Genomic DNA, 288358 nt, shown 5'->3' with positions numbered 1-288358 from the left:
CATTGAGGACATTTTACTATTTTCTTTGCATTTTGTCCTCACTCTCTTACCAGGGATATCAAAATGGCCCTTCCATTAATACATGTTGTACCTTAGGCACTCAGTCACCGCTACAGAGATCCAAAAACGGTCTGGTCCAGACACACATAGAGGAAGGAGAAAGAGTTGAATTTCATTAGTGATGACCCATGGTGTGAGAAGGGAGCTTAAGATTTGGGGCAAATGGAAGAAAAATATGTGTGCTTCAATTATTCTCCCACTCCATTCTCCATATTATTTTGTGTCTCCTCTTCCTGTTTTAGTTTGTGATGTGATTAATAGAGATTAATAGCCCAGAGTTCAGCTAATACATGCAAAGTACTTTTTGATTGCAAAGCATGTTATGGTCTCTCTGACTTATGAGCATTTTAATCATATTGTGCCTGGTTCTCAAAGACCTGCACAGGAGTCAATCAGAAGATGTCCATGAGCATTCCCGATATACACCTGTTAACTTTCACTGTACTCGCAAAATCTAAATGAGGAGTAAATCTAGCGAGAGCTGAAGTATCTCTGAGATAATCTTAAGCAAATGTTTGTGAATCACATTTGCATGTGAGCATATCCAAGATGAGCTTGACATCTCCAGATTTGCTTCAATTGTAGGCTTTGCCAATCAGTCATAAGGTTATAAGTGCACAACCGAGACTCCTGATTAGGGCCAGTGAAGAACCTAACGAATTACACTTTTTAATAAAATGTCCATTACTGCATCTCAAAGGAAGGAATACCTCAATAAAAAGGACACCAAATAAAATAGAAGAAGAGAGACACCCGGGGCCACCCCCATATAATCTACTATATCCACTCCAGCACCATAACTGTGAGTGAAAAAGGTAATTCCTGACATATTTGTGAAGAATATTTTGCTAACAAGAGTCGGATTTCTCTAACTGTTTGAGCAACAGAACAAGAGTATGGCATCTATTATACTGTTAGAGAGTTCTATTGTAAGGAATCCAAAAGCTAAGGCAATACTGACAACAATAAGCAAAGGAAATATTAATTCGGGCAGGGCAGTAGAAATAAGATTGACATCATGATATGGTTAATGTCTGTGCTTAAATAATAAACACTGCGCAGTTATAGGCATTTTCACCAGCGGGAAACACATTGATGTTGCTTTCCTTGTAGACACATGGTTAAAATATGATTTGCACCCTATTTTTATTTCATGATCTTATCCCCTCAGATTATAAATGATCCTATTAAGCAGAATGGACGAGGCCTAGGAGTCATTTCGGGCCCACATGTTACAACAAAGCTATTTCCATGTAACAAGATACCAGGATGTATATCTTCTTCGTGTGCCTGGACTCTTTCACCAATGAACAGTAATACTTTTTTCTGGTCTACAGACCACCTGGCGATAACTCTCTTGTTTCTAATCTTGTGGCAGATCTAGTGACAGAACTACTGTTGGCCTTGATGATTCTGACTGTGTTGGGAGATGTCAGTCTTTATATTGGCGCTACTGATTCATCACTAGCCATGGGTATTTAAAACAATTCTTGAGGAACTAGGCATGCCACAATATTTTAGGAACCATACCCATGTAGACAGCATGTTCTATTTGCATGCCCAAATGCAATTGACATGTTCCCATACTATCCTTCTGGCCAGGCCAGATCACTTGGCAACACCATTCAAGCTCATGCCCACAGTCACAAACAATACCCTAATGCAACTGACCTCTATGAATAAAATCCTGAAATATCTGTATTTCCAGAATGCCTTACTCTAGCCATGTTTTAACTAACTTCTCCAGAGTCCAGCCTCAATGAGCCATGTAATACCAACAGAAATTGTTTTCATAAAGGACTAGATATCCTTATTCCTTTTTTATAATATTACTCTATCAAAGAGATTCAGTGGAAATCCCTGCTTTATAGAGGACCTGCATCAAGCAAAAAAGCTGAAAAAGAAACTGGAGTGCATTTGTGGCAGGAAATGTGGTCCAGCGAATAGAATAAGTGTAATCCGATGCAACAAACAATGCCAAAAGATGTTGAACCAAGCTAAAAGTCCTTACTATATCACCTGCATCACTTTTGCACATATCTATCAAAAAAGTAATATTTAGTCTATTTAGGCTAGTCTACAAGTGACAGGATGCTATAGTTGGGGACAAAGATTTCACCTCATCTGAAATTCTTTTTCATAGTACCACAACATTATTTTGCTTAAAGATAACAAAACATACAGAAATTCATAATATTGGAATTCAGACATAACAACGAGAACCAATCTCAAAGACCCATATTCTCTTCTCTGGCTTTCAATTTTTAAATGAATCACAATTTACTTCACTTTCTTTCAGCCAGTAAGCTGCCTGGCACAATTAGTAATGTCTGTCCTTGTAAGGATTTTAAAGCCACACCTCCTAGTGATGTGGTTATCAAAATGTCCCTTGGTGTATTTAATAATTGAATGATTCACTGAAGACTGACTGCATGCCAGATCCCATGAAACTTGCAGTCATAACCGCCCAAACTGAAAAAAATGATCATATGATCCAAGAGATTTCACAAGATATCGGCCAATCTTAAACCAGTCGTACATGGTCAAATTTATTGAAAGGGTTCTGATACACAAATGCCAACAATATATGGAGAAAATAATATTCTGGACCCAAAGCAAGAAGGTTCTAGCCCTTTACTTGTGCCAGAGGCTTTTGTGACGTTACAACTGCACGATCCATGAAGGCAGGTAAACCAAGGTAGTACAGGAGCACTGACGCTCCATGATGCATCAGCCGACCTTCGGCACAGTCTCATATGCGAAACGTCTTTGAAGACTCTCTGAGATTGACTGCAGTGGCATGACCCTGGGCTGCTTTCACACTGTTGTATCTGAGCAGCCACATATGATCCCCCTCCCATATTTCCCCTCTAAAATGTGGCTTCTTGAGTTTAGGGGTCCTCGGGGAAATGCAAAGTCACTGCTTCTATTTAATATTTGTATCAGTCCCTGTTTGCTACTGATATCCTTGTTTGGTTTGACAGCATGCAGCTATGCTGATGACACCCAGTTGATTTAACAATTCACTAAGAAAGATCATTGATCTTCATCTAATTGTTAGAGTGTGTGTTGCCCATAAATATATGGATGTGCAGCGACGGTCTGAAAATGAGTTGACCATAAATGGAGATAGTGGTGGTGGGCTAACAAACTAGCTTGCACTGTTCAGCTTCTGGGTCTGCCCAGCTTGGTGGCTGCCCTCAGGGCAACCTCATGGTGAAGAAGGGATTTTTATTCTGCACCTCTTGAGTATAATATTTCCTTTTCTGTAGGCTCCAGAAAATAAGGGCAATATTCCTTTCGAATATGGACTATGCAAACAGTATTTACGTAGGCATGCTAACATATCTTATTGGGTGTCTACAGTGATCACAACATATGGCTGATCAACCTGCATGCATTTGCTCATTTCACCCCTCACTTCCATCACTTCTCTAGATACATTGAAAACCCTTTGTACGACCCACTGAGCCTGGTGTGGTGGTGGACCATCCTTTCTGCCTCAGAAGTGTCACAAAATGTAGACCTAGCAAATCAGTACAAACAGCAGAGATGTTCTGATTTGGCATTTCCAAAGACAATAGAAATCTATGGGTGACTTTTCAATTTTGGCATGTGCTGACAGGTTGTGGAATGTGCTCTCAACGTCACTGCAAGCTATACTTGATTGTGGCAGTCTAGGTTCATGTGCTTTCTCAAAGAGGGGCTGGAAAACAGGTCAAACGCAAAGTTTTGACTCTGACAATATACCCTTACTGCTACCTCTGAGCAAAAAAGAATTAGCTACTATTCAGGATAAAATCCCAGTACTTCTTCAGCAGCAATGATATGATATGATAGTTTATTTATATAGCGCCTATACACAATGTGTTTCAAAGCGCTTCAAGGCAAGGGAGGGAACAAGGGAAAATACAATGACATTCTTACAGGCCTTGAACAGTAAAGATGTGAAATTAACTATCGTACTCGGCCTGACGACATTTCAGTTAGTGCAAGAGCTAAGACATAGATAAGGAACAGAGGAAGAGAGTGGGAAGGAAATGGAAACAGTAGGTGACTACCGTACTAGGCCTGACGACATTTCTGGTAGTGCCGGAGAAAAACAAAAGGTGAGGGAGAGGGGTGCAGAAAGGGAGGGGAGGAACAAAACAAGCAACTATGATACTAGGCCTGACGACATTTCAGATAGTGCTGGAGGGGGCTGGGGAGGAAAAAACAGTAATGGGAGGGTGGAGGAAACAGACAAGGTTGCTATCATATTAGTTTGAGGGACAATTCTGATAGTGTAAGTGCATAGAAGAAAGTAAGGGGAGGAGATAGGAAAAGGGAGAAGGGAAAGGAGGAGAGAACAAAGACTAAGCAGTCAATGTGTCTGTTTAGATGGGAAAAATAAATAGATAATTGCAGCTCGTCATACTAAAATGAAATTAAATACCACATCCTAAATTACAACTTCACGTGCATTCTTCTAAGGCGCTAGGTGAAGTGGCTCTAGGTGCCAGCAGGCATGGGAAAAATAGGGTGTGTACTGCAAACTTAACAATTAATCTGTGTAATTGAGAGAGCTGTGATGGTTCTGAAATAAGTCATCATGGTTGTTAAGGTTACTTGTGCATCGTTGCATATCTAAAGAAGCCCACTTTGATGGGTGGTGGCTTAGAGATGCAGGGATTAATTGAGTTTTGGTTACCGACTGGACCATATGAGATGACATTAAACAAATTAGTGGGGCAAGATTTACAGAATTCTGCTATTCGGATGAAGTGTACCGTTCTATCTCAAGAATAGGCTGTTCCAGAATGGACCAAAATGTGGCAGTTAATTGGTTGCACATTTGGAGCTAAGGGTTGGTCAGAGACAATGGTTCACTAGCTCCATGTTGACTGGTGAGCGAGCTTTAATAAAGTTGACTGAAGCCTTGCAAACCAATTCAAATCTATTTTCTTTTTATGACACGAATTGTATTTGCAAAGCACTATTTGTAACTTGTTTTGTAATAACATGAAAAAAGTAAACCCCAATTAGTGAGATGAAGATTAGGATTAGCAAAGATTTGGAGTTTTTTCGTGTGAAATATTCTCTCGAAAATATAGGACAACATGTAATATTGCTGTTCTGGACTAAGAATTGTTGTTATTAATCTGATTTTGTTTTCTAAATAAATTCAGACTGTGAGGGTGCGCAACAATTCTGTTAATCCAAATTCAAAATTCTAAAGTCCATGTCTCGAAATGTGCTTCATAGATGAATTCATATTTCATTGTTTTAATGCCTCACACTTTTTAACAGCCAAGGCACGACAGGCACAACTTTGGCAGTTTCACTAAATTGCGAATCTTTTCTCCTGCACTGTAGCAAGGTTGGCACAGTGCTGCAACTTCGCACATCCTCAGAGAATATGCCTCTCCCTGCATCCACAGTAACCCCTGTCTGACCCTGGTCAGTCGATCTCCCAGACACCCACGACACCTCTGCGTTGGATCTGGGAAACCTCCAGAACTCGAATAGATGAGCAGGACTCAGACATTTGTCTGCAGAATTCCGTTTTTACATGCCTAATAAAAAACTCACTCAAGACAGCAGGAGCACAGATTGCAGAACGTGCTGGAAGCATTTCAGAAGAGACCCTTCCGGAGCAGCATTACTCACCGAAAGTGCTTTTAACTTTCACTTTCCAACCCACAATGTGCTTTTGGTAAACATTTATGCACCATGACGGTGGAAATGTGGAAAATAGTATTCATCCAAGAGAGATGAAACCCAAACTGCAGGCTTGGCTTCCAAAGTCTAATATGTTAAAGTGCAAAACGCCTTTCTGGTATTTTAAACCCTCTTCTTTTGACTCTGGATTTTCATGTTTTACGAGATCACCTCAACGGATAGATATTCAATGTGTAAGCTATTTTTCTGTACATGCTCATTGTACATACGTAAGCATTTACTTACATTCTCAGTGTAACCACAATACTGCTGTACCCCATTTCGATGATTTTAATGTTATAGCAGAAACAGCTTTCATTTCCGGAGAAGTGACTTTTCCAATGTCACTTCTATCCTTACGACAAACGGCGATTGGATCCAGTGAAGTGGGCAACAACCCTATGGTCAATTCTGACCGTTTGGTGAGAGTTACAGGCACGTCTTTGGGCAAATTGAGGGCGATAAGTGGGCTTGATGCAAATAATTGCACTTCATCACTGATTCACACAGGGGTGTGTTGAAATGATGGGACCCCCACAAAATTCCCATGCACTAATTCAAGGTATTTGCATGTGCATCATACATGCACGCAGTGGCTATTTCATAGTAATGGGTGCTTAGGTGTCAAGATTGCTCAGTGAGTTCATCCTTAGGGAAAACTTTAAAATCTGGATTTCTAGTAGGACTGACTCAGATCTTTTTCTTCCATGGGCAATACATTGAGTACCATTATATTGAGTGATAATAATACCTACCATTGCATGGCTTAGACGCATGAAGAAATTGACATGAAGTACTCTATACAAATGTTTCTTAGTATTACTATTAGCTACACTAATGGGGATCTGTTTTAATACAGTACAGATGATATTAAAAACAACACTATTGTGTTTACTACAAGCAAAGAGGCAAAACAAATGGTATTTCAAAATTGCTAAAAAAAACTTTCAATCTTCCAATGATATATTCGCACAGCCATTTGAGGACCATCTATTTGAATGAGGAATGGACGCTGGGGGTTTGATTAACAGGAGTTATTGAATTGGAAACCCCCATTGAACAATGCTTCGTAAATCACGCCCTGAGTCTATCCAGAGGCACAATCTGAAAAACTGCTTTGTGCATTTAGCCACTGAAACATGAGTATTACAACATATGGCGGTTTATCTTATAAATCATTAAAAAGGTGATCAGTGAGAAAACATGCAATCAAGATAAACAATGGCTAAACATAAGGTTTGCTATGGTTAGCGATGGCCTTCACCATCAAATGGTCAAATACTGTCATTCGGATTTATACAGAGTCTGATGAATTACTTCATACAGAAATTCAGTAATCCTTCCATTTTTTGAGTACAACATATGTCAATTGGCAGATGATTTATATTTACTAAAATGAATATGTTACTCAACAATTGGATAGATGCTGAGTGATACAAATTACATACTATCAGGAATGGGTTGATATATTTTTGTTTAGCTTTAAGATTCGGAGCCATTGTTGTTTCCTATTACTATGCTGGATAGATGAATATGGTTGAACAAGTAAGAGTAGTGTGGCAAACCCAAAACCCACATGTTTGTTTTGGATATAAATATCCAAGATGGTGCCAGTGTACTAAAACTTAACGGCATGATGATGGCATCATGACTGCCTGAATGTTGCGGATGCAGTTTGATTTATTCAACAAATAATTAAATGAAGTCATCAACACTGAAAACGGAAACCCAGAGAACTTTAAAATAGACTAAAACTAAACAAATAAAAGGAAAGAGGAAAAAGAAAACAAAAATAAAAAATAAAAATAAATTATAAATTATAGCTGAACATACATGAAAATATATATCAAAGATAGGAATAAACAAAACATATGAGGAACCTCTTTGTAAAGAATATATCCTTACTCACCTAACATCATCAAACTCCTTCCCATAGTTCATACCAACATATAAAACATCACCCACCCTACTCACAGTATATGCTCCATTTTATTCCAGTGCACAGAGTAGAATAGCTGGTTTTGGGAAGCTCCTGGTCTCCATATCCATTCAAATGCAGTCAGTATCAGAATAATGATGATGATCTAGATTAAGACCCATCAAAGTTCAGACAACAAGACATGATTTTGGAGGCCCCCCATACTCATGAGCAGGAGGAAAATGACAATGTTACAGAGAAGGAAGATAGAAACTACTCCTCCATCAGGGTAGAGTGTCTTTCAAACACAAGTAGGAAAGTCTAGTGCAAAATGCCACACCACCGACACCACCACCTTTATGGTCTGATGAGTAAAATAGAAAACATTTTAGCCCATCATGAAATCTTGAGTGCCATTTTTCAACAAGGACAATGCACAATATTTGACCTTCTGTACTTTATGCAAGAATACTATGTACTGGGGTAGACTTGAGTGCCACATTTTTGCAGTCCCATATAATCCAGCACCATCCACAGGACCGGGATGAACATACAACTCAATGGTCTTCCACCATTAATCCATAACCATGCATATTTCCACCCCAAACGCCATTGTTGTTGTGCTACCATTGTGCCAGATGACAATCCAAAACTCTACTTCCCTCTGTGATACCCATTTGCAGCAACTCAGTGCAGTAGAGAGGTTTGAGCATGGAAAATAAATCAAAATCAGCATGACAGAGTTCACTTGTTCATTGATAACATTTGCAGGAAATCAATCAATACTGTATTCTTATGTAAAATCTAAATTTTCCTTTTCTTTATGAGTGAAGCAGATCACCATCAGCAAATTTCCAGTCAACATTACTTTTCAGGAAATCCTGAACCGGAGTTGTATGATAAGGTATATGTCCGAGTGGGCAGGTTCTACATCTTTACAGGAGCTGCACAGTCAACTTCACATGGTACATGTGGAAAAAAGGAAAGAGCATTGAGTTTGTGGTTGTGGCCACACACTGGGTGACTTTCCAATCTCATACCAGTCTAGAGACAATGCAATCCAAAAGTAATGGATGGGGCGGGAGCTGTATGCATTTTTCAGGACCTTTTCATTGTTGGGTTTTATCAAAGGCCCAAACAAACAAAACTGAAAGGCCCACTGGAAAAATGACCTGCCAGCCTTCAAAAACTTCCACACTGAAAATGGGCCTACTAATGCAGACTGTATGTGTTTCTGCAAGTAATACAAGGAAGAGCTATGTGAAAGGCCAAGAATTGGAAATCAAAAGGCCTAACTTTCATTACAAAAGGAAAGGTCAAACTGAAAAGCAGCCTTTAATTTGCATTTGCAGAAGAAAATCAAAGGCCCCTTCTACTTGAAAAGCAGGTTTTTCAAACACTGAAACTAAAATGGCTAAGCATGTGCGTTTTGCAGTTTTAAAGAAACACATGAGAAAAAGGTTCCCCTGCTAAAATAATATCAGTGAAAAGATTTGGTGTGTGTTGACAAGAAGTAATTCATTAAAAGATACATGTTTCACATGTTAAAACCTGGCAGCAACTGAAAAAAGGCTATTTTGTGTCGATAGGCCTGAAGCAGACCCTGTTGCTTGTTGTTGGAAGGAATTCACAAATTAAATTACTTCCCTGCTGCAGGCCTGTTGGCCTCCTGATCTGGAAAGAGGATCCCTTTGAGGCTCATGCATACCAGTTATTTAAAATTGAAATACAGTGACTATCAGTCTGGGGTGGGGAAAAATACAAAAAAAATAGAAGGTTATGAAATCAGAATTTTGGTCACCTTCAGATAACAGGACACAGTGCCAGATGTCAGCATGGCCTTATGGCATCACAGGGAAGAGGTGAATTGTCTGCTGCAGCATTAGGATCTCTTCAGCCCACCAACTTTCAAACAACAAAGAGGCTAAGGGTGTTTACCCCAGCCATAGAAACAACATTCAGCCCAGAAGGCTCTGGTTACATACTTGCCAAGAAATGAAAATGGCCTGGATAAATGAGAACTAAGATCTACATACATGTGAAGATTTCCCATTAATTTACACAAACTATCATACTAGTAGTTTTCTCAGTTACAATAAATTGCACTGCGTCCATTCATAGGTCATTTGAAACAAGCCAGTTATTCTGATGTAAATTTGACCCACATGCGATTTTTAAAAATCATCTTGTCACCTGAATTCTGTCTCCGGCTGTCCCGAAAATGTCCGGAATGCAAGATTTGGTGAGTTTACGGAGGGTAAAATTAGGTATCTGGAGAGTAAATTGCAGGTTCATAACTGTAATACTTTTTGAATAAACAGTGAAAAACTGCTATGCGTTCAAGCAACATGGTGCAAACACGGCTGTCGTTTTAGGCATTTATTTGTAAATTATGAACATTTGCCATGTGGGTACTGATTGGCAAAAAGGTGACTTGAAAAAAACATTTGAATTTCAAATGAGAGTGGCAGTATTTCTGTTTTGGACTCCTGAACCAATCCTTAGAGAGAGGCTTGTCTTGGGTATGGAAAGAAATGGAAATGTGCAATCTGGGTTGCGAGATCATAAGTTAGCACATCCTAATGTTCACTTTCCATGGGAGGGGCTTAGAGAGTAAAAATATCTTGCACTATGGGAAAGGGGAGAACATTACCAACAGAGAGATGACCAAAATCACCAAAGGAGACCTGCTGAAATTGCATTTGGGTAGAAATTATGGAAGAGGGTTGGATATTTCTACTGCTGGGGAGACTAGACAGTTGCTGTGAGGCTTCAAAGGAACCATGATATGATATGATATGATATGATATGATATTTTATTTATATCGTGCTCATACACAAATGTTTCAGAGCGCGACAAGGCAAGGGTGGGAAACAGGGGAAAACAAAACAATGATCATACTAGGCCAAGTGACATTGAGAACGCACAAGTGCATGGGAAAGGGGTAGGGGAAATGTTAATGGAAGGTGGGAGAAGTGGAAAGTGTGGAGCAGAGGAGAAACAGATAAATAATTAATACATAAAATAAATAAATAATAAAGGCAAAAACAGTGATAGTGCAGGCACCAAGTGGCAAGTGCTGTGTTTAAGGCGGCAGACAGGGTATGTCTGATAAGTGCAGAGAAAAAAGGATAGAGGGTGTGGGGGACTGTATGGGTACATATACAGACCCCAGTGCAAGGAGTGGCCCAGAGAAGAGAGGGTGGCCAGGTGCACGGTGTCGAGAGAGAAACAGATCAGCAGGTGAAAGGGGGAGCAAAGGCAGATGAAAAGAGGAAGGTCTTGCGGTGCTTCCAGAACCGGAGATGGTTCTCCTCAAGTTTCAGAGTGGCAGGGAGGTTGATCCAAAGGGAGGCCCCAGCCACAGAGGGAAAATTAATGTGCAATTCCATTGACTCAAGTACTAGCCAGAATCCAGATTTTTTCCCTAAGAGCGAAATCCTGCTCAGTGTCATTAGCGCAGAGCCCAGAGATGTCCAAAAGTAAGTAGATTGTACAACCAAATTTCATCATGGGGATTTATTTAATTAACCCATTCCCTTTCAAAGTGGGTTCTCTTCCATTAGTGCATGGGGCAAAATTGAGTATACCCATAACATATTTGACTGTATATTCATTTAATTAACTCCCAAATAGATTGATGTGGGGGGAGCTTGGAAGAATTCAAAATATTCACCCTCGCTCCAAGTGGGGCAATTAAGTAAGTACTGCCCAAGGAAACATCCCTCCAAACTTCCCTCAGAAAAGAAGTATCACTCCATCTTCCAACCAGAACTGTTTCCCCACATGCTCCCTGAACCAGAACTTCCAAAATAATCCTCCTCTCTCTCCCTGATTAAAATACAATAGATCCCTGAACCCGGAGGAAGCGAGATTCAGGATGGAAAATGATGGGGGTAATTTCCAGTACCCGAGCTACTCCAGGAGAAGGGACAGTAACTGATTTTGGGAGCAGCAGAGGTATGACTCAGGACCTCCCTACAATGCAGAAAAGTTGAATGACAGGATGAAATGTCTGCCAAACCACTGGGTATTCAGGAGGAGTCCTGGGTAGAGGGCAGATGCCCTCCCTAGAGGAAGCTTCCTTTCTCGTCCAGACAGAACCCCAAGAAAACTCTCAGCCTAGAAGTGGCTCTTTTTGGAAAGTTAGAACCCAAAGAGCAAAAGGTAAGTACGAGAGGCCAACAAAGAACCCACTTTGTGGAGGAACTCAGTATCATTCTCTTTGAGAGAGAGGATTCAGGTAAGCAAACCTTCCCTTTCAGAAACAGTGGGATCCCACCCAAAGACAAATGGGTCACAGAATTCCGAGAGTGGGACAGGGCAAGTATGGAGACTGACCCAGATCAAGAAAATCTTGAAACCCAAAAATATGAGCCAGACAGAATAGAAACTGAGGTTTCCTTTCCCCAAACAGGTTCTGAGAACTGCCTCCATGTAAAGGCGGCAGCAAAGAATCGGGGGAGAAAGAGGATTCCCCAAATGTGCCCATTGTTAGTTGTGAAATGTTCCTTGCATCCTGGAGGAGAAAGAAGTATGATTTCATGGACCGAACAGGGTGCATGGTCAGTGTGAGTTATCAGGTCTGGTGGACACTGAATCCCAAGCCACCCCCATGTCCAAAAAGGCCTTTGAGCAACTAAAGAGAATACAGGGGGAGGGTCATCAAATTCCCCTCACATCACTTCCCAGACAACTCAAAAACCTTGACGGGAATGACATTTGCCTCAAAGGGACTGCGGATATGGAAATACAAATTGGGAAACATTGATTAAAACATCCGGTGATAGTCATGACTCCACAGGGCAACCTTGTTTACTGGGGAACAATCTCCTGAGGAGGTTATCACCTCTGGACCCATACTAACCTGCCTATTGAATAAAAAATGAGTACCAATTATGTAAGCATGAATGCCACCTGCAATTTAATTGATCGACAGTCCGAGAAAGTAGAATTCCATTTCAAGAATAAACAGGTCCCAGACGTCACTGTCATCTCTATAAGAGAACGAACTGGTGACGGGAACCTTTCTCCTTTCCGTGAAAATCAACCTTCCTCTCAGTTATAAGTGGCAATCTACGCTGGAAGGGAACACCCTATCATTTTACACCAGTCCAAAATCAGAATGAGGGGGAGGAGCCTGTGCTCGCCAGAGTATGCCTGACTAATGGAAGGAGCTTCATTAGCTAAGGATTATTCAGGAAATTACCAAAAGATCAGACCATTCCCACATTTAAATTGATTGACAAATGTGAATTAGGTCTGGACACTGCAAAATCCAAACATCTCTTGCCTGGTAGGTGTATGCTAATAATTTCCATTGGCAACAAAAACAAACAGCATAATTGTTTTGTCGTGAGAGATGTCCCTTCTGCCTTTTATTTAGGCAGTGACATTCTAAACCGATTTGCAATCAATTTGGACCTAATTAATAATAAAGCCTGGTCTTGACTCAGGGATAAACTCATGGATTTTGCAACACTGAAAAAGTGTTCCCGTCAGCTCAATTGTTGCCTCATGCGGTTGAAGTTCAAGTGCGAGAAGAGGTTATCATCCCAACTGTGACAATTCACTATTCCCCTCAAAATTAAGTGGGGACAGCACCTCAAACATTGGGGCACATTTATAAATTTGAATTCCCATCTCCAGCAACATGATTTGTATTTAAATCCAAAACTTCTGTTAGACTTAGAACACGACACCATTTAAATATTGCACCAAAGTATCACTTTGGTGCAGTCACCTTTATTGGAATGGCGGTTGAAGCCCAACAGTATTCTGTTGATTTAGGTAATAAAATCATGGGACAAACCCAAGCGGCTTTAGTGACAACAGAGACGGTATTTCTCCAGAAAATATTTTATTAGCAATGGGAGGTTTTACTGGTGTACTCTACTCTTCCTGCCCCAATGTGGTGGAAGAGGTGATCTGTGACATCAGGAGCAAGGAGGTAGTGCTCAGAGTCAAGAACCACTACCTCAAATCCCTGGAACCTCCTGTCAGGTCAACACCATCAAAAGAGATCTCTCCACCCAACTGGAGGATACTGCTGAAATTATCAAGCCTGAAGTCTTTCCCGGTTTCATGCAGATGGTTGCGGAAATTATCAAACTTGCTGATGTCTGTGAGACCAAGGAGCAAAGGCACAATTTGAAACAGGTCCAAGATATCTTTTCAGTGGACTCATAGGACTGTAGACGCACAGCCATTCATTCAACCACCATGCCCATGAACCCTGAAATGCCTCTAGTATTTGCTAAACAATACCAGTTACCACTAGAGCCCATGAAGCCACTCACAGAGATTATTACAAATTTAGAATCCCATGGGATTATTCGTCCCATCCAGAGTACCTTCAACAACTCGATACTGGGGATACTCAAAGCAAACGGTCAATGGAGACTATGTGCAGACCTGAGTGAATTGAACAAATGGGTCAACATGCCAAGATGGCCACTTCCCTACATCGATCCAGGGATGGCAGAGATACAAGGGCCAAGGGCGTGCACCGCCATTGATCTGACCATTTTCCTTAGGTGGGTAGCAGTACACTTGTACCTGAACCCCCTTTGGATACATCAACTCTGGCAATGAGTTCAACATATTTCTACATAAGGCCATACCCGACTTAGGTGAAAGGGGAAACCTGGCCTATGTAGATGATGTTCTGATCAAGAGCTCAACTGTGGAGGAACATATAGCAGTAATCCGCTATGCTCTAAAACAGTTGCAGAAAACCAGAATAAAACTATCCTTTCAAAAGTCACAGTGGTGTAAGGCCATATTGAACTTCTTAGGGCACAAGATCACCCCTGAGCGTCTTAATCCCCAGGCAAAGAAGGTGGAAGCCTCAATGAAATTAAAAGACTCTGCGTCAATTAAGAAGCCTTCTTGAACTCACCAATTATAGTCAAACGTTCATTGAAGACTACTCAGAGGTCACCCGACCCATGGTCCATTATTAAAGGACTGAGTCAAGTGGAAGTGGGATCCAGAACAAGCTGAGGTAGTTAAACAACTGAAAAGAAGCCTTTGCCAGTCTCTATGTTTGGATTACTCCATAAAGAACAAGCAGTTCTTCTTAGAGATGGCGTACTGAGATACATTCCTAACAGTGGTATTATATCAAAAGCACAACATGGTCAACAAAGTCACCTTGTATGCAAGAAAAACGTTGTCTTCTGTGGAGGAAAAATTCAATGACAATGAGAAGGCACTACTGGCAATTGTGTGGGCATTTAAAAATGATTGCCCATTCATCCAGGGGGAGCCCATCATTGTCGAAACTCCTCAGCAACTCATGCAATATTTACAAAGTGAACGAATCCGGGCGGGGAACTTTAGTAATTCCAGAATTACTTCCTGAATTCTGTCTATGCAAGGATTTCCTGTGGAGGTCAGATACGGCCAAAACAAGAAGAGTCCCAAGCACAAGGGTTGGCGGACTTACATGATTGTGCTCAAGAAAACTGTCTTGAGGATGAAAGTCTAATGACCAACAACAATATAGAGACATACTTAACTGCCCTGCACATGTCAGGGTTTACCCACAGTTTATGTGGATGGGTGCTTCTACCGTGTTGAAAACAATAGGGAAAAATAACTAGTGGCTGGTATTGGGAATGCCTTGGTGAATGATACCCCGGAACCCTTTGCTGGTTAGAAAATAGGACCCCAAAGTAGTCAGGTTGTAGAGTTGATGGCCATTCATCAAGCCATCCTCACTGCAGTGCACCACCAGCTCAAGGAGCTGATCATAATCAGTGACTCTGATTATGTCAGGAATGGATTGGGGGAGCACCTGATTAACTGGAAGAATATAAGCTTGCTTTGTGCCAACAATGAACCCTTAATGCATGCCAAACTGATACAGTCAATGAATAATCGGTTGACCTCCCATGAGCTGACCCTCAATTGGAAGAAGATAAGATGTCATTCCAAAATAGGTGGCGAGATAATACTGGGAATGGCCTGGCTGACCAGCTGGCCAAAACTAGAGCTCTACAGGGGGGGTTCATAGAAACAGAATCCCTGCCAGGTGAAAGCCAAGTGGCTGTTGTCACCAAGTCACAAACTCATGCAAATAGTGAACTCTCGACTGCTCAGTGGAGTAAAGATACCCCAGATGCAGATTTGTTCACTGCATGGAAAGAGGACCCGATTATTGGAAAGTGCTATCAACACATTGAAGACCCTGTGAGTTTTCCTCTAACAGAATAAGATTATGCCAGTAAAGAGGATCTCTGGGTGCTGATGAAGTTTTACAAGATGTTCTGGATCCATGACGGTTTGTTGGTATGGAAATCCCTATCTGAATGTGACCAGTGGGTGGTACCTACCTCATTCTGAAGCCTGATGTTGAACCACGCCCATGACGCCGCCACTGCCGGTCATATGGGGTTTCATACGGCATTGAAAATATTGCGCACAGTTGCCTACTGCCCACACATGGGCCTAGACCTCGACATTTACCTGAAGGGGTATCTTGTGTGTGCACCATTTCAACCGCGTTCACTCACACACAGAGCTCCCCTAGAAAAGAGGGGAATGACACTGCGTTGGTCATTTTTGCAAGTCGACTTCATCGGGCCAGTGATTTGCTCCTATAGAGGAAACAAGTACATGTTGACTGTAACATGCTTGTCTTCCAGCCCTAAACTGTAAGGCGGCCACAGCTGCCGCACTAATGATCAACCACATCTTCTCTTATTTCAGCCTCCCACACAGGATTGAGTCAGATTGAGGAAGTCATTTTACCAGTGAGGTGATGGCGAAGATGTGGGAGATTCTAGGGGTAAAAAGAAAACTCCACACTGCCTATCGCTTAGCCTCGAGTGGAGGGTAGAGATATAACAAGATAATATTGAACTTCTTAAAGAAGTTTGTGGCAGACTATGGACCCAGCTGGGACATGCAATTGCTGCTTGTCCTGATTCCCATAAGGTCTACAGCATCTTCTGCAACTAAAATGTCTTCATTTGAGCTCATGACTGGACAATAAATGGTATTACCAAAGCATCTGCTCCATAGAACTCAGGAGCGGACCCTGATAAATGCGTCCACTACTCATGAGTACCATGAAAATGTAAGGAAGCACATTCAGCATGCTTTTGCTCAGCACAATTTAGAAAAGTTAGCTGAAGGGATGAAAACAAAGTTTTTTCTAAAGAACAACAAGAAGGACTATAAGGTAGGTGACAAGGTTTATCTGTAAAATTTTCAAAGGCATCATACCAAGGAGCAGAAATATTTTCCGTCTTGGCATGGTGTCTTTGAAATCGTAGATAACATATGACCTGTTGCCTACAAGATCCACATCCCAAAAGGAGAGCAGACAGAAGAAAAATGGGTCCACATCAATCAATTGAAAAGCTGTGTTATGTTGATTTTCTGAAATGTTATATCTATTTCTCTGTAATGTTTGTTTACTTGAATGCTATGCCCTATCTTCTGGGGAAATAGGCTGTATAAAACAAACTTCTTTTTTCTTTCTATTGCTAGATAACTAACTTCCTTCACTTTCAGCCTGGAGGACCCGAGGGAGCTCGAGAAGAAGGAAGGAAGGGGGTTCCATTCTACACTTCCCAACCCAAAGATGGAGGTGGAGGCCGGAGCACCCACTCCCCAAGGAAGGAGATGGACGGGGTTCTATTCTGCAACCCCCAACCAAAAAGATGGAAGTGGGGGCCGGAGTGCCTACTCCTAAGGAAGGAAATGGAGCCGTCCGGGATCCAACAAAAAGAGACAAAAATATAAAAAGGGGAAAAAGGACTTCAGAAGAAAACCACACTCTCCTCTGCTCTTTCCCACAAAAGAATCACTAAACAACTGAGGGGGGACATGCAGGGTTTAATCAAAGGCCCAAATAAACATAACTGAAAGGCCCACTAGAAAGATGACCTGCCAGCCTACAAAAACTTCCACACAGTAAATGGGCCAATTAATACAGACTGTGTGTGTTTTTGCAAGTAACACAAGGAAGGGCTATGTGAATGGCCAAGCATTGGAAATCAAAAGGCCTATCTTTCGTTACAAAAGGACAGGTCGAACTAAAAAGCAGCCTTTAATTCACATTTGCAGAAGAAAATCAAAGGCCCCTTCAACATGAAAAGCTGGGTTTTCAAACACAGAAATGAAAATGGCTTTGCATGTACATTTTGTAGTCTTAAAGCAAGACACGTGAAAAAGGTTTTCCTGCTAAAATAAAGATATCAGGGAAAAGACCTGGTGTGTGTTGAAAAGATGTAATGTATTAAACAATATATTATGCTTCAATGCAAAATACCAGCAGCAATTGAAAAAGGCTATTTAGTTTCCATAGGCCTGAGGTAGACCCAGTTGCTTGTTGTTTGGTACAATTCACAAATGGCTTCACCACTGCCAGCCTGTTGGACTCCTGATCTGGAAAGGGAATCCCTTTGAGGCTCATCTACCCGTTATGTACAACTGCAATAAAGCGACTATCAGCCCTGGGTGGGGAAAAATACCAAAAAATGCAAGGTTTTCAGACAAAGTTGTGGTCAACTTCAGATAACAGGACAATGTTCCTGATGTCAGCATGGCCTTATGGCATCACAGGGCAGAAGTGAATTGTCTGCAGCAGGATATGGATCTGCACAGACCACCACCTTTCAAACAACAAAGAGGCTTACCACAGCCTTAAAAAAACATTAAGTGTCTCTGGTCACGTGCTGGCCTGGAGAAACTGGCCTGGAGAAATGAGAACTAGGATTTTCATAAATATGAAGATTTCCCATTTGTTTAAATGGACTATCATACTAGTGGTTTTCTCAGCAACAATATGTCGCACTGCGTCCATTAGTTGGTCATATGAAAGCTAGTAACAAGGTGATTAGTCTGATGCAAATCTGACCCACATGTGATTTTTGAAAATCATGTTATCATTTGAAATCCGTTTCAGACACTTGTATAAACACAGAAAAATTGCCATGCACCTGTGCAACATGCTGCAAAAACAGCTGTAATTTTAGCAAATCCCCCATGATTAGCTGAAGTAGAATATATATTACACAGCCACGGTAGTGGCTGTGTAGTTATGGTTAAGTTGCTAATCCCATAGGAAGAGCACTTTTTGGGCGGCTTATAACTTCGCTCCCCATGGACGAATCCTTACCAAACTTTGCATAACAAGTAAATGGCCCACTGAATTTTTTTGCTAATTTTAGTGAGGTTTGGATCGGGGGGGGTAAAGTTATAGGCAGGTCCCAAAATGTCTTTTTTTCCCATAGACATAATGGGAAAAAAACTTTGTGCACACCAACTGCTCAAAACGCTGGATGGATTTCCACTTAATTTGTGTCAGGAGCGGTGGCTTAGTCCCAAAAGCGTGCTTTTGTTAATTTGGTATAAATCCATACAGTAGTTTATTTTTAAATGGCCGAAACGTAAGGCAAAAAATGTGTGATATCTATGCCTGCTCCGTGGACACACTTCCCTGTTCGCTCCGCGTACAGGACACCGATTGGCTAATTGGCTTTTGTCATGTCCGCGGACACACAATGTGTTTTCTGATTGGCTGGGGTGAGGTGTAAGGTGCGTCACATAGTTTCGATGTGCTTGCCATCTTGGATCCACCACAGCGTAGTGGCGAACAGAGGCAAAATACAATTTTGTGGAGTGTGTTGGTGTTTGGGGAGTAAGAGGTGGGTCAAATACTGTATTTGTTTAGGAGGCTGGTGCCCCTGATGTGTTCACCATGTCCTCAGTCGTAGTGGCTGTCCGCAGATATAATAAACGCACTACTGGCTATTTCACTTTAGTATGATGTTGGTTTTGGGCTGTTAATAGAGGATTGATTGTAATTAATATCCCCTATAAGCAGCCCACATACCACAGTCAAAATGTTTGGTATTATAGGTGTGTTATGATGCGGTGGTTGTGGTCAGGGCCTAGAGTCTTGGGTGCATGACCAAAGGCTGTAGGCCGTAGGCCATGCACCCAAGTCTGTACACCCTAGACACAACCACTGCAGCATAACACACCCATAGAATCAAACACCCATCAAATATCCAGAACGCAAAATTTTGTGACTATTTACAATGTGGTGCGGAAGCACGTTTTTAGTGTTCTTTTGAATTAAGCTAGTTGATGCAGTTGTATCTAAAGTTCTGGTAAGGTTGATCCGCTCGAAAACTACTACCCCCAACCTTTGATAATTTTAATCTAGGAATAGTGAGGCAGTTGGTGTTAATTAGTCTGGAGGGTCTGGTAGAGGACCTTCTGCGGAAACTCTCAGAAAGATAGCTGGGCTCAGCATTATTCAGGGATTTGTGAATAAGAGATGCAGTTTTAAGCCGGAGTTTGTCGTTGGTAGAGAGCCAATTGTTTTGTCGCCTGATCTCAGAGATATGTTCTCTCCTTGCTATGCCGAGGGCCGCTCTGAGGGTGTCATTTTGAAGTGTTTGGATTCTCCTGATAGTATACTTGTTGGAGCCGATGTAGAGGGTGTTACAGTAATACAGTTTGGACAGGATGAGGGCTCTGGCCAAGATGATACAACTGTTATTGTAGAGAAATGTTTTGCCTGTTCTAATGAGTTTGCATGTGTGGGCGGTAGCGGAAGCCATGGCATTGACTTTTTTAGTGAAGGTAAGAGTGGAGTCGAGCTTAAAGCCTAAGGTTTTTACCTTGTTGGCAACTTTGATAAGGTTACCATCAATTAAACAATATCATTGATGCTTTGGTTTTTGGGACTGAGGGGAGAAGTGATTTGCAAAAGTGAGACCTCATGTATTAAACACTGAACATGTGATGTATGTCTTGTTTTTAAATCAATTCTCTGTCTATTCCTGAGCTGAATTTTGGACTAATATTTGTCACAGTAATTTTTATAAATCTGTAATTTCAGCTACTAGCATTTTGGGTGCACAGGGAATTCCATATTGTAGAGGAGCAGGTAGACGCTGTCTCACCAGTTATCGCCCCATCACCACCGTCATACTGGAACAGTGGGAGAAGAGCAATAATTGGGATACTCTGCATTGTTCCCATACCGCATTGAGTGTATGAGAGACATTATGCACTCAGACAGCCATACAAAATGTACCCTTGCACTGAATGAGTGTAAGGATGTCACATGGAATAATGCTACATGGAAGGATGTTGTTTGCCAAGATGTCAGAATGCATCAATTAATATTATGGATAGACGTTAAAATGTAATCTGACAAGGACAATGTAAAGAAGATATATGAACCTATGCATAAACGATATGTAAATATTTAGAAGTAACAATGTAATTGAAACATTAAGAGCAACATGTACCTTAAGCTAAAGTAATCATGGATCTAAAGATGATGAAGTAACTTGCTGACCAATAACTAAATATGCAGTAATGCAAGGTCGAAAGAAAACGTATAGAAGCTTGCAATAGAGGAATATATAATGTCGCAAGGATGGCCATAATGGGAACATGGATGCTGGCTCATGTTGAACTTAACCAAGCTACCTCAGAGACAGGCAGAGGCTGTAGAATCAGAAGGCATGGAAAAACAGCTCTGTGTTCAGACCTGGCGATGAGTCAAGGTTGGCCCAGAGTTAGAGATGCTATTTTGAGGGATAAGCACAGAGCACAAAGGGGGTACATGGATAAGCTCTGAATGAAGGACATTCTTCATAGATGAAAGAAGATGAAAGCATCTGTGAGAGTCAAACTGCTAGTCAATTAAAAGTATACAAAGTTCATATGAGATAGAGTGAACTATCTAGAGGCCAAGAGGAGCAAATACACCAAATAGAAGGCTGAAATTGACACATTTGTGATCTGTTCACATGTGACCCAGAAGTTGAAAACAAAGGGTGTTCATTAGAGCCTGAAGCTAAGATATTGGTGTGCTCACACTCCCTCGAATGTTCCAGGACAGTGAACAGGCAACAAGGTCAACTTCAAATGGAAGACTTTGACTGACGGCCTGCCTATGAGAGATGCTGGACTAATTGGGAAAATGGGGAGTTGTCTGACGGGATTCAAACACCTAGGTTTCGTTTCACGTACATGCTGCTAAAGAATCAAAAAGTCCAAGGTTCAGATGGCATGCAAACCTCTTAGCGGGATTCGGGGACAACCTAACATACAATGTTGCAGAAGCCAATTCACTGTTGATTTGTCTGCTATAATCAGTAATGTATGCATTTAGAGGTAGTTCAAGGTGTACCCTACAAATTAGGGGTAAACAATGATGCACTTATCCTTATATGTTCTATAGGTAGATATGCACCCATAACCAATTCCTTCCCTTGACAGGTTTTGTATTTTGCCTCATAGAATGACATCATAAGTGATGCATGTTGGGGTATAAGACTTCCATTTAATCAAGCTGCTATGCAAATGTACATGCATCAGTCCGATGTTTGTCAGGTCTCCCTACATTATTAAATTCACAATAAAGTAGTACCTTGCCATTTTCTTTGAGCTTGTCCGTTTATTTGGTTTGAGAACATCATTGTAATTCCAACTAGCAAAGACACTTTAAGGTGCAAGAGCACAATATCTCAAGCCTCGAAGTTAAACTAGTTTCCATATAACAAAAATTGTGCCTATGTTTGATACTTAAAAAAAAGTTCAGCCATAAACGTGAAGATCATGTTATAGTATATTGCCATATTATTATTATTGACATTCAACATACAACTGGGTTCATGGGGAAAGAGTTTTGGCCACTTTATTTAGCCTGTATTCCATCTTTGTGAGATAGAAGTAAATGTAGAAAAAGTGAGTTTCGTAATAGAAGCAGGTTTTCTGCCACAAAGAAGGTGGCAGCTTTGATTTAACCAAACTATTATTCATTGAGCTTTGTGGGATGTTTTTATCCATGCATCCAAGCCCTACCACCAAAGCTGTGCATTACTGGCATTGAAAACATCATAATGGCCAGAGCTCCCCAGAAAATGCACAGGAAAATCCCATTTCGCCTATATTGTGAGCTCAGAGAGGCAATGCTGATTGCCAAAAGCAAACCCATAACTGTTGGGAATTCCTTTTTCTTGAATGTCAAATATGGCAAAATCATGGGCACAGAATTACTTTACTGCAGAAACACACCAATGCCATGTCCTGAACATGGACAATATACTCCATGTAATATCACTTGCTGAAATGAATCAATCTAAAAAAAAATCCCAAGGATGGATGCAGTAACCACAAAATCCTGAGGGTGGCGCTAGCGGTCTAAACTCTGACAGGAGAGCTGTCTTGCAAAACTGTCTAGTGCAAAGAAAGGGGTCTTATTTCATTAAAAGTTCAAAGGGGTTGCCTGTCCTGAGAACTCTTGACACTTCAGAACTCAACACAAGAAGCCAGGAAATCACAGGGTCCTGTTAATTAAATGCAAAGTGGCTCCCTGGCCTCCTGATCTCAGCTTCCCAGAGACCACACAATGGCCCCTCTCCTCTGAAAGGAATATGTTGATTTTTACTGTTTCCTGTCAACAAAGGCCTGCCTGCCCAGAGGACACATGCGACTGACCCACCCAAGTCTTGGAGGCGGACTCCAACACTCTGAGAACTGACTTGAAAGCAAAATATATATTTTACAAAAACACTGATAACTCTTTGTAATCAAATGACAGAAATGTATAACCTTGAGAGCCTTAATTTAGAAAATGTACCTTCAATTCAAGCCCAAACTCCAATTTGTGTGATGTTCTGGGGCAAAACCCCGCTAATTGTTAATATTACAGACACTGTGTTTAAGTTAGACAAATGAAAATTTACTGGAGTATGTATGGACAGGCCGTGTACATGTGTACAAATCTGGAGAAAAATCTGATGTTGCAAAACCACTAAAAAGGTGCAAATATTGCCATTTCTGAATGCAAACCCCCAGGAAGAGCAAAGTTTGAACAGGGGATACCTCCTGTGATATGTGAGGGGTGCATGTAATTTTAAACGAATGTTTACCTGTGCAAATATGTCTTTTTATATCAAATATAGATTGTGTGCAATTTGACAGGGGAGTGTCCTCTCTGCAAGCCATAAAATGACATCGCTCTGACTCACAGTTCCTTCCCCAATCAAGTGAGAAATGGAAATGTGACCAATGGCAAGTGGAGAGGGGTAGGGTCTAGTGATGCTGCACACACACCCACATTCTAAACAGATAAAAGCAGATAGTGCAAGCCAAATAGACATTCATTTTCCACTTGCAGCTGGAAGCTCTGCCAAAATTCCATACCTTACCTCCATCAATCTCCAGAGAAAGCTGTGCAGAAAGACCCAGAGAAAGCAGAGCAGTATCCAGAACCAGAGAGAGCTGACCCAGATCACTGTGAAGTGCAGAGACCAGAGTCCAGTCTAAAACCTGACCAGATCCGTGGCGAGGCCCATTCTAATTCAAGAATATAGTGTGAGTACCTAGCAAAACTGTGCAGAACCAATCTCTTAGTTAAAATAATAATATAATTCAATCCTATTTTAATCTAAGTAGAACTGTCTCCTAACTGTCACCTGTCATTTGTAAAGCTGTCACTTGTCATTTTCTAGTTGCAAGCTGCACTTGTCTTTTTGAACTTTAAAATTTCAAATCTGAAAAACGACCTTTATTTAATCGCTCTTATCTCCGTGACCGTTTGTGCAGTAACTTTCATCTGGAAGCTGAGATCCTAGGCTTTCATACGACCCCAAAACGATATCGATAGCCCTTGTAGTTCTTCTGTAATCGCGCCAGACGCATTCGCGAATTTTGCCGCGATTTGAAAATTTCTCCACTTGCAAAAAGATAGCTGCTTTTGCTTTCCTCTGAAAAAAATCGTTTGCCTCATAAAAACTATCCCTGCCTCACTGCTAGAGTGAGCCTGAGCTAATATTAACTAGATACCACTCACCTGAACCTCTAGAGGGAATTAAAAGCATTTTAGCATATTTGTTACTTCATTGCCAGCACATATAAAAGCATTTTGCCTGTGTTGTAAACTTCTGTAGTCTAAGTTGCTTGGTGAACTGAATTACATTTGAATTGCATTTCTGAGAATTGTGTGCCTTCCTTCCATTTCCCTGCATTGCATAAAAGGGGGGGTGAATTGTCCAAGAAAGTGATTACATTGTCTTTTGCTGAAATCCTATCAAGTTATTTTCTGTACTGCATTTCATTCCACATTGCATCCATTGGAAACCATAAAAGTATTGTTGCTATCTTATCCATTTCATGTCAACTCCTTAGTGATTATAAAGAAGTGTGCTAGTGCCAGATTCTCCGTTGTTAATCTTTATCATATCAGATTAAGTGTGATATTCAATTATTAATTTATTATAAAGCGTGATATATATATATATATATATATTGTTTAAATTATCAATTAAACCTTTTAACTTGCAAAACAGAACTACTTCTTGGCTCAGTGGGGTCAGGAGGATTCCAAGAGAGGGGTGTTATATAGGGGTAGTCATCCAGAACGCATGAACTGGACATTAAGATATATCAATAAGGGTTTTCATTCAGTATTCTAGACTAGGCGTTGACTTGGCTGTAGTGCTGAATTGAATCCTCTTACAAATTGGGGGCTCGGGCCGGACGTTTGGGTTAGATCTATCACTTGTGCAGATTAATACAGTGTGCCAGCTGACCAGATACACATATCCGGTCGGATCACCATGCTGTGTTACGCTGTAAAGCACTCCTCAAAGCAACGCTCTAAGGAAAAGGTCTGTTTTGCAAAAATAAAATACAAACTTCTGTAAGTCAGGACAGAGACCAATCTCTAGAATGACGACCTTAGTAGACATGAAAATAGCCAGAGAGCACTTCTTACATAAGTTATTTGTGAGAGGTGAGTGGACTCACCAGGACCAAACAGTCTGGTTGCAGGCCATCACACCCCAGATCACGGAAACAGGGTCAGATACATGGAGAGACCAGGGTCCCTTACATGTGGCGCTGAGTGAACTATATATGTCCTCTAAGGCCAAGGATGAGCACAACAAGATTGCCAGGGTAGCGGCATATTTATATTTACATATGGGAGCCATGCAGGACAAATGTGCTGAAGGCCAAGATCTGGCGAATAGGCAACTGCTGGCATTACAGAAGGCCCAATCTGAGCTGGACTCTTCTGAGCAGAGGCTGCTCAGGAGCCAGGAGTCAGAAAATGACAGTAGGCAGTATATCATTAAAATAAAAGAGGACATGGATATACTGCAACAGGAAAAGGCTGACCAGGATACTAGATTTCTGGCCCTGCAGAAGGAGCACCGAGACAGTTTGGACTCCTTACTGCAGAGCCAGAAAAAGCTGGAGCAACAATTAGACTTTAATAGGGCATGCACGGAGCAGGTAGCCACCCTGCAAAGTTATCTAGATAGAGTGAAGGTAGAGAGCAACAAGCTGATTTCGAAAGACCTGGATACCCAGGCAGAGTTTGATGAAGAACGCCAGAAAGCTGGTGCCTTTCAAAGGCAGAGGGACGACCTGGTGGCACAAATGCAGGTTCTTAGTCAGGAAAGAGACGCCTTGGGTCAGGAAGTCTGCCATTTAAAAAGAAAAATGGAAGAAAATCACCTGGCCCACCAGGGACTGGGTGACCTCCAAAAAGAACACCAGAACTTGTTAGAGCACACCAGGAGGGTGGAGGATGCTCTGGCAAGAAAGGAGCAGGCCAATAGGGACACAGCTCAGGAGGTAACCCTCCTGCAGCAAAGACTGGCCCAGTGCTCCAGGACCAATCAGGAAACACAGAGAGAGAATGAGGCTCTCTGCCAGCACAATGATAGGCTCCAGCAACAGGTAGCGATGCAGGAGAGACTGATAGAGTCTAGTAAGGCCTTAACTGAGGAACTGAAGGCACAAATGCAGGCTCTTGCATTGCAACAGGGAGCAGGGGCGGATAGAGATGAGGTTCACTGGGAAATGGAAACTCCGGCGCATAACCTCAGGAGCCCTAGTACCAGAGGCCCTCATACCTCTCAGTCCCTGGACTCTGCCACCCCCATGTCCCCTGGCGCACGTGAGCACAGGGCCACAGGGATGGCAGATTACTATCCAGCCAGAAGCATGGGGCTCATAGGCCAGTACCACCCAGGAATGGAGGGGCGGGCATCCGGGTATGGGCACCCAAGCACAGTGGAACTTAATGGGGAACCCCAGGAGAGTAGGCCCATTAAGGGCATCCTGAAAACCTCTGCCCAGTTAGGTCAGTGGAGGGGGTACCCATCAAATCCTGGCAGCAAGGAGGAATCTGAAGACTCCTCTGAACTGCGCAGGACACAGGAGACGAGGTCCCCACATTCTGCCAGCCATTCCCAGGCTCGCAGAATCTGGGAAAACCTGGAAGAGCAGACAGGAACCTCTGGGAGCAGTGCCTCTGAGTCAGAGGATGAATGGACCAGGGTTACCCGAACCAAAAAGGCCAATAAGGCAAAAAGGGCCTTGCTTAAGGACCCCTTAAAGCAGATTAAGGCGATCAGGAGCGTCATCACGCCTTACCATAAGAACGCTAAGTATTCTGTTTGGGAGCACTTAGAGTTGTTTGAGCAAATGATGGAGACTTTCCATTTGAAGAACAGCCAAAGCTGTATTCAATATGTAAAGTGGACCTTCTCCCCGGAATACTCCAGTTTCTTTGCGGGGCTGGAGGACCAAAATCATTTAAGATGGTCCACCTATAAGGCGGCCATCTTGAAACATTTTTCTGTTCACAGAAATCCTCAAGAGGCTCGCAAGGCAGCCTACAATTTGCAATGTGGGGAGGATCAGGCCCCACAAGAATTTGTGCAAGAACTGAAACGTGCTTTTGCGCAGACCACCAGAAGGGTGCGCACAGACAGTAGAGAATTCATTAATACATTTTTTCATGCCTTGCCCAAATACATAATGACCCAGCTCGTGAGGGATTTTCACGAGAAAAGATCTTTAGACTGGGTCATTGAACAGGCTACCCGGATCTATGAGGTGCAGAAACCAGTGGATAGCAAAAGTAATGCCCAGAAAAACCCCAAAGCCAACAGCACCCCTGCTGCTGCCAAGGTGGCAGAGGTAAAGGTCACCCCCGTTTTGGATTTGGAGATGGGGGGGCCTAAAAACCTACCTGCACCTAATAATCCTAAACCCAGAAATCCCTCGGGACAGTCACAGGCAGGGAGTGAAAGAGGTAGTCCCCCCAATGGGGTCCCTCGCTCTCCTGACTATGTAAGTCCTCGCTACAAAGGTAACAGTCCAATCCTGGGTTATGTGTGGACTCCCCCAGCCCAAGGGGGGGGATCCAACCGAGCACCGAACCCAGGGAACTTCCCTCCAAACTTCCCACAGGAGGGCAGAAATTTACCAAACCCTGGGCAGAACTTTTTCCCCAGATATCCACCTGACTTTCAGCCCCAAAACCATCCATCCTTCTTTCCCCAATTCCTTGAGCCCAGACCACTGAATCCGGGAGACTGGAGGCCAAGGGTGGAGGGGTACTCAAATTTTCCCAACCAGGGGTACTACCAAAGAAGGGATAGCTACCCTTCCCGGGATCAGCCCAGGGGAGAAAACAGGGCCCCGTATCAGCCTGAGTGGGTTTCCCAGTTAGAGCGCCAGGTTCAAAACATGCCGCAGGATCTGGGTCACATACTGAGGGCTCAGCAGAACCCTCAGATCGGCATGCCGGCGCAGAACGCACCCAACTCTGGACCTGGTGCTCCAGAACAATGACGGGGCAGCACCCCGATAACTCACCGGTTCCCAGGGGGGAGGCACAAGGGGAAAGGGGGTGTAAAGCCTTGGAGGAAGCTTCCTTCCTCACTTGTAAACAGCCCCTGGAAACCCAGGAACCGGAAACAAAATCTCCTGCCCCTGAAAGTCTGCCTCCTAAGGAGCAGAGGGGGGGTAGGAGAAACAAAAGACCCAAACAGACTCAGTTTGAGGAGGAGGTACAGATCTTCCAATTTGAGGGAGAGGGATCCTCAGAGGATCCTGGGAAAAGGATCTTCTCCTTCAGAGAGGGGGGAACTCCTCCCAAAGAAAAATGGGTCCCTAGGGATGCAAATCCAGACTGGGGAGATGTGGAGACTGAGCTACCGCCGCCCACCATCTCATCCCAGAACCAACAGCAAGAAAATCCCCTGGTTCAAACCCATCCTGGTGACTGCCTCCAAAAAGGGGGGGGGGCGGCTCGGAACCGGAGCCAGGGGAACCCACAATGGCTCTGATCTCCAGTTGCCAACTCTTTCTTTCAGATTCCCAAGGCTCTGCACAGAATTCTGCCCAAATCTCTTCGCTAGCGATGTCCAAAACCAGAATGTTAGCCCACCAGTTGTCCAAAAATGTGCATTATCTGTGCCCCCTTGAGAAGAAGGAGGGAAGATACTATGCCCCGGTACAAGTACAGGGGCAGGGTACAATTTTGGCACTGGTGGACACTGGATCTCAAGCTACCCTTCTGTCCAGAAGGGCCTTTGACGAACTGAATGCAGGAAGGGGAGAGAATTACCAAATCCCTCTCACCTCTCATCCTGGACAACTGAAGAACTTTGACGGGAAGGAAATTCCCGTTGAGGGGACTGCAGACTTGGACATTAAGATCGGGCGACACAAGTTGAAACACCCGGTCATAATTGTGACTCCAGAGGGCACCCCTTGTTTACTAGGGAATGACCTCCTGAGAAGGTTGTCACCCCTAATAGATTGCGTAAACAAGGTCCTCTGGACCCAGACTAGCCGACCAATAAAATTAAAACAGAGTGTCAACCATGTTAGTTTAAACGGCACCTGCCACATGGTTGAACAAAAATCTGACCAAGTAGAATTTCACTTCCAGAACAACCAGATTCCAGACATGACAGTAATAGCAGTAGGACAACAGACTGGTGATGGGGGGTCCTCTCTATTTCTGAAAATCAACCTTCCTTCCAGTTTAAGGTGGTATTCCACACTGGAAGGAAACACTCTGAAATTCTTTACAAATCCACAATCAGATATTACCACTCCTATAGTCCAGGAAGATGTGAAATCAGCTCAGAGCCTGGCTGATATTCAGCAAATTGGAGAGCAGTTGTTCATCCCTGTTCAGTTAAATGATGGGAAGGACTCTGTTCTCGCTCGAGTGTGTGTGAACAACGGTAAGAGCTTCATCAGCGAAGCCATGTTCCGCCAACTCCCAAAAGATCCAGCCATTCCCACATTCAAACTGATAGACAAATGGGAAATGGACCTGGAAGCACCCAATTCCAAACATCTCCTGCCAAGCAGGTGTATGCTCAAAATCTCCATTGGCAACAAGAGCATAGTCCACAATTGTTGGGTCGTGCGAGACGTCCCTGCCGCCTTTTACTTAGGCAGTGACATTCTCAATCGCTTTGCCATTAGTTTGGACCTAATAAACTTCAAAGCTTGGTCCCGATTAGCGGATAATCCCATGGGCTTTGATGATCCAGAAAAAGCATTTAGGTCAGCTCAATTGCTACCTTATGCAGTTGAAATTCAGATCAAAGAGGAAGTCACCATCCCAGAAAGGACCCGACAATTCTCCCTGGAAGTGAAAGTTAAAAGAGGACAATATTTGCAAAACCCTGATGCTTACATACATCTAAATGCTTCTCTCCAACAGCAAGGTTTAGGGGTAAACCCAACACCATTAGTCAACATAGAACATGACACCATTCCAATAGAGGTGGATAACAGTGACTTAAAGAGTATTACTCTAGCCGCAGGCACCATTATTGGAATGACGGTTGATGACCGACATTTTTCCATCGACTTAGTAAATGAACTGTTAGGACCAATCCCCAAGGACTGTTTTGACAGTGACAGTGAGGACAATACAACACCAGACAGGATTTTTACCCGGCATGGGGGGAACTTCCTGGTGTACACTTCTTGCCCTTATGGTAAGGAAGATGTGACTTGTGACTTCAGGAGGGATGAGGTGATTTTCCAAATCCATGAGGGATGCCTTTCCCACCTGAAGCCTCCAGTCCAAATCAGCACTCTGACCAGGGACTTCTCCACCCAGCTGGAGGAGGCCGCGGAGATAGCCAAACCAGAAGTCTTTCCAGGCTTCAGGCAGATGGTGGAAGAGAGAGTCAACCTAGCTGATGCCTGTGTGACTCTGGAACAAAAGCAAAAGTTGAAACAAGTTTTCTTGGATTTCCAAGATCTCTTTGCGGTAGACTCATATGACTGTGGTCGCACTGACATCCACATAACAACAATCCCCACGGACCCTGGCATGACTCCTGTGTTTGTGAAGCAATATCGCTTGCCTATCGCATCAATGGAGTCCCTTACTGAAATAATTAAGAACCTTGAGTCCCGGGGAAATAATCCGTCCAGTCCACAGCACCTTCAATAACCCGGTGCTGGGAATATTGAAGCCAAACGGCCAGTGGAGACTCTGCGCTGACCTTAGGGAGCTCAACAAACGGGTCCATACTTCCCGATGCCCTCTGCCCTACATTGACCAAGGGCTGGCCCAGATCCAGGGGTCACAGGTATTCACTGCAATAGACCTGACCAATGGATACTGGACTGTGCCTGTCAGCAGGGAGGACCAATACAAACTGGCTTTTACCTTTGGGGGCCAGCAATACACATGGACCCGGACTCCCTTCGGATACCTTAACTCCGGCAATGAATTCAACATTTTCCTACATAAGGCCATGCCCGACCTGGGTGCGAGGGGTAACCTGGCTTATGTAGATGATGTCCTCATCAAAAGTTCATCTGTGGAGGAACACATAGCGGAGATCCGTTATGTTCTGACCCAGTTGAGGGCCGCCGGAGCAAAACTTTCCTTTCAGAAAGCACAGTGGTGTAGAACCCGTGTTAATTTCTTGGGGCATGAGATTACTCCGCAGGGTCTCTGTCCCCAGGAAAAGAAAGTGGAAGCACTTCAGAAACTGAAAGACCCCACAACTCTGCGGGAACTAAGAAGCCTCCTTGGACTGACTAATTACAGCAGAAAGTTCATTGAGGGCTACGCAGAGATCACCAGACCCCTGATTCATCTCCTGAAGGGGGGGTCAAGTGGGAATGGGGTCCAGAACAATCCGAGGCGGTAAAACAACTCAAAAGAAGCCTCTCACAAGCGCCCTGCCTAGCTTACCCTGTCAGAAACAAGGAGTTCTTCCTGGAGACGGGGTTCTCTAATACATGCTTGACGGCAGTATTATACCAAAAGCATGACAAGGTCAATAAAGTAATCTCCTATGCGAGCAAAACTTTATCCTCTGTGGAGGAAAAATTCAACGATTGTGAGAAGGCACTCCTGGCAACGGTGTGGGCATTGAAGAATTACCGCCCGTTTATCCAGGGGGAACACATCATAGTGGAGACTCCACACCAGCCTCTGCAATATCTCCAAAGTGACAGAATCCGGGCCGGAAATGTGAGTAATTCCCGAATTACTTCCTGGATTCTGTCAATGCAAGGCTTTCCTGTGGAGGTCAGATATGGCCAAAACAAGAAGAGTCCCCTCGCGCAAGGTCTGGCTGACTTGCATGATTGTGCCAGAGAAAACTGTCTCGAGGACAAAAGTCTAAAAATCAAGGACAACACGGAGGCATACCTTAATTCCCCAGCCAAGTCTTTGAAGAGGACAAGTGTGAAGGAAATCCCACTGTCTATGTGGATGGATGCTCTTACCATGTTGACAACAACGGGGAGAAAGAACTGGTGGCCGGCGTAGGGAATGCATGGGTGAATGAGTCTCCAGAACCCTCCGCTGGATACAAAATTGGTCCCCGAAGTAGTCAGGTGGCAGAATTGATGGCTGTGCATCAGGCCATCCTCACTGCTGTCCAGCATCAACTCCACGAACTGGTCATAATCACAGATTCGGATTATGTACGGAACGGGTTCGTGGAGCACCTGGTTAATTGGAAAACCAAAGGCATGTTATGTGCTAACAACAAACCCTTGAAACATGGGAAGTTGATCCAAAACATTGATGATCTGGTCACCTCGAATGAGATGACCATCTATTGGAAAAAGATCAAGGGTCATTCCAAAGTAGAGGGACCAGACAAAACTGGAAATGATTTAGCTGATCAGCTGGCCAAAACCGGGGCCATCCAAGGGGATCTAATTGAGATTGAGTCCCTGTTGGGGGAAATCCAGGTCACTGCTATCACTAGGTCCCAGACAAATGCTCACAATGACCTTCCAATTGCACAATGGAGTAAGGAGACCCCTGATGCTGATTTGATTACCGCTCAGAAGGGGGATCCAATAATTGGTAAATTTTACCAACACCTTGAGGACCCTGAGAACTTTCCCCTGACGGATACCGATTACATTGGGAAAGAGGACCTAAGAGTGTTGATGAAATGTCCAAAAATGTTCCGGATCCAAAACGGTTTGCTGGTAAGGAAATCCAAAGCTGGCCACGATCAGTGGGTGGTTCCTACCTCATTCCGAAGCCTGATGTTAAGTCACGCCCATGATGCGGCCACCGCCGGTCATAGGGGGTTTCACACAACATTGGAAATCTTAAGAGAGGTTGCATACTGGCCACACATGGGGCAGGACCTCGACCAATACTTGAAGGGGTGTCTTGTGTGTGCACAATTTCAGCCATCATCCCTCATGCACTGTGCGCCTCTCCAAAAGAGGGGGATGACACTGCCATGGTCAGATTTACAAATCGACTTTGTAGGCCCCGTGATTCGCTCTGCTAGGGGGAATAAGTACATGTTGACTGTGACATGCTTGTTTACCAAGTGGGTGGAATGTCTACCAGCCCCAAATTGCAAGGCAGAAACGGCAGCTGCCCTGATGATTAACCACATCTTTTCCCGTTTTGGTCTACCTCAAAGGATTGAGTCAGACAGGGGTAGCCACTTCACCAGTGAAGTAATGACAAAGATGTGGGAGATACTGGGGGTCAAGAGAAAGCTACACATTGCTTACAGGCCAGCTTCTTCTGGAGCAGTGGAACGCTACAACCGAACCATTGTGAGCATCTTAAAAAAGTTTGTGGCAGATTCTGGGCCAAGTTGGGATATCCGATTACCTCTGGTCCTAATGGCCATAAGATCTACCCCTTCATCTGTAACCAAAATGTCACCATTTGAGTTGATGACTGGGCGCAAGATGGTGCTTCCGCAGCATTTGCTCTATAGGACCCAAGAGCAGACACTAATAAATGCCTCCACAACTCATGAGTATGTGGAGAATTTAAGGAAACACCTCCAACATGCTTTTGCTTACGCTCAGCGGAATCTAGAAAGATCAGCTGATAGCATGAAGACCCACTATGACCTGAAAACTTCCAGGAAGGAATATCAGGTGGGGGACCGGGTCTATCTATACAACTTCCAAAGAAACCAGGCAAAACAGCGGAAATTCTTGCCTACATGGAAGGGACCCTTTGAGATCATCGACAAGATCTCCCCTGTGGCCTACAAAATCCACATCCCCAAAGGTCCTTTGGCAGCGGGGGAAGACAAGTGGGTCCACATAAACCAGTTGAAATGTTGCCATCCCAGGCACACTCTGCAACAACTGGAGGAATCCTCTGGAATCCTAGCGGGTACTGTCTCAGACTAATTCAGTTCCAACCATAAAACATACCACATCTAGTCTCTAAAATATTGTGATTTGCATGAACCTGTCTCTTAGTTATACTGTTCTTTTTTCAAAATAAGAATGTAATGTTTCGTTATGATGAAATGCATATGCTGCCCCACTATCTCAACAGTGGTGGAAAAATGTCTATGAATAGGTATTGCCGCTCTTCCTTTGTCGTCCTAGGAGAAAGAAAACCTGGAGACGGGACAAGGAGGACGATCCGGAGACCGGGAGCAGAGACGCAATGGGCCCGGGGTACCGCCCAATATTCCCATCAGGACCGGCGAGGAGAACCGATCGATCAGTACCGGATGGAGGAAAAGATGCTGAACTGTGCCATCTACCGGAAGAAGATGAGAACTACATCCCAGATCTTGCCGGTCCCACCAGTGAACGATCAGATGGCCACCGCAAGAAGGGGGGCTTGTGGGATGTTTTTATCCATGCATCCAAGCCCTACCACCAAAGCTGTGCATTACTGGCATTGAAAACATCATAATGGCCAGAGCTCCCCAGAAAATGCACAGGAAAATCCCATTTCGCCTATATTGTGAGCTCAGAGAGGCAATGCTGATTGCCAAAAGCAAACCCATAACTGTTGGAAATTCCTTTTTCTTGAATGTCAAATATGGCAAAATCATGGGCACAGAATTACTTTACTGCAGAAACACACCAATGCCATGTCCTGAACATGGACAATATACTCCATGTAATATCACTTGCTGAAATGAATCAATCTAAAAACAAATCCCAAGGATGGATGCAGTAACCACAAAATCCTGAGGGTGGCGCTAGCGGTCTAAACTCTGACAGGAGAGCTCTCTTGCAAAACTGTCTAGTGCAAAGAAAGGAGTCTTATTTCATTAAAAGTTCAATAGGGGTTTCCTGTCCTGAGAACTCTTGACACTTCAGAAGTCAACACAAGAAGCCAGGAAATCACAGGGTTCTGTTAATTAAATGCAAAGTGGCTCCCTGGCCTCCTGATCTCAGCTTCCCAGAGACCACACAATGGCCCCTCTCCTCTGAAAGGAATATGTTGATTTTTACTGTTTCCTGTCAACAAAGGCCTGCCTGCCCAGAGGACACATGTGACTGACCCACCCAAGTCTTGGAGGCGGACTCCAACACTCTGAGAACTGACTTGAAAGCAAAATATATATTTTACAAAAACACTGATAACTCTTTGTAATCAAATGACAGAAATGTATAACCTTGAGAGCCTTAATTTAGAAAATGTACCTTCAATTCAAGCCCAAACTCCAATTTGTGTGATGTTCTGGGGCAAAACCCTGCTAATTGTTAATATTACAGACACTGTGTTTAAGTTAGACAAATGAAAATTTACTGGAGTATGTATGGACAGGCCGTGTACATGTGTACAAATCTGGAGAAAAATCTGATGTTGCAAAACCACTAAAAAGGTGCAAATATTGCCATTTCTGAATGCAAGCCCCCAGGAAGAGCAATGTTTGAACAGGGGATACCTCCTGTGATATGTGAGGGGTGCATGTAATTTTAAACGAATGTTTACCTGTGCAAATATGTCTTTTTATATCAAATATAGATTGTGTGCAATTTGACAGGGGAGTGTCCTCTCTGCAAGCCATAAAATGACATCGCTCTGACTCACAGTTCCTTCCCCAATCAAGTGAGAAATGGAAATTTGACCAATGGCAAGTGGAGAGGGGTAGGGTCTAGTGATGCTGCACACACACCCACATTCTAAACAGATAAAAGCAGATAGTGCAAGCCAAATAGACATTCATTTTCCACTTGCAGCTGGAAGCTCTGCCAAAATTCCATACCTTACCTCCATCAATCTCCAGAGAAAGCTGTGCAGAAAGACCCAGAGAAAGCAGAGCAGTATCCAGAACCAGAGAGAGCTGACCCAGATCACTGTGAAGTGCAGAGACCAGAGTCCAGTCTAAAACCTGACCAGATCCGTGGCGAGGCCCATTCTAATTCAAGAATATAGTGTGAGTACCTAGCAAAACTGTGCAGAACCAATCTCTTAGTTAAAATAATAATATAATTCAATCCTATTTTAATCTAAGTAGAACTGTCTCCTAACTGTCACCTGTCATTTGTAAAGCTGTCACTTGTCATTTTCTAGTTGCAAGCTGCACTTGTCTTTTTGAACTTTAAAATTTCAAATCTGAAAAACGACCTTTATTTAATCGCTCATATCTCCATGACCGTTTGTGCAGTAACTTTCATCTGGAAGCTGAGATCCTAGGCTTTCATAGGACCCCAAAACGATATTGATAGCCCTTGTAGTTCTTCTGTAATCGCGCCAGACGCATTCGCGAATTTTGCCGCGATTTGAAAATTTCTCCACTTGCAAAAATATAGCTGCTTTTGCTTTCCTCTGAAAAAAATCGTTTGCCTCATAAAAACTATCCCTGCATCACTGCTAGAGTGAGCCTGAGCTAATATTAACTAGATACCACTCACCTGAACCTCTAGAGGGAATTAAAAGCATTTTAGCATATTTTTTACTTCATTGCCAGCACATATAAAAGCATTTTGCCTGTGTTGTAAACTTCTGTAGTCTAAGTTGCTTGGTGAACTGAATTACATTTGAATTGCATTTCTGAGAATTGTGTGCCTTCCTTCCATCTCCCTGCATTGCATAAAAGGGGGGGTGAATTGTCCAAGAAAGTGATTACATTGTCTTTTGCTGAAATCCTATCAAGTTATTTTCTGTACTGCATTTCATTCCACATTGCATCCATTGGAAACCATAAAAGTATTGTTGCTATCTTATCCATTTCATGTCAACTCCTTAGTGATTATAAAGAAGTGTGCTAGTGCCAGATTCTCTGTTGTTAATCTTTATCATATCAGATTAAGTGTGATATTCAATTATTAATTTATTATAAAGCGTGATATATATATATATATATATTGTTTAAATTATCAATTAAACCTTTTAACTTGCAAAACAGAACTACTTCTTGGCTCAGTGGGGTCAGGAGGATTCCAAGAGAGGGGTGTTATATAGGGGTAGTCATCCAGAACGCATGAACTGGACATTAAGATATATCAATAAGGGTTTTCATTCAGTATTCTAGACTAGGCGTTGACTTGGCTGTAGTGCTGAATTGAATCCTCTTACAGCTTATAATTAAAATAAATGTATATTCTTCCTACACCCCGACCTGGTTCTTGGGGCATGGGGAAGTTTTATGTGGATCAATATGAGTCTTCAATAAATCCAGTGCTAAAGGAAAACATAAGCGAAGTGCAGTAGGGCTCCGTGATTGGGGATTGCGGGGGAGAACTCCCCAGGTTAAGGGTGATCCCTTAATATAATGCTACATTATTTTTTGCAGGTAAGGATTTGAAAACAGGGGCCACAGTCAGGCTTCAAACCTTCAAGATATTGCAGGAGGTTGTGGTGCAGTGGATAGTCCCTCAAAACCTGGACTTTATTGCTGATGAAAATGGGTTTAATATGCTTGCTGCCCTACAAATTCTCAAGAGCATACATGTTCCTTGCTTTCACCCGTCTTTCACTTTTTATTGAAATGTTTCATCAGCAGCGACAAGCCTGTGAAGGAAATGTTTGCAATAGCCCAGTTGATCTGCCCACCCTTCCGCAGAGACAATAGTGCAAGAACGGTGCAGCACCAATTTCAGCCATCCCGCAAATTGCTGCATCAGAACATGAAGCCTGCAATATTCACCCACGCAATGTCTACTCTTGACCTGTCAGACACTCAAAGTAAATAATGTAATGTCATCACTGCTTATTGAAATGGCCAAAGTCAAACAATAGGTGTGGCATTCATTAAGCCCAGACAGCGGTAGCTGCTGCCTGATTAAGGTGTACTACACGTTTATGAGGAGGTAAACAAGTGAATTAGCTAGCATAGTCAATCATGTAGCTACTCCCATATGTTTATCAACTTAAACTCAACTTTTCCAACATGAGAAGGGCCACAATGTGGTGATGTGATGCACTGTGGCTCCCCCATGGGTGTTTGATCAACCTAGAGTGGGAATCCACTCCTGGCCTCAATAGAAAATACCAATGGATACCTCCTGATATCATTTTGCAACACACATTTCAAGATCGAAGTGGTTACATTTCAGCCTCATGTGGCAGATGATATCTATGATAAACCAGCATAATGAATAGCAATTTAAAAGCTGCCCTGGTATGGTAGGTGGAAATGAAATTGCATAAGGAATAGAGGCAGAAAGAAACTTCAAATATTCCTTTTCTCAAAACACCACCAGTGACTTGAAGAACAATATCTTCTGCATCATCCAGAAGTAGACTCCTAAATAAAGAATAAAATAATGTAGCATTCATATAGCGCTACAAACCCTCAGGTATCTAAGCGCTGCTTATTATTACCCATGGTGTGTGGTGCTCTTTTATCGACCTCGGAAGGAGGAAAGGCTGAGTTTGGCTCTGCCGGGTTTCGAATGTGCATCAGCAGGCTCTGCAGAAATGTCAAAGCGAGCGCTCTACTCTCTGTGCTATCGGGCCTATGGTCACACATTAGCTCATCTGATGTCAAGGGTTTGTGCATCCCACGGCTAGCACATATACAGAAGCAACTGGCTCTGGCAAACTATTATGACAGCGCTGTGAACACAATTGCTATCCCCAGAATCAATTGCACTAAGCTTTTGACTAATATTCTAAAGATGAACATGGACCCTGAGTATCATGGGTTAATTAAAATGTTGAATCATTCTCACATTGTGTTCTCACTATCTTTAAAGTAGCTGTCTATCGATTATGGAAAAACCACAGGTATGAACGGATATTGATCATAAGGGCAAGATTTAATATGCTACCATTAAAGACAACTACTGAAAAATGATTGACATACAATTCTGCTCAGGACCATGACCTAAACTGTCTGTTTTGTAATGATCAGCAGGAAGATATGTTACACTTCAAGTTCTTTTGTCCAATTTAGCTTCACATTAGAAATAAAACACTTACACCTGTATTAAACAGCATGGGGTTAAGACAATGTATACCAGCACTTGAATTTCTACTTTTGGCAAATTCTCTGTTAATAACATGTTTTCTTTTCCTCAATTTCCTCAGAACTGCCTTAGGAAAGATCTTATGAAGCATGTTGATTTATGTTGTTGTATGCTTTAACATGTGCTGGTTTTATGCTGTGTTTATTGTCTGATTATACTGGAATGCTGATGTTTTGTTTTTTTACTTCAATGGATATGTTTGTTAGCATTTGACTGACTGAGTGCAAATCTACTCAATGAATCTCACATGGGTAGGGATGATGATACACTACAGTACTGGTTCAGTAAGTAGCCCACCTGGCCATCAGCTCTTGTGAGAGCTGTCACAGAATCTTTAAGCAGCCCACTTGATAGACTACAGTCTAAGCAAGACTTAAATGTAGCCATGGCTAACGTATATCATTACAGAAGAAGCCTTGCACTGTCTAAAGTTGAACAATTGACAGCAATACATTCAGGAAGACTATCACAAGACAAATAGTCATAGACAACACACCAGCTCCAATGATAAAGTCTTACTGTCTACATCAAGCACACAGTAAGTAGTGTAAGAAGTGAGCTGGGGTTCTTTAATTGGACCATGCCTGTATGACTGACAGTTGGTGGGTATTGGAACGTGATTAGGGATATCCTCACAGCACCCTGCGGCCCTATTGTGAGTTGACCTTAACACCTAAACCATTACTATTGCTCGAAGAGCTTGAGAAAGGGTAACAAAACCCTATACCCTAGTTGTGGGTCAATGACTCTTGCCCCTGATCATGAGTCAGAGAGAAACCATCCTAACATTTACAATTGTTTAATAAATTAATGAATTACAATTATTCCTTTCCTAAAATGTTTTTACTTTGGTGGACCTGAAGAGAGATCCAAACAAAATGTTGGCTGTATGAAATGGGTGCTGGTGAGGTGGAGGGGGGTGCCTGAGAATTTTATGTAATGCAGATCCATCTTTAAATCTTGGTAGTGGATGAAGGAGGTTCTGCAGTATATTTTAGTTTAATAAGCATTTTAACAATACGTTCCACAAGATATATATATTTAATTACTTGAACATACTAACTTTACATTCTACTAGTTGTGATATCACTATGTAGGAAACATAGATGAAAAAGTCCATCATGTTCACATTAAATTATTAACAGTCTCTTTAAAAAGAATGTGTTTCGAGGAAGTAGGTAATAATGTTAGCAAAACTACATTGAAGGTTCCATGACACTACACAAAACATAATTTTCCTATGTAACTTTCAGGTGTTAATCTCCTCCCTTCTGATGACAATATCTGTCCTAAGTACACTACCTGGTCGTCCATGTATTGTATCACAGTGCTCTTTGTCCATACATTTCCCAAGTCAGTCTTTAAAAGTCGGTTAAGTATGCCTGAGGACTCCCCGTACCCCTGGAGAAGTTTGGTGTGTTGGAATGCTGCACACAGTAGGAGAACGTTGTGAGGTACTGGGAATCTGGGTGTAAAGAAACCTCTGTGTATTGAGCACATTATAAATAACCTATCATATCATATCATATCAAAGGTATGTAAAATGCTACATTCTTGAGGCCAATAACTGTGAAGCATGTCATCCACATGGGAATATTACACAAAATGGTGGCTGGATTTGGTACCTGTGGAAACTCTGCCTCCACAATGTTGTTCAGTGAGCGGAGGTCCTGCACAATCCTCCATCAGTCTGAATACTGTAGTTATTTTGCATTTTTTAAAGCACTCACACAGCCTGCGGGCATTGAGGCACTGTTACAGGAATTGTTTGTTTTTTAGTTGCATAATTGTTTTTGTCTTAGTTCCATATTTATAACGTGCTTAAACACCCAGAGGTTTCTAATCGCAGACCCGGGGATCAAACCTATGTTGCTTCATGTCGTCTTGCTTCCAAGGCACCCACGTTGCTGCTGAGCTATCCTGCCCTACTGCCTTAATGCTGCAATAGTGTCATGGATTCCCTCATCAGACTGCCTAGAGAGGGGGTACTATCTGACCTAGGGCAACACGGCCCACTAATTCAATTGGATGTGTGCTGCCCCTATCCCCTTCAACAGTCCTACGTCAGGGGGCCCACTGGTCCAAATCTCTACAGGCACCTTTTGCAAATCCTCCTGCAGATAGGCAGGCATTTCTCTCGTGAAGAGTGACACTTGTGATATCTCCCTATGCTCTTCACGCAGGTGACATGGTTTGCTACCTGTGTCCTCATCATAACCAAAAGGTTGTTCATCTGTCAAGTCAGTCAGGTGTTGGGTGGGGCCAACACACAGGACAGTGCGCCATTAATTACCATCCTCGTCTACTCCCTGTATGATCACTGTGTCCTTTTGAATTATCACCACATCTAGGTATATTATGATAAGGTTTCCTGGCCCTACTTCCTTTTTCACTGATGGTCTGAACAAAATTTCTGTGGGTTGTCGAAATGTCTGATCTCTTATCATGGGTACGCATCCTAGCAGTACCTGCAGCATATAGAGCAACAAATGGGGGGATATTGCAATCCTGTGCTGTGGGCTCAAAGTATTTGCAGCACTTTGTACACTCAGTTGTAATACACCACAGGAGTGGAACACACTACACCCTTGTCAGTAAATTAAATGGCATATTTAATTTGCTCATAATATATCTTCCCAATTTGTTGATTGGAGTCTCTTTGGAGTACAGTAGAGGCACAACTATTTCCTGATCACCATTGGTGAGGGGCAGGTCTTGTGTGATAGGAACCATTACCACAGCCCCAGAGAAACCCTGTGTTTGCATTACTCTGTCTGAAAAGGGGAATCTTCCTTCTCTAATGCAAGATTTGGCAGCCCCTTTGTTAGCCAAAAATGAAAATGCCTTGCCGCATATGCTGACTGCCAACTGTGGTTCCTCTATCGGGTCTGCAGTTACTGATAGGATTGGGCACACCAGAACCCTCTCTGGGCTGTCCTATTGTGTGTTTATAATGGTGCTGGGGGCAAGGAAAGGATTGCCTCCCAATATCGCTATACCCATATAGTGGGGTACCTTGCCCTGGGAGAGCAAATTGCTGTCCCACTGCTGGATTGTTGTCTGTGGATGGGTCTGTACCTACATTTGTGCCTGTGCCCCTGTGCCTGGAGAGGATTTGATGGCTGAGATTGCTGTGGAGCACCACCAGTGGGCCGGAAAAATGGTGATTCCGGCGGCTATGAGGCTGGTTTTGAAGGTTGAATGGGCGTAACATGTTGGGGCATCGTTGGTGCATTCTGAGCACACGGGATAACGGGGACTGCTGTAATGGCATTATTTGATGCTGTAGCAAACCCTGAGTGTATTGAATGTGCTGCATTTGCTGCAGTGGCAAGGTGCATTGAATGGGCTGAGTTTGCTGCTGCGTCTGTGGGTAGTAGTTGTGGTAGAATGGTGTGCCACCAGGGTTCTACTGTGCTTTATTTCTGCTCCTGCATTCTCTTGCAAAGTGACCTATTCCCCTGCAGGCCCAACACTTCCCTCTGTAATGTGACCTCCTCCTTCATATCTGAAACACCTTCCTCTGTGTTACTCCCCCACCTTCTTGGGAAATTGTCCCCCTGTGGAGTGAACCCTCCCAGTGGGGCAAACCCTCCTTGTGGAGCGAACCCTCCTTCTGGTGTGAAAACTCCCTGCGGCACATGTGCTCCTGGAGGTGCAAATACTCCCTGGTCTGCAAACACTCCCTGCTGCATGAAACATCGGGGTATAAATCCTCCTTGTGGCATGGGTGCCCCTTGTGGAAGGGCCATTAGGACAGGTCAGTCCATGCTTATTTTAGCCATTTTCTTCTGTAGTCATTTCTTCTTTGCCTTTTGGGAATCATCTATTTATTTACTTATAGCACGGCGGAGCCCACAGGGGTCAGGGTGCACATAGACACACGACAAGATCAAGGAAACAAGACTTTGAGTCAGACCAAAAAGATTTACTCAAATAGGCAGGTATTTGGGTGTTTCTGAAAGATGGAAATATTCCCTTTGTGTCACAGTTCGACCGTAAAGTTGTTCCAGGACAGGGCGGCTTGGGCAGAGAAGGCACGTCCATTTCTTCTCATTCGTCTAGTGCGTGGGCATATCAATTGTTTGGTGTTACTAGAGCATAATGTTCTTTTGGGTTCATATTGCACCAGGCATTGTTTAAGGTAGGAGGGGACAGCTCCATAAATGCATTTTTGGGTCAAGTTATTCACTTTGAACTGGACTCCTGTGGTTACAGGAAGCCAGTGTAGGTCCTTCCTTTCGGTGGACACATGTTCTCCATTCAGAATACTGGTTTTACTAGCTCCAACTAGGAGAGCATTGCAATAATCAATTCTGGGCATGATTATTTCCCTCACTAGTGTTTCTCAATTTTTGCTGGAGACAAGAGGTTTAATTTGTCGCAGCAGCCTTAGATGATATTGTGATTTTTTTACAGTTGTTTTGATCTGGATCTTATTGTTTAGTTAAGCCTCAAAATATACACCCAGCTCTTTTACTTTTTTTTAAAATTGTCACACTGTTATCTCCAATACTGAATTTCGAGTACATGGAATCCAATTTACCTCTGGTCTGTGAAATACCATTAGCTCGTCTTAGAGCTTTTCAAACATATTCAGCTACTGATGGAGTGATAGGTGAGAGACAATGCATCCCGAGTCACCACTGAGAGCTCCCTTTTCCAATGTGCATGCACTAGAGAGCACTGCCTTTCTCCCAACTACGGTGAGGTACCTGCACTCATTGCACTTTTAAATAAAGCAATGAATGGACACATCTGCAACGTCTAATACCATGCTCTGCCTTTGTGCTTTCAAGCAAGAGTGCGCTCACGTGTTTGTCAATCCTCCACTTCACTCTGTGCTGGACCTCTCCCAAGTGCCTACACCACACCCGGGGCAAGCAACCACATCCAAGGGATCGGGCAAACCTTTGAGGAAAGGCAGCATCTCGCGTATCTCCTCATTTGTGTTTGTGTGCACTGAGACTGGTCTCTTCACGCCTGATCCACCTCCCCAGGGCTTGGGGCTGAGAGTGCTCAGTCTCTCAGGTTTTGGCGAGACCTTATTGGGGATTCCAAAAAGGTGGGCACGCTCCCAAATGAGCTCCAAAAGCTGGAAAAAATCAACCCACAGGAAAAAGAGTGCACCACGTACAGTAAAGACACAAATGTATTTGTACATCATGGCCGGAAAGAGGAACAAAATAAGGCAACTTCGACCCACCCATTGTGGGCTCAATTTTTAATGGTCATGAACAGGACATTAACACGTCACATTAAAGGTGTTACAAGATCATCATCCTACCACTCTTATTGGCCGGACGAACCAGGCACCTAAAAAACTCTATACATTACCTAAAGCCATTGGCAGCTATAATTTCATCACATGAGAGCACCACCCACCCAAAATGGCCAAATAACTGCACCCAATATCGCCAAATACCCCTTAGTCAGCCCAAAAAATGCATCAATCCCAGCCTGTGAGAACAGCTTGATAAAGAACTTTATTTAAATGGACCATGCCACCTCAGGAAATTGGGGTTGTAACGTCCCACCGAAATGAACCAATGGGCAACACACAAGCATGGCACACACCTCTTATATTAATTTCTCAATCCCATCATCTGCACCTGCTCACTGCATAACTCCATATCTTGTTACATGTTATTAGTTTGGGTACATTGCATTTTAGCAACCTCCCGGCCTGAGAACCCTCACTGTGGCCTTACAAATATGTATTCTTTCAGGATCTGATGAGGCAGCACTTGTTGCCTGGGGCCAGGCATGTGTTCCTTGAGAAACACTTCCCTTGCAATAAAGAGCTGGCACCTATCCCACACCCTTGCCCACCTGCTCTTGAGCTCTCACTCTGTCTGCCCGGGCAAGTCGAAATTCAAACAAGTGTCCTAAGCCTATACTTATGGCCTTCCACACTACCATGGCATGTAAGTACCTCTGACTGAGGCCTAGAAAATGGTGGAGCTCTTGCTCAAAATGCTTAATACCCCCTACAAACACAGGACACAATACTGTAGTCTTATCACAAAAGAGGGCAATCACACCTGATGAGAATGCAATGCAGCACACTCCACATTCATGCAAAGCTGGAGAAGAGGTGACAAAACATTTCCTACTGATGTTATCCCTGCACTACTAGCAAGGGTAATGCTGGACACATAGGATAGAGTGATTGTCTAACTGAATCTACCTAGCGGAGCACTAATCCTAGTCTACGCTGGTTTGCCGTGTATATATATAAGTGAATAGAATAAGAAACAGTAGGAATATATTTCTTAGCGTTGTTTAATATTATTCTGGGAAGCCACCAATGGACTATTCTTACAGCACAATAGTCTCTATTTGTTCATTCACTCCTCCTCTTCAACTTCAATTAGTTACTCTTTCATAACAAGCTATAGAAAGTCTGCCAGGCTATTTATGTTGAAACCTAATTTATTGACCTATAGTCAGGAGGGCCTTTTATTCCAAAACATCAAAGTTAAAAAAAAAGTGCAGACTTTTAACCTGAACAAGTCTTGTACACCTCATCTCGTATTGGTCCAAAGTTGATCAGTACAAAACTGTTATCTTTAGGTAGGTCCCCTCCCACCCCCAACTACAGTATCTAATGCCTACCGGTTTCCAGGGTAATAATTCCTTATAACCACTTTCTTCAGGACGGTGTTCGTTTAAAAAAAAGGAGTAATATTCTCACTGGTCTCATGTTTATGGGTGCATGTGCAAACTTTCTTACCACACCTCAAAATTGAACAGGTCATATTGGGGATAGTTTGCAATGCCTGTATGTACAAAACACACAAAAGATTCCACACATTGAACACAACACCCCTGACACTTGTGTATGAGTGCTGATATAAATACAATGTCAATAACAATTAGCCAGAAGTTGATAATGTTTCATTGGTTTCATGTTGTAAATAGTACACATTATACGTATATAACTGAGCTTGACACTCAGCTGAGCAGCTATCTCATGATGATTAAGGCACGCTCAAGGTAAAAGTTCTGGCACCAGGTATTCTAGTGTCAAAATGAAATGAAAAGAAGACGAGAGGACAATCTATCTACTTTTCCGTTTGTGAATCCATTTGGTCCCTCAAAGTGCTGGCGAGACTCCTCTGTGTGGAGCAGAAAGACAGCCTGGTGCTTGCTAAAGTAACTGCTCAGCCTCATTCTATCGTTTTGTAGCATAGGCAGCGAGCCAAGATATGCCCTGCTGCACTTCTCTAACAGGCTCCGATCCTGCAGAAACGGTCCTATCCACGTTATCTGGAATCCTGCAGAGTAATATGTGTCCGCCGTGGTGCAGTCAAACACTGCCATTGCATGCGCCGTACCAGAGATGCTTGCAAGTGAAACGGGCGCAGATCATGTGACACTCCCGGTCTGGTGGGTGTCACATAATCTACCCACCACACGTTGGGGGCCTCCATTTATTTTGACAGAGAAAGCTTAATAGCTTTTCTTAAGTGGCCACGCACTCATGTTTACAGGTCCCCGGTAGGTTATCTTTCTTTGTTCTGCCATGCAGAGGCCAATATGCCTATACTGTGATAATGAGCAGTTTTTAATCATCCACCCTCCATTGCTTAAAGTAGGCTTTTCCAAAGATTGAAACTATGAGGTGGGCCGGAGGTATGGCCTTGTTGCTAAGGAAACATCAGTCTGATAAGCTAAACGCTGCGCAGTTGTAAATGTGCATTTGCTGACCACAGACAGACCTCTCCAAACAAGTGTCCAATAATCACAGAGCAGTTTCACGCATCTTGCAAACCTTTCGAGTAGTGCATTGAAATATGCTCGGAAATTAATGAAGTTCATTTTGGCTCATATTATGCAACCTCGTTGAAAGAAACAGGTAAATGTGATATGATATGATACGGCATTTATAACGCGCCTATACACAAGTGTTTCAAGGCACAACGAGGCAAGGAAAGGGGAACAGAGGGAAGACAGACAGCGATCCTACCAGGCCAAGTGCCATTCAGATCGCGCAAGTGCATGGGAAGGGAAAGGAGGAAAGTGTGCGGGGAAGCGGGCGGGGACAATTCAGTACATGGGATAATAAAATTAATTTTAAAAGTAAAAGTATAGCCAGCAGGTGGCAAGTGCAAGAGTAAGTGCAGACATCAGGTGACAAGAGCTGGTAGTGGGACTGTAGGGATACAGAAAACAGTCCCCAAGTGCGGGGGTTGCCAGGGAGGCAGTGCAGGAGTGCGACTGGCAGGGAGGGGACCTGGGCCTAAGATCAGAGGGTGGATAGATAACCAGTGAAGTTTCAGTATCAGCCAGGAAGTTAGCAGGGTAGAGGAGGAGAAAAAGCAGAAGCAAAGAGAAAGGTTTTGAGGTGCTTCCGGAACCAGAGATGATTGTCCTCAAGTGTCAGGGAGGCAGGGAGGCTGTTCCAGAGGGAGACCACTGCCAAAGAAAGAGATCTACCACCACTCATTGCTTGGAGAAGCGACTGACCCTGAGGGAGTTGGAGGCGGATGAGCGAAGAGCTCGAGACTGAAGATATTTAGAAAGAGAGAATTGACGGTTTTGAGGCCCCAGGCACCAGAAGGCCTTATGGACAATGCAGAGGGTTTTGAACTTAGTCCTCGCAGCCACTGGGAGCAGGTGCAGAGATTTCAGTCCCGGAGAGATACGATCCCTGTGCTCGAGGCCAAGGACAAGTATCGCAGTCCTGTTCTGGATGAGTTGCAGAGGGCGAAGAGTAGAAGCAGGCAGATTTTGAAAGAGGCTGTTGCAATAGTCCAGCCTAGAGAGAACAATAACTCTGGAGACAGGGAGCTTCTGGTGGAAGGAGAGGAAAGTAAGAATACCTCTGAGGAGGTGCAGATGGTAGTGTGACTTCTTAGAGACGACAGAGATGTGAGGAGAGAAGGAGAGTGTGGAGTCGAAGATGACCCCAAGGTTTTTAGCCTCAATGGTGGGAGCAGGAAGAGGGACAAGAGAGGCCAGCCAGAGAGTGACAGGAATGTAGGGTGTGGGTGCGCCGATCAGGAGAATCTCGGTCTTACTGGCATTAAGGCAGTGACACACCACTCCTGGATGGCGTACAGTCAGAGATGAGAGAGGCAGAAGAGTTGGCTGACGGTAACATGAAAATTAGCTGAGTGTCATCCATATAGCACTGGAACTTGGGGCAGAGCGAGGCAATGTGGTGGGCAAGAACTGCCAGGTATTGGTTGAACAGAAAGGTTAGACCACTGGGGAACACCACAGGTAGAGATAGAGGAGAGGAAGGACCCGAGTTGAACCTGGGAGGGTCAATCAGAGAGGAAAGAAGTCAGCCACGCCAGGGCCTGACCGGTGATCCCCAGGTTATCACGGAGACGGTTGAGCAGGATGGAATGGTTGACCTTGTCAAAGGCAGAAGAGAGCTCAAGTTGGATGATGACACAGTGGATGTTGGAATCAAGGTTGGAGAGCAGGTCTTCACGGATGTTCAGGAGAGCAGTTTCTGTGCTTCTGGCCGCCCAGAATGGGCCTAAGCCTATCAGATAGCACAGCGAGTAGGGCGCTTTGGCATCCGTGCAGAGTCTGGTTCGAATCCCAGCAGGGCCAAACTCAGCCTTTCATCCTTTTGAGGTCGATAAGTGAGCACCACACACCATGGATAACAATAAGCAGCTCTAGCACTATAGAAATTAAAATTATTATTATTATTATTATTATTATTATTATTATTGTTATTATCATTATTATTATCCTCTAATATAACCCGACCATATTGTACCTGGATTGCACTGAATTCGTGTTTACATGTCTTGCAGTGTATTAGATTGTTTGAACTGGAATGCATTCCATACATACAAAACTACACCTACTGAAAGTGGTTGCACCCCAATAAATGTATCGCAATGTTTTCACTGCTATTTTCAATGCATGATATTGTTCACGTATGCGGGATGGTTGCACTAGCTTTAGGCACATGGACCCCCAAACTCCATTTTGAAATGGGCCCTCACACATCTTCTGCCACCGCTGACTGTATCACGCGCAGGTAAGGGGTGGAATAAGTGTCTGGTGGTACTCGGGTCAAGGTGGGTGGAATTGTTGGTGGTGCTGGGAAATGGTGGGCTGATGGCACAAGGAATGGGGAGAGAAACGGGGAGCATGGGGCCAAGACCGGGGCGGGGGCCTCGGGGGATGGAAAACGGCAAAGCAGGTATCTGCTTCGAAGTTGCTGCTTCACTCCCACAGCATAAAATGCATGGACTCCCTGTCTCGCCTCAGCCAAATAATGAGCGCTTCAGTACCCGCCTTGTGTGGTTCGTTCGCAGGTACTACTTCCAGCAGGTGGCGCTCGTGGCTGGTGCCCTTGCCCTCGGCAGGCACTGACTTGAACGGAGGGCCAGGGGCCAGGGCATAGCTCAGTCCAGCTCTACATGTGAAGCTATGGCATTGTGTGTTCTGTCAAGTTATGCTGTGCTAGGACATGATGTGTTATGGTCTATTACGTTCTGTGTTGTGTTAGTTATTGTATTCTCTGTAAATGTGTAAAATATACTTTGTTAGGTTGCTTTATTCTATTTTTTCATAAGTTGTTTTTGACTGTGATATCAGTTAGTTATGATAGGTTGTGCAGTCCTATGATATGGTACATGTGTAATGTGTTGTTGGTTTTGGTTAGGTTATTTTAGCTCAGGGTTGGCTAAGCTCAGCTGTGGTTTTCTACGTGAAAAGCTTGGCCAGTGCCAAAAGGCAGCGTGACGTCAACCCGCAGCTCTTCCAGGCTCCACATCGCAAAAAGTAGACACGCCAGTTGTGCGTAGTCCGCTAATAGGATATCGCACTCAGTACTGGGATATTCACAATACAATCTACAGCATAGGCGCATTTTGGCCACTGCGTTTTCGATAGGAATGTGACGGTAATATTGGCTCAGAGCACTCATTTTAAAATGCACATAAAAGTGCCGGCATCACAACAGCCAAAGCATTCTGGAAAGATAATCGCCCCACGTTGTAAACTATACTACCCTCCCAGAGTGGGATATACCGCAGCCAATCAGAGAGCACGCCTGCGGACCAATCCCGAGTTGCTCGCATCTGTGCCTGGAAAGAGTTTCTAAGAAGGAAAATGTGTGGTACCTTTCTGCGGAGTGAAGGCTGGTGGAGGGGGAGGACCCCAGCGCCAGGAGATTAGCCGCAGGGGGCAGAAGCGAGAGAGACGGGATCCCCAGTTCAACGAAGCCTCGGACGAAAAGGGCGAAACGGGGGCGAGAGAGAGACCACGCTTTGTTTGTGAACTGGAGGAAAAAAGAAAAACAAAACAAACTTTTGCGAGAGTCGACGATCAAAGCGCCGCATGGAACTGAGCAGCGGGCGTTAAGAGGTGGCGGGAGAGCACGTGCTATGGAAGATGATGGACAGAGATAGAAGGAGCGCGCATCGCATAACCGCAAGACGCAGTTAACTGTGCACAGAGTATAAAACAACACCTGTTCCGGGGGAAGTTGTTTTTCAAGGAAAAAGTTGCCCTGTATGCAGACATTGCTCATGTAAAACGCGCTGAAAGGCAGGAGAGAGACATACACGTTCCCAACTGTATCAATCCGGCAGAGTGCATTAAGTCGACCGATTCATTGGTCGACTGGCTCTCCCGGTGCACACGCCCCGGTGTATGTGTCGTTTTACGGTTGATTGACAATGGATGCAGCGCAGCGGGAGCCGCTGTGTGTGCCTTTCTAAACTCTCAGGTACGTCATGTGGCTATGAATGCGTAATGATGGTTGCCATAGCTTTACTGGCCCGAGTCCTCCTGATCTGGGGCTGTGCAGCACTCAAAGAACCGTGCACTGCGAGGCTTGCCTCTGGTGTATCCGTGTGGGTGGATTGTGGAGCCTTTGGCTACTGAGAGATCAAAGCGGTGAGTGAGTGAGGAGGTGCAGAGGAGGGAGGAAGCACTAGGTTGCGTGTGTGTTCAAGGGTTCAACAATCCCCCCTACACCACATACATGAGCTTGCACCAGAATCTATGCTTGAAATCACCCCCTGTTTTCTTTTTAAACAGAACTCGATGTTGTTGTTTTTTAATGTGTATTATTATCACGTCTAGGCTGGGCTGCCACGGTTCCCGAAGCATCCTTTCGCAATTGAGAGAATTGCGGGGATCTCTGATTGGCTGCAAACGGAGAACAGCCTTTAACCCGTATAACTCTCACACAAAACGTACACTTGGCAGGTTTGCTGACGTTTGCGGAAAGAACCTCTTTATAAAGGCAGAAGGTCCCTGGGCGTGGGAGGTGCAGGAGACACTTTGGGAAAGTGAAGGAGTGGACAATGTCGGAGGGGTGCTAGAGAAAATGCCAGACCTGGAGATACGGAGGCAACAAAATAGCCTAATATGACATGATATGATTTGGCGTTTATATCGCGCCTATACACAACTGTTTCAAGGCGCAAGTGTGACATGCACACATAAGGCACGTGTTGATTGGTGAGGCTGGGGCACCTGGTTACACTTCCCTACTGTCCTCTCTCTACGGGTAGCTGCATGCAATCAGAGACGGTGTTCACTGCAACGAGTAGCAGCTTCAGGAGCGGTCGCCTTGGGCGTCTGACTTTAGGACTGGCCGAGCCTTGTCCACTGGCTCTGATGGAGGCTGCGTTATCCAGCCGTCTCCAGCAGGGGGCGTTTGTCTCACATTTTAAGTCTGTTTCTTATGAGGGGAAATCAGGCCGCCTTTGGATCTCCTCATGTATAGCCACCCATCAAGTCAAACCTGTCAACGTGCTGGTCCTACTTTTCCGTTCACATCCCACAGTCTCCCAAATTCGCAGACGTTATTTGCCACATTTGAAATGCTGACGTGTTTACCGGCAACGATATTTCAGATTCTTGAATTCAGCTTTTCCAATGGTTAAGACATGTTTCTTTCTATGAGTCACACTAGGGTTCAATCGGAACTGAAAGACAAAAACAACATGCGTCCATTGATTCCGCGCAAATATGTGTCATACATGTATTTTCCACATCGGGCGCCTTTCTTTTCATGAATGGCGTCAGTTTGTTAGATCGTCCAGTCAGCAATAAAAATGACTCAAAATAAACTATGGAAACTAATTAGACCAATACATCAATGGCAACTCCTGAGAAGGGCGTACTTGGACCCACTGACCGAACCGAGTACCATGCCCGCCATCGTTATAAGCTGGACATTTTAGTGCAACATTTATAATGGTAAAACATACATTGCAAGTCTCACAGATTCATGTAGGCCTCATTATACGACTTGCTGAGGTGGGGCAGGGCAACAATCGGGGTCGCTTTCCTCAAAATACGCATTTTCTACCGAGTGTGATGTCGGCCGGCGGCGTCCTTGCATGCAGGCAGTTTCACCAGGGCAGGAACTCAGACATCTCTTAATGGTCCGCGGACTGGTAATCGGGACCGTTCTGCTGACGACACACCCATCTCGATCACGTGGTCTCCCCGCGAATAACCTTTGCAGACCAGACCTCATGTAGCGTTTCTCCTGTCAAAAAACATTTATAAGGCCTCGTGCATGGATTACTGGCAGTGGCAGCGGCGGCACAGGACCTGCCCAATTACAGGAGCACGAGCAGCAAACATTGGCAAAGCCAAATGTTTTGGCTTATGTCTAGGCATTGAGTAGAAATATACCAGGCATTGCCATCCTGGTAACACCTGGCCCTAAAATGATAACAGCCGGGGCATGTGGTTAGTACGAAGGGATATTATTGCAGTGTATGCCAAATGCCTATCTAATGTTTAATACAAGTACCAAAACTTTTGACTTAACAGGAATTTTCAGTGCAAGGAAGAGATGCAGGGACACACATATTGCTCCTAAATCAGGTTGAGCGCAACTTGGTTTAGACATTTGTGTTACTCCAGGAGCTGCTTTCACATCTCTCATTTAGCTATTACCTTTCAGAACACTAATTAGAAATAACATTGACACTCCCATAAGTGCACAAAGGTACCTCAGACAGATACTAAAGTTCTGTGTTTTGGGTGGGGGAGGGGACGTGCAGGTGCTGGGGTGAGAATGGCCAGCAGGACTAGCATGGCCATGAGCAATCAATAGGGTTTCCCTTCCTCACATCTCATCCGTCACCTAACTTAATTTCTCATGCCACTAGTTTTGGCGTATAGGCTCCGCTGTATTTGCTACTCAACAGTACTCAACAGCCACAATTGGACATCGTTTGATTATTAGGTTTGCCCCAGGAATAGAGAAACCCCCAGTAAGGAGTCCTTCACGGCTCCTTCCGGAAGGTTTCCACCAAAGCTCCCGCCCAAGTAGTAGAAGGTAGGTGATACCGGTGTACAATGGTCTGTTATTTCTCCTCTCTTATTGCGGACTCGCAGTGGTAGACAACACATGATATGAAGTTGAGTGAGAGCATGACCCGTGGGTACTGGTTACCGATGCTGCACGCGGGCAAAGAGTCGCAGGCTGTAACACAATGTTGTCTCTATTCCCTAGGGGCTGGACTGTCAAGGTTCCTGTGGGGGATGCAGTGAACACAACGGCTGTGAGGATGTCAATGTGGCGCAGCCAGAGTCCCAGTGCGCTTCCAAGGTCCATCCTTGGTTCCTGCCTCTTCGTGCTTCTTCTCCTTCCCAGCCATGGAAGTGCCTGCCCCAGACCCTGTGCTTGCTATGTGCCCACCGAGGTGCACTGTACCTTCAGGTACCTCACGACCATCCCCCGGCAAATCGCCACCAACGTGGAGCGCATCAATCTGGGGTAGGTTCATGTTGGGTTTCATACTGTGTACTGTTAGTGCCTAGTGGACATTGCATGTTGAGTTGTGTGAAAAAGAGGACATTTGCTCATTCACGATGTCAAGCTAAAAGCCGAAACACAATAAACGCAAGGTCGAACTTTGTGTGACTCAGAGCAACAGTATACATTTTTTTGGCTTCAAATAACAATATGATTGGAGTTACAAAAGCATATTTTACATTTCTCGTCATCGAATTTGGTTTAGAGGTCACTAACTAATTTGCAGAGATATTCTACGAGCGTATCATATAAGGATTACTATTGTACTTCAACAAGTCGTGCCACATTTTAAATGGAAGGGAGGAAACTCGATCATTGTAAAGTTATGATGCCGTTTCTTGTCAGACGAAGAGAAGATTATAATTATTTTAACACAGAGTGCTTTAAGTGGGGTGAGAAATCGAGGGGGCGGGGGGCTGCAACGAGAGTGTGTGGTTTAAATGATAGGCATAGCCTGAAGTGTCCCCAGCACGGGACACTAAAAGAAAAGGTTGTTGGGTACTTTATTTTTACTTTTAATTGTCCCGTGCTCGGGATTTGAACCCAAGCCCTGCTGGTAACAAGCCACTGTTGGATTACACGGTGTTATTTAATGTGTTTGCTTTACGTATCAAGCAGTCTATTGAATGAAACAAACGAAATTGATCACAAATGAAATAGCACTTAACAATGAGACTTGTCACCGACAAGGATCATCCAGTGCTGGGGATTTGAACCCTAGCATTGCCTGCTGACAAACCAGTCTTGCATCGTACTGTGCTATTTCATAGGTGCACATCTCCTTTTGTTTTATTCAATAAGCAGTCATAGACGGCTTGACACATCTGCCTCATCACGAGTTTGGTGGTAACCCTTAAATGCGGCGGTAACGCTATTACTGGTGCGTTTAAGGGTCTGCCAAATCACGGGTTTGTCAGGATTTGCCCCAGCTCTGAGCTCGGCAAATCCACTACTATTTAGCAGATTTTTTATGCTATTACCGCTGCGCTAATACTGCCTGCGGTAATATTGCAGAAAATTCCCCATGGGGCCCAATGGGGAATGTGGAATCCCGAATGGGCCCAATGGGGAATGGGAACTTACCGTTGCACCAAACCGTGATCCGGCGCTAATAGCATCGCAGAGTTTGGCGGTAACTCTAATAGTCCCCGCGTGTAATACTGCCGGGGATACCGCCCAACTTGTGATGAGGCATAGTCTATTAAATGAAATAAGCACAGTCTAACATCTACAGAACAGCACAATGCAATGTGACACTGGCTAGTCACTGGCAGCGCGTGGGTTAAAATCCCTGGCTGTTGGTGTAGAGGCCCAGCAAAGCATTGGCTCTATTAAGGTTTTGGGAGACTGCCGGGGCTCAGACCCGGCTAGCTCCATTCCACTTAATGCCCTGATAACATATTTATCACTGCATTGGGTAGAGTACAATAAGCCTTCAATGCCATCACATTCCCAGTTTACATCCCTCTCAGCTGCTGCTGGTGATGGGGTCAACATAGCCCAGAATGAACTTTCAACTCGGTCATCTTCACACTACAATGCTCCCCTCGGCTGTTGCTGTGAATAATGTAACAGATTATCCCAGGTTAGTCCTTCAAGGCAACCATCTTCATACTGTGCTACCTTGTCCCCTGCAGATGGTTCTGGGAATTTGGGCAATAGCCTAGAATGGCCCTTCAACACCATCATCTCCACACTGCACCACCACCTGCAGCTAGTGCTTGGAAAGAGACACAACAGTAAAAGGCGGCCCATAGACAACCTCATCTTCAGACTGCACTGCGCCCACCAGCAGCTGCTATGACTGGAGCTGAATAGGTGAGAAAGTCTGTCCCTTCAACACCATCATTTTTACAGTGCACCACCACCTGTCGCTAGCTCTGGGAAAGGGACACAACAGCCAATCATGCCCATAGATACCATAATCTGTACACCGCATGGGACCATGTAGCTGATGGTGGAACGGGACAGGCATTCAGTGAGTGGCAATGCCGGGTCAGGCTCTGACCTTTAAATTTACTTCTTATTCATTAAAAACCCTACGCGCACCCCAGCCAAAATAGGAACACCTCCATACCTACTGCAGCATGCAACTGTTTGGTGCAGACACAGATGATACACCAAACCCGCGCAGAATATCATGAACATTCCTCTGATTATTCTGTATGCTGACGACACTGCCCTGATCGATCTAAATCCCATTGGACTCCAGCAGAGTCTTCTTTACACTGACAAATATTTCTCTTCCTATGGTTTGAAGCGGAATAAATCAAAGACCAAAGATTTCGTTTCCGGTAAGGGTAGAAATTGCTCAACTTGGGCCCTCGGTGGTGGAAGGATTGAGATAGTAAAGTCATATTGTTACCTCCGATTACTTACAGATGCCTTTTATAATGGCGGAATCCATTTGAAAAAAGTTCTATGAGTCAGGCCCTCAGAATAGAATCTTGAGGAAATTGGTGGGTCTCCCTCAAGGCGCCCCAAACAGTGCCCTGCACCTAGAATTAGGGACATCAACAATAGAGGTCCAGGCACAAATCACAATTGTTAACTATTTTCTAAAAATGTGTATGGTTCAGCCAACCAATCCAAACCTAAAGAAGGCGGTCGGGGAAATCAGGGGATCCATGTTAAAATACCAGTGGTATAATGAGGGGTGTAGATTATTGATCATGTGGAGTATTCCATACATGGGTTGCCCTCTTTGTTTACACTTTGACTAATACTGTGACTATGGTGAAGCAGAAAGCAACACAGTGGAATCTATAGAGGAATTTGAGGATGGCGCACCCTCTATCTTCTCTTGCCCTTTTCACTGCGTCCGGTGACCCCACGCATTGGGGTGGGGGAGTATGTCTTATTCGGTCTTGGGCTTGTAGGATATTGGTATTTATGACTAGGCTGAATCTGCTGCCTCTGAAGGATAGGATGAGGTGGGATATAAACACGATGACTGGCAGTTGCCATTGCAACAGGTGCAGGGTGGAGGACCTGGGATATTTTCTACTTTGTCCGTGTTATCTAGTAGATCTGCGTGCAGCTTTTTTAAATCCTTATTTTAAAGCTAAAAATATAAGATTTTATTGCGATGCAATTTGTTTGATAATGGTTTGTAATGATGAAGAATATTTTTATTAATCTCTATAATTATGTGGCTAGAGTGCTCATTAGGCGGGCTTTTATTTTATATAGATTATCATTTTACTTAGTTACATTGATGTCTAGGTGTGATTACATTTTCTGTTGTTTATTCCTAATGTAGAAATCTGAATGTGAATAAAATAATTAACTAACAGACGGTAGGTGTCCAGTGATATTATCGAATAGATAACAACAAAAAACAATTTCAACAAAACCAAAACAGCGAAAAAATACAGAATCTTTATTCAAAATATGTATGGAGGTGGGGTAAGGAATTACAACGTGTGGGAAGGGATTTGGGGTGGGGTTATAAACCTAGGGCCTAAGGGGAGCCCCCCAAAATAAATACAATGTAAAATGTGGTATTTTTCACTGTTTTTGGTTAGTTGAACATGTTTTTGTTAAAACCTTTTTCAATAAAATCACATGGAACTCCAACATGCAGTATTAGGGTAAGAGAGAAGGACCCACATATAATGCTGCATGGATTCACATGCACAAAGCAATGCATGTAACCATCTATTCATGTGAGAGTGAGACAGAAGAGGTATAATCTGCAAGCGATTCTGGGTAGGGTTTGCAAAATCCCATTCTTGGGTCTATATGGTTTCTTCTCTTAGATTCTGTTAACAGCCAGTCACCACCTTCACAATGAGTTTTAGGCAGCAGCCTCGCCTGAATTGACAGCACATTGGCAGCACAGAAGGCGTTGATAAGGAAGCTGAGCCCTGTCTGATGGGAATGGGGCCAAGACCCAGCAAAGCAGCTGGAGGAAGTTTGTTCTCGCTTAAGAGCGCCCACTTCCTGTCCAGAAAGACTGATCCTAAAGCAGGCATCCGTCTGCTGTGTATCCATCCTCCTCACAGAGTCGTGGCCAAGAGCTAATTTCTGGGCACCTGAGGAAACCACAGAAAACTGCCAAGTGCTCAGACCTGTTGTCACGAAGAAATATTGATTGTCTCCTAGTGCACCTCAACTCCTCTTTAGATTCTCTGTACAATGCATTATTCCACACTGGCCATCAGTGCATCTAGACTGCTGAGTTCAAATGCCCACACCAAGCTGACCTTCTGAAATAAAGCCCTGGTACAACATTTCTGAGGGAAGATACTTCACGTGCAATGATCACTCCACTTGGAAACCCTCCTTATATACCTCTGGCGAAAAAAGGGACTTCCTGAAAGTACAAAAAGTAATGCTTTCAACATGCTTTATTGACATTCTGTAACTCAGACCGTTGCTAAATCTTCTTCCCCACCTACCATCTTTACCCCGGTCCCCCCGCCAAGCCCTCTGAAGTGTCTTTGTGGTGGAACATAGCACAAACACCGCTGTAAAATGCTCCTTTGTGTATCTGTAGTGTTGTGTGTCTCTGTGAAGCGCTCACATGCTTCTCGAAAGCTAGGCCCGTGCTCAATAAATACCACAATAAATAAAAACATTAAAAAAAAATTAATACATAAATATTTATACTTATCCAATAAAGCCCCATTCTTCGAGCCTTTAGCAGGTGGCAATGGCCCTTGGGCCATGATAAGAGCCTAACGAGTGGCGCATTATTACTATTACCAGCCCAGGGACAAAAACCCTGTGGTGTTAATGGCCTGCTAAAGGAAAAACGATGTTACTGGCAAGATGTACATACAGCAGTCATCCAATCTCAAACTGACTGTTTTTGCAAGTTCAGGAAATCATTTATTGATTTGGTTTTACTCTAACGTTGCATTCACCCCGAGATCGTCAATCTTCTGACCCCTTGTCACTGTAGTTTCAAACAAAAAAAAAACCAAACATCTATTTATTTAGCATTTGTTTCAGCGCACAAAACCCTCAGGCATCTAGGCACTAGTTGCAGAAAGTGCATGGTACATTAGTGCAAGAATACATATATAGTTACAGGTGTGAACAAAAGGTGTGTGTACACAGGCTAGCAAGCCTCATATCATGTTACAGGAGGCTACATCAGGCACCATATAGGTCAAACAGTTATGAATACACAGACCGGCAAAGCCTCACCTTATGTTATGGGGGGCTATATCAGGCAGTGCACAGGTCAAATAGGTATGAATACATAGACTGGCAAAGCCTCACCTCATGTTACAGGGGGCTATATCAGGCAGCGTACAGGTCAAATAGGTATGATTATAGACTGGCAAAGCTTCACCTCATGTTACGGGGGGCTATATCAAGCAGCGTACAGGTCAAATAGGTATGATTACACAGACTGGCAAAGCTTCACCTCATGTTAGGGGGGCTATATCAGGCAACATACAGGTCAAATAGGTATGATTACATAGACTGGCAAAGCTTCACCTCATGTTACAGGGGGCTACTTTAGGAAGCATATGGGTCAGATTGGAGTAAATATACAGATTGGCAAAACCTCACCTCATGTTACGGGGGGCTATGGAAATGGAAATGGAAACTGGGTACCGAGCTAGACACACTTTAATTTCAATGGCCTTGTGATGGAGTGGTTTTCAGGCCTAAGAAGGGCAAGGTGCGAGCATTGGCTGACAGAGCAGTGTTGCTGGAAAGATGAGCTGACATGAGTGAGGCAGGAGCGGCCAGAGAGGGAGAGGGAGATAGGGCCAGAGGTGAACTGGGAACCAAAAGACACCCTGGAAATAATTTTCAAAGTGGCCCCACATTACATATTTTGAACAAGCCCAACCCTTTTCCTATGAGAAAATGTGGAAATAAAATAGGTTACCACATAAAAGAGGCCCAATGTGCAGAGGCCTACCGGGAAATCTCCAGAATTTCCTATAAGCCAGTCTAACCCTGGTCGGGGCAAGGCCGAACAGTGCACCCCAGGAAAGGCCACAGAAAGCAGCATGAATGCAAGTAGAGATTAATAGGTGATGCAAGTGCTCCAGAGAGGCTGAGTGGCTGCCCAGCATTACCAAGCTGCTAAATAAAGCCAAAATGGCAGCTCTGAAGTCATTGCAGTAAAGTCTCCAGAAGTTATTTCTCTACTTAGAAGGTCAATTGGAAATTTTAGTTTCCTACCACACCAAGTGTGGCAATACAAGAGGTGGTACTCAGCATCTGTACCCCATACGTTTCACGGAACAGATGTACGGGTTACAAAATGCTATTTGATTGTAAAAAGGGGTAAGTGCTAAAAAACTAGGTTATGCTCCCTCCCTCACCCTACATCTATACTTATTTCCTCGCCTGTCCTTAACATTTTGTAACTTCTTTTTAACCTCTGCCCTCTTGAACTCCGCAAGGTGCTCTGAGACTCTCTGCGTAGGGCCTGTGCTGAAAAAATATTTTTAAATAAGTAAAATAAACATACAAATATAGTGTTTGTTTTGTATAATATGATAATTCCAAGATTTTAGTGTGTTTCTTAATTTCAATTATTGAAAATAAAAGACAGAGTAATTTTTTCAATATTAAAGTACTGTATGTGCCCCCCTTCTTGAAAATGCTTATTCAGACCCTTAAATAGAATCAACGCCCTTCTACAAATAGGAGAATCTGCCCCATGAACACTAAAGATGCCCTGCTGAGAGAAGATGGTACTGTTTCAAAAGTATATAACGTCTATTTATAAAGTTAAAATAACCTATCAGGAATCTAAGTGTAGCGCTTTGTAGGCAAAAAATAAATAAATAAATAAAAATAAAAAACGGGGTGGCTTGTTAGGAACAGGAGAGCCTTAATTCTGCACTTGATGTAGAAGGCCTGCTGAGAAGTGGTTGAACTGTCAATTTCAAGGTATAACAGTTCTGTTGAGAATTTCTGATGTGGCCAATTTACCAGGAAAGCTGACCTACTAAGAAGTTCTACTACTGTCCTTTGAAAATTAAAGTAGGCATGATAAAAAAGTACTGGTAATATCTAAAAAAAAGAATAGCAGACTTGTTGATAAATCCAGGTACTCTGCCACTAAAAGTACATCAGCCCACCCGAGAACTTCCAGCACTTAAGGAGTCATTTGTGTCAGAATGTGTGATTTGTTCTAATGGCTAAACATGTTACCACTCAGAGCAAAGGTGCCATGGAGGGGTCTGGGGAGGGTTTCTCCTTGTGGTATGGGTTGCGTTGAAGTGTTGAGGTCCTGGTGATTTTATTAATGATTTGTAACTTCTCTATTAATTTAACGAGACAGTGGGCCTCATTCCGAGATTGGTGGTAGTCATGGTGCTATTTGCGCCATGACTGCCACCAATAACGGGTCCGGCACCAATGTAGTTCAACGGGGACTTACCGGTGTAGTCCGACCCTGGCGGGACCGGTAAGTCCCCATTCACCAGACCCATTCCCCATTCCCATTTGAGCCCCAAAGGGCTCAATGGGAATGGGGAGGGCGCTAATAACAGGCTCGTGACTTGCAAGCCCGTTATTAGCGCCCTGGTCCCTTAGCGGGACCCGTAAGGGATGTGTGATCAGACCACACGTTCCTTACGGTCCCCGCCAAGGGACCTTGGAATAGGGCGGTAAGGGATTACCGCCACCGGTCTCCTTACCGGTGCCCGGTATCCCTTACCACCCAGGTCGTAATGACCCCCAGTGTCTTGGAACGCATTTTATTAGAAATAAGATTAGGTCAAGGGTGGATGATATGGCTCTTCCTATGCAAAGTAATGCGGAGGAATTTGTATATGATGTATTTGATTACATAAAGGATGTCATTGAAGTAATTACTGTAAAGAAAACTTTGATATTATAGTATTGTTACAACTAATGATCCATTATGCAACTCATCCCACTGTTGTTCATTATTTTATTGTCAGGTTTTAATATAATTGGTTTATATACATTCGGCATGTTTGGACGTCACTATATTTATTCTATGTTAACAGATATTATTCCGAATAAACTTTTACTTATTTACTTACATTTTGATTTTGAGTACAACATTATATGTATAATTCTATTTCATAAAGTGAGATCTGCTAATCAGAACGTATTCCCATGATGCTCCTTGCTGAAAGGTATAGTGCAGACAAGTGCCTAACCTGGGGTTGTCTACTCACACCCCCAGCAGCGGCTTTGTGGTTTGGGAAGTTGGAAGATATAGAATAACATGTGCATTTCTCCAAACACCCTACTAGAACCCAAAGATCCATCAGCTAGTGGCTTCCTTTAACTGCGGGCAACAATGATCAAAATTGTATATAATTGAGTACCACATGGCTTGCTGGCAGTTTGATTCATACATAAAAAAACGGAAATACCATTGTAAACTCAGAGTGGTTTGGTGCTCTCCAAGGGAATATTTAAAAAAAATATATTATCTTAGTCATGTTTCATAAAACAATAAAGGATCAAAAATAATGTTTATTGTTTAAAAAAACAGTTCTTTGAAATATTACACGATGTTTCAAATACATAAAGTAAATAATGTGCAATGTCAAGTTAGTTTTCCAATATTTAAACCAAAATATTCTTTCAATTATCAATACATAAATATGATATTTAAAGATTGTATGATAAGCAGTATGAAGTTCTTATATGTTTATTATGCTGCAATCATTCTTGATACATTTCAGCATAGAAACCCTTCTTCAGGGGAGCAGAAACTGCTTTTCTTTAAACTTCTAATAAAAAAAGCATCCACTGTGACCATAATGTGTCTTCTAATGTTAAATTTGATACACATATGTCCACTAATCTTAACTAAATGTAGGCCATCCAATAATGCTAGAAAAGATCCATCTGTGTTTCCAACCAGGTATGGAATAGAAAACAATTACATTCAAACAATAGACGGTTCAATGATAGTATTCCTCACATCTTGGTCACATCTTGGTCCCCAGGTCAAGAACCAAAGCAAAGAAATTCCCTAAAATACATTATAAGTAAGGGTCCCAGTTTCATGGTATTTAGTTTTTCACAATTTTCACCTGTATCCATCCATATTTATATTGGATCAGTTTATCTGTATCTATTCACATTTATTTTTTATTATGTAAAAAGGCTGGAACTTGTGTATGTCCACACATGTTTGCATGATAAATACATTGGAGAACTCGTATTCCTGTAATGGGAGATGTATAGAGCTGGTTTCTTGTACGATAAATCAAGGCCTGCATATCTTAACTTAAAAAGAAAATGCATTCATCTCTGTTTCTGTTCCTTGTGCATCCATTACCTGGCAATGCATGAATAACAACTTACAGACTGAACCAAGAGAACCACATTTCCATTTTTCCATGTTTAAAAACTACATACTTAAAGGGAACAACTGTGATGAGCAAAAATGGACTTCGGGATGCCTTATTTATTAGTGAACATCAAATCTGTCATTGGAATTAAAGACAAAAACAACATTTCACTCTACCGTACAGAAGTATAGCTAATCCGAAAATAAAATGTGGGAATTTAGGAACTCAAATGGAATTGCAATATCATTCTGAAATCATGTGGTGTAAGCTCAAGTACGAATATAGATACAACAATCTGAATTCAAACTATGGGCCTCATTACAAGTATGGAGGTAGCCATGACGCTTTCAGTGGCATGGCTACCCCCATACCGGGTACCGGGTCTGGGCTCTTTGAATGGGGAAATACCGGGCCATTCCGACCTTGGAGGGCCCGGTATTTCCCCATTCAAGGAACCCGGACCCGGTACATCCCCATTCCCTTTGAGCCCCTATAGGGCTCAAAGGGAATGGGGAGGATGAAAACAATGGGCCCGTTAATGACATCAGCCTGGGTTATAGTATCTCATTTAAATTCCAGGGCCTTTTTGTGTATCACTTGTCCAGCTCCGAGTTACTCTCACACCAGACCATTTGAGTTGAACCCTGGAAGCCACTTCATTCTCTTTGGAAAGGCATGCCACATTCAGCAGAAGAGAAAGCATACCCTCTTGGACTAAAGAGGGAATGGGTGCTTCAAAGGAAAGGCCTGCCAAGACAATAGGGAGAACAAAACTGAGTGGTAATTACTGGGGTCTCATTAGCAAAGATCAAGAGACAAGTTACATTCCATAAAAGGGTGCCACTATCACGGAAACTCTTAGGAAACTCACATTTCCTGTGCATCCTAGCCCAGATCCTGCAAATAAAGCACCATGTGACTGACACTGCAAGGAAAATACTTTTTTCATGACTGCCTGATTAGACCATTGCAGTACGCTTGAAATGCACCAATCCAAAGGGGTGAGACCCCTCCTCCCTTAAGTTGAATCATCTTTTGGAAATGAGAAGAAGAACATTTCACCTTTAACTTTATTGGGGTGCAGGTTGCACAAAGTCCTATGCCAAGGAGGTGAAGATAAAAACTCCAAGGAGGGAGAAAGACTCTCTGCTCAACCATCTTTGAAGATCATTCGCGGTGAACTGCTTCTTGGACAAGGCTTGCCTGCTGCCTGAACATTGGTAACCAGAATCCTGACAGCCCCTTTAATGGCTCTCTGGCAACCTTCCAGCTTGGAAGGGCAGAACTAGTATTCACTTTAATCCTTGAGAAGCAAAGAAACAGCGCTCAAACCACTTTTGAACCAACTCAACCATTTTGGAATCATTTATGAGCCTCTAAAGTACCACTGTGACTGCCTTTAACACTTATTACTTATTCAATCTGCTTTGAGGTGTTGAGCCACTAACTCAACCATTACTTGCCTGCACGCCATTAGTCTTTCGAACCGATAGCCACTGCAAGACCTCATTGCATCATCTGGACCTCGTTGAACTGACTCGACCACTTCAAGACGATGGGCCTCATTACACAGAAGGCGGTGAGCCATGGCGCTATTAGCGCCATGGCTCATGCCGGTAAAATACCGGCACCGCCTTGGCGGAAAGGGGATTTACCGCCCCATTCCAAGGTTGGAGGGGCGGTAAATCCCCCTTCCGCCATTGCCCTTCCCCATTCCCATTTCTGCCCCATAGGGCTCTATGGGAATGGGGAAGGCGCTAATTACGGCACCGCAATTTTGCGGTGCCGTAATTAGCTCTGAGGTCCCTTAGCGGGTTAGTTTTTAACGCCTGCAAAAAGCAGGCGTTAAAGCACCAACCCGCTAAGGGACCTCGTAGTAAGGCGATAATGGTTAACGGTCACCGTTACCATTAACGGTGGCCGTTAACCATTACCGCCTTCCGTGTAATGAGGCCCGATGACTTAAACGTCACCTAACTGTTATTCAGCCGATTAGAGCAGACCAATGTTGCAGGACAGCATTGCATCATTGAACCACTTCAAAGTACTCCACTTTCTTAATGCTGGTTCCATCCATTGGGAGTATCCTACTCGACCATTTCAAGGCCCATTTGACCTATTGGAAGGAGCAATGAAGAAGGCTCAATGTTGTCAAGCCACTCAAGAATAAGATCAAGGTAATCAAAATAGTTTTGTCCAACTAGCCTGGTTTTGAGGGCCTTGGAGACATTTCATAACCCACTCGCTACCTTCCAAAGACTTGTCGTGTAAACTTGAACACTGCTGCAGAGTATATTCCCTGTCTACCATGTAGTCATACGCAAAATGCTATCTTTCATTCAAACGTCTGCACATACTAAGTATTCCTTTATAGTGCTTTATTATTAGCGATTTTATTAGTGTTCGTTTGTATTGTAGTTTAGTTAAAGTCTCCTTTTCATTTATAGAACCTTGAATGTCCATTTCTTTTATTTTGTTATGACAGTACTACTGTGGTATGGATGTTTACACGTTTTCTCACAGCTCCCCTGAAGAATATATCTTTTGCTTAAAGAAGTGAAGGAGGTGTACCGTTCATATTGTCCATCGTTCACCTTTATAATTGTGATCACTGCTGGTTTAGTAGTACAGGCCTGAGTGGGAGTTTAGAAATCACTACTCATTCTGGTACTCTCACAGAGCCAAAGTCTTTTTTTGACAATTCATCCATGCAGATACTGATCCATCCCCAGAATAGAATGTTCTAAAGCACATATTTCCATTCCGAGCAACAATTGCAGTGATTTTTCAAATTGTGATAGTGCAAGCATCTTGCTTAATATTACTCATCGCGCAAACACGCCCTCCACCCCCCCCCTCGTCCATCATGTGGGAGTACTCTTATTCCTGAGAGGAAACGCTTTGCTGCTCCTCCTCGACAACCCCTCCAACTTTCTTCCCCTTCCCGTCCCAATGTCAGTTTGCACCATAAGAACCTCAAATAGAATTGCCAAAGATGATTGAGAAATGTGTGTGAGAACACCCAAAACAAACATATGTGCAAAACGCCAAAGGACCCAGAGAACCAAAGTACTACCTCAATATAAGGGGTGGATATTCTTCTTCCAAGTCTTTGTCACAATAATGCACAAGTGCCAAATTTAATCTTGTGAACAATCTTCTCTAACACAAGTAGCAGAACACTGTTTTGCTTGTTCGGGGAACCACACTTCCTTCTGCTTTCCGTTTCAGTAAAGACGATATCATCATTGCTATACTACATATTTATTTTATATTATTTATTTATATAGTATTATATAGTTAGCAAAGTCAACTTTTTAAATACTGCATGCAATTTAAAACAAACCCGATACAACATTGAATAACTAAGTGCAAGCTTTGCAATCTGCGTTACCAATTTCAACTAAGCCTTCAACAAAGAAAACACAGGCGACAACCATCCAAATCATTGAATACTTGCAACATGATAACAGTCCTTTTCCAAAGTTTGGTTAGGTGCAAAATACAAGCTTTGTGGTTGCCACCCATACATATATTGTAGAGGTTCTCTGAGGAATGGTTCACCACCATGCCAACAGATCTCAAAGCTTAGAGTGACAAATTAAGTATAGAGGGACAGACAGTCAGTAGATGTTGAACAGACTCCAGACAAACCTCCCCACAAAGGTGACACAATCTTATATCTCTCGCGATATTTAGCCATGCGCCAGTGATTTCCAGCGACCTTACAGAGTTACATTTTAATTTCAGGTGCTCCGAAACTAAAATATTACCCAAGAAATTGCTAATGTAGCTTGGGCTACCCTCTTGTTCACTTATATATTTGTAAAACAAGGCAGAGTTATATTTAGTGGCTAGATTTACTGTCAGTTGTTCCTTGCTCTGCAGGTAGAGAAAAGCTTTCATGGTTGACCTATAATGAAATAGTGTCGTAGAAACTGTGTTCGCAGGGGCCATAGCGAGCCATCTATTGGCCATAAGCTTAATCTGAACAAGGAAAATACCAGACATAAGACTTTTTCTAGAGAGTAAAGTATCATGAATCTACATCAACCGATTCAGCGAATCGTTTGGGGCGTTGACCAGCTTTCAATAAGTTACCAAAGAACTCAAGGTAAGTTTCACCAGAATCAGTTGAATGTTGAATTCTAGATACATCATATCAATGGTAGCATGGGGAGGCAGAATCAACAGGCTCTTTAAGATGGCATTTTCCAAGTTCCTCCTTCTGGAAGTTTCCCCAGGGTCCAAACCGCTGCTCCATACAACACAATAGGTAACATTTTGACTTGGAACAGCTTGGTCAAGACACCTACCAAGTATCCCCCTCCCTTGTGAGCAAAGGAACAAATTGCACCCGCTACCTGTGAGGTCTTGATTTTTAATTGATCATGGTGAGAACCCCCCCAAAGGTTTGAGTATAAAGTAATCGCAAGTATTTATATGTGGAGACTATGTCAATTTCCTCCCCCTCCAAAGTCCATCTCAATCGCTTCCCTTGAGTATTTTGAGGGCTGAACACCATTATTTTGGGTTTTGAGGTTTTTACTTTAAATGAGTTAGTATTGAAATAAGAATTTTAAATGAACTCAAAGACACCTGCAGGCCCCCTGGCGTAAGATCTTGCAAAGTTAGGTCATCTGCATAGGCCACACACTGCAATGGGAATACACACAATGTAGGTTGAATGTTGTTAGGATCTAAAATAGCCGAACCCAAATCTGATAAATACAGGTTAAACCGCATAGGTGCAAGAATGGAAACTTGCTTGGGCCCCTTCTGGGCAGTTAGCCAGCTCGACATTGCACCATGTTGGTCCAAACTCACCTTAACTCTGGCACAATCATGTATAAGGATGCTTATTTTTAAGAAGCCCAAAAGAATATTCCAGCTACACAACTTCATCCACAGCCTTTCCCTGTCAACTGTGTTGAATGCTGCACTGAAGTCAATAAAGGCCATGCACACTGATGTTCTACAGTGGTAACCAAAGCAAGACCATTGATTGTAGTGTTGTAGCCCTTTCAAAACCCTATTTGATTAGGCAAAATGGTGTTCTTGGCCTCAATCCATTGTTTCAGCTCTGCAAGGAGAACCATAGCAAATATTTTAGCTGGGGTGTCTAACATTGCCAACAACCAGTAATTGTGTGGGTCATTGTGGCAGCCTTTTTTCAATCCCAGGACGATAATACTGTCTCTCCAGGGAGATGGAATAGATTGTGTTGCACTTATCCAACGAAACCACACGCGGAGTGCCTCTGCCCAGATTTCAAGGTTAAATGGTTACAAAGCTCATCAGGGCCAGTTGCTCGGTAGGACTGAAATCCAACTGGCAATATCAATAGGCTATTTATCAAAGTTCCAGGAGTAGGGAGACAAGTCAACCATGTGATTCTTGGAAGCACTCACACCCAGTGTTTGCTGGATACATAAGACTCAGTACTTCTCAGAGACACCATTAACATTAGTACCATGAGATTTGTTTTCAAAACCCATTGGTGTTATTAGTGAGGAATGAATATAGCAAGTTACGTCACTTGGAGCAGTCTACATTGAACCCTTTGCCAATTTAGCCATTTATGATATTTACCATTAATAACCTTTACCAAGTGAGCATAATCTTCTGGTTTAAGCATTAATTTGGCTAATCTACAGTAGTCTTTACAGTGGTCTCTATGGTCTCTCTTTCAATACTTGAACTCGTCCTTGTTCTGGTACAAAGGATCACCCAGTTGTATTGTGGAATAAAAGTAGAATTAGTTTGGTTGAAAAAAACACTCCTGGGGCAGTGGGCGCAGCCAGTAAGGCTCCACGGATCATGGGCTGAAACCTCTGACCTCAGCCCACATTCCACCGAACCCGCAGGCTGCTTCCCCCGCATGCAGCACCATCTTCCCCCACCCGTACTCCCTTTCCCCTCACCGCCCCTTTCCCCCTTTTTTTATTAGTAGATCCAACCCCCTCTCCTACCCCACTTATCTGATTGTGGTGGCGACGCCGCCTGCCGCGTCTGTAGAGATTTCCCTGGATATTAGTTTTCTGGCTGCCATAGTAATGGAAGAGGGGCTGTGCATGGTGCCCAACCTTCTACAACCATGGTGGCCATTTTGGCAAAGTATTTTCATTAATTGAACATGACACGTGCGGCGTCCCGTTCAATGAATGAAAATACATGTTTTTATCACCCTGGATTACCGCTTTAGTAGCCTGGGGTGCTAATGGCGTTGGTAACCTGTTCCATGGGGTACACCACGGGGTAATGTCCCAGTGCCCTTGTTAACCCCCCTTACTTTTTTCCAGCCATTAATTTGGCCTGCCAGGACATTACCCCCCAGTGTACCCCGTGGAACGGGTTACTAACGCCACAATAATGTTACAACATTGTAATAAAAAAACATTTAATCACAGCGGTGTGATTTAGAATAAGTGATGTCATACACACCTGTTCTTGGGCTCCTCTGCTTGACTGTGATTTCACAATGAAAATGAGTTCAAAATAATTTTGAAAAGCTAGCCATTGCTTTAATTAAGTGTTTTAAAGACGGTTGGAATTCTGCCGAGAGAGCTGCCTTACACACTGTGTGCTGATTCGTGCAGCAGGCATTGTAACATCATGATTTCACTGTAACATTATAACAGTAGTGACGTCATTTTCATAGTTCAGGTCGGGGACGTGTAGTAGGAATATTTAGTGTAGGTCGTTATACAGTTACTAAAGTCGTCCATGTACAATAAAATATCTTTTCCCAGACTAGTCTCCTGACTTGGAATGGTTCAACACATTCTATGCCTCTAATCTAGCATGTTCAAAGTTGTACAGCACCAGAAAACCTGCACATTTATATGGAGCAATATTAACGACTGATCGTTCTCACCACATTTCCGATACTCTCATCTACCATGGTCTTTTTTGCCAATCAATTCAGGAGAGTTAAATAGTCAGTGTGGCCCCAATCTTGCAAATGCCATCACCATCATCAAAAATACAGCAAAGGACTGCTTTAGTTCTGAACTGAACATGAACATAATCCGAAAAAGTAAGTCTCGTCTTTTCTAGAGGCGTGCTTTGCCTACTGTTTGTTTTTGATGTCCACTAACATAGTGTTCATCGTCAGGAAATAAATCACAAAGTTTCTTTTCCAAGATGTGTGTTTTTCTGAGGAGATGAAATTTATTCAGGAATACATTCCTCCAAATTCACTAAAAGATTTATCAATGATTCATACAAATATTTTTGAGGTGTTTTATTTGCAAACCCCACAGCCAGTAGAAGTGGGTTTTCCCGGGGCCATTTTAGGGAGATTTGGGTGTGCCAGTGGGGTGCCTAAATTAGTAAGAGGCACACACCCTCAAAGTGTATCATTGCATATGTAAACACAATACAGTACTTTAAAGTTGTCTTACAAACTTTGTGAATAAACCTAAGGGAAAGGTGAATGTTCTAGTTTTAAGTATAGAATGTGTATAAAAGGATATGCACATTTGTGGACATGTGGTATAAGGGGTATGCAAATTATGCTTTGTTCCTATCACACATGCATTAAGGTACTCTGGAATAAGTTAGTAAATATTACACAAATTCATATGGATGTTAGTGGGCCTTTTTATGAATCTGGTGCTACCTATATGGATTTTCAAGCGGTACAAAGTTAAACCTGATTTCCTGATAAATACTGAGTTAATGTGTAAAGTATGATGACACCTAGGAGCAATTTACACCTGTAGTAACTTACACTCCTTGAAAGAGATTATTTTTTAATTAGTTCCCCTGTGCGTGAACTCTTCATCCATATGCTGTCTTTATTCAGGGACGTCATTTCACCAAAATGCCAGGGGTAGCGGAAGTGACATCACCTGACCCTTGACCCCTGATGACATCACAGGAAGTGATGCCATTTGACACCACCCCGAAGTGATATCGCGGGAAGCGATGGAACACCACCTTTCACCAGTTGACAAAACAGGAAGTGGCATCATATAGCATTGTACACTACGAAATATATGGTTACGATATCGCTATAATGTGATGTAGATTTGAAACAAGAATGGATTGCCATATGTATCGTGAAGATCAGTGTATATAGGCCCATATCACCAAATTACTGTGAATGCAAGCAGACGTCCATGACCAAATGATCATGATGTGTTATTATATAGCACTTCTGCTTAAGCGCTTTATATAGAAAAAATATACACCCAATATCACCCAACCTGTATTGGTACTCATTTATCGACCTCAGAAGGATGAAAGGCTGATTTGAGGCGTTTAAGAACAGACTAAATCAGTAACTCACCCCCTGAAATAAACCTTTAATGAGTCTAGCAATTATTGTATAGAATTCCAGAAAGACACATTATTTGGTGTTCCTATTCTTTCTTATTTAGGGTCAGTGCTGAAAGTGTGATACTTGTGGCACGCCTGTGCTTATTTTTCTTCTTTTTTTAAGGGGCCTGAACAAGAAAGACACCCACTCCAGGAGTAAAGAGCCACATTGTGCTGGCCACAGCCCAGGAGCTTGCATTACAAAACAAAAAAAAGTTTGTTTTCGTTTTTTTTAGAGGTCACAAGGGAGACCACAGAGGTCGCAAGGGAGACCTCAGAGGTCGCAGTTGTGATCTCTTGCGTCCCCTAAATGACGTCCCTGTCTTTATCCTGCCAGTCATTTCCAAAGCGTGTAACATTTATTAACAGAGCCAATAGAAGTATCTGATGAATACAAGTTGCACACTTCACCAGGACATTCTTGCATGTGGGGCACACATATTGAGTAGAAAATGCTATTTTCTCTCATGTGCCAAAAAATACAAAACTGTGTACTTTTCACTTTAAAGCCCAACATTCTGCCCAACATTACTCGGGATTTCACAAATATTATAATTTGGACACAGAGCGCCCCTTCTCACCATGTGATGGGTCCCAACCAGGTTCATGGAAAATCATTTTAGGAGAAAAATGGCTATCACTATCATGCACCTAAAGGGTTAACTCATGAAATAAAGAAATATAGGTTGCTGGCATGTCAAACTGTATGTTACTTCTCACAGTTAGTTACTTGAACAGAAACCCATAAGCGGGGTTCGTCTAAAGTCTTAACTTCATGAAGGGTACAACATCTAAAATGATCTCAAATCCTTTAGGAATCAGAAATATACACATTGTGTGAAGAAGAGCAACTCAGTATTGTCTGAATGTCATGGGATGAAATGGGAGATCATTGTGAGGCTTTCTTGGCAGTCCACTGAAACCACTAAAATAAACTTACACTGAATATACAATTTTGGAATTCACGTTATGACAGCAAAATAATTATTTCATCTGCATATGTCATCTGCCTCGCTAGACTGTTTGGACAATTGATATTTCAAATTATGCAGAAAAGTTTGAAGCATATGGGTGGAGCGAAAATGTAAACTTTCATTATAGTCTACCCACTATTGGCACATTGTAAATCGCCTCTGAGGACATTTGATGTTCACGTATAATGGTAAAATACTAAAAGCCTTCATTCACACACAACGATTCATTAGGCCAGAAACACTCACGTGCATGTTTACTCATCACACTAGCTTATTGAATATTTGAATTCTTAAAGCTTTTGTATTACAAGATTGTCTACAGAAAAGAAGATGTACTAGGATTAAGGAATGTAGCTACAGAATGGGGGTCATTCCAAGGTGGGCGGTAAGGGATACCGGGCACCGGTAAGGAGACCGGTTCCGGTAATCCCTTACCGCCCTACTACAAGGTCCCTTAGCGAGTCCCACCAGGATCAGCTGGTCTGACCAGCCATTCTGGACGGGACCCATTAAGGGACCAGGGCGCTAATAACGGGCTTGCAAGTCGCAAGCCCGTTATTAGTGCCCTCCCAATTCCCATTGAGCCCTATGGGGGCTCATATGGGAATGGGGAATGGTTTGTTCAATGGGGATTTACCTGTCCCTCCAGGGTCAGAAGGGACCGGTAAGTCCCCATTGAACGACGCCAGAGGCGGTACCGGTATGGGAGGCAGCCATGGAGCTAATTGCTCCATGGCTATCACCACACTCGGAATAAGGGCCAATGGGCCTCATTACGACCCAGGCGGTAAGTTACCGCCTGGGCCGTGACTTTACCACCATGGCGTAAACTATGTTTACGCCATGGTGGTTGGCGGATTTACCGCCCCATTCCAACCTTGGCGGGGCGGTAAATCCCCATTTTCCCATTTACCCTTCCCCATTCCCATTTTGCCCCATAGGGCATAATGGGAGTGGGGAAGGCGTTAATTACGCCACCGTAAATTACGGTGGCGTAATTAACTCCATGGTCCCTTAGCGCCATGGATTTTAACACCTGGGTGTTAAAACCTCCATGGCGCTAAGGGACCTCGTACTCAGGCGGTAAGGGTCGGCGCTGTTTACGGCGCCGTAAACCCCTTACCGCCTGAGTTGTAATGAGGCCCAATGTCTTCTTGGTGTATGTGATTTGTAGGTAATTCGCTACTTAATTAATTAATTGATCAGGAATTGTCATTAACATTTCCACAAATCTTGGATAACGCTCATGTCATGACATGTGTTAAGTATACATTCATGACATGTGTTAAGTATACATTCATGACATGTATTAAGTATACATTCCACAGAATTATTTCTGTGATCAGATACACATTGAGCATATGGTTAAGAAGTAGGATGGATTGGTGAAATGGCATTGCATGGTCGGGGCATCAAGGGTATGACTGAAGTGTTTTATATTTATACGTGCTATTTAAATAAATACAAATATCTGTTGACAGCAACCGTGTTCAAGATTCTACATTGTGTGATCTCTCACGTCTTAACACGTGTAAGAAAGAAGTATTGAAAAATCTGTCCTTGATGTTGTAAAGATTACATTTTAAGTCATATGTTTTGATACTTGTGATAAGTCAGAGTCGCATTTGACCCAGATTTCTTCCACATTGCTTGGAAATAAATGGTTATATCATTACATCTGATTCTAAATGGGATTTAATATGAGGAGGTAACTTCATATGAACTAATTGTTGTTAGTGTCCTAACAGTAACTACATTTTTATTCACAACTGACGGAGAGGTACCCGCAATTCAAATGTGCAAGGATCCAGGCTGAATCTAACAACGAAAGCCTTATTCCATGCCGGCTGCCAACACCTCTTCTACAGGCTGCCATTTTCCCCACCACACACCAGCACCCCTCCACCCCACCCACTTATTTTGGACCTCCAACTGTCTGTAAACACCTGTAGCACCCCGGCACTCCCATTATCTTTATCCACTCACCACAGTGGAAATAGTGAACAGACTCACCTGCGAGTTCCCTTCCCTGTTTCCCATCATTGTATTTTATTTTTAAGGGACAGAAACACTCTCTATACATGAAGCTGAATTCCTTTGGAAGATATTAGACTTAATAGCCAAGGGGGCAGCACTTCCTGGCGAGTAATGTCCCAATACCCAAGGGAAAGAGTGACATTACAAAATGTCATAGAAATACCCTTTTGGCACTTGCTGGCTGTGTAATCACAGCATTGCAGATTAAACGATGTATAGAGTAAGATACAAAACGCTTTGCAGTGAAATGTGCTCTTTCAGTTTTTGTCTTCCAATAAAACAAGAAAAGGAACCAAATTTACTCTCAGGTTTTTCTTTTGGAAATACAGTGAAATGTATAAACGCTGTTTCTGTGAATGCAAAATCAACATGTTTAATACACACATCTTACATTTTAATAAGCCCCATGCCCAATCTTTTTCTCAGATGTAGGACACATTTCTGGTCAATAGTACTGCTTCTCAGCCAATGCACACTTCTCTTACAAGTTCTTTCACAAGTCAAGGAGGATACAACATTTTAATCAACTTTCGTTCATCAACTCTAATGGTCATACATCTTCACCCTAAAAAGGTGATCTACCCTTACCAGGAAGAAGCGGCTTTCCTTTACCAGGCTGAACTCACACCTCAACTTGACCTCCTTTTATATGATGAAGAACATTGAGATGAGAGGACCATATTATTATCAAATACCACAAGTGTAGCCCCTGTGTCCCAGCAATGGTCCATGTAAGTGTGTTTCCCTTCCTCAACTCAGATCAGGGACACTTCACTTGGGAGCCACCACCCCCATGCCCAGGCCCGCTGGATAAGGAGGGCTGCTGCCTCTGTAAAATTAGGTGAATTTTACAGGGGTCCCAATGGGGACCCCTCTTTATTTATGAAAAACACTTAAACTTTGATAAACATTTGTAATCCCCTTCCTATCATCCTCCTGACATGAGTACCATCTAAATGGGGATCTGCTATGTCAGCCCAACCTTCCTTCGAGTGGACTTGAGGACCCTTGGGGTGAGTCCGACCCATCAGACCCCTTCCTTAACTCCTGAAACCACCCGCATGGATGGTGAGGCTGGAGGATGTCCTCTTTGGGTGGTCCCATATCCCTAGTGGGCCTCAGGCAGGCCGCCATGTCACCGCCACACACTCACACCTCACCCCAGGATACCTCCCCTCTACTTCAATTTACACATGTAAACACATTATTTCACAATGTGGTGACTGGGGCCTCACTCTGGTGACTCTGAATGGCTGGCCCCCACTGCTGTTCTTTCTTCTGGGGGAACCCATCCACCACCTGGGGCAAGTCACACTCACTGCATGGCCCACACTGCTAAAAAGTCTTGGTTCGCCCCCTGCACACATGGGTGCTCACCCTCTCATCACTGCTGTGATATGCCTGCTTGTTTCTCTGTTCAGTGTGGGCCCCATAAACTGGTGGGAACCCACACTCATTGCCGTCCCTGCATCCCTTTGTGAACTTTTGGGCAGCTCCACTGGTGTGGGGGCCACCCGCATCACCACTGCACTCTGGGCATCATTAATACTTTAGGCAGTGTCTCTGTTAGCGTGGCCGATGCAGCTGCACTCATTGCCATCCGGGGACCATTTTACAGTCAGACATTCTCCCCATGGCAATGGGGCCACTGCCATTACTCACTGCCATGCCCATAGCCTTTCTAACACTTGGTGGCCCTGCCCCCTCTGCATTGTGTTGCAAAAACGCAGGGGGTGGGGCACGGTTCTTTGGGAGCTACTGCCGGTGTGCCGGAGCACCAATCTCCACCTGGGCTGCTCTGCCATGTTAGCCCGACAGAGCATCCTGGGACTTCCAGTGTCCCACTCTTCACCTTGGCCACCCGGTGAGTCAGCCTGGGACTTTCCTTACCGTTCTTCATCAAGACTTTCAGAAGTGCCCACTTTGCCGGTCAGGTGGACAGGCAGTGGCACAGATGGACAGTCTGGTTCAGGCCACGCCCGTCACCTGCCCCAGACTGGGCTGTTCATTTTCAGCCCAGGCAACTTCGCAAACACTGCCCTTGCCCTTTACTCATCTGGGCCCTTCCGGTCTTGCCCCTGGGTGGGCAGACCTCTGCATGGCCCAGTGGGAAGCCTGGATACACCTCCCATGCAGGCTGGTGCTGCGGTTATCACTTGAGGGGGCTCCCCGCTCAAAAGCCTGGTGGCCTTGCTGTCTTTGTACCTTGAGGGGCCACTCAATGCAGCACCCCCTTTTCCCCTCCAGGGAGTTTGTGTCTGTTTTGTATTCCCCTCTTTTTCTTTCATTATCACCCCTTCTGTTTCTCCTTCATCAACCGTCTTTCAACTGTCTTTTTTTCAAAATCCTCTTTGACTTCTTTTCTCCCCCGCCCAGCCCATTCTTCGGCAGGGAAGTTCTGTTGTTCCTTTATTTTTTCCTCATCTTTTTTCTCAACATTCCTTCCAGCCCCATGGTGGACTAGATGGTTAGGCAATTTTAAACATACACACATACACACACAGAAACAGTACATAACCTATATTCATTTATCCTGGTATCTGCTTCTTTATTCCTAGGTTTCATCCCATAGGGGACAATCATGTAGCCCATGCTTGTCGGGCCCCTTTTAAGCCACAGGCTGCACAAGATTTTAGCACACAAGAAGGAGTCAAAATCTCCTCTACTTTGCTGCCCCAGTGATTCTTAGCATGTCCAAAACTTCATGACTCGCATTCGGATAACAACCCCTCAGTCTTGGAAAATAAAGCTGCCTCCTTTACACGTCCTTCTCTCTAAACTGATTGATACTTGATCTGCACATTTATCTCCCTTACTCCCCCCCTCTGCAAAATTCTCTGTCCCTACTGTCGGTGAAGTGTTATCGATAAAAAAGTAACACAGGATACACGGCCGACTCAGCCCATGTTAAAGCAACTTTGCACCCGTGTAAGAGTGATTCAACATTCAATTTGCACCATGGTAAATATTGCCTTAATGCAATTTGTACCTGGGAAACAGGGAAACAGTTCTGCCTGTGCAAATACCATGTCATTTTTATAATATAGACCCTGGAAGAAAAGTATAAAAAAAACTAACAGAATGAATACTCAAACCCTGATTCAATTTCTGCAGGACGGTATTGCAAAAGGATACACTTCGTTGCTTGCTAAAACAGCACTCAGACTGCAGTGACTGTTCACCAAGAACATGTGCCTCACGCAGGGACAAACATCGCATGTCCACAAGGTTATATCTCTTCTGCAGTCATGCCAAACCTACACATTCTCATCAAAATATAATGTAACGTAATATAAGGTAGAGTGATCTTTTATAGAGCACTTTTACCAAGTACACGTCCTTATAGGGTATGGCTCTGCAATAAAGGAGATGGGCTGCAGTGTTAGTCGGGTAGGTGGGCAGGAGCATGAGAAGCCTGGGGTGGCCATGAGTACAGGCTAGAGGTACGCGAGATCTGACGGCCATTATATTGCTATATGGTTTCTAGCCATGAGCTGTGGTTATGTGTTTTATCTTTAGATGAAAACCCAAGATTTATAAAATGACAGGTCTGCAAGAGGGGGTTACCCACTGGTGTTGGCGGGTGGAGGTAAAGAGGTTAGGTTTAGTGTACCTCCATCAAGATTAATGTGATATCTGTGTGTGAAATGTAAGGTAATTGGACATAGAGAGTTAAGTCAAATAGTTGGTAGGAGATCAGATTTGGGATTAGCAAAGACTACTGCTTTTGGAGTTTAATATTAAACTGGACCATCTGTCATTGATCTCTGAGTGGTGCAACTAATTGTTCTTCGAGAGGTTTGGGAAAGCACACTGTGACAAGCAAGTTCCTCTTGCTCAATTTACTCTTTGTATACTTATCAACTGCTTGACTTATTCCATTGACTCTGCTTGTTGTTGCTCAATGAACACATGTAATTAAGCTGATTAATGGAAATATTTTGATTTTAGTCTCTTACCTCTTATTGTATCTTGAATCATGTCTTCAATAATAATTTTAATGACTTAAGTAGATTTTGTTACATGATGAATTCTTTTCCATCATAAATCATATCTTCTTGCTTCAGAATCTTTTGAAATATTTGTTCTTACTGTATATTTGAGTAACAGTATTCTGTAATAGTTAGGATTGCATTGGTGCTGTTGTGAACCCGAGTCCCATACCGGGCTGCAGTGTTAGTTGGGTTGGTGGGTCGGGAAATTAGAGTCTCATATTATAGGGAGACTTTCCTCCTGAGAAAACAGCCCATGGATTAGCCCATGGATTAGCAACAATACCATCAAGCCAGGGGCTCGAGTGAAAAGGCAGCAGGTCAAATGAACAGACTGTAAAGGAAACAACAAAATCACACAGTTGGTATACATATTTTCAGAACACAGCAGTCACTTCGAGTCTCCCTTTCCGCTAATACCCATGGCCTTCCTTTATGTTGTTCTTGAAGGCTGTTGAACCTACATTAAGAAACCCTCCTACCAGTGATTGGAAGTCCACAGACCAGGAAACCTGCCCAACGCTCATTGAAAACGATAAAAAAACAGTTCAGGAAGTACAAAGAATACTAACCCGAATGGCACAAGGGCAGAGTCTATACCAAGTCCAGAGAATGCTGGGGACCTATCCTGAATGGCATGAGGACGCTTGTAAGGAACAATACGGTAACCCAAAAAGGCAATGCAATGAGGAGATGAAGATTAAAAAAAACAGGAAGACGATCCATTCAACAGGATAAAACACACCAGCCAGTAATCCACAGTCAATGAGGAGATCCAGTAAAAGGTCCAAAAAGCCAGACAAAAAATCTGGTAACCGTGTAGGGAGTCATACATCATCCAAGGCAACCAAAACAGACAAGGGCTATTACTGTGAAAGGCCCAAGTAGAGGAAAGAGCAATTTGGCAACAAGAAGCAGGACAAAACATTGAAAAAAACACCAAAGAAGGCAGGTTGTTCACTGCAATACAGTTTAGGAGAACCAGAGCCACTGTATGCTAGTGTTTAAATGTTGCAATCTGGATGCAGCATTTCCCGTTGGTGGTGTGAGACCGGAGCGTGCCGGCATCACATGACACAAACGACATGCAAGGCATTACTAGGCAGTGTAGTCTTCCCTGTTGTGCTCCAGGCTCTTTGTTTTCCGAGCCTCCATGCAAGCTGCCACCTCCACTGGAAGATGGACCAAGGGAAGTGGTGCCTCAGGACCCTGACAGTACCCTCCTGCAAAGAACCCCATCCCAGACAGACTGGCAAACCGGATGCATGAAATTGCCGGGGGGGGGAGGGGGATTTGAGAGAGGTTTCCAGATATGATCCTCCAGACCATATCCCTTCTAGTCCACCAGATAGTAAGAAACGCCCTTCTGCATGCACATACCAAGAATGCCTTGCACTTCATACTCAGCCTATTCTTGGACTGAGTGGGCCAGAGGTTTGTGGGAAAGACGTTTACCCATTACATACAGCTTAAGTAAGCAGACATGAAAGATAGGGTGGACATGCCATTTCCCAGGGATTTTCAAATTGACAGTCACAGGGTTGACACAAGAGAGTATATCATGAATGCTGACTTATCTAGAGACGAGTTTACATTTCCCTTGTCTGTTTAAGTGAGTGGTAGAAAAGCAGCTTTTTCCCCAGGTACATAAACAGGTGCCTTTGTCAGTCAGCAAAACCCTTTGTATTCTCTTGAGCTTTACGGTAGCAGAAATATACCTCCTTGTGTATACGAAGAAGAGAACATAACCAATCACCCATGGCAGGTACCCGTTCAGGGATTGGTGGAGGTGTTGGGAGAATATGTGGGAGATGTCTGTATAAGGCATAGAACGGAGAGCAACCAACGGAGGATTGACAGAAATTGTTGTATGCAAACTCGTCTGCCGCCAACATGGACCACCAGAATGACTGATAATGAAGACAGAAGCAACAGAGTTACTGTTCCAAGTTTCTAATTGGCTCTCTCGGTCTGTCCATCAGTTTGAGGATGATATGGGGAGTAATAACGGGCATCACTACTGAGTGCTTCCGTCAAGGCCCTACAGAATTCCGATGTGAATTGGGAACCACAGTCAGATATCACTGTGGATAGAAAACCAAATAAATTTACCATGTTGTCAAAAAATAAAGTAGGCAACTCATGAGATGTGGGAATGCCCTGACAAGGTATAAAGCAAGTCATTTTGGTGAATGTATCTACCACCACCAATATAGAGGTAAGATCATTGCCGGGCAGCGTTTCAATTATGAAATCCATAGAGACCGATACATGCAGTTTGTGTGGAATGGGCATGGATTGGAGGAACCCCACTGTATGGCCTGTGGGTGATTTACACTGAGTGCATATGACACACGTCGTGATTTGATCGATAACATCTCTTTCCATTGTTGTAGTTCCAGGGTTTTTATGTTGGCCTGAATGAGCAGTGAGCTCACCATCATGTGAACTTCACAGAGCCAATTGCCTAGTGGCTTGCGTCAGTATATAAAGCTTTTTTTGTATGAATGAAAGACCCTAATACAGAAGCTATTAGGGTATCTATATCTGGAGTGTGTTCTTTAGTCCACTGGCAAACCTCATCTGGAACAGACTCAAATGCTGTACAAACACAAATGACAGTGTCTGTTGGCAGGATAAAACATGTTTCTGAAGGAACTGAAATCCCCTCGCAAATCTTAGAAAGTGCAAAAGCCTTCCCATTTGAACACCAGGCTGATAGGTGACAATAATGTTAATCATTTAAATAAAACAGATGTCTGAGAAGTTGTTGTGCAGTGGTACATTTAGCACGAGCTAGGGCTTGTAGGTTTCGATAGTCTGTATAAACTACCTTTGGGTGTTTAGCACCCAAAACATGATATAGCCACTCCGTGAACGCAGCCCTGATGGCCAAAAACTACAACTCTATGATGGTGTAGTTCTATTCATTCAGAGTAAGAATACATGAATAATTAGCTACTGGATGTAATGTTTGAGTGGTAGGATATTTCTGTGATATAATGGCCTCAAGGGCTACAGCCAATGCATCAGTCTCCAGTATGAACGGCAAAGAGGGATCAGGGTGTTGCAACTTAAGTGTTTGGAAGGCTGTCTGTGCTTGTTGTAGCCAGGCAAAAGGAATGGATGGGCTGGTGAGGTGGGTTAATGGAGCCACAATGGAGGAGAAAGAACCGATAAATCGCCTGTGAAAATTGGCAAAGCCAAAGAATGACTGTAAGGTCTTCACTGTGGCCACTCAAGGACTACTTTGATTTTAGCCTCACTCATGTGTATGCCACCGGGGGTTAATCAGTAACTGAAGAATTTCTCCTCAGAAGCATGGAAGATACATTTCTCTGCCTTAGCATAATGTGTGTTGCCACACAAACACTGTAAGACCTGTTTGACATGGTCTTTATGTTGCTCAATAGTAGGCAAACAAATCAAGATATCATCGAGGGATATTACTACAAACAAGTCCAACATATCCCTGAAGATATCTTTCATAAAGTACTTGAAGGTAGCTGGGGCATATCATAGTCCAAAGGGCACAACCAGGTACTTGTATAACGCATGGTGGGTTTTGAATGCCATTTTCCATTCATCGCCATGGCGTACCCTAACCGGATTATAGGCCCCTCGAAGATCCAGATTGGTGAAAACGGAAGAGGACTGCAGTTGGTCCAGCAATTCAGTTATCAATGGAATGAGATATTGAATTTTGATAGTGAGATTGTTCAGGGCTCTATAGTCTACAGACAGGCAAATCCCTCTGTCCTTCTAGGGGATTGAAAAATATGGACGATGCAGCAGGAGAATCGACTGGACGGAGATGGTCCATCTTAAGGGCACTATCAATATACTCCTTGAGTATTTGGTCCTCCTTCTCTGTTAACAAATGTTTGCGCCTGTGACGGATAGTAGCATTTGAAACCAGATCTATGTGGTAGTCATACTCCCGATGTGGGGGTAACTATTCTGCTTGTTTCTTATCGAATACATCAGTGAATGAAGCATACTGTTCCAGAATAGTTTGGTTTGGATCCCGAGCAACAGCTCCCACTTTCGGCAACCTTGACAATGAGCCAAACAGGGAGAGCAGTGTAAAGTTGGTAAAGAATCAGAGCAGTGTCCCTGACATCGTGGGTATGAGAAGGTGACGGTTTGTTCAATCCAATCAATAATCCTATTTTATCCCCAGAGCCACAGAATGCCTAAAATCACATTAAATTGGGCAGCCAATATCATATCAAAGAATATAAACTCACTGTGTCCTTGGTGAGTACTCATAAGGACTTCTTCGGTCTGTTCCAACGCTTCTCCTGAAGTATGTCTCGTACCGACCACCGCACGCACAGACTCAGGTACTGTTTCAGAACATATAGGAAAACCATGTTTGGCAGCAAATTGCACATCTAGATAGTTTTCAGTAGCTCCCGAGTTAGGCATGACTAGAATAGCCAATTTTCGAGTACTTCGTGAGCCTACTTCCTTAAGATTTGACCTAGTGGCTCAATCTAGGAATGAGTCTTGGCGTTTATCAATGTTTTGCATGGCCTTTTGTGACAGACAGTTATGAAATGGCTTGTCTGGCCACAGTATAAACATAAACTCTGTGACCCTCTCCTTTCCTTTACTTCCTTGGTCAAGGGACCCCGATTAGCCCTGATCTGGATAGGCTTAGAGTCACATGAGGTGGAAGGAGGGGCTGGCTCTACTTTCCCCACATGCAGTTCTGTGTGTTTGCTATGCCTTCATCACTCCAAATGACGTGCATCTACCTGGAGTATACAATTCAAGAGCTCCGGAAAAGAAGGTTGAAGAGAAGGAACCACAGAGAGGGCTTCTTTTAGCTCATCAGACAACCCTCCATAGAAAGCGGCCGCTTTCTTATGTTTGTGCGAATTAGTTTTGGCAGCAAGTTGTAGAAACATGCCAGACACTGCAATAGGGAAGACTTCCCTTGGGTCAGTGCCACGAATTCCAGATGCGAGGCCTGAGCCTTATACATGGTGTCAAACACCTGATTCATAGCCCTAGGCAAAGTATCAAAGTCACAGAGGGCTAAATTGTTGGTTTCCAGAAGAGGGTTGGGCCCTGCTGCAGCAGTGCCATCTAAATGAGATAACACAAAAGCTGCTTTGGTAGTTGCGTCGGGAAAAGCCAATGGATGACAAAGAAAAGGAAACTTACATTTATTGATGAAGGTAATGTACTGTTTAGGGTTGCCCATGAACCGTTCGGGCGTGCAAATTGAAAAGGGTCTGGTAAAACCACTGAAGAAGTGATCGGATTCGGTGGGGTGGGTCCCAGGGGAACAGAATCTGCAGCACCCACAGCACCCCAAATTCATCATCAGCGGAAAGTGATGTACTAGAACTTGACCGGCATCTATCCATTCATGGAGTGATGCATGTGCTGCTGCCATATCAGCTCTAAGAGTGTTGAAGGCTTGCTGCAACGCCACAATAGAATCAACAGAAGCGTCCATATATAGGAGAACATGTGGATTCTAAATCTGTCACAAACCCATGTCCCCCCCAAGGTCGGTATTTTGGGTCTCCTACTATAGGGAGACTTTGCTCCTGAGAACACAGCCCACAGATTAGCAACAATACCATCAGGCTAGGGGATCAGGTGGAAAGGCAGTAGGTCACACAAACAGACTACAAAGGAGACAACACAAAGCACACAGTTGATATACATACATTCAAAACACAGCAGTCACTTCGTGTCTCCACTTCTCCCAATACCTGTATCCTATCTTTATGATGTTTATGAAGGCTGTTGAACCTATTTTAAGAAACCCTCCTAACTGTGATTGGAAGTCCATAAATCAGGAAACCCGCCAACGCTAGTTGACAGCGGATGAAAACAGTTTGGGAAGTCCAAAGAACACTAACATGAATGGCACGAGGGCAGACATGGTAATTCCAAATTCTCATTACCCATTTTTGGGAGACAAAATATCATCTAAGTACCTTTCCCAAACCACTATGTTGACACTGATTTGGGTTGTTGGCATATTGTGGGACTTTCATGGTATTACTTCTGTTTTTACTGCAGTGCCAAATTCCGAGTTTGGATGAAAAGTGGAGGATATAACTCCATCATCGTGCTGGAGCTACGTCCTCCAACTGTCCTCCAAAAATTGGGGGAATCCCTATGGAGTCCTATGGACTCCAAAAATGGGCATTTACACCCCCTTACCACAATTTGTAATCCCACGGTAAACCTGTGGTATTAAGTGGGGGTAACTGATTTTGGGTGTATTTCGACACATTTACCACTGAAATACCACCAAACGCATAATGAGGGCCTTGATGTTTTATTCGGTATTGCATATATACAAATTACTTTACAGCACTTAGCTGTATCAGAAAATAGTGTAATCCAGTATACCAGTATACCTACTCTACAAACTCAAAGGTGCACTTGGACCTATGCCTCAATCACATAAATAGGTATGGTGGAAGGAAAAACCTGCAATGCACAAAACATACATAGGTGTATTAGAAGGAAAAACCTGTAATACATTTCAATGCAGTTCAGTTCATAAAACGTTATTCGACTTCAGTTGTCAGCGTTGGTACACAGGTAAAATACATCCAATAAAATCCTATGCATCCATAAGAAAAAGGAACATCATTTTGTAAAATAGGCATAAAAAATCTTACAATTGAGTGAAAGTAAAATTTTAAAAAATTGCATTACACTGCGACTAAAAATAAATACAACCATAGTTATTTCAGCACAGAATGAAATCCTGCCAATAGTAATTGATTACACTGTAGAGGAGATGACCTGTAATACAGAATACGTATCAGCACAAGTCCTTTAACATAATATTTCTATTTATATTCAAACATCTCTGATTATTGGCACAAGTCATTCCTATGTTTCACACATATTATCATCATCATTATTAATTTCAATTTAATTTGCTTGGATTTCAACACAGTACAAAAGTCATCAAATATACATGCATCACACATAAAATACATGTCCTTTCTAAGTCAAGCTAGCATCATTTTCACTACGAACAGATTTCATTGTGTAGGGCCTCATTACGAGTTTGGCGGTATTTTGGCAGTGCATATCTGCTGAAAATCCATCAAAATCGCTTACCGTCACCATCGCATATTTGCCGTGGGGATACATGTGGTGGTAAGGCAGTGCAAATCCCTATTTGTGGAGTCCATAGGACCCCATGGGGATTTTGGCAGAATTGCTGAGTGCTGTAATTCTGCCAAAGTAATTCTGGAGTTTTTGGGATGAAAAGTGGATGATTTACCTCCAGCGTGATGCTGGAAAATTGGATGTTTTACCTCCAGCGTTATTCTGGAGGTAAATTGTTATTGTTATTTTGTATTTGTATAGCGCCTTATATACCATTGGTATGGTCTGAAGGCGCTGATAGGTTGAACACCCTTGGGAACCGAAGTTCAGGTCAGTGGAAAGATTAGAGAGAGTCCAAAGATGCGTGTGCGCACCGGTATGTGTGCAGCTGGTGCGGAATTCATGTGGTAGCTGCTTCTTAGCGGTAGGTGTGGTGGTTGAGAGATCAGGGATATGTGTTCGGTCTGGCTGGAATTATCCAGACCGAGTGTGGCGGCGTTAGGCCTGAGGAGATACGCCTGGCTGGGGGTGTGAGACCAGCCATGTTTACTTAGAGTGATGACGGGTGAACGGCAGATGTTGATATGAGAACAGTTATACCGAATGGTGTCATAGTATCTCTGTGTTCTAGTTGAATGGTGGTGTAAGGAGAGAGTAAGCGTGGGGTGTGATATGCAGTATGCTCTTTCAAAGATTCTTTGCATTCCAAAACAAAATAAGCACGTCGCGCAATTCTGAGCGGTCAGGTCCGTTCTATGTGTTTTGGTTCACATCCGCTCTATGCACTATTCACCCATACACTCATTTGTTCCATGCGTTCGTCCGCTCCACAACGTTCGTTCGTTCCATACATTTGTTCGCTCTCCACACATTCGTTCACTCTACACACGTTCGTTCGCTCTCCACACGTTCGTTCGCTCTCTACACGTTCGTTCGCTCTCCACACACTTGTTCGCCCTCAACACACTCGTCCGCTCTCCGTAGCCTCGTTCGTTCTCTGCACCATCGTTCGCTCTCCGCACACTCGTTCGCTCTCCACACCCTTGTTCGCTCTCCACACCCTCGTTCGCTCTCCACACCCTCGTTCGCTCTCCACATCCTCGTTCGCTCTCCGCACGCTCAGCCGCTCTCTGTACTCTCGGCCGCTCTCCGCACACCCGGCCGCTCACCACACTAATCCGCTCTTCGCACATTCAGCCGCTCTCCGCACACTCAGCCGCTCTCCACTCTCAGCCGCTTTCCACACTCAGCTGCTTTCCACACTCGGCCGCTCTCCACACTCGGCCGCTCCCACGCTCATTCGCTCTCCACGCTCCTTCGCTCTCCACGCTCCTTCGCTCTCTGCGCTCTTTCGCTCTCCACGCTCATTCGCTCTCCACGCTCCTCCGCTCTGCATGGTCCTCTGTTCTGGACACTCTTCAGCTCTCCACGCTCCTCCCCTCTCTGCACTCAACCTCTCTCTACACTCAACCTCTCTCTACACTCATGTGCTCTCCACATTCATCTGTCTTCCACATTCATTTGCTCTTCATATTCGTCCGCTCTTTACTCTCAGCTAACCTCCACACTCATCCGCGCTCCACACTCGTCCGCCGGCAGCGCTCCTCCTCCACGCTCATCTACACTCATCTATATTCATTCGGTCTCCTATTCAGTTCTCTCATCCTCTGCACTCATCCGCCCTCCTCATTCATCTGTTCTCGACATTCATCCGCTCTCGACACTCACCCGCTCTCGACACTCATCTGCTCTCGACACTCATCCGCTCTTGACACACATCCGCTCTCGACACTCATCAGCTTTCGACACTCAACCGCTCTCGACACTCATCCGCCCTCGACATTCATCCGCTCTCCATACTCATCCGCTCTCCATACGCATCTGCTCTCTACATTCTTCCGCTTTCTGCACTCATCCGCTTTCTACCCTCATCCGCTCTCCACACTCATCCGTTCCCCCCACTCAGTCGCTCCCCCACTTAGTCGCTCCCCCCACCGCTCTGCACACTCATCCGCTCTCCCCACTCAGTCGCTCTCCCCACTCAGTCGTTCTCCCCACTCAGATCCACTTTCCCTCCAAACTCAAAATTCGGTGGTCCAGTAAAAACAGTGTTAATTCCATTACTACCCAAAAAATTGGCAGTTACAAAACTGCCATAACTCTTTCAGTGCACCACCAAACTTAGAATGAGGCCCAAAACAGCTCATGACATAGAGAACATGCCTGACTTCAATTTCTCCTAGTCAGCACAGTGGCACAATATTCCAGAGGCCACCCGAAGGCTGCAAATATTAATTTCCTGCAACTTAATGAAAGTAATTGCAATTCATATGTGAGAAAAGAGAACAATCCCAAATACAGATGAGGTGTATACTTAATATGCAAAGCATGCATTGCCCCCTGCAATATCTGTATAAAAGCATGGAAATAATGTTCTTATTACAGGCTAGTTGTGACATCACAGTTGTCCTGTAATAAGAAAATGACACCGCAACTGCTCTGTCATCATTGTTTACGCTTCAGTTGTGATGTCACCATGCCTGTGGCTTCAGCCAGACGACAGCAGAACCCCAGCTGTCACTACTGCACTGAAATATATCACATTCTGTGCTTGTAAAATATTGGTCTATGACACTTTACATATTGTAATTGACAAGGAACTGTTTGTGATAGATTGTTTCATGTGTGTACTTCTGGAATTTAACACAGCCGAGCAAGAATCTGCATGTTTTTAATTCTCTTAAATCACAAAAAGAAAATGTTTAGCAAAAATGATTTTTTGCCACAACATTACAAGCTGGATATTAGCTTTTTTAAATCCAAATGCATTTTGCATTAATTACATGGAACAGAAAATATAAAATCTCTGTGGTAGCGGCCATGTAGTTATGGTTAAGTTGCTAAACCCATAGGAAGAGCACTTTTTGGGTGTCTTATAACTTCGCTCCCCCTGGACGCACCCTCACCAAACTTTGCAAAAAAAGTATATGGCCCACTCTGAATGTTTTGCAAAGTTTGGTGAGGTTTGGTCAAAGGGGGGCAAAGTTTTAGGGGGGGGTCCCAAAATTTATTTTTTCCCCATAGACTGAATGGAGAAAACAATTTGCGCACACCTACAGCTCAAACAGCTGGACAGACTTTCACCAAATTTGCGGCAGAAGCGGCATTTTGGTCCCCAAAGCATGCTTTTGTCAATTTGGTGAATATCCTTCCAGTAGGTTTTTTAAAACAACCAAAAAGTGGGTCTCAAAAAATGTGTGAGATCTAAGTCCACTCCGAGGATACACTTCCCTGTTCGCTCCGCAGACAGGACACCGATTTGATAATCGGCTTGTGTCGTGTCCGTGGATACGTGAAGTGTTCGCTGATTGGTTGGGCTGAAGCGTGAAGTGCATCACATTCTTTCGATGCACTCGCCATATTGGATCCACAGACAGCGCACCATGGAAGTGAGCATAAATTCGATTTTGGGGAGTGTGTTGGTGTCTAGGAGTGCTTGGAGAGGTTGGGGGATTAAGAGATGTGTGAAATGATGTATTTGTTTAGGTGAGAGGATGCTATGATGTGTTTGTGGTGTCTGTGGTCACCACGGTTGTCCGTGGACATACCAACACTGGACGCACTACTGGCTATTTCACTTTACTATGATGTTAGTTTTGGGTCGTTAGTGTAGCATTGGGTGAAGAGGGTATGTATTGAAGAGTTTGTGCATTGGTTATAATTATTATTTTATAATGTTAAATGAAGTGGATAGGTTTTGAGGTGGATGTGTTATGTTTTTGGGTTGTGGTAATTTGGTAGGTGTTTGTTTCTATGGGTGTATTATGCTGCAGTGGTTTTAGGCCGTGGCCACAACCACTGCAACATAATACACCAATGCTACCAAACATTTTGACTGTAGTATGTGGGCTGCTTAGGGGATATTTTTTCAAAAATGTGAGTACTGATTGGCAGTAGCGTAATAGTGTTTATAGGATAGTGAGATGAAGTGTGTTAGTTTGTTTGTTGGATTGTGTTCAGAATGTTGGTATTGAAGACTGTAGGCATTTTGAGTTGTATTTATTGGTGAGGTGTTCGTTTGCATGGCAGTGTTATGTTGCGGTGTTTGTGAGTCTAATGATTATATACTTACTGTTTCATTGGTTGAGGCTGTATGTAGAGTTTTGGCCTGGCCATGCAGTCAAGATTGTAGTGTTTGGCAACAAGCACTGCAGCATAAGATACCCATGGAAGCAAACATTTTGGATTGTGGTCTATTATCAGGTGGTTTCCTGAATGGGTGTGTTATACTGTGGTGTTTGTGCGCCCAATCATTATATACTGACTGTTTGACTGTTTGTGGCTGTATGCAGTTTTTTCATGACATGGGTAGTTGGAGGAGACATTTTTTTTCAATCACTGTGAAAAAATAATAAAACCCATGTTAGTGTAGGTAATTTATTATGAGTATTGCATTGCATAGTAGGCATTTCTGTATTTTGTCAACCCTCATAGTTAGTACTTTAGAAGTACTATAGTTCAAACTAGTGTACTGTGCAATTCGCTCAGCTCCTTTGTTTGTTCATTAAATCATTGGGTCTGCAGGAAAAAAATCCATGATGGATTAAAAAAATAACTTTCTATGTTGTGGTACAAAATATTTCTTTCATTGATTTCAGTAGGAGGAATTGAATAGGTGTATGGGTTTTTATTTGAAAGCGGTGGTAGTATTGTTGCAATTAGATAGCAGTTGGTGTATTCTATTTGTTTATTACTTTTTCTATTTTAGTGGTATTCATCTATCTGTTGGTTTGTTGCAGATTTTTGGAGCAGTTAGATACCTGTTGGTGTATTGTAACTGTTTATTTCTTGTTTCATTTTAGTGGTATTCATTTATCTATTTGCTTGTTGCAGAATCTTGGGGGAGATAAATACCGTTTGGCATATTCTAACTGTTTATTTCTTGTTTCATTTTAGTGGTATTCATTTATCTGTTTGCTTGTTGCAGAATCGTGGGGCAGTTAGATACCTGTTGGCGTATTCTAACTGTTTATATCTTGTTTCATTTTAGTGGTATTCATGTATCTGTTTGCTTGTCGAATAATCTTGGGGCAGTTAGATACCTGTTGGTGGATTCTAACTGTGCATAGTTTTAAAGTTGAAGTTTTTGTTAATGTTTATATACAGATTAGTTAAAACATTTTGGTTTTAAGAATATTAAGTAAGCGTTTACAAGATTTGCTGGTAAACTCTGTTTTAGAGTAATGGTAGTATCATTACTATTTGTATTTTGTATTTGTTTTATTTGTAATGCGCACCATCAGGCCCGGAGGCAACAGGGTGCAATTTATGCAAGGTTACATACAGAGCATATATACACATACCTAATTTACACAGAGCCAATATATATTTACATAGTTTTTAGCAAAGGATAGTCAATGAATATATCAATATACATAATTTACAGAGCAGCAAGTGTTTGACATGTGACATATGGACAAAAGTGTACAACAGGCAGGATCAGTGGGCCAATGCTAGTAAGGCTGTGGTATACAGAGCATGCCTCAGTGCTGATTGAAGAGCCATGATTTCGTTTTGGACTTGAATGAATTAAAGGAATCTTCAGATCTAATGGTGATAGGGAGGGCATTCCATAGCTTGGAGGCAAGGACAGGGAAGCTTGTGCCACCCGCTTTTTGGAGTTTGAACCTGGGGATCAAAAGACAGTGGGTCTTGGTGGTTCTCTGAGGTCGGGTGGGCATATGGCTGGATAGCCGACTGCAGAGGTACGGGGGGGCCTTGTTAGCCAGGCATTTGTGCGTGAGTGCAAGTGTTTTCAGTGAGATTCTCTGCTTGACGGGTAACCACTGTAGATTGGTTTTGGGTTCAGAGATGTGGTGGTTTCGAGGGATGTTTAAGGCAGCTCTGATAGCGTTGTTCTGGGTGATTTGTAATTTATTCAGGTTCTCTTGGGTAGTTCCTAAGTAGAGGGCGCTACCATAGTCAATTTTAGACATAATGAGGGTTCTGGCAAGTGTGACACTATTCGGAGTAGTCAGAAACGGCCTGCAGGCTGCAATGACTTTACAGGAGTATGCAGAGGCTGATCTGGCTTCATTAGTTTGACGAGATAAGGATAGAGTGGCGTCAAGGTAAAAGCCTAAGGGTTTTGTGTCTTTTCGAGACTTGGCTGGTATTGCCTTCAATGATGAACGACTGGTAGGATGGGTCTAGTTTGCTAAGGCGTGATGAAGTGCCCAGGATGAGGATCTCAGTCTTGTCGTCATTGAGGCATAACTGGTTCTGGGCCATCCAGGCTTGGATGATCAGGTAGATGTCATTGAGAGCCTTGGTGTCAGCTAAGTAGTCTCCAGTGATGGGAATGAATATCTGGGTGTCGTCAGCATAGTTTGTGTCGGGGACACCCAGATAGTCGAGTACATCAAAGAGCGGTTTAGTAAAGACATTATAGAGAGTGTCTGACACGCAGGAAGCCTGAGGAACGCCACAGTGAATTGGGGAGGGATCTGCAGCTGCAGACAGAGAGAAGACCCTCATAGATCTATTACTCAGAAAGGATTTGATCCAAGCCGTGGCTGAAGGAGAGAAGTGGGCAGCAGAGTGGAGGTGCCTGCATAAGATTTGGTGATTGACCAGGTCGAATGCCACAGAAAGGTCGAGGAGAAGTAGCGTGGCTAGTTTGCCTTTGTCCTTCAGGACTTCTATTTGTGTTTTGAGGTCTATCAAAGCCGTTTCAGCCCCATGTCTAGGGCGGAATCCAGATTGTCTAAGACCTAAAAGATTATTGTATTCCAAGTGATCTTGGATCTGGAGGTATGCTGCACGGTCTAAGATTTTGAGCAGGAATGGGATGGTGGTTATGGGTCTGAAGTTAGTGGGTATGCTTGGGTCTAAGGATGGTGTTTTAAGCAATGGGATCACCCATGCGTCCTTGAGGTTGTCAGGGACAAGACCTAGAAGATTATTGGATTCCAAGTGATCTTGGATCTGGAGGTATGCTGCATGGTCTAGGATTTTGAGCAGTAACGGGATGGTGGTTATGGGTCTGAAGTTAGTGGGTATTCTTGGGTCTAAGGATGGTATTTTAAGCAATGGGATCACCCATGCGTCCTTGAGGTTGTCAGGGACAATATTAGTTTTAAAGGAGGAGTTAATAAAGGACGTGATAAATGGGGCCAAGTTGTGGGCCGATTCCTTGACAATGGGAGCAGGGCACGGATCACCTTGGCAATTAGATGGTTTGATCCTCAAAATAATGTTTTCTACCTCAGCAATAGTGATCGGTGAGAAGACAAAAGGTTTGGTATTAGACGAGTCTAGAGGGGGTACCCATCCCGGGGTGGGAGGACTGTTGTCCAGTTTCAGACTATCTTGTTTGTCTTGAATTTTGGATTGTAGCGTAGGGATTTTATTCAGTAAGGCTGACTGAATGTTGGTACACCATTTACTATCTTTAATGCAGGTGTCAGGTGGGGTGGCTGGAGTTTCTAGCTCTTTTAGGGTCCTAGTGTTCGAGTCAGCTTGCAGGATACGGTCATTAAGGGAGTCTTTTTTCACGGTGATAATGGCTTCTTTGTAGGTGAGTGATGCAAGGAAGAAGCCGTTTTTGTGCTCATCAGAAGGGTGACTTTTCCAATGATTTTCGGCACAGCGTTTAGCTTTGCGGAACACTCTTAACTGTGGTGTGAACCAGGAGTTAAGATGTGAACGTGGTTTAGCCTTCCTGAGTTTGATAGGTGCGATAGAGTCTATAGCCGTGAGCATACTACAGTTGCAAATGTCTGCTAGGGAGGTGGGATCATTGCAGGAGTCAGAGGCAGCATTAAGGGGAGGGAGTAGCAGGGGGAGGAGTTTCTCCTTAGTTATGTCCCTTTTATTTCTGGTGGGGAGTGCTGGAGCTATCAGAGCCGGGACACGCATGGTGGCTTCTATATTGAAGGTGATGATGTGGTGGTCAGACCATAAGCAAGGGGTATTGAGTTATTACATTCGAACCATCCACAATTCTTTTTTATATATGCATTGTAGTGACCTGAATTGGTTGTGGCTCCTGCGTGGTAGATTATACCTATTGTTGTGAAGGTTTTCTTACCAATTGATACTTGACCATGTGTGAATCCAGTCAGCTTGCAGTTGGTTTTGGTACCATCTGCATTGTAATGTAAAAGCATTGCTATTACGCATTTACTATGCCTCTGTATTTGGAAGGTGGAGCGATTATCTGAATTGCAGGTAGTACATAATCTGCTATGGTTTGCATTTTGTACAAGTTGCTGAAATGGAATGGATTCACAGTTAGGTATGGATACATATACAAAGTGTTCATTAGGAACTTCTTCTTGTGTGACATGGCTGCAAAGAGTGCATGTATGTTTCCACATGTATGAAATCTGGAAGATTTCATTTTTAGGTATTTTTTTGTTTTCTAGTACTTTTAGTAAGTACATTAGACATTCGTGTGGATCTTCTTGTGTGTTTATAGTGAATTTGACCATTCCAGCACAGTAGTCCAATTCCTGTCTTATTCCAGAAATACTGTAAGTGTTATCAGGATTGTTGGTTGCATTTCTATGAAGGACTAACATTTGCAAACACAATTGAGCTGTCCTGCATAAGTACATTTTGTCAATAAATGGTGGCAATTGGAATAGAATATTGATTGGTACATTTGAGTAGCAATTTACACCAGTTGTATTTGAAAATTTGAATGGACCTGACAGTTCTGTGTCCAAGTCATTTGTTCGGAGTGCGCATTGTTTCTTTGAAGAGGTGTTGACTTTGTTTGTGCAGTACATTGTTCTTTAGCTGTGGTCCTTGATGAAGTAGTAGCTTCTTTTATTTCTTTTTTGGAGGAATTGCTGTGAGATCCTGCATTATTTGAGAGTGAAATAGTTTTCTTTTACAAAGTGTTGCTTTTTGTGGAACAAGATATGTTTTTAGATGGGGGTGTAGAGTGAACGCAGTCTATTGTATTCTAGAATGCAAAATATATTAGCATTTACTTTACTTGCATCAAAGTTGATTAGAAATAGTCTGTTAAGTGTACATAAGTGTGATAGTGCTAAATAGCAAGCACCTTCTTTAAACACTGTGCTACCAATATCTATCAATGCTTTATCTAGGGTAAGACCTTATTTGTTAATGGTGACTGCGTATGGTACAGTTTGAGAAAATTGTTCTCTGCATACATAGATGTCTTTGAAAAGAAGGAAGCGGGCTGTTGAGCATACTATCCTTTTAAGTTCTGATAGTTTGTCAAAGAGAATATTGACAAACTGACTGTTGTTGTCAGATGGGTATGTTTGAAAGCCAACAACTGTACCAAGTGCTCCATTAACTAGTCCTTGGTCCACATCAAGGTTACGTTTAAGCATTACTCTACAGTTTAAAGATAATTTTAATATTTTCTCCAAACCAGCTGTGTTGGAGATAGAGTTTTCTAAGGTATTTAGCCTTGTTGTGGCTTTTTGACACATAGGTAGTGACATACCATGTACGTCCAGTTTGTCTGTGGAGACAATTAGAAGTATTGGTTGCATTTGTTTTTTTAACATTGTTTCATTAAATTTTGTAGAGCTTGCATGAGTTGGCATCAAGGATATACAGTTTACATTTTGTGTGCTAATTGTTCCATGACATCAGTAGCACATGAGTTATGGCATTAGAGTGCATGGATGTGCCTGATTTTCAATATAGATTGTGCTTCTTGTACACCAACTCTAATACTTTTCAAAATGTTGGCGTATGTGAGGTCTGCAGACTGACGCATGTTTTCAATTAATTCTCTATATTGGAAATGTTGCCAAAAGTTGACATTTCCTATACTGCCAAGTGTTTTATGGCATAGTTTGTGCACTAAGGCTTTAAAAATAGGTTCACCTTTAACTGCTGTTAATTGAAGAAGATCTCCGAAAACTATAATGCATTTTCCTCCAAATAGTTCTTCATGGTCTGTTTTCGAGACCTCTTCTAATCTGAGGTGAATGAAGGCTTACATTAGATTGGAAACCATGCTTACCTCATATATTAGCAGTATTTTCATTTGCTTGAAAACTCATTGTAGTTCCATTGCAGCTTCTGGAGAAAGTTTGGAATAATCTAATTTGTTTTGGTGTTCTACTGGAAGGAGTAGTAATCAGTGTAAAGTGACAACACCTATGTTGTAGGCAGCTAAACCTGTGGGGGCAGTTACAACAGCTGACAGTTTGTTGTTTGTCTGTTGTTGGATGAACTTGATTAAGAACTTTTTTGCCTGAACCAGCTTGACCACTCACGTATAGCAGTATAGGTATGTAGTCTTGGCAGGTACAATTTCTACTTTAATGCTGCTCACCATGTTCAATGTGTTTTGTTATTTCTTGGAAAATGCTATGCTGCTCATTGTTTAGTTGTGACTTTAGTAGAACAAAGTCTTCTGTAGATTGCTCATACTGACACAAGGTGTTTTCTACTTCTGTCATGGCTAATTCTGCCTCATTTGCTTTTAGTGGCTGTCCAAGTGCTTCTTGGTTTCCTGTTATAGAAGGTTGACTACTGTCAGGGGTGTCCACTTCTAGTTGCGCCTGGAGTTCTTCTTCTTGTTGCTGTTCATTGTGTAACATTGTTTTGTACTGTGTAACGTTTACGTCTATTATAGTGCTTTCATTTGATTTGAAAGCGTCTTCATAGGAGTCATAGGTATCTAGTAAATCTTCTTCTTTTCTCCATGGTTTAAAAAGTTGTAGCAGGGACATGTAATACAGTTATTAATGTTGAGGAGTATTTAAGGACAATTTGATATGATTAATTAAGCTTCGTTGGTAAGTTTCACTAATATGCCTTCACAATTTTCCACTCTGTATCCACCTTTCTTCTCGTCGGGTTTAATATTATTTTTGTATGTGAAGTTTTGGGCTATGTGGTATAGACACATGGTTTCCAAAGTGGTACTCCTGTTTTGGTAGTATGTGTCTACTAAATTGTTTTTCAATATGTCTTGGCTGTTGGGATCATGTTTGGCTATTGTTTCTATGTCTTCATATGATTTCAGAACTCTTTTTCTCGATTTAGCTGGACCTAGGGCTTAGCCATACTATATTTTCAGATTTTCCATACAAGGCAGTACCGGTTAAACAGTCTGCAGCTTCATAGCAGCCACATTCTCTTTGGGAGGACATTTTTATGCCTCAGCTGTACAATTTCTGTGATAGTGTTTTGTCAGATGATATGTCATCCCAGAGATCTTGGAGCTCTGTTTTTCCGCCTTGCTTAAGTAGGCTGTGACATATCATGTAACTGCAGTGGAAATGTCTGCAATGTACTACACATCTATATTTACATTCTATAGGAGTGAAATGATTGCATTCTAATCATTGATATATTTTGATCCTTCTGTTCTTTTTGTGTAATATGTGTTCTTAGATGATTTACCTTCAACACTCTGTCTAACTGAAGACATGAAGTTGTTTACTTGATCTGTTGTTGAAACTGGTCTAGGAAAACCAAAATGGCATTTGGTGTAGTATTTCCCTTTGTTTTTATATTTGCGACGATAATACTTCCCACATTTGTGTCTTTGAATTTGTAAAATCTACGCATGAAGGTCACTCTATGTTGTTTGTGAAGGGGTTTCACAAGTGACATATTTTTGGATGAACTGCAAAACAGTGGCATCACTGTCCTGACCAAAATTAAAAGCATTTTTAATCCACAAAAGCATTTGGATGTGTGGTACTCCTCTGGCTTGGTATTCTTTTCTCCAAAAGAAGTGTTGCACTTTCCGAGGGGAGGAACAGTTTTATTACAAATGAAGTGTAGCATATCAATGAAGTGATGATGGAAATATCTTGATACATTTACATGATCTAGAGAGCAGAGTTCTCCTGGTGTTTTTACATCTATATTTGTTTTGTTTTTGTTTGCTATGCCTAGGAACTTATGTAAATCTTCCCATGCATATTCTGCACAACTTAATGTCACAAACCAAGTGGGTGGGCCAAGGTTTCTTATCATAACGTCATGGTGATGTGTGCTGTTACAGCGCACATCTCCATGACGTCGGAACCAGCACATATGTTTGCTAAAATATTTGTAATTCTTGACTGTAAAACCTCATCTTTTTGTAATAATTGCGTAGCTGACATATTTTGAAAATTGGTACCTGATTTCAATGTGTGTGCAACTCCTTAGCATACTTGCTAGTTCACTTTCAAAGAGAAGGCGGAATATGTATTCCACGTTTTGTCTGAATCTAGGGTCTTCAGAATACATTCATAAAGAGTGGTATTCTGATGCTGTTATTTGTGTGGGTCTATCATCGGGCCTTCCTCCTTTTCCAGTAGGAAAGAGTAGAGGAAAGGCACGTGCTTCTATACTTTTTTCCCATATGCTGATTGGAGATCCTATTGCCTGTCACATTTGGTACGTTTCCAGTGCATCCTCTATGGTGTCTTTAGAGTGTAATGGGTGAATTGCATAATGGTCTAAAATATTGGATTCTGTAGCAGGATCTAGAAGTTGAAATTGACCAGTTACTGATGAGTCTTGAATTATTTCAGTGGTTTCCCTCAGGTTTTCTTCAATATATATTTCTTTGTTGTATTCATTGTTGTCTTTTAGATATTGCAGGGCTTGTCTAACTTAATGTAAATCCACAAGTATTTGTCAAATTTTTGTGTCTTTTGTAGGTACGCCATTTACTAAGATAATTAAAGATTGATCTATTGGACATTGCACTCCTAGAATGTGTACATTTTCTTTGAGATCTAATGGCAAATAAACTACTTTGCCATGAATGCCTTTCAGTAATTCATAGAGAGGTAGTTGTGCTGTTTTTGGGTGAAGGCGTATTACTGCTTGACATGGGTGCACTGTTTGAATTATGATGCTCTCATACAAGTTAAGTTGTTGCATTGGTTTTGGTAGTGGGAATAATTTGTTATTTGTGATAGCATGTGAAGGTACTTGGTTGTTGGCAAGTTTTGCAGTGCAGTAACTGCAAAGTATTAAGGGGTCAGTAATTTCATATTTGTTTTCTGCTATAAGATAGAGAGCTAATTGGAACCACTTGGAATCTTCATTGTCTTCTATTTTGTAAATGTTGTCTACAGTTTGTGTGCTATTCTTATACAAAGTCCTGCTGCAACACACACACACACATGGTTTGGTACTTCAGCAGATGTACTTTTAAACCTTAGTATTTCTTTTTTGTATGTGTGTAGTAGAAGGTTGCCATCTGTAAAGTTGTTGCTAGTCTGTTCTAAAGCAATTGCATTTTGTAAGAGGCTTTCACTTCCAAAATGTTTCTTCTGGATATGCTCTATTTCTTTGAGTAGTTCTTGGGTGTACCATGTAGAAGATTGTTATTTAAATTGGATAATGCTAAAGCAGGACTTTTGGCATAGTACAGTTTATGAACCAGATTTCTTATAGTTTACTGGTGTGTTCATATCATTTTGATATGGTGGAAGGTGTTTTTGCAAATAGGTCCAGAAATGCAGGCTAATGAATGTCCTTGTAGTCCTGTGTAGTTGTGCACTGGACAGGAGTCCATACTTGGTAATAGTTTTTCTTTGCCTTTCACATACTGATTGAATAAAGATCTGAAAGATTTTTTGGCTATGTTACACATTGATGTGCACAACCATTTGTAGACTGGACACATTGGTTCAGTGGAATGGAGAGTTGATACTAAGTTTTCTGGGGATATTTTTGGTAGCAGCGTTTCTTGTTCCATAATGGTATTTTTAAGTTTGTCATACCCTCGTCCACTGCTATGAATGGCAATTGGGTTTATTTGCATTTGTTTGTATGGTTCTTCATTGAAATATGGTTCTGTGCAGGTGGTGTGAGGCCATTCACCGCCACAGATGTTTGCAAAGTTATGTTTGTTGATATTCCATTTATTGAGAAGTCTTTTTTGTAGTTTAGTACTTCATTTTTTTAGTGGTTTTATTGTGTTTAAAACTAAAATAAATAATTTCTTATTGAGAAAGATTGCACTGTCTATGAGAGCTTCTAGGATACATTTTCTATGGTAGTTTTTAAGGGTTGTGGGTGATTTATCTCCTGTTTTTATAAGGTTCTGAAAGACTCTGTGGCGGAACATTTTCGGTAAAATATTTATTTTGGTATGCTTACTTGTGGCTACATCAAAATGTATAGGTGCATTGTTAGCACTAGTGGTAACTGCAATCTTGTTAATCACTTTCTGTTTCGTTTTACATTTTGAAAGAGGAGGCAACATTTCTTTACTGAAAGCTGTTTTTGTTTCGTTTAGTGACTGTATTAGCTGTTTTGTTTGAACTTTTTGTACACATTCTGCTAGAGGTGGATGCTTATTTTGGACACATTTATTTTGATTTTGTCTACTTATGCGTTGCATTCTAGGGAGTTGCTTTTTGGTAGGCATTCTTTGGGGTCTGTTGGAGAAAAAAGAAAGTGTGGGTTGGGATGTTGTGCAGTGTCTGTGTGCTTAGTGCATGAGTGTGTGATTATGATTGTAAGCATATATGTAGAGGTGTGCAATGGGCTGTTACTTCAGGTTGGGAAGGCTATTCTCATATTTGTGTGTTACTATGCTGGTGTTCAGATGACAAAACAAAGTATGCAGCTGCTGAGGGGCAAGCAGTTACACTGAATCTAATGCTGTAGGGTTAATATAATTGTTTGTTCTACAAAACTAGAATTCTACAGTGTTTGAGTAATAGTTAGAACATTATGGCAGTATTGCACTTACTTTTTTGGGTGAAATATGTAGGTTTCTTCTGAGTTCTGGTTCGTACTTCAAAAAGTCTAGTACGGAATAGGCAACCAGCTGGAATGAGAGAGCTGTCTAGATTGAAAGAACAGTTGTAGAGGCAGTGGTGTTGTTTCAGCTGGGAGCCTTTCAAATTATATTGGCTATCTATGTGCATGAATAAAGATGCACATTCTCATCCTGGCTGCGTGTCATTTTATAACACAGCAACACATGATCACATCAGATGGGAGGATTGACAGCACATTTTTTTTACAGGTTATACTGGTTAAGTGGCAGTTACCCCATTTATATGCATTTATGCAAGAGCTGTACGTGTACTGTGCAGAAGATATTCATACCTGTAGTTTGTGTTCATTCATGGGGATGTGGATGAATCTGCAAGCAGAAATCTTGGAGAGTTTCACAGTAGTTGTTGCTGTACGTGCTTTGCAATCAAAGCACAATTGTACTCAGGGTAATCAACAGTACATCTAAAGTGCTGTACTGTGATGATGGAGTTAGATGTAGAGTTCTTGGATGTGATTGGTGGATGGTTCTATGACTGCTTAACAGCAGCCAATGAGAGAATGGTGCAGAGAATGAAGTGGAAAGGGTAGAAGGGCTGCCCCATTGTTACTTATGTGCTCCGCGGACACCACAGCTGTTTGCGGATAGGGCGTGCCACATCCAGGCTTCTGAGAATGAAATCAGAGTGTATTTTGGGGATTAGCCAATCAGGTGTTGAGGTTCTGCTTTGTATTTATAGAGGCTGTGTGTAGTGAAGATGGTAGAGGTGGAGAAAGTCAGGGTGGTGGTGGTTGGAGACGTGTTTGTGAATCGTTTGGATCAGTATGCTAAATCTTGGAATGTGGCTAACAATTTTGACATAGAAGGAGTGGAGGTGGTGTGGTGCACTGTGCCTGGTTTTAATTTGCAGGCAATGCTAGAGGTTTGTCAGGATATGGCTAGGTTTGATAGTCCACATGTAGTTGTCCTGCACTGTGGTGCTTTGCATTTGGGCTATGTCAGTGGCCCTACTTTGTTGCAAGATCTGCAAAACTTGGTTCAGGCAGTCATAAAACTACTTACAAATGCCAAGGTTATTTTTTCTGCTTTGGTACCTAGGGCAGTGTGGGACAATAGTTCTGTTTTTTGTCCTCAGCAAAATGTTGCTAGGTGTTTAATTAATCAAGGCCTGTTCGCTTTTATGATTAGTGCTGGCATGTTCTTTATCTTTTGTGGGAAATGCCATGCTCTTTTGGAACATAAGGATTGCTTTGGAGAAGCTAATGTGAAAAAGGTTGGAGGAAAATAAGGAAGAAAATAAATAACAAAATAAAAGGCATTTCTGAAGCATCTTCTAAAAACAATTTAAATTTTCATTCCCTACTCTCAGATTTTATGATTTGTCCGCAGACAGTGCCTATTATATACAGGGATTTTGAGGCTGAGAGGCATGCAAATGAGACTTAGCAGGGCAAGGGATTGGTCAGTAAGGTTTGCTGGGTGTGATGTGTAAGGAGAGACTTTGTTAGAAATTCTTTTTCCTGAGAGGAGAGAAGATAGCTATGGCTGTGTCTTTCAGAAGGCAGATTGCCTGGATTTTGGGAGATTTGTGGATAAATTGGTTGGAGGTGCATGCCGATCACTGTGGAGTGGATGTACATCTTGGATTCCCTCATGTGGAGGTGTACGGGTATGGAGTGTGTGGAATGAAGTGGCTGGATTTGGTACCTCTTTGTGCTACTTTGGTGACACAGCTTCATCCAGACATTATTATTATTCATTGTGGAGGGAACAGTTTAGGACATGTCTCTGGAAACTCTTTGCAATTTGCAATGAAAGAAGAACTTGGGAAATTCATGGACATCTTTCCAAAGTCCTGAGTAATTCTTTTACGTATTGCACAGAGACAAATTTGGTTGTGTTCTTCTTTATTTGGTCCACAAATGGAGAAAGCGAGGCGCAATGTCAACAAGGCTGCCTTTTTGAGAGATGCCAGCATGTCCTCTTTTCACAATGAAAATATTATGTTTAGTAATAAACACAATTTTTGCAGATATGAAGTACATGTTACTTATGCTGGCAATCAACCCTTTTTGGAATTATAGCAATCCTTTTTCCAATAGGTGTTGACCATTTGAAGTTTTTGAAACACAAAAAAACCCACCAAAAGGCTCTTTTCAGAGCCACCACTTTCTCCCTGAGAAGAGTGCAATGGTTTTGATGGGGAGTACCACAAATAATTGAAATGTCCATGGTCTGTCTGCGGACTTCTAAAAATGCACTGGGCCCTGCAGCATTTCATTGGCACTTCTATTTTTGAACTGTGAAAGGCGGCTCTAAAAAGAGCCTTTTTATTTTTGCTGTTTATATTTTTTTTGGGGTTCTCAGACATGACACATCAGGAAATGAAGGGAAGCGAGGGTAAGGAAGGGGCACCAACCATGGGGATAGGAAAGGGCAGGCAGATAGAGGAAGATGTAGGGTGGGCCTTAATCAGGTAGGTGGCAGTCCTTCTCATGCTCCCGAATCGCAACCCCGAAAGCACTTCGAAGGCTCTCCCCCCGTTGAGTACTCTGACCTTTGAATGGTACGTTTTTTCACTGACTTTCATAGGTTTTTAGTAGCGCAACTTAACCATAACGTCCCTTTAACAAAGTTTTTTTTCACTGAATATATATATATATATATTGTTGCAAAGTTTAGTGAGGTTTGGTGCAGATGGGGCAAAGTTATAAGGGGGTCCCAAAATTTATTTTTTTCCCATAGAGTGAATGGGGAAAAAACTTGTGCTTTTGTTAATTTGGTGGAAATCCGTTCCTTATTTTTTTTAAACAACCAAAAAGTAGGTCTCAAAAAATTAATGATATCTATGTCCACTCCGCTGACACATTTCCCTGTTCTCTCCATGGACAGGACACCGATTGGCTAGTCGGCTTGCGACATGTCCGTGGACATGCAACGTGTTCACTGATTGGCTGGGTTGGAGCGTGAGGTGCATCGTATTGTTTTGATGCGTCCACCATCTTGGACGTTGCAGACAACGCAGCGACAAATGGGGGAAAAAATACACCTTTAGGGAGTGTGTTGGTGTGTAAGAGTGCTTGGGAAGGGTGGGGTAGTAAGAGATGGGTAAAATGCTGTATTTGTTTAGGTGGCAGGTGCCCCAGATGTGTTTGTCATGTCCACGGTCACCGTGGCTGTCTGCGGATATAAAAAATACAGTAGCCCATATAGCACCGTTAAAATGTTTGATTCTATGGGTGTCTTATGCTGCAGTGGTTGTGGCCAGGGCCTAGAGTCTTGGGTGCATGGCCTATGGTTGTAGGCCATGCACCCAAGAATCTAGGCCCTGGCCACAACCACTGCAGCATAAGACACCCATAGAATCAAACATCCATCAAATATCCAAAAATCTACAGTTTGTGCACTGTTTGATTTGTATAGTTTGTATGTGAAGTTTTGGCTACGTCATGTAATTAAGATTGTAGAGCTTGGTAACAAGCAGTGCATTATAACATATCCATGGAAGTAAACATTTTGAATTGTGGTGTATGGTTAGATGTTTGCTTCAATTGTTGTGTTATGGAGCAGTATTTGGGAGTTGAATTGTAACATACTTACTGTTTGATTTATTGTGATTGGATATCTTTTTTTCATGACTCGGGTAACTGGAGCAGATATTCTTTTTTAATTTCTGTGATAAAAGAAAAGATCATGTTCATGTGTAATAGACATTTCTGCATTATTTCAACCCTCATATTTAGTAGTGTACTGTGCAATTTGTTCAGTTTCTGTGTTTGTTTCTTAAATCATTGGGTCTGTGGGAAATAAAAATCCATGTTGGATTAAAAAAAACTTTTTTGTTATGGTACAATACATTTCCTTCTTTGTTTTCAGTGTTTATTTGTTGTTTCTGGCTAATGTTATATCTGTTGGCTTGTTGCAGATTGTTAGATACCTGTTGGCATATTCTAACTGGTTATAGTTTTTTATTTATATTTTCAAGTTGCTGTTGTGTTGTTGCATATTTTTGGGGAAGTTAGATACCTGTTGGTGTATTATACCTGTTTCTTTCTTCTTATATTTTAGTGGTATTGATTTATCTGTTTGGTTGTTGCAGAATCTTGGGGCACTTAGATACCTGTTGGCATATTCTAACTGGTTATACTTTTTTATCTATATTTTCAAGTTGCTCATCTATCTGTTGGGTTGTTGCAGATTTTTGGGGCAGTTAGATACCTGTTGGCGTATTCAAATTGTTTATTTCTTCTTATAATTTAGTGGTATTGATTTATCTGTTTGGTTATTGCAGAATCTTGGGGCAGTTAGATACCTGTTGGCGTATTCTGACTGTTTATAGTTTTTTAATTGAAGTTTCATTAATGTTTATGCACAGATTAGTTATTCAATTTTGGTTTTAAGAATATTAAATAAGCGTTTATAAGATTTGCTGGTAATCTCTGCTTTAGAGTAATGGTACTATCATTACATTCGAACCATCCACAATTCTTTTTTATATATGCAATGTAGTGACCTGCATTGGTTGTGGCTCCTGTGTGGTAGATTATACCTATTGTTTTGAAGGTTTTCTTACCAAGTGATACTTGACCATGTGTGAATCCAGACAGCTTGCAGTTGTTTTTGGTACCATCTTCATTGTAACATAGATGCATTAGTATTAGTTATTTACTATGTGTTTGTATTTGTAAGGTAGAGCGATTATCTGAATTTCAGGTAGTACATAATCTGCCATGGTTTGCATTTTGTACAAGTTGCTGAAATGGAACAGATTCACAGTTGGGTATGGATACATACACAAAGCATTCATTAGGGATTTGTTCCTGTGCCACATTGTTGCAGAGAGTGCATGTATGTTTCCACATGTATGAAATTTGGAAGATTTCATTTATAGATATGTTTTTGTTTTCCAGTAAGTACATTAGAAATTTCTGTGGATCTTCTTCTGAGTTTATAGTGAATTTCACAATTCCAGCACAGTAGCCAATTCTTGTCTTATTCCATGAACACTGTATGTGTTGTCAGGATTGTTGCTTGCATTTCTATGAAGGACTAACATTTGCAAACACAATTGGTCTGTATTGTAAAAGTAAATGTTGTCAGCAATTGGTGGCAATTGGAATAGAATATTTATTGCTATATTTGCGTAGCAATTTACACCAGTTATATTTGAAAATTTGAATGGACCTAATAGTTCTGTGTCCAAGTCATTTCTTCGGAGTGTGTTTTGCTTCTTTGAAGAAGTACCTGAGTTACTTTGATAGTAGATTCTTCTTTGGTTGTAGCAATTGATGACGCATTAGCTTCTTTTATGCTCTTTGGAGGATTTGCAGTGGAATCCTGTTGCCTTTCTGTTTGAAGTAGTTTTCTTTTACAACATTTTGCTTTTTGTGGGACAGGATAGGTTTTTAGATGGGGTGTACACTGTTGTATTCTAAAATTCAAGGAATATCAGCGTTTACTTTACTTGCATCAAAGTAGATTAGAAATAGACCGTTGAGTGTACGTAAGCGTGATAGTGCTACGTAGCTTATGCCTTCTTTAACGACTTTGTTCCCAATATCTATCAATGCTTTATCTAGAGTAAGACCTTGTGATTTGCGAATGGTGACTGCGTAGGCTATAGTTAGAGAAAATGTCTCTCTGCGTACATACATTGCTTTGAAAAGAAGGAATCAAGCTGTTGAGCATCCTATCCTTTTAACTTCTGATAGTTTGTCAAAGACAATATTGATAAACTGAATGTTGTTGTCACGTGGGTATGTTTGAAAGCCAACAACTGTAATGAACCTCGGCCTGCGTCCATTCTGAACTTCGTGGTCCCTGACCCATAGAGAACTGAATTCTGTGATTCTTCCAACATGGCTGTTTGGTGGGGAACGCAGCTTGCCAGTCTTGACACGCTACATTCAACATTCTCCAAAACAGACAAGCCCCCGCGGCTCGGCGTGTCTCAATGCTACCGCTCGAAGTAGTCTGACGTGTGTTGCCGGAGTTCTCTCGGGCCTTCCTTCCGAGTCCAGTTTCCCGATTCCTTGAATCCACTTCCTTTCCTTTCCTTTCCTCGAACTTACCTTCTAGCTTCTTCCTGGATCCTCGCCTGTGCTCGGGTCACGGCGTTCGGTGCCTCCGAGCTCGGACATTGTTTCCTTCCTGGTTCCCGGTCCTGGACATCTGTACGCCTCCTGGTGTACGACTGCTATCCTCACGCTGGAACCCGAAGACCAGCACACGGGTCAATACAAATCCCGGACCGTGCGAAAGAAATCACCCAAGAGGGTCTCAAGCAAGGAAAAACAGGTGAGAAGGGGAGAGACTTGTGACACCAACTGTACCAAGTGCTCCATTAACTAGTCCTTGCTCCACATCAAGGTTATGTTTAAGCATTACTCTACAGTTTAAAGATAATTTTAATATTTTCTCCAAACCAGCTATGTTGGAGATGTAGTTTTCTAAGGTATTTAGTCTTGTTGTGGCTTGTTAACACATGGGTAGTGTCATACCATGTACATCCAGTTTGTCTGTAAATTTCAATTATTGGTTACATTTCTTTTTTCAACATTGTTTCATTGAATTTTGAACAGCTTGCAAGAGTTGGCATCAAGGACATACAATTGAATTTTTTTTGTGCTAATTTTTCCATGACATCAGTAGCACATGAGTTATGGCCATACAGTGCATGGATGTGCTGGGTTTTTAATATTAATTGTGCTTCTTGAGGTAGTACACAACTCTAATTCTTTTTAAAATGTTGGCATACGTGAGGTCTGCAGACTGGCACATGTTTTCTGTTAATTCTCTGTATTGGATATGTTGCCAAAGGTTGACATTTCCTATGCTGCCAACAGTTTTACGGCAGAGTTTGTGTCCTAAGGTTTTAAAAATAGGTTCACGTTTCACTGGTGAAAATTGAAGAAGATCTCCGAAAATAATAATGTGTTTTCCTCCAAAGGGCTTGTTAGGGAGAATTCTCATTTATGGCTAATTTCCCTCACCTAGTGAGTCCCTCAGCAGCTTTGCTGGATTTCTGGGGTTTCTTTTTTCCACCTTGTAAGAGTGAGCCTTTTTCTCACTCTCCCTCTCTCCTCTTGCACCTATCCAAGATTTATTTATTTATTTATTTATTTATATTTATATAGCACGCAAGCAGCCCAGGGGCATTGAGGCGCTGTTACTTGCAATAACTTAGTTACAGGGTACAGGCATGAAAGCGGTTGTTGACACATTATGAATACTACAAAACATCATACTGTTGTTACAGATATTGCATTTGGTCATATATTAAAACTTATATGATAAGTATTCATGCTGATATGTCGGGCCTTATGTGAAGAGGGTAGTTTTCAGAGTTTTGCGGAAGGTGGTGAGGGAGGCATAGTGGGAGGTAAGGCATTCCAGTGAGTGGGTGCGAGATAAGGGAAGCTGGATCCGCCCGCTCTGACTCTTTTTACTAGTGGCACAGAGAGCATGTTGGTGTACGGTGATCTGGTTGGCCTGGTAGTGGAGACGAGGTGGATCCTTTGTGAGAGGTAGGCAGGATCAGTGAGGTGAATGCACTTGTGTGTCAGTGTCAGGGCTTTGAATACGATCCTTTCCTTGATTGGGAGCCAGTGGGCTAGTTTTCTGGCCTCAGAAATGTGTTCTCTTTTAGCAATGCCTTGGGCTACCCGGAGAACATTGTTTTGTATGACTTGTAGTCTCTCTAAGTTTTTATTGGAGGTTCCTAGAAAGAGTATGTTGCAGTAGTCTAACCTAGATCCGGTGATGGCTCTGGCTATGTTGGTGCAGTTCTCTTTGGAGAGGAAGGGTCTGACTGCGTTGATAAGTTTGGCATGATATGCAGCTGTGGAGGCTATTGCGTTGACTTGTCTATCCATGGATCGGCTGGAATCCAGGTAGACTCCCAGAGTTTTGACAGAATCTGAGACAGGAATTTTAATGGAGTGAATGGTGAAGTTACTGAATTCACCTAGTGAATTTAATTTCACTAATTTTGACCACAAAGAGGATCCTCTGGCTGTGGAAGGTGAGCAGGTTGATACCACCAGGCTCAAGGGAAGAAGACTCTGGACTGGATCTTCTCTTGCCGTTGAAGTGTAGATAGCTCAGGACTCCAGCAGGGCTTCACCGGGACTCGGTAGTTGCAGCAGCCGTCTTCTTCTCTACTTCTCTTCGGTTCTGTGCAGTTCCAGTGGCGACTCTCTCTTCCAGCCCAAGAGTCCTGCCTTTTATGCCAAAATCCCGCATTCACACAGCCTGGCTGTCAATCACTCAGCAGGGGGGGTTGACCGGCCCGGACAACCACCTCAGCCAATCGACACAAAGTGCGATATGGGTCTCCAAGGAGACCCTGTGCAGGGGTTGACTAAACCCCTTCCTCACATTCAGCCCACCTAGACACCCAGATGCCAAAGGAGGGCTTCTGGACAGAAGCCCCACAAAGGTCGGCAAACAAAAAAGGCAAACCTGGTTTGGCGCAAAAAGTAAAACACAAGAAGGACTTTAACAAAAAGAAATGGCAACTAAACCCGACCGGAGCCAAAATATAAAGTATTTGGTCAAGCGGGTTTAAGTTCGAGGCTAATATAATAGCCTAAAACAGGACCATGTTTTAATAGTATAATCACGGTAGAAAAGTTAGCGTAGATACCACTGCCACCAGCCAAGTTTTAATGTTAAGAGAGCAAAACAAAGCTCAGAGAGGCACAGACAAAAAGGGGTAGGAATTAACCCTTTCCAATACTCCATGTAAGATGGGGTGTACTGGGTCTGTAGTTTAAAGTGACTTCATAAAGTTAATGGCAACTTTACCTGTTTCTGGGGGACAGTAGTCAGCCCCAGAAAAATGGAGTCAGTGGGAAGTCTCAAAGACAACCCTGTGTCACTGCACTGAAGGTGCTGTGTAACACACACCAAAGTGGGGCTCCTGGAGTGGTGTGGCTCCAGAGCCCAAGATCACACAAAAAGTAGAAATACACATGGCAAAACACATGTAAGAGTTTGTTTGATTGTTTATTTATATAGCGCCTATACACAATGTATTTCAAAGTGCTTCAAGGAGGGAGGGAACATAGGAAAATACAGTTACACTCAGATAAAGTCCTTGAAACAATACAGAATGTGAAAAATAACTATCGTAATAGGCCTGTAGACATTTCTGATAGTGCAAGTGCATAGAACAAGTAAGGCAAGAGGGAAGGGAAAGAAAAGGAGAACAAAGCAAGCAGTAAGAGGAGGGAGTTTTGGTAGAAGAGGAGGGAGTTATGGAGGGAACATGGGGGCACACAGACACTCACGGGGGCATGGGGGCACACGACACTCCTGAGGGGGCATGGGGGCACACAGACACTCACAGGGGAGCATGGGGGCACACAGACCACTCATGTGGGGGCATGGGGGCACACAGACGCTCACGGGGGCATGGGGGCACACAGACACTCACGGGGGCAAGGGGGCACACAGACAATCATGGGGGCATGGGGGCTCACAGACACTCATGGGGGGCCATGGGGGCACACAGACCACTCACGGGGGGCCATGGGGGCAACAGAATCTCAGAGGGGGCCATGGGGGCAACAGACACTCAAGGGGGGCATAGGGGGCAACAGAACACTCAAGGGGGAATGGGGGAAACAGACACTCACGGGGGGGCATGGGGGCACACAGACACTCACTGGGGGGATGGGGGGCAACAGACACTCACAGGGAGGTAAGGGGGGCAACAGAACACTCACGGGGGCATGGGGGCAACAGAACACTCACAGGGGGGCATGGGGGCAACAGACACTAACGGGGGGCATGGGGGCACACAGACACTCATGGGGGTCATGGGGGCAACAGACACTCATGGGGGGACATGGGGGGCAACAGAACACTCACAGGGCATGGGGCAACAGACACTCACGGGGGCATGGGGGCAACAGAACACTCATGGGGGGCATGGGGGGCAAAAGACACTCATGGGGGGCATGGGGGGCAACAGAACACTGTCGGGGATCAAAGGCGGGCCAGCTTATTGCAGGGTAGTGAGCAACACTTGGTGAGTGTGCGGAGTTCGATGAAAACTGACAGTTCATGTCCGTCAAACACATGTGCGTGTTCAAGCACCTTCTGACTCGCCACCTCAGGCGCGGTCCGTGATCCCGTCTGAAGCAGTTTGTGTAGTTAAGGCTGGGGAGCGCTGGCCGATCGGGAATGTGCTGTGCTTGAAGGGTGACCGGGCTGCTGATATGTCCGTTGGTAGCACTGCCGTCCCAGAGAGCACAGCCCCCTGGGCTGAGTCTACTTAGCATCCAGTGGGGGCCCTCCGCACCTCACTTTCTCGCTCTCGGTCATTTGCCAGAGGCCCATGTTGAACACTTTGAGGCAGGGCAGCTGTGTGATGCGCTCCAGGCCGCGCTTGGTGATGTGGGTGCATCCGTACAGTTCGATATCCGTGAGCTGCGAGAGGTGGTCCGCGATCAGCTCCAGCCCCTTGTCCGTGATGGGAACACACTGGCCGATGTTGAGGGTGCGCAGGCCGTGCATCTGGCGCATCATGCGGTTGATGCCGTCGTCGCTGATGTGGCAGGAGCAGAGCGACAGGGACTTGAGCTCGTCCAGCCCCTGTGCGATGTGGGCCAGGCTCTGGTCGCCCACCTTATCGCAGAAGGAGAGGTCGAGGCCCGAGAGGCGCAGGCTGCCCATGGTCAGGTGCTTGAGGCCCATGTCGCTGATGTGGTCACAGGAGCGCAGGTTCAGCGAGCGCAGGGCCGCCATCTTGGCCACCCAGGGCAGAACGCTCGACTGGATCGCACAGCACAACTGCCCACTCATCATCACAGGAAACACTCCCACCCCATGGTCTGACCACCACATCATCACCTTTAGCATCCTCACCACTAGCTCCCCTGCTGCCCCCTCACCTCAACCGCTCCCACCCTGCCTTGCCAGAAGCTCCTGCCAGCTCACTAAGGAAAGGCTTCTGCCCTTCCTCCAAGGTCCAGCCTTCAGACCACCTTTTTCTTCAGACCCAGAAACACTTGCAACAACCTATGATGCTGCCATCAAAGCAGCTATCAACTCCATTGCCCCTCTCAAACCTCGCAAATCTAAGCCCACTACCCACTCCAACTCTTGGTTCACCCCTGAACTCTTCACACTCCGCAACGAGAAAAAAGCTGCACTCACACAGTGGCAAACGTCCCACTCTGACAACGATAAGATGATCTTTAAAGCCCTATCCACCAAATACAAAAAGGCAATCACCCAAGCAAAGGCCAAATCTTTTGAATCCAGAATCTCGGAAGTCCAACCTAGCACAAAAGAAATCTTCGCCATTTTCAGGGAGCTCGAAACACCCACTCCCGCCCTCCAGAATTTCACCAAAGACAAAGATTGGTGTGATGAAGTACAAACGGCCATGCAAACCAAATTAAGCCTCCTCAAAAACAAAATACTAGCCACCAAACAAGCCCTACCTAGTAAGCATATACCTTTCCCACCACCTACCCCGGACCCCCCCTTCCCTTCTCCTTCAAACCTTCAAACCCATTCAGGAAAAAGACATCATCAACATAATGAGGAACATCAGACCCTCTAACTGCAAAGGTGATGCATGCCCAGCCTCCATTATCAAAGACTGCATGGAAGCGCTAGCTCCCTTCCTAACAGCCTTTGTTAATGCCTCCTTTACCGCAGGGAATGTCCCGCGCTTCCCTCAAGGAAGCTTGGGTCCGCCCTCTTTTGAAAAAGCCAACTCTCGACCCCACCTCCCCCAACAACTACAGACCCATCACCACTGTCCCATTCCTCCTCAAAATATTGGACAAAGCAGCCTACCTGCACGTTCAGCACTTCATTGAAGAGAACAAACTCCTTGGACTCCGCCAATCTGGTTTCCGCCCCAGACACGGGACCGAAACCGCCCTACTTGACCTGAAAAACCAGATGGACGATGCTAGAGACATGGGTAAACCAGCACTTCTCCTACTCCTTGACCAATCCGCGGCCTTCGACCTTGTTGATCATGGCGTCCTATGCCACCACCTCTCCTCCACTGCCAAATTTTCCCCAGAGGCCACAGCATGGATGACCTCCTTCTTACAAGACAGAACCATGCAAGTATTCTCTGACCTAGCCGCCGCATCACCAACCATCAAACTCTGTGGTGTGCCCCAAGGCTCCTGCCTCTCCCCCACCCTATACAACATCTTCACACGACCCGTCTTCCTCATCGTCGACGCTATGGGCATCTCCTACACCAACTACACCGACGACACTCAGATCCTCCTCACCCTCACAGGTAACTATGACACTGACTCCCTGACCCTCAACAACCTCTACAACACCAGCCAAGCCTGGATGGCAGACAACGGACTATGCCTGAACTCTGACAAGATGGAACTCCTCGTGGTAGGTTCCCCCAACTCGCTAAAAGATCTAGTGGTCCAGATAGCCATCTTAAGAGCCTCTCCTGTTGTAAAGGAGCGCACCTTTTATTCACCGTTGGTTCACTGCTGCTGACCTCATCCCTGGGTAATGCTGATCGCTCCAGATGTCCTCCTTCTTGTCTCCACGACTGAAGCTACAGGAACCGCGAGTCTGCAGGAACTACCAGGAACAACTGCCTTATTTCTTCAACGAATAAGGTACTGTGTCCGACTTCGAGGAATTGGGGTGAACCCTTCTTCCTCACCAAAGGCTTGTCCTTTTCTTCCTTCTCTCTTATAACTTTTGCCTCCTTTCATGACAATATCTAAGTACTCCTGGCAATCTCGAATCATGAACTGTACTAACCATGTGATCCTCGGCAACAGGACTCCTGTTACACTGGAAACTGGCGCAGGCCTATTGACTTTTATCTACTGGTTAGAAGGTGCCCTCTGATTCTATCTGCCTTGACAAAAGTATTGCCTATGATTTCTATCTCCAATTTTCTTGTGTGGATTCATGTGCTAAGTGTGTTTGACTACAGTTACATTTCTTCTCGCGGGTACTCTTATCTTTAGTAAGACCGAACTGTCATTACTGTCAAAAAGTGATTGCATATGTACTCCCGGTAACGCCTTTGTTTCACAACACCGGTCTGTCAAATCTCAATGTACTTACCTTGAATTTATCTACACAAGGGGAATTTGTTGTGTCTAGTGTATTTGAAGTGTGGTTTTATTTTAATAGAAGTAAAGGGTTTTGTGAACAGATGGTTTAAAAATAAATGTACTTATATTTTTTAACCAGAAGCCTTGAGTCAGTGTTTGCTTGAGTCACAGTAATTGTAGTCCTTTGTGTAATGTCTACTACTGCTCATTTGCTCTTGAGATAAGTGTGGCTGCTCAGCCATTGCTACCACTCTTTCTGTGTAGTACAGGCTTGTACCAAAGGTGAAATTGTATTACCACTTGTAGGCTTAATTTTGTGTAGTGGTCCCTAAGGGCACTGCCCAAGATTCTGCCTAACTGAACTCTTCGCAGTTTGTTTTGAATAGTTCTTATAATCTGAGGTGATTCAAAGCCAACATTAGATTGGAGACCATGCTCACTTCATCTATTAGTAGCATTTTCATTTGTTTCAAAACTCTGCGTAGTTCCATTGCAGCTTCTGTAGAAAGTTTATAATATTCTAATTTGTTTTGGTGTTCTACTGGAAGGAGTAGTAATCGGTGTAAAGTGGGGCTGTACCGAATAGCATATTTAGTATTCGTCCGAATACCGAATAGTTTGTCAACTATTCGGCCAATGCCGAATATGAAGCCGAATAGTTGCTGTATTTAATAAATCATGTTACAAACTTCAAAAACACACTTATTAAAAAAACAAAAAGCACAATTTTAAATGCATTCTATACTTTCATTTCGCTATATTGTAATTAATATAACATCTTTATTCAAAGGATAAAAGCCAGAAATAAAGCAGTTTTAACCAAAATGAAGGGACCAAATGTACAGAAGATTGTTGCATATTCAGTGCCAGTTAAAGTAGGAGGCTTCACAAATGCAAAAGGACTGCCTTTGTGAATCAGATGCATTGCATTCTCTATCCAGTTGCAAAGTCGATGCGGACGAGTTTCGAAACTTCTTTGCAGCTCACATAGAAATGTATATAATGGATCATGTCAGCACATGCAGGACACAAGTCAAGAGTAAATATGAAATGCGTGAACTCCATCTAACAACTATTCACCCCACTCAAAAAAATGCTGATCACTTTTCACTTATCTTAGCCAGTCCTTCTCGCCAATACACAAACATATACAACTTATCATTCCTGATAAAATATCAGATAATGTTAAACTCAGGACTCAAGTCCTTAAAAAAAGAATAGGGGTGACTATGACGTACGCAATGGGAAGTGACATGACAGTAACTGAAAGTATCTAGGTACATTTCTTTCAGTTTGACTTTTCCAACTGAAAAAAGTGCACATTGCATATAAACATTCACCAAAAGAAAAGATGTTCCTTTATTGTTGCATGCTAAGTATACAAAATGAGCACCTTTTATGTCTAACAATCTATCTGTAACAAAACATGCCCTAAAGAGCAGATTACAATATAAGATATTTTTCAGCTGTGTGATAGCAATTTGTCTGGTCTAATTCTATTCAGTTTTGCAAACTGAAGTCTATATTTGCCTTTCTGAGTTCATGTTGCATTGTATTCAAATGAGAATGTCAAAGTATTTGGCAAGATCCGAATAGCAAGAAACTATTCGGCCGGAGCCAAATAGCTTTTTTTCAGCAGGAATTCGGCCAAATACTTACTCAAAGCCGAAGTTCAGTAAACCCCTAGTGTAAAGTGACACCGCCTATGTTGTAGGCAGCTAAACCTGTAGGGGCAGTTATAACAGCTGACAGCGTGTTGTTTGTCAATTGTTGAAGGAACTTGTTGATGATTTTGATTAAGAATGTTTTGCCTGAACCAGCTTGACCACTGTCGTACAGTAGTATAGGTTTTTAATTTTGGCAGGTACATTCTTTATTTTCATGTTGTACACCATGTGCAATTTCTTTGGTTACTTCTTGAAAAATGCTACGCTGCTCATTGTTCAGTTTTGATTGCAGTACAGTTACGTCTTCTGTATATTCTTCATAGTGTCACTTGGTGTCTTCTACTTCTGTCATAGCTAATTCTGCCTCATTTGCTATTAGTGGCTGTCCCAGTGGTTCTTGGCTTCCTGTTACACAAGGTTGACTACTGTCGGGAGTGTCCTTATCTAGTTGAGCCTGGAGTTCTTCTTCATGTTGCTGTTCTTTGTGCAACATTGTTTTGTACTGTGGAAAGTTTACATTGGTTATAGTGCTTTCATTTGCTTTGAAAGCGTCTTCATAGGAGTCATAGATATCTAGTAACTCTTCTTATTTTCTCCATGGTTTAAAAAGTTGTAGCAGGGATATGTAATATAATTCTTTATGTTGAGGTGTTTTTAATGACAATTTGATATGATTAATTAAGCTTTGTTTGGTAAGTTTCACTAAGCTGCCTTCACAATTTGTCACTCTGTATTTACCTTTGTTTTCATCTGGTTTTATATTATTTTTGTATGTGACATTTTGGGCTATGTGGTATAGACACATGGTTTCCAAAGTGGTACTCCTGTTTGGGTAGTATGTGTCTAGTAAATTGTTTTTCAAAATGTCTTGGCTGTTGTGATAATTTTTGGCTATTGTTTCTATGTCGTCGTATGATTTGAGAACTCTTTTTCTAGATTTAGCAGGACCAAAACTTAGCCATACTATATTTTCAAATTTTCTATACAAAGCAGTACCGGTTAAACAGTCTGAAGCTTCATAGCAGCCACATTCTCTGTGAGAGGGCATTTTTATGCCTAAACTGTGCAATTTCTGAGACAGTGTTTTGTCCGGTGATAGGTAATCCCAGAGGTCTTGAAGCTCTGTTTTTTCTGCTTTGGTTAAGTAGGCTGTAACATATCGTGCAACTGCAGTGGAATTGTCTGCAATGTACTGTACATCTATGTTTGCATTCCATAAGAGGGCAATGATTGCATTGTAATCACTGATATATTTTGCTTCTTTTGTTCTTTTTATGTAATAAAATAAATAAATAAATAAAATACGCTGGCAGTCCCAGACAACTAAACCATCCTTAGAACTGACAGACTAGATGCACGAGGTGGAGGAATAGCGATCATCGCCAAAGCTAATCTCTCCATGAGAATCACCTGTACACCTAACCTTAAATCTTGCAAGTCTCTCTCCATTAAACTAACCACCAACAACTCTCAAACATTAAATATCCATCTCCTCTACAAACCCCCAGACCCTATCAGTACCTTCAATGAAGATGCTACCACTATTATTTCAGAGAAGCTAAAAAACTCCTCACAAACCCTAGTGCTAGGAGACTTTAACCTAGGGCACAATGATATCAATGATCACCAGGCGACTTCCGTAACCAACATACTAACAGAACTAGGTTTCACACAGAAAGTGAATATGCCCACCCATACCAAAGGGAGAACTCTCGATTGGATTGCCAGTCACAATTGCAACCTCTCCATTACGTCCATCTCCCCCCAAATATGGACTGACCACCACCTAATCGCCTTTACTGTCAATACTAAAAGACCTACTGCACCTACACCCCCTTCACCGCACCTACATTAACTAGAAATAAGAAAAATATCACAGTGAACAATATCCTGCCCCATATCCTACCTATTCTTAATTCCTTACCAGACCATACTGACCCAGGCTCTGTAGTGGAGGAATTCACTAATGCTATGACCACTGCTCTCGACAGCATTGATCCGCTTAAACTTAGGAACAGTAAACCAAAAAAGCATCTTAACTCTTGATATACACCCCACCTAAAAAACCTGAGATTACAGAAAAGAAAATGCGAAATGGTATGGAACCTACACCCTACTGCAGAAAATAAAACCAATCTAATAAATATCTCAACACAATACAAAAAGGATATCATCTTGGCCAAACATGAAACGTAGAATAACAGGATTATTATTATTATTATTATTATTACCCAATCCAACTCCAGTATGAAGGAGCTCTTCTCCTTTCTAATAGAATTGGAAACCCCAATTGCAGTACAGGATAACTCTATTAAAGACAAAACTTGGTGTACAGAAATTCAGTTGGCACTAACCAACAAAGTGGGTAACCTCCAAACTAAAATCGCTCTAAAGAAAGATTCACTATCAGCCCAAACCCAAATTCCACTGAACAAAACTCCTACATCGAAACCCAAAGATTCCACCCAATTCAACTTCTCTAAGGTCTCAGTGATCGAGGTAGAGAAAACCATTCTCACCCTTAAACCATCCAATTGCAAAGGTGACCAATGCCCAGCACAACTGATCAAGGACGCTGCTAGAGATTTAGCTCCCTTCATCACCAAACTTATTAATGCCTCCTTTACCACTGGCACCATCCCGTGCAACCTAAAGGAATCCTGGGTACTCCCCCTTCTGAAAAAAGAAACACTGGACCCCAACATTCCCACTAATTACAGGCCCATCACCAGAGTGCCATTCTTACTAAAAATACTAGACAAGGTAGCATACACCCAAATTCAGAACTTCCTTGAGGTAAACCATCTCCTTGGCACTCGCCAATCTGGTTTCCGACCTCAACATGGCACAGAGACTGCCCTTCTCGATTTAAAGGCCCAAATAGACTCACTCAGAGACAAAGGAAAATTAGCACTCCTCCTCCTACTAGACCTCTCAGCCGCCTTCGACCTGGTGGACCATAGAGTCCTATGTAATCACTTGGACTCTGCGGCTCACTTCTCAGGGGAGGCTATAGTCTGGATACAGTCATTCCTCAGTGACAAGACTATGAGGGTGTTCTCCCCCTCGGCGGAAGCAGACCCGATACCCATTACCTGTGGAGTGCCCCAAGGATCATGCGTCTCGCCAACACTCTACAACATCTTAACCAAGCCACTCTTCGACGATCTTGACAATCTGGGAATCACCTACACCAACTACGCAGACGATACCCAGATTCTCCTACCACTTACTGGGGATTATGTGGAAGATCTGGCTCTGGTGAACAGAATCTACAGCATTGTTCAAGCATGGATGACCAACCATGGCCTGTGTTTGAACGATGATAAAACAGAGCTCATCAACCTGGGCACTGCAGCTCGCATCGCAAAACTCAACACAAATTACTCGGCATTTATTATCGATGGGAACACTAACAAGGTCACCAGAGAAGTAAAAACCCTAGGTTTCTACCTCGACTCGACCCTATCCTTCACCAAACAGGTGAATTCCCTGGCCATCCTCTACGGCCTATACATGTAAGTTAATACGAGCCGGGAAACAATTCCTATCAGACGACAGTTGCCTAATCCTATCCAGAGCCCTCATCCTATCAAAACTAGATTATTGTAATGCCCTCTACATAGGGGCAAACAAACAAATCATCAATAGAATACAAGTGCTCCAAAATAATGCACTTAGGGCTGCCCTAAGCATTCCCAGAAGAGCACATATGTCTGAATTTAGACAGAAACACAAATGGCTCTCCACCCAGGAAAAAATGAACCTTAAATCCGCCTCTCTCATCTACAAATGTTTAAACAATAAAGCCCTTCTTTACCTAACAGAACGATTTACCAGAAAAAACTACATTAGACCAACAAGAACAGTCAGCCCCAACTGCCTTCTAGTGCCCAGATTAAAACTGTCCACAATTGGAGGGTCCAGCTTCCCAGTTAGGGCAGCTCAATTGTGGAACTCCCTACCTCTCACACTTAGATCTGACCAAACTTTCTACAAATTCAGAAAAAAACACAATTAAATGGCTTACTGAGAATGATATGCAACCTGCATTCTCCCCATGTACTTACTTAGTTTACCTGCATGTAATGTACCTGATATTGATTTGCCATTATGTAACGTCAGCTATTTGATGACCTGTTGTCTATGTACCGTTTGCACATGTACTGCCTTACACTCATCCTGTTGAGCCTAAGAAAATTGTTTTTACCATGCTCTGTAAAATTGTAACTTCTGTAACTAAGCTGTAAGCCTTCTTTTCACATGCACCCTGCTACCTCAGGTTTCGGCGCGCACAATAAATAAATAAACAAACAAACAAACAAATATGTGTTCTTAGGTGATTTACCTTCAACACTAGGTCTAACTGAAGACATGAAGTTGTTTACTTCACCTGTTGCTGTAACTGGTCTAGGGAAACCAAAGCAGCATTTGATGTAGTAATTCCCTTTGTTTTTGTATGTGCGACAACAATATTTCCCACCTTTTGTGTCTTTGATATTGTAAAGTTTGTGCATGAAGATCACTATTTGTTGCTTCTGAAGGATATTCACAAGTGACATATTTATCGATAAACTGTAAAACAGTGGCATCACTGTCTTGACCAAATTTAGGATCATCTTTAATCCATAAAAGCATGTGGATATGTGGTGCTCCTCTGGCTTGGTATTCTTTTCTCCAAAAGAAGTGTGGCACTTCTCCGAGGGGAGGAACAGTTTTATTACAAATAAAGTGTAGCATATCAATGAAGCAATGATGGAAACATCTTGAAACCTTAACATGATCTAGAGAGCAAAGTTCTCCAGGTGTTAGCATATCTATGTTTGTTTTGTTTTTGTTTGATATGCGTAGGAAATCATGTACATCTTCCCATGCATATTCTGCACACCTTAATGTAACAAACCAAGTGGGTGGGCCAAGGTTTCTTATCATACAACGTACATCTCTGTGATGTCAGAACCAGTACTCTTTAGTACCACGCATGTTTGCTAAAAGATTTGTAATGCTTGATTGTAAAACCTCATCTTTTTCTTGCACTTTTTGTAGTAATTGCAAAGCTGACCAATTTTGAAAATGGGTACCTGATTTCCATGTGTGTGCAACTCCGTAGCATAGAGTTGCTAGCTCATTTTCAAAGAGTAGGTGGGATATGTGCTCCACATTTTGTCTAAATCTGGGATCTTCAGAATACATTCGTAACGAGCGGTATTCTGATGCTGTTATCTGAGTGGGTCTATCATCGTATCATCATACCTTCCTCCTTTCCCAGTAGGAAAGAGTAGAGGAAAAGCATGTGCTTCTATAGTTTTTTCCCCATATGCTGATTGGTCAAACTTTGGTTTGTCACATTTGGTATGTTTCTAGTGCATCATCTATGGTGTCTTTAGAGTGTAATGGATAAATTGTATAATGGTCTAAAATATTGGACACTGCAGCAGGATCTAGAATCAAATTGACCACTTTCTGGTGACTCTCGAATTATTTCAGTGGTTTCCCTCAGGTTTTCCTCAATATTAATGTCTTTGTAGTATTAATTATTGTCTTTTAGATATTACAAGGCTTGTCTAACTTTATGTAAGTCTACGAGTTGTTGCCAATTTCTTTTTGTCTTTTGTAGGTACACCATTTACTAAGACAATTAAAGATTGCTCTATTGGACGCTGCATCCCTAGACTGTGTACATTTGATTTCAGATCTAATGGTAAATAAAGTACTTTGCCACAAATGACTTTCACTAAATCTGAGGGAGGTAATTTTGATGTTTCTGGTTGAAGGCGTATTATTGCTTGAAATGGATGCACTGTTTGAATTATGATGCTCTCATATAAATTTAGTTGTTGCAAGGGTTTTGGTAGTGGGAATAATCTATTTGTGATAGCTCATGAAGGAGTTTGGTTCTTGTCAAGTTTTGCAGTGCAGTGACTGCAAAGTATTAAGGGGTCATTTATTTCATGTTTGTTTTCTGCTATAAGGTAGAGAGGTAATTCCAACCATTTGGAATATTCATTGTCTTCTTCTTTGTATGTTATGTCTACAGTTTTTGTGCTACTTTTATAAAAGGTTCTGAGGCAAATCACACACACATGGTTTGGTACTTCAGTGGATGTACTTTTAAATGTTAGTATTTCTTTTGTATGTGTGTAGTAGAAGGTTGCCATTTGTAGAATTGTTCCTAGTCTGTTGTAAAGCTATGGCATTTTGTAAGTGGCTTTCACTTCCAAAATAATTTCTCTGGATATGCTCTATGTCTTCGAGTAGGTCTTTGGCTGTACCATGTAGAAGATTGTTATTTAAATTGTCTTATGCTAAAGCTGGACTTTTAGCTTAGTACAGTTTATGGACTAGATTTCTTATAGTTGAATGATGTGTTGATATCATTTTGATATGATGGAAGGTGCTTTTGCAATAAGGTTCTGAAATGCAGGCTAATGAATGTCCTTGTAGTCCTGTGTATTTGCGCACTGGACAGGTATCCATATTTTGTAGAAGTTTCATTTTGAATTTGTCTTTGCCTTTTATAAATTGATTGAGGAACTGGCGTAAAGATTGGAAATATTTTTTGTCAATGTTACACATTGACATGCACGGCCATTTGTACACTGGACTTTTTGGTTCAGACAGATGGAGAGGTAATAATGAGGTTTCTGGGGATTATTTTGTAAGTAGCGTTTCTTGTTTCATTATGGTATTATTACGTTTTTCATACCCTCGTCCACTGTTATGTATGGCAATTGTGTTTGTTTGCTTTTGTTTGTATGCCTCTTCATTGAAATATGGTTCCATGCTCGTGGTGTGACTCTATTCACCTCCACAGATATCTAAGAAGTTATTTTTGTTGACATTCCGTTTATTGAGAAGTCTTTTTTGTAGTTTAGTAGTTAGTTTTGTTAGTGGTTTCATTCTGTTTAACACTAAAATAATAACTTTTGAGAAGGATTGCACTGTCTATGAGAGCTTCTAAAATCAATTTTCTACGGTAGGCTTTAAGGGTTGTGCATGATTTCTCTGCTGTTTTTATAAGATTCTGAAGGACTCTGTGGTGGAACTTCTGCAATGTATGTCTGCTGTGTGCATGAGTGTCTGAGTATGATGTTAAGGATGTATGTGGAGGTGTGTGATTGTGCATTGGGCAGCTACAACTAGTTGGGGAGGCTATTCTTGTATTAGTATGTTACTATACTGGGGTTCAGATGACAGCAGAAAGTAAGCTAGTCGTGAGGAGAAGCACTAATACTAAATCTAATTTTATAGAATTAAAACAGTTTTTTGTTCTGCAATACTAACATTCTAGGGGCTAATTTATGGAATTTGTGCACCAAAAAACAGGGATTTGTGTGCCATTCTGCCTGCAAATCACTGTTTAACAAATGGGGATTTGTGGGCAGAATGGCACACAAATCCCCGTTTTTCAGCACACAAATTCCATGAATTACCCCACAGTGTGTTTGAGTAACAGTTAAAATATTATGGTAGTATTGTACTTACTCTTTTTGTTTGGAATGAGCAGGTTTCTTCTGAGTTGTTGTTTGTACATCTGATGCTGCTGCTTTTCAGGAGAGTGGTCTTCACTGCAATTGTAAAAGAAAGAACTTAGTAATTTTGTGTGTCTATAGCACTGATGCTAATTTAGATGTTGATTTTTATGTTTTTGTAGTAGTATTGTTGTTTGATAACTGAACATAGTGTGTGGATGCAGTTTCCTTTGACTATGTGCAGCCTTTAAATTTTACTTACAATCTGTTAGTTCAACATGCTTTTTTGCAAATGAGTATACTACGTGTATGAAACTCACTTGGTTTCTTAAGGCTGTGTTATTGGATGTTAGGAGATAGAACAAATAATGATATACTTATTTTGTAATGTCTATAAGGTAAATGGCAGAAACTGTATAGAAAAGCATGGACTGTATGCATTTGTGAAGGTATGGGTAATAAAGCAGAAGGATGAGAAGTACAGACAGTGGTGTTATTTCATCTGGGAGCTTTTCAATGATAGTGTCTATCTGTGTGAGTGTATAAAGATGCATGAACTTATCCTGTCTGTGTGTAATTTTATAATACACTACTAAATGTTTTTCTACAATTATACTGTTATTTCTCCCATCTTTTAATATTATCATTTTTTAGATAGCTGTGTGTGTAAAAAAAGAATTTAGATAGCAGACAGGTTGGGAAGTGACAGTAGATTATAGCAGATGGGAAACATAATAGTAAGTTCATTTTATAGGTTATACAGGTTAAGTGGCAGTTACTCTGTTTATATGCATTCATAAGAGTTGTACATGTACTCTGCATAAAATATGCATACCTGTAGTTTGTATTCATGCATGTGGATATGCATGCAGCTGCAAGTAGAAATCTTGGAGACTTTTACAGTAGTTTTTGTAGTAGGTGCTTTCCAGTGATATGAGACTTGTACTCAGAGTGATCAACAGTACATTTTAAGTGCTGAACTATGATGATGGAGTTAGATGTAGAGGTCTTGCATGTGATTGGTGGATGGTTGTGTGACTGCTTAGCTGTATCCAAAGAGGGAATGGTACAGAGAGTGAAGTGGAAATGGTAGAAGGGATGTCTAAGAGTTCTGCGCTCCGCGGACACCACTGCTGTCCACGGACAGGGCATGCCACATCCAGCGTTTTCCTGCAAATCCAGCATCGGACGGGGACTCTAGGGATTAGGCAATCAGGTGTTGGGGTTGTGGATTTGTGTTGAAAGAGGCTGTGTGTAGTGAAGATGTCAGAGTTGGAGAAAGTCAGGGTGTTGGTGGTTGGAGATATGTTTGTGCACGGTTTACAGCAGTATGTTCAATGCAGGCATGTGGCAAACAATTCTGATGTTAAAGGATTGGAGGTAGTGTGGAGCTCTGTGCCTGATTGCAATGTACATGGTATTGTACAAGTTTGTGAAGATATTGGCAGGATGAACAGTCCCCATGTGGTAGTTTTGCATTGTGGTGCTTTGCATTTGGGGTATGTCAGTGCTTCTCCTTTGTTGGCAGATTTGGAACACTTGGTTCAAGCAGTATTGAACGTGCTTCCAAATGCCAAAGTTATTTTTTCTGGATTTGTACCTAGGGCAATATGGGACAATAGTTCTGTTTTTTGTCCTCAGCAAAACATTGCTAGGTGTGCAATTAACCGAGGCATGTGTGCTTTCATGCTTAGATCTGGTATGTTCTTCTATAATAATGAGAATATTGATTCCAGTAATGCTGTTTATTTTGAAGAAGATGTCATTTCTTTATCCTTTATGGGAAATGCCAAGCTACTTTGGAATGTATGGGTTGCTTTGGAGAAGCTTATGTGAAGATTTTAGGAGTAAAGTAAGAAAAAAAAAAGAAAAAAAGCCATTCTGAAAGGGGAAATGGGGCACACTATTTAAATTTAAATTCATCACGCTCAGATTTTTGATATGTCCACAGACATGGTGGTTGTCCGCGTGCACAGCGTATTACATACAGGGATTTTGGGGTGGAGAGGCATGCAAATGAGAAAGAGTAGAGCAAGGGATTGGTCAATAAAGTTTACTGGGTGTGTTGTGTAAGGAGAGAGTTTGTCAGAAAGTCTTTTTCTTGAGAGAAGAACAGATAGCTATGGCTGTGTTACGCTCACCTGGTATCCACAGGGACGCCACCCAGCCGGGTTACTCACTGGTATGCTTCTCAGCTTTGCCCTGATGTGGTCTGCGGGGAAGGTTCTGCCTTGTGGTAGAATTAGACATGCTCTCCGTCCTGCCTTATTTGCAGGGGCGTGTTGTCTTTCATGGGTGAGTGCAGTCCAGTTACTTCACTGACGCCGGCCCGTTTGATATTGTTCAGGTAGGTCTTATTGCTGTTCTTTAGTTTTGTTGCCATCCTGCATGCCTTTCTTTGTTTAAAATGTCTCTTTTTTTCTCCCTTAGGGATGCGGAGCTTCAGCATGGTGAACTGGCTTGGTTGAGCCCTGCTGGTAAATGATGGCGCATTAAGAGCGCCATGATGCGGTAAGTAAGTGCTATGCGCAGCGCTGCAAAGTCTTGCCTTTGCTAACCTGTGTTTTCCTTCCTTGTAGGTTGCGGTGTTCTTCAGCGCGAGTGGAATGTCTGCAGTGGTGCCAGCCGAGAGGCGACCAGCCTGGTAAGCCTTTTGAGCAGTTCGTAATTTGTAAATGCCTCTACTGCTTTCTTAAATGTTGCCTCTATCTACCTCTTTCAGGTCGTTCTGTCCGGGAGGCGTGCAGATTCAAGGAAGCTGTTCTCAGTAGCTGCGAGTGTTTAAAGATGAAGACTGCAGGTAAGATGCTGCTGCTAATGATGTTCCTTTTGTCTCCTTGCAGGTTCTGCATCGCCGAGGTTCGAGGGAATATCTGGACACCTTGAGCGTCACGTTGCAAGCTGCAAAGTAACGCAAAGCGTATTGTCTTTCTCGGGTGTGGTTTAAATAGCCCCAACAAAATAGTCCAGGTAAAGTAGTCCCTAGGCTACCACACCCAAAACACTAGACCGCATATCTTGGTTCTTAGGTACCAAGCTATGTGGATACCTCCATGTTGGCTGACAATACAATACAATAAAGTAGTTCCCAAGCACATTGTTTTTCATGGTGTATAAGCCTGGCGCCATAGGTGCCAGGACTGGCCCCATGAGGGCTTTTGAAGAGGATGCCAGGCTCTAGAGGCCCGAGTCCTGACTCCACCTGGCCAATGGGTTTGCCAGAGGGGGTTTTGGGCGAGGGTCGTGACAGCCTGTGTGTTTTAGAAAACAGATTATCTGGATTTTGGGAGACTCATTGATACATTGGTTGGAGGTGAATGCAGAACGCTGTGGAGTAGCTGCAGATCTTGGGTTCCCTCATGTGGAAGTGCACTGGCATGGAATGCGTGGAATGAAGTGGCTGGACTTGGCACCTCTCTGTGCTACTTTGGAGACACAGCATCATCCAGACATAATTATAATTAATTGTGGAGGGAACAGTGTAGGACATGTGTCTGGAATATCTTTGCAATTTGCAATGAAAGAAGTTCTTGGGAAGGTCATGGACAGGTTCTCCAAATTCCCAAGTAATTTTGTCTCGTATTGCACAGAGGCAAATGTGGCTGTGTTCCTCTTCATTTGGTCCACAAATGGAGGAAGCGAGGCACAATGTCAATAAGGTTGTTTGTGCCTTTTTAAGAGATGTTGGCATGTCCTCTTTTCACAATGAAAATATTGTTTCGTAGCGCATACATTTTTTGCAGAGATCAAGTCTACCTTACTTATGCTGGCAATCAGATTTTTCTGAGAAATGTACAAAATGCATTGCAACCTTTTTTGGAATTACAGCCATCCATTTTGCAGTAGGTGTTGACCATTTGAAGTTTTTCAAGCACAAAAAAAACACCTCCAAAAGGATCTTTTCAGAGCCACCACTTCATCCCATCGAAAAGTGCAATGGTTATGATAGGGCAGCACCTCAAAAAATAAATGTCTGTGAACTGTCCGCAGATTTCTAAAAAATGCATGGATTCTGAGGGAGGTAATTTTGCTGTTTCTGGTTGAAGGCGTATTATTGCTTGAAATGGATGTACTGTTTGAATTATGATGCTGTCATATAAACTGAGTTGTTGCAAGGGTTTTTTTAGTGGGAATAATTGCAAGTTATTTGTGATAGCTCGTGAAGGAGTTTGGTTGTTGTCAAGTTTTGCAGTGCAGTAACTGCAAAGTATTAAGGGGTCATTTATTTCATGTTTGTTTTCTGCTATAAGGTAGAGAGCTAATTCAAGCCATTTGGAATCTTCATTGTCTTCTATTTTGTATGTTATGTCTACAGTTTTTGTGCTACTTTTAGAAAAAGTTCTGCGGCAAGACACACACACATGGTTTGGTACTTCAGCGGATGTACTTTTAAATGTTAGTATATTTTTTGTATGTGTGTAGTAGAAGGTTGCCATTTGTAGAATTGTTCCTAGTCTGTTGTAAAGCTATTGCATTTTGTAAGTGGCTTTCACTTCCAAAATATTTTCTCTGGATATGCTCTATGTCTTCGAGTAGGTCTTTGGCTGTACCAAGTAGAGGAATGTTCTTTAAATTGCCTTATGCTAAAGCTGGACTTTTAGCATAGTACAGTTTATGGACTAGATTTCTTATAATTGAATGATGTGTTGATATCTTTTTGATATGATGGAAGGCGCTTTTGCAATTAGGTCCTGAAATGCAGGCTAATGAATGTCCTTGTAGACCTGTGTATTGGCGCACTGGACAGGTATCCATATTTTGTAGAAATTTCATTTTGAATTTGTCTTTGCCTTTTACTTATTGATTGAGGAACTGGCGTAAAGATTTGAAAGATTTTTTGTCAATGTTACACATTGACGTTCACGGCCATTTGTACACTGGACGTTTTGGTTCAGTCGGACGGAGAGGTGATACTGAGGTTTCTGGGGATATTTTTGTAAGCAGCGTTTCTTGTTTCATTATGGTATTATTAAGTTTTTCATAGCCTCGTCCACTGCTATGTATGGCAATTGTGTTTGTTTGCTTTTGTTTGTATGCTTCTTCATTTAAATATGGTTCTATGCTGATGGTGTGACTCCATTCACCTCCACAGCTATCTAAGAAGTTATTTTTGTTGACATTCCATTTATTAAGAATTCTTTTTTGTAGTTTAGTAGTTAGTTTTGTTAGTGGTTTCATTTAATACTACAATAAATAACTTCCTTTTGAGAAGGATTGCAATGTCTATGAGAGCTTCTAAGATTAATTTTCTACGGTAGGTTTTAAGGGTTGTGCATGATTTCTCTCCTGTTTTTATAAGATTCTGAAGGACTCTGTAGCAGAACTTCTGCAATGTATGTGTGCTGTGTGCATGAGTGTCTGAGTATGATGGTAAGGATGTATGTGGAGGTGTGTGATTGTGCATTGGACAGCTACAACTAGTTGGGAAGGCTATTCTTGTAATTGTATGTTACTATACTGGGGTTCAGATGACAGCAAAAAGTAAGCTAGTGGTGAGGAGAAGCACTAATCCTAAATCTAATGGTATAGAATTAAAACAGTTCTTTGTTCTGCAATACTAACATTCTAGGGTCTAATTTATGGAATTTGTGCGCCAAAAAACTGGAATTTGTGTGCCATTCTGCCTGCAAATCACTGTTTTACAAATGGGGTTTGTGGGCAAAATGGCGCACAAATCCCTGTTTTTCAGCACACAAATTCCATGAATCAACCCCACAGTGTGTTTGAGTAACAGTTAGAATATTATGGTAGTATTGTACTTACTTTTTTTTGTTTGGAATGAGCAGGTTTTTTCTGAGTTGTTGTTTGTACTTCCGATGCTGCTGCTTTTCAGGAGAGTGGTCTTCACTGCAATTGTAAAAGAAAGAAGTTAGTATTTTTGTGTGTTTATAGCACTGATGTTAATTTAGACATTGATTTTTATGTTTTTGTAGTAGTATTGTTGTTTGATAACTGAACATAGTGTGTGCATCCAGTTTCCTTTGACTATGTGCAGCCTTTACATTTTACTTACAATCTGTTAGTTCAACATGCTTTGCAAATGAGTATAATACTACGTGTATGAAACTCACTTGGTTTCTTAAGGCTGTGTTATTGGATGTTAGGAGATAGAAGAAATAATGATATACTTATTTTGTAATGTTTATAAGGTAAATGGCAGAAACGTAATGTATGCATTTGTGAAGGTGTGGGTAATAAAGCAGAAGGATGAGAAGTACAGGCAGTGGTGTTATTTCATATGGGACCTTTTAAATGATAGTGTCTATCTGTGTGAATGTATAAAGATGCATGAACTTATCCTGGCTGTGTGTAATTTTATAATACACTACTAAGTGTTTTTCTACAATTAACTGTTATTTCGCCCATCTTTTAATATTATAATTTTTTAGATAGCTGTGTGTGTAAAAAAAGAATTTAGATAGCAGACAGGTTTGGAAGTGACAGTTGATTATAGCAGATGGGAAACATAATAGTAAGTTCATTTTATAAGTTATACAGGTTAAGTGGCAGTTACTCTGTTTATATGCATGTATAAGAGTTGTACATGTACTATGCATAAAATATGCATACCTGTAGTTTGTATGCATGCATGTGGATATGCATGCAGCTGCAAGTAGAAATCTTGGAGACTTGTACAGTAGTTTTTGTAGTAGGTGCATTCCAGTGATATGAGACTTGTACTCAGATTGATCAACAGTACATTTGAAGTGCTGAACTGTGATGATGGAGTTAGATGTAGAGGTCTTGGGTGTGATTGGTGGATGGTTGTGTGACTGCTTAGCCGTATCCAAAGAGGGAATGGTACAGAGAGTGAAGTGGAAATGGAAGAAGGGCTGTCTAAGAGTTACGCGCTCCGCGGACACTGCGGCTGTCCGCGGACAGGGCGTGCCACATCCAGGGTTTTCCAGCAAATCTAGCATGGAACCGGCACACTAGGGATTAGCCAATCAGGTGTTGAGGTTGTGGATTTGTGTTGAAAGAGGATGTGTGTAGCGAAGATGGCAGAGGTGGAGAAAGTCAGGGTGTTGGTGGTTGCAGATATGTTTGTGCACGGTTTACAGCAGTATGCTCAATGCAGGCATGTGGCAAACAATGTTGATGTTAAAGGAGAGGAGGTGGTGTGGAGCACTGTCTCTGATTGCAATGTACAGGGTATTGTACAAGTTTGTGAAGATATGGGCAGGATGAACAGTCCCCATGTGGTTGTTTCACTTTGTGGTGCTTTGCATTTGGGCTATGTCAGTACTCGTCCTTTGTTGGCAGATTTGGAACACTTGGTTCAAGCAGTAATGAAGGGATTAGTACCAAGGGCAATATGGGACAATAGTTCTGTTTTTTGCCTTCAGCAAAACATTGCTTGGTGTGCAATCAACCGAGGCATATGTGCTTTAATGCTTAGATCTGGTATGTTCTTCTGTAATAATGAGAATATTGATTCCAGTAATGCTGTTTATTTTGAAGAAGATGGCATTTCTTTATCTTTTATGGGAAATGCCATGTTGTTTTGGAATTTAAGGGTTGCTTTGGAGAAGCTTATGTGAAGATTTTAGGAGCAAAGTAAGAAAAAAAAGAAAACAATCCAACCTCAAAGGGCAAATGGGGCACACTCTCTAAATTTAAATTCATCACACTCAGATTTTCGATATGTCCACAGACATGGTGGTTGTCCGCGGACACCGCGAATCACATATGGGGATTTTGGGGTAGAGAGGCATGCAAATGAGAAAGAGTAGAGCAAGGGATTGGTCAATAAAGTTTACTGGGTGTGTTGTGTAAGGAGAGAGTTTGTCAGAAAGTCTTTTTCCTGAGAGAATATGGCTGTGTGTTTTAGAAAACAGATTATCTGGATTTTGGGAGACTCATGGATACATTGATGGGAGGTGCATGCAGAACACTGTGGAGTAGCCGCAGATCTTGGATTCCCTCACGTGGAAGTGCACTGGCATGGATTGCGTGGAATGAAGTGGCTGGACTTGGTACCTCTCTGTGCTACTTTGGAGACACAGCATCATCCAGACATAATTATAATTCATTGTGGAGGGAACAGTTTAGGACATGTGTCTGGAATATCTTGGGAAGGTCATGGACATGTTTCCAAATTCCCAAGTAATTTTTTCTCGTATTGCACAGAGACAGGTGTGGCTGCGTTCTTCTTCATTTGGTCCACAAATGGAGGAAGCAAGGCACAATGTCAATAAGGTTGTTTGTGTCTTTTTAAGAGATGTTGGCATGTCCTCTTTTCACAATAAAAATATTATGTTTCGTAGCACATACATTTTTCGCAGAGATGGAGTCCATCTTACTTATGCTGGCAATCAGATTTTTCTGAGAAATGTACAAAATGCATTGCAACCTTTTTTGGAATTACAGCCATCCATTTTGCAGTAGCTGTAGACCATTCAAAGTTTTTCAAACACAAAAAACACCACCAAAAGGATCTTTTCAGAGCCACCACTCCCTCCCATAGAAAAGTGCAATGGTTATGATAGGGCAGCACCTCAGAAAATAAATGTCCGCCAACTGTCTGCGGATTTCTAAAAAATGTACAGGGCCCTGCACTATTTATTTGTCACTTCTATTTTTAAATTGTTAAAGGCGGTTCTGAAAAGAGCCTTTTTTTGTTTGGTTTTGTTATTTTATTTTTTTGGTTTTTTTAAACACAACACACAAGGAAAGGAGGGGAAAGGAAGGGACACCAACCCCAGGGATAAGAAAGGGCAGGTGGAGAGAGGAAGATGTAGGGTGGGCCCTATTCAGGCAGTTGGCAGACCTTCTTGTGATCCTTGACCGCAGTCTCGAAAGCACTCAGAAGATTCTCCCCTCTGCAGAATACTGTGTCGCAGTACATACAGAATATTGTGACCCTCGAAAGGTAAGAGTCAACAGCATCATGAATGGCCTGTGAGGCAGTTGGAGGGATGCCATGTCCCACTGGAGTGTCTCTTGTGGTGACAGGAGTGGAAACGGAGGATGTTGTAGAGGAAATCAACCTACTATGTTTATCACAAGGTACAACCTTGCGAATAGCCCTACCATGGAATGACCTTAGGTGTCGCTTCATTGATGTTGTACCAAAGCTGTACGAACCAGGCCTCCCACGACTCAGCACCATATGGCATTGATTGCCGGTGACCTTATTCGCATGTGCTTTTGGCACTCCATCAAGAGTGGTAAACAACTGCCACACCCAAGACTCACGGTGAGTGCTGGTAGTGGGACTTCCACTACCTCATCCTCTTCATCCTCTTCATCCTCCTCCTCTATATCCTCATGCCTGATCCCCTCTGCAGGTCTTTGGGGAGGTGGTGGTGGGGGAGGGTGTGGGGATGGAGCTGAGGCAGAAGTAGCACCGGTTGGAGCAGCAGCAACCATGGATGCCATCAGGTTAGATGATGGAAAAGCCGCAAGAACAGCAAGAGCAGCAACAGCCGAAAAAGCAAGTTAATCTTCATTAGTAGAAATAAATAATGAGGATGATCTCTGAGGTGTGGCCTTTTATAGGGGTGCAGGTGCGCGCTCCACAGACAGCCACGCTGTCCGCAGACAGATCGAACACCCCAAAAAGGCTCAAAAAGTTTCAAAAAGTATGTAGAACGACAGGGACATTGTCTGGGACATATGCAATGGTGAATTTTTCCTGTAAAAAACTTTGGATTGTCCAAAAAAGTACTTTTAATATGTTCGGGGACCTGGACAGTGTCCGCAAATCAGAACACACGCTCAGCGTGGGTGCAGTCACATGATGACATTGCGGACACGTTCGCGAATGGGACGGCTGTCTGCAGGACACCAAATGTGCAGGAACGGTTATGCGCATGGACGCGGGTGTTCTACGGGCAGTGTTCAGGTCCTCAAACTAATTAAAAGTGCAACACACGTGTGATGGACAGTTATGGAAAGGCGCAATGTTCCTAGGACCTATGGGTGTGGTGTGCATGTGCTTAGATGTTCTACGGACAGTACGGACACTCCCATTATAATCAAGAACAATACGAACAGGCATTGTGTCCTTAGGACACCTCCATTTTGGTTAATTGCAGACATTCCAGACACTGAGTGTGTTCCAAGAACAGTTCCATCTTGCTTGCGGACAGTACGGACAGGTATAGTGTCCTTAGGACACCTCTATTTTGGTTAATTGCGGACATTCCGGACACCCAGTGTGTTCTAAGAACAGTTCCATTTTGCTTGTGGATAGTACGGACAGGTATAGTGTCCTTAGGACACCCCCATTTTGATTCATTGCAGACATACCGGACACCCGTGCTGTCTGTGGATACCCCAACTGCCTTTTGAAAAAAAATAAGACACAAAGGACTGAATTAAAACACACATAATAATTTTTTATTATATACAAATATAAAATTTATGAAAGAGAGGGGGAAGCAGAAACTGACACAAATACAGGGGAATTAGAGGTTTGGAGAGGATGGATGGGAGGGGATGAAGGGATGGAAGTCTCCTCACAACGTTTTTCTAGATATTGAGGGTTTGGGGATAGTTGTCTAGGACATGGAGAGGGGGAACAGGTGCATGTGGAACAATGATATTTAATTTTTTCTTTTATGTAGTCCTCCACAAAATGTTTTAAAAGATTAACATTTTCCATAAGCATATCCATTTTTTGTTCCATGTGCTGTAGAGCATTTTCTAACGTCTCTTTTGCTATAATATTTTCACTGTTTGTATGTCCGTTAAAAAAAAATGTGTTAAGTACACATACAGTAATGATTATTAGTTTGCTTATATAGAGAAGTGTCTACCATTAGTATCACTGTCTTTGGTAATTTCCTCAAGTACTGGACATTTTTGTGTAAAAAACAACATATTACTTTCAGTGTACCTAATCCAGAAAGTTTAGAAATATATAAGAAAAATGAAGTTTGCTTACTAGTTTCTGGTAAGTTTTTGTTGTTACTGTTGTGTAGGTCTACTGTTGCTTCTTGCTGTGCAGTTTTTGTGAGGTAATTATGTTGGAGGCATATCTTTTTTGTTTTGGTATATTCCATTTTAGTACATGTGCTATTTAAATGGACGTTTGATCTGTTACATATATAGGTTCCACTTCTTATTTATTATTACATATATTGTGTTTATGTGCTGCTTTTTGAACTTGTACAGTGTGTATATGGCATGATAGAACAATACAAGATACCCCCCTGAGTTTTTGGGTAGTGTTGATGTTGTCTGCGTCCATTCGCGACACACGCACAGTCCGCGAACATCAAAATCACTAGCAAGGGGTTCAGTATATTCTATGTTACATGTTTATAAAGTAAGGGAATCCTAATAAACATCTATCAAATTTACACTATGTATATGTATAGTCAGTAAAAAAAAAACTTTGATAAAGGGAGCTTATGGTTAAGTTGTGCTATTAAAAACCTATGAAATTCAGTAAAAAAACTTTGTTAAAGGGACATTATGGTTAAGTTGTGCTACTAAAAACCTATGATATTCAGTAAATAAATGGTGGGAAAGGGCCGTTATGGTTCCAAGTAAAACCGAAAACCCCCTGAAATTCGCCAGTTATGGAAAGCTAAGCAACCATAACTCGCGCCACCACCGGGCATTGCTAAGACTAACACCCAGGACATCAAAGATGACATCACAAATTTCATTGATGGCATCACTGATGACATCACATGTCTGACTCGCTCTTTTTTCCTTTAGTGATATATCTTGGTCAGTAATAGTTAGGAACAAAAAATTCAAAAAGCACTATATTTGTAGACTTATCCTTCAAATAGGTTCTTACAATAATTCACTTGTGGTCCATTCACAGCATATGAAACCTATGCATAAGGAACATACACACTTGAAAGACAGCAATGCTTTCTGTGTATGAAAACAATCAGTAAGGTTATCAACACTTTGTTATTGTTCTGCTGTTTTTTTATTACTGTACTTTCCCTGGATATGCTCATATTTGTATTCACATTACTTTCTTTAGTGTGCAGTCACATCATGTGATAGTTATACATAGGGTAGTAGTAGGTTTGAAGCAGAACAATCATTTCTGTGTATAAAGATAATCAGTTAGGTTATGAACACGTTCTGGTTCTACTGCTGCTTTTTTGCGTATTTCACTTTCCCTTTATATACTCATATTTGTATGTGTTGTTGTGTCTTTGTGTTTTGTATGTAATAATGAAATTATGTGGTAAGTGGGTTTTATTAGCTACTTATTACATGTTGCACAGTACGCAAAACTCTAATAAGAAAGCATTTATCATTTCACTATTCAACATGGGAAGATTATGAATATTGCACCTCCATCATGTATGCTGCACACAATGCTTATGTTTATACATGAGTAGCTTACTATACTGTAAAGAACTTCATAATAGAACACTATGTATATGAATGCATTGCTTAATGCACTACATAGCTCATTATATTTATTCCACTGATCCTTGACACTTTTTTGTCAACATTATAATAAGAATCCCTTGTACAGACTTTTCATGAAAAGTTAATGCACATGTTATGTCATCAGTGATGTCATCAATGACATTTGTGATGTCATCTTTGATGTCCTGGGTGTTATTCTTAGCAATGCACAGTGCTGACGCGAGTTATGGTTGCTTAGTTTACCATAACTAGCGAATTTCAGGGGGTTTTTGGTTTTACTTGGAACAATAATGTCCTTTGAACAAAGTGTTTTTACTGAATTTCATAGGTTTTTAGTAGCGCAACTTAACCATTACCTCCCTTTAACAAAGTTTTTTTACTGAATGTTATATATATCACCTACCAACATACATACATACATACGTAAATACATGCACATTACATGTGGTCACTTTTTCAAACTGCCACAGCTCATTTCACTTCAGGACAATATTTCCACAGAGTAATTTTATCACAATTCAAAGTTCCCAGACCAATTTTGGAGAAGTTTACTTGGGGAAATTTGCTCAGACATTCTATTTCAAAACATGCCTGCAATACAATTTTCCTTGGGCAACATGGCATGATTTGCTCCAAAGTAATATTGTTACATAGCAATTTTAGTCAGGCACATGGTTGACTTATGTGCACTTTTTTATTTTATTTGTATTTTGTTTATGCATTTCTATAGTGCTGAAAGCCTGCGGGGCACTTTGACAAAAACACAAAAGACATTCCAGTAAAGACGGTACAGTGTAGATAGGTTCTGAAGGCTCAGGGGGAAGGAGAGTTACCGAAATAGATAGGTTTTCAATGCTTTCTGAAAAGTTTTCAGATTACTGTCTTCCGTCAGAGTAGTGGGCATAAGGTTCCATAATTTGGCTGCCTTGACAATGAAGGATTTTCCTAGTCCTTTTTCTCACTTGTATCTAGGACATTTGTTCAGATTCTTCCCTGCTGAATGCAGTGCTCTTGTTGGTAGGTACTGGCAGATCAGGTTGTTTAGGTATAGTGGGGCAGTGCCATAAACACATTTATGGACAATTGATCCTATTTTGAAGTGAATTCTGTCATGGACGGATAACCAGTGTGGGTTTTTCCTATGCTGCGTGATGTGTTCACATTTTGCGAGTTTGTTCACGATACACACGGAGTTGTTTTGTGTCACCATACATTTACCTATGTTTGTGGCTGAGGCCCGGATCAGCAGCGAATTACAGTAATCATGTTTGGATAGTACGATGGTTGCTGCATTATTCTGGGATACATAGAGGCGGATGTTTCACAAGAGATGGAGTGAGTAATTACAGCTTTTTATAGACGGATTATCATGTGCGTCGGAGGCAAGAGTGGCCTCCAATTGGATTCCTAGCATTTTTACTTTATCAAGGACAGTTATGCAGTTTGTGCCGATTTGGAATGTATAATACTCAGAGTCCAATTTGGCACGTGAGGTAGATGAGCCAAAGATCATTAGCTCCGTTTTTTTCCCCATTTATACATAGCCAATTGGTTGACATCCATGTCTCAATGAGATGATATGTCACTGCTAGTGTTGTTGCATCTTTATAATAAGCTCCTATGATTTCAATGACTAACTGTGTGTTGTCGCCATCATTTGTGAAAAACACACCCAAGTCCATCCAAGAGCGAGCAAAATGGCTTGACGTAGAGATTAAAGAGCAACAGGGAAAGGCTTGCCTCCTGGGGGACACCACACCATATGGGGGACTTTGGAGATCGTATGTCACGCCATTGGATTCTTGCTTCGCTGTCCGATAGAAAGGAAAGAAACCATTCACCCGCCAGATCCAATTATTGACCTAAGTGGCTAAGTGTTTCTTTCAGAATACCATGATCCACCAATTCAAATGCAGCAGATAGATCCAACAGGGTCAGCATGCCCACTTAACCTTCCTCATTGATTTGTAGCATGTGAGACTGAAGATCTATAAGAGCAGTCTCGGTTCTGTGATTTGGCATAAACCACATTTGTTTATTATGTACAATGTTTTCAGCTTTGATATATGATTGGTATTGTTTATACGCAGCTTTGTCGAGTATTTTAAGAAGGACATTGCAGTTGATGACGGGTCTAAGGTTTGTTGGGTCTTTAGGATCCAGGTTAGGCTTTTTCGGTATTGGGGTAATTTCTATGGTCTTAATGCCCTTGAGAACCTTTCCTTCCCGGAAAGATGCATTGATTAATCTAGTGCAAAAGGGTGCAAACATTTCCTTATGGTTTAAAACTATTTTAGAAGAAATAATGTTCTTGGAACATGCTGTGAGTTTCAAACTAGCCAGGACTACAATTGCTGATGGTTGACATTTTAGACACAATGACACCACCTATTGTATTAAAATGATTCAGAAGAAACACACATCAGTCAAACACACGTTTATCAATAAGCAAGAACTTTTGAAGACTATTTGCTAATATAAATTCAGATGTTTAATTGCCTGGTATTTTGGAATTATTTATTTTATTCATGAATCACTAATTTCTTATGATGCTACCTTTCATTAAGGCACTTTGCAAAATATATTGCTTATTTTTCAGATGCTTTACGAATATACAGTAAACGCGGTGTTATCCTGCAACCTCTTATAAATAACACTATGAATGTGCACCTCCAATTGCAAGCCATGATACTGTTCCATTTAAGGAAATCCTGACTAACACGATTTTGAAGCTAGATAAGTAAGATTTTGGATGGCAGAATGCCATCAGAAGAAGAGGATGCTTTAGTGCATTGACTTATTACTTTGGTTTCTGGCTCTGTTCCACCTGGGTAATTGACATTCCATTATCTGACATTTTTCCTTATCCAGTACCATTGGGTTATCATTGCAGCCAGATCATTGAGATTTGATGTGTATGTACCATGAAATAAAAAAAATAAAATAAATGAACAATGAGGATAGGAGAAATGAATCCAGTGATAATGTAGGTGTTCCTAAATCTCATTTTTATTCTGGTCACAACATATCCCTAGTTTTAAATACTGAGTAACCATTTTACGTCTATACTATAGGATGTATAATGTATTCTCTTAATATCAAGACACATAAACAAAAGATGCTACTTACAAATCCTTGTAGGTAGTGTCTTGTGGGTATTTATACATTGAACTTTCAACTGTGGGAGTTGTGATGTCTATGAAATGATGCTATCAAATGAATAGCTCTTTCTGGCTGACATAATAAAAAGAAAAACCTGTCCCTCGTTTACTATGTATGATCTAGAGGTCAATTTGCTTTTTAATGGGGCATGCTGGTGCTATTCTCACTCGGTCACAACAGTGCATATGAGAAGCTCTTCTAGAGGACTCCCTCTACGCCCCCACTCAAGAGGTGGCATGCTGTGGCAGTGCCTTAACATCAGGAAATCATCGTACAGGCCCTGCAGCTACCCACAAGCCAAGTGGTTATGAAGGATGGTCTTAAAGGTATGGTCACACCTTCTAGCGCTTTTGGGGACAACGGACAAATGGATTGAGACTGTGGCCATTAAATAAGAGTCTCGCCCACAACACCATTCAAATTTAAAACCATAATTGAAAAATAAAAACAAAGGGAAGACACACAATGTCTAACTCCCTTTGACATGGCAGAAGATAGACATGACAAACACAGGATAGCATTTCTGCTGAGGACCACAATTTCTATCAACCATTCCCACGTGTACATCTGGAACCCTGAGGAAGACGTGGGAGGGATGAAACTAACTTCACCTCTGCATTTCTCGCCTTTGAGTTTTGGCAAAAATAATTTGGGACCTTGCCCATATCTCCATAATCTCACTAGTGTTGAAACACATGTCAGTTAGGTTGTTAATAGGATATAACATCCTTGACCACCATATCTCAGAGGAGTCAAATGTCTTGACTGTGTTTTTACAACATGGTATGACACATCAATTCTCTTCCCGTTTAATGTGCCAAACAACAAGTGATAAGATAACATGGTTTACAAATTGCTATTTATTTTCCGTTTTCCGTAGACAGAACTGTCCATCAAGTAAAGCAAGCATAATATAACAAGATGGTTACATATATACAGTGGTTCAACCTTAGATATGTTCATGGTCAAAGTTTGAGCATTGACTGTAACTCACTGTTAGTTATAAATAGTGCTTAATTTGTGGGGTTGTTTGCCAGGGATCAGCTCTGGCATTTATTTTTGAGCCCTGGAACTTATTGTCTCAGACTTTCATTATGAATCGGTGATAGTGCATTCATCAACCACAATGAGCAGGTGTGAGCTGTAGGGTCACCCCAAATATGTTGACACCGTCGGGAACAGCAATGGGTAGTGGCAGCATTGGTGCCCACCCACAGTGTCACAGAAGAGATAGAAAATATTTGGGCCCTGGTACTTATTTTGTTTTACAAATTAAGCACTGGTTTTATAACTACGCAGATAATCGCAGTGTTAGAAGAGAAGTGGAGAGTGACTGCATTCCATGTGGATGGTGAGTATCCAACTTTGCTGAAGTCATGGGACTGCAACTCCAGCTTACCAAGCCGATGATCCATTATGGGAAATAGTGGAGCATAGAGAGTGCATGTACATATGTGCTGATTTGGGTAATCTATATGCACGCAATCATAAATGTACCTGATCTATTTGTGTAGCTATATGTATATTTGCCACTGACTGTATAATTGAAACCATTGTCACATAATTTATGAATACACAAATAAATAATTTCCAAGGATAAACAATCCCTGATATTTTTTAATAGATGAAAGACATAATGTTTGAAGAAAATCTGTTCTTTACTTATTTTTCCATTAGGCTAATGCATCTGGCGAGGATCTGAGTGCTCAAATCATCAACTCAGATTGTATGCTCTTTCAGTTGTTAGTATAGAGTAAGTCACCAATTTCTAGTCCTAGTGCTTGTGGTCCAAGGGGCTAGATAGAACAACATGGATGGTGATAGGACTTGGATGCTGCTTCTAAAATCTGTCATTAAGAGATGTGCATACATTGATAAAATGAAACCAAACAAGACAACATTTTCAAAATATTCTAAATTGTTCTTGTTCTACAGATACAACAGTTTGGTTGAACTTACTGAACATGATTTTCCTGAGCTAAATAAACTGGAACTCTTGATGTTGCATAGTAATGAGATACAAAGAATCCATGAAAAAGCTTTTCAGGATCTGCATTCATTACAGGTAAGACGTTTAGTGTCAGGGGAGGCAAATATAAGATAATTCCACAGTTCTACTATTGTGATACATTTATCTACATCCTTATTCATTCTTTATGTCCTTTCTTTTTTTCTTTTCATTTTTCCTTTCTCCTTCTCCTTTTCTTTCTTTTATCGTCCTTTACTGTTTCCGTTAATTTCTAACCAAAGAGATTTTATGTATTTACTGTAGTATTTGTTTTACTTACTTATTGTAATTATTTTGATTTTGATACTGATTTTGATCCTGATTTTTATTTTGATTGTGAACTGAACACTGATCAATATTTGATTGATTTGACACAGATTTGAAAGGAAAATTAATTATGTAGTGTTCTACATATTATGTATTGTATATTTGTAAAGTGTTAGACTAAAAATATATCATATTAAATAAATAAATACGATAGTTCTTGATACCGATGCTGTGTGCTATAACTGGAAGCATACGGTTTGGATGGCACCATGCAAACGTTAAGGTATGCAACCTTCTTATATGTGGCTAATGCTTACACTAATCATTGCAATTGTTCTTGTGTCCTAAGCTATCTAGATGCTATGAATACTTGCTTTAATATAAGCCTAAATTGAGAATGTCACGCCTATGCCCCAGACTGGTAAAGGGAATGTTTGTGTTCAGAAGCCATTGTTATTTTCTCACTCTTTTCCCTAGTACAGCCATACACTTTTTAACCACAGTCCACAGTTGTGTGTCATCCTCTTAAAGTTACAGACCCACCTTGGACCACTCCCTGAAACCAGTATCCTTAATACATCGTGGTGCAGGTCATACAGGAAAATGCAGAGAATGATGGCAGCCTAGGCGAACTATAATCTCATGCCAAATGACAGTAGTGATAGTGTGATCTGCGTGCAAAAGCAGAGTCATACACTTCATGAATTGCACCATAAACCCAAAGCACTGCACTGATGACACCACTACCTGCCAGTCTGTGAATGTGTGCAAATGACACCTTTGACCTCGGAAGAGGCATCTGAGGGCTCCTAAATGGATAGGTGCAGTCCCTACTTCTCCCACACTCAGAGGGGCCCTCAACCATCGCCCATCAGAGGTTGATGTGGGTGGTCATGTGAAATCACATTATTGGCACCTCAGTGCCACTGCCAAGATGTGTGCACGACACCCGGGGGCTCACTATACAATTGGCACTGGGGTCCACCCCAAAGGGTAAACAGTTGCAACATGTCTTCGAACCAATGAGGGGTTGGGGGGTGCCCACTCAGCAAAGCTACATGGAACTCGTTTTCATATGCATCCGTAATAGGAGATTTGCCATGCCCAAAGGAAACTCCCCCATTTGAGTGTGGAATTCACCAATGTAAATTCGGGAACTGGAATCGGTAGTACAAATGTATGTACTAATGCTTTTTACGTTTACACAATTATTACAGATTAGATCCAGGGCTGCCATTTTGTTAAGTTTGCACTTTAAAGTTAGTACAAAACTATCTGACACATTTCTTTCCTTATAAGATTCAGTGAAATATATTGCATGCCTGTTGCCGATTAATCTGCCATTTTCAGTACTCTTGTCCATAGTTTGGAATTATGCAAAAAGTTCTTGACTTAACATCATAATCAGATGGCCAGTTCCAAACCTATTATTGAAATAAGCATTGGAACAAGCAAAGAAACACGTGTATACAACAGAACTTACATATACATTCTACTGCATGCATAGTACATTCGAATAGTCCCAGACATGTGCATACTGCAAGGTCGAACAGCCAACATTCTAAAAATAATTATTTTCAAGACCAGGTCTGTGTATGAAAAAAATATATATATTGGAAGGTGAGTAACCCAAAACAGATTCAAATAAATGACAACACGTGTTTAAAAGTGTTTCCAATCAGGGAAGTCGAGGTGATGGTGCACTGAAAGGAAAGCCGTCATCTTTTGGCCCTTAGCTGCTGTTCCATTCTTTTGTCTCTTCCAAATTCTTGATTAGGGCTCAGCTCATTTTTCAAGAAAAGCATCAGCAAAACTGAAAACAGATCCTGCTTTCTCTCTTTTTGGCATGTTCTGGCATTGCATGCAAACACAAATGATACAGACAGATTACACATGTGTTAAGAAGAGTTTCTAGTGCCAAAAATCCACTATCATTCAAACAATTTGGAAAATAAACATAAACTCTACTTGGTGAGGCTCTGCTTGGCAGCATCAGTGCTTCAAACAATTTAATTAATAATATCTTTATATTTCAGGGATGTTATCCTTATGGTTTTTATGAGAAATTATTGAAAAAAAGATATTAAGAAGCAGTGAATAGTGTTAAGACTATTTATCACGAGTTGGGCTGTAGTCCCGGCTGTAATACCACCAACTGTAATAGCCCTAGCACCGACCGGCCTGGTGGTATTACCACTGGATCACGGGTTGGCCCTTAACGGTAAATCCCCATACCTGATTAGGTCCATTGGATCCAATTGGGAATTTTCAGTGCTAATACTACAGGGATTTTTGCCTCCAGAAAAAAAGCTGGAGGTAAAATAGCCGATTTAGTGCCCAACTCGTGATAGAGGCAGCCCTTAAATGTGGCGGTAATACCGTTACCACTGCATTTAAGGGCTACAGCCCAACTCGTGATGAGGCCCTTTATATTTAGTAAACATACCCTAAAAGTCGCAACTTTTCATTCATGTATTTTTTTTTTCTCTTCTGTCTTCACCAGGTCTTAAAAATGAGTTACAACAAAGTGCGCAGCCTCCATAAGAACACATTTCAAGGGCTCAAAAGCTTGATCAGGCTGCACATGGATCACAATAAAATTGAATTTCTGAACCCGGAAGTTTTGTATGGACTGACCTCTCTAAAGCTGGTTCACCTGGAGGGTAACTCACTGACACAGCTTCATTCCGACACATTTGTCACCTTGCGCTACATGCAGATATTTAAAACCTCCTCTATTAAGCACATATATATGTCGGACAACCTTCTCTCTACGCTCCCGAAGGACATGTTTTCTTACTTGCCCGAATTGGAGACGGTGTATCTGAATGGTAACCCCTGGTCATGCGACTGTCAGCTACAGTGGTTTGCCAAATGGGCAGAAGAATCAAGAGGTAAGTGTCCGAGAGATTAAGAAAGAGATTAAAATGTTTTCAAGTTTTGTTTATTAGGTTATTATTGTTTCTTGTGTCTATATGTGATAGATAATGCCCAACAGTATATTATAAGGATTTGGCAAGTCAATACATTATACTGTCACCAAATAGAGGAGCAAGGGCAAAGATGACTTGAAATATCCGTTTTACATACACAAAAACAGTATTTAATTCCTTATAATGCATGGTGACGTTGTCATCCTCTTCAATACTTGCTTTCTTATTAATTCAAGTGTAGAATATTGTCTAATAGCTAATATTTTAAATAGAGGTACAACCTCTTCTGTTAAAAAAAAATAGCACTGTGCAACTTTCAATGTGATATGAAAAATGTTTTCACCAGTTTCAGGACATCCATTTAAAAGACACTCGCACTTTTGGGTGCTAAAATAATTAAAAGACTGCAGATAGATTTCGGCTGTTCTGTGTTAATATGCCAGTATTTTGGTAGAGAGCAAATGAAGGCAGCTATCTTGCCAGTATGTCTTGGGTATTTGTTTGCATGCCATTGACCACATTCGGTGCATATATAGTTAAATGTTAAAGGTATTTGTACCGCGCACCGTCACCAATGGAATTGGTCCCCAGGCGCTCAGGCGGATCTGCAAACGAGAAGGCGGGGAGGGTTAGTAAGGAGAAGAGGGAGTAGGATAGTGAGGCAGGTGGTGTCCTGTTGGCAGCTTCAGTTCGGTATACACCGTGCGCTGAACTTTGGTGTGAGTATCGGATCGATGTTTGTCCTCGTGTGCTGTTGGTGCAGCTTATGTGTTGTTGGTGAGGTGCAGTGAAGTGCATGCTGTTTGCTGTCCGAGAGATGGTTGTGTGAGTTTGGTGTGAGTTAAGTATGCAGAGATGTTGAGCTTTTTGGTTAATGGGTTATATGTCTCGCAGCTAACCTTTGCAGTATCGCTAAATGCCTAGCCTTGAGAATCCTGTGTAACGGGGGAGGGTCCCAGGTCTCACAGCATACTACATTCCACCATGCAACCGACAAAGACGCAGGCCACACCCAGATTTGGGTATCCTGAAAATTCGTGGAGAGGCCCAGATTTCACAATGCATTACATTTCACCACAGAATAGACTATGCTCAGCATGCGGGGGAGAGAACCATTTCAAGGCGGTATGCTGAATGTTGAGGAACCCACTAAGGGGGGGCAGTGAAGGACATAGGACCAGAAAACCAAAGGATAATACTGGCACCAAAGCAGTAGGAGCATCCATGGCCGTGACAAGGATGCAGGTGGGCACAAAAAGTGCAGCCGTCGGGAGCAAGCATCAGCTGACAATCAGAAGAAATAAGAAGGTCCTGCATTCCCCCTACTCACAAAACTCGGAAATACAGATGCCTCATACAATATCTCATTGAACAATCCCTGTCTGACAGCAATGCAAGTTCATCAGCAGAGGACCAAAGACGCGATGGCTACTTATATTTTCTGGGAAACCAACAAGCGACTGAACACAGCCCTACACTGTTACAGAAAGTCAACAACCCGCAGACCGAATTCCTGGTGGATATGGGGTCCATAGTGAATGTGATCAGCGAGGAGGTGTACAAGCACATACAAAAAGCACCGAAACGGCACCGATCGGACATGGATATATTCCCATATAGTGCAAAGAACCCCCTACCATACAAAGGTTTTCTTCAAGTAACATGCAAGTACATAAAACAAGAGAAAAAGATAGCCGTGCAAGTATTGGAGGCCACGGCAGTAAGCAGATGCATCCTAAGTCTCAAGGCGGCCATAGAAATGGAGGTTCATTGAAGATATTTGTAAACAATATTTGAACGATATAAGTATGATGGACTTGTAATTTGTATGTGTTCAGTACCTGGGAGTTTGCACATGATGCGGTTATCCTAGTTAGGTCCTCACTTGTTTTAATTGGCCATAGAAATGGCCTGCTTCACATCCTTTAAAAGGTAATGGTGCACAAATACATAGACACTGTAGTCAAGATCGAACAACTATTCTCATCACCATTCAAGGGGCTAGGGAAGCTAAAACATAAGCAGATACAAATGCGCATCGACCCCTCCATTAAACCAGTGGCGCAGGTCTATAGAGGCATCCCAGTAAATATTCGGAGACAAGTAGAGGAGAAGCTAAACATATTTTTGGAACAGGGCATCATAGAGCCAGAGTTAGGGCTCACTCTGTGAAAGCAAAAGAAGATGTCGAGGCTGAGTACCTTCAAAAGGAAATACACCAAACGCAGGTTATAAAAATACAGAGATCTTTATTCAAAGTAACTGAACAGTTTTCAAAGAAACAGAGTATCAGATAGCTATCAGGCCCTCAGTTCACCACAGCGAATACCAGCCCGTTCGGTGTGGGAAGTGAGTGGGCTGTACATCAGAATAGTCGCACCTTTTATACACTCCAAAACATGATGTCCAAACCACTTGCAGGTTAATGAATCTAGGATCTAAGGTTCGTGCCGGGTTCGTTCCATAATTTATGCAGCTATACATTTAGGGGTTATCCTTAACACATTCGCAAACATGTTACAATAGCAACAGTGTGTCTTTGTATTTCGCGTTGAGCCTCTACACACAACTTTATACAATATAGTAAAACAAGTGTTCACATAAGATGCTCAAACAGTATTGTGCACGATATACGTTCATGGATTAGTCTCGTTGGTACAGGTAATCCTTTATACACAGGTCAACGAGGGACAAGGTCTAAGTACATGACCCTAACATTTGGCCTGCAGGCAGTTTACACATTAACTTGCACACAGAGGTCAAGACGGCCATGTTACATTCAAAACGACACTGTCCACCATCTTAGAAAACAGGGTGATTTGAGAGAGCGGATGTAGAATGGCGGATAAACCTAAAATGGCGGCTTACACAGGTCTAAGGTCAGGACCTTGCAACACAGATTTGCTCGCAGAGCGACTTGGCCTAGGCCAATATATATTCATACTATCTAGATGGTATAATATGTTGTTTGACAACTGTGTGTATCACATATTGTGCTGGTGCCAAAGAAAGGTTCCAATGCCAGTCGACTGTGTGTGGACATGAGGTGGTCCAACCAAGCCATAAAGAGAGAATGTAACCAGGGCCCCCCATAACGGACATAATACACCTGTTAAACAGGGCAAACTTATTCTCAAAACTGGACTTCAATAGGAGCTACCACCAGCTAGAACTAAGCCCTGAATCAAGATACATCACCAAATGTATTACACACCTGGGCCTATACCGTTATAAAAGATTTGGTTTTGGGGTGTGTCGTTAGCAGCAGAAATATTTTAAGCTGAGATACACAATGCCATTAAGCACATACCAAACTGATTGAACTATAACGATGGCAATTTGGTCTTTCGCACAAGCATTGAATGACACAATTGAACACTAGCAAGGGTATGCTTGGTGTTGGAGGAGGCCAATCTTGCTCTCAATGAAGACAAATGTGAATTCCGCAAAACAACACTGCAGTTCTTTGGACATATATTCTCGGAGCAAAGGATGGCGACTGACCCTGATAAAGTATTGGCACTGAACGAGACCCCTCACCCACAAATGTCTTGGAATTAAGATTGCTCTTAGGGCTTGCTAACTACTGTAAGAGGTACATCAAGGACCTTGTGACTATAAGCAACACTTTGAGAGCCCTCATGAAATAACACAACCCATATTAATAGTCAACCCAATGCCAATAAGCTTTTGACTACATCTGCAGGAGGATCTCGAAAGCGAAGGACATGGCCTACTTTGACAATGATGACACATAGTATTATATGCCAGCAGGAGCCTGTTGAAGACTGAGCAGGCTCATTCCCAAGCCAAAAAAGAGACCCTGACAGTTGTGTGGGCATGTGAGCACTTCCACCTCTTTCTTTATGGGAAGCTGTTTACAATTATACTAGACCATTAGGCAATGCTATTCATATATGGAAAACCTCAGGCGAAGATGCCCCATGCATCACACAGTGGGATTTGCGACTGCAGGACTATGCATTCAGTATAATTCATAGACCAGTGAAGGAGGAAACCCTGCAAACTTCTTATCCAGGCACCCAAAACCATCTGCAATCCCTGAACCATCAGTGGCAGACAGATACATACACTACATCGTACAGCAGGTCACATCCAATGGAATGGACTATGTGCAAACATTAAAGGAGGCAGAACAGGACAGAGCATTCCAAGTTATAGGAGAATGTCTCAAATCTGTAAAGTGGAGGAGGGCCAAGAAAGTAATTGAAAGGGAATCACCTGAGACACAGAGTGACATTAGAAACGTCCTGCTGGTAAAGGAGCAACTCTCCATATCCAAACAAGGCTCACTGCTTAAAGGGAACAAAATGGTCATACCTTCTACCATGAGATGCCAGGTCATGAATTTAGCATATGAAGGCCACTTGTGCATCATCTCAGCCAAACAGCTGCTTAGGCAGAAAGTGTGGTTTCCAAGACTTGACTCTCAAGGGTATCAGTTAATATTATCCCCACCAAAAATATCGCTGTATATATGGTCATTTGGAACGGCCGTAGGCAATATTTTTTGGGGAGGAGGGGGTAATTTTGGGGGGTTTTGGGAGCTGGGGTTGTGGGGGTGTCCACTGCTCCTTTAAAAATAATGCAGGAGTTGCAGAGGTGTCCCCCGCAGGTTCCATGCCTTAATATCGCCGCATAAAAATGGTGATATATTTGTATGGCGATATATTTGCAGGTATATTAAAACATGGAACCCTCTAAAGTGGAGGAACTACTGAAAGGGTGCTCTACATGTTGCCTCATAATGCCAGCATCAAATCCTGAGCCTTGGTGGATGATGGAGCTACTGGAGAGGGTATGGCAGGAGGTTGCCATTGACTTCTTTGGGCTGATAGATGGAGGTCAATATCTACTGGTGGCCATGTATAAATATTCCAGGTTCCCAGAAGCCCAATTTATAGGCTCAACCTCAGCTCATCATACCATCACAGTTCTCGACCAAATGTTCACAGCATATGGCATTCTGAGGATCATCAAATCGGACAATGGGCCTCCATTCACAGGCCAAGATTTCCGAACATTTTCAGAGCACATGGGGTTCAAGCATAGGCGAGTGACGACACTATGACCACAGGCCAACGGAACAGTAAAGCTATTCATGGCAAACTTAAAAAGGGCCCTGCAAATAGCCCCCTTTTAAATGGGAAGCCATATGAACAGGTGATGCATCAACTACTGCAATACTACACAAGTGAGCCGCACAGCACAATGCAGAAATGTCCTTCAGAAGAAATATACAAACCTGCATGCTATACATCCCAGCATGCTTAGAAGGGTATAAGAGGGACAAAGACAGGAGAAGGAAAGGTGAAATGAAATGCTGATGTGAAACATAGGGTTAAAGAGTCCAGATTGGAGGTTGGAGATGTGGTAGTGGTAAAGCAGTACTGAACCCACAAAAACACAGATGCATTTCATGAAGACCCACTAATAATAACAATGAAGAAAGGATCACTAGTTATGGCTGAAGGTGACCATCACCAAGTGACCTGAAATTCATCCCTTTTCAGGAAGGCGGTTGGGAAATTGTGAAGAACTCAGAAGGATGAATCAGGTGTAGGGAATGCTCATCAGTTAGACAACTTATATCGAGGAGATGGTGAGGAATCAAAATACATGCCCCCCCTGAGGATCTCGCTGGGGCTGGGATGGAAGAGTGTCAAGGAGCCAGACAAGAAAGGCCACAAAGTGTGAGAGTGCGGCTTCATCAACTCATTGAATAAATGGGGTAATTCCATGGATTAAAGGAATAAAAGGGGGTCAGGTTGAAATGTCTTGCTAATGTTCTACTGCTGGAAGGGGATGCGCCCAGGCGAGGCAGGAAAGGGAAATGATGGAGGAGAGCACAGGGAGTTGGAAGGAAGGAATTGTTCAATAAAGTTGTGTGTCTTTGAGCTCTGCGTCCTTAGTCCTACATGGACACCATTGTGGGTCTGTGACCAGATGCTCATGGTAGTCCCACAGAGAAAGGCCTCAACACATTACTGCCCCAATGTTTCCAAAAGGTGTTTCATGGTTTGTCCATGATTGCTTTAGGTTAAGCTTACTTAAGCAGGGGGTGAAGGACCCTTATATTTAATTGTACAACTGTCCCTCAATTTGGCATGTGCAGTGTTTGCTACTCTACTACAACAGGGTTGATATTTGACCAAACGTTGAGCTTCTATAGAGTATCTACAGCATCCCTCTGGATCAATTTAAACTTGGGGTGAAGCATGATGGGGAAATTTTAGGGAAGGTCTTTTTATTGATTTAAGATACATAACTTTCTACATGAAAATAAATAAAAACTTGAACAGGGTAAAGTTGCAATAGAAGACAATTTATGTATAATTTCAGATGGGCATGGGTGGGTCCCTTATTTTCTTTGCATAGACATTGCCACTCCTCCAGACCCATCAATTTAGTATATGGGAAGTTGTTATGTCTCGATTTACACCATTGTTTTAGGTGGTATGCCTATTTTCATGGAGGTTGGTCACTAACAGACTTTTCACGATTGTGGGAATTATTTTAAAAATACTGGATGTAAGAGTCAATATTTTCAGATATCTAGTTATCTTGTGTAAGGGTACGGTATTCTTTGTCATGCTACCCTTTACTGGTAACCCCAAACACAGAACCTAAGATTATGATATACAGCTCAGTCTAATCAAGCTACATTAAGTTAGGTCATAAGTGTGATATGTCTTCAAGGCAGGTAGGCTAATGCGGAATGTTGTTGAGTCAACTCAGAGTGACTTGAGTTGTTTATTAAGCACTCTGGGTTGGACATTTTCGGACTAACAGCACGTGTTCCACCTTAGCCTTGTTTCATTTTATTAAGCTTTTACACATATATTCTGCCTGTATTGTACTCAGAATTGTATTGAACGATGATCATGTTCTTGCTATTTTGAAGAGGGAAAAACCAAAGGAACAGGTGCAACTTTTTCAGATATCTCTCTGGTTTGCTTTCCTCCAGGTTTTGCACCACTTTCAGGTAAAGAAGCAGAAGTTTATGTCTTTATGTATTGTATTTTAAAGGTTTATATACACATTTTCTGTTCTAGAGACATGTCCCTTCCATTTAAAACGTTTTTTGACTATTGGGCCGGCTTGCCTGTGCAAAGTGCATTGCATGCAAATTGTGTGTGACAAATCTACTTCTTTATGTGAATCACCATGCAGTCGCACTTTGCAGGTGGCTGCAGGCATATTCTCACATCACTATGTGCCAGGTTGGTAAGTTCAATCATAATAACAGTCTAGTGGTGAATCCAGTGCATGGCACTGAAATCAAGCAGCTGGCAGAATTATATTGGGGAGCTGGGGTCCCTACAATAGAACAGCTTTTGACACTTGCCTATGGCATATGTTGTCTCTGCGTCATCTGGAATCATCATCATCTTGGACTGACTCAGACATGGGGTGCTCCATTCGGGAGTTATGCTCAAATCCCAGGCGACACAGGTGCCATTTTGCATGAGCCCTCATATGGAGTGTACTGCTGATCACAATGGAGTCACTGTGGACCTTCTTGGGCCACGCAGTTTCTCTTTTTTACTGCTGGATCCTTTTACCTCACCTCTCAGGGATTATGGTTGTACATTGTGATTTTTCGGAGTCATTGTTGCATTCATAATTTAAAATTCCTGTGGGAAAAATGTATTCAAATTCATATAAAATCCTGGAATTCCACCTTATTTTAGAATCTAGCACACAACCGGAGTTTTTAAAATTCAAACATGTAAACACTTTGCAGTTTGAAAATCTTTACTCATGTTTCAGGTCAAATATTTGCCAAAATATGGGAACCCTCTACAGAGAACGAACATGGTCAAAGAACCTGATGGGACTACAAACCACATTTCTATACAACGTACTTTTCACAGAGGATAAATGTCCATTTGCATATCAGTCTGGTCACACCCAAAATGGCAGTCCAGCATTGAAATTATTGGCCATTCTCCTTTGAACCAGAGGGCCATCAGCAACTCCAGACATGTGTTTGAGTTTTGTTTGGTATCATCAGTGAGTTGAATTTGTGCCTCTCTAAGAACAGTGGGCAAAGAGACACTGTCTGAATTACCCATATAGTTGAATTGGTCTTACATATACCTGGCTTAAGCAAGACTCCATTATTGCCATATTTGATTTCCTTTGCATGTTCATAGCATAAATGGTCATATTAAATTACCATAGGCCAGCTATGGAAAAGGGTAGTCATTTGGCTAGTGAAATCTGCATTGTAAAGACATATTATACGTAAATTAGAAATATTAACTGTACTTGTCTGTTTCACAGCTCTAAATCACCCTCTAAATTAATATCCACAGGTTTCTATTTAGTGCTTCATGTCAGATTCCTCCTGCTTCTCAGGACTATTATAATACGTGCTATTATAGAATTAAGTCATTTTCTGTGTGATATTTTCTGACCTTTAGAGGAGATAAGCCAATGATTCTAATATATACCCTCCAGGTAAAGGGTATAGTACAGATGTGTGAAAAAAGGGCTTAACTCTCTGCTTTTACCCTGCCCCACAAGCTACCATATTGTTCTTAAAATAAAAATGTAGAACCACATTTGCAAACATCAGAATCAGTGTCCATTCAGCATCCACAGGGTATCTATCATTTGGACAGCCTATCTAATGAGAAATACAAAGGCTAACTCAGATAACCACTGACAATGGGCCTCATTACGACCCAGGCGCGAATGGGTTAACGGTGCCATAAAAGGCTGCGGCGCCATTAACCTATTAGCGCCTAATTACGAGGTCCCTTTGCGGGACCCGACCTTAACGGCTGGTGTAAACCAGCCGTTAAAGTAGGGACCCACAAAGGGACCTTGGTGCTAATTACGGTGCCGCAATTTGCGGCACCGTACTTAGCGCCTTCCCCATTCCCATTGAGCCCTATGAGGCAAAAATGGGAATGGGGAAGGGCCATGGAGGAAGGGGGAATTACCGCCCCGCCAACCTTGTAATGGGGTGGTAATTCCCCCTTTCTCCATGGCGGAGTCGGTAACTTACCGGCATGGACCATGGTCTTCCGCCAGGGTCGTAATGAGACCCAATGTGAAAGCAATGGTTGCTTTCTAATTATTTCATGCACCCAATCTTCATGGTGAGCATATTTGGACCTATACCAACATTGTACATATATACTTATTTGTAGGCAATAAAAAAATGAACATAATTAATGTCTCGGTCAAACAGCTCTTTAAACCTGTTGAGATTACCATGTAAGACCAACATGTTTCAGTCTTGTGTGAGTATTTGACATTGCACTGGAGAGGAGGTACTGGTGATCCTACAGCTTTGGATTCCACAAGATCAAAATTGCATTCACAATACCACTGTTATTATGAATTATTTCCAATTTCCCCCGCTAAAGAGTTGCTTCTCCGAGAGAAACATACATTTTGTTTATCTTCCACATGTATGTGGCTTTTCCAGGCAGTCCTGTCCCCTGTTGTGAAAATTCCCATCTGTTAAGTTGGATGACTACAGCAGTTCCCTGTGCACGGGTGGCTATTACATTTCTGAAAAAAGCCTGTGGCATTTAACGGGTAGCTTGGATCAGCAATTACTACACCTGCTGGTTTCTATCTCTGTTGAATGCTTTGAATCAGGGTACTGAAGTACTTAAAGGTAATATGCCTTAGGCGTTCCCCTGATTCAATCTCTGTTTTCACATTCTCAAGCCTTATATTAAATTAACTAGATTTTTGTTAGACCCTAAAGTTCAATAAAGATACTCTCAGCAATCTGTGAGTTGCCACTCATCGATATCAAATATCAAGAACTGTCACCTGCTATCATGCCACTTAACATGTGATGTCATTTCTTTGATGATTTTCATGAAAATATGCCACTGGGAAAAAACCATTTCCGATGAGTCTTATAAAATGTGTCTCTATAAAAAGTGTTTTAACACACTTGTATGAAGTTCTTAATTAGGGAAATGTGGGTCTCCAAATAGGTGACGCTCTGTATCCCTCCGTCCATGCCCTTCCATGTAAACCCTTGATATGATATGTATCTAATTGTCTATATGATTGCACCGTCTTACATTATCCCCATCACATACACACAGCACAAAGAAAGACACAAAGGGAAACAAGAAACACAAACGCTCAAAAGTTACTGATGGTTTGTGAGCATATTGTATTTCCTCAGCAAACAAATTAATTTCTCCAGGTCTTGAACCGAGTTCTTCTGATTATTATAAATGCAAACAAATGAATGTGAGTGAGAAAAAAAGACAGAAAACATTTAAGGCATTTTCAATTACAAATTTCAATTTATATTGTTTTTTTCTTTTCTAGACATCATAAAATGCAAGAGAGACAGGACTTATTCTGGTGGCCAGCAATGTCCTGTGTGTTCCAACCCAAGACAGCACAAAGGAAAGTATTTGTCCGAGATTCCCGCTGCCGATATGTCTTGTGTGAAACCTACCATAGATGCGTCCCTCAAATTAAAGAATGCTGCCGAAAACAACGAGGGGGATTTCACTTCAATATCCCCCAAGGATTTCATAGCCCCTATAGGATCCCTCATCTTAAATATGACTGATCAAACAGGGAACGAAGCAAACTTAGCTTGCACCATTCAAAGACCTTCCAAAATGTCTCCAGTGATGTTGGATAGAAGCAATGGCCACACACTTCTAAGAACATCTTTTTCCACGTTTTTGGTCTGCAATATTGATTATGATCATATTCAAAAGTTGTGGGGTATACTGGCAATGTATAGTGATTCCCCCATGAAACTTAGGCAGGAGCTTTTACTCACCAAGGCTCCTTATGTCAGCTACACTTACAAGCAAGTTAGTTCTGAGGATGAAGTTTTCACGAACATCGAAGCTGAACTCAGAGCCGAGCCTAGCTGGGTAATGCAAGAACAGATAACATTGCAATTGGACCGGACAGCAACTACTCTTAACACACTCCATGTTAGATACATTGCAGATGCCCGAATAGTATTGGAACAATATGATGAAAAGCCCTTACGATACAAGTGGGCTATGATTTTAAAGGATAATACCACACAAACAGAGCATTCAGTTGTCACTGGTGGGACTGTGGAGTTAGATTGCCAGGTCATCGGAGAGCCAACTCCTGTCGTTGAATGGATTCTGCCCGATGGAAGCAAAGTGAGAGCACCATATAACAGTGAAGAGGGACGTATTATAATAACCAAAAGTGGTAAATTCATTCTAAGAGCAGTGGATAGCTTTGACACTGGTGTGTATCACTGTATTGGAACAAATTATCATGATGCAGATGTGCTGACCTTCCGAATTGTTGTGGTTAATCCTGATGTGGAACACGAGACTCTGAATGGAGCAGAGATTTCTCCATTTACTGGCGAAAGTCTCTCCCTTCCATGCCACTCCTCTGGTATTCCAGATGCTTCTGTAACTTGGATCCTTCCAGACAATTCTGTAATCAATTATGCTTCAAAACACAAAAACATGTTTCCAAATGGAACTTTAAATATACAGGAACTTACAGAACGTGATAGAGGTTATTTCAGATGTGTAGCAGCTAATGCATATGGCTTTGATGTGTTGGTTGTCAAGGTTTTGACTCAAGAAGGTGTCAATTATGCACAGAGTAAAGGAGTAGTTCTCACTGAGGATTGGGTAAGTGAAGGATCTGGGAATGAAGAGTTGACAGATGTCACAGAACACTATGTTCCATTAACAACTAGGAATGAAGATTTGACAGAGGCTACTGAAAACTATGTGCCATTAACAACTACACAATCCCTTATAAGTGAAACATCAACGGGGGTTTCTAAAAAAGAAGCAGTCAGCAGGCAGCGTGTGACAAATGAAAGTAAGATTCAGTTCAATAAAAGGGGGAATAAACCAAGCAAGCAAACTCGAGGCCAAAGGAGACAATTTAATCATGGTAGCAGGCGCATTGATCCACAACGCTGGGCAGCTCTTTTAGAAAAGACCAAGAGAAAATCTGTGCCTGCAACTACAAAGGAAAGCATCACAGCTAACATGGAAAGAACACAGGTGAATAATTTTGCAAAACTATCAGGTGATGGGGAAGAAATGTCTGGGGATGACTTCCTTCCAACAGAAGAGGGGTTTTTGATACTGACAACTAAAATGCCGAAAGAAACAACCACAAGTCAGCTGTCACTAGGAACAGTGACTAAAGGCACTCAACTAATATTTACTACTCATTCTCAAACCACTCCTAGTGTGACAACTGAGGAAATACCTCCTGTTCTCATGCCAATGGTCATTGATGCAGAAACATCTGAACCTCCAAATTCATTTACTGATGGAATACATGCAACTACAATACAAACAGAAAAAAGGGTCACAACTCTACAGCAATCTATTCCAGTTCTTGAAAAAGATATATTGGGTCAAGAATTAACAACTGCATCTGATGTAGAAAAAGTAACTACTCTAACTGGCATCACTAAATCTCCAACAATGCCCGTTGCACTCAATGTTACAACTAGCTACCCAAATAAAGATCACCCAACTACACTTACTCCATTAAATGTTACATTAAATGAAGCAAGCATGTTTCCTTCAACAGGCAACCATCTATTCAATGTTGCTTCTACAAACATGAATACCATGGCACCATTTACTACAGGGGAGCTTCATTTTACAACTGTCGACATGAACACACAAAACAACATAATTTCTGATGACATTTCAAAATATAATAAATTAACACCCGAAACCCCAAATGAAGATGTATCCACCTACCTACCAACATCACAGAAAACAACAGACAAACGTCATCCCCCATATTCAACTTCTGCAAAATCAAGTCTCGAAAGAGATTTAATGGCTGTTACAGAAACTGAAAATGAAATAGGCCATGTTTACTTCCAGACTACTCAACACATCATAGCACCTGGATTACCTCCAGGCTCAACCATTATCACACATCAGCAAATTCAGATAATACGAGATGTTACTCCTAATACACCAAATTCAAAACAGCATTATGGGAGGCGAAGAATTTCTGGAAAAAGACGCATTGTTAGACCTGATCGCATCCCAAACATTAAAGATCGATATCCATTTTTTAGACCAGAACGAAAAGAATCAATAAGTGAAAGTACAACCGTGACATCAGCTACAGAACTTGCAACAAAATATGAGCATTCATCAACCACTCCTCCTCTAGTTGTTCCTGTGCCCCTGCCTACACCAAGCACGAGACAAAACACCTCACAGAAAATGTACTCACAAAAATCCACAGTTGTACCAATACCAGAAGTGACAGATGCAACAAACAAAGTTTGGATTTCTGAGCCTGACGACAGAAGACCAAAATCGACACATACCTATGAAGAAATGATAAAGCCCAAGACTAAAACTATGGAAGTGTTTGAATCTACGGTATCATCACCAACATATACCACAAAAGGAATTTCTCTTACCTCAGCAATGTTCCTGACCAATGTAACTGCTAAGTCTGTTAGTACAACAATGTCACCCTCATTGTCAACCCAAGGTAGTAAAGAATATGTAACAGTGCAGTTAAAGCCACCAACTGCAAAGTCTAGAACTTCATCAAAAACATTGAAAGGAAAAATTCCCTGGCATAGATTCATTGGGAATGGCCAAATACAAAAGGAAATATTGAGGAAACTTAGAAAGCCAAAGGTGCAAACACCTAGAACTGCAACGACAATGCGTGCTACAGAATCACTTATCCCAGCTTCCACACTGCCAGTTTCTGTAGTTGTGCCTTCCTCTTTAGCATCTGCATCAGAGAATATTACAGGTATGCCAGTACCTCTAACTAAAACTTCAATATTAGATGACGATATCACTTTAAGACCTACTCGTATGTTGTCTTCCTTCACCGCGGAGATACCACCATCAACCCAAGCTTCAAGTCTGGCAATGCACTTAATTGAAGAAGTGAATACAAACAGTCATATTCCAACGTCCACCATGACAGTAACTATCACTGGTGGCAGCTTCTCATCAAGTGAAACTACAGCTTTCTACATGAGAGCATCCAATGCAGGAAAACGGAAAGGGGTGAAGAGAAAGCGACCACGTAAGAAGACTACAACTCAACAGAGCACCGAGGCAGCCCAATGGAAGGTCTCTGCGGCACTGCAAGAGAAAGGGTCCTCTCAGATGACCACTCCTTTTTATACTCCGACAACATCCTCCATGCCCTTGGCTAGCCAGCATATTTCTGGAATGGCAACAGCAATGCCATATTTAGTTACTAGCCAGCAACAACCCCTAACTGCATCAGTGAAAACTGAGAGAAGGACATCAACAAAAGCATCAACAACAACCCCAGCAAGTAAACCACCTTTGAAAACTGACACAACCGTGATGACTGTATGTAATACATTGCGGGACATTCTGAGCACAAAAAAGCCATTGACACATTTTCAGGAGTCTACAACATACTACAATCCATTAACCAAAAGAATACTTTTGCCGAGTGAATCACCTGCATTGAACCATAACAACAAATCTGAAAGTATGAATGTTGGATTAGCCGATTCTCATGAAACATACAAAAATGAAATCATCAATGACCACTACACAGAAGCTATGCCTACAACTGCATCTCAAATAATCACAAGTACACGTTCTCCAACTCTTGCTACCTCAGCACTGTACCCTAACGTACAGACCCCTGCTCCATTATCACCTGTAGTCACAGCGACACCACTGATTTTATTTGAGCAAAGCACCTCTCCTCAACAATGGCAAAAAAGGATCAAAGCTGTCCCGGAAATGACAGAAAAAAGCATAACACTTAAAGCAAACCCTGAAACTATTTTTAAAAAAGCACAGTCTCTAACTAGTGATACTCCTGTGATCAACTCTGACAAGTATCCTAGGAAGAACCATTTGCAAAATAAAGCAAAACATGAAGCAACCACCATGAGGCAGTTGACCACAGAGACTCTTCCGAGTGACAGACCAAGAAAGCCCAAGATCCTGGGGGGAAAGGTAGCAAGCTTCACTGTTTTGGCAAACTCTGATGCTTTTATTCCATGTGAAGCCAGTGGAAATCCGGTGCCAACAATTCATTGGACCAAAGTATCATCAGGTGAGCGATTCTGTATTGCACATATGCTATGATTGTTTAGAGTGTAAATTAACAAGTTAGCCTCAGTTCAATGTGAAGTCACTTGTAGTCATGTGCTAAGAATATATTGCACCAAATGCTCATGTCATGAGCAATTACTTTACCTTAAATCATGTATTTGAACCTCAAAGTCTAACACATAATCACCCTGGGGTGTCGTAGTTTGAAACGTTCCTTTTAACAGTGAAGATAAAAGTTTTCTCTGCCTTCCTGGAAGTGCTCTACTCCATTTTCAGATGCCTACTTCTCCAGAGCTCCATGTACTGTGCTCTTTCATATCTGCTTTTGACCTCTTCTCCTTCATCAATGTGCCTATTATCAATGGGTTTGGCCATGTATTCACCTGTTTACAGTACTCCTAAAGCATTGCAGTCATATGGAGCTACAGTTTGATTTACTCGGCTGTCAGTACTATCACAGGTTGTATGATGTGTACGAGCATCTCCTCCTATGTGTAATTTGTCATCTGTGTGTTTGGTACTGACCTACGGAGATCATGGCACTCCGCCATGTGATGCTGAATCTTAATGAGCATAAAGAAACATTTTTCACAGGCCATATGTGGCTCTGATGTGTTTGTACAACGTTTGTCCTTGATGCTGCCCCAGTAGCGATTGACCAACAGACACTCCATAAATGGCTTAACCTCACATCACTTCTTAACCGTAATGTCGGGGGCTGCATTATGTGCCTTGCTCAAGCTTTTGGTCTCTAGTGTTTTTTCACATACATTGACTAACAAATCTACTTTAATAGGGACTGTTTTGAATAGGTCTTTCTCTGCACCTGCCTGTATGGAGTGTGTTGCCGGTTGCCACCTGCCCCTTGAGCCCCCCACCTCTGGACACAGACACAAGGACACAGTGTTGCTGGTGCGGGCTCCCCGATGGCTCTGGTGCTGCCGGGAATGCCCCGTTTATTTATAGCAGCATGTGACGGAGTGATATGTCACTCCGTCACATGCGCGTGCCCTTAAAGGGGCAGCGCCACACTCCTCCTTTTCCATAACAACAACTGAAAAGGAAGAACTAACTACCAAACATCACAGCACACAACATCAACAGGTCCCCGAAAACCCCTTTAATGAAACCCACTCTGGGTCCCCAAGTGACATCAGTCTCCGTGGGCTCCGGGATATACCCCACATAACAACTCTCACTCAGTCCATGACTTAGTCCGTAAAACGGGCAGGTTTCCCTCGCCCTGTCCTCAGGGGGTACTTCCTGCCAGTCTGTCCTTTGCCATGCTCGTCATGGGCCAGAGACCCCACCTGGACTAGGGGTCCGCCGCCCTCGTCGGGCTCCTCCTCCAGCTCCATGTCCAGCATAGTCTCTGCCCTGGGCTCCCCCAGTTTCTTAAAGAACCTGTCATTCCTGCTGACAGATGCTGTTCCATCAGACGCGGTTACCATTGACACCTTCACTGCCACCACGTCCAACGGGCCGGCTCAGAGGTGAGGGAGAGCTTGCCCTGAGGATGTCAATTCCTCACCAGGACCCATCCCCCGGGGCCAGTCTTGGTGTTCTCAGACCCCTCCAGGCATTCTCCAGCTCCGTCCTTGACCTTGTCTCCTCTTCCACCTGCTCATTATCAATGACAGCGGGTTCTCGCTCTCCCACCTCCAGTATGATGTCCCTCGGACAGCGCTGAAACAACGCCTCTGCCGGCGCCACCCCCATGGATGAATGCGGGGTGGCCCGGTATCCTCACAAGAACACATACAGTGCCCTTTGCGGACACTCGCCTTTGCCCTGGGGGATCCGGAAGACCTTGTTCAGTGTGCACATCATCCGCTCCGCTTTTCCGTTCGCTCTGGGACACAGTGGGGTGACCTTCCTGTGGTGTATGCCATACCCTTTCATGAGGTCCGCAGAGCTCTCGCCCTGAAATGGAGCCCCGTTATCGGAGCATAGCACCTTGGGCAGGCCGTTGGTTGCAAATACTTTCTCCAGCGCTACCACCACCCTCACAAACGCTACAGACTCTACTAACTCCACCTCCAGATATCGGGACCACTCATCAAAAACCACCAGGAAGTGAGTGGCCCTGGTCGTGGATCCAAAGTCTGTGTGCACTACCTCCCACGGCGGTGTCCCTCTCGGCATGGTTTCGATGGTTGGCTCACGCAGCGCAGGTGAAGCTGCCTGGCACCATAAACAGGTGGAAACGAATTTCTTCACTCTCCTTTCTAACTCCAGGAACCACACTTTCTGCCTGAGGCGGGCCTTTGTCTTTGGCACCCCTTAGTGCCCTTGGTGTGCCAGGGCGATGATTTGATGCACTTTGGCCTTTGGGATCACTATCCTGTCCCCTCTTAGCAGCAGTCCAGAGTCTGAGAACGCCAGTTCTTTGCGTACACACCAGAGCTGTTCCAGGGCCCTTTTTGCCTTGTGTGTCCTACGGGCCAAGGACTCCATCACAGTACTCCTGGCCCCGTGTTCCATGGCCGCATTCAGGATTCCAAAACACTCATCAGCCGGCAAGGCCGTTCCAGCTCCTCTACCGGCACTGAGTTGGGCGTTGCTGCTTCGACCACCAGCCGCATGTACTCATCCACCTCCTCCGTGCACGTGGACTGCTGATTACCCCCCCCCCTTGGATACCTGGAAAGATAGTCTGCAGCGTTGTTGCTGCCTGGGCGATATATCACCTATACTCTGTATTCCACGATGATCTCCGTCTGTAGAGCCGGGTCAAAGAACGCCATTGTGTCCATGGCAGTGAGGGCACCCTTGATGTCATTGAAGGCGGCCTGTTCCAATGGCCCCCACTGCCAGGTGACATCTTTCCTTGTTAGTGTCCGCAGTGGCTCTGATCGGGATGCCAGGTTCCAGATGAACCGGCCACAGTACGTGACCATGCCCAAGAAACACCTCACCTAAGCCACGTTCTCCGGGAGCCTGGCTTCCTAAATGTCTCTCACTTTGCGCGGTTAGGGGACACCCATCCGCCTTGAAGACAAAGCCAAAGAACTCTAAGGTGGTCTTGCGAAATTCACACTTATCTCGATGTAGCGTAAGTCCCAGAGAGTTTAGGCGCTCAAATGTCTTTGCCAGATGGGCCAGGTGTTCTGCCTCTGACCTCCCGAATACCAGGATATCATCACTGATATTAAGCACCCCTTCCAGGTCTGCGAGGGCCTCCCTGATGATATTTTGAAAGACCTCCACTGCTGAAGACACCCCAAACCTGAGCCTTTTGTATATGTACAGCCCGCAGTGTGTGGTGAAGGTGGTTATATGTTGTGACTCTGGATGGAGCACCACCTGATGGTATCCGGCCAGGAGATCCAGCTTAGAGAAAAACCTGGCACCCTGTAGCTCGGTTATAATGATAGTGGGTGTTAGGTGCCTCTCCTTCTTTATCGCCTTGTTGGGCAGGCGCGTGTCCACACAAATCCTGATTGACTCGGGCTGCTTGGTCTTCCGGGCCATCACAATTGGGGAAACCCACGGGTTGGGGCCCTCCACCTTATCGATAATGTCCAGCTTGATAAGGTTGATCCACCAAGTCTCTGAGGTGGAATGACACCCACCGATGCTTCAGCGCCACAGACTGGATAGAGCCATCAATGTGTAGTCGGAAAGGTTCACCAGCCATTTGCCCTATGCCCTCAAACCGAGATGAGTATTTGCCCAGCAGCACCTGGATGTCATCTACGTACACCGAGTATGCGAAAGTTACGATGCCTAGGGCCTCTGCCGCTGCACAGCACAGTAAGGTGTTGTTGCTCACTGGCGTGACATAGAACATTTCCCTGATTTTTGCCCCACCATACCTCACATCTGCAATGAACGCACCGTCTAGCAGAATCGGCTGTGCACCCCCGAAGGTAAAGATGCGCGCCTTTGGCATAGACAGGCCAGGCAGGGATTGCATGGCATCATAATGTTCCCTGGGCATTACGTTCACAGACGCGCCAGTGTCCACCAACATTGGCACAGAGTCCTCATTGACCAGTACGTTGCAACGGGGCTGTCGCTTGGAGTTGGAGCGCAAGACACCGACACTCGACACAAAGAATACATTTTCTTCTTCCTCTTCCTCACCTTCCAGACCATTTCCGTTGTCTCCCTGGTCCACCTGAGCCACTTTTGATGAGCGCTGTCGATGGAAGAAGCTAGCCCGGACCGGCCCTCTTGGAATGATTGTCGGTGTCAGGGCCTTGCACATGCGGGCATAGTGATCAGCGACCCCACAGCAGCCACACTATTTTACGATGGCTGGGCATTCTGCAGGATGTGGGAGGTCAAACCCGCACTTCATGCATGAGTTGACCGTTGGCTGCCCCCTCTACCGTTGGTTGCCTGGTGGGCATCTCATCCCTCTGCCTCTGCCGATAGCACAGATGTCCTCCACCATGGTAGGGTGCACTGCTGCCTTCATGCTGGACGCCCGCAGCTCAGAGACCTCGTGGCACCTCCCCAGTTCCAGGATGCGAGGGAGAGGGATGCCAGGTTCCCTCAGGATTTGGCGGCGTAGCTTGCCAGAGACACACCCCTGGATGAGTTGGTTCCTTATCATCGTATCAGGTTCATTCCATGCACAGGGGAACGCCAGCCTGCCCAGTCTCCCATAAAATGTGTCCAAGGTCTCATCGTCTTTTTGGCACATAGCACCCATGAGGAAGTGCTCGTAAACAGCATTTGCCATGGGCAGAAAATGATTGTGGAGAGCGTCCTTTGCCCCCGCATATGAGCCATCCTGAGGTTGGAGGTACAGGAACACCTCATGTACCGCAGGGCCAGCACAGTACAAAAGGGTAGCCACCTTACTGTCATCGTTAGTCTCCATGGTGGCTCTAAAGTACATTTCTAACCTGTCCATCCACATTTTCCACCTTGGCCCCAGACTTGATGGCGCGCCTGAGATATCAAACTCAGTCATTTGCTGCAGGGCTCCCAGTGGTCTCAGCAGCGGTCTTGGCGGTAGTGCTGGTGGTGGCTGTTGGACTGCTGGTGGAGGGACTTTCTGTTGGTCTGCAGGTTTGCCGGCGTCCATGATGGCGAGCGCACAGGCACCCCTGATGTGATGAAAAGGGGCCGCAACTCACCACTTCACCTCCTTTACAGATGGACGTAGGCAGGCCCTTGATGATTCACTGGCACCAGTTATTGCTAATAGCCTCCATGGGTCAAAGGTTCCCCACAGTCACAATGCCCCTAAACAAAGCAGGGCAGATGCTAGGCAGTTCAGAGGTCCCAAAAATTGAGCAGGGTGAGCCCAGGGTATACACACAATAGCAGGCCTTCCCTGGCTCCACGCCCGATACTCGATGAAAAGTAGTGAAAATATGTGAAAATCATTTCAAAATGCACATTCATTGCACAATGTGACTGTCTGCTACATGAATTTCCAAAAATTGTGCCTGGATGGCTCACCGTCGCTTCAAACGAAGCCGCAACCTTTAAGGGCTCGAAATCTAAGATGGCCGCTGACCGTGTGGATCATGTCCCTCTCCGTGGCATGTTTCAATCGGTGTGCTTTATGTCCGACCCATCAAAGAAACCCAGATGAAAGATACCGCCTTGCCCGAGTCATCCTCCTGACTCGTCGCCACTGTTGCCGGTTGCCACCTGCCCAGTGAGCCCCCCACCTCCGGACACAGACACAAGGACACATTGTTGCTGGTGCGGGCTCCCCGGTGGCTCTGGTGCTGCCGGGATCACCCTGTTTATTTATAGCAGCACGCGATGGAGTGATATGTCACTCCGTCGCGTGCGCGCTCCCTTAAAGGGGCAGCGCCACAGATTGCATTGGCCCTCATTACGACCCTGGCGGAGGACCATGGTGCAATTTGCACCATGGTTCATGGCGCTAAGCTGCCAATTCCGCCATGGTGGTTGGCGGACTTACCGCCCCATTCCGACCTTGGCGGGGCGGTAAGTCCCCAATCCCCATTTACCCTTCCCCATTCCCATTTTTGCCCCATAGGGTATAATGGGAGTGGGGAAGGCGTTAATTACGCCACCGTAAATTACGGTGGCGTAATTAACAACAAGTCCCGTAGCGCCATGGATTTTTCCGCCTGCAAAAAGCAGGCGTAAAAATCACCATGGCGCTACGGGAACTCGTAGTCAGGCGGAAAGGTACGCCATGCTTTACGCCGGCGTAAACCCCTTTCCGCCAGGGTCCTAATGAGGGCCATTGTCTTATTCAAGGCTGTAAGAGGATTCAATTCAACACTACAGCTAAGTCAATGCCTAGTCTGGGATACGGAATGGAAACCCTTATTGATATATCTTTATGTCCAGTTCATGAGTTCTGGATGACTACCCCTATATAACACCCCTCTCTTGGAATCCCCCTGACCCCACTGAGCCAAGAAGTAGTTCTGTTTTGCAAGTTTAAAAGGTTTATTTGAGAAAAATTAAACAATATATATATATATATATCACACTTTTATGATAAATTAATAATTAATATCACACTTCAGAACATGAGCAGTTAACAACAATGGGTAATGTTCTACTAACAAACTGATTGGGTTACTCAGAAGTAGTATAAAGGATGAGGTAGCACGCTTGGGAATAGGAACAGAAGAATAAGGTGGTAGAGAATGCTTTATCTAGTTTCAGATGGATGCAATATTGAATGAAAATGCAATACAGAAAATACTCAATATGATTTCCACAAAACAATGTAATCACTTTTCTCTGGCAATCCACTCCCCCCCCCTTATGCAATGTAAGGAAATGAAGAGGAGAGCACACAGTTCTTAGAAATGCAATCAAATAGAATTCAGTTCAATTTCCCCTCAGCAGCTTATACAACAATAGGAGTTTTGAAACACAGGCAAAATGCTTTGAATATGGTGACAATGCAGTGAGAAATATGCTGAAAATGCTTTTAAGTCCCTTCAGGAGGTTCAGGGTGAGTGAGAGATACTAGGGATGAGTTCAGGCTCACTTTAGCAATGATTCAGAGATGGTGATTAAGAGGCAAACAAATTTTCTGGCAAGGAAAGAAATGACTGCTGATGGTTACACGTGCCTGGATTTTTAACCAAATCGCAAATCGCGGTAAAATTTGCAAGTGCGTGAATCGTGATTACGGCAAAAGTATAAGCAAGTTGTTTCTAAGCTTGTTGAAAAGCTGAGATTCTAAGCTTTCAGAGGAAAGTTAAACCAAGTTCCTAGCCCAAACGGTTCCAGAGATACGGACAATTAAATAAAGGTAGTTTTTCGGATTTAAAGTAAACTCAAAATGACAGGTGACAGTTAAGAGGCAGTTCTGGTTAGATTAAAATAGTTTGGATTAGATTATTTTAACTAAGAGATTGGTTCTGCGCAGTTCGGCTAGGTACTCACAATATATTTTTGAAATAGGCCTCCCCACGGATCTGGTCAGGTTTTGGACTGGACTCCGGTTCTGGTCTCGGCAATTCACAGTGATCTGGGTCAGCTCTCTGGTTCTGCTAACAGCGGTCTGGGTCACTCTGGATCTCTGGCCTCTGGTTCTGGATACTGCTCTGCTTTCTCTGGGTACAGCACTGCTTCTGGATCTTTCTGGCGCAGGGTTTTCGGCCAGAATCAACAGCTGTGAATAGTCTGCAAATGATTTTTGGGCCTGCTGACAAATACTTTTGCTTGCAGTGGGCCTTCTTGGTTCAAAGTTCTGTAGTCTCTGTTTAGCTTGGAAGTCTAAGTGTAGGATCTCTGGATGTGAAGTCGTCGGTCAGCATGCTCTGCAGCCAATGGAATTGAATGTCTCTACCTGTCCCAGCAGTCTGTTTTTCTGTGTTTTGAAAGTGGGTGTGTGTGCAGCATCACTAGCCAGCCCCTCTCTCAACTGCCCATTGGTCAAGCTTTCCGCACTGCTTTGATTGGGGGAAGGAAATGTGTGTCATGGTGATGCTGTTTTATGGTCTGCAGAAAGGATACTCCCCTGTCAAATTGCACACAAATCTATATTGACCCAAATACATATTTGCACAGGTACACATTTGTATAAAATTACATGCACCCATCACATATCACATGAGGTATACTCTGTTCAAACTGTGCTCTTCCTGGGGGCTTGCATTCAGAAATGGCAACATTTTGTGCTTTTTAGTGGGTTTTGCAACATCGTATTTTTCTCCAGATTTATACACATGTACACCCCCCTCCCACACATATCTCAGTAACTTTCCAGGTCGCTAGCTTAAACGCAGAGTATGTGGTGTCAATAAATAGCGGGGTTTTGCCCCAGAACATCACACAAATTCCCAACGCGTCTTTAAACGTGCACAGAAAAATCACAAGAATTATGGTATCATTTAGCTAATTTTGACAGGTCCGCACTGTGAGTTATACATCTTTCTTAGAATCATATTCTGGCCAACCGGGGTGTGTCTTTTCAGGTCACATGGTGTAGAAACCAGTTTATCCAGTTTCTGCCAAGCTCAGAGACCCTGCCCCTCCCAGCTTCTGCCAAGAGGAAGCTATTTTACGATTCCCCCAATAAACCATCTGCCTGGGTCCTGGAAGGCCCATTGTTCAAGAGGAAGCCATTTATGACCTCCCCCCAATAAACCCTCTGCCTGGGTCCTTTGTTTAGTCTCTAGCAGTCCCTTGGTAATTCAATCAGAGAGGGGTAACCTCCCCTCAGAATGCAGCCAGGCCTGAGAACTGCTGTGGATCCAGTTTCGCTCCAATTGGGGGGAAGTTGTCAGGCAGAATCCAGTTCCTTAAGCCAGGCCCCAGCTAATGTCACTTTTAGTTACCCAGTTTTCTGCATTCAAATAAAACTAACAATTTTTACACATGCAGCTAGAATGCTGATTCTAAGTTCAAAACTATGACATTTTAACAGTTACAAACTATGTGACACTCAAAAGTAGGTCACTCAGTTAATTTAAACATTTCGATTTTGGTGGTTTTAATCCAGTTTCAGTTAGGCTGCTGACATGCATAGCTCAGCCAGTTTAGTTATGAACATTGTTTGGGCTCTTCATCTTCCCAGATTTAGTATGCACACATACTTCATTCTGCCAGATGTCCGCTGGTGTTCAGTGAGATTTTTGGATGTGTTGCAATGTTTGAAAATAGGCATTTTGAGCTGGCATTCAGAGAAACAAAAGGTGATTTTAAAGTGTGTTTTTTCCTTTGGCACACATTTCACTCATGGCATCCCGGCCCATCCTGCTCACACTGGTGGGTGGCAAGTTAGGCAACCATTTTAGTGTGCACAAACTGCGTGGTTCTCCTGGATTTTGGCGCACATGTGGGCTTTTTGGCCATCTTGGATTTTCTAAGCCCACAGCACCAAATGTTGCAGCATGATAGCTCAAACGTGGGTCAGGACACCCAACAAAGCCCCCCCACGCGACTGCACTTTGAATTTGAGTCGATGGGGAGTCGGGTGCACAGAAGGTGATGACCCACGCACTGGTATGTCCGCATAATCTTCTTCCAATTCTGCAAATGGCACAGTTCAGCATCTTTTCCTCCATCCGGTACTGATCGATCGGTTCTCCTCGCCGGTCCTGATGGGAATATTGGGCGGTACCCCGGGCCCCTTGGGTCTCTGCTCCCGGTCTCCGGATCATCCTCCTTGGCCAGTCTCCAGGTTTTCTTTCTCCTAGGATGACAAAGGAAGAGCGGCAATACCTATTCATGGACATTTCTCCCCCACCATTGATATAGTGGGGTGGCATATATATTTTAGAACTCAACAGATATGAACATGCACATTTTTTTAAATTAAGAGACAGGAACACATAAACTTGAGAAACACAAATTCGATAGGCTATATGTAGGATCTTTTAGGGTTGGAATTGAATTACTCTGGAGCAGTACCCTCTGGGATTGCAGAGGACTCCTCCAGTTGCTGCAAAGTGTGCCTGGAATGGCAACACCTCAACTGGTTTATGTGGACCCACTTGTCTTCCCGCTCTGCCAAACCGCCTTTGGGGATGCGGATCTTGTAGGCCACAGGGGAGATCTTGTCTATAATCTCATAGGGTCCCTTCCATGTAGGCAAACATTTTCGCTGCTTTGCCTGGTTTCTTTGGAAGTTGTATAAATAGACCCGGTCCCCCACCTGATATTCCTTCCTGGAAGTTTTCAGGTCATAGTGGGTCTTCATACTCTCGGCTGATCTTTCTAGATTCTGCTGAGCATAGGCAAAAGCATGCTGAAGGCGTTTCCTTAATTTCTCCACATACTCATGAGTTGTGGAGGCATTTATCAACGTTTGCTCTTGGGTTCTGTAGAGCAAATGCTGAGGAAGCACCATCTTGCGTCCAGTCATCAACTCAAATGGTGACATTTTGGTTGCAGATGAAGGGGTAGATCTGATGGCCATTAGGACCAGAGGTAATCGGATATCCCAACTTGGCCCAGAATCTGCCACAAACTTTTTTAAGATGCTCACAATGGTTCGGTTATATCTCTCTACTGCCCCAGAAGAAGCTGGCCGGTAAGCAATATGCAACTTCCTTTTGACCCCCAGTATCTCCCACATCTTTGTCATTACTTCACTGGTGAAGTGGCTACCTCTGTCTGACTCAATCCTTTGAGGTAGACCAAAACGGGAAAAGATGTGGTTAATCATCAGGGCAGCTGCTGTTTCTGCCTTGCAGTTTGGGGCTGGGAGACATTCCACCCACTTGGTAAACAAGCATGTCACAGTCAACATGGACTTATTCCCCCTAGCGGAGCGAATCACGGGGCCTACAAAGTCGATTTGTAAATCTGAGCATGGGAGTGTCATTCCCCTCTTTTGGAGAGGCGCCCGGTGTGTGAGGGATGTTGGCTGAAATTGTGCACACACAAGACAACCCTTCAAATATTGGTTGAGGTCCTGGCCCATGTGTGGCCAGTAGGCAACCTCTCTTAAGATCTCAAGTGTTGTATGAAACCCCCTATGACCGGCGGTAGCCGCATCATGGGCGTGACTTAACATCAGGCTTCGGAAGGAGGTAGGAACCACCCACTGATCATGGCCAACTTGGGATTTCCTTACCAACAAACCGTCTTGGATCCGGAACATTTTTGGACATTTCATCAACACTCTAAGGTCCTCTTTCCCGTTGTAATCGGTATCTGTCAGGGGAAAGTTCTCAGGGTCCTCAATGTGTTGGTAAAATTTACCAATTATTGGATCCCCCTTCTGAGCGGTAATCAAATCAGCAACAGGTGTCTCCTTACTCCATTGTGCAATTGAAAGATCATTGTGAGCATTTGTCTGGGACCTAGTGATAGCAGTGACCTGGATTTCCCCCAACAGGGACTCAATCTCAATTAGATCCCCTTGGATGGCCCCGGTTTTGGCCAGCTGATCAGCTAAGTCATTTCCAGTTTTGTCTGGTCCCTCTACTTTGGAATGACCCTTGATCTTTTTCCAGTAGATGGTCATCCCATTCGATGTGACCAGATCATCAATGTTTTGGATCAACTTCCCATGTTTCAAGGGTTTGTTGTTAGCACATAACATGCCTCTGATTTTCCAATTAACCAGGTGCTCCACAAACCCGTTCCGTACATAATCAGAATCGGTGATTATGACCAGTTTGTGGAGTTGATGTTGGACAGCAGTGAGGATGGCCTGATGAACAGCCATCAATTCTGCCACCTGACTACTTCGGGGACCAATTTTGTATCCAGCGGAGGGTTCTGGGAACTCCTTCACCCACGCATTCCCTACGCCAGCCACCAGTTCTTTCTCCCCGTCGTTGTCAACATGGTACGAGCATCCATCCACATAGACAGTGGGCATTCCCTCACACTTGTCTTCTTCAAAGACTTTGTGTGGGGAATTAAGGTATGCCTCCATGTTGTCCTTGATTTTTAGACTTTCGTCCTCGAGACAGTTTTCTCTGGCACAATCATGCAAGTCAGCCAGACCTTGCGCGAGGGGACTCTTCTTGTTTTGGCCATATCTGACCTCCACAGGAAAGCCTTGCATTGACAGAATCCAGGAACTAATTTGGGAATTACTCACATTTCCGGCCCGGATTCTATCACTTTGTAGATATTGCAGAGGCTGGTGTGGAGTCTCCACTATGATGTGTTCCCCCTGGATAAACGGGCGGTAATTCTTCAATGCCCACACCGTTGCCAGGAGTGCCTTCTCACAATCGTTGAATTTTTCCTCCACAGAGGATAAAGTTTTGCTCGCATAGGAGATTACTTTATTGACCTTGTCATGCTTTTGGTATAATACTGCCGTCAAGCACGTATTAGAGAACCCCGTCTCCAGGAAGAACTCCTTGTTTCTGACAGGGTAAGCTAGGCAAGGTGCTTGTGAGAGGCTTCTTTTGAGTTGTTTTACCGCCTCGGCTTGTTGTGGACTGGACGGATTATTCCCCGGGACTCAAGGTTCTTAATTATTTCAGTAAGGGACTCCATGGATGCGAGAGGCAAGCGATATTGCTTCACAAACACTGGAGTCATTCCAGGGTCCGTGGGGATTGTTGTTGTGTGGATGTCGGTGCGACCACAGTCATATGAGTCTACCGCAAAGAGATCTTGGAAATCCAAGAAAACTTGTTTCAACTTTTGCTTCTGTTCCAGAGTCACACAGGCATCAGCTAGGTTGACTCTCTCTTCCACCATCTGCCTGAAGCCTGGAAAGACTTCTGATTTGGCTATCTCAGCGGCCTCCTCCAGCTGGGTGGAGAAGTCCCTGGTCAGAGTGCTGATTTGGACTGGAGGCTTCAGGTGGGAAAGGCAGCCCTCATGGACCTGGAAAATCACCTCATCCCTCCTGAAGTCACAAGTCACATCTTCCTTACCATAAGGGCAAGAAGTGTACACCAGGAACTTCCCCCCGTGCCGGGTAAAAATCCTGTCTGGTGTTGTATTGTCATCACTGTCGCCGTCAAAATAGTCCTTGGGGATTGGTCCTAACAGTTCATTTCCTAGATCAATGGAAAAATGTTGGTCATCAACCGCCATTCCAATAATGGTGCCTGCTGCTAGAGTAATACTCTTTAAGTCGCTGTTATCCACCTCTATTGGAATGGTGTCATGTTCTATGTTGACTAATGGAGTTGGGTTTACCCCCAACCCTTGCTGTTGGAGAGAAGCATTTAGATGTATATAAGAATCAGGGTTTTGCAAGTATTGTCCTCTTTTAACTTTCACTTCCAGGGAGAATTGTCAGGTCCTTTCTGGGATGGTGACTTCCTCTTTAATCTGAATTTCAACTGCATAAGGTAGCAATTGAGCTGACCTAAATGCTTTTTCTGGATCATCAAAGCCCATGGGATTATCCGCTAATCGGGACCAAGCTTTGAAGTTTATTAGGTCCAAACTAATGGCAGAGCGATTGAGAATGTCACTGCCTAAGTAAAAAGCGGCAGTGACGTCTCGCACGACCCAACAATTGTGGACTATGCTCTTGTTGCCAATGGAGATTTTGACCATACACCTGCTTGGCAGGAGATGTTTGGAATTAGGTGCTTCCAGGTCCATTTCCCATTTGTCTATCAGTTTGAATGTGGGAATGGCTGGATCTTTTGGGAGTTGGCGGAACATGGCTACTCTGATGAAGCTCTTACTGTTGTTCACGCACACTCGAGCGAGAACAGAGTCCTTCCCATCATTTAACTGAACAGGGATGAACAACTGCTCTCCAATTTGCTGAATATCCGCCAGGTTCTGAGCTGATTTCACATCTTTCTGGACTATAGGAGTGGGAGTTTCTGATTGTGGATTAGTAAAGAATTTCAGGGTGTTTCCTTCCAGTGCGGAATACCACCTTAAACTGGAAGGAAGGTTGATTTTCAGAAATAGAGAGGACCCCCCATCACCAGTCTGTTGCCCTACTGCTATTACTGTCACGTCTGGAGTTTGGTTGTTCCGGAAGTGAAATTCTACTTGGTCAGATTTTTGTTCAACCATGTGGCAGGTGCCGTTTAAACTAAAATGGTTGACACTCTGTTTTAATATTATTGGTCAGCTAGTCTGGGTCCAGAGGACCTTGTTTACACAATCTATTAGGGGTGACAACCTTCTCAGGAGGTCATTCCCTAGTAAACAAGGGGTGCCCTCTGGAGTCACTACTATGACCGGGTGTTTCACCTTGTGTCGCCCAATTTTAATGTCCAAGTCTGCAGTCCCCTCAACGGGAATTTACTTCCCGTCAAAGTTCTGCAGTTGTCCAGGAAGAGAGGTAAGAGGAATTCGGTAATTCTCCCCCCTTCCTGCATTTAGTTCCTCAAAGGCCCTTTTGGACAGAAGGGTAGCTTGGGATCCAGTGTCCACCAGTGCCAAACTTGTACCCTGCCCCTGTACTTGTACCGGGGCATAGTATCTTCCCTCCTTCTCCTCAAGGGGGCACAGATAATGCACATTTTTGGACAACTGGTGGGCTAACTTTCTGGTTGTGGACATTGCTAGAGATGAGATTTGGGCAGAATTCTGTGGAGAGTCTTGGGAATCTGAAAGAAAAAGTTGGCAACTGGAGATCAGAGCCATTGTGGGTTCCCCTGGTTCCGGTTCTGGGCCGCCCCCCCCTTTTTGGAGGCAGTCACCAGAATGGGTTTGAACCAGGGGATTTCGGTATTGTGGGTTCTGGGATGAGATGATGGGCGGCGGTAGCTCAGTCTCCATATCTCCCCAGTCTGAATTGACATCCCTTGGGACCCATTTTTCCTTGGGAGGAGTTCCCCCATCTCTGAAGGAGAAGATCCTTTTCCCAGGATCTTCTGAGGATCCCTCTCCCTCAACTTGGAAGACCTGTACCTCCTCCACAAAGTGGGTCTGTTTGGGTCCTTTGTTTCTCCTACCCCCCCTCTGCTCCTTGGGAGACGGGCTTTCAGGGGCAGGAGATTTTGTTTCCGGTTCCTGGTTTTCCAGGGGCTGTTTACAAGTTGTGAAGGAAGCTTCCTCCAAGGCTTTACACCCCCCTTCCTCTTGTGCCTCCTCCCTGGGAACCGGTGTGTTATCGGGGTGCTGCCCCCGTCATTGTTCTGGAGCACCAGGTCCAGAGTTTGGGGCATTCTGCGGTGGCATGCTCATCTGAGGGTTCTGTTGAGCCCTCAGTATGTGACCCAGATCCCGTGCCATATTTTGGACCTGGCGCTCAAGTTGTGAAACCCGCTCAGGCTGATACGGGGCTCTATTTTCTCCCCTGGGCTGATCCCGGGAAGGGTAGCCATCCCTTCTCTGGTAGTACCCTTGGTTGGGAAGATTTGGGTACCCCTCCACCCTTGGCCTCCCCTCTCCCGGATTAGGTTGTCTGGGCTCAGGGAATTGGGGAAAGAAGGATGGATGATTTTGGGGCTGGAAATTGGGCGGATACCCGGGGTAAAAGTTCTGCCCAGGATTTGGAGAATTTCTGCCCTCCTGGGGGAAGTTAGGAGGGAAGTTCCCCGGGTCAGGTGCTTGGCTGGACCCCCCCCTTGGGCTGGAGGAGTCCACACATAACCCAGGATTGGTCGGTTTCCCTTGTAGCGGGGACTTACATAGTCAGGGGAGCGGGAGACCCCATTTGTGGGACTACCTCCTCGACTCCCTGTCTGTGACTGGCCCGAGGGCCTTCTGGGCTGTGAATTATTTGGTGCAGGCAGGTTTTTAGGCCCCCCATCTCCAAATCTAAAACGGGGGCAACCTTTACCTCTGCCACCTTGGCAGCAGCAGGGGTGCTGTTGGTTTTGGGGTTTTTCGGCGCGTTATTTTTATTTTCGATAGGCTTCTGCACCTCATAGATCCGGGTAGCTTGTTCAATGACCCAGTCTAAAGATCTTTTCTCGTGAAAATCTCTCACGAGCTGGGTCATGATGTATTTGGGCAAGGCATGGAAAAAAGCATTGATAAATTCTCTGCTGTCTGTGCGCACCCTTCTGGTGGTCTGCGCAAAAGCATGCTTTAATTCTTGCACAAACTCTTGTGGGGCCTGATCCTCCCCACATTGCAAATCGTAGGCTGCCTTGCGAGCCTCTTGAGGATTTCTGTGAACAGAAAAATGTTTCAAGATGGCCGCCTTATAGGTGGACCATCTTAAATGATTTTGGTCCTCCAGCCCCGCAAAGAAACTGGAGTACTCTGGTGAGAAGGTCCACTTTACATATTGAATACAGCTTTGGCTGTCCTTCAAATGAAAAGTCTCCATCATTTGCTCAAACAGCTCTAAGTGCTCCCAAACAGAACACTTGGCGTTCTTATGATAAGGCGTGATAACACTCCTTATTGCCTTTATTTGCTTCAATGGGTCCTTAAGCAAGGCCCTTTTTGCCTTATTGTCCTTTTTGGTTCGGGTAACCCTAGTCCATTCATCCTCTGACTCAGAGGCACTGCTCCCAGAGGTTCCTGTCTGATCTTCCAGGTTTTCCCGGATTCTGTGAGCCTGGGAATGGCTGGCAGAATGTTGGGACCTGGTCTCCTGAGTCCTGCGCCGTTCAGAGGAGTCTTCAGATTCCTCCTTGCTGCCAGGATTTGATGGGTACCCCCCCCCACTGACCTAACTGGGCAGAAGTTTTCAGGATGCCCTTAATGGGCCTATTCTCCTGGGGTTCCCCACTAAATTGCACTGTGCTTGGGTGCCCATACCTGGATGCCCGCCCATCTATTCCTGGGAGGTACTGGCCTATGAGCCCCATGCTTCTGGCTGGATAGTAATCTGCCATCCCTGTGGCCCGGTGCTCATGTGCGCCAGGGGACATGGGGGTGGCAGAGTCCAGGGACTGAGAGAGATAAAGGCTTCTGGTACTAGGGCTCCTGAGGTTATGCTCAGGAGTTTCCCTTTCCCAGCGAACCTGGTCTCTATCCGCCCCTGCTCCCTGTTGCAATGCAAGAGCCTGCGCTTTCAGTTCCTCAGTTAAGGCCTTACTAGACTCTATCAGTCGCTCCTGCATCTCTACCTGTTGTTGGAGCCTATCATTGTGCTGACAGAGAGCCTCATTTTCTCTCTGTGCCTCCTGATTGGTCCTGGAGTACTGGGCCAGTCTCTGCTGCAGGAGGGTTACCTCCTGAGCTGTGTCCCTATTGGCCTGCTCCTTTCTTGCCAGAGCATCCTCCACCCTCCTGGTGTGCTCTAACAAGTTCTGGTGTTCTTTTTGGAGGTCACCCAGTCCCTGGAGGGCCAGGTGATTTTCTTCAATTTTCCTTTTTAAGTGGCAGACTTCCTGGCCTAAGTTATCCCTTTCCTGACTAAGAGCCTGCATCTGTGCCGCCAGGTCATCCCTTTGCCTTTGGAAAGCACCAGCTTTCTGGCGCTCCTGGTCAAACTCTGCCTGGGTATCCAGGTCTTTCAAAATCAGTTTATTGCTCTCTGCCTTCTCCCTATCTAGGTGGCTTTGCAGGGTGACTACCTGCTCAGCACATGCCCTATTGAAGTCTAACTGTTGCTCCAGCTTTTTCTGGCTCTGCAGTAGGGAGTCCAAACCTTCTTGGTACTCCTTCTGCAAGGCCAGAAATCTGGTATCCTGGTCCGCCTTTTCCTGTTGCAGCACATCCATATCCTCCTTTATTTTAGTGATGTACCGTCTGCTGTCATTTTCTGACTCCTGGCTCCTGAGCAGCCTCTGCTCAGAAGAGTCCAGATCAGATTGGGCCTTCTGTAATGCCAGCAGTTTCCTACTCGCCAGATCTTGGCCTTCAGCACATTTGTCCTGCATGGCTCCCATATGTAAATATAAATATGTCGCTACCCTGGCAATCTTATTGTGCTCATCCTTGGCCTTAGGGGCCATGTATAGTTCACTCAGGGCCACATGTAGGGGACCCTGATCTCCCCATATATCTGACCCTGTTTCAGTGACCTGTTGCGCGATTGCCGGCAACCAGACCGTTTGGTCCTGATGAGTCCACTCACCTCTCACAAATAGCTTATGTAAGAAGTGCTCTCTGGCTATTTTGATGTCTACCAGTGCCATCATTCTGGAATTTGAGTTCCTTCCTGACTTACAGAAGTTTGTATTTTATTTTTGCAAAACAGACCGTTTCCTCTGCTCAGAAGAGTCCAGATCAAATTGGGCCTTCTGTAATGCCAGCAGTTTCCTACTCGCCAGATCTTGGCCTTCAGCACATTTGTCCTGCATGGCTCCCATATGTAAATATAAATATGTCGCTACCCTGGCAATCTTATTGTGCTCATCCTTGGCCTTAGGGGCCATGTATAGTTCACTCAGGGCCACATGTAGGGGACCCTGATCTCCCCATATATCTGACCCTGTTTCAGTGACCTGTTGCGCGATTGCCTGCAACCAGACCGTATGGTCCTGATGAGTCCACTCACCTCTCACAAATAGCTTATGTAAGAAGTGCTCTCTGGCTATTTTGATGTCTACCAGTGTCATCATTCTGGAATTTGAGTTCCTTCCTGACTTACAGAAGTTTGTATTTTATTTTTGCAAAACAGACTGTTTCCTTAGAGCTTTCCTTTGAGGAGTGCTTCACAGCGTGGTGATCCGACCGGATGTATGTCTCCTGTCAGTTAGCACACTGTATTAATCTGCGCAAGAGATAAATCTAACCCAGACGTCCGGCTCGAGCCCTCACTTTGTAAGAGGATTCAATTCAACACTACAGCTAAGTCAATGCCTAGTCTGGGATACTGAATGGAAACCCTTATTGATATATCTTTATGTCCAGTTCATGAGTTCTGGATGACTACCCCTATATAACACCCCTCTCTTGGAATCCCCCTGACCCCACTGAGCCAAGAAGTAGTTCTGTTTTGCAAGTTTAAAAGGTTTATTTGAGAAAAATTCAACAATATATATATATCATACTTTTATGATAAATTAATAATTAATATCACACTTCAGAACATGAGCAGTTAACAACAATGGGTAATGTTCTAACAAACTGATTGGGTTACTCAGAAGTAGTATAAAGGTTGAGGTAGCACGCTTGGGAATAGGAACAGAAGAATAAGGTGGTAGAGAATGCTTTATCTAGTTTCAGATGGATGCAATATTGAATGAAAATGCAATACAGAAAATACTCAATATGATTTCCACAAAACAATGTAATCACTTTTCTCTGGCAATCCACCCCCCCCCCCCCTTATGCAATGTAAGGAAATGAAGAGGAGAGCACACAGTTCTTAGAAATGCAATCAAATAGAATTCAGTTCAATTCCCCCTCAGCAGCTTATACAACAATAGGAGTTTGGAAACACAGGCAAAATGCTTTGAATATGGTGACAATGCAGTGAGAAATATGCTGAAAATGCTTTTTAATTCCCTTCAGGAGGTTCAGGGTGAGTGAGAGATACTAGGGATGAGTTCAGGCTCACTTTAGCAATGATTCAGAGATGGTGATTAAGAGGCAAACGAATTTTTAGCAAGGAAAGAAATTACTGCTGATGGTTACACGTGGCTGGATTTTTAACCAAATCGCAAATCGCGGTAAAATTCGCAAGTGCGTGAATCATGATTACGGCAAAAGTATAAGGAGAAAGTCAAAATGACAGGTGACAGTTAAGAGGCAGTTCTGGTTAGATTAAAATAGTTTGGATTAGATTATTTTAACTAAGAGATTGGTTCTGCGCAGTTCTGCTAGGTACTCACAATATATTTTTGAAATAGGCCTCCCCACGGATCTGGTCAGGTTTTGGACTGGACTCCGGTTCTGGTCTCGGCACTTCACAGTGATCTGGGTCAGCTCTCTGGTTCTGCTAACAGCGGTCTGGGTCACTCTGGATCTCTGGCCTCTGGTTCTGGATACGGCTCTGCTTTCTCTGGGTACAGCACTGCTTCTGGATCTTTCTGGCGCAGGGTTTTAGGCCAGACTCAACAGCTGTGAATAGTCTGCAAATTATTTTTGGGCCTGCTGACAAATACTTTTGCTTGCAGTGGGCCTTCTTGGTTCAAAGTTCTGTAGTCTCTGTTTAGCTTGGAAGTCTAAGTGTAGGATCTCTGGATGTGAAGTCGTCGGTCAGCATGCTCTGCAGCCAATGGAATTGAATGTCTCTACCTGTCCCAGCAGTCTGTTTTTCTGTGTTTTGAAAGTGGGTGTGTGTGCAGCATCACTAGCCAGCCCCTCTCTCAACTGCCCATTGGTCAAGCTTTCCACACTGCTTTGATTGGGGGAAGGAAATGTGTGTCATGGTGATGCTGTTTTATGGTCTGCAGAAAGGATACTCCCCTGTTGCACACAAATCTATATTTGACCCAAATACATATTTGCACAGGTACACATTTGTTTAAGATTACATGCACCCATCACATATCACATGAGGTATACTCTGTTCAAACTCTGCTCTTCCTGGGGGCTTGCATTCAGAAATGGCAACATTTTGTGCTTTTAGTGGGTTTTGCAACATCGTATTTTTCTCCAGATTTATACACATGTACACCCCCCTCCCACACATATCTCAGTAACTTTCCAGGTCGCTAGCTTAAACGTAGAGTATGTGGTGTCAATAAATAGCGGAGTTTTGCCCCAGAACATCACACAAATTCCCAACGCGTCTTAAAACGTGCACAGAAAAATCACAAGAATTATGGTATCATTTAGCTAATTTTGACAGGTCCGCACTGTGAGTTATACATCTTTCTTAGAATCATATTCTGGCCAACAGGGGTGTGTCTTTTCAGGTCACATGGTGTAGAAACCAGTTTATCCAGTTTCTGCCAAGCTCAGAAACCCTGCCCCTCCCAGCTTCTGCCAAGAGGAAGCTATTTTACGATTCCCCCAATAAACCATCTGCCTGGGTCCTGGAAGGCCCATTGTTCAAGAGGAAGCCATTTATGACCTCCCCCCAATAAACCCTCTGCCTGGGTCCTTTGTTTAGTCTCTAGCAGTCCCTTGGTATTTCAATCAGAGAGGGGTAACCTCCCCTCAGAATGCAGCCAGGCCTGAGAACTGCTGTGGATCCAGTTTCACTCCAATTGGGGGGAAGTTGTCAGGCAGAATCCAGTTCCTTAAGCCAGGCCCCAGCTAATGTCACTTTTAGTTACCCAGTTTTCTGCATTCAAATACAACTAACAATTTTTACACATGCAGCTAGAATGCTGATTCTAAGTTCAAAACTATGACATTTTAACAGTTACAAACTATGTGACACTCAAAAGTAGGTCACTCAGTTAATTTAAACATTTCGATTTTGGTTTTAATCTTGTTTCAGTTAGGCTGCTGACATGCATAGCTCAGCCAGTTTTGTTATGAACATTGTTTTGGGCTCTTCATCTTCCCAGATTTAGTATGCACACATACTTCATTCTGCCAGATGTCCGCTGGTGTTCAGTGAGATTTTTGGATGTGTTGCAATGTTTGAAAATAGGCATTTTGAGCTGGCATTCAGAGAAACAAAAGGTGATTTTAAAGTGCGGTTTTTCCTTTGGCACACATTTCACTCATGGCACCCCGGCCCATCCTGCTCGCACTGGTGGGTGGCAAGTTAGGCAACCATTTTAGTGTGCACAAACTGCGTGGTTCTCCTGGATTTTGGCGCACATGTGGGCTTTTTGGCCATCTTGGATTTTCTAAGCCCACAGCACCAAATGTTGCAGCATGATAGCTCAAACGTGGGTCAGGACACCCAACAAGGCACAGCCAAAAGGCAGGTTTGAAAGAGTGCACGATTTAATGATGATAGCCCTACATTTTCGAAAATAAACCACAAAGAGGAAAAGTCCACGGATATCATGTATCCTTTGTGATTGTGGGGATGTCATTGTGTCATTCTTTTTTTAGAGGGCCGCCCCTTTCTCTCATGTGCCTTTCTGGGGGGATTTTTCATCTGCCTCCATTAGCATAGTACCACTACGTTTTTTTTTACACTCCATTGCTTTACTATTATGTTGCATTATGTGCATCAGTGAATGTCACAGCATACAGGAAGCATGTACATCCCAGCGTTCAGTGGTTTGGTAACGCCCCCAGGGCTGAGAACTGTGCTTTTGAGTTGCACAGCTTGTTTTACCCTTCTTTGTAGAGACACTTGGCCTTGCTATGACAATGGGGCTTGTCAGAAGCATAAATGCCTCTAGTATCCAATAGGACAGAATGGCAACACAAAGGTCTTTGCCAATATTTCAGCACATGCCACACACATTGAGAACTAGGATGAATTAGAGATGTGCTATCCCTAATGCGTATTTATTTCTGACCACATGTAGGCAAATAGACATGTGAATAAGCATTTTCAATCTCGCATAGAATTTTATACGCGAGAGACTCACGCTCTACCTTTACTCATGTGCCTTACAACAAAGAACACCCTACACCCGTATTTAAAGAGGTGCTCCTCACCCTCACAATTACAGGGAAATGTGCCATTGCATTAAGTAGTACCCCCCAAAACACACTTACCACCATACTCTTTGCAAGGAGCATATATTCATTGAAAAACTTGCATCTTATCACACTCAGCGGCATTCCAAACACATACACATAACCAGAAATGAGGACCACAACAAAGCCAGTTAGTTCACCCACACACACATAATCATGTGGGTGCAAAACATCACATATTTACTCACATTTGAGAACCTTACCACACTCACTGGTACACAAATCAAACATTCTTACAGGGAACACCCCCCGACTATCAGAAATGTGACTATTACACACATGAACCACCCCAAAAGTATACAAACATACACAGTGGTGCACCCCCACCACAATCAGTTGTGTTCCCTGCACTCAAGCATACCGAGGGATGTACATCAGCTCCCACACATTCACTCACAGAAATGACCACATCACAAAAAGGGACAATTGCCATACACACCCTCACAAGGGAGAACACCACTCAACTCAAAAGTAGTATGCTCACACTCACAGGGAAGTATATTATAGAAGCACCCAAGCCCATCCAGCTGTTCACACACTCGCACTGGGAAAACTACACCATAACAAGAAGCCACCAACTTACATATATCTGGTCACATCAAGTGGGTACTTGTTTCCTGTTTAGTGGTTTCTCAGTTGATAGAATACTCATTACATTTATGAATTCCATCAGCTAGAAACACACTGGTAATAGGTGTGGTGTTACGGAGGCTATGGATAACACAGCCTGTAAGCATCGCTGCTCAGTCTGTCAATTCACCTGCATTAGGTTTGATGAAAGGAATACTTTATATGTACAATCAAATCATTGTGAGTTATATGATATCAAATGAAGAAAGCATATTTGCTGGAGAAGTCCTATTTTAAAGGGCAGTGTTCAGATGACAGACGTCTATCCACCTCTTGTCACCTGTTAGGCAAGGTGTAACAACCTCTGTGTTATTGAATACATAGGTGATGGGTGTGATGCCATTGGACTCACTAGGAAGGGAGTTCATCGCCCACATAAATGCGCAATGTGATCCATTAAGGAGGTGTACTCACAAAGAAATGTTCAGGCAGTTGTTCTTCTGAGGGTATGCCCCTGTCACAGTTGGCTAATTTAGAGAAGAGCATAGGTTTAATCGATTACTATATCCTATTCATGTTCCCGCTTCTGGGAAAACACATGTAGAAATACATTGACCATCTCCCTAAATGCTCCTCACATATATGGAAATGTGTTTGGATGTCTTTGTTCTATTGAGCATTTCTAACATAAATCACGTACACAGGTTATTGATGTAGGTATTAAAGAGTAACATAATAACATGAATGCAATAAAGCACATTCAAAGAGTTAAGGCTCTGCGAGGAGGACTAAGACTAATATTTGTTGTAAGACAAAAAGCCTAGGAATTGTGTGTTCACACCATCTGAGAACTTTAAGCTAATGGAAAACCTTTTTAAATGTTTTGTGGTTATGCAAACTGTTATTCGACAAGCAACTAATTGCAAATGTGATTTTTAATCATTGTTTTATGTTTAATGTCTTGTTAGGAAGTTTTCTCTTGAAAAGCAGGCGTGGCAACAAATTGGAAATATTTGTCAATGGTACACTGTCGATTCCAAATGTGAGTATTCACGACCGCGGCCAGTACCTGTGCATCGCAGCAAACCAGTATGGATCTGATCGTCTGCTAGTCACTCTATCGGTGGTGGCATATCCTCCAAGGATCCTAGAAGGGCGGTCGAAGGAGATCACGGTTCATTCTGGCAAGTCTGTGGAAGTGAAATGCCAAGCAGAGGGCCGCCCGATCCCTGCCATCATGTGGATTCTGGCGAACAGATCCTCTGTGTCTGAATATTCTTCCGACAATGATAGGGTTTCTGTGAGTGCAGACGGCACTTTAACAATTAAAGAAGTGACTATTTATGATAGAGGACTTTACAAATGTTTGGCTAGCAACCAAGCTGGATCGGATACCTTATCGGTCAAAGTTCAGGTCATCGCTGCCCCACCGATAATTCTGGAAGACAAGAGAGAACGCATTGAAGGAATGTTGGGTGACAATTTGAAACTTCCCTGCACTGCGAGAGGAAACCCCAATCCGACGGTTCACTGGGTCATCTTTGATGGAACCCTGGTTAAGCCTTTACACTTTATTAATGCTAAATTGTTCATGTTCTCCAATGGGTCCCTGTACATCAGGAATTTGGCTTCCGATGACAGTGGGATTTACGAATGCATTGCTACAAGCTCAACCGGCTCTGAGAGACGAGTGATAACTCTCAATGTGGAGCAGAAAGATACCATTCCAAAGATAGTAACAGCATCACCAAAATTCACTGAAAGGAGTTTTGGAGACCAACTTCTTCTCAACTGTTCTGCAACTGGGGAACCAAAGCCAAGGATAATCTGGAGGTTGCCTTCAAAGGCAGTTGTAGACCAGTGGCACAGGTAGGAGCAGTTTTACGGAATATCTTTTCATATTCTGCCATTGTCTCCAAATGAAAATTACAATGCTATGAATGTACGGGAAGTAACATCGATACATATTATTCAGAACTAACAGCAATTATTAAACATTTGCTCATGTATGGGTAACAGATAACTATTTTTCACATCCATGAATTTGTATGTTTTGAATTTAAAGAATCTGCATGAAGAGTATACTTTATGTACTGTAGTATTAGTCACCGAGGCCTGGCACAGGATTCAATGGAAATGGCCCACCAGCCCAGGGACCTCAGCGAGGGCTCAGGGCCATTACCACTGAAACCCACGTTGGGCCTAAATATCATATGATATGATATTTTATATGTATCACGCTCCTACACAAGTGTTTCAGAGCACAAAAGTAAATGTAAATGAAGTAGTGGTTGAGACTATTAGTATCTCGGGCTAAAATCCAGTGTGGTAACACTTCTTTTTTTCATTTACTTTTTTTTTTAATGGGACATGACATTTCGGCCGGTTAGCAAGTTCGGACTTCCCATAAACAAATCTAGAGACAAAAATGGCAACCAAGGGGGTGTTGCCACGTTTCTTTTTCCATGCTGGCTAGGCAGCAGATGGGGCACCAGAGTGGGAGGCAGCCAGGGCAATAAGTTGGGGTAATTGTGGTCGGATAAGGGCATATACAGGACTCAAAGCGCATGGAGAAAAACATGACCGCTGGAGTAGTTGTGCAGTAGACAGGAAGGGAACATGGACTTGTACTAGTAATGCAAGCCTGCATTCCCATTCTACTGATTGGCTGGAGCCACTCTTCTGGTTTCTAATAAGCAAACAAGAACATATGTACTTGTGTTACTGTAGGGTCAAAATAGTATAATTCAAACCCAAGTGTGTACTATTTTTTCTTACAAATGCTTTGCTATCTAGTGGTGAGATATTGTTTGAAAAAGCAGGGCAGTCCTTATTTTACCCTGTATTTTGCTTGTCAAGTACCGTTTTTGTTTTTACAGATGTATCGTTCTAAAATCTGCACACAATAAAATTATGCCATCACCAAAAATGGTGTTTCCACCGTGGAGAGCTTTGGAAGATGTCCTGACACCCAAGAGAAAGTATTGCAATCAATCCCCGGAAGCACATGTAAGAGTATCTCACATAATCTATTGTACTGGACCCACTTGCCAAAGTGGGACTGGGGGAGGAATTGCATGTGCACACACATGTGCACACTTTCTGTATTTTACGTAAGTGAGTGTCTGTGCAGACAAGGCAATTCACACATTTTTTGTTACCCTCCAACATGTCTACACTTCTGCAATGTTAGTGGCATACTTTCTGACATATATGACAAATGTGGGGGTTTTACATTGCGTCCCCCAACATCTCTGTCATGAAGTAAATAATCATAACATAAACAAAACCAAGAACAATATTCTTTGAGAAAAAATAGAAGATGCATTTTGTCAAAAAGTTATTACAGATTTGAAATCACTGACCAGATACAGATAATACCATCTACAATACTATGACAGAAGAAAGGGAGGTAGAGCAATATTATTTTTTAAATTTCCAATATGTATCTAGTGTCTCTGTCAGACCAGAAATTCCAGCAGAGTCCACAATGGCATTAATCCCACTCAGTTGTGATTCTTTGGTGTAAATTACCAAATCCATGTAGAAGAATTCCCACACTTCTTGCACCCAATGGTCCTCCATCGAGGCAGTGACAACCATTTGTCTTCTGTCAACCATGAGCCTAGAAATAGTGATCAGGAAAAAGACAATGCCCCACCAATTTCATGATTACTATTGCACCAGTGTATAGTGGTGGTTCCTGATGATGGGATAGTATCTGATCCAGAGCACACCATGAGAAACAACGGAGGAAGCTGAATACATGAGGACAAGAACCTGAACATTGCAAACCACCCACAGCCAACCTTACACACTGACAACTCAAGACCGCAATTTTAGTACACCAAATTTGGAACCTTGCCCCACTCATCATGGGACAGATGCCTGAGGACACTTTATCTTCACAACACTGGCCAACCTATACACTCTCTTCATTGCCACAGAAAACCTAGCGCCCACATTTGTGATGGAATTCGACAAAATAAGCAACCCCACCCATAACCTACTGCACCTGTTTAACAACAAAACATCAGACTTTATGCAGCTGACCACCTCCACAATTCAATCTACAATCTGATATCTTTGACTCTGGCTCGCATACAGAAAATGGAAGCAACACAGGGCATCCAGTGACACTGACAGATGAAAGAGAGGCATTAGCCATGATTCAATGCAGTCTGACCAATGGCCACTCCATCTCTAAACACAGAAATTAGATTAATGAAATTCTTAGTGAAGGTGAAACCGACATGCTCTTTCTACCAGAAACCTGGTTGTCAACCGTTTACAAGGTAATAGCCCGCAAATTCATCCCATCAACTTCAAACTTGTACAAGTCAACCGGACCAGCAAAAGAGGAGGATGTATTACCATGGCACACAAGGAACAGCTGAAAATGTTGGCATGACATGTCATTGATTTCCCTGACTGTGACCGACTCCTGATCCACACTTGACCACCAAACCAACCTCTCCTTCCTACTCATTAACAGTTTACCATCATAAAACCAACTTTCACTGAAAATATTTCAAATGTAATTGCTGACATAGCAATACAACACAAATATCTAACAGTCCTCAGAGACTTCAACATTTGGTTTGAGAATAAAACAGAATCTGCACCCAAAATCTTGATCTCCTGCATGGCCAGTGTTCACTGCAAAGAAATGGTCAAAGGTGTGTCACACAAAGCATGCCATACCCATGTGTTATATTTTTTGGAGAAGGTCTAATAACCACTTCCCTACCATTCATGTACTATGGAGCAATAATCGAATGATTAATTTTACTATCAATATGCCCATTGATCATAAACATCCGACTCACAAAGGATAAACAACCACTTCTAGGAGAAGCAGGAAATCTCTTGACTTGAAGGAACTTGGAAATCTTATAAAAGAGTCTAAACCCAACTCCAACCAACCAGAACTCACGTCTGCTACCAGAAAAAATGTTAACATATAAAACTGCTAATAGCACCATGGTTTTCAGCCGGAGTCCTAATGAGGGCCATAGTCACTACAACTTCAGGAAAAGAGGAAAGAGAATTAACAGAAGAATACATTGGGCCTCATTAGGACTCCGGCGCTAAACCATGGTGCTATTAGCACCATGGTCCATGCCGGAGTCCGCCATGGTGGAATGGGGAATTACCACCCCATTCCGAGGTTGGCGGGTGGTAATTCCCCATGCCGCCATGGCCCTTCCCCATTCCCATTTTTGCCCCATAGGGCTCAATGGGAATGGGGAAGGCGGCAATTACGGTACCGCAAATTGCGGTACCGTAATTGCCATCAAGGTCCCTTTGCGGGTCCCTACTTTAACGGCTGGTCTAGACCAGCCATTAAGGTCGGGTCCCGCAAAGGGACCTCGTAATTAGGCGCTAAGTGTTTAACGGCGCCGCAGCCTTGTACGGCGCCGTTAAACACTTAGCGCCTGGGTCGTAATGAGGCCCATTGTCTTAAACATCACTGTGGATTCAAATGCATCTTTTCACTAGGCTTTCATATTAAATGAAGCCTCTTTGATGAAATAATCCACTGTGTTTTAATCTGCCTGCACCAACTGGATTATTTAGTAAAGCTATCTCTGGCTACTGAACTTTTCTGTGACCTCTTCTCCAAAAGAATACCTTATGTAACAATAGTTACATACATTTACCTACGTGTGCAGTTTTGCAGTGAATCAAATGTGGAATGCGGAAAATGGGTGTAAGGAAAAGGTTCTCTAGGTTAGGGTTCTGTGAGAGAGTCGCCTGCAGTGCTCTGTGATTGCTAATCAGAAAAATAAAAGTGGACAAATAGCTTGCCCCTGATATGTCTCTAAATTGGCAAGATCACCATAACTACTGGCATGATTTTAATCAAATTATAGTGCTGTTAACAACCAATAAGTCTCTGAAAAAGCTTGCTATGTTAGCAAGTCCAACCTTTTTGAAGTTGGAAATCAGGGCGTGGGTTTTGTAGGAGTGTGTGAGAAATTTCCATCTGGCTAGGGAGCAGAATCCAGGCTTTTTGATGTTTATTAACTTAGAAATGATGATAGTGATTCCATCTCAGAAAGGGTTATCTGCTAATCAGACCCGCCTATTCATTAAGCTCCATGCCAAAACCATAGTGACTTGTATGTTTTTCTGCATCATTCTCCTGATCTGCAGTGCCTGCACTCTCCAGTGGTACATAGCAGGTTCCAAGATGACTAGGGCCCTTTTAACAGCTGCTGTGACAGCCAAATCACGGCAGAGCAGAGTTTGTATTTAAATGGGCACCTCTGTTCCACAACTACACAATTATGAGGAATTATCATTCTGGTGGCAGTTTAATCTTGAAACATAAATCATGCCTGAGTTAGCATGGTGCTTATAATTCCAATCATTATTAAAGCCATATCTGATTTGAATCATACACACATCAACGGTGTGAGCCCAGGTCAGCTGTGGAATGGTAGTGTGTATTCTAGTCAGAAAGCCTTCTCTGTTACCTAGCAGGACAGGAGGAAGAAAGTCTATTGCTCTCTTTTAATCATGTATTTATTTATTTATTTATTGGTTATTTGTAATGCGCCTATACATCATATGGTGTTTCAAGGCAAATCAAGTCAGAAAAGGGGGTTGGGGGTGGCGGGGAAGTATAATACTGTTCCTACTAGGCCTTGAGGCATTTGGATCGTGCAAGTGCTATAACATGAAAAGCAGAGAGGACAAGGGGAGGAGGGCGTGTGCTGGAGGTGAGGAAAAACAGGGGTGAAGAAAACAAACAAAGCATTCTTACTAGGCCATGAGGCGATTCGGATTGTGCAGGTGCTATAACATGGAATGAAGGAGTGAGCAGGGAGGAAGGGAATGTGCAAGACAAGTAGAAGGGAGAAAAACATAGTGGGGGGAGGAGAAGGTATATTAGGTGCAAGTGAGCAGATTCAAACACAGAATAAGGCTTTGGTGGAGAGTGGGTGCACACTTGGGAAAGCGACACCACATGGATCAGGGACTACATCAAGTAACAACACAGGTAAAAACAATTTAAAGCTCAGCACAAGTTGTTAAAATAAATCAGTGGTTTCAGGTAGGTAAATGCAAAACACAGCATGGTTGTGAAAGTCAACAGTGGTTGCAGGTAGAGAAAATGCAAAACACAGCACGGTTGTGGAAGTAAATCAGCGATTGAAGGTAGGTAAAATGCAAAACACAGCACAGTTGTGTTAGTCAATCAGTAGTTGCAGGTAGGTAAAATGCAAAACACAGCACAGTTGCAAAAGTCAGTCGTTTCAGGTAGGTGAAATGCAAAACACAGCATGGTTAAGAAAGTCAATCAGTGGTTGCAAGTGGGTAAAATTCAAAACACAGCACCTTTGTGAAAAGTCAATCCCAGGTTGCAAGTAGGTAAAATGCAAAAGCATCACACAGGCTGTGAAAGTGAGTCAGTGGTTGCAGGTATGTAAAATGCAAGACATAGCACAAGTTGGAGAGACAGTCAGTAGTTTCAGGTATGAAAGAGCAGAACACAGCACAGGCTGGGAAAGTCCCATCAAGGATGCAAGTGAGTAAGAGTGAGAGACACAGCCAGGGCTTGGAAAGACACTCTAGATGTTGCAAGTAGGTAAAATGCAAACCATAACATAGGCTGCTCAATGGCAGGCCAGTAGTAGAACTTAACGCGAGTAGTGGAGTGACTTCAGAGTGTTACAGATCATTTTTATTATTGGAGAGAGAGTGGAGGAGCAGTGATTCACTGCGAGGGGGAGACTATCACAAAGCATGCCAGGAAGAGCAAGCCCATATGGATTAAAAGCAAAGTAGGCTGGAGTGGGAGGGAAAGGCCCGAAGTGCAAGCCCAAACTGACTCAAGCAAGACAGGCTGGAGTTGGAGGGAGAGGTGGGAAGGGCAAGCCTGAACGGACTCAGGCAAGGTAGGCTGGAGTCGGAGGGAAAAGCAGGAAGCGCAAGCCCGAGCTGACTCAAAGCAAGGAAGGCTGGAGTAAGAGGGAAAGGCGGGGACAGGCGAGAGGGTCAAGGCAGTATCAAAGAAGGGAACGCCGTGCCCTGCAAGCAAGTGGGGGGCCGGCAGTACAACAGTGGAAGAAAAACAAAAGCACAGAGGTTGGAGTACACAGTGAGACAGCACAGGCAGGAAAGGAACGCTCAGTAGTTACAGGAAAGGGATGGGGTCAGTAAGTAAATAAATACTGGCAGGCCTCAACAGGTGGAGTAGGGGCTACTACAGGCGGGGAGGGGACAAAAGGTAAATTAAATCCATGCATACATACTGGAAAGCCTCCCAAGTGCTAGGTAGTCAGATGACTGGGCCTCTCCATTCCGCTTAAGGCAGGACAGAAGAGTGGAAATAACAGTGAGTCAGGGGACGGCAGACGGGATCCAAAAGTGCATGCCGGCAAGGTTACGCCAAGCAAGGTGGGGGGGCCATGCCAGCAGCAGGAGAGAGAGAGAGTGACCGAGCGGTCACAATCCAGCCAGGCATCGGGTAACACCTCTCTCCAGCAGGACAGCCCCTCCATGGGAGCTGTCTTGGGGAACAGGAAGCAAAGGTCAAACCTTGAATAAAAAGTCTAGCTTCACTCCAGGGCATCGCACACAAAAGGACCATTGATGCTCTGGGTCTGAGAAGGGGACAGGGCTAGTGTAGTCAGATGGAGCTCAGCATAGTTGGGGAAGAATTCCATCCCCTGGTTTCTCTCTGTACCTTCCTTGCTGTCTCCTCCAATTCCTTTAGGACAACGCACTTTGGTTATGATGCAAGAGTGCTAGGATCACTTGTTATAAGGACAATGATTGAACCACTTAGCACATGCAATCCATTGTTGCCTTTTGCCTATAAAAGAAGGCACCTACCACCCTTACGTTTATTTATTTTGGACCTTCAAGAGTAACTCGTTCGGACCTCTTTTGCGAAAGCTGATCTTTCCAGAGCCCTCCACCAATGAGGTGAACAATGAATATTCAAAAGCAGAGGAAAACTCTGCCCCTAACCATTCCCTTGGTACTTCCTATGCACATTGGCAGTGAGCTGATGCTGGAACAATACCTGCCTCTCTGTCAGCTACAACAGTACCCAGGACCTACCATGAACTGATTCAGGTACAGTTAAAAGGCCCCAGCACCCCAGTTCCATTTGTTGAAAACCTAGGTCTCATACTTGCTAAGCCCTTTTTGCACCTTTCTCATAAGAAACATATCATTTTCGAACATTATAGTATTCATTGCTTTTTTCCGCCATGCTAAGAATCCATGGTGCTTGCATATTTAAATTCTTTATTGCTCTGTCTTCCTTTACCTGTTGTATTGTACTGTTTATAATAGTCAGTTATATGTTAGTGTGTTTAATTAAAGTATTTGCATTTGTCTAGAACCTTGTTTGGAGATTCCCTGAAACCCCTCTTAAGAGTACAGCCCGCCCTGGGCCTGCATTACTAGAAAAGGCAAAGGGGGTATATCTCTTCTCTGGGCCTGCCTCACCTTTATGACTCGGATCACTCTTGTTTTTGTAGAAGTATGAGGGTTGAGTTGGTTGTTTAGTCTCTAATTGTCCTTGTTTCCCTATGGGGCAGAAGTAATTTCATCACAGGATCTGATAAATAATGTGCCTACACTGTAGTCATCCAAAATAAACATACAAATGTGCAGTTAATGTTAGAGAAGCACCTAGAGGCATTTCTGAATTGCTGCAATGGTTATCAGCATGAGCATGGACAGGCACTCTGAGCAAGCTTAGCAAAAAGATGGTACTCCCACATGGCAGTAAGGCTAGTAGAGCTGAACGGCTGGAACATTCCCAAGCTTTCCAGAGGGGAGACTAAACAACTTCCAGTGCTGAGGGAAGTATCTCAGGTGATGGCACCCAAAGACAGCTTAAGCACCACATCCCGAAGATGTAGCCCAACCATCTGATTTGGGGAATCAATCTTTTGAGCGGTTTACACATCAGCCCTTGATGCATCTGTGTGGGTGGGCCACAGGTAACAACATTGGCACAACTAAGGGTGTATCTAATTTGGTCATATGTGGATTACCCGTAAACATTGTGAGTTGAAGTTTACACCAGCATTTAGGAGCCACAGGTGATGCAAAGTCTGTGTAGCTTGCAAAGGCGGCAGGCAGGTATGTGAGGACTCAAGTCCAAAAAAAGGCTCAGGCACATGCACCCAAATCAGAGGCAATTGATAAAGGAAATTAAATGGAGGAAAAGGAAAGAGGTTCTGACCCTTATTCTGAGATGGGCCCCCAAAAAATACAAAGAGAGATCACAGATCTGTTGTATGCCAACTCCATGGGGCAGCCAAGTGTGGGCACCTTTAGCAATGAAGTCCCCACACCCTAAAAAACAGGGGTTGTTTTCTATTTGGGATTTTAACATTTATGATAGGGATCAATCTTGTTTTGTAGAAGTGTAGGGTTCAGTAGGTGGTTAAGCCACTACTCAACCTTGTACTCTTGCAGGGCATATGTCTTTTTGGACCAGGGCAATAGGACATATTTCCATAAAAGTGCTGAAAAATACAACATAACGATGTATTTGAAACTCCTTTCCTTGAAATATGTTTCTAACATTGTTGTAGGTTTTGGAAACAGTTTTGAAAGATAGCTCATGAAATACTGCTAGTCTGGCACAGTGCAGATGAATAGTATTCCTCTTGAGCAAAAGAACTTGTATATTTCCTACTAAAAGCAGAAATACTGGATATAAAGGAGGGACATTTGTGCATTAGAGGAACTTGTGTTCAAGCTCAGTCGCTGAGTGGTTTCTTCAGAAGGGGGAGGGCACATAATTAGAACCATACCATTCCTATGACTGCAACCAGATTGTCTTATAGAGCCTCATTTGAAAGAGGTGAGGCTCGGCAATTGCAAAAATGAACTCTTACTTCAGAGGAGAAGCGCTTTGAGAGGAGAGCATTTATTTCTCCTGCTTGTTGTGCCTGCTGTTCATGAAACAGGCGTTTAGACCCAGCAAAAGACTTCGTTTGAAAAACGCTCGATTCCTGGAGGAGGCGGAGCTTGGCCAGATCATCTGTTTGATCATGTGACCTTCTGCCGAGACAAAACGAAGCACAAACCACCCTTGCGGCGTTAAGCCCGACGGTGTCAAGGACGCAGACTGTTTTGCGGCTGTTTGGCGTGAGGGCGCATATGGCCCTATAAAGGACTACTCATTATATCTACATCGGAAGTCAAACAGAGGCTGTACTATCCAACAACAGGTGAAGTGGAACTTAGGTAAGGGGCCTCACCATACTTGTATAGTATTGTACTTTGGATTGGTTACCGCGTGAGACTGCGGGATATTATTTCCATTGATCACGCTGGTTTTGCCCATTAAGACTTGGGATATACTTACCTTTCTGAGCTTCGTGAGGGGTTCATTGATAGATCATCGCGATATACACATCCTAGGTTGCAAGCATTTCTGACACAGAAAGTTTCCATCCCATTCAGGTTTCAAACTACTGTATATACATTATTTTGCACTTTTTTTTTTTTTTTGGGATTTACGGTGCACACATTATAGAGTGTTCTGTAACCTAAAAAAGAGTTGAATTAAACTTCGTAGCACAAAAGAAATGGAAGGAGCAGGGGACGGATCATATCTAAGTAAAAATCATGAAGTAAGTATATCAACTGCGCAACATGCTCAGGAGAATGTAAATCCAAATACCCCGCAGCAAATCCAAGTACTGGTACATGCTGAAGAAACTCATAGCACCCCAGTAAAAAGCATCATGGAGAAAAACCCAAATACTGCAATAGTGAACAACTGGAAGCGGGGCTTGGAATATACCATCACAACAAAAAGGATACAAAGTAAAATAGAAAATCATTTTGGGAGAAAACGACACAAAAGTCACAGTGACATCGAAGGAGAATCACTCATCCTCTGGGAAGACCCTAGGCACCCCCAAACTCCGGCCTCTAGCATAGAAATACATCTCACATTAACAAATCTGGAAAAAGAAGCCCCCATTCAATTTGAGGAGGATAATGTGACTCCTCCATCGCCACAAAACCTACAACCAACAAAAAATGTTACACAATTTTTTCAGGAACAAAGTGAAACAGATCTCAAAGATGATGAGAAGACAAAAACAAAGTTAAATACAGACACATTGAAAGCTTTGAACTTCGTTCTTAACTCTTTGGTTTCAGTCTTTGAGATGTTAAAAGGAGAGGTTCAATCGCAAAACGGGACATTGTTAGAAATGACAAAAGAAATCGCAATATGTGACTCCACTTTAGTGGGCTTGGCAAATGCTATTAACACAAAACTGAGCACTCCAATTCAGGCTTTAAACCTTGAGATTGTAAAACAAGGACTTGACATTTCCTCCATCCAGCAATCTTTGAAGGAAAAAAATGAAATCGGAAACCTTAATAACAGATTGTTGCAAGAGGTTCTCTCAACTTTGAAAGGACACCGTCCCTAGCCCAAGCAGAGAAAACCCCAGAAAAAAATCGGGAGTATTCACTTGATGACACACCGCTTTCAGACTCGATAATGGAAGAATTTCTAAGACTTGCTACCGTAATGGAGGAAGTTGCAGATATTGGAAAAAACCTACAAAAAACAGAATGTGATAAACGAAAAAACATACAAACGGGTGAACCCCAAGAAGGGCAAGAACAAGGGGAACAAACATCAAGAGGTAGAAGAAAAAGAAGGAACCGTCTTGCAAAGAGAGAGAGATCCAAATCTATACACCTTAAAGGGAAAAAAAAACAAGATAAAGGGCTGAATGTAACAAAACCGACAAAGAGAATGGAAAAATACATCACAAAATACAGCCAAATGGGTACAGTGAGGAACAAGAGAGTATTACGGGCGACTTTAAAGTACCGCAAAATCACACAAAAAGAAATAAATCTGTTGCAGGAATTGGAAACCAGAAGCATAAGACTGCTATCCCTAAGAAGATCAAAAGAATGGAAGGGAACAAATTGGATGATATAGCTTTGGTAACAAAAGCAAGCATCGGCTTGCAAACAGAGGAGGAGACAGAGCAAAAGGATAATCCAAAAAAGAAAAATAAAGAGGCAGATAAGGATCTGAAAGGGCAGCCAAATTCAGAGAAACTATCAGCAAAAAACAAATTAAATGCTCAATTCCAAAAGGAGCCCATAGCAAAAACAGAAAAATGGGCCCCTATCTTTTTAAAAAAAAACCTCCAGCTCGAAAAAAATAAATCCAATGGGAAAGCCATCGCTCTAAGCCAACATGAGAGCAGGAAAATCGCCCCTATCTTCCTATTAAAGAAACAGGTGGCTGCCAAAGACCCAAGCCTAACTCTCTCTAATCCAAATGTCTTAGCAAATATGGTGGGAAAAAACATATCCAAAACAAGTGAAAACAAAACTCAAAATGGGAAATTTGCGAGACTTGACATCCCTACAAACCGTGAGGAGAACATTGCAGGCATTCAAACCCCTTCTATAGTATGTGATAAGTCAACCCAAAGCATACTAATGGAAAACACCATCCAAAGGGTTTGGTTGAGGTTGCGCTCAAACTATGGGCACCATAAATCTTTGAATCGGGGAGTGATTTTAGGCATAATACATAAAATTAAAAATCTTCATTCCTTCAAATCCGATAACATTCAGAACGTGAAATTTCCAATGTCAAATGACCCATTTTTGGTAGAACTCATATTGACGTCTGAAAATGCAAAAAATGCTATCCTACAAAACTCAATTGAATTGGAATCCTATGGATTAGAGGTCTCATGCAATGATAGGAAAAAAAACATCATGAGCGAACACCATACCCCTGTATGCCCAAATAAAGGAAGAACATCCCAAAATGAGGCGATCCTCACAGGGAAGAGAAACTCAGAAAGAGATCCCAAGACAAAAGCTAATACTCTCACGCTCCTTCCAGAAATACTGACAGAAGTATTACAGAAGCTGGGATTGGGCACGCAGCGACTTTAGAAGGAAAAATATAAATATCTTTAGTTGGAACACAAGAGGCTCTAGTTTCATCAGAGGTAAAGAAACACGGACATATCTATTCAATCAGGGAGATGCAGTTCTATTGCAAGAAACCTGGCTGGTAAATCCACTAAACATTGAAGGATATACAGTGATCTGTTTATCAGCTGCAGAAAAACCATTAGGTCGTCCTTCAGGAGGCTTATTGATAGCATTGAAAAGCCACGTTTTTAAAAACGTTATAGAAATATGGAAAAATCCCCATGGTATCCAGGCATGTAGAGCTGAAGTAAACTTACAAGAAACCACTAAAACCTGGATCTTTGTAAATATTTATTGGAACCCAGTGACATCGAAACTAAGTTGTTTTTTGGAAGACCTAGCATTACTATTTGAACTATTAAAAACAACCTTAGCATCCAGTAAAATTGTGGTAGCAGGAGACTTCAACTCGAACTGTTTACATCCACAGAAAGGAGACTCAGATCGAAGAACCCACGGAAAAGTGAGCAGGGGAAAAAAGTGGCAGGAATTCATGGAACAATGGGATCTTCACATGGTAGTTGGCACACAGGAGGGTGACCCGTATATAACCTGGCGAAGAGGGAACTCATCCTCTGCGTTAGACTTCATTTTCGTTTCAAAAACCCTGCAGGCTTTGCCTTCCACTCTAATAATAAAACAGGAAATTGGCAGTGACCACAGCAGATTGGAGCTGTTATTTGAAAACATCTTAACAACAGAGGCTGAAAGAGAACTACAGTTGTTAGAAGAAAAAAAGGAAAACTCAGAGTTGTCAAATACAAAGATGGGGGAGACAAATTGAATGGGAAACTTAAAGGGATTCCTGAACATATCTGGAAAATACAATGTAACCCAGACCGATTCACTAATTTTTTATGGGCAACCTTAGCGCCCAAATATTTAGCGGGAGAAACAAAACAGAAACATCTACATGCCTTTGATGAACCTACACAAAGGAGAAAAAGAGAGCATAGAAAAGCTGTGAGAGACATTCAAAAAGCAGGATATTCGTTTGAAAAAGTGCAAATCGAGATAAAAAATCAAAAAGCAAACTATAAATCATGGTCAATCTCACATAAAGCTCTTCGGATGCAAACAGACGGTGAGCATATACTAAGAACCCTTAGAGAAAGCAACAGCAAGAACTTCTGGGAAATAATGAACCAATTTGAAGGGGATTACACTCAATCACTATGTAACTTAGTGTCCGAAGATGGCTGGGTGAGATATTTGACATAGACATATAAGAGCGATAATAACCATGAATTTAGAGGCAAGCCAGAATTCCGTTGGCAACTTAACTTCAATGAAGAGGACATACACGAAATCATAATCAACTCCTCAACATCTAAAGCCTCGGGACTAAACGGCTTGGCCTATCAGGCATTGAAAAGCGAACCTGTGTTGTGGTCAAAGCTCTTATCTGTTCTCTTTGATGAAATACTAAAAAAACGGACTTTCCCAGCATCTTGGAAAACGGCCCTCATAATACCCTTCTTTAAACATGGGGATCGCCGTGTAGCAATGAATTATAGACCAATAGCATTGCTGGACATTGAAAGCAACATTTTTATGAAACTTCTACTAAATCACATCTTAAAATGGGTGGAAGACTTCAATATTTTATCATGCTTTCAAACAGGATTCCGTAAAGGCCATTCAACATCTCTTAATGGCCTGATTTTAAACATCCTAAATGAACAAAAAAGAGGGGGGAAAAAACATGTGTTGTACGGAGCCTGGATAGACTTGTCCAAAGCCTTCGACCAAATAGAACGAGTTCTACTTTGGGAGAAACTCCGGAAATGGGGAATGCCAGAACCACTATTGTCCATCTTAGTGGAATTACATAGAGAAACCAATTTGAGAGTACGGCTCGATGCAATGGGACACCTTTCAAGACTGGTTGAAGTTAACAGGGGGGTAAGACAGGGGTGCTTGGGAGCGCCTCTGTTCTTCAACCTGTTCTTAGCAGATATGGGTCTTTTCTTGCAACCGTCTGCTTTTGGTAAGTCCAATATTAAATGGGAGAAAAATATGTTGGCTCGCGTACGCGGGTGATATAGTTCTCCTCGACAGAACATCAATTGGCTTACAACATTTACTCGACAAACTGAATGAGTATGTGGGATTAAACAAATTGACAGTCAACCCGGCTAAATCAAACATCTTGATTTTCAAACATCCGCTATCAAAAACAAAATGCATAAACTGGAATATGGGAGGAGAACGGATAAGAACAGTAGAAACCATAAAATACCTGGGATATAACATCTATGCCCATCCAGCAAATTACAAAGCAGAAAGTGAAATCATGGCTAAAGTAACACAATTCACATCACAAATGATCAAATTAAACTATACATTTTGTAAGTTTTCTATTCTCCCATTGGTAAAGTTCTACCTTGCCAAAGTGGTCCCAGTTATTCTGTATGGTCTAGAAGCCAAACCCGATCTTTGGTTCATAAACTGGGACAATTTTGAGGGCCGCCTATGGAAAAAAGCTCTGGGCCTCCCAAACTGTGCCTCCTCAAAAAGCTTGAGATTTGAGCTAGGTCTAAAATCATTGAACTGTATGGCAGACTGGAAGCTCATCTCACTGTCTCGAGAAATAACAACAAGCAAAGACTCGACACTGTATGGAGACCTCAGACATGAAACACTGCTAAAGAAATCAACTATCCTCACCTTGTTAGAGGCGAAAACATTGGAAAGACTGAAGACTTTAGATATAAACGAAGAGACTTTAGTCCTAAACCCACTCAAAGTGAAAAGAAGATTAGAACAACGGGATTGGATTGAAACAGTAGAGAGAGTAAGAGAAGAACCAATTCAAAATCTATTTCTGAAGGGAGAAAAGAAACTTGGGTGTCTCTCTTGCTACCTACTAAAATCCCCAAACAGGAAACTGCGCTCAGACTTTCTTAGAATGAGACCCTTGTCCAGTGTGGGGCTGTTCTGGAAAAGCGCAACCAAGGGGACGTGGCAAAAAAACTATGTTCAATCTGTGTCAACCCTGCCAAACAAACATTAAGACATGTTCTAATGGAATGTGAAGGCACATGGCCTCAATGACTAAGACTTTTCAGAGACTTTGTATGGAGAGAGGAAGATATAATCTCAGACTTCCTTTGGGACAGAGTTACCTCAGGAAGTAATGCAGCTTTGACGTTTGCAGCCATTCAGGTGATAATAGAAAGTGGCTGATCATTTAACATAATAAAATAAAGGACAAATGTACTTAAAACATTGATTTAACAGAAAATAGAAAATTGACAGGGTTGGTGGAAAACTATGAAATGTAATTTTTATGTGCTTTTTGCTAACTATTTTTGTAAAGACTTAAGCCAAAACAAATAAAAAAAAAAAAAAAAAAAAAAAGAACATCATTTTCAATGACATGGGCATACTGTTTACAAGTGATTTCCATGTTGATGCCTACACAACGGGCCGCGACATCTATGTATTGAGGGTATTCTTTTTCTTCCATGTTCTCTTTTTGTGACAGGTCATTACTCTTAATTGCTGCAAACTAGTACCCAAACAAAGCCCATTGATTGCTCCCTACTGCGTAAGTGTTGCTTCTTCGCCCACGCCTGTCTGTCTTGGTCACTGTGATGCTGGAAATGGCTTATGGAGGGACTTGTTCCACCACTTCTGTGTGTGTGTTTTCTCTATGTTTTCTGCCACTGAGTTCCAGCTGGACCTCTGGCAGTGCAGCTCTTCATGTTTTTCTTTTGATGAACAACACCCATGGGATACCCTTATGGCAACCATAGGTGGGGGTACACCCTTGTAGCCCTCATTTGTGTTTTTGCTAACCCGTGTGTTGCCCGCAGGGTATGGCTGGTCGTAGTTACATGCTGATTTGGCAGTGGCTCTGAGTGTCCTTCATTTCGGGATAGCCAGGCCCTGCCATAGGAATCAATGGATTCCTACAATAAGTCAAGGTGACCACTCTGGCCTCTTGGTTTCTATTGTCTTTTACTTTGTTTCGCAGAGTCCTGTGAAGCCCTGACTCTGTCTCTTCCTCCTTTGTGGTTGTTGGGTGGAAACATCATATATGTCTCTGTTCCATTTCCTCCTGACGGGCTGTTGGTTAGAAATACCATATATTGCTCTGGGGCTGCCTCCTGTTGGACATAGTGAAGCCTTCCCAGGGATTGTGTGCTGTGGGTACACCCTATGGGTGGGGCCTGTATGAATGGAGTCTGAAGTGAACTCACATTCTGTGTTATGGTGATAAAAATGAGATACTAATCCTAGGCTCTGAAACTAACATAAAAAAACTTAGCCCTAGCTATACCGCCTTCAATATCGACAACAATCTCATCAAGGTGATGCCAGTGGTCAAAACACTAGGCTTCTATCTTGATGCCACTCTCTCGCTTAAGAAACAAGTCAACTCACTCGCATCCTCCACAGTTTATACCTGTAAGCTCATCCGAGCATGTAGACCATTCCTCTCTACCTCGAGTTGCATCACCCTGGCCAATGCCCTCGTAATGTCGAGATTAGACTACTTTAACACTTTCTACTCAGGCGCCAACAAAAATATCATCGACAAAATACAAAGAATGCAAAATAATGCCCTAAAATCAGCCCTTAATATCCCTGGGAGAGAACACATTTCAGATGCTAGAAGAGACGTTCATTGGCTAAAAATATCTGACAGGATACTCCAAAAAACAGCCTCCCTTACCTCCAAATGCTTAAACAACTTAGCCCCACCTTACCTTGCTGAAAGGATAAATAGAAGATCATCCACACGTCCAACGAGAGTAGCCAATGCCTATACCCTTGAAACTCCTAGATTTAAACGTGTTACAGCTGGAGGATCTAGCTTCCCAGTTATTGCAGCACAAACTTGGAATGCATTACCGCATGACCTCAGAAAGGAACAACCATATCCTAAATTTAGACTCAATGTAATTAAATGGCTACGAACAAATGACTGTTAGTTTACCTTGTCGGTACCCTACACTCCTGTCTCTGCTGTATGCCTCTTACCGTGATTCCTTCCGTCTGCCACTGTAACTATCCTGGCAGCACCTATTCTTCCAACTGTTTTGTATATTATATGCTTCTCTGCACACATTCTGTAACTAAGCTTAAGTTGTCTTGACCTCTACTGCGCCCGGATTCTAATGGGTTTGGCGCGCAATACCAAATAAACAAACAAACAAACATGGGTGTCTTGTTTCTGTGTTTGTGACACAACGACTGAGACAGCCCTGAATGAAACTGACATGAATGCAGTGTAGTGTGCTGAAAGGCTGAGAACTTACCTAATCCACATTCTTTGTTATGCATGTCTGGGTGGAGAGAATGGTCTGAATGCCTGTGAGCCTGATTGGCTGCCTGCCTGCATGAATGCCCTTCTGCGTGATTGGCTAATTGAGCCTGGCCCAGCTAGAGTGAATGGGGAACAGATGTGTATATCTGGGGACCACTCACTTACCAATTTGTTCAGACACTGAAGTTGAAGCTGAAGCAAGAAGAAGCTGTTCCCTGAAGCCCAGCTGGAGGAGAAGTCTGCAGGTGCATTTTCTTTCTGTACTCCAAAAGCTGTTGTCTTCTTCCAAGGACTGATCCAGAGAGGATCTGCAAAGGAGACCTCTCTTTGAACTATGAGGCACCATTGTGCAAACTGCTACTCTTCATCAGATTTACCCTAGAGGCCAATCCTGTGTGCCTGCTGTCCAGAGAATGGATATTTGTGAGTCTTGAAGAGTGCCCGGACATCTCGAGTCGAAGAAATCCATTGGTGTTACCTGGGTTGCGAAGGTGCGTTTCGTGACCGCTGGAAGTCATTGCTGTCTACCACCCAGAAGAGGGGATTACACTGGCATAGTACCTCCGGACACCCAGAACTGCAAAAGTTCCAAACTGCCTAAGGAAATCTCAAGGGACATCCTTCCATCATCACTGACCACATTATCCCCCCGGAGAGAGTCCAGATTCTCTGAGTGCAGAGGAATGTCCACTGGTTGATTTCCCACCACCAGAAGCTAATGAAGATGTCCCGAGGGTCCAGACTTGGTTAGGGTCCATGGTCCATTCCAGTGGTCAAGTCCAGGATGCCAGAAGCTGTCCAGAAATCCATGCTGCAGCTGCAGCACAAAAGAACTGAAAGTCCGAAAACTGCAATATTCTCAAACCCGACACCAAAAGTGACCTATGCACTTGTCACCACCAGAAGTCACTGATGGATCCCAGGGGTCCAACTCACACCTGCCAATCCTTTAAGGAGCCCATAGCAAGTTTCATCTTCAGAGGACTTCTACAGTCAGAGAAATCATAGACCAAAGGAGTGCAAAGCGAAGAACAAAACTGCTGCACTTCTTAAAGACTTTGGTTTCATTTTTCTTTTTGGACTCAGCATCCCAGTGGCTCCTTCTTCCAAGGGGGAATCCATCCTTGGAGGAAATCTTTGAGCGAAACGGAGAAACTCTGTCACTCCGCCTGCGAAGACACCAAAGATACTGCGACAAGGAAGAGCATCTTCTAACCTCAGGAATCATCCAGGGGTCCCGCATTTGTCTTGAATCATGTTCTTCTGTGACCTTTCAGGTACTTTGGGGGTGGTAGAACCTTTTTAAAGAAAGCAAGTTATTGAAAATGATTGGACTGGGCTGTAAAAGACAAGATAAGTTACTCCCTAACTTTTCCATTACAGGTTGCCCAGGTGGGGGGATCTTCACCCAAAATTGTATATCTAGTCTAAAGAAAGCATTCTGCAACTGTTCACAACTAACCTGCCTTTCTTCACTTTTCTATGCTGATACACCTCACTTAAGAATTCACATGCTTATTTAAAACAGCTTGCAGTTAGTGCATCTATTGCTGAATTTAAATATTGTGTGGTACTGCATAGAGTGTATATATTTTCCATTCTTTCAATAAGTATTTCAAGTACAAAGTGTTATTATTTAAATGTATATATATTCCTGAATCTTATTTTATATAACGAAGATGTGTTATCAGCTAACATAGTGTGCAGACATTCCTTTCTGTGGGCTTGGGGATTCACTGTACTTAAGAAGCAGCCTGCATCGCCTCCTAAAAGCTTCAGCCTGGCTGCTCGTCCATTGCTACCCGATTGAGAGCTCTGGCTGGGGTGTTCTGTGCCTTAACCCTACCATATACGGTTCGGAAATACAGATACCCCCCTCTAATCTTTACAGTCCCCACACTGGAACTGTTGTCAAAAGCCCAGTCCTGTGGTCCCAAACAAGGCAGCCACAGCAAGGTTTATTTCAGGGTAGAACAAGAAATATACTTTTCTGCATTTTGTGTTGCTTTTATTTTTTGTTTAACGTAAGCGATGTGAACATCTAGCACGTTTCTCTTGCTTGTGCTTCTTTGGGGAAGCATATTGACTGGCGTTCTCAAATTTAACTTTAGCATCAGTAATCGTCCTGAGTTTGACTCAACGAGAAGTACAGAGATTGAAACATATCATGTGGCTACTGGGTGTTTTTCCCCTTTCTCCATGGTTGCCATGGAACAAGCAACTTAACCATCTGCAAATTTTGGACTGAATATATCTTGATAAAATATACAGTGTATCTTGTTCTGTGTAAGTAATTGAGAGACACACGTTCCATATTCTTGTTCAAGACGCATGGCTTCATTAGCTTCATCATCGCCAGCCCTGCCGCGCACGTGATTATATCAAAGCACAATTTTCCAACGGTGTAGCTGCAACCTCCTGTTCTAATGTTGCCCATCAAAGCACTTTTGCATTTAGAACTTATGGATAGTCAGTACAATAATCAACTGATATTCATGAGTTTCAGTGAAAGGTAATCTGTAAATATGCTCTGCAACTTAGCTAACAAGTATCAGACATGTTTGGTCATGCTTCTGATGGACTTGTCTTGGTTACTAATCAGACAGGAGCCTCACTATTTACTATTAGTTTAAGATCAATTGTTTCCTCTCTTTCTTTAAGTTATTCATTCTTCCTGGTGCTTGTATTGTTGTTTATATAACGAATCATTATTTGTCCATCATGTTTGACTTTTAAGTAATCTCTTCTCCCTTTTTCCTAGAATGGGTAATCGAATCCAGGTGTATCCGAATGGCTCTTTGTTTGTTGACGCTGTCACTGAAAAGGATGCCGGTGATTATCTGTGTGTAGCAAGGAACAAAATTGGAGATGATCTGATTTTAATGAGAGTAAGTGTGACTCTGAAACCAGCGAAAATTGATCAAAAGCAGTACTTTAAAAAGCAAGTACCGTATGGAAAAGATTTTAAGGTAGACTGCAAAGCATCTGGGTCGCCCATGCCTGAGATCTCGTGGAGCTTGCCAGATGGAACTATGATCAATAACGTGCTCCAGGCGGATGACAATGGGCGCAGCCGGTTTCGAAGATACATTCTCTTTGAAAATGGAACGCTCTCTGTCAATAAAGTAGGAATAACCGAAGAAGGAGACTACACCTGCGTTGCCCAAAACACATTGGGGAAAGATGAGATGAAGGTTCACATAACAGTCGTGACAGCTGCACCACGCATAAAGCAGAATTACAAAACGCATGCCAGAGTTAAAGCTGGAGAAACGGCAACATTTGATTGCGAGGCCATTGGAGAGCCTAGGCCAAGAACATTCTGGTTGCTCCCGACCGGTGATATGATTTCTGCCTCCAGCGATAGGTACCTTCTTCATGTTAATGGTTCATTGTCCATCAGCAAAGTGAAACTTTTGGATGCAGGTGAGTACATGTGCGTAGCGCGCAATCCCGCAGGGGACGACACCAAACTGTACAAACTGGAGGTTGTATCTAGACCGCCACTGATCAATGGTTTATATACAAACAAAACTGTCATCAAGGATACTGCCGTTAAACATTCCAGAAAGTTCATTGAATGTACAGCCGAAGGGACTCCTCCACCTCAAGTTATGTGGATTATGCCGGACAACATTTTCTTAACTGCTCCATACTACGGAAGCAGAATCATAGTGCATAAAAATGGGACTCTTGAAATTCGAAATGTGAGAGCATCAGACACTGCAGAATTCATCTGCGTGGCACGGAATGATGGAGGAGAGACAGTGCTGGTGGTGCAGCTGGAAGCCTTGGACATGCTGAGAAGGCCCATGTTCAAAAATCCTTTCAATGAAAAAATAACTGCAAGACCTGACAAAACTGCTACACTCAACTGCTCTGCTGATGGAAATCCACTTCCAGAAATGGTCTGGCTCTTGCCCAATGGCACACGATTTTCCAGTGATCGAAAGTTGTCCCGCTATCAAATGGGAAGCGATGGCACCTTTATCATTCACAGCCCAACCAAGGAGGATGCCGGCAAATATCGCTGTGCAGCCAGGAATATAGTTGGATACATTGAAAAACTAATCATTTTGGAAGTTGGGCAGAAACCAACTATTCTCACTCACCCAAGAAGACCCATCAAAGGTATAAGTGGTGAACACTTATCGCTTCACTGCCTCTCTGATGGAGTCCCGAAACCCAGCATTATCTGGACAGTCCCAAGCGGATTTGTAATTGATAGGCCACAGATTACTGGCCGGTACATTCTTCATGAAAATGGCACTTTAGTTGTTCGAGAAGCTAGCGCTCAGGATAGAGGCAACTACATCTGCAGGGCACAGAACAATGCTGGGGACACAGCAATTACTGTCCCTGTAATGATCATTGCGTATGCGCCAAAAATTACAAACAGACCACCACAAAGTATGAGGACTAGAGCTGGGGCTGCTGTTCAGCTCAACTGTGTGGCAATAGGAATACCAAAGCCTGAGATTTTGTGGGAGTTGCCCGACCGCTCCACCCTGTCTACAGCAAGTAAGGGTAGGCCTTCTGGAAGTGAACTTCTCCACCCTCAAGGGACATTAGTCATCCAGAACCCAAGGATTTCAGACTCAGGCACTTACAGGTGCACAGCAAAGAACTCACTTGGCAGTGATGTGAGTGCCACTTACATTCAAGTTATCTAATGTCTGAAAAAGTGCACACCAAACATAAACATTTACATCTTGACTCATTTTTCGCAAGGAACCATTTTTCAGAAACTAAATGGGCGAGACATTGCTGTGATTCTGGGTGCTTTCAAAATGCTGCATTCGCAAAGGCCATGCATTCTAGACATGAGACTTGAAAACAAGCATTGTACTCTAAATGTCAGCCACAATGACCCACAAAAGTTACTTTAATGACCAAACAGGTTTCACAAGATTTTCTTTAGACATTTCTGCTTCACCAAACGGTCCTAAAGCAATGCACAGCTTATAGCACAACAAATGTACATTCATTAAAAGGAAAACTGTATTCCGTCCATGTACTTACTGTATTTTCTGGAAAGATGCCTTTCACCACACAGCTCCCTGACATTGTAAATAAAGCCTGTGGATATATGTTTAAAAGCAATATTTAGGTAAAACACATCTATGCCTCCACTTCACAAATGATGTAAAATGTGTGCCTGTTAAATATTCAAATGGATGATCGCTGTATGCCTTTAAGTCATGCTTCACACCCATCAGAATTCTGAAACATACTGAAGGGTGGATTACAAAAATGTTTCAGGTCCAAATAGGATAGTGTTGCATAGCCCAGGTGTGGGCAAGTGTGTACCTGTTTGCTTTTAAATAATCCATTGCACGAAACGTGTAGGTGGGTGAGTCTGGCAACTCATTAAGACCGTGTTGGAAAGAGTCCAGTCCAGTGGTCGACGTGAGCGGGAGCGGTCGGCAGCGGTGCTCTTATACTTTTTTAAATTACCTTGTACAGCTCCTATGCTTCTATTTTAAAAAGAAACCGTTCTGGAATGGTTTTGTTTTAAAATAAAAGTGTTGGAAGAAGTTGAAACCTTCACTTTCAGTGCACTGCATTGGATGTGCCCTTAAACAGCAGGTGCAGGTGTTTGGGGGGTGTATTGTGTGTGGGAGGGGTTCTGGCAATGGGGTTTGTGGGGAGCAGGGGCAGGCCAGCAGGGAACATAGTTCCACTACTTCTTTTCGTACACTTCGACCACTGCTCATTGCACAAGCTGTGTAGCCTGTCCTAACCAGACATTGTTTTCCGCATGTAGACAAAGTGCTTTTATTGAAGCTCGCCAGTGGGGCCAGGATTCCAAACATACTAACCGCCACTTGGTCGGTCATGAGGGTCATACCATTAGGACAGCCAGTAGGAGGATAAGTGCCTTTATGATCTATTGCTGCCCCAATGTGTAAAGATATGCCAATTTAGGGTCCAAAGTGTGGTAGGTTCAAATTGAAACTGTGTCTACAAAGCAAATCAAGCCTGAGGTGCACTCAATGTGTACTATTTTCAAATTGAGCAATGAAGCAGCTGCAGACGATTGCCCATAACTGACATGTGTTGTGAATGAGCCTCACCCCCTTGCTTTTGAAAGCAATATAAAAGCCTTGCGTGTTCTACCATCCGGAGATTATAAGTGATGATCTACTTTGTAAAGACCGCCATGTACAATATGCAGATGACGTTCGTCTACTTTTGCTTGGTTTTGGATAGGCTATAGACAGGCCACATACAATTGTAATGGGGGCATGTGTCCTGGTAGTAAAACATCATGGCATTTCATCAATTCCTCTCAGCATCACCCTGAAAGAAACTATCGTGACATGTTGAATAATCAGAGAACAAATAGGTTTCATTGATATATATATACGTATATATATATATATATATATATATATATATATGTTGTATATATATATTAAACAAAAGGGAAGACTAAGGCGCAGCGGCACTCCGGCTGTGCTCGTGATGAAAAACTCAATATTTCTTACAAATCCACATACAATCAGTGTTTGCCGTGCAGCCATAGAGTCCTTTATTAATTAAAAGTACATGGAAAAGGAAGGCAGCAGCAGTTTACTCGGGCTTCGTGTTCACCCACTCATGCTATAGATAGCTGGCATAACCAAAAAGCAAATTGTGGTGAACACCAGTTTATGAGAGCACTCAGTCTTGTGTAAAGTGTAGACAAACTTTAATAATTCTTTAACCATTAAAATCACATGTCAAAATACATGATTTGAAACATAAACCAACATGGTCTTAATGAACAACTTAGCTCAGGTTCTGCCTTGTAGAGTGAATGCCACTCGTTCCATCCCTCTTTCCGGGACTTCTTCTGATGAAATTTGCATTGCTGTATAATGGGTCATCTTTTATTTCCACACTCTGTCAGGTCACACGACTTTCACAGACACATGACTCACTTTTAGTTCACATGTAAGGCATTTAATAACCTGGCGGTCATTTTGTAATGGAGTGTATAATAACTCTATATTTATGCATTTTGCACAAATGCACAATTTACATTTGCGCTGGCACAAATGTATTTCAAAATGTCAAATCTGGCTCTGAATGTGTGTTTTGGACATCCACAATGTAGGCAGCTGTGCTACCTGCACCGTAAATGGATGCCTTCCACTTGGCTCTTTCCAAATCTTGTTGGATTTTGAACAATATTTTGTGGCCTTATGCAGATGTTTTCCAAAATACCATTCTTTCTATTGCACCTGTATAAAAAACATCTCATAATCAGGAGTGCCTTGTTCGTGTGTTCAGGACATGATAGTGATGTGTCAGAGGGGCAATGGTATGTATCTTGGATGCAAGGTTCCAGCAGCACTGTTTGTTAGCTAGACCTGTACAAGGAGTATCGACTCATTTGGAAAGTGAAATGCCTATGTAGCAAAATGTTTATTAAAAAAATAAATTGGGAGCAAGGTGCATTTCTGTTTCAGTCCTACTACAGACTGACTACTTCACATATTTGTTTTGGTGCTCTTACTATGAATTAAAGTGTTACCAAACTCCATCAATGATGTATGTAGCTATTTCCTACACAAACATTCCTGCATGCCTTTTTTTGTAATATATTGTGCCTTTACCTACACTGGATTCATGCTTTTGGATGGAGAAACGATGAGATTGCTATACAGACCATAATTTATCAATGATATATCAATGTGTACATATACTGACTTATATAAACGGAGACAAATTTATTAATACATTTTTGATTAATTATGTTTGCCAACTGACAATAAAAAAGGTGAACCATGGGTATTTGGCCCAGTAAAGTATCCACATCATTCTCAATGTCTATCCTGCTATATGTTTGGAATATGTTTTGTCAACAAGAAAGTACCGCTTTCTGAATCAAATTCAAAAGATGACAAATTATACCCGAGTTCTGTTTTTCAAGCTTGCTATTTGCAAATTCAAACTGATCAAGGACTGATTATGGTGGTAGCAGTCCATATTGTAGTAAAATCAGGCATTGCTTAAACTCTGGGTCTAAAAATGATGTGCAGTGGGGTTGCTCCAGTACAGGTTCATGCAGATGAGTGTCCATTTCACCACAGGGGGTCTGTCCCTTTTCTAACAGGTGATCAAGTAAAGAATGGCAAATCCATTGCTTTGTTCCCTCTCCAAAGGCTGCAAGACACAATGGACATGTCGTCAGGGGAAGTGGGAGGTGCGGGGTTGCAACAGTCAAACAAACGCTATACCTTAGGTCCGCAAGGGGGTTCTCAGTAACACAATTGGCCATTGTCTGAAAGAACGTGTGGCTGGCACAAAGAGCACCTGGTCCACAGAAATATCAAAGTGTCCATTTGTGGCTTATTTGTCAGCAGATACGAGAATACAATGTGGGGTGGAAAGTGCTAGCGATGCAGACCTGAGGGTGTGCGAGACTTAAACGGATGTTATTGGGACTGTAGGGTATTTTGTGGAGATTTGGGTCCTGACGGTATTTTATTACCGCCGAAAAATAACTTAGCAATAATCACTCCTTGTATTCAGATTTGGCCATGTGCAACAATAATACAGTGGACATGCATTATTTCAGCACCCAGACATGCATATTTGGTATGCGTGGTTGGTATGCGTGGTTGGTGGTATTTTGGTGAGCATAATTCCCTTGTTTTATTTGTGGCCCCAATGTCCAGAATCCCTTATCTTTGCTTAGATTTTTCGTGTAATCACTAGAGAGACCTCAGACCTACATTTTAGGAATACCACATTTTCAGTGTTAGTGTTAGTGTGCCACCATGGGCGATCTCACTGACTTATTTACGACAGAGAGCTATATGTGGTAATTTTGTGGTAATTTCCACTACCTTATATACGGTAGGGAACTATGTTCAGAGAGTCCCTCTTCCCGTTGGCTCATGTACCTCCAACGAGCTATGCTACAAACAATCACTCTCAACTGTCCATACTGAATATGATCATGCACACATCTGTCTTAAAATGACAATTGCATTGTTTAAAAATCTCCCCTCATCATCAGCACTGTATTGGTAAATATAAGACACCACCCGTCTGCTTTCAAATATTTTTCTGTATTATAAAAGTTGCATTTAAACACAATCTCACTCTTTACAGAAATAAATAAAATAGCACAGTAACAGCATTGTCTGTGATACACTGAAAAAAATGGCGGAGAACAGAACACAATTTGCAACATTAACGTGTGATTAAGGCACCGGAATCTCCTTTCCTACTCTGACTGAACATTCTCGTACACACTCAGCTCCCACACTTATGTAATTACCTTATCTGTTCAGAGTTATCTTCAGCTGTTCTCTTTCTGAATGTGGCTCCCTTGAAGATTAACCCCAGTGAAAAGGAGCGCCTTTCCTTCTCAAACCGGGGTCATTGCCTGGAATTCTCAGCTTTTGCAGATAGGAATGCTCCAACCAGGAAAAAGGTCCTTCTCCCAGCTCTGCCAAATCTTGACTGCCCTTCTCTCTCCTCAAACTCCCCCCAGCAAAACTCTGATCACTCCCTCTAGCATGATACTTGCTATGACGCTGCTCCAATCAGAATCAATCATGCCATCTCCTCCTTCTCTACGCAATGGCTCATTTTTATAGTAATACTTTGTAACCAACTGATTTCCTGTTCTTTCAAGCTCTTTTGCTTCCTGTAATTATGTGGACAGGGCAGCAGAGAAAAAAAAATGGATGTGCGTTTAAAAGTTCACTTTCAGAATAGGCCTAATTCTGCAGTGGAGACACATTTTTATTAGTGGATTATGTTAACCTCAGTTTCATTAGTCAGGTTAGTTATAAGTAATGTTAGTTATTATTTTCAAATGTGTCTCTCGCACCATAGGCATTTCAGGTGAAAAATAGTGTGCATTTTTGAATGTGCACGTGTGCTTTTAACTGTAAAAATAGATTTGCATCTTATATGTTAAGATCGTTTTTGACTGAATAGCCTGTCTTTCCTTGTTAATCTGGTAACACATATAGCAATGCACCGCACCCTTGTGGTGGTGCTGCAAAAAAAAATTGCTACCTGTGCAGTAGTGCTGTACTCTGTGCTGTTTGCTACCTGTGTAGTAGTGCTGTACTCTGTGCTGTAACACGCCAAATATCCTTACAGGACTAACTATGAGAAGCGGGACGAACGAGTGATTAAATAGGCTGAGTGTAGTGCATAGCTGAGCCGCACAGGGCTTGTATGTTACAAGTAGTTAAGGAAGGCTTCTTCCATTCACAGCAATGTCTCCACATGCTGTCCTCTTAATGGAATGTCGCCTGGGGTGGTGGAAGCAGTGATCGTGTTGTTGTAGTGGTATAGTGATTTTGGAAGTGGTAGAGCACATTACAGACAGTTTTTAGGTGAGGTGGATGTTGAAATCTCTTTCTTGATGGGAAAGGATGAGATGGATATAGGATTCCTGTTGACCATGTTGTAGGTACATCTGGTGAAGATACACTGAGAATGTCCATTTGGAGATCGGAGGCTTCATTTGTTGGAGTGGGGATGGATTAGTGTTGGGTTAGGTGGATGGTGGAATGATCACAGAGTGGAGGAATGATCTGAATGTGGTAGAATGTGAGAGGCATTCCAAAAATCTGTGAAAAGCAACAATGAATAAACATAGATATTATTAATACATTCATTAATCAATAGCTTCACTTTAAATGGGAACTAACAGGGCTCAGAGGTAATGTGAATCCAACATTCCAGGTACAAAAGGGCACTTACATTAGGAGCAACAGCTGATTCTTTGGAATTAACACAAAGCACCACAACACATTCTACAGTGACATTTGTGTTTGTGTCAATTCATTGTGCCTCATAGTAACCATATAACGCACACAATGAGCCATATTTAAAAGAGGTTTTAATATGTAGGAAGTGGCATACAGATATCACACATATGATTATAAGAATGTGGATCTAGTGGTAATGGAATACTCAGCTCTGTGAACAGGAGAGGTGCACTGCTGCAAAGACAAAATGTGACAGGTGCTGTTAGACATATTGATGGTGTTTGGTAAATACACCACAGCACCTCAATCTCTGAAGCAGAGTCAGAGACAACACCCCGTACTTTCATCTCAATAGGGGTACCTAGGGCTCAGCAATGTCAACACAATAGAGCAGATACAGACGTCGATAGGGGCAACATTGAAGAAAAGTTGGGCTTTCGTCCTAACAAGTAACACACCATTTCACATCTAGCAATTTAGCAATTTAACTGGAACCAGAAGCCTGTCCACTTTCTATGTCCCTAATGCAGCTACAACGTGTTGGAAAGGAAAGTCTTGAGAGCTCTTGAAAAATGTGAAAATGCTTAAGGAAATGTTCCTTTCCAAAATGTGACTTAGCAGAAAGTGGGCAGCTAGCAAAATGCTGACAGAGGATGCCGATTTGAATATCAAACCTGTTGGGAATGGGGGGTGCATCATTTTGATTAATGAAGTGGACCACTTAACAGAATGCTCCATATGTTGAAGACCTGTGTGTGGTCCGCATGCATCATAGCAAAGCGAAAAGATGGTTTCAAGAGCTGATTAAGAACGGAATGGACTAAGAGGAAGAGGAAGGGTACTAATAAAAACAATAAAGGTATTTCCCCATTACAAACTACTCAAGAACAGCCATGCTTTGCACAATTCCAAAACGTAATAACATTATTGAAAAACCTCCAAGACGTCCAATAGTTTCAGACAAAGGTTCAATTTGGGAAAAACTTTCAAAATATTCAAATTGATCTCTTAACCACATATGAAAGACACATGAGATCCTTGGCCAAAGACAACAACATTCCTATTCATACAGTTGAGCAATTGCAATGTGACACGAGCAATCACTGATGTTTCTCAATATTGAATCCCAATACACAAGAATATCTACAAAGACAACTGTTGATATAGTCTGCACATACATACATGTGCAAGAAAAATCAGGAACTTCATAACGTAGTATATAGACCTGACTTTTACTAAAAAACATATGTGTTTCCAGGAGGACCTTTACCATAGATAGAAGGCCAACTTATATGAAGAGGATTTTCAAATGGAACACATCCGTGTGATTGGCAACATCTGAAAACACCATATTCACCACCTTGTGCCAATACATGTATTTTTTAAAATCATTTTAGAAGGCAATAAAGATGACATTCTAGAGGTTGTTATATAGTTCAATACAATGGATGCATATTTGAAATTTGTCAGTACAATTTATAATGTCAGATTCACTGATGCTTTTGTGAGGAACCATTGGAAAAGTAGATACATGAATATACTACTTGGACAAAACCCCCCTAAAACCTTTGTTACGTAATTTTCCATGGAATTGATTGACTTCTTCAGGACTCTCCATATCCTAAAGTACTGGAAAATGATTAGAAAATGAGACAGCACAATTAAGTCTGGTTTCACCATGTGTAGCTGTCGGAAAAAAAAAAACTCTGAACTGGATTGCCTCAATCCTCTATCTTTTTCAGTGGCAGCGAAGGAATTGCTGACAATCGGTGAATATGCCATTGCATGTACCAAGGGGCCGGATTGAAGAAACCCATGACATGTCATTATTTGTGGCAGATTTAGATGTTCCTCCAAGCAGTAACCCTTTACATTAGAGAAATGGCCATGCTACATGACTTTTCAAGCCAGAAATAGGTTGTCAGGGTAAAGAAAAAAACAATCCCCAGCTGAGCTCAGACAGAAAAATGTCTTGTTCATAAGTGATGTATTCCATTCATTGTCATTACTTAATTTCAAATAAGGGATATTCACCAGCCTTTAAGTATATGAAGAATGAAAAGGACACTTATGCAGATTATGAAATTTATTTCCAAGCGTGTTATTGACAATCCCAGAGTTGAACAGAGTTGGAGATCTTGTAGGTGTTACCCGTGAGGCTAAATCTGAAAATGCAATATTACTGCAACACTCTCTGGTCTACCCATCCTGAGGAATTGTGCAGGATATACGGGTTAGCCATGAGTAATTCTACTGGATACTATCACAGAGTCCATCCATTAGATCAGTCTGTGAACCCTGTGAGATCATTCTCCCATAAGAGTTAGGGTGCAAAACTGCTTAGAATGAAACAGAAGTGCAATCTGAAAAAGTCAAGGGGTCCTCTATTTTCATTACTCCCCATGTTGAAATCATCCTTTGTAGTTAAACATAAACAGCTATATGAAAGGAGGAGGAACATTAGCCCACAAATTTATACTTTTAACCACTTATGAGCAAGTTGTTGTTTTGACAAACTTGGTGGGGTCATCAAGTACTTTACAACTTGCTGCATGCCTGTGATGTTCTATCAATGAAGTGTATTTAACTGTAGGATTAGCTTTGTTGCATGCAGAAAGATGACTTATAGGGGATAATAAGTTCTTGCCAAATGATGCACAAGCGTCAGCGATCTCCGAGACCATAATTGCATTAGTGGGAAACTACTACTGGAACACGTGGCCCGACAGCAGTAGTTTTTGTGATAACACTTACAATCTCGGTTATTGATCAACACGCACTGGTTTGGTTTTCAAAAAATTGGAATTTGAACACTAATTCATTTATCTTAAGGTATGTAATCACATGTTTTGGATAGTTTGTATTCAGTTGCCCCTTCCATTTCAGTAATAAATTAATACTCAGGGCTTGTGTACTTCTACTTCAATCAATGTTAACCAAGCCACATAAAAAAATAACTAACAACAACATTTCGTATAGTTTGGAAAAAATATATGTCCATTACAAAAGATCCTACCTATGAAACATAAACACTATAATCATTCTTTCTCTAATGGGTTACATATTAGGTTATTTGAGCAAAAATCTAGTTATAGAACAACCAATGTTTATAGGAATGTGCCTTTGGACTGCATTATAACCACCCATCACCCCAGTTCCCTGGAATATACAGTTTAGAATATTAGTTATATTTGACATAGCAAATGTAAACAACACATTTGAAATATGTTACTTTATTGTAACTGCACTTTTCTCCTCAATCACCTAGGGGCAAATTACAAAAAGAAATATACCATGAACAAATAAATAATTCAGCACCAAATACCACTGTGCAAAAATACAATTGAACACGCCAATAAAAAAACACAATACACATTTAACAGGGTAATTCATAGAATTTCGCAGAAAAGTGTCGCAAGCGGCTGGCGCAGAGTGTCCGCGTGCGATTGTCTGCGCCAGGCACGTGCGCTAAAACCGATTTCCGCGCACAGCGTATTCATGGATTTTAGGCTCCCAAACCAGCCGTGGCGCAGAGTATCGCAGCGACCCTGCAGCAGCGCCAGTAACGCCCCCAAGAACGCCCTCGCGCAAGGAAAAGCCATCAAAATCGCTAAATCATCGCAAAGGGCTGCGCTAACCCTGGACCAGTTTACAGGGCTTCCAAACAAGGAACGCAAAGCGGGTAACGTGCATATCAGGGGTACGCGTGAAGTTATACACGCGATTAGCCAGGGTACGTGTATTACAGGGGTACGCGGGAAGTTTAACACGCGATTGGCCAGGGTACGTGTATTACAGGGGTGCGGGAATTATCACACGCGATTTGGCTGGGTACGTGTATTACAGGGGTACACAGGAAGTTGTACACGCGATTCGGCTGGGTACGTGTATTACAGGGGTGCGGGAATTATCACACGCGATTTGGCTGGGTACGTGTATTACAGGGGTACACAGGAAGTTTTACACGCGATTCGGCTGGGTACGTGTATTACAGGGGTGCGGGAATTCTCACATGCGATTTGGCCAGGTACGTGTATTACAGGGGTGCGCGGGAATTATCACACGCGATTTGGCTTGTTCGTGTATTACAGGGGTACGCGGGAAGTTTAACACGCGATTGGCCAGGGTACGTGTATTACAGGGGTACACGTGAAGTTTTACACGCGATTAGCCAGGGCACGTGTATCACAGGGGTACGCGGGAATTATCACACGCGATTTGGCTTGGTACGTGTATTACAGGGGTGCGTGGGAAGTTACACACGCGATTAGGCTGGGTGGGTCCTCACAGGTGTTCCCTGTACACCCTCCACGGCCCCTGCAGGCAGCCCACAAAACAGGGGACTACCCTGCACACCTGCTCATGTCCCCCTGCACCCCCACCCCCCAGCAGTGCAGGGGCACCCTCCACCAGGCCCCCACTCATGTCTACCACCACCCCCACCCCCCAGCCACCAGGGGCACCCTCCACCAGGCCCCCACTCATGTCTACCACCACCCCCACCCCCCGCCACCAGGGGCACCCTCCACGAGGCCCCCACTCATGTCTCCCACCACCCCCACCCCCCCAGCAGTGCAGGGGCACCCTCCACCAAGCCCCCACTTATGTCTCCCACCCCCCCACCCCCCAGCAGTGCAGGGGCAGCCTCCACCAGGCCCCCACTCATGTCTACCACCACCCCCACCCCCCAGCCACCAGGGGCACCCTCCACCAGGCCCCCACTCATGTCTACCACCACCCCCACCCCCCGCCACCAGGGGCACCCTCCACGAGGCCCCCACTCATGTCTCCCACCACCCCCACCCCCCCAGCAGTGCAGGGGCACCCTCCACCAAGCCCCCACTCATGTCTCCCACCACCCCCACCCCCCAGCCAACAGGGGCACCCTCCACCAGGCCCCCACTCATGTCTCCCACCACCCCCACCCCCAGCCACCAGGGGCACCCTCCACCAGGCCCCCACTCATGTCTACCACCACCCCCACCCCCCAGCCACCAGGGGCACCCTCCACCAGGCCCCCACTCATGTCTACCACCACCCCCACCCCCTAGCCACCAGGGGCAGCCTCCACCAGGCCCCCACTCATGTCTACCACCACCCCCACCCGCCAGCCACCAGGGGCACCCTCCACCAGGCCCCCACTCATGTCTCCCACCACCCCCACCCCCTAGCCACCAGGGGCAGCCTTCACCAGGGCCCCACCCATGTCTACCACCACCCCCACCCCCCCAGCAGTGCAGGGGCACTCTCCACCAGGCCCCCACTCATGTCTCCCACCACCCCCACCCCCCAGCAGTGCAGGGGCAGCCTCCACCAGGCCCCCACTCATGTCTACCACCACCCCCACCCCCCAGCCACCAGGGGCACCCTCCACCAGGCCCCCACTCATGTCTCCCACCACCCCCACCCCCCAGCCACCAGGGGCACCCTCCACCAGGCCCCCACTCATGTCTCCCACCACCCCCACCCCCCAGCCACCAGGGGCACCCTCCACCAGGCCCCCACTCATGTCTACCACCACCCTCACCCCCCCGCCACCAGGGGCACCCTCCACCAGGCCCCCACTCATGTCTCCCACCACCCCCACCCCCCAGCCACCAGGGGCACCCTCCACCAGGCCCCCACTCATGTCTACCACCACCCCCCAGCCACCAGGGTCACCCTCCACCAGGCCCCCACTCATGTCTCCCACCACCCCCACCCCCCAGCAGTGCAGGGTCACCCTCCACCAGGCCCCCACTCATGTCTCCCACCACCCCCACCCCCAGCAGTGCAGGGGCAGCCTCCACCAGGCCCCCACTCATGTCTCCCACCACCCCCACCCCCTAGCCACCAGGGGCAGCCTTCACCAGGCCCCCACTCATGTCTCCCACCACCCCCACCCCCCAGCCACCAGGGGCACTCTCCACCAGGCCCCCACTCATGTCTACCACCACCCCCACCCCCCGCCACCAGGGGCACCCTCCACGAGGCCCCCACTCATGTCTCCCACCCACCCCACCCCCCCAGCAGTGCAGGGGCACCCTCCACCAGGCCCCCACTCATGTCTCCCACCCCCCCACCCCCCAGCCACCAGGGGCACCCTCCACCAGGCCCCCACTCATGTCTCCCACCACCCCCACCCCCCCAGCAGTGCAGGGGCACCCTCCACCAGGCCCCCACTCATGTCTCCCACCACCCCCACCCCCCAGCAGTGCAGGGGCAGCCCCCACCAGGCCCCCACTCATGTCCCCTATCACCCCCACCCCCCCAGTCACCAGGGGCAGCCCCCACCAGGCCCCCACTCATGTCCCCTATCACCCCCACCCCCCAGTCACCAGGGGCAGCCCCCACCAGGCCCCCACTCATGTCCCCTATCACCCCCACCCCCCAGCAGTGCAGGGGCAGCAGGCAGTCAGGCAGCAGCAGGTGGGAGCGTGCTCGGGCTCTGGGGGGCAGTAGTTCGGCCTTCCGGGCAGGAGCGTGGTATTCCGTGTGCGTACGCATGGCCAGCTTGGTACGGAGTGATTTTGCACGTGAAAATCCTGCATGTCAGCGTGAAAACTGAGGAAAGGCCCTCAGCGCGTAAGCGCGTCTGTGACGTGACCCGCACAGGTGTTTCCCACACAGCACGTGATGACAGAGCACACGTGGAAAGACTGCACGTCAGAGTGTAATCGCGTGTGATTGGTGGAAATGGCCCTACACGCAGAAGTGACAAAGCGTGTGATTGGTGGAAATGGCCCTACACGCAGAAGTGACAAAGCGTGTAATTGGTGGAAATGGCCCTACACGCAGAAGTGACAAAGCATGTAATAGGTGGAAATGGCCCTAGCGCGTACACGCCGCGTAAGTGACGCTGGACGTGTGGGCCTGCATAAAAGGTACGTGTAGAACACCATTTCCTTGTACGTGCTTTTCGTGGAGAGCGAGTGGGTGAATTCTGTACTTCTTGTCGTTTCACACGCGATTTACTTCACAGCGTTTCAAGTTCGTATTCCCTGTTACCTCTGACAGCTTTTTCTCTTTTTTCTCTTTTACTGGTTTACCTGGGCCTGTTCCCTCAAACAGTGTTCCCTTCTACTGTTGTCCTGTCTCCTCAGACAGCGGACAAATCTTCTTTTGGCGGGGGTGTTGCCAACCAAACGTGATCCTTTTACGCGCTCGTTTACCAGGCAGACGGTGAGTCACGCACGTATCTAACATCTGTGCTTGCCCCGTGTGTAGCCTACCCCTTCAGAGGTCATTCTAGGCTGCGTGTGACACGCATACGTTCATTCTTGTGTTTCTGGGTGCCACAGCGTAGTGCAGGTTTTTCTTTCTGCACACGTGGTCTAGGAGGGGTTGCGTGCACGTCATCTCCCTTTTTTGGGCCTCCTGTGCGTTGCGTGACCCGTCATCTTTCCCCAGGGGTTACATTCAGCCTTGCTAGAGCACTAGGGTACAATTACCATCTGGTACCCAACCCCTTTGACCCCCAATTGCCCAGGACAATAGTCTACATCCACTCCCATACGCACATTAACATCAGTGCCATGGCTGGGAGGCGAGGATTCCGTAAGGGTGGCAAAGGTGGAAGAGCCACAAGTGGTGGCCGTGGTGGATCCGGTAGGGGACGTGGTCGTAACTTGCAGGGTGAGCCTGTCCCCCCATGTGTGGAGGACCAGTCACGGGCACCCATAATCCCCCCCCCTCCCATTGAGGCTGATGTGGCTGACACCATCCATGCTCAGCCCTTGGTGGACCAGCCCATTTTGGCACCAGACCTGGCTGACTTCCAGGTCAGCAGGGCTACGACACGTGCGCTGGTGCACGTTGATGCCATCATGCCACGTGGATCTGGGGCAGCAAGGTCATCTGCTGCCCAAGGAGGCAGGGCGGAGAGGCTGCAGGGGCAGCTGCGGCTCCATCCACCCCAGCCCTCACACACCCAGCCAGGACAGTGTCGGTCCTAGTCCATGCTGCTGACATTCCCCCTGACACCATCACACTAGAGCCAATGCCTGCACCAACTCCCATGCTGAGTGTGCAATCCCACACTCCTGATACAGAGTCCACCAGGGCTCCTGCCCCTAGTGTCCAGAGCGGCGCAGGACACTCAGGATCACCACCACCTTCCAAGCGGAAGAGGAAGAGTGCTCGTCCGGCACAGGCTGATGCCCCAGACACGGCTACACAGTCCGGCACGTCCAGGAAGCCCAGCTTCACGGATGACGAACTGAATGCACTTGTCGAGTATGTGTCCGGACATGACAACGAGATGGTCATTGTTGCAGGATCCAAGACCACACCTGCACAACGCCACTGGCAGACCGTTGCGGACATCGTAAGTGCCCTTGGAATCGTGAGGCGCACAGCCAATGATTGCTATAAGCGCTGGAATGACCTAAAGCGCAGGGCAAAGAGTAAGCTGGCCTCAAGTCATGCCGCAACTCTAGTGACTGGAGGTGGGTCTCCAGTAGTAGACATGGAACTCACTCCACATGAGTCAGTCGCTGGGACCTACGTCACGGATGAACAGATCCAAGGCGTGGGAGATCTGGCTGATTACGAGGCATTGTCCGGTGAGTGCACATGCATGTGTGTGTCATCCATGTGCATGGTGTGTGTGTGAGGGCTGCTGTTCGGGTGCCAGGTGAGAGTGTGTGCGCCTGAGTCGTATGGGTCAGCCATGTGCTTCATGCAATCCTTCCTGCGCAGCTGCATTTGGCCATAGCAGTATCCCTTCTGCCAACAGTAGACATCTAGCCCAACTGCACGCCAGTTGCCCTTGAAGTGTCACCTTGCCACAACATATTTGCTTCTTTTTCACTGTTCATTCAGTCAGTTTGTTTGCATTCCACCACTTTCACTAGGCATGTCGCTGTCCACTAGTCACATGTCTGACATGGGTATGGTAAAGTGGAGTGACTTTGTTACCTGGATATCATTAGTACACACATGTCCCTGTGCAATTGGACCATTTCAGACTGGCAGCTCCAGGTGAAAAATCTGACCTGTTAGAATTAGAAAAGCAATTACATGCGGGAACTGGACTGAATGAATAGGTGCTGCCCTCCTCTCCATCTTCACTCAATAGCAATGGTACATGCCATCTGTGTGATGGCATGTGTGTTTCACCTGCCAATCACAGGCCAATGTGTGATGCCACTGCCAGGCAGCATGCAGAAAATGTGTTCATCTTCCATCTTGGTGTCATCAGTGTGTGCCATTTGCCTGCACTTCATACGCAGTGAGGGTGCATGCATGGGAGGGTTTTAGTCATGTGGGACATGTGTCAATCAAGTACTGGTTCTCTTGCTTCTCAGCCCTCATTGTGTGCCATGGTGCTAATGCCTGTTTCCATTTCTTTGTTTTCATGTCTTTGCAGGGGAAGACGCACCTGATACTGCTGGGGTTGTGGAGATGGTGCAGACCCAGGAGGGGTCCGAGGGCCGACCAACCACCAGTGAGGGACGTGGTGTGGTGGTGGGGGAGAACCCACAAGTGCTGCAGGTCGTGCTCTCAAGGGGTGTCTCTGGCTGCACCTCCCCCGAGCTGTACTCAGGTGTTGATTCGGATGAGACCTACGTGCCGTCGCAGGTGAGTGTTCCAGGGAGGGATTCTGTTCTGTCTCACCCACCTGCACCAGGGTCAGAACCCTCCATGGGGATGTCAGTGTTGGCAGCTACGCCTTCGGTGGTTACGGATGCAGGGTCACACTCCGCGACATCTGATCCTGTTCCTGGGCCAGCAGATCAGAGGGGGAATGCAGTCCTGCAGCCTCAGGCAGTGCCGGCACAGCAAGGCGCAGTTCGCCTTGCCCCAGACAGGTGTGGTGCCCGCCGACGTGGTGGCCGTACGCCACCCGGCAATACCGCATGGGAGCAATCCATTTACGGTATGGCAACCCAACAGGCTGCATCATCCGAGATGATGGCTCAGGCCATGGATATGGTGGCCACTTCCATTGTCCCCCCAGAAAGGCTGATGGAGCGACTAGAGCAGGCAACCAACTCCATCTGCCAGTCACACAGGGAGGATATGTTGGGGTCCAACAGGGACAGGTGGGCGGCACTGGCGACTCTGCAGGAGGCCATCTCCATTGAGTCCCAGGGCCACAGGGAAGCCCTGAGGCAGGAGCTCCTTCACCTCAGGACGACTCTTGTTGAGCTTGAGGCTTCAACACACCAAAGGACAGAACAGCAGCTGGAGCGTCTCACCCGTATGCTCTCAGCTGAGATGCAGGCAACGAGGGCGGAGGTCCGGGCATCCCGTGAGTTGTTGCATGGGGACCTCCGCACACTCATCCTCCAGAACCAGACCTACCACACCCGCATGCTTGCAGCCATGGAGGAGCAGACTAGGGCCTTGCGTGGGCTGCCTCCCATAGTGCAACCACCTCCGGATGCAGCTGCACAGGGTGATAATAGCGACAGCAGTGATACTCCCACAATAGGGTAGCCGTGTGGGCCATGAGCCCATGGAGGTGTTTTATCTTCCCAGGATCCACGCAGGTGGGTTCTGGTGTGCATCCTGTCCTCGGACCTCCTGGGTGGCCTCCCCAACCCCCCCGGGCCCATCAATGGCCATTTTTGATTGTTTCTTATTTTTATTTTTATTTTGATTTCTTTTATTCCCAATTTTTTTGGGACGATCTGTTGGCTTCCGTGGTTCCTGTGGGCATACGCTGCATTGTGGCTGGGCACATGCAGGCTTGTAATGTATTTGGTTCAGATGCTTGGGTTTGAGTCACACACACCCCTCCTGCTTCCCATTTCCATGGGCTTGCAAAGGGTGTGCCCAAGTGACAGTGAATTACACAGTGACGTTGGACTCCCATGAGCTGTGTGGCCAGTCTGTAGTCAATACTGTGTATACATTCCTAGTGCATATTGCTGTTGTGTTGTACACTGCATGTTGCATTGATGTGTAACTCTTCTTCTGTGTCTACCTCCCAATTTGCAGGTCCCTTCCTCATGTCCACACAAGGACCTCTAGTCTGGAGATGGGGTCCATGTTGGCAGCAGTGCACCTACAACTCTACATGGCGACAACACTGCACAGTTGGTAGTGGTGGGAGTGCAGGCATTTCCAGGTGGTGAGACTACGAATATGTAACATTTGTGATGTCATGTTAATGGTAGTACGTGCTCAAGTATGTTGTTGGTCCGGCATTGCTGTGAGCATTTCAGGTGTTGCAGGTTTCTAATAGTGCCACTGTACATAGTGAGACTGATGTCATGTTGTGGGGATTACTTTGTTTACCTGCAATTAGCATGACATGGCACGGTGTGTCGTGTGGCGGTGCTGGGGTTGGGTTGGCTGACATGGCACTGTCCTCTTGTTGCATTTTGCAAGTGGGTATTCATTTTAGCTGCTTCAATGTGTAACTTCACAAAACTGCATTGGTGGTGTCTGTGTGGGTAGGGATGCACACATTGTGACACTTCCAGGTGAACAATCTCAGGCTGACATGGTATTCCCGGTTCATTCTCCAGACATTCAGGATCAGTGTCAGGTTGAGTCATCATTGATTGTCAGATAGAATGTGCCAGGGCAGTGTGCACTCCACAGGGGTGTGATTTCTATGTGAAGTAATTAGCCACTAGCTGTGTACGGGCTGCCTCCCCCCGTGCCCTTTCCCCTCCCATGCGCAGCGGCTGTGCATGTGGTTGGGGATGTGGGGCCACCACCATGTCCACGGCCAGGCCCCGGCGTGTTGCAACGTTGTGCAGGACACATGCTGCCACTATGATCCTGCACACTACTGGGGGAGCGTATAACAGCTGCCCGCCAGAACGGTCAAGGGAGCGAAAGCGTGACTTTAGCACTCCGAATGTGCGCTCCACTATGCCCCTGGTTGTAATGTGGGCTGTGTTATATCTTACCTCGGGTGGCGTGGTGGGGTTCCGAATTGGCGTCATCATGTGGGGGCTGAGAGGGTAGGCACTGTCCCCTGTGGAGGTGGTGATTGGTATCATTGGTGGGGTTGTGACCTTGCTCAGTATCCAACATGCATGCATGTGCAGTGGCATACATACTCACCAAGCAGCCATGTATCGCCATGCCGCCCAGCTTCTAGGTCCCGGCTTAGGGTGGACATTCGGTAAATGAAGCTGTCGTGGGTGGAGCCGGGATAGTTGGCATATACTGAGGTGATGATTCCCTTGGCATTACATGCTACCTGCACGTTGATGGAATGCCAGTGCTTGCGGTTCCTATAGATGTGCTCAGATGCCCTGGGGGGACGTAGAGCCACATGGGTGCAGTCGATGGCACCTAGCACTTTGGGGAATCGTGCCACAGCGTAAAAATCCAGGGCGGCAGCATGCCTTTCTGCAGGTGTTCTGGGCAGGTATATGTGCCTGCGGACTGATGGGCGTGCAGTGATGATGTTCAAGACCTGGTGTAGGCAGCGTGACTGGGTGGCCTGTGACACCCCACCCACTATGGCACTTGTCCGCTGAAATGATCCAGTGGCTAAGAAGTGCAGTACATTGAGGACCTTCTCCAGGGGGCTGAGTGCTTGGGAGCACAGGGTGGGTGATGTGAGGTCATCCTCCCACTCACTCACCAGGTCCAGTATAATGTGTGGTGGAAACCTGTACCTCCCATACACCTGGTCATCAGGCATCCCGAAAAGGCTGGTTCTGGGTGTGAATATTCTGGCCCTGACTATCCTCCTCCTCCTCCTTTGGTAGCCCACTGCCACTGCTGCTAGGAACGGTATGTTCATCCTGGCGTCTGAGCTTGTTATTGTTAAAGTCCGCAAATGTATGCTTTGCGCGTGTTCTAGGCGAGCGTGTGACCCGCGCACCCCTGGAATCCAGTTCCTAGTCCAATAGCGTGTGGAAATTCACACGCACCACGGGATACAGCGTGTGACCCGCGCACCCCTGGAATCCAGTTCCCAGTCCAATAGCGTGTGGAAATTCACACGCACCACGGGATACAGCGTGTGACCCGCGCACCCCTGGAATCCAGTTCCCAGTCCAATAGCGTGTGGAAATTCACACGCACCACGGGATACAGGTTCGCTGACGTACTTGCGTGTGTAAGTGCCCGCGCACCCATTAAATACACGTACATAGGCCAATCGCGTGTACGCGCACTTTTGTCCAATTACACGCGGTGACACTCTGACGTGCAGTATCTCCACGTGTGCCCCGTCATCACGTGCTGAGTGGGGAACACCCGTGCGGGTCACGTCACAGACGCGCTTACGCGCTGAGGGACTCTGGTCCAATAGAATCGCGTATGCGTGCTGACGCGCTTACGCGCTAAGGGCCTTTCCTCGGATTTCACGCTGACGTGCAGGATTTTCATGTGCCAAATCACTCCGTATCAAGCTGGCCACGCGAAAACACACGGAAGACCACGCTCCTGCCCAGAAGGCCGAGTTACTGCCCCCCAGTGCCCCGAGCAGCCTCCCACGTGCCATCTGCTGCTGCCTGCCTGCCTGCCTGCTGCCACCGTGCCCTGCCATTTGGTGGCTGCACATCAGCCATCTGCAGGGGTCCAGTTGCTGTGTCCACCCCTGCTGGAACTGAAGACTCCCGACTGGGATTACATCGCTCCACAGCCCAGCCCCAGGACCCAGTTGCCCACCCACACCTGCCTCTGGGGTTGCCATGTCGGGCACTTCCACATCTGGCACCAGTGGCAACCCCAGGCCAGAGGGGCAGAGGGGCACCAGCTTCACTGACACCGAAGTTGGTGTCCTGGTGGAGCATGTCCTGGGGCAGTATGATGCCCTCTTTGGATCGTCCCGCGCCAGCAAGGAAGGACGGCAGAGGATCTGGGCCGACTGTGTGGTTGCCATCAACGCGGAGGGGGTGGCAACCCGCGACGTCCTGAAGATCAAGAAGCGCTGGGAGGACTTGAGGTCCAGGACCCTTGTGAAGGCCCGGCGCCTCGTGGAGGGGGGCCGGGGCCGCATGAGTTCCATCCAGATGAGGGTCCTGGAACGCGTACGCCCAGCGCTCCACGCCCAGATCCTTGAGAGGGAGGCCCGTCTGGAGTTGAGCGTTAAGTGTCCATGCATTACTGTGTGAGACAGGGCATGTTGCGGTGTGCTGGTTCTATGATACTTGCCTGTATGTGTGCCATAGGCCATGTATGCATGTATGTGTGCAGGGACATCATGGTAATGCATGTGCGACCAGTGATGTGTGATGCACATGGTTGTTGCATGTGTTGAAATGCCGCATGGGGAGCCCTATGCAGATTTTGAACATGAGAGCATGCCACTCTCTGTACCTGGACATGGGTGGGGGTGAGGGATGGGTGCTGATGCCAGGTACATATATGGTAGCCATGTCTGTGTGCCTGACCTGCGTGTCTGTGACTTGTGCATGCCATGGATGCATGACACATGTGTGTGACAATGCACAGATTCAGTAAAGCAGCCAAATTACCCTTGTATCCGCTGTGTTTGGTGTGTTTGGGGCCAGATGGATGTGACTGAGGTGAAGTGTGTGCATGTGATAGGCATGAGCCATGATGCATGTGAGTTACATATCATTGAATGTTTCAAGAGTCCATTGGACATGCATGGAAATGTCCATGGCATGCACCATGCCTGTTACTGTGTGTGTTTTGCCTGGACTGACCCATGTGTTGTGGAGGGACATGATGGAAGTGTACTTTGACAGTGGTGCACATCTGCTATTGCTTCCTGTCTAGGGGACCATTGTACAGTGCCCTGATGCTTGTGTTCTTTGTCTCCCAGCGGCTAGTGAAGAAGAGGGCGGAGACGGCGCTGTGGAGCAAGGCGGCGGGGATGCCCCCACGGCTGCAGCGGAAGGGGTGGGTGAGCCCCCACAGGGGCCTGCTACGGTGGGAGACGGTGAGGAGCCATCCAGGTTGGTGGTTTGCACAGAGGAGGAGGAGGCCGCCACTGGGGCACACATGGGGCCTGGTGGGGGCATCCCTGCTGGTGCAAGTGGTGCAGTCCAGGGCCAGGGGCAGGAGGCAGCACAGGTCACCGTTGAGGGGCCTGTGCATGTCGCTGTCCCTGACCCTGTGAGTGCACCACCATGCACCAGCAGGGATGCCCCGTCCCAGGCCTGTCCGCAGGTAGAGGGATGTCCATGTCACCTGACTCCCCTCCACCTGCGGACGTGGGAACCCCTGGCCGTGCGGAGAAGGTCCTGATTGGGGTCGCGATGCGCACGGCTGTGATTCGTGATGCCGTGCGTGCGTCCCGGGAGGAGCACGCACGTCATCACGAAGTGCACCGTGCCGACGTGGCCCAATTGGGATCGGCCATGTTCGGGGGTTTCCTGCATGTGTTGGCCAATGTGGCGGCCCTCTCCTCCTCTGTGCAGGCTATCCACCAGTCGTTCTCCTTGCCGTCTTCCAGCCCAGATGCCACCAGGGCCCCCTGTGGACCTGCCCCGACCAATGCAGCCAACTCGGTGGGGATCCCATCCCTGCCACAGTCGGGAGTCAGAGATCCAGCAGGGGTGGACACCACAGCAACTGGACCCCAGCAGATGGAGGATGTGACGGCATCATCGGGCAGGGCACGTGCACGACGGCGTCGGTGGTTTCCATCAGCCTGGATGCCGTCGTGCTGGCACAGGCAGTTGCGTCGGAGGCAGCAGCAGGCTCAACGTGGGAGGCATCATGGCTCGGGGCCATCAACATCAGGGGTGCAGGCATCGGCCGGAGGGCAGGAGAACCCTGGAATGGGAGTGGCTTCCGTGTGGGAGCGGTTGTGCCAGCGGATAGGTGCGGAGCGGCAGCGGGCAGAGGAGGAACGGCTCACGATGGTCAGGGCGGAGGACTGCATGCGGAGGGCGCTGAGGCGGGCTGAGTGCCTCGAGGGTCTTCGCAGGGAGTTTGAGCTTGACACTGCGTTATCCCTGCGGGACCTCGGGGCCAGGGAACATGCCCGCCTCCAAGCCATTGACCAGGAGTTCGATGATGCCCTGGCCCATGACAACAACCAGTGAGCCGTCCGAATAGCCCGCTGCCTTTGTATATAGTCGTATAGTTAGGGTTAGGTTTCCTTTGTTTTTTTGATTTTTTTTTGGTTGCGATTGGACAATGCACCACTTTTTTGTATATAGTTCAGTTTTTAGTTAGTAGTCATAGTTAGGTTTAATTTGGTTGGGCTCATGGACCCAGGATGATCTTCTTCATGGTTCTTCATTGGCTTATTTTAATTTTTCAGATAATTTTCTTGGACATTCATCTTGTTTTGTTTGATTTGCTTTGTGTTTTTTCTTATTTCATTTCCATTGTACTTGCTGTTCAATACATATTTTTTTTATTCTTCAATGTGTCGTATCATCTCATTGCTTTCAGGCATGTCATGTTGGGTGTTTTGTCATTCACTTGCAGCCATTGTGTGTGACAGACATGTGTTCAATTGCATTATTTAAATTGGGGGTGTAACATGTAATTGCCTTTGATATGTGGGTGAGTGTGATAGTTGGTTGGGCCTTTTGGCAGGGGAGGATGGGCATTACGGACATGATTGGGGAATGTTGGGACCCAGGTGCAGGGGGGCATGGATTGGACATGGGTGGGGGCCTGCTGGCAGGTGCCCCACAGCGCTGGGGGGGTGGGGGTTGTGGGAGACATGAGTGGGGGCCTGGTGGAGGGTGCCCCTGGTGGCTGGGGGGTGGGGGTGGTGGGAGACATGAGTGGGGGCCTGGTGGAGGGTGACCCTGGTGGCTGGGGGGTGGGGGTGGTGGGAGACATGAGTGGGGGCCTGGTGGAGGGTGACCCTGCACTGCTGGGGGGTGGGGGTGGTGGGAGACATGAGTGGGGGCCTGGTGGAGGGTGACCCTGCACTGCTGGGGGGTGGGGGTGGTGGGAGACATGAGTGGGGGCCTGGTGGAGGCTGCCCCTGGTGGCTAGGGGGTGGGGGTGGTGGTAGACATGAGTGGGGGCCTGGTGGAGGGTGCCCCTGGTGGCTAGGGGGTGGGGGTGGTGGTAGACATAAGTGGGGGCCTGGTGGAGGGTGCCCCTGCACTGCTGGGGGGTGGGGGTGGTAGTAGACATGAGTGGGGGCCTGGTGGAGGCTGCCCCTGCACTGCTGGGGGTGGGGGGGGTGGGAGACATGAGTGGGGGCCTGGTGGAGGCTGCCCCTGCACTGCTGGGGGTGGGGGTGGTGGGAGACATGAGTGGGGGCCTGGTGGAGGCTGCCCCTGGTGGCTAGGGGGTGGGGGTGGTGGTAGACATGAGTGGGGGCCTGGTGGAGGGTGCCCCTGGTGGCTAGGGGGTGGGGTTGGTGGTAGACATGAGTGGGGGCCTGGTGGAGGGTGCCCCTGCACTGCTGGGGGGTGGGGGTGGTGGTAGACATGAGTGGGGGCCTGGTGGAGGCTGCCCCTGCACTGCTGGGGGTGGGGGTGGTGGGAGACATGAGTGGGGGCCTGGTGGAGGCTGCCCCTGCACTGCTGGGGGTGGGGGTGGTGGGAGATATGAGTGGGGGCCTGGTGGAGGGTGACCCTGCACTGCTGGGGGGTGGGGGTGGTGGGAGACATGAGTAGGGGCCTGGTGGAGGGTGCCCCTGGTGGCTAGGGGGTGGGGGTGGTGGTAGACATGAGTGGGGGCCTGGTGGAGGGTGCCCCTGCACTGCTGGGGGGTGGGGGTGGTGGTAGACATGAGTGGGGGCCTGGTGGAGGCTGCCCCTGCACTGCTGGGGGTGGGGGTGGTGGGAGACATGAGTGGGGGCCTGGTGGAGGCTGCCCCTGCACTGCTGGGGGTGGGGGTGGTGGGAGACATGAGTGGGGGCCTGGTGGAGGGTGACCCTGCACTGCTGGGGGGTGGGGGTGGTGGGAGACATGAGTGGGGGCCTGGTGGAGGGTGCCCCTGGTGGCTGGGGGGTGGGGGTGGTGGGAGACATGAGTGGGGGCCTGGTGGAGGGTGACCCTGCACTGCTGGGGGGTGGGGGTGGTGGGAGACATGAGTGGGGGCCTGGTGGAGGGTGACCCTGCACTGCTGGGGGGTGGGGGTGGTGGGAGACATGAGTGGGGGCCTGGTGGAGGGTGCCCCTGGTGGCTGGGGGGTGGGGGTGGTGGTAGACATGAGTGGGGGCCTGGTGGAGGGTGCCCCTGGTGGCTAGGGGGTGGGGGTGGTGGTAGACATGAGTGGGGGCCTGGTGGAGGGTGCCCCTGCACTGCTGGGGGGGTGGGGGTGGTGGTAGACATGAGTGGGGGCCTGGTGGAGGCTGCCCCTGCACTGCTGGGGGTGGGGGTGTGGGAGACATGAGTGGGGGCCTGGTGGAGGGTGCCCCTGGTGGCTGGGGGGTGGGGGTGGTGGGAGACATGGGTGGGGGCCTGGTGGAGGGTGACCCTGCACTGCTGGGGGGTGGGGGTGGTGGGACACATGAGTGGGGGCCTGGTGGAGGGTGACCCTGGTGGCTGGGGTGTGGGGGTGGTGGGAGACATGAGTGGGGGCCTGGTGGAGGGTGCCCCTGGTGGCTGGGGGGTGGGGGTGGTGGGTGACATGAGTGGGGGCCTGGTGGAGGCTGCCCCTGCACCGCTGGGGTTTGGGGGTGGTGGGAGACATGAGTGGGGGCCTGGTGGAGGGTGCCCCTGGTGGCTGGGGGGTGGGGGTGGTGGGAGACATGAGTGGGGGCCTGGTGGAGGCTGCCCCTGCACCGCTGGGGTTTGGGGGTGGTGGGAGACATGAGTGGGGGCCTGGTGGAGGGTGCCCCTGGTGGCTGGGGGGTGGGGGTGGTGGGAGACATGAGTGGGGGCCTGGTGGAGGGTGCCCCTGGTGGCTGGGGGGTGGGGGTGGTGGGAGACATGAGTGGGGGCCTGGTGGAGGGTGACCCTGCACTGCTGGGGGGTGGGGGTGGTGGGAGACATGAGTTGGACATGGGTGGGGGCCTGCTGGCACCCCTGAAATACACGCGCCCAGGCTATTCGCGTGTGGAACTTCCCGCGCACCCCTGAAATACATGCGCCCCCAGGCTATTCGCGTGTGGAACTTCCCGCGCACCCCTGAAATACACGCGCCCAGGCTATTCGCGTGTAGAACTTCCCGCGCACCCCTGAAATACACGCACCCAGGCTATTCGCGTGTGGAACTTCCCGCGCACCCCTGAAATACACGCGCCCAGGCTATTCGCGTGTGGAACTTCACGCGAACCCCTGTAATACACGTAGCCCGCTACCCCAGGCCCGATCGCGTAAGGAACTTCACGCGAACCCCTGTAATACACGTAGCCCGCTACCCCAGGCCCGATCGCGTGAGGAACTTCACGCGAACCCCTGTAATACACGTAGCCCGCTACCCCAGGCCCGATCGCCTGAGGAACTTCACGCGAACCCCTGTAATACACGTAGCCCGCTACCCCAGGCCCGATCACGTGAGGAACTTCACGCGAACCCCTGTAATACACGTAGCCCACTCCCCCAGGCCCGATCGCGTGTGAAACTTCACGCGAACCCCTGAAATACACGTAGCACGCTCCCCCAGGCCCGATCGCGTGAGGAACTTCACGCGAACCCCTGTAATACACGTTGCCCGCTCCCCCAGGCCCGATCACGTGTGAAACTTCACACGAACCCCTGAAATACACATAGCACGCTCCCCCAGGCCCGATCGCGTGAATAACTTCACGCGAACCCCTGTGATGCACGTACCCTGCTGTAATCGCGTGTTAGACTTCCCGCGCACCCCGGTATACACGCACACGTATTTTTTGTCAGCGGGTGTCCGTGTTTGTGGGTACCGATTTGCACGTCATTTTTCCTGGAGGGCCACAGTATGGGACATTCATCATGGCAGTATATAGGTGCTATTTGTTGGCGCACCTTTTGGCGCACATTTCTTACAGCCGCAGAGACGCTACCGCCTGCTTTCATGTGGCGGTCGTGTTTGTGCCTGTGCGCTGGTTTGAGCGTGCGCTTTTTTGCCCTATTCTATTCCATGAATACGTGTTGTAGGCGAGCGTGTGGGCGTTCCGCGCACTTGTGCCCTGTACTTCCCCCGTGACGCCCACGTTTTGGCAAGTTGTTCCCCATTCCGAGTGTTACGCCCGTGTTCCGCCTACTTTTGTTGCGTGCGCCGCGCTATGTGCGAATTTCGCTGTGGCCTGTGCGATTTTCGCTGTGACCTGGCGCACGCTGTTAGATGGCCTGTGCGCCAACGTGCGCCGCGCACTTTTTTATCGCACATCCGCTGGTTTTCTCGCGCACGGCCTTCCATGAATCGACGTGCGCTGCTTTTCGTGCGATTTTCGCACTTGCACTGCGATTTTCGCTATTCCACTGCGATTCGCACGTTTTTGCCCACTTGTGCCGCGCTAATTATTCCATGAATCGGCCTGTAAATCTGAACAATTATTTAAAATTGCAGTTCATCTGTCAAAATGTATTGTAGCATTGTTCCACCATGACTTTGTCCTGCTAACTTACAAGTTATTTAAGCCAGCCACTGCGTTTATAAAATCCAGTGAGAAGCCACAGTATATTCACACAAAGTTATCATTCTGTAATGATCCGCTGTGATGGAGGCTCAAAATAGATCAAAATTAAATATGATGCACTCAAACTGCGAACATTCCAAGGGTGACAGAAATATGACTAATGTGATATATATGGCTCAAGTTGTAAGTTGTAGTATATAGTTAAAAGATCTCCTTAGTGAATTACTTTTCAATGTATTGGTTAAAAGTTGATGTCTCATGTCTCATTAATTAGGAGGTCACTCTCAGCTCAGGTAGTTCCCCCCTGCCCCCAAGCAAGGTGGCGCACAGCCAAAGCGCTTATACAGATTCAAATTTAGTGAGGCCTCCAACCTGTCTCGCACCACCCCGGCAAGAACCCTCTGTACCACCAATGAGCTAGGAACCAGGCCGGTATATAGTAAGATTATATATTTATTTAAGGTTTGATTTGATAAAAATGTACTAGCAACCAAAAGATCAACCACCAAAGCTGTGGCACTACACAATATCACAAATTCAAAATTAATTGGGGTAAAAGGACTTTCAACATTGATATGACACAGGTAAACATTTAAAATTGGCATTCACAATTTACTTCAGATTTCTTGCAAATTAATCAATAGGAAACATACAAAACACACAGTGATAGCTTCGTTTGGCACAATACTCCTTTCTCCCAGCAACCCTCACCCTCCAGGCATCAATTAGATATGAATCCTCTGATCTGAAGGAAAGGTACAGGGAGTGGGAATACAGTAGCAAAATCATTTTGTTTTATTTGAAAGGCAAAGTCAGGAAAGGAACTCAATGGAAAAAATCGGTTTGGGCTTTTGATTTGCATGAAAGGCAAATTCACGAAAAAAAACTCAATGGGAAAATCATTTTGGGCTTTTTATTTTCATGAAAGGCAAGGCTTTGGGAACATTGTTTAGGGAATTTAGTGTTTGCACTGGCTACATTCATTTGGATAGCAGCGTTTTAGGGTTACTTATTTTGGTATTATGGAGACCCCTCTTCAGTACAAAAGACAGGGGTTTCAGAAAGGTAGAGTCACCCAAGTATGTTATTGTCTATACTGGTTCTAATACACTGGGCATGAACTTTGTCAAATATTTCCTCAGTACAATCTCCACTTGGAGGATCATAGATATTGACTATCAATGTGGTGGGAGAAACTGGGCAACCTTTATCCTTAACCTGAATTGTAAGCACATTCTCATTTGGATGATTGGTTTAATTCCACTGGAATAAAAATCATGACGAATCCCAGTTAGTAGGCCATCGTACGGTGTACCTTTGGCCCCTTTTTGTACATTGTGCTGAAATAATCTGTATGTATCAACATGGAAGTCATTTATCAGCCACGTCTCTTGAAGCATAAATATAGAATTAACAATAATGTTATCAAGAGACACACCCAAATTGAGAAAATGGGCATGGCCACAGGTATTCCATGAGGTGATGGTACACACTCATGGTTGCGGCAATTGCATTTGATTCACTAAGTTCTTTAACTAACGCCAGCCAACTTGGTTTTCAGACACAGTGTCAACAACAACAGTAGATTTTGCTTTAATTTTGGACATGTAACAATGTTCACATTATGTTTGTTGGCTTGGAGTGGGAATCTCTTTGTCAAGTTCATAACCAAGAAAGTCTAAAGAGTATTCTTGAGAGCATAATAACATAGCTGTCATTGAAAGAGCACAGTGAATTAATGTTATTGCCTCAAAATCTCTTTTCATCGGCTGGATGAATTCAAAATAGCAAAATTTGAGGATTCTCAATGCTGGTATTTTCTAAACAAGTTAACCAGTACCAATCTATTTATTGCTTTCTTGGTTCTCATGTCGGCCTTTTCAATAGAGTAACAATTCTGTTGTTTAGAATAGGCACCTGTTCTTTAAGTGGTTCTTCCACTGGTAATTTCCCTTTGGTCCCACTACCTGTTTGTTGCAATACTTGGCAGCTTGCCTGGACAAATTACTCCATTAGTCAGCACACTTTCAGATAGAATAGGTTGATCATCGTTGGTCACAGGTACCTCAGTAATACTTTGCCTCCTATCCCGAAGCAGCCAACTGGTCAAAGTACCTATTTCTGTTCTTGTCTTTTTCTTCTATGATTAGCGTGTTTATGTAATCGTCTAGATTTTCCTTTAAGGTCACTATGTGAAGTGGTGGTTGCGTTTAAGGTTTGCCTCGTATCAGGTACAATGTCTTCAATACTAATCAATTACGCTATCTTTTCTTTTAATTTCTTTTGTTTTTTGTCCTGCTTTCTGGCTTGCTTGCGGGTTGGATATGACTGAGGAGAACTTAATATAAGATATGGATTGCCAGAGGAGACGTCATTCTCAATTGAAGTATTCACAACTTCACCCACCAATGGTTTATTCATTAATCCCACATCCATTTCTTTGACAGCATTTAGCTTATCTCTATGCTATTGATATAGAGTATCTAATATTTCACTATGTTTTTGGGACTGGTTATTGATCCTATCAAAGAGCTTTATCAATATATTTAGGGCAAAGTGCATCAAGCTATTCGCAGGGGGCATGTTATTAGATATTGGAATACAAGTGTTTACCCTGGTTTCACTTTGTTCCATATCAATTACATTTTTCATACTTCTATTATTTCCAAAATGTTAATGTGAAGCATTTGCAGAGTATAAACTAGTTGGCATAGACATCAGATATCACAAAGGAGTACTGGATAATCTTGGCTCAGCACTTGATTGATTACTTTCAGTAGCTTGCTTTCCAGGGTCAGAGCGATCGTTGATATAATCATTGCGAGTATTCTCTACTTCAGCAGCAACTCGATTGGTGCCACATAGACGATAGCACAGGTCTAACAATGAGTTACTGTATATAGCCCCAAATGATGGCGCAGATGAAAGAGTTAAATTCACATTACCATCACTAGCATGAACTTGAGCAGTAATTATAGGCTTTGCCTTATTTAGCACCTCAATCGGCTCAGTGTTACCAACTTTTCCTGGTTTTAAAAAGTCAGTAAGTTGACCCGGTATTTTCCCAGTCTGAGTCTTCAATTTATTTTGAGCCGCATTTTCAGAGATGTTATTTTTAATATTTTTATCAATGTTCGAAGCAGCATGTTCTTCCGCTGACAACCCAGACTTTTGTCATAAGGCTTAGATTTCCATAGATTGTAGCGCTTAGTCTTACACAGCGTCTTTCCTGGCATAGTTATAGTGCAATACCGAGGTGACTTACCTCGAAACTTCCCACACATGAATCTGGTTAAAACACAAATCTCGTCACACTTCACTGGCAGCTCTCACAGAGAGACAGTGATATTTGTGATTAGTCAAAACAATTTAAGGCGCTGTGAGATGTTCCCTTACTCTGCCGAACACCACCAAACACACTCTGCAACACACTCCACGTGTGTGGCTATGTTGTTATAGAGTCTCCAGTTACGGGCAAGAGCAGCAAATCAGCATGGGGAGAGAAAAGACTGCTTTCCAATGTTCCAACATTATGGAAAGAAACACGATCCAACGTTAGTTGCCAGTCCGCCAAACACACTCTGCATCACACTCCACTGAACCTTACTAGTTTCGGACTCTAACAACACTCATCCCATGATTTTCTATATGGGAATTAATTGATTTAACTTCAGTCCAGTGCGCTAAGGATCTACACAGCTTCCCCCAATGGAAAGGATCAAGGCAGGCAGTTCCCAACACAATTCAATTTAAATGGATAGGGTGATTTTCTATAGTGGAATTAATTTTAATTGGATTTAATCAAATGTGCCAATGATCCTCCCAGTACCACCCCCTACCCACTATGCAAGATGGAAATTAAGGCTGGCAGTTCCTCCCCGCACACTTATGATAGCTTTGTGACATATCTACTTACATGAGAGAGCTTGGTTATGGGGCATCCAGGGAACAGCAGGGTTCCTCTGAGGACAGTACAGATCTGGTCAAAGGCTTTGGTCAAGGTTAGGGCCCAGCACCCAGACTTCCTCTGGCTCCTCAAATTGCAGGCCCAGCTAGCTTCTAGATTTACCATTCTCCCCTGCAATGTTTAAGGCTTTGGTAGTTCTTCCTGTCCCTCTTCTAGTTCTTTGCAAGAGTTTGGAAGCAGACTACCTCCAGCAATAGAGGGGGAAAGTCAAGGGAAAAATGAAAGGTCCAAAGAAAGGTCCCAAGAGTTGAAAAGTCAAAGAAAGTTCAGCAAGTCAGTCTCTCTCAGAGAGAAAGCTCATCTCAAATAGGGCTGGTGACACTCCTCTATTATCATATTTCCCACGCTATGGATTTGTCCGCTCTCTGCATCTCCCTCTCCCCAATACGCTCACTGTCTGCCAATAGGACAAGGAGTTAGGGGGTGTGATTGATGAAGGTTGAGGGAGGAGAAAGATTCATAATCCCAAATTGACAAGTGGGTTTAACTTCTTCCGTGTCCTTAAAATCTTAAAATATGACAGCTGCCCCAATCTTTCAGAAAATTGCAGACATATGTACATTTTAGAATTCTATATTTTATGGCGAGTCACAAAATACACATTTTATTTCGTCATACCCTTCCTGGGCGAAGCTATCATTTTCTGCGATTTGTTCCTGAGCCAATATAGTCACAAACCTGCCACTTCCTGATTCTAAACTTACTTCCATAAGCTATCATCACAACAACTTTCTATTCCCTCATAATTATGGGAAGGCTGGAATCATAATTGTTCTCATAACTCAAGTTGTATCCATCACACAACATTTGTTTTTACATGGTCCCGACTGGCTTTTTATCCCGTTTAAAATGAGTGCATGGCGAGCTCAGGGAAACATACGATGCTCTTTTTATTGAAGAAAATGTGCTCAATGTTAAACATATGGCAACGCATTACATGTGAAGTAAATCCATATCTAGCCCCCACCTATTCTTAGGTTTCATTTCTTTTTCTGTGACCTGATCAGGAACATCTGCTTATCAGCAAGGTTTGTGTTATGCACCAGCCATGGAAGTTATGGTATAGGTGGAGATACACCTAACATGGTTGCCTTCTATGTCTAATTAACGGTCTAGCCTCTCACCAATATGGCGGCCGGAGCGTATATATGTATCACGCACAGTAACAACGGTGCGTTGTATCATCGTTGTATTCTAACTTTGTTCATTGCCCTTTGCTCGTACTACTCTGTTTACAGTAGACCTTACCTCCTTATCCTTGCCTTAAGCCTTTTTCTACCCTTCTGCTTCCACTCGCGATGTTACATCTCTCAGGTGTATACTCAACAGCGGTTTTTCTCTGGTAAGTTCACAGGAGTTTCTTTTCTATTTTTCTTCGGTTGTCTGTTCCTACCTTCACATATTCAGCTCCTTCTCGCCTGTCAGATACTCTGTCTGCTTCCAGTTCTTTTTTCCGCTGCACTCTTTCACCGCTATAATTATAGTTTTGTGCCGAAGCTCCGGTTACCGCAGCCTCCACGGAGCCGCTGGTCCTACGCATTTTCTGCCTTCTGCAGTGCCGTTAGGATCTTGCGGTGTACCCAGGCAACGTCTACCTTCGACGGCGTCTTCTGGGTTATGTACTCTTCAAAAGAGGGGTTGTCTGTCTCCTGTGGTGCCTGCTGGAACTTGAAGTCTCTCCATACTACTACTGGTCTTGTCCTTTGATTGCCTCAAGTCTTCAGAACATATCCACCTTTAAAGACCTTTTTGGTCACAGCGGAATTCACAGATACTCCTTTCTGTCAAGAGAAAAGACCTGCTACACAGGGTTTTTTGCCGAACGGCTTTTTCCCTGAAGTTTTGGGACTGGCTCCTGGGGGATCACCGGACTTGGTTCCCATCCGGTCAGGGTGGCCTCCGAGGAGCCACGTCCTTATTTACGTCAAAAGAAGATCAAGGAGAAGACGGAATCTAAAAAGTATCGAAGAAGACAGGATTGGTCGACTTCTACGGGATCCACTGGAGATTCAGGTGAGGAGGAGTTGGGCATAAGAAAAGGGGAAGTTGGTAGTTTTGACAGTATACAACGCCAAAAAAGTACCAAGATGGCTACTCCAGAACAGATACAGGAGATGTGTAATGCCATCCAAAACCTACGAGTGGATATGCAAGCACTCCAGGCTGAGAACCAAACATTGCGTAACCAAGCCGCAATCAGGGATGAAGGAAGAGGTGAATTACCGGCAATGCCTTTTTCCATGCCCAAGTACGACGGAAACCCAAAGGGCATAAAGGATTTCCTGGATTCTTGTTCTGTGTACTTTTCTTTTAGAAGAAGAACCTTCGAGTCCGGAAGAACCCGGGTAGGTTTCTTGATCTCCAACCTGACAGGCAATGCCTTAAGATGGGCAACACCTTTGGTGACGGCTGACGATCCGTCAGTGAATGACTATGCCTTATTTGTTCGCAATTTACAGACACGGTTTGAGAGACCAGAAGTCCAGTACTCAACGTATGAGGCACTGTTGGATGTGAGACAAGGGAATCAAGATGTACAATCCTACGTATCTCAATTCCAAGGGTTGGCTACCTTGGCTGGATGGCCGGAAACGGCTCAGCAGACAATATTCCGTAGAGGTCTCCAAGATGAAATAAAGGATGAATTAGCTCGAGTAGCCAGGCCAGACACTTTTGCGGAACTAGTAACCTTGGTGCTACGGATCGAATACAGAATGAATGAGAGACGTCATGAGAGGAAGAGAGCTCGAGGAGGCCAGCTGAACTATAACCCTCCTTCAATTCCGAGGGAAAGAACCTCCACCGAGGAACCAATGCAGATAGGTGCTACTCGTGGACCTTTGACATCAGACGAAAGAAGACGCAGGCGAGAACTGAACTTATGTATGTACTGTGGTTCTCCCAAACATCAATTGAAGGATTGTACCGAGACTCCTTCCCGACGTTCGGGAAACGCTCAACCTCGTCCCTCTGCAAGGGAGGTAACGGGGAGAGTAGCACAAGTCCTTGCAACCCCACAGGATCCGGGAAAGAAATAGAGAACAACAGTTTAATGATTTTCCGAGTATCACTAACCACAACAACTGGAAATTGTATTTCGGTTCTAGCCATGTTAGACTGTGGAGCAGCAGGCAACTTTATTGACATTACCTGGGCTAAGAACAATATGATCATCCTCCAACCCAAGAAGAAGGCAATACCAGTAGAGGGAGTAGATGGCTGTCCTTTATCCTCTGGACCTATCACCATGGAAACGCTACCCATGCGAGTATCTATGGGTAACCATCACGAAGAGATTACTTTCGATGTGATTAGAGCAGCACACTTTCCTCTCATACTGGGAATACCATGGTTGAGACTCCATAACCCGTGCATCAACTGGAGTACCAACCGACTGAGTTTCGATTCCGAATTCTGCAGCAAAGTCTGTATCAAGGTTCCGTACCCAGAGGTACAATCCGCCAACTTGGTAGTTCAACCTCAGTTGACGATATCAGCTATTCCGATGCAATACAAGGAATACGAGGATGTATTTGAAGACGTCCTGCCCAAACTCCTTCCACCTCATCGCCCTGAGGACTGCAGCATCGAACTTAAGGAAGACGTACCCTTGCCCTTTGGAAGAATGTATCCATTGTCCCAACTGGAACAGACTGCACTTAAGGAATATCTTGAATCCAACCTCAGCAACGGACTGATAAGACGGTCAAAATCATCAGGCGGTGCATCTTTGTTTTTCGTAGCTAAGAAAAGTACCAAAGAGCTCCGTCCCTGTATCGATTATCGTGGATTGAACAGTATTACTGTTCGGGACAGATACCCTATGCCCCTCATCAGGGATATTCTAGAGGCTGTTAGGGACTCACAAATCTTCACTAAGATTGACTTACGAGGAGCCTATCATTTACTAAGGATACGTCATGGCGATGAATGGAAGACCGCTTTTCGAACACCGCTGGGGTTGTTCGAGTATTGCGTAATGCCTTTTGGTCTTGTTAATGCCCCTGCGGTGTTCCAGAGATTCATGGATCGGGTGTTCTCAGACTTGCTGAACATATCTGTTGTAGTTTATCTGGATGATATACTGGTATTCTCCAGTTCACCACATGAACACCGTACCCAGGTTAAAGAGGTTCTTCGCAGGCTAAGAGAGAACAATCTGTTCGCCAAACCTGAGAAGTGTTCATTTGAGGTTACAGAGATACCTTATCTTGGATTCATCATCTCATCTACAGGTATACGGATGGATCCAGATAAGGTTAAGGCCATTCTTAGATGGCCTGATCTATCATCTGTCAAGGAGGTTCAACGCTTTCTCGGTCTGGCAAATTTCTATCGCCGCTTTATACCACATTTCTCTGAGATAGTGTTACCCTTTACCTCACTCCTTAAGAAGGGTGTTCTTTTTTCCTGGAATCCAGCGGTCCAGAAAGCATTTGCCACACTAAAGGTACTGTTTACCACAGCACCAGTTCTGATACAACCCGACCAGTCGAAGCCTTTCATAGTTGAGACTGATGCCTCTGGTGGCGCTCTGGGAGCGGTACTCTTGCAGGAAGACAAGGAAGGACAGGAACACCCTATCGCCTACTATTCACGAACGCTTACCATCAGTGAGCAAAACTATTCTGTGCTCGAGCGAGAGTTGTTGGCCATGAGAATGGCTTGTGAAGAGTGGAGACACCTCTTACAAGGAGCAACCAATCCATTCCTCATACGTACCGATCATAGAAATCTAAAGGTCCTTCAGCAGATGGAATGTCATAACTCTCGTCATGCTCGCTGGGCCTATTACTTTTCGACTTTTGATTTCCAGATTACTTACATACCTGGTACATTGAACAGAGTGGCTGATGCTCTTTCCAGAAGCTGGCCTGAATCCGGACAGGAAAGAACGGCGTTGGTCAATATAGAGAAGTTGTTACCCAAACAACGATTCATAGCCACGATCAATCTTTATCTCCAAAAGGTACAGGAAGGTTATAAAACATGCACTAAACAGACACCTGTTTCCAAGGATCTGCAAAAGATAAAAGGGTTATGGTTCTACAAGTCAGCTCTTTTTCTACCCTCTCCAGAGCTTCAACAACAAGCACTCAGTTTATGTCATGATCTTCCTCTGGCTGGACATAGAGGACAAAAAGCCACATATGAACTACTTACACAAAGTTTTTGGTGGCCTTCGGTGAATACTGACGTCAAGTCATATGTCAGGTCTTGTTCAGTTTGTGCCAGTGCAAAGGTATCTAGGCAGAAACCCATCGGTTTACTACAACAACCCGAGCTTCCCACTCGTCCCTGGGAGAACATCTCTATGGACTTTATTGTGGACCTACCTTCTTCTCAGGGTAGAACAGCAGTAATGGTAACGATTGATTCGTTTTCCAAACAAGCCCATTTCTCTTCTCTGAAAGGAGTACCCTCGGCAGCGGAAACTGCCTCTGTGTTTCTTAGAGACATAGTAAGACTACATGGACTACCTCGAGTGATCATTTCCGATAGGGGCGAACAGTTCACTTCAAAGTTTTGGTCCATACTTTGTAAGGAGCTAGGAATTCATAGAGCTATGTCGTCGGGTTATCACCCGCAGTCAAATGGACAGACGGAGAGACTCAATGCCACTCTTGAAGAGTACCTCCGTTGTTTCTGTAATAAGGAACAGGACGATTGGAATTCCTTGATCCCCATGGCAGAATTTGTTTACAACAATACTTATCACACCTCTATCGGTATGAGTCCGTTTTTGTGTACTTACGGCTATCACCCTCACTCCTTCCCCAAGATCGGATTTATCGATACCAAGGCACCGTCTGTGGATAAGGCCTTGGCTGAGATCCAACAATTACATGCCTCTGCACTACATACCTTGGAAGAGAGCAGGAAAAACTCCAAGAAGTACGCGGACAAGAAAAGAAGACCAGTCCCTCAATGGGGTCCAGGGTCGTTAGTCTGGCTATCCACCAGGTACTTGCCCAGGTGGGCGAGACTAGGCAAATTCACCCCAAGATATATAGGTCCTTTTCGGATAGAGACTAAGATCAATCCTGTGGCCTACAAACTAAAGCTACCTGCTCGTTTCAGTAGAATACACCCAGTATTCCACACTTCCTTGTTGAAGGAACATATCGAGGATCCTTTTCACAGAAGAACTAGGAAGAAGGACATCAAGACGTCTCTGATTCCTAAAGAGTACGAGGTAGCCAGATTGATGGATTCACGCTACAAACAGGGAACATTGCAATATCTGGTCCATTGGATGGGTTACCCAATTTCCGAAAGAACCTGGGAACCTAGATCGCATCTACATGCCCCAGAACTAATCAAGAAGTTCCACAGATTGTTTCCAGGTAAGCCGGGAGGTTTCCGGCATAAAAGGGGGCATACTGTTATGCACCAGCCATGGAAGTTATGGTATAGGTGGAGATACACCTAACATGGTTGCCTTCTATGTCTAATTAATGGTCTAGCCTCTCACCAATATGGCGGCCGGAGCGTATATACGTATCACGCACAGTAACAACGGTGCGTTGTATCATCGTTGTATTCTAACTTTGTTCATTGCCCTTTGCTCGTACTACTCTGTTTACAGTAGACCTTACCTCCTTATCCTTGCCTTAAGCCTTTTTCTACCCTTCTGCTTCCACTCGCGGTGTTACATCTCTCAGGTGTATACTCAACAGCGGTTTTTCTCTGGTAAGTTCACAGGAGTTTCTTTTCTATTTTTCTTCGGTTGTCTGTTCCTACCTTCACATATTCAGCTCCTTCTCGCCTGTCAGATACTCTGTCTGCTTCCAGTTCTTTTTTCCGCTGCACTCTTTCACCGCTATAATTATAGTTTTGTGCCGAAGCTCCGGTTACCGCAGCCTCCACGGAGCCGCTGGTCCTACGCATTTTCTGCCTTCTGCAGTGCCGTTAGGATCTTGCGGTGTACCCAGGCAACGTCTACCTTCGACGGCGTCTTCTGGGTTATGTACTCTTCAAAAGAGGGGTTGTCTGTCTCCTGTGGTGCCTGCTGGAACTTGAAGTCTCTCCATATTACTACTGGTCTTGTCCTTTGATTGCCTCAAGTCTTCAGAACATATCCACCTTTAAAGACCTTTTTGGTCACAGCGGAATTCACAGATACTCCTTTCTGTCAAGAGAAAAGACCTGCTACACAGGGTTTTTTGCCGAACGGCTTTTTCCCTGAAGTTTTGGGACTGGCTCCTGGGGGATCACCGGACTTGGTTCCCATCCGGTCAGGGTGGCCTCCGAGGAGCCACGTCCTTATTTACGTCAAAAGAAGATCAAGGAGAAGACGGAATCTAAAAAGTATCGAAGAAGACAGGATTGGTCGACTTCTACGGGATCCACTGGAGATTCAGGTGAGGAGGAGTTGGGCATAAGAAAAGGGGAAGTTGGTAGTTTTGACAGTATACAACGCCAAAAAAGTACCAAGATGGCTACTCCAGAACAGATACAGGAGATGTGTAATGCCATCCAAAACCTACGAGTGGATATGCAAGCACTCCAGGCTGAGAACCAAACATTGCGTAACCAAGCCGCAATCAGGGATGAAGGAAGAGGTGAATTACCGGCAATGCCTTTTTCCATGCCCAAGTACGACGGAAACCCAAAGGGCATAAAGGATTTCCTGGATTCTTGTTCTGTGTACTTTTCTTTTAGAAGAAGAACCTTCGAGTCCGGAAGAACCCGGGTAGGTTTCTTGATCTCCAACCTGACAGGCAATGCCTTAAGATGGGCAACACCTTTGGTGACGGCTGACGATCCGTCAGTGAATGACTATGCCTTATTTGTTCGCAATTTACAGACACGGTTTGAGAGACCAGAAGTCCAGTACTCAACGTATGAGGCACTGTTGGATGTGAGACAAGGGAATCAAGATGTACAATCCTACGTATCTCAATTCCAAGGGTTGGCTACCTTGGCTGGATGGCCGGAAACGGCTCAGCAGACAATATTCCGTAGAGGTCTCCAAGATGAAATAAAGGATGAATTAGCTCGAGTAGCCAGGCCAGACACTTTTGCGGAACTAGTAACCTTGGTGCTACGGATCGAATACAGAATGAATGAGAGACGTCATGAGAGGAAGAGAGCTCGAGGAGGCCAGCTGAACTATAACCCTCCTTCAATTCCGAGGGAAAGAACCTCCACCGAGGAACCAATGCAGATAGGTGCTACTCGTGGACCTTTGACATCAGACGAAAGAAGACGCAGGCGAGAACTGAACTTATGTATGTACTGTGGTTCTCCCAAACATCAATTGAAGGATTGTACCGAGACTCCTTCCCGACGTTCGGGAAACGCTCAACCTCGTCCCTCTGCAAGGGAGGTAACGGGGAGAGTAGCACAAGTCCTTGCAACCCCACAGGATCCGGGAAAGAAATAGAGAACAACAGTTTAATGATTTTCCGAGTATCACTAACCACAACAACTGGAAATTGTATTTCAGTTCTAGCCATGTTAGACTGTGGAGCAGCAGGCAACTTTATTGACATTACCTGGGCTAAGAACAATATGATCATCCTCCAACCCAAGAAGAAGGCAATACCAGTAGAGGGAGTAGATGGCTGTCCTTTATCCTCTGGACCTATCACCATGGAAACGCTACCCATGCGAGTATCTATGGGTAACCATCACGAAGAGATTACTTTCGATGTGATTAGAGCAGCACACTTTCCTCTCATACTGGGAATACCATGGTTGAGACTCCATAACCCGTGCATCAACTGGAGTACCAACCGACTGAGTTTCGATTCCGAATTCTGCAGCAAAGTCTGTATCAAGGTTCCGTACCCAGAGGTACAATCCGCCAACTTGGTAGTTCAACCTCAGTTGACGATATCAGCTATTCCGATGCAATACAAGGAATACGAGGATGTATTTGAAGACGTCCTGCCCAAACTCCTTCCACCTCATCGCCCTGAGGACTGCAGCATCGAACTTAAGGAAGACGTACCCTTGCCCTTTGGAAGAATGTATCCATTGTCCCAACTGGAACAGACTGCACTTAAGGAATATCTTGAATCCAACCTCAGCAACGGACTGATAAGACGGTCAAAATCATCAGGCGGTGCATCTTTGTTTTTCGTAGCTAAGAAAAGTACCAAAGAGCTCCGTCCCTGTATCGATTATCGTGGATTGAACAGTATTACTGTTCGGGACAGATACCCTATGCCCCTCATCAGGGATATTCTAGAGGCTGTTAGGGACTCACAAATCTTCACTAAGATTGACTTACGAGGAGCCTATCATTTACTAAGGATACGTCATGGCGATGAATGGAAGACCGCTTTTCGAACACCGCTGGGGTTGTTCGAGTATTGCGTAATGCCTTTTGGTCTTGTTAATGCCCCTGCGGTGTTCCAGAGATTCATGGATCGGGTGTTCTCAGACTTGCTGAACATATCTGTTGTAGTTTATCTGGATGATATACTGGTATTCTCCAGTTCACCACATGAACACCGTACCCAGGTTAAAGAGGTTCTTCGCAGGCTAAGAGAGAACAATCTGTTCGCCAAACCTGAGAAGTGTTCATTTGAGGTTACAGAGATACCTTATCTTGGATTCATCATCTCATCTACAGGTATACGGATGGATCCAGATAAGGTTAAGGCCATTCTTAGATGGCCTGATCGATCATCTGTCAAGGAGGTTCAACGCTTTCTCGGTCTGGCAAATTTCTATCGCCGCTTTATACCACATTTCTCTGAGATAGTGTTACCCTTTACCTCACTCCTTAAGAAGGGTGTTCTTTTTTCCTGGAATCCAGCGGTCCAGAAAGCATTTGCCACACTAAAGGTACTGTTTACCACAGCACCAGTTCTGATACAACCCGACCAGTCGAAGCCTTTCATAGTTGAGACTGATGCCTCTGGTGGCGCTCTGGGAGCGGTACTCTTGCAGGAAGACAAGGAAGGACAGGAACACCCTATCGCCTACTATTCACGAACGCTTACCATCAGTGAGCGAAACTATTCTGTGCTCGAGCGAGAGTTGTTGGCCATGAGAATGGCTTGTGAAGAGTGGAGACACCTCTTACAAGGAGCAACCAATCCATTCCTCATACGTACCGATCATAGAAATCTAAAGGTCCTTCAGCAGATGGAATGTCATAACTCTCGTCATGCTCGCTGGGCCTATTACTTTTCGACTTTTGATTTCCAGATTACTTACATACCTGGTACATTGAACGGAGTGGCTGATGCTCTTTCCAGAAGCTGGCCTGAATCCGGACAGGAAAGAACGGCGTTGGTCAATATAGAGAAGTTGTTACCCAAACAACGATTCATAGCCACGATCAATCTTTATCTCCAAAAGGTACAGGAAGGTTATAAAACATGCACTAAACAGACACCTGTTTCCAAGGATCTGCAAAAGATAAAAGGGTTATGGTTCTACAAGTCAGCTCTTTTTCTACCCTCTCCAGAGCTTCAACAACAAGCACTCAGTTTATGTCATGATCTTCCTCTGGCTGGACATAGAGGACAAAAAGCCACATATGAACTACTTACACAAAGTTTTTGGTGGCCTTCGGTGAATACTGACGTCAAGTCATATGTCAGGTCTTGTTCAGTTTGTGCCAGTGCAAAGGTATCTAGGCAGAAACCCATCGGTTTACTACAACAACCCGAGCTTCCCACTCGTCCCTGGGAGAACATCTCTATGGACTTTATTGTGGACCTACCTTCTTCTCAGGGTAGAACAGCAGTAATGGTAACGATTGATTCGTTTTCCAAACAAGCCCATTTCTCTTCTCTAAAAGGAGTACCCTCGGCAGCAGAAACTGCCTCTGTGTTTCTTAGAGACATAGTAAGACTACATGGACTACCTCGAGTGATCATTTCCGATAGGGGCGTACAGTTCACTTCAAAGTTTTGGTCCATACTTTGTAAGGAGCTAGGAATTCATAGAGCTATGTCGTCGGGTTATCACCCGCAGTCAAATGGACAGACGGAGAGACTCAATGCCACTCTTGAAGAGTACCTCCGTTGTTTCTGTAATAAGGAACAGGACGATTGGAATTCCTTGATCCCCATGGCAGAATTTGTTTACAACAATACTTATCACACCTCTATCGGTATGAGTCCGTTTTTGTGTACTTACGGCTATCACCCTCACTCCTTCCCCAAGATCGGATTTATCGATACCAAGGCACCGTCTGTGGATAAGGCCTTGGCTGAGATCCAACAATTACATGCCTCTGCACTACATACCTTGGAAGAGAGCAGGAAAAACTCCAAGAAGTACGCGGACAAGAAAAGAAGACCAGTCCCTCAATGGGGTCCAGGGTCGTTAGTCTGGCTATCCACCAGGTACTTACCCAGGTGGGCGAGACTAGGCAAATTCACCCCAAGATATATAGGTCCTTTTCGGATAGAGACTAAGATCAATCCTGTGGCCTACAAACTAAAGCTACCTGCTCGTTTCAGTAGAATACACCCAGTATTCCACACTTCCTTGTTGAAGGAACATATCGAGGATCCTTTTCACAGAAGAACTAGGAAGAAGGACATCAAGACGTCTCTGATTCCTAAAGAGTACGAGGTAGCCAGATTGATGGATTCACGCTACAAACAGGGAACATTGCAATATCTGGTCCATTGGATGGGTTACCCAATTTCCGAAAGAACCTGGGAACCTAGATCGCATCTACATGCCCCAGAACTAATCAAGAAGTTCCACAGATTGTTTCCAGGTAAGCCGGGAGGTTTCCGGCATAAAAGGGGGCATACTGTTATGCACCAGCCATGGAAGTTATGGTATAGGTGGAGATACACCTAACATGGTTGCCTTCTATGTCTAATTAACGGTCTAGCCTCTCACCAATATGGCGGCCGGAGCGTATATACGTATCACGCACAGTAACAACGGTGCGTTGTATCATCGTTGTATTCTAACTTTGTTCATTGCCCTTTGCTCGTACTACTCTGTTTACAGTAGACCTTACCTCCTTATCCTTGCCTTAAGCCTTTTTCTACCCTTCTGCTTCCACTCGCGGTGTTACATCTCTCAGGTGTATACTCAACAGCAGTTTTTCTCTGGTAAGTTCACAGGAGTTTCTTTTCTATTTTTCTTCGGTTGTCTGTTCCTACCTTCACATATTCAGCTCCTTCTCGCCTGTCAGATACTCTGTCTGCTTCCAGTTCTTTTTTCCGCTGCACTCTTTCACCGCTATAATTATAGTTTTGTGCCGAAGCTCCGGTTACCGCAGCCTCCACGGAGCCGCTGGTCCTACGCATTTTCTGCCTTCTGCAGTGCCGTTAGGATCTTGCGGTGTACCCAGGCAACGTCTACCTTCGACGGCGTCTTCTGGGTTATGTACTCTTCAAAAGAGGGGTTGTCTGTCTCCTGTGGTGCCTGCTGGAACTTGAAGTCTCTCCATATTACTACTGGTCTTGTCCTTTGATTGCCTCAAGTCTTCAGAACATATCCACCTTTAAAGACCTTTTTCGTCACAGCGGAATTCACAGATACTCCTTTCTGTCAAGAGAAAAGACCTGCTACACAGGGTTTTTTGCCGAACGGCTTTTTCCCTGAAGTTTTGGGACTGGCTCCTGGGGGATCACCGGACTTGGTTCCCATCCGGTCAGGGTGGCCTCCGAGGAGCCACGTCCTTATTTACGTCAAAAGAAGATCAAGGAGAAGACGGAATCTAAAAAGTATCGAAGAAGACAGGATTGGTCGACTTCTACGGGATCCACTGGAGATTCAGGTGAGGAGGAGTTGGGCATAAGAAAAGGGGAAGTTGGTAGTTTTGACAGTTTGTTTCATACACAATGTTTGATCATCCATTAATGGCTCTGAAGCCATTTCTTGAGGTTGAGTCAGTCCTGAAAAAGTAATTTCGTTTGGCCACTAATATACATTTAATGGGGCACCTGACCTTAAAGGTCATTTATGTGGGCTGTGTTATCTGTAAATTCCATACATTTGATCTAGTTCTCTGTATATGTTAGCATTAAAATTAAAAACCAGACCTTCTTCTCCTAGGGTCCTCAGCCAAAGGTCTGTCGGTCAAGTTTTAAAAGGCACAGACCTATCAGTTCATTGGGGAAAATACCAGTTGCATCCATAGTTCAGAAATTAGAGTTTCGAATCAATAAGATGTACTTATATGTTACATTTTAGCATTATATCTAGGCCTGCTGTTCATAAATACAATATTTATTATCTACTTTATTAGAAGAGAGGTAGATTCATTATTTATCTAATGTACACAGATAGGCCACAGTTAAAAAAGGAAACCGGTGTTCAATTTTACAAAAACCAAAATAGGCCTTTCTCTTTACAGGCTGTCATTTTATATGATGGAAATTAAGTCTCTATATTCCTGATAAACACCATCCGTCACTTGACTTTATTTCTTAAATGTCAGACATCATTCCTCCTTTTTATCTTCCAAATATGCAGTGTTTCAAAGGTGTAATTTCTTTTCATGTGCACTGCTGTAGTTTTTCATCCTTTCTTTCCATTTTGCTAGACCTTATGTCAAAATCACTGTTTTGTACTGGCTTTTATATTTTAATGGAACTCCACGTTAGCCAGCTTCACTCTCACAAAAGTGGCCTAGCATGGCCTCTCCATCTCTGTCACTGTGGGGCTGTCTTTTTACCCCACACATGGGACAAGTTCACAGTTGATAGGCAGGAGGCGGAAAATAATAAAACCCTAAAGGGTGAGGACTGATGCACGCTCCGTAGTACTGGCACTAGACACAGTACACAGGAGATTGCCCAGGGTGGACCTATTATGTACAAATAAGATATCATATCATATCATGTGCTGTCAAGAAAGGAATACCATTGAAACCTGCGTAGCCATACTCATCAGGTCATAATGAAAGGGTTCCTTATGTGTATGGTACTATATATGGTAATCGAGGAACAATGTGAGACAACACACTGAGACTAATATATAGGAGGCTCTACGATCCTACCAAAAGGTCCTTACATAATACCAGGGAAGAAGTGAGCATTGATCTACCTGTGCTGCGCAATACCGGAATTGGATGGCCAGGCAGATTGTGGTCCCCTGACTCAAAGATGGTGGGCAGCCTATATATGGTGTGGGTGCTTAGAACTGCAAGGCAACATGCAGCAAAAGTAGAATTCCTAGAAGGAAATTGTAAGCCGCTCCAGTCAGGACAAATACAAAAGCTTGCTTCCAATTAGAGCACAGTTGTACCAGCTATGTTGCTGATCAGCCCATTTACACAAATGCCTAGAGCATAAAAGAACAATTCACCTAAAGATAGATGTGGATTTTAAGCTATAGCTAAAGGTGAGCAGAGAAGAAGCGTGAGAGCAGAAGAAGGGGAGGAGGAGCAGCAGAGAAAGAGAGAAGATGAGTGGGAGGAAACATCAAAGGAGTGAGGGGAGAAAAGAGGAAGAAGGGTGCTGGAGGAGGGGGGCATAGGTAAAGAAGCAAGCAGACCATCAATTGCGAGTAAAGGTAGATAAGAACAAGAGGATGAGGGTGAGGAAAAACGCCTGGAAAGGTTGACAAACAAAGTAGGAACAGCCTTTCAGATCTAGGCACTCCTGAAGGGTTGGTGAGGTCACAACTTGTGTGAAATATAGTAGAACAGACGAAAGCAGTGGAACAAGTTGGAGCTATCCTGGGATCCAACTATTCATAGATTGGCCACACTTCTATTATCCACATTGATCATTTTTGGGTGTTGCAGTGGGTCTAAAAACGTTGTAAGATGAAAGGCAAGAGCAAATGCCTTTGTCTGCTTTGCAGCTGCATGATATCAATAGCTGAGATGTAAACAATGAGGGGCATCACTTGTGTGAAGCTTGTGGCAATATACTAATTTGTGCCAATATTGTGTACTATTGACTGTTTTAGCTGAATGCCATTGAACCTGTACTGAGATGGCAAATGAATCCTGTTTCTTCCAAGAGTGCTTGAAATATTTAGATCATTACACAGTTATGAGATAAAATGCAGGATAGGTAAAAACGAGGGGTAGCCATTAATTGGACTAAGACCAAGCTTAGGATAATTGTAACTATACTGCCAAACATGTGGAACACTTTCTCCTGTTTAAGTCCATTTGGCATTGAACACAAGTTTCCATATGCTCATACTAAGTGAGCAAGAAGGCTCTCCCGGTGCTCATTAGATCATCAATGTGCAGAGAGACAGACTATCTGAAGAAGCCACAGAGAAAAGTCCGAGCTAGTGACCAAACAGCAGAAGCACATAACGTGACATAAGTCGTAAGACATAGGTTCATGCCTATTTTTTTTGTATTAATCCACCATTTCAGCGGCATGGTTGTTTTGCATTACAGAATTAAACTGCTTATATTTGAATGTGCTGTTTATATTCAAGTCTTTTAGTAAATTGAAAAGTAATGTGAGCACTCTGGGTTTCAAGTGATGTCCTTTACTTTGTGGTTAATTGTTAAACACACACTATAATACTTTCACTGGCCTGTTTAACTTGGCTGCTGCAATCTTCTGGCAGACCTCCGGTAGCTATGCATAGCAGCGTGATGCAAGTGTTGTATGTTGGTCATTTGTCTGTGTTTTATTCTTTGTTCCACACCTTGAAACTGGTTTGTTTACTGGTTTGAATTTGTGCTTAATAAAAAATCTCTACTGCTAACATTACTTGTAACCCCGTTTAACCATATAACTATCTAACTATCTGGTTCTTGTGCTAAGCAAGAATTAGGACAGTGCACCAGCATTATAAGGCACATATGAAAATGTCATATGAAAATACTTGCAGGTGGCACTTGACCTAAGAACAATGCAGGGAGAAAGTAATTCACAAAATGAGGAAATATTGTGGAATAGAATGGTCAATTGTATCTCCCTATTAGACTGAGGGACTGATTCATGGAATTTTCTGTGTGGAAAATAGGGTACATTCACGCCCAACTGCGTGCAAATCCACTTTTGTCGATTCATGGAATGGAATGTACGGTACGTTTCCTGGACTTGCGTGGAGTTTGCGCTGGTTCGACCCGTCTCTGCGAGCAATTGAGGACATTGCGCGAGACTCCAAACAGAGTGTGGGCGTGGCTTGTGCAGAGGGCTGAGAAGGAGGCGAAGCACCAAAAATAGGGAAGAACTTGCGAGAAAATGGGCATTCCGAGGCAGTCCCTCACACGCCCACTATTGCACGACGCCATGAGACGTATTCATGGACTTCTCGGCTGGGAAATGGCCACGCAAGACCTTCATACGATCTGCCACACGAAGGTAGGCATACGTACACTTGCACATAGGATTTTCAGCGCGCAGGTGGAGTTACATGTCAGATTTTGCAGTGCGTGTACTCAATCAGGGTTCCGATGTAACTTAGGGGTGCGAGTAAGAAGTGTAGCAGGGTGCAAGAATATTTTATAGGGGTTTGCATGCAGATCTACTGAGTTATTGCCGAATTACAATTTTTCATATGCATGTTGTCGGAGTGCCAGATACAGTTAGGGGGGACCCCGTGCAGGGTCCTTGAGTCACAGGCCTGCTTTGGGGGACTCCAAACACTTTTTGAAAGGTGCATGTATTCATACCCTGGGGGAGCATGCAAAGGTAGCTGTTCTAGCTGTTCATGCTTTGCGTGTGGCTCTGTCAGGGGCGTTCAGGGCGCGACTTGCGATTGCAGTTGCTTTTTTAATTTTTTTATTTTTACTGTGCAATTTTGGGTAAAATACACCTTATACACATTTATTATAAAATTTCAAGAACATTTAAGAAAACACATGATTGCACTCATGAGAAAAAGGAAAGCAATATCTATACACAATACATAAAAGGATCAATTAAAAGACTATAAAATCATGGTTTTAAATATCTTTGTGCATAGTTGAACCAAATAAAAAAACACATCATGATAAGACACAATTGTATTAAGACGTAGACTCTAAAGGCTCCACATCATTTTACAACCATTAAATTGCAATTAGTAATAATTAATGCTTCTTCTTGGACTTTTATACAGGTATTGGCAATTTTCCATATATTGTACACCGGAGCGATGATTATCACTGATTCTGCACCAGTGATGGTACTCCAGAATTGACAGAATTGATCTCACTCCCTCGAGTTTGAGATAAACTGTTGGTAACCCTTTTTCAGACCACAAAGTCAGCACAATCGCTTTTCACGAGGTATGTTTTTCCACCTCCCTGTGTGCTCATAAGTGGGTAGTATACTCAACCACAGATAAATTATAAATTTACAGATAGGTCTTGGACAGTGTTTAACCAGGTTACTACTGGTAGTAAGACACCTAAATGCCTGCTTACAATATTCTTCATACATGGGTTTAGGTGCTATTACACTACACTACTCATTCTCTTTTTCAGTATCATTAGCCAATTTGGAAGCACAATCAAATCTTCCAAATGCGTGTTAATAGAGGCTAAGTGCTCCATCCCTCTTCCTTGCACCTCTGTCTGTACGCCTGCATTACCTAAATGTATTAGGACTAGTAAGTTTGTCTGTTGTGCCCTCCCCCCACCACCTTTTTCTTCCCCCTCCCTAGCTAGGTTGAAACTGTAACACTAATGCACTTGCAATAGGAGAAAGCCGTCAGGCCTAGAATGCAACTTTTTTCTGTTTAGATCATTCTGAACGTTCAAGGTCTAAGAATGATTAATGTATTCCCTTCTTCCCTTCCCGCCTTGAAGCGCTTTGAAGCACTCCACCTGTGTATAAGCACTTTATAAATAAGCAATTACAATTACAATGCGGAGTGCCTCAGCCCTTTTAAAAATTAATTTTTACAGTAAATACTATCCAGTTGCGCTAACTGGTGATACAGAGTATCAGCAGACTCAATTGATTGTTGTATTGTAATATGCAATTGGCACGGTTGTATAATCCAATTCGTTTTTAATGAGTGAATACCCAACTCACATATAAGTGCTTGCACAGGACTGATTGGGGACTTCTAGTATTGATCTAAGTATTCTACCCTCTAATTTATCCAACCATGAAATCAATTCTTCTGGCAGAATTACCAACCCATATAATATAGCTGGGATAATGCTCCTACTATACAAGGCTACTTTTCCTTCAATATTGTTCCCACATTTTAACGGCATAATCTTTTTATACACCAGCTACTTTTTTATGACCTTGGAGCTCACCAAATTGCAGTACAAAACCTGCAAAGGCTGGTTAGATTTTTGGAAACCTAAATAGGTGTAATTATCTACTACTTCCAGTGGGCTATCATTCAAAACCATTCAAAGTTGTATTGTTTATTCCTGTAACCTAGGATAATTATTTTAGTTTTTACAATATTAAGCTTGAGGTTGTTTGCCTGAGAGTCGTTTGCCAGTGTGAGAATCGGGCGTTGGAGGCCAATTGCAGTTCTATCTAAGAGCATGGTAACATCCGCGTATCTGAGCCATGACACCTTAGTTGTGCCCAGTTTAGGTGCAAAGTTTCTGACCGCTGCTCTCTCCTCCCCCATGTCACTCACATAAAGGTGATACAATAAAGGTGCCAATGAACATCCTTGTGTGACACCAGCATTGGAGGGGATATCCATGGTCATAACCCCGTCATGACTAAGGCGAATGGCAACACTATTTTCAGAGGATAGTAGAGTGGAGAAATATAATAAAGGGTTACCCATGCCCCAGAGGTTTTGGTCGAGATACCATATCAAATGCTCTACTATAATCAATGAAACCCATATACAATTTGTCATTGTATATTATTTTACACTCCGAGATTAAATATTGCATCACAGTAATGTTATGTAGGGTGTTGAAAACGTTTCTGATTCCCTATTGGAAAGGCGATAATCCACCTGTTTCCATCAACCATTTTGTCACTTTCTTCAATAAAATATTTGCGAAAATCTTCTAACAGGCATCCAGCATAGCCAGAAGATGGTAACTTTCCGGGTCTGTTCTATCACCCTTTTTAAAAACCGGGATCAAAATCGCCCTCCTCCATGAACATGGAATATTGCCTTCATGCAAGATTTTCAAAAACAACTGCTCCAAAATATGTGCCCAAAAAGATGGGTTAGATTTAAATACCACGTTAGCAAGGGTATCAGGACCAGGAGAACGAGAATTTGTAATGGATTTTATAATCATATGAATATTCTCCCACCCAAAGCCCTTACTGAATTCAGGACAGACTACATATTTATTATTTGCACATACTTAACAGATGTATCATAATACATTTTCCTAATTGCTGGGTGCCTCGCGAACTTATCATTCGGACACATTTCAACTAATGAATACTTGTTCAGGAATCTATGCACCATGCCCCAGAATCTTTTATTATCCCCTTTTCTAATAAGCGCATGCCGAGCAAGCCAATATGCCGATTTGAGTGTAGCCTTGTGATTCCTTACCCAGTTTTTATACCTGGTAAAATCAAAGCTCTTTAGCAGCTTTTTTCTCCAGTTCAGAATAGTAAGGGTTATTATTAGTAGCTCTATGGAGTTTCTGTAAAGTACTTCTTTCTAAATTTAACCTCAGGATCAAAATAATTTTCTTGATGCTTTAAAGATTTACAGGAATTGGGAAATATCTGCATTCTCTTGCTTAACCAGCGCATAAATAGCAACACATCACACTTATTCTTCCCAAGCCAAAGTACCACAGATGCAGTATTGTTGTTCACATAATTAATTTTTTCAAAACTCTTATTATTTTATGTGATACGATTCCTCTTGGGATTTACTTGAACCTGGCAGTTGAGTTTTTTATACTTATGTGCCTTTGGCAAGGTATAAATCCGTGTCTTGACTGGGGATTGCTCAAGGTGATTGGAGAGGTCCTAAACGTAGTGCACTCATCTTTAGTTTTCCTATCAGTGAAGACGTAATCAAGACATGACTTACTGGTTCCATTGCTTCATGTTTGCAGTACTGTATCTTCTCCCTGTGGGATTCTGTTGAGGGAACACAGGTTGTTAACATAAAACATCCTAGCCCACAAGACCTCCCTACCAGACCAGTAGAAGGGGGGGGGTGCTCACTACTTCCTCATTAATAAAATCACATTTGTCAATTAAGCACAGGGATTTAGATCACAAGCTATTACCCTGCCACACGGGTACTTCTCATACCAAGTGTTTAATAAACATTGCAATATAAAAATAGCATTGTTGTATCCCTCTGTGCTGAAGCTGAGCAAATGTTAAGAATCAATATCAATAGATTAGAAGAACTCAGACCCAACGTTGCAGCAGCCACTGAGTGGGTAGTAATCTCAGACATAAAGGTACCAAGTTCATATAGGGCCCTGCACCAATGCACATCCCACCAGATGGACACCTTTGTTTCCCTTCCACTGCATTAAGAAGGGACCAAAAAAAGCCCTGTTCTCTTAAATTCACATTGCCTCTTCCTTTCTTATCAGCATCTGGTCTCCTTTCATTCCATGCCACTATCTTCTCTGTTGTGTCTTTGAATGTGTTCGTCTCTTTTTTGTTTCAGCGCCCTTAAGCTCTAGGGTACCTGGTGCGCTTTACAAATGAAATAACATAACATAACATAACATGTGTCGATATGATTGAGTATCCATCAATTAAGAGTTCCTTAAGCAGCCAGGTCTCTTGTAAGAGGAATACATCCCTGCTGTGAATAATCTCAATACCCAGAGGTTGTGCGAGGAAGGTCCTATGCCCTCTGGTATTCCAACATGTCATTACAATCCCCTCGATTGTGCACGTGTATCAATAATTTCCCATGGAGACCTCATGGACCCCATTAATGCCACGTGGCTCATTGGGCCTAATTACGAGTTTGGGGGTAGCCATGCCGTTTTTAGTGGCATGGCTACCCCCAAACTGGGTACTGGGTCCGGGTCACAAAAATAGGGAATTATCGGGCCATGCCGACTTTGGTGGGCTCAGTAATTCCCATTCTCTGGACCGGGACCTGGTACATCCCCATTCCCATTGAGCCCCCATAGCTCAATGGGGAGGATGCTAACAACGGGCCCGTTAATGACAGGCCCATTGTTAGCATCCTGCTCTGCACGTCTGGTCTGACCAGGCGTGAAGAGTGGGACCCGCTGCAGACCTCGTAATGTGGCGGCCCGGAATGAACGGTGCCAGTCTCTTACCGGCACCGTTAATTCCGCGGCCGCCACACTCCTAATGAGGCCCATTGTCTTTATACATGTGTGCATTTTGTCGGGACAAGTCTGATGTCAACCCTGCACTCATTCCAGGGCTCATACAAACAGTTAAGTTCAAGTCTATACCGGCCAAGGCATTAGAACACATATAAAGTAATGTTGTGTTAGCTGGAGAATTACATTTTATAATAACCAATTGGCCAGACTATCCCACCTTGGGAGTTCAACGTCACAGATGTCATTCGTTGTAATGGATGCCAAACCAGTAATTTGTCCCCATATGTCTAGTAGTCGTGACCTGTTCAGAAAAGGGCTGTCTGGCCTTGGATGGAGTTCTTCAATCTTAACCATAGGACCCAGACCAGAAAAGGAACACCTTGTTACCTTACTTGAATATACCCTCTTAGTAGAATTCACTCCATATGCCGGGGGCAGAGATTTCTCCCCAGCTTCTGCAAATGTATGATCCAACGTTACCTTGCTTACTTTTGACCTCTAGGGGAATTCCCTCTGAGGTCACCGTACTTGCATTTCACTCCAACTGGAACCGGGGACATTCCCTCTGGGGCCTATTTTGAGCTTGGGTCACCTCTACCAGGTTACATCTGATGATTAACTGATTTAGCCACTAGGGGTCCTGCTGAACTAGAACCCATTTATCTGGAGGCCCCCTCAGATCCACCTTTCCATGTGTGCCATTCCCAGCATATTTGAAAAGGTGACTGCATGCTACCCCTTGAGTCTACTTAAACTGTTTGTCGGCCCAGATTTCATATTTACTACCAGACTCCTAATGGTTTCCACCCAGAGTAAACGAGTTGAAGGGCGTTTTGCGGTAGACAGCGTTCTACCATTCACAATGTTCTTCGAAGTGCTGTTCAGTAAGGACATTTCCTTGCAGAGGGCCTCCAGTGTATCTTCCTCATTTTCTGCCCTAATTTGCCCTGGATTGTTATTTGCAGAGTCAATTTATACTGCTTCATGCATTAGAGAATTAACATCTTCTGTGTCCCCCATGCGTAAGCCTTTGTGTGTAGCATTCATGGTGGGAGAAAACATTTCCCCACCATGCGTAACCACCTTCCCTGTCATATCACTAATCTGAATTGCTCTATTTGTGGCTTTTAACATTGAGTTATTTTCCACAATGACGCCCGCCACTTTGGAAACAAAATCCTTAGTGGCCAACTGGTCCCATGACATTTAGTTTGCAAAGGTAACGGGCGCCCCTCTCTCGACAGAACAAGGCCTGATAACCTGTTCAGTGGTTATTAACCACTTGAGAGTACGCAGCCACTGCTTTTACTCACTGTGCCTTTCACAGATGGGAAATATCCATTTGCATATCAGTCTTTGTCCTGCCCAGGGGCAGTCCAGCACCGAAATGCAATGGCAATTCCAACCTGAACGAGAGTACCACCAGCAACCCCATACACGTGTTTCACCCTTGTTGGGGATCATCAGTGAGGTGAAGCTGATGCCTCTCTAAGCACAGTGAGAGGGAGACCACGTCTGGTTGCCCCCAGGAGACCTAGGGTTACCAATCCCAGGTTCCTTGAAATTTAGTTTGCAAAGGTAGCGGGCGCCCCTCTCTCGACAGAACAAGGCCTGATAACCTGTTCAGTGGTTATTAACCACTTGAGAGTTCGCAGCCACTGCTTTTACTCACTGTGCCTTTCACAGATGGGAAATATCCATTTGCATATCAGTCTTTGTCCTGCCCAGGGGCAGTCCAGCACCGAAATGCAATGGCAATTCCAACCTGAACGAGAGTACCACCAGCAACCCCATACACGTGTTTCACCCTTGTTGGGGATCATCAGTGAGGTGAAGCTGATGCCTCTCTAAGCACAGTGAGAGGGAGACCACGTCTGGTTGCCCCCAGGAGACCTAGGGTTACCAATCCCAGGTTCCTTGAAATTTAGTTTGCAAAGGTAGCGGGCGCCCCTCTCTCGACAGAACAAGGCCTGATAACCTGTTCAGTGGTTATTAACCACTTGAGAGTTCGCAGCCACTGCTTTTACTCACTGTGCCTTTCACAGATGGGAAATACCATTTGCATATCAGTCTTTGTCCTGCCCAGGGGCAGTCCAGCACCGAAATGCAATGGCAATTCCAACCTGAACAGGTTATCAGGCCTTGTTCTGTCGAGAGAGGGGCGCCCGCTACCTTTGCAAACTAAATTTCAAGGAACCTGGGATTGGTAACCCTAGGTCTCCTGGGGGCAACCAGACGTGGTCTCCCTCTCACTGTGCTTAGAGAGGCATCAGCTTCACCTCACTGATGATCCCCAACAAGGGTGAAACACGTGTATGGGGTTGCTGGTGGTACTCTCGTTCAGGTTGGAATTGCCATTGCATTTCGGTGCTGGACTGCCCCTGGGCAGGACAAAGACTGATATGCAAATGGATATTTCCCATCTGTGAAAGGCACAGTGAGTAAAAGCAGTGGCTGCGAACTCTCAAGTGGTTAATAACCACTGAACAGGTTATCAGGCCTTGTTCTGTCGAGAGAGGGGCGCCCGCTACCTTTGCAAACTAAATTTCAAGGAACCTGGGATTGGTAACCCTAGGTCTCCTGGGGGCAACCAGACGTGGTCTCCCTCTCACTGTGCTTAGAGAGGCATCAGCTTCACCTCACTGATGATCCCCAACAAGGGTGAAACACGTTTATAGGGTTGCTGGTGGTACTCTCGTTCAGGTTGGAATTGCCATTGCATTTCGGTGCTGGACTGCCCCTGGGCAGGACAAAGACTGATATGGATATTTCCCATCTGTGAAAGGCACAGTGAGTAAAAGCAGTGGCTGCGAACTCTCAAGTGGTTAATAACCACTGAACAGGTTATCAGGCCTTGTTCTGTCGAGAGAGGGGCGCCCGCTACCTTTGCAAACTAAATTTCAAGGAACCTGGGATTGGTAACCCTAGGTCTCCTGGGGGCAACCAGACGTGGTCTCCCTCTCACTGTGCTTAGAGAGGCATCAGCTTCACCTCACTGATGATCCCCAACAAGGGTGAAACACGTGTATGGGGTTGCTGGTGGTACTCTCGTTCAGGTTGGAATTGCCATTGCATTTCGGTGCTGGACTGCCCCTGGGCAGGACAAAGACTGATATGCAAATGGATATTTCCCATCTGTGAAAGGCACAGTGAGTAAAAGCAGTGGCTGCGAACTCTCAAGTGGTTAATAACCACTGAACAGGTAATCAGGCCTTGTTCTGTCGAGAGAGGGGCGCCCGCTACCTTTGCAAACTAAATTTCAAGGAACCTGGGATTGGTAACCCTAGGTCTCCTGGGGGCAACCAGACGTGGTCTCCCTCTCACTGTGCTTAGAGAGGCATCAGCTTCACCTCACTGATGATCCCCAACAAGGGTGAAACACGTGTATGGGGTTGCTGGTGGTACTCTCGTTCAGGTTGGAATTGCCATTGCATTTCGGTGCTGGACTGCCCCTGGGCAGGACAAAGACTGATATGCAAATGGATATTTCCCATCTGTGAAAGGCACAGTGAGTAAAAGCAGTGGCTGCGAACTCTCAAGTGGTTAATAACCACTGAACAGGTTATCAGGCCTTGTTCTGTCGAGAGAGGGGCGCCCGCTACCTTTGCAAACTAAATTTCAAGGAACCTGGGATTGGTAACCCTAGGTCTCCTGGGGGCAACCAGACGTGGTCTCCCTCTCACTGTGCTTAGAGAGGCATCAGCTTCACCTCACTGATGATCCCCAACAAGGGTGAAACACGTGTATGGGGTTGCTGGTGGTACTCTCGTTCAGGTTGGAATTGCCATTGCATTTCGGTGCTGGACTGCCCCTGGGCAGGACAAAGACTGATATGCAAATGGATATTTCCCATCTGTGAAAGGCACAGTGAGTAAAAGCAGTGGCTGCGAACTCTCAAGTGGTTAATAACCACTGAACAGGTTATCAGGCCTTGTTCTGTCGAGAGAGGGGCGCCCGCTACCTTTGCAAACTAAATTTCAAGGAACCTGGGATTGGTAACCCTAGGTCTCCTGGGGGCAACCAGACGTGGTCTCCCTCTCACTGTGCTTAGAGAGGCATCAGCTTCACCTCACTGATGATCCCCAACAAGGGTGAAACACGTGTATGGGGTTGCTGGTGGTACTCTCGTTCAGGTTGGAATTGCCATTGCATTTCGGTGCTGGACTGCCCCTGGGCAGGACAAAGACTGATATGCAAATGGATATTTCCCATCTGTGAAAGGCACAGTGAGTAAAAGCAGTGGCTGCGAACTCTCAAGTGGTTAATAACCACTGAACAGGTTATCAGGCCTTGTTCTGTCGAGAGAGGGGCGCCCGCTACCTTTGCAAACTAAATTTCAAGGAACCTGGGATTGGTAACCCTAGGTCTCCTGGGGGCAACCAGACGTGGTCTCCCTCTCACTGTGCTTAGAGAGGCATCAGCTTCACCTCACTGATGATCCCCAACAAGGGTGAAACACGTGTATGGGGTTGTTGGTGGTACTCTCGTTCAGGTTGGAATTGCCATTGCATTTCGGTGCTGGACTGCCCCTGGGCAGGACAAAGACTGATATGCAAATGGATATTTCCCATCTGTGAAAGGCACAGTGAGTAAAAGCAGTGGCTGCGAACTCTCAAGTGGTTAATAACCACTGAACAGGTTATCAGGCCTTGTTCTGTCGAGAGAGGGGCGCCCGCTACCTTTGCAAACTAAATTTCAAGGAACCTGGGATTGGTAACCCTAGGTCTCCTGGGGGCAACCAGACGTGGTCTCCCTCTCACTGTGCTTAGAGAGGCATCAGCTTCACCTCACTGATGATCCCCAACAAGGGTGAAACACGTGTATGGGGTTGTTGGTGGTTCTCTCGTTCAGGTTGGAATTGCTATTGCATTTCGGTGCTGGACTGCCCCTGGGCAGGACAAAGACTGATATGCAAATGGATATTTCCCATCTGTGAAAGGCACAGTGAGTAAAAGCAGTGGCTGCGAACTCTCAAGTGGTTAATAACCACTGAACAGGTTATCAGGCCTTGTTCTGTCGAGAGAGGGGCGCCCGCTACCTTTGCAAACTAAATTTCAAGGAACCTGGGATTGGTAACCCTAGGTCTCCTGGGGGCAACCAGACGTGGTCTCCCTCTCACTGTGCTTAGAGAGGCATCAGCTTCACCTCACTGATGATCCCCAACAAGGGTGAAACACGTGTATGGGGTTGCTGGTGGTACTCTCGTTCAGGTTGGAATTGCCATTGCATTTCGGTGCTGGACTGCCCCTGGGCAGGACAAAGACTGATATGCAAATGGATATTTCCCATCTGTGAAAGGCACAGTGAGTAAAAGCAGTGGCTGCGAACTCTCAAGTGGTTAATAACCACTGAACAGGTTATCAGGCCTTGTTCTGTCGAGAGAGGGGCGCCCGCTACCTTTGCAAACTAAATTTCAAGGAACCTGGGATTGGTAACCCTAGGTCTCCTGGGGGCAACCAGACGTGGTCTCCCTCTCACTGTGCTTAGAGAGGCATCAGCTTCACCTCACTGATGATCCCCAACAAGGGTGAAACACGTGTATGGGGTTGCTGGTGGTACTCTCGTTCAGGTTGGAATTACCATTGCATTTCGGTGCTGGACTGCCCCTGGGCAGGACAAAGACTGATATGCAAATGGATATTTCCCATCTGTGAAAGGCACAGTGAGTAAAAGCAGTGGCTGCGAACTCTCAAGTGGTTAATAACCACTGAACAGGTTATCAGGCCTTGTTCTGTCGAGAGAGGGGCGCCCGCTACCTTTGCAAACTAAATTTCAAGGAACCTGGGATTGGTAACCCTAGGTCTCCTGGGGGCAACCAGACGTGGTCTCCCTCTCACTGTGCTTAGAGAGGCATCAGCTTCACCTCACTGATGATCCCCAACAAGGGTGAAACACGTGTATGGGGTTGCTGGTGGTACTCTCGTTCAGGTTGGAATTGCCATTGCATTTCGGTGCTGGACTGCCCCTGGGCAGGACAAAGACTGATATGCAAATGGATATTTCCCATCTGTGAAAGGCACAGTGAGTAAAAGCAGTGGCTGCGAACTCTCAAGTGGTTAATAACCACTGAACAGGTTATCAGGCCTTGTTCTGTCGAGAGAGGGGCGCCCGCTACCTTTGCAAACTAAATTTCAAGGAACCTGGGATTGGTAACCCTAGGTCTCCTGGGGGCAACCAGACGTGGTCTCCCTCTCACTGTGCTTAGAGAGGCATCAGCTTCACCTCACTGATGATCCCCAACAAGGGTGAAACACGTGTATGGGGTTGCTGGTGGTACTCTCGTTCAGGTTGGAATTGCCATTGCATTTCGGTGCTGGACTGCCCCTGGGCAGGACAAAGACTGATATGCAAATGGATATTTCCCATCTGTGAAAGGCACAGTGAGTAAAAGCAGTGGCTGCGAACTCTCAAGTGGTTAATAACCACTGAACAGGTTATCAGGCCTTGTTCTGTCGAGAGAGGGGCGCCCGCTACCTTTGCAAACTAAATTTCAAGGAACCTGGGATTGGTAACCCTAGGTCTCCTGGGGGCAACCAGACATGGTCTCCCTCTCACTGTGCTTAGAGAGGCATCAGCTTCACCTCACTGATGATCCCCAACAAGGGTGAAACACGTGTATGGGGTTGCTGGTGGTTCTCTCGTTCAGGTTGGAATTGCCATTGCATTTCGGTGCTGGACTGCCCCTGGGCAGGACAAAGACTGATATGCAAATGGATATTTCCCATCTGTGAAAGGCACAGTGAGTAAAAGCAGTGGCTGCGAACTCTCAAGTGGTTAATAACCACTGAACAGGTTATCAGGCCTTGTTCTGTCGAGAGAGGGGCGCCCGCTACCTTTGCAAACTAAATTTCAAGGAACCTGGGATTGGTAACCCTAGGTCTCCTGGGGGCAACCAGACGTGGTCTCCCTCTCACTGTGCTTAGAGAGGCATCAGCTTCACCTCACTGATGATCCCCAACAAGGGTGAAACACGTGTATGGGGTTGCTGGTGGTACTCTCGTTCAGGTTGGAATTGCCATTGCATTTCGGTGCTGGACTGCCCCTGGGCAGGACAAAGACTGATATGCAAATGGATATTTCCCATCTGTGAAAGGCACAGTGAGTAAAAGCAGTGGCTGCGAACTCTCAAGTGGTTAATAACCACTGAACAGGTTATCAGGCCTTGTTCTGTCGAGAGAGGGGCGCCCGCTACCTTTGCAAACTAAATTTCAAGGAACCTGGGATTGGTAACCCTAGGTCTCCTGGGGGCAACCAGACGTGGTCTCCCTCTCACTGTGCTTAGAGAGGCATCAGCTTCACCTCACTGATGATCCCCAACAAGGGTGAAACACGTGTATGGGGTTGCTGGTGGTACTCTCGTTCAGGTTGGAATTGCCATTGCATTTCGGTGCTGGACTGCCCCTGGGCAGGACAAAGACTGATATGCAAATGGATATTTCCCATCTGTGAAAGGCACAGTGAGTAAAAGCAGTGGCTGCGAACTCTCAAGTGGTTAATAACCACTGAACAGGTTATCAGGCCTTGTTCTGTCGAGAGAGGGGCGCCCGCTACCTTTGCAAACTAAATTTCAAGGAACCTGGGATTGGTAACCCTAGGTCTCCTGGGGGCAACCAGACGTGGTCTCCCTCTCACTGTGCTTAGAGAGGCATCAGCTTCACCTCACTGATGATCCCCAACAAGGGTGAAACACGTGTATGGGGTTGCTGGTGGTACTCTCGTTCAGGTTGGAATTGCCATTGCATTTCAGTGCTGGACTGCCCCTGGGCAGGACAAAGACTGATATGCAAATGGATATTTCCCATCTGTGAAAGGCACAGTGAGTAAAAGCAGTGGCTGCGAACTCTCAAGTGGTTAATAACCACTGAACAGGTTATCAGGCCTTGTTCTGTCGAGAGAGGGGCGCCCGCTACCTTTGCAAACTGGTCCCATGACATGTTGGAGCAAAACACTGTAAGAGAATCCACTGTAATTATAAGAGAGGCAGGTCAGCAGAGATGACATATCACTCCTACACATTAACGGAGCCTGCAATGCATAGCTTCGATCCTCTGCCACCCCCTTCTGTTCTCTGAGCAGGACACCAATGCCTCCAAGTTGGGCCTAGCCAAAAGATTTTGCCCCTTTTCCATGTCAGCCGAGGTAAACAGGGGGTCAATCGAGTTCCTTTTTAGCTGATGGCAAAGTTTCAACAGTGATCCGTTATTGTCTAATGCTCCAAAGTTGTTAAAATTAGAAACATCGAAGTTAGACACTTGTACAACCTCTGCACGTGCAGTCAGTGGTAAGTCTATAATGTTTGATGCCATAACTGCTTCTCCCGAAAGACTGGGGAATGCAGAAGGGGCGTTTAAGAAGTAAGAGATTTTAGGTTGAGTCATACCATTCAAAAGGACACAATTGCCTCTTATGCCCTTTTTCATAGGATTGAACATAGAAGGGACAATGTCTAGAGAAATTAGTACTTGCTCTACACTTACGCGGGTTTGCGTTTTGGCACCATGCCATTTTAATATATATGTTGCTGATATTGAAGAAACACTGTAGAAGTCTGGAATATGCATTTAACATGGTTGGCTTAGGCTGATGATTTCATTACTTTTGATAAGACACCTATTGGCCTTCAGCATCTTCCAAGAAGCTTTAAAGATTATATGGAATTACATTTGTTTCAAATGAATCCCATCAAATTTAAAATAATTACATTTTGCAAGAAAGTCAAAACATTAATTCTCTGTTGTATATTGAGAGGGAGCGCTTAGAAGTAACTATGTCAATTCTCTATGGAGGTGTTCCCATCTTGGGCAGTCCTACTAAAACTTATTTAAGAGATTGGGTGAAAGAAAATCAGTGGTACTGGCAAATGTAATGTGTGCAATAATTCGCTAATTTGGGAAATTCTATTTGCTACCGGTTTAAAATGGTTTTAACATTTTATTGAGCAAAGGGATACCTAAAATAATGTATGGCTTGGAAGTGCTCCCTATCTGGTTATCTGATGAGGGTGTGAATTATAAATCTTTATTTGGAGCAAAGTCTATTTGTTTTACCTAAGTGTATCCCGATGGAAGTCATTAGATACAAATTTACAAATTGGGCCTCGTATCTCTGTATAGTATTATATTGTGGCGACGACTGTCCTTATATTGGAAAAGGTTGTGTTCCTCCCCTGAAACTCTCTATTTCCATTTAAGAAATTAAATAAGTTCTCCTGGGCGCCGCCCATTAAGAACGTTTGTGGATTACTGTATGGGAAAATTAGAGGACCTCGAAGTTAATATTGAGTTATTAATTCAAGATCCTGTAAGGGAGAAAACTAGGATAATGCAGTTTGATTGGGTATCCACGTGGAGTCAAATTGGGGAACATCCTTTGTATTAAAAAATTAGGCTGTTCAATCAAAGTATGGTGCGGTCGAGAAATATATTCAAACTTTTCGGGACTGTACATGGCAAAATATGTTCATGAGATTCCGCATGAATGTCATCAATACAAATTAGATCATTTGTCTTCCAAAAACTCTTGATTTTTGTAGATTCTGTAAAGATCTTAATATCAGGGAAGATCTCAAACATATTTTACTGTACTGTACTAGCCCAAATGTGCTTTGTATTTAGATGTTTGGAACATTTTAACATAAGTTAGCCTCTGTGGATGTGGAAAATCTGTGGATATATATGGTGTGGGGTACATCCGTAGCTAGCCTTTTCGAATAACTCATTTTTAAAAGAAATGTGCGGGTTATCTTAAGCTTTTTATCTTCCCAAATCATGCTTTTAAGAAAACATGTTTTTAAGAAAGTAATTATATTTCCTATGTTATGGATTCATTTTATGATATTGTTTGTTTGTAAAGGTATATTGTAAAGGTTTATTGTAAACCATACACAATTAATAAAACAATGAAATGAAAATGAAATGATAATGTGGAATGGTCTGAGGAACAAGAAGTGACGGCAAAGATGGAAGTCCAGATGAACAGTGCTTAGCTGTTGCCACCCGACAAGCAAATTATGTATAAACAAAAGCAGGAAGACGTTGATAATGAAGTGTTTTATTAAATCTATTTTAAAAACACACAAGATGAACTTACAGGTCTTAACATGGTCGACCAAAATTATTATCGTTTTCTTCTTAAATTCACAGAAGGCTTCAGGCAATGACCAGTAGGCCCACTTATAATGCTATTTTGTGACATATTGAACCAACCTTGGAGATTTGGTTTTGTGGCTGAACTGTTTGTTGTGGGACCAGAACTTCACTGCTTTTCTGACTTCACCTTTACCAATGTGTGCATTATTGCACAGATGTTCATCTACTCCTGTGTATCAATTCACATATCTATTTCAAATGGCAATGGTTCAAAATGGGCTGCAGGTTAGTGTCTTGTGTGAAACAAGCATTGGCAAAGCCAAGATTTCCGATTTTGTGCAGGCATGGGATAGTAATATGCCAGACACTGCCATACTGTTTCTGCCTGGGTCTAAGAGGGAACAGCTGTAGAATGGAGTATTTGGGCATAATATGTCAGTGCCTTCCACAAATGGCTATCTAATACGTGTACACAACTCAAAATGTGTTTAACATGAATTTAGTGCAAAGGCACAGATGCTAGAACACACATAATATCTATAAATCAAATGGTTGAAGTCATACTTACTTAAGAAATGTTTCTTTCCCAGAGGATCATTTACAGCTACAATTAACAATTAAGGCATTAACTCTCAGAAGACTGCTTAAAAATAGCACTGATAGGAATTATGCAGCACAAGATTGTGTGTCACTTCATCACAGAGCTAGCTCAACAAGATGCCCGGATGGTGTGTTTTGGGCAGGGAGAGGCTGTTAGTGAGTAGAAATGGCCGTAGGCATTAACTTGGCCATGGGTGGGATAAAGCCAAACACCAACAAACTGCAAGTCCCTTCTCACATCCCATCTCCCTGCTATCTGCACTCCAATGCAATAGCTTTGATGTATAGTTGGCACTAACATGCCATCTCATTGCCAAAACTAAAAAGCGGTCATTTACCTAGAGACATTAAATAATGTTTGATTTTACCTTGGTTGTACCCCAAGAATCACAACACTTCCTGAGTTGTTTGAAGCATTATTATCTTTAAAAAATCACGTGTTTCCAGAGTTCTTCATGTCAACTCCTGCTCGTTGCTACAAGTGAAGCCAGTTATCAGAAACGTTTTCTTCTCTCTCTACTGCTTCAGATTCCTCTTAAACATAGATGAAACCTCACCATATTGTTACCCTAGGTTAGAGCTGTATTGTTATTCTGCACAAATCAGAGTACTATTAAAAGGCGGAAGACAAGGGCATCTCCCACCTTACTCATTTACCATTCTCATTTTACACAGAGAAAAGATGTTACATCACAGGCATCCTTTGGCCATTTGCTGAGATCTGGAAGGAAGAATGTTGTCTTATATTGCTTCGATTGTGTTCAGTATTTATTTTTTGTCTTCCCCATGAGCAGGTTAATATGACGTGGCATTCGTTGATGGATTCTTTTATAATTTCATATACAAAAAAAAGAATGGACTTTTCTGAGGGGCATCTTTAGTAGCTGTGGTGGACTTTGCCACATTGGTAGCTCTCTTTGCTGTCGCCCTTGCTTTTGGCCTTTTACATGCATTTGTTTCTTCATTGTAGCATCAAAGTTGGGCCGGTCCACCATACCCCGGTCAAAGCAGAGACTCTACCATTGAGACTCAGCTTAAATGCTGTACAAACATAGCATGCTAAAAAAGGTCACAGACTAGCTGCCGCGGGCATAAAAGATCATCTTCATGGCATGTCTGTTTGCAGCTTCCCCATCTCTTTCAATGGGACTTTGCCATATCTGCCGACTGATTGTGCGACCATGACTTATTTTGGTGTGTGGGGTATTTGCCAACCTCACTCACTAACTCAACTTATTTTGTTTTGGGGGCACAGATTAGTCTCCAAAGCTGTCAGTGCAGGGGGACCTTGTCCCCGATTGTTTTTTTTATTTAGCAATCAATCTACTTCCTTCAAGAATTATAGTGCAGGTGAAACCTACCCTCACTTTGTTTTACCTGAAATACTTTTCACACTTAAGCAGTACAGCCCAGACTGGTGGCAATGATACCTCCGTTTCGCATTTTCAGGTGCATTCCTGTGCACTGTAACCCTTTTATTTCTGTGTGGAAGCCGCTTGACCAATATGGTAGTCAAGATGCATAACTTTGTTGTAGAAATCCTATCTCTTCTGCTCCCTGGCTTTGGTGGCCACCTTCGTCCTGGCAAGGGGTAGGAAAGGGCAATACAGTCCTTGCTTTCTTGTGGGCTGTGGCCAGAGCCCGAGAAGAGCCTTTGTGTGCATGGGAATTGTCTTGGACTGGGTAGGGAGTCGCAGACCCCCTAACGTACATCCAAGCCAGACTGATGTTTCAAATTCATCTGAGCTGGCTATCCAGTATTGGATAGCCACTCCTTGTTTGATTGTCACAAGTCCTTTGATAGCTTGAAAAGGGTCCCCCCAACCCAGGCTTGTTTATATCAGATGGGGATGTAGAACTATTACAGAATTCAATTGATGGACCGTTGAATCCAAAGCATGAGAGTCTACATAGAGGCGATGGAAGCGGCTGCTGAGACACACATTGCCAGAGCAAACTGCAGCAAGGCCTAACTCTTGTCTTCTTTTGACAAGGAAAGGCCCTGCAAGTTGTATTCCTCCCTTGAACTGGTGTGGCCAACCAGTTCATTCCTTCCCCTTGTTGTATTTCCTCCTATAGCACCTGGAAGCTGTGGGTCTGTACAATGTGACCGGGAGTGGAAGCTCCTCTCTGACTGGGTATTGCACAGCTCTCAGCACTGTACAACATGCTGCACAGCTTTGTGGAGGGACTCTGACTTTGTGGCTCTGCAGCTCGTCATTGGGTAGAGCAGCCTTTCTGAGGCAGAAGTCCTTTGTCATCCCGCATTGTTCTAGAGGTGAAATCCTTTGTCTTCCTTAACTGTTTCCTGCAGACCTTTGCTGGGTCACCAAGACATCTTCTCCTGTCTGCTACGTCGCTGTGGTTCTTCCCTTCCTCATTGTGGGTGCTGAAGCGGGGGTTCTTCATCATTGGAAAGCTTGGACTCAAGCTCTTAGTGGAACCATGAAGTTGCAGGCAGAGACCGGAACTGCCAACTTGCCAAACCCAGCTGACCAAGACTCTCTGCTCCACCCGTGACACCTGCATCACCAGCGCTGCAACAATGGTAAAAGCAGCACTTTGCAATGGAATAGACTTCCCTTAAGCCATTGTTTGCATTGGTGGGGGAATGTGGGGCCGGATTGCTTACCTCATTTGTTCCCCCATTTGGGCTCATTAGCATCAAGAGTTTGTAAATTCCTCTCTTGAAGCCACCCTTGCCCTACTTGGGTTCAAGAATCTCATTTGGCGTCTGTCATATTTCTCTGGGTTCTTTCGAATGTATCCCTCACTAGAGGACAGTATGCAGAGGGAATGCAGACACACTCACATGCATAGTCAGGTCCACGCCTACAATAATGACAGGAGCCTTCAGGAGCTTGAACCTTCTTTATTCTCTGCCCGTGGCAAACTGCCTCTTCATGGGCTCCCTACTGTGCATGCCCGACCGTCGTGCATGCTGATTGGTCTATGTGATGGAGCTCCGAGGCTCTGTTAACCGTTCCCTGCCTGGACACTACAGCGTTCCCTTATACTCTTCGGATTGGTGGCTGCCTTTCCCTTCAAGTAAACTGTCTAAGTACTATCTGGATGGCTACGTAGAACCAACAGATGAACTCGCTCAAACTTAAAGTGCACCAAGGGTTTACTAGGGATTGGTGTACAGGGAAGGGCAAAAACAACAAATAGGATGTACAAATGCAGCTGCACATTTTCTCATGTCCCCTCAGCATCCCTCACACTCTTCCAGGGTCCCTTTCACATTGCAGTCCCGCCCTCTTTCTCACTGCCACTAAGTTTCAGCTGAGGTGGTCACACATTGTATAATCCCATTGCTTTTCAAAGGGATCCCAGAGCCTGATTTCGGGAAACTCCTAACGGTTGGAGGTGACATATAATCTCCCATGTTTGAAAGCACTTTAGCTAAACTTGGACTAATGAACTTTAACCTTTGCTGTTCTATTGTGTTCTGAAATCAGCATCTGTTTACAAGTTGTAGAAATAACTGGTACAATACATGAAGATGCAGATTTCCCATATTTTTCAAAAGAGTTTCTTAACCTTACTTGCATTCCAAATTTACATTCGCATTGCCAACATGCCTGACATTAAACAAGTAATGCAGTTCCATGTCAACTAGGAGCCAGTGTGAGCGTGCCCAAAATGTGAGATATTTGGAATGCAGATCAGGATCAGCGTGGTCTACATTCCAACCAGTTGTCCCTTTTAAATATGCAGAATCTACAGTGGTACGAAAAATGAGTGCAGGAAAACTAGCAGAGAGGTGACACAAATTCCTTCCGGCAGAACAAATAAAAGGTCATTTCTACACGGTCTACTGATATTTCAGGCACAGAAAGAGCACAGTTTACCATACATAAAACACACATAAGATGTGTAGCTCTTCAGTTCTATGGCTCGGCTAGTTTTTAATGAGATGTCTTATTTCTTTGAGACTCAATTTAGGAAGGCTTTTGGATCTTTCACAAGGACAGTGTTGTTTTCTTGCTCTCCTTCCCCTTCACGATGGCTGTTATTTTGGATGTCACACAAGCATCCTTTTACATCTGCTGCTCGGTTCGGAAATCACAATTGTTCCTTCTGCAGAGAAAGTGAGTCGATTTGCGCTAGCATATGTAAAAACCTACAAGAAGTGCGGGGGGGGGCATGGTTAACCTTGTAAGACATGCAGCCACTTCTCATGGGAGCTCCGTGATCCTTATGCCTGCTGTGGCACTGCCGTATGGGTTGTAAGATGATGACCGAGCTGCCCTTTGACGCGCGAGATTGAGTAAGTGGAACTTGACGAAGCATGGGCCTAAAATAACACCAGGTAGATGGGCGCCCAAGATCAGAGGATCACATTATAAGGGAGTGGACATGAGGACCCAACATCCAACTGTGTGAGGCGAGAGGGCTCCCTTGTCCCTGAGTTGGAGACAGCTATCAGGGAAGCCTCGGCCTGGAGGGAGGAGCGGCAAGCAGTGCTCGGAAAATGCTGACACAGAGCGTAATCAAAGAGATTCCTTCCCCGATCTCCTAACGCTGTGCTGAGACAGGCCAGAGCATGCTGGCCCGCCTGCCCCATCCCGGCGGTCATGGCTTGTGCGAATGTCACATGCTGTGACCACGTGACTCAGGAAATAAAAGGGACAAGCCGATTCCAGCTCGTCATTCGAGACAACCTGACTCCTGTCTGCTGTGTTGTTCTTCCTGCAGCGCATGCTAGTGCTGCATAGCAGGCAGAGGGCCTACCCTGCAGGGCCCTCTACCAGGACAGCGCCCCTGCTGGGCAATGCTGCCCATGACGTTCCCCACTGTCTTAGCAGATCCCCTGCCAGGTAACTCTGCATTCGTTTCCCTGAGCCCCTGCTGGGCAACTCTGGTTGTGTGTGAAGTGGCCTGGGTGCCCGCAGGCCATGATGCGACCATGTGCTCATGGTGGTCCCTGCAGCTGGATATGTCGGCTGGGTGACTCCAGCAAAGGTGACCTGGACCTTGTGCCCTAGGTCCAGTACACAACATTGTCAAAGAGGAGGTCTGGGCCCCTGTGTCCCGTGCTGATGGTGTAATGAATACAAATGTGTCCATATTGTGGAAGCAGCATCAGTTGCAAGGAAGGAGTGGTGTGCAGCAGCCTTCACCCGCTGCAGTCGGTGGTGCGGCTGCTCCTGCCGATTGGGAGGGAATCTGTGAGGGGACTGATGGTGGAGCCTGCAGAGCTCTGTGTCGGAGCTGGTGAGGAGGTGAACCCACAGAGTTCCAGGGCCGTCATGATGGTGAGTGCCCAGCCCAACCCCCACCACCACAAGCAGCAGTATAAGCCTGCAGACCCCCTGCTGAAGCCCCTGGAGGATCACGGGCCAGGGCATTTGGGTGCAAAGAGAGAAGGACCAGCTAGGCACTCGAGCAAAACCCATGGCCTGCAGGCAGTGAATATTTCAATGCTCCGACATCGGATCTGCGGGGAATGGAAGAGAGGCCCCGCTGATCCCTGTAAGTACCCGGCCGTACCGGCAGTGAGTGTGCTGTGATCCTGTCAGCGGAGCCATGGTAAATGAGGAGAGAGTGGTTGCGTGGTGACCTGTGCACCACAATCAGTGTTCCCGGGCCCATCAGTTGTGATTGTTCTTGCTTCGGTGTGGAGCTGTAACATAAGACAAAAAATATGCCAACTGCGTGCGTCAGGTTGGAGAAATACAATGTACATGAAAGAAGGTGCGTGGCCGCCCACGCTCACTGTACATGATTGGGCCCACGCCGGCGGCAGTGCGTGCCAGCACCTGCCATACAGCTGCTACCCCTGTGTTCCCGGGCTAAGTTGCGGTGACTGACAAGAAGAAAGACTATATCATAAATCCCATGGCAGATGGCTCCTTCACAATAGGCAGCAAGGCAAGCAGTCAGCCCATCTACGAACCAGTAACGGGAGACGGTCAAATGCCACTCTGCCCAGACAACAGTTTCACATGTTGGTGGTCGTAGAGCTCAGATTTGCTCCACTTCCTACATGCTATGCTGCTCTTTTCTCTACTGAAAGTCCTTGGCAGTGAAGCAGGACAGGTGCTGCCAAGAGAGATTACATTTCAGGTAGATGCCCTGCCACCAGTGCCCTGCTGAATGATGTTTACAGAGAAGGGAATAGGAAAGGTGTTTGTAGCTCAGTACAAGTGCTTGTGCACCCTCTTGCACCAACAGCCCATGCCAGGAAGGGGGAGCGAACTGAGTAGCCTCCCACTGCCTGCCCCTACCATCCATGGACTAGGCTGATGTGGGCCCTGGTGCCCCCAGGTGTGGCTTTGCCGGCCCCTGAACTTTGAGTTGACTTTCCAGAACTGATGCTTGTGCAACTATGAACTGGTCTCCAGCGGCTCTGATAATGCTTAAAGTGGACTCACTAGCGTGCATTGTGATGCTATGCACCTGCTTGTAATGTATATGCTCAATGGGGGACCCGTTAAAAAATGTAGGTGAAGCTGTGCTCCTGCATTTTGTCGGGCTGCTCTATATGGTGCCAGTAGCTGACAATGGCGTTGTTCAGTGGCTGAATTTCCAATCACCTCAGATTAATAAAGAGTCTCTTAATAGGTGGAAGAACCTATTGGATTTTCATGGAGTGCAGGAAAAATGAGGAATTGTTGAACATTATTATAGGGAAGTCTTCCGTAATGATCAGCTAGACCCAGATGAACAAAGACAAGTGTCAGCTGAAGCTAACTTGCCTATTATCACATTAGCAGACAGGACACTATTGTAGAGATCCATGACTCAGGAAGAGGTGAGTAAATCAAGAAATTCCCTACCCCGAAACCAAACCACTGGCCTGGACGGATTTGGTAACACCTGTTACAAAATATTGAAACAGTTTTTGGTCAAGCCGCTGCACATTTTCTAAATGCAACTAAACCACAGTTATGCTATTAGGACACTTGTTAAATGCAACTAAACCACAGTTATGTTATTGGCACACTTTCTAAATGCAACTAAACCTTCTGAATGCAACTAAACCACAGTTATGCTAATATGCAGACTTTCTAAATGCAACTAGACCATAGTTATGCTATTGGGACACTTTTAAATGCAACCAAACCACAGTTATGCTGTAGGGCACACTTTCTACATGCAACTAGACCATAGTTATGCTGTTGGGACACTTTCTGAATGCAACTGAACCACAATTATGTTATTAGGTGCACTTTCTTATGCTATTAGCTAGACTTTCTGAATGCAACTAAACCACAGTTAAGTTATTAGGTAGACTTTCTAAATGTATTTATACCACAGTTATGTTATTAGGCACCCTTTTTGAATGCAACTAAACCACAGTTATGCTACTGGGACACTTTCTAAATGCAACTAAACCACAGGTATGCTATGAGGTAGACTTTTTGAATGCAACTAATCCAGAGTTAAACTATTGGGACACTTTCTAAATGCAACTAAACCACAGTTATGCTACTTAGGGACACTTTCTAAATTTGTGAGGTGTGTTCAGACTAAATAAAGGTGAGATTCAATTCAATGGAAGAAATCTGGTGCACTGAACAATGTTGTGAGTATAGATTAGGCGCAAGAGTTTACAACAGTTTTGCTTGTATGATTGAGTGGTAGGGTAGTATGGCTTGAAGTAATTGCTTCAGTCCCTGACCTTGCCACACTTACTTATCGGTGGGTGTTGGCTTCTTCCTTCACCTGCGGATACGGTTTGGAGCCGTCTTTGTAGGAGCCGTCCTTTGCCTCAGGGTCCTTAGCCGATAGGGCTGCACGGGCAGAGGGCTGCCCTGGGAAGGTCGTTAAAGGCCCGGGTGAGGTGGTTGTGTTACCAATCAGGTCACGGTGGGTGGGTAGAAAGGCGGGATGGACACGACCAGGAAGCAGGGAGGGTCAGTAATGGGCTCCGGAATACAAACGCTGGGCCAATCAGGGGGCTGGTGGGTGGGAATAAGGGAACCAGGAAGCACGGACTGAAAGCAGGGCCTGCGGGAGGGAAAGATCAGGGGGTTTGAGCAGAAAGGGCAGCTAAATGGAGGTTGGATGGACAGAAAAGGAAGATACACTCACCAGAGGGGCACAAAAGCAATGGCAGATTCGCTCAAGGAGCCGGTCTCTAGGAGGAAAACGCACACGAACGCTGGGCCAATCAGGGGGCGGGTGGGCGGGACTAAGGGAAGCAGGGACTGAAAGCAGTGCCTGCGGGAGGGAAAGTTCAAGGCGTTTGAGCAGAAAGGGCAGCAAAATGGAGGTTGGGTGGACAGAAAAGGAAGATACACTCACCAGAGGGGCACAAAGGCAATGACAGATTCGCTCGAGGAGCGGGTCTTTAGGAGGAAAACATACACGAACGCTGGGCCAATCGGGGGGGGGGGTGGGCAGGACTAAGGGAACCAGGAAGCAGGGACTGAAAGCAGGGCCTGCGGGAGGGAAAGATCAGGGTGTTTGAGCAGAAAGGGCAGCTAAATGGAGGTTGGGTGGACAGAAAAAGAAGATTCACTCACCAGAGGGGCACAAAGGCAATGGCAGATTTGCTCGAGGAACGGGTCTTTAGGAGGAAAACACACACGAACGCTGGCCCAATCAGGGGGCAGGCGGGCGGGACTAAGGGAACCAGGAAGCAGGGAGTGAAAGCAGGGTCTGCGGGAGGGAAAGATCAGGGCGTTTGAGCAGAAAGGGCACCAAAATGGAGGTTGGGTGGACAGAAAAGGAAAATACACTCACCAGAGAGGCACAAAGGCAATGGCAGATTCGCTAGAGGAACGGGTATTTAAGAGGAAAACACACACGAACGTTGGGCAAATCAGGGGGCGGTGGGCAGGACTAAGGGAACCAGGAAGCAGGGACTGAAAGCAGGGCCTGCGGGAGGGAAAGATCAGGGTGTTTGAGCAGAAAGAGCAGCAAAATGGAGGTTGGGTGGACAGAAAAGGAAGATACACTCACCAGAGGGGCACAAAGGCAATGGCAGATTCGCTCGAGGAGCGGGTCTTTAGGAGGAAAACACACACAAATGCTGAGCCAATCGGGGGGCGAGTGGGTGGAACTAAGGGAACCAGGAAGCAGGGTCTGAAGCAGGGCCTGAGGGAGGGAAAGATCAGGGCGTTTGAGCAGAAAGGGCAGCAAAATGGAGGTTGGGTGGACAGAAAAGGAAGATACACTCAGCAGAGGGGCACAAATGCAATGGCAGATTCGCTCGAGGAGCGGGTCTTTAGGAGGAAAACACACACAAATGCTGGGCCAATCGGGGGGCGAGTGGGTGGGACTAAGGGAACCAGGAAGCAGGGTCTGAAGCAAGGCCTGCAGGAGGGAAAGATCAGGGCGTTTGAGCAGAAAGGGCAGCAAAATGGAGGTTGGGTGGACAGAAAAAGAAGATACACTCACCAGAGGGGCACAAAGGCAATGGCAGATTCACTCGAGGAGCAGGTCTTTAGGAGGAAAACACACAAACGCTGGACCAATCGGGGGACGGGTGGGCAGGACTAAGGGATCCAGGAAGCAGGGACTGAAAGCAGGGCCTGCAGGAGGGAAAGATCAGGGCGTTTGAGCAGAAAGGCAGCAAAATGGAGGTTGAGTGGACAGAAAAGGAAGATACACTCACCAGAGGGGCACAAAGGCCATTGTTCTAAATGCGAGTATACCTGATAACGTAAGTGAGCGAGCCTAACAACATAACTATGATCTAGTTCCATTTAGAAAGTGTGCCCTATAGCATAACTGTGGTTTAGCTGCATTTAAAAGTGTCCCAATAGCATAACTATGGTTTAGTTGTATTCAGAAAGTCTACCTAATAACTTAACTGTGGTTTAGATGCATTCAGAAAGTCTACCTCATAGCATAAGAGAGTGCACCTAATAACATAATTGTGGTTCAGTTGCATTCAGAAAGTGTGCCCAATAGCATAATTGTGGTTCAGTTGCATTCAGAAAGTGTGCCCAATAGCATAATTGTGGTTTAGTTGCATTCAGAAAGTGTAACCAATAGCATAACTGTGGTTTAGTTACATCTAGAAGTCTACCTAACAACATAACTGTGGTCTAGTTAAACTTTGCGAGTGTGCCTAATAGCGTATGTGAGCGAGCCTAACAACATAACAATACAGGAATACAGTGAAACCTGTGAAGTGAAGCTGGCGAATTGTGAATTGTGCTAACGTGTGGAAAACTTTCATTCGAGCAGCACTGCACTGCGAGCGAGGGACGCTCTTGCTGTGCTGGAACTTGGTTCCTGGAGGGGGCTGGTCCTGTCAAGAGCACGTGACTGCTCACGTGACTCGGCTCGAGTTTTTTACCGGAATACAGCCGCCCGAGCGGCGAATACAGTGAAACCTGTGAAGTGAAGCTGGCAAATTGTGAATTGTGCTAACGTGTGGAAAACTTTCATTCGAGCAGCACTGCACTGCGAGCGAGGGACGCTCTTGCTGTGCTGGAACTTGGTTCCTGGAGGGGGCTGGTCCTGTCAAGAGCACGTGACTGCACACGTGACTCGGCTCGAGTTTTTTACCGGAATACAGCCGCCCGAGCGGCGAATACAGTGAAACCTGTGAAGTGAAGCTGGCGAATTGTGAATTGTGCTAACGTGTGGAAAACTTTCATTCGAGCAGCACTGCACTGCGAGCGAGGGACGCTCTTGCTGTGCTGGAACTTGGTTCCTGGAGGGGGCTGGTCCTGTCAAGAGCACGTGACTGCTCACGTGACTCGGCTCGAGTTTTTTACCGGAATACAGCCGCCCGAGCGGCGAATACAGTGAAACCTGTGAAGTGAAGCTGGCGAATTGTGAATTGTGCTAACGTGTGGAAAACTTTCATTCGAGCAGCACTGCACTGCGAGCGAGGGACGCTCTTGCTGTGCTGGAACTTGGTTCCTGGAGGGGGCTGGTCCTGTCAAGAGCACGTGACTGCTCACGTGACTCGGCTCGAGTTTTTTACCGGAATACAGCCGCCCGAGCGGCGAATACAGTGAAACCTGTGAAGTGAAGCTGGCGAATTGTGAATTGTGCTAACGTGTGGAAAACTTTCATTCGAGCAGCACTACACTGCGAGCGAGGGACGCTCTTGCTGTGCTGGAACTTGGTTCCTGGAGGGGGCTGGTCCTGTCAAGAGCACGTGACTGCTCACGTGACTCGGCTCGAGTTTTTTACCGGAATACAGCCGCCCGAGCGGCGAATACAGTGAAACCTGTGAAGTGAAGCTGGCGAATTGTGAATTGTGCTAACGTGTGGAAAACTTTCATTCGAGCAGCACTGCACTGCGAGCGAGGGACGCTCTTGCTGTGCTGGAACTTGGTTCCTGGAGGGGGCTGGTCCTTTCAAGAGCACGTGACTGCTCACGTGACTCGGCTCGAGTTTTTTACCGGAATACAGCCACCCTCGCGGCGTAAAGCCCTCTGGAGTTAAGCCCTATAGCTGTTGTGTGGCTGTTTGGTGGCGTGTCTGGCTGGGAGACTGCGGAGGACATCCTCTTTGATCCCTGCCCTACGTGCGCTGCCCTTCGAACATTCATTTCCAATTACGGAAGTACGGTCTGACTGGGTGAAAACGTTGCTGGACATATGCCCGACAAAACGCTCTTGTGAGTATCCCTGTATTTGGATACTTGGATTGTTTGAATTGCTCCTGTATATAGGGCGGACGTCTTATAAGAAAGCACGGAAGCTGCCTGACTTTTCCAAAAGTAAACTTTGTTGAGTGGGTCAAGGAAGCCTTTATCCCTCCTTGACCACGCTCAGTGTATTACAAAAATTATACGAGTGCAAAGTACACAAAAGCACTATTGACTGTTTGCTTTCTGATGCTCTAGTACTGTGTCACAGGGGGGGAAAAAAAAAAAAAAACTTTAGGAAAGACAAATATTGGTGAGTGTAATCCCCTCCTTTTGTCTTCTATATATTCTTCTAGTGCCCCTGTTGCCTTATAGCAATATGGTACTAACCTTGAAAACTGGAATGCCGCCGCAGGACAAAATTAAAGCTTGTGTTGCTGCGGCCTTCCAAACCCCGAAATCTTCTACACGCTGTATTCAGCTAGTACACGCGTCTAAATCTGCTTCTAACATAAGGTCTTGTACCCCTATAGCGGATATACATAAATTCTGTGAATGGGGCACTAAAAAGGGTTGGGGGGTTTAAAAATTGCAAACCTCCCTATCTAACAAAGGGTCATGTTTAAACATTATGGAAGAAAAGGAAACAAACAGGGAGGTGGTTGATTTGAGAGACACACCCCTTGATTCCTTAGTGGCCGCTGGTGTTTTGGCCATTATTGAAAACCAAGTGAAAACAAGAGGGGAGGTGAGTAAAGGTGAACTAATCACAAATCCCTTAAAATCATCCCTGACATTAGAGGTACAGGTTGAATCTAGCAGAGAAATAGCGTCTAACGATGCAACTGGGGAATTAGCAACATTAAATGAGGTAGACTCAATTAAGAAAAATGTTGAGTGTGGCGAATGTATGCCTTCTGATTATGATGAAGTGGTTGATTTGGTGACTGGAACTAGAGAGAGCTTTCACAATCTATCCAAATCCCCAATGATGTTTTCTCCCTCGCCTAAAGAGTCGTCTGTATTGTCCTGCTCTTTTATGAACCCTACTCCACGGCGCAATCCAAATACCCTAAATTTAAATAATCATCCCTCCCAAGGGACATTCATCGTAGGTGTAGAGACTTCTCTACAAACAATGAACGCAGCCTTATTTTCCTTGACACGCTTATATGATTCTTTAGATTCAAAAATGAATGAGCAGCAGGTGCTACTAGCTAAATTATTACAGAATCAAATAAAAAATACTGAACCTCTATGTGGCTGTCTTAAAAACAAACTTGAGTGTGATCCAGGTGTGAATGAAATGTGTGAAAAGATAGGAGGAAAAAAGCATGTTGAAAATGTACAAACTTCTGATGTACTTTTAATTGACTGTTCACAGAATCAACAAATTGTATTGCAACATCAGACAGGGAAAGCGAAAATACCTGTACAATCCAATGGAATGGTGGGGAAAAAAAATGACATAAAAGTGACAGAGAATAAATGTGAGATATCTAAATCCAGTTCTGTGTCAGAAAGCAATATAAAGGAGAAATGTGTTGTTGGACAGAGATGTTCTAAGAAAACCAAGGCAAAATTGAAGTATATTAATACTCCACCCTCTTCCTCCAGTGAGGCCTGCCAACAACTTAAAGACACAGAAATTGTAAAAGACCCTGATTCAGATAGTAAGGGGTCGACTTATTTGATATTTGAAAAACAACCTAAAAAAGCACACATTGAGATATCAAATGCCATAAAAAAATCTAAAAACGTTAAATCCATTCCTAATTCCAAGATCACGGGAACTAGACAATTCATACAATCATTATCCAAACCAAATTCTGCAATTACTTTGGCTCGAAAAAATATCGCTAACAAATATCGTGACATGTTACTGTTTAAATCTAGTCAATCCAAACCGGTCACAACAGCGTCCTTGAGGTATGAACCTTTGGACAATTTGGTTTTGATGAACGAACAGGTCAATAAAAATGTCTCTATGCAGAATCCAGTGGTATCAGCTCCTTTGGTGAATGATATAGGCTCCCAAGAAAATGACTCGACAACCAAACCAAACTCGGTAGAAAAGAAAATTCGCGGAGAACACTTGCCAGTGGAGCCTGTAAACTTGAAGAGTGTGGACACAGTAGTATTGAAAGAATGGAAAGAAGACATAGAGAAATCAATTCAAAGAATTGTTTCCATGGTAAATAACACAAATACTAAGGTCTCTATGGAAAAAAACATGTTGAACACAAGGGATGCATCTGTTTATCCCAATAAACCAGTAAATCAAAAGGATGTTAGGTCGAATTTACTTATAAAAGGGGCCTTAAGAACTCCAATAAAAACTGTGACAGCACACCACCTAATCTTGCAGTGCCGTTCACATCCGTTCCATGCCTTCAATCTGAATAGAAAATCAGTCATGAACATCCTTGCAGATGTACCGGCTTTAGAAGGCATATGTTCGGCAGATTTTGAGCAAATTGAGTTTTTACATCCAACTGATCTTTCTGTCGTAAAGCTGTGGATGAAGTCAGGCTTTATAAAAAATGCATTATGGCAAGGAAGAATGGATGTATATGAATTGGGATTCATTCTGCTAAATAACACTTTGAATGATTGTCCACAAATATCTGCAATCAGAAATCAATATGAATCTAAATCTGTTGTAGATGTGCAATATCATTCTAGAAATCGTCATTCAGAGACAGTCTTTGAAAATGAAAGAGTACAAAATGATAGAGAGGAGAGACCATGTAGAAACTAACTAGGCCATCAGTCAATCTCTCTCTCTCTATCATCATGGAACACGAGAGGGTTTAATCATTTGATAAATAGCAATGATAACATATTGGGAAAATTTGACATCTTGGCTTTCCAAGAGATATGGCTAGAATGTGCGCCAATTTGGGATAATCACATTATAACCCTGATTCCAGCAATTGTGCCTGCCAAGGGTAGACCCATGGCTGGTCTAATGGTAGCCATAAAAACCACTCCGTATACTCAACTAGAAGCATGGGTTTCCCCTAATAGCTTTTTGCAGTTGGTGAGGATAATAATTGACACCAAGGTTATAGGTTTGATAAACATTTACTGGAATCATGCAGCCATCACTGATCACGAATCTTTTACTGCCCTTGAGAATCTTTTGAATGTAATCTATTTAGATCCTACTTGTGATCATGTTATTATAACGGGAGATCTTAACATAACATGCCATGTGAGGGGGGGGAAATGCATATCCACAGCTGCCCAAAAATGGAATGCATTAATGGAAGAACGTCTCTTATGTAAACTAAACGGTGCCATAAGGGGGGATATTCCCCAACACATCACCTGGCACCGGGGTGAGCAATCAGCTATGATCGATTATACATTTGTAGATGAGCAATTGTTCAAGAGTATAACGAATTTCTCTATTTTCCCCCAACACGTTAGTGATCACGATATTCAATGCATGAGTTGGTCATGGTCCATTTTTGAGAAACACCAGGAAAAATCCTTGGCAACGAATATGTCCTTGAATTATGGGATGAATAGATTTAAATGGTGTCCAAAATCCTTAGACATGCTAAATTATAACTTGATTACAAATGAGTTGAAGAGAGTGAAGAAATGTCAAATGGACACTCAGTCATATGTGGAAGTAATGCACATTTTTGCTGTCAAAAGAAATAATTCAAAAACAAATGGCATCAAGTTCATGCACACATATGATAATGAAGTTGCAATTCGAAAGGCCCAATATAGAAAAGATAGAAGGCACGTGATGAACTCAAATCACTGTGATAGGAGTAATATACTCAGATCTTTAAAATGTAAATATAAAAACTGGCTGAGATCGAAACATGCGATTTTATATCAGCAGGATGCAGAAAACATGCTAGACAAATTAAAATCTAAGAACTCATCTAGAATCTGGTCCCTATTGAATTATAAACAGTGTAAACAGCAATTTATTCATCAAGTAAATCCCATACCTCAGGAAGTATGGGCATCCTTCTATAAATCTCTATATGCGGACACAAATTTAAAAGGGGAAATCGCGGGACCTGTAAAGTCTCGAGTTAAGGACCTCTCCTTTGACATCGATGACATACTGTTTCAGATCTCTAAACTGTCAATCTCTCGTGCGCCAGGGCCAGATGGTTTGTCGAACTTTATGATAAAGCAACATCCTAGGGCCTGGGCGAAAATTTTTCTAACCATCTTCCTGAAAATAATAAGAACGCGAATTCTACCTTGCTCTTGGAAAAAAGCAATAACCATACCTATTTATAAAAAAGGGGATCATGAAAAACCTGCCAATTACAGGCCTATTTCCTTATTGGATATTCCAAGCAAAATTTTTGCAAGGTTGCTGTTGAGAGACCTGAATGTATGGCTGAATGAGGTACAATTGAGAGATCCACATCAAACGGGATTTAGGCCGGGTATGGGAACAGCAATTAACCTACACATACTAGAAGTCATAAAAAAACAAGAACAGATAAAAGTCAATCCATCTATCTGGCCTTCATTGACTTCCAAGCGGCTTTTGATTCTGTGTGTAGGAAATTATTGGTGAAAAAACTGTGTGAGGCCAATTGTCCTGAATATATAGTATTCTGGATTAAAGAATTACACACTAACACCACGGTGCAAATCAGATTGGCCTCAGATGGAACTTTATCCAACCCCATTCCGACTTACAGGGGTCTCAAGCAGGGCTGTATTTTGGCCAGTACCCTCTTTAACTTTTTTATGGCAGCCGTCCGGCATGAATTTTTGAACTGCAGAGCTGATGCTCCGCGAATTGGTGATCATCCAATACCTTGGTTATTCTATGCGGATGATTTGGTACTTTTGGCCAAAACCCCTGTGGGATTGCACAACCTTCTTGATTCCTTGAGCAGATACGTAGACGCAAACTTATTAACAATAAATCAAAAGAAATGTAAAATCATGATACAAAGCTTCAAGAGAAAAACCCCCCAGGGAAAATATCGATGGGCAATACAAAACATAGAGTTAGAAATAGTTGCAGAGTATAAATATCTAGGCATCCAATTTAATAAAGAAGCAGCTGATAATCCATATTACAGAGTGTTGAAAGAAAAACTTAAAACAGGAATAAATCAATCTAAGATAATACAAGCCAAATATGGCAAATTTTCCTTGATGCCTGCTGTAATTTTTTATAAACAAAAAGTTGTACCCATAGTGACCTACGCATCAGAAACAAAAGCAGTTATAAAAAAATCTATATGGGTTAAAATGGAAGGCGAATTCTGGAAGTCGATATGTGGCCTTCCTACCTCAGTTTCAGTGTGTCTGATAAGACATGAATTGGGACTGGTTTCATTAAATGCAATCTATCTCTGGAGAGTAATGAGTCTGTATCGTAAGTATGTGATGGCCTCTGAAAATGATGGTGTGATGTACTTGATGGGAAAACACATGCTGAATACTGATAATATCAATACCGCCAAGTGGCGCAAGTGGTGCCTCTTGGCTATGACAGAGGCAGGTATTGATGATGAACTATTGGTAAATAATCCAGAAAGAGCAAAGAAAAAACTATGGATGTGGGATTGGATTGAGACTAGAAATGCATGCACCAAATTAAAAACTTTCAGATGTCATCCTTTTGCTGTGAAAGAAGTACATAAAATAGAGCAATACCTCATTAAATTTCCCAATCCTAAAAGCAGATTCAACTATCTGAGAATAAGATTGAATGTTTTTCCTTCAAATGAAGTACGATTTATGCGAAAGTTGACTACTAACGGGGATTGCAGATTTTGTAAGGAGTCGGGACAAGTTGAATCTTTAAAACATCTAATTGCTGTATGTCCTGTACTTATTGGAAAGAGATGTACTTTCTTTAAACATTTGTTTGAAAATCAGGTTATTACTGACTATGATGTGCTATGGGATAAATTATATCATAGCCAATGGGTCAAAATAAACTTAGCTATATTAATGTTTGTGGAGGCACTAAAACTGAAAGATGGTACTAACACATGTATGCTGGAAAATGTGTAATTGGGTAGGGAATGATGGTTGAAAACATATTTTCAGATATCTAACAAATTCATGGATGAGATCATGAGATGATAACGGATAAGGTGAAATATGGTAGAGATCACCTAACATGCAGAATTTAGTATGATAACTACAAGTAGTATGTACATAGGCAGACAAAAATCAAATGAAATTTTAATACTCATCAAGGTTAATGTTGCAATTTTTAATCTAAGAATGTAACAAATTTATAGGTAATGATTGATTTCCTTGTGATGTCTTACCCTGTGCAACGTTTCAACATTTATCATATATTTTTTTTTATTGTATGGTTTGGTTTTCTTTTTTGGAAAGGCTGTTTTTTACAGCTAAATCAAATAAAAAAAAAAAAAAAAAAACAACAACATAACTATGCTCTAGTTCCATTCAGAAAGTGTACCCAATAGCATAACTGTGGTTTAGTTACATCTAGAAGTCTACCTAACAACATAACTGTGGTCTAGTTAAACTTTGCGAGTGTGCCTAATAGCGTATGTGAGCGAGCCTAACAACATAACTATGCTCTAGTTCCATTTAGAAAGTGTGCCCTACAGCATAACTGTGGTTTAGCTGCCTTTAAAAGTTTCCCAATAGCATAACTATGGTTTATTTGCATTTAGAAAGTGTGCCCTAAAGCATAACTGTGGTTTAGTTGCATTTAAAAGTTTCCCAATAGCATAACTACGGTTTAGTTGCATTTAGAAAGTCTGCATATTAGCATAACTGTGGTTTAGTTGCATTTAGAAAGTGTGCCTAAATAGCATAATTGTGGTTTAATTGCACCCAGAAAGTGTGCCTACTAGCAAAATTGTGGTTTAGTTGCATTCGGAACGTGTCCCTTATAGCAAAATTGTGGTCTAGTTGCATTCTGATAGTCTAAATAGAAACTGTGATATAGTTACATTTGCAAACTGTGAATAATCTCACCCTGTGGTATATTTGAATTGAGAAACTGTGAATAATCTGACCCTGTGGTGTAGTTGAATTTAGAAACTGCGAATAATCTCACCCTATGGTATAGTTAATTTTTAAAACTGTGATTAACCTCACCCTATGGTATAGCTAAATTTAGAAATGTGAATAATATCACCCTATGGTATAGTTTAATTTTAAAACTGTGATTAATCTTACCCTGTGGTATTGTTGAACTTAGAAAGTTTGAATAATATCACCCTGCCATATAGTTGAAACTGTGAATAATCTCACAGGTTGGTATAGCTGATTTAGAAACTGTGAATAATCTCACCCGATGGTATAGTTGAACTTAAAAAGTGCGAATAATTGCTGTGTTACAGCTGTAGTACAGTTAATCATAGAGTGTGTACAACTAACATCCGGTGGTATAGTTGAAGTGTGAAGGTGTGAACAAAATCATCCAACTCCAAGTAAAACACAGCTCTCACTAATCCAAACCATGATCTACCCAACCCACCAAGGTCCGCCGAAAAGGAGCCCCTCGCGCCCGCCTCCCTTCCCGCCCGCCATACCTCCCATCTCCCCCTTCCCCAAACCATCCTGCCTCCACCACATCCCCTACCCATCCCCTATCCAAACACCAAGCCAGAGGGGCACAATGGCGATCCAATCATCCTAACATCACTGCTCCTCCCATTCCCTCCACCCACCCGCCTACTATCATCATACTCGCTCCCCCGACTAACGGCCCACCTAGCCTCCCAACCACACCCAGCCCCGCTACCATCCACCCCCAACTCTCGACATCAACTCCCACCATCCTCCCCCTCCGACCCCACTCCTACCCTCCCTAAAAATTACATGCCTCACCCTGGCAAGAACAGTAGCCGCTCCCCTTTCCACCTCCGACCCCCCCTACCCTCTCTCAACTACTGCAACAAAAACACTGAAGAGAAAAGGTACTTGGTCTCCCTCAATCTCTCAGTACTCAGCGTCACTCCTGTCTCGACCCACCTCCACATCCTCCCAATCTTGATCATCACCACCCTCCCCCCCTGCCTCACCCTACCTGAAACCCCTCTGCCTCGAATTCTCACCGACCACAACTGAAACTCCTAACTCCCCACACCCCACCTTCAAATCCTCCGACCCAAATCCAATCAACCCATCACACCAGTCCAACTCCTCCCCCCAAAACCACCAACTCAACTGCCTGCCTACTCTTCCCATCGACCACCAACCACCCCACCCTCTCACTCCCCATTTTATACCATCTCCCCTCCCACCCCCCACCACTGCAACTCCCTCATCATCCACCTGCACCAAAGTAAATTGCATCCTTTTTAATGCCCAATCTGTAGCAAAAAACAGACACAGCATCTTTGACCTCCTCGCCTCTGACAAAACGGACCCGGTCTTTATCACAGAAACCTGGTTCTCTGACGACTTCGCCCCTATCGCCAATGAAGCCTTCCCCCTGACTACTCCCTCATCCCACTGAACCGCGCCTCTAGAGGAGGTGGAATAGCAATCGCCTTCAAGTCTCACTTCCACGCCTCAATCATCGACCTTCCTGTTAATCACTCCTCGTAAAACTATCCCTCACCCCTTTGTTCTCCCACAGCTTCCTAATCATCTACAGACCCCCGGACTATGATAGACAATTCTCAAACAACCTCTGTGACTCTATTGCCACCCTCCAACTAAACCATCCCACCCTCACCCATCTAGGAGGTATCAACATATGGCTTGACATCCCCACCAACCCTATTACCCACTCTCTGGTTGACGGCCTAGACACGATTAACCTGAATAACCACAAAAACGGCCGACTCACTATAAAGGACATACACTTGATGCCATCTTCAGCTCACAATCACTTCATTGTTTCTTTCTCCATTCGCTCACCAAACCCGCTCCCCTTACCCGAACGAGAACCTCCAAATCTACGCAAATGCTGGAAGAAACTGAAAATCATTCCGGACCTAGACGATGCTCTCCTTCAGTCTCCTTCCCCTACCCGCCTACCCAATGAACGCTTAACATCCGACGCCTTTGACTCATGGCTCAACACCTCACTAATCCCACTCACCGCGTCTTGAAAACCATCAGCTCGCCATGGCCTTTTTCCTAGATTGTTCACACCAGAACTGAAGACCACCAAATGACTGTACAAATCCCTAGAACACACATGGTGGAAAGACAAAACAGCGCTGAGCAGATCCACCTTGGCCCGGCACCATTGCCACTACAAGGCTGAAATCCGGAACGCTAAAAAAGCCCATTACAACTCCCGAATCATAAACTGTAAAAGCCCCAGCAAAGAACTTCACAAAATCATTGCCAAATTCACCAAACCATCATGTACCAACCCCCTTCACACCCCCTCACAATCACTGTGTGACTCACTCTCTCTACACTTTTACACCACAGCTCTCATAAGAACAAACTCTCTAAACAACAAACTAGCTCTCTTACACCCACCACGCAATCCACCCACCCTACCTGCCATACCACCGCCTGCGAGCGCTACCCATCCGACTTTCGACTCCTTCATCCCAATATCAACTGACCAATTTCTCAAACTTCTCTCTGCCCCGCAAAC

General features: G+C 44.1%; 1 protein-coding gene across 1 annotated transcript; it reads left to right on the top strand.

Annotated features, from left to right (window-relative positions):
• The first annotated feature begins 50275 nt into the window (after positions 1-50275).
• IGSF10 (immunoglobulin superfamily member 10) lies at positions 50276-208252 on the top strand. Its single transcript, XM_069618390.1, has 7 exons — positions 50276-50898; positions 53656-53919; positions 140063-140192; positions 142906-143296; positions 153674-158428; positions 182181-183081; positions 203232-208252. Exons 2-7 carry the CDS (start codon positions 53711-53713, stop codon positions 205141-205143), a joined length of 8298 nt encoding a protein of 2765 aa, XP_069474491.1. The 5' UTR covers positions 50276-50898; positions 53656-53710; the 3' UTR covers positions 205144-208252.
• The last annotated feature ends 80106 nt before the right edge of the window (positions 208253-288358 follow it).

This window comes from Ambystoma mexicanum, chromosome 10, assembly GCF_040938575.1.
Source record: "Ambystoma mexicanum isolate Mex_15411 chromosome 10, UKY_AmexF1_1, whole genome shotgun sequence".
Lineage (NCBI taxonomy): Eukaryota > Metazoa > Chordata > Amphibia > Caudata > Ambystomatidae > Ambystoma > Ambystoma mexicanum.
This window is presented reverse-complemented; position numbering and strand designations above follow the sequence as displayed.

Excerpts from the sequence above, each read along its gene's own strand:
- IGSF10 (XM_069618390.1), top strand. The coding sequence starts at position 53,711 with ATGTCAATGTGGCGCAGCCAGAGTCCCAGTGCGCTTCCAAGGTCCATC. Across the intron at positions 140,193-142,905 it reads AGGATCTGCATTCATTACAG|GTCTTAAAAATGAGTTACAA; the intron begins GTAAGACGTTTA and ends TGTCTTCACCAG. Across the intron at positions 158,429-182,180 it reads TTGGACCAAAGTATCATCAG|GAAGTTTTCTCTTGAAAAGC; the intron begins GTGAGCGATTCT and ends ATGTCTTGTTAG.